At 41.4% G+C, this 288,358-nt stretch overlaps 2 protein-coding genes across 2 annotated transcripts; both read right to left on the reverse strand.

Annotated features, from left to right (window-relative positions):
• Positions 1–33,170: 33,170 nt before the first annotated feature.
• On the reverse strand, positions 33,171–47,441 carry LOC139656296 (allograft inflammatory factor 1-like). Its single transcript, XM_071533828.1, has 6 exons — positions 47,359–47,441; positions 47,084–47,145; positions 43,466–43,532; positions 38,606–38,647; positions 37,896–38,058; positions 33,171–34,821 (listed from the first exon to the last, which is right to left on the reverse strand). Exons 1-6 carry the CDS (start codon positions 47,375–47,377, stop codon positions 34,734–34,736), a joined length of 441 nt encoding a protein of 146 aa, XP_071389929.1. The 5' UTR covers positions 47,378–47,441; the 3' UTR covers positions 33,171–34,733.
• Positions 47,442–60,373: 12,932 nt separating this feature from the next.
• lamc3 (laminin, gamma 3) lies at positions 60,374–153,967 on the reverse strand. The gene is made up of 28 exons (XM_071533826.1): positions 153,438–153,967; positions 147,698–148,002; positions 124,310–124,440; positions 122,358–122,524; positions 112,852–113,040; positions 111,508–111,625; positions 109,658–109,756; positions 108,486–108,622; positions 108,096–108,215; positions 100,225–100,423; positions 90,665–90,774; positions 86,312–86,539; positions 75,692–75,880; positions 75,115–75,360; positions 73,626–73,779; positions 73,375–73,517; positions 73,041–73,219; positions 71,244–71,424; positions 69,682–69,932; positions 67,910–67,986; positions 67,442–67,576; positions 65,445–65,664; positions 64,913–65,059; positions 64,558–64,660; positions 63,816–64,018; positions 63,590–63,730; positions 63,390–63,489; positions 60,374–61,710 (listed from the first exon to the last, which is right to left on the reverse strand). Exons 1-28 carry the CDS (start codon positions 153,823–153,825, stop codon positions 61,448–61,450), a joined length of 4,923 nt encoding a protein of 1,640 aa, XP_071389927.1. The 5' UTR covers positions 153,826–153,967; the 3' UTR covers positions 60,374–61,447.
• Positions 153,968–288,358: the final 134,391 nt, after the last annotated feature.

Below are 288,358 nucleotides of genomic sequence, written 5' to 3' on the forward strand. Positions count from 1 at the left end.
ACCAGGAACCTCTGCTATATGAGACAATACAAATTGTTGGCTACTTATTACACCTTTAACAGAACAGTAAGCCTATTTAATCGTGCTGCAATGAAATCATAAATAGAAACTCAGCTATTTTCAATTCAGTTTATCATCTGTAGTTCATTAAGTTCTCATTAAGGCCCTTTAGCAACACTACATTGTTTGATATCATGCCACCAGGTGCTGGGTCCACGCAAATAGGTACCGGAATGCAGGTAGTCCAAAACCGCGAGGTGCCGGATCCTGTTCCGGCAGGATCCGGCACAAATTTAGCACTGGACACAAGTGAAGTTTAAGTTCTGATGGTGCTGCTTCAATACTTTTGCTGTATGAAGTGACACAGCGCGCAAACCCCTCGCGAGACTTGACCTGGCTGTTTGCCAGATTGTGAATGCCTTCTAGCCCTGACCGCTGACCGAGTTACAGGGGAAAAAAGAACACTTCCGAAATGACATGTGTTTTCAAAATAAAAGCGTACGTCTTTCCTGTCTTCTCTCCTCTTGACTCTGATTTACGGACATTTTTAAATTTCCCTGGAGTTACAGGATCAGTGTAGCCTATGTAAAATGACTAGTTACTAGTTATAGGCTACTTAATTCCCACCTATGTGGTAACATCAAAAACAGAAAAAAAGGTTTATATTTTTGTCTGTAGTGTGAAAATGAACATTGTTTTCTATTTCCCAATTCTGGAATTAATATTCAAAATTATATAGGCCTAGACCTGATGCGAAAATCTCATGAGGCCTACATAATAGGTTAGAGACGATAAAATGTGTTTATGGCCGAAACCGCAGTCACAAAATGTTTTGGTGGGCGTGGAGAGGGACAGCAAAGAACAAAAACAAAAGCTCCCTGAAAACACTGAACATCAGCAGCCTGCTCTCAGCATGCTTTGGGATATGCTGCTGGGTGACACCCCATTTCCCCCCATGGGGATTAATAAAGTACATCTGTATCTGTAGGATATTTACCATTTCACTGTCTGTTGTTCTGTCAATGGCCACTAGGCGTCAGTGTTTAATCTAGTCCACTTGAGGCACCTGGTGATAAGTACTGTGTGTCTATAACTGTGTTCTCTTTTCACACCTGCCAATAATTGTAATCAACATAATTTTGTCACTAATTTTTTTCCTTCTAGCCCATAAATTTTGGTCCCTGTGCCCTGATCATCACCTTAAGGGAAAGATACCACCCACCGAGAGGACAGGAGGTTTACTGTTGTTTTTTTTTACTTGTTCTGAGAGACAGCAGACTATTTGCAAATAATATACAAATTGGCACTTTTTGCATAACAATATATATCACCAGACCTGAAGTTGCCTCATAGCAAATAGGACCTGGGTTTTTCCGTGAATGAATGAATAAATTAATCCAGGTTAGCAACTGAAGCTGTCGCAGGTCATGTAATTTTGGTGTTTTTCACAATATGGGACCTTTAAGGACCAATGTTCCCTCTAAACTGTGTGGCCCTCCCTGAGACATTCTGACATCCTGCTCTAATCAGACTGTCAGATCGATGTGAAAACCCAGACCAAATCCTCCTGGAGAGAAGAGGTAGGCCTACAGAAGTGACATCTTGTGGTTGCTTGTAGATGTTGCAGAGATGCCAGTGTTGGCCCGGTTTGTTCTGCTTGTGAGTTGTGAATAACAGAATGAGCTGGTCAGGATGTGAAGAGCTGCTCCACTGACAGTGAACAGAAGGTTTGTGGACATCAGGTGATTTTATTTCCTGTTTCCAGTCAACACTACTATGAATAAGGCTCATTTGTAAAGGTAGTGTAAATGTTCAAACCAACATGGGTCCAAAAAGTCAGTGTCCCATTATTGTTACTGCAGTATGGCGATCTCAGATCTTGCCACACGCCTACTCAACTATCCCCATGGACAAAAAAATAATAGAATAGAATAGAATAGAAATGTTTTTCAAAACACATTTCCTGCAGTTGTAGCCGTTTTGCTCTTTTGGCCATAAAAATCGGAAAATAAATAATTCACACAACTCAAATTAAATTATGCAAAATGCCGCCTGACCTTGAATCATGAATTAAAAGTAAAACACATTGAATTAAAATTCTTAGATGAACAATAGCGTACCAACATTTCATGTATATAAGAGTATAGACAATTAATTGAGCAAGGTAAAAATAAAAAGGAAAGAAAAAAGAAACATTCAGCAGTTTTATTTTGTAGAGTTGTGGCTCAGAGTCCCTCCTCTTCCTGATAGTCATTCAATAGTACAACTTGGACAAAGGGAATTGACACTTTTTAAGAATTTTGAAGCCAATAAGGAAGTGGCGGCAGGTGGCAATTCCTCTAACGTCCGCTAGTTGCTGGCTCCAAAGACTCCAAACCTGGCCCAATTCCATGCAAGTCAATGGGATCCACAACCTAACTTCTTGTTCAAAATATAAAGTCAGTAATTTTTTTTGACAAGAGGCTATGGTCTCAAATGTAACTTCTTCTAATGTGTCTCTTTATGGCGATTTTCAAAATAATTGTGTCATTAATGGGATATAACAGTTATAAAACAGGGTTGTTTTTCTAGTGATTGACAGATCGCCTATCCAGTGATGGACAGGTTGGCAGACTGATAGTAGCCCTGCAGGGTTGCTCGCCCTACCACAGCCCCTTCCTTTCCCCCTGCAGATGCCCAGGAAATGCGAAGAGGCCAATCAGAGTCTTTGCGTCTTGCGTCACCCACCTGTTGTTAAATTTATGGAGAGATGCACATAGGCTACGCCATACCTACGCACACGCACAAGTATAATTTTCCCTTTAGCGACAGCTAACTGACTGACCTGAATTTGCCTTGTGATGACATATTATGTATTTATATATCAAATGCTACTATAATTGTATAATTATATTTAAAAGATATTCAATATTCTCTAGCCAATGGGGAAAATACGGAAAACGCACTTCTGCCTACAGTAGCCAGTGTAAAATATGGAATTAAGTAAGATTTCAGAAATGTAATTAGTGTGAGCACAACAAATTACACTTAGTTGTGTCTTTTGTTTCCATACAGACCTGTAGACATTGCTGCCAGACTTAAGACTCTGAGGTCAAGGGTTTGCCGATTGGTCCCAAGGCCAATCACATAAATGTTCTGCGTAACGAAGAGATGGATTGTGCCAGCCTTTGACCCAGAGTCCAAACTGGATGTTATTTTCATTGATGAGGATGGTCAAGGTGAGGGGGCCATAGATGATGGCGGGCCAACCAGGGAGTTTTGCCGACTCCTGATGGGACAACTCCAAAGACACAACATATTTGAAGGCCCTCTGGAAGAAACCAGCCTGGCCCTTGACAGTGTTGGTATGTGTAAAGACGAAGAACATATACATTACTGATTTATCAGCCACTGATAATGCTGTACTAATTGGATTTTATATCTACAATAACGTTTGGAAAATGATTATTGAGTTGATGTAGGCTATGTCCAACACAGCTTTATTTTGAAATCACTATGAATGATCAATTATCCTGTTGTTAAGTTTGATTTTTTTGTATTGTTTTTTAGCCTTTCACAACAACACCTACAGAATAGTGGGCCAAATGTTGGCCGTTTGTCTGACCCAGGGGAGGGACGACACTGCACTTTTTCTCAAAAAGGCTTTACAGCCAAGTCTGCGGTTTACCATCGGGACCAGCAACCACAGAGGAAGTGGTAGACCATGGTCTACAGACTAAACTGGACAAGGCAAGTTTCACAACTGTCACATACTTTAACATGGTCTAACCTTTGGTTTGGACTGCACTAGGAGTGGCCACTCGTTTTGACATGGAAGGTCAAAGGCTGAAGCTCAAATTTTGAATGGACATGAATTATTTTCTTTATTTCTTTCTTTCTACAGGTGGACAAGCCAGCTCCATCATGCTAGAGTGTGTCCTAATTTTTGCCACAGGCCTCCAGCGAGTCCCAGCAATGGGCTTTACGGTGCAGCCAGCGCTGGGGTTTTTGCACCCAGAAGATGACTGGCCAGTTTCCCAACGGCAAACACATGCTCATTGGTGCTACACCTACCCGTGGGCCAATGTTACAACGATTTCAAGTGTAATACGGAGTTGGGAATAGGCTGTGCACAGCAATTTGCCGTGGCTTAAAGGTCCCATATTCTATTCTATTCCCATCTTACAATGTTTTATTTTCTGTGTTGAGGTCCATTAAAAAAACGTTGGTGTGTGGCATTTACCAAAAACACTCTCCATTTTTGATGCTGCTCTCTACACCATGGGATCACGAGTTTGCAAAACACAAAGTTAATAGGTCCCCTACGGTAAGTGCAGATGTGTAATTCTTATCTCTAAGACCTTAACTATCAATTACAAAGTATATATGCATTTCATTGCTATCAGCACTGACCTATACCCTGAAGACAAGAAAGAAAACATCTTAGACATCCAGAAGTCAGTTTTGTTTCAGTGTGCAGATTGATGCTTTTTCCTTGCGGACCTTTATATCTGAATATATTGGTATACTACTATGAGAAACAACCTGGAAAAAAGAAAATCATGGACCTGAAAATGTAAAAGTGCAATAAAAATAAAGTTTAAGTATGCATTGTATCATTATCATACTCTTTCAGTTTCACATCCTAGGTGCCAATCGTGATAAAGGATTTTTGCAGCGAAAACATTTCAGCTATGACAATAGATCAAGGTCGCTGAAGGTCAAACACTCTTACAACCCAAAGAATGCATTTATTATGGTTGCCAAAAAACACGCAAACCCAACAGGCAATTTAATGTGTTACATTGGCCCCCCCCACTATACAGTATGTGGTTTCTAGAAATTTTGTGTTGTGGTGCGCTGGCCCTTTAAGAGCATGTGTTTTTTTTCCCCAAGCCGTACTACACTAGTACTACCGTACTACTAGTACAGTACCTGTTGGTTCAAATCTAAAATGATTTTGTAGTCATTGTTATGGCGGGACCGCGTTAGTTTCAAGCACAGAAGTATTTTACTATCAAGCCCTGTTGTAGCTAACATCACACGTTAATGTTTCAACACGTCCTCCATTTACCTTTTTACGTTGGCAAAGCCAATACCACTATGACAGAATGGGAGGGAGAGGAACGTGACAATACCATAGGAGAAGACCAAGATTAGAAGAAAAGAGGAGGGGGGAGGGGGGGGGCACACGACTTTTGGTGAATGGTTGGTTACACAGTTGTCTGTCAATTACCCAGTTTCATAGTGATTGGCTTGTCTGCTTTCTCAGACCCGAACAGCAGTAAAAAAACCAAACGCTTTGGTGTTGTTTTAAGTAACAACTCCTAACAGCGTAATTTGATGTCAAAATGTGGAGCTGCTACGCTAAATGCTTACATGTTGGCAGGTCTGCAGGTTGAATGCTGGCCCTGACGATTGCTTTAATCTGTTTTGGACTAATTAATAATTTTTTCTTAACACTAGAACATGGATGAGGCCATAGAGAAGACCACCATGGGGATCTTTGTAATCAAAGACGCTGCCAGCAATGAACCCAACGATGTGGAGATTGTTCTCGAGGGTGTGAAAGTGCTTCAGGATCTCGAGAACGAGGCCTTTGCATCTGCAATGATGTTTGGGCTCATTTACGCTCTGAACATGAGGTATTCCACAAAGCTGCGCTACACATTTGAGGTGCTTCAAAAGATAAATATGGAATTGGATGGGGGTGCACTGTCAAAAAAGGCTCAAAGCTTGAAGACTAAGCTAAACCAGTGAGAAATTCTCACTGCTGTTGCCTCTATTAACCGCTGTTGATTTCGGTCAGTTGAAGATGTGAAACAACATTTTTTTTTTTTTAAAGATTTATTTTTGGCATTTTTTATGCTTTATTTGAGAGATATAGTGAGAGAGAGACAGGAAGGTATGGGAGAGAGAGCAAGGGGAGGACATGCAGCAAAGGACCACGGGTCGGATTCGAACCCGTGTCGCTGCGGGAAGGCCTGAGCCAAATGGTACGCGCCCTACTCAAGAATTTAGCTAATTTGTAACATAGTTTCATAGTTTCAAATTAAAATGCTTGAGGTATGGCTACAATTTCCAGGAAATAGTGCACATCTCTTATAAGCTAAATAATGCACTGAATTTTTAAAGTACTTTTTTGTTGTGGTTTTCCCTATAAATTCAAATCAATAACACAGATGTTAAGTGTATGAATGGATGTCATGTTGTCTGGATGTCTCTTGTTGCTGTTCCTGCACTGAGGCTAGTGTTGAAGTGAAGCCTTATTTATCTGTTTTAAAAGGGAGGATGTTCACACAATTCATTTCATTCTCGCCCTTTACATGTGATTGTAGGTGTTTTTCTACAAAATGGTGGTATATTGGGGGGCAGTTCATACATTTAATTCATTTGCGTGTCATGTAAATTATTCAACATATGATTTTTTGACAAATGTACCATTCATTCATTCAAAACTTTATTTCAGACTCAGGGTCCAGATAAAAAAAAAAAAGAACAAACAAACAGGACATAACATACAATGAATTACATACAAAGGATCAATAAAAGATCATGGTTTAAAATATATATTAATGTCTTACAAAGAGACAACTGTACCAATGTCTCCACAGCTGGGATTGGTAGCGTGTAGTACTAAACCTTTTGTTTGATAAAACCAAGATGATTTCATTTACAGAGTCATTAAGCTGGCAGTTAAATTTATACATGAGATTTACTACCAGTGTGCCCCTTGATGTTTTGCCAACCTACATGACATTTCTCTAGGACTTAATTTTATAACTGAACGTTAAGTGATACAGACTTGAAACTAACTCCTAGGGTGGGGTTTTCCTATGCACTGAACACGCCGGTCTTTGTCCTGTATTGCTAGGACTTTCCGTTCCCGAGATATAAAAAATGTTGAAACTTCGTGAAATATTCAAAACTTTCTTTGAATGGGAGTCTATGGCAGCTATATCAAAGTAAGACACTAGGGGCGCCAAACTTGGCACACATGGGTAGTGGGACGAGATGATCACACACACCAAATTTGGTGGTTGTACTACCTTCCGTTCCTGAGATATATAAAAAAAAGTTGTAACTTTTTACAATCTTTGAAACATTTTTGAATGGGAGTCCATGGCAGTTATATCAAAGGAAGACACTAGGGGCGCCAAACTTGGCACACATGGGCAGTTGGAAGAGATGATCACGCACACCAAATTTGGTGGCTGTACCACTCACGGTTTGGGAGTTATGAGAAAGTGTCTCCGTTAAAAATTACGTATCCATAACCCTGGCAGATTTAGATTTTTTTAAATTTCACTAAGTGTCAAGGGAATATCATTCCCCCAGTGTTTAGGAGCATGTTTCAGGAGTGTTTCACATTGCATGTTTTCGTTTTTGAAAACATTGCACGTTTTCGTTCCATTTGGAGTGGATTGGTCCCCATTTCTAGTGTTGTAAGTCGCTTTGGATAAAGTAAATGAATGGAATGGAATGTAACTATGAGCTTTCGCTAGCAGCACAGCATTCACGAACTGAGAGAATGGGTAAACTTTCTAGAAAAGTCACTGTAATCTATATCTATCTATATGGGGGGGGGGGGGGAGACAATTACTGACAATTATTTTCTATTGCCATGATATAATTACTGGTACAGTACTTCATTGGATACTGTCAGAACACTAATAAGGAGGGACTGATGAGTTGAAATTTAGAAGATGGTGTCTAAACACAAAAAACTTTATTGTGATCAAATGATAACTAACTATATAACTAAATATACATTAACTGTGTGTCCTTGTTGTGCATCATAACCTGGAAGAGGTGTCCAGAGTCTTTGCACCATACAGAGATGGCCGACCTGCAGCCAAAAAGAGGCCAGCACCTCCATGGTCAACCAAAGCATCAAGTACCTCCACATACACACACAAGTTTTTCTGTATGAGTACCAGAAAGGATTGCAAAGTGCCCTCATCATCTTATAAAGAGGAACTTACAGCTGCTGGAATGGGGGAGTGCAAAATAGTATTCCCAGGTAAGTTTAATAAGCCACTTTTAAGCTTAAGTACCGTATGTGTTCAGGAGAGGTTTGGTTTAGTTTTGGTTTTGTGTCTTTCAGCATTATTGAAGTTTATTACTTAACATGCTATTGTTAGAATAAAGCCAGTCCATCAGGAAATCTTTAGTTAAAAAGCAAACATAATTCACCACTCATAACCTTTCTACCTCTTTCTGTTAAGATAAACTTTGCAGTGCTGGGGATTTCTCCGTACAGTTGGTCCACCACTATCCCAAACTCAAGGACGGTGGTGGTTATGAACTGCTTCACACTGTTGGACCAACTAGAAGCAAGATGCTTGAGGTGGTGCCCTGCCCAAAAAACGGGTATTCCCCCATGTTCCTTCGCAGAGCAGAAGCTGGAATTGGCAATTCCACTATCTACATTAGACCTTTGCAGAAAGATCTAAGTCTAGAACCAGTGAGTATACTCTACTGCCTACCACACTCTTAAAACCACAGTTTGATTTTTAGAAAGAAAGAGCTCTGTACTTGCTTAAATGTTGTTAGGGTAGGGATTACCTGTTATGTAACATATGTCGGTAAGTAATGTCGGTACATAGCAATGTGATACTACATCGTACCTACTAGAAGAAAAATTTGGATTTTTGCCAATTCATTAAACCTAATCATAATTTACTAACATGTTTTTCTGGGTTTCCATGTGTCCTGGAATACCTGTAATGTCTTCATTTAGTTCTCCAGTCTGAGAAAAGTCCTGTAAAATGAGAAATTTGGACAAAATGCCCTGAAAATTAATGATCTGTCTTGGAAAAGCTGTCATTACTCTTATTTAGAATTTTCAACAAAAATAGTCATATTGGTACACAAAGTGTAATATGGGATGGGGGAAATGTCGCCTTCAATATCAAGTCAAATCAAGTCAAGTAGAGCTTTATTGTCATCGCAACCATATACAGTACAGCACACAGCAGAGATGAGTGGGGGGACATACATACCATACATACTACTTATATATACCAACATTCTTGAACACTCATCTCCCCCAAATTTGTTGTCCTGTGTCTCTGCAACAGATTGCAGCAGGACATAGGGCTCTGTTCAGAGAAAAGATAAAATTCCAATCATGTGAGCTGCTTGTGGATATGTTTCTTTTAATTAACTGAATTCCCCAGAGCAGTAAGAACGCTTGAATGCAAACCAACAAACAAAGTTACATCTCGATCATAAAGAGGTTAATGAAGACAGTTGAACACTGCTCATGTTATGGGTATGTTTACACTACAAATTAAAGTGGCCAAAATCTGATTATTTATTTATTTAGCCTACATGTGACACAGACCAAGGCCTCGTTTCCAGAAAGGCTCTTAAGGCTAAGATGATGGTACAATCCATCCTACGAAGCTTATTAAGTTTATGAGGTGTTTTCCAAAACCATCTTAAATATAAGACGCTTTTGAAAATGATTGTAGATCTACGATTACTTCTGACCACTCATAGATGGCTAGGTGCTTCTTATCAAACCCAAACACATGCAGGAGTGACCGCCAGGTACATGTATCAGTGTGTGCAACTGTGAATAAAAGTGATTTTTGTGGCGATGTCATCCCACACTCAAAGTTTATCTTTATTTGTGAGTGCAACCTTATGCAAATGTGCAAAATGACAATAACACAGCAGCAGGGCTTCACAGGTGTTTTTACTAGTCAGTCCACAAATATTGATCAGCTTTTAGCCAGTGTCGTCCTCTCTGAGGGTAGTGGTCGTAGACAGACGCAAACTGAGGCTGACATGCACAGGCAGACACAGATTGAAAGCAGCCTACACACAGCGAGACAGACTGATAACCCATAAAGATGGCCACACACCCAGCTAGCAAAATCGGTCTGGCCCAGATCTGGCCAGAGTACGGCTAAACCTCCGGCTCACATCCGGCCCGCATCCGGCAGTCCGACTCAGCTCAGTTTTGGCTGTGAATTACGGCGTGAGACTGGGCCGAGTGATGTGGCCCGAGTCCGGCTGGCTGGATCTGCGCCACATGTGCCGTAACTGTGCCACACCTGGGCTGCATCCGTGCCAGATTTGGGCCAAACCCGGACCAGAACTGGCCTGAGTGTTTTATTTTATTCATTTGCACCCCCCACCCCAGCCTGCCTGAAACAAATAACGATAGTATCTGTATACATGTAAAATAATTGTTCTTTAATATAAATTAGAATGAATTAGAATCCATAACAATGTTAGGTATAATAAGTGCAGTATGCTGCAATAACTAGTTCTAATTTTCACAGCATATGAAATATGAAAGAGTGACAGAAATGCTTGGAAAATGTATAAACAATGTGCCATATTTATCAATAGCATGTGTAAATGGTTGAAATATTATTAAACACTTTTGATCAAAGTTATTGAAAACACAAAATATGCATGGCAATTGTAAGGAGTCTTTACAATCAAAGTTGAAAAGTGGCCCAGGTATTTACTAAATATACAAAATATCTTTATACTGGTGAGTAACATTAGTAAAGGGAGTAGGACCACAATTATGTTCCTGTTTCAAACACGGAAATGTTAGTTGACTGACATTTTCTCTGTAATCTCTGTAATAAAAAAATTTCAAATGGAAACCCCAAGATCATGTCTAAGTGACCATGTTCTCGGACATCATCTGAAAGATAGACAAGTCCATGAACATTGTATGTTATATACTGCATTCCGTATGCATCACCAAAATGTGAAACAAAGGTTACTAGCAAAGTCTCTGCAAAATCATTCATTTCCAGACACAAAGATGGACTCGCCAAAATAAACATGACAGTTGAGAACAGCATGAAGTTATTAAACAAAGCTGAGGAAAGTATGTTACGCAACACAACTGGCCCTGTGTACAGCATCAACTGACACCACTCAGTTGCCTTCCATCGGTTACTTTCGTCAAGTCCACAAGGTTTACGCGCAAATTCAGCAGGGATACTTTTCCGGAGTTTCTTCAGGAGTTCTGACACCTTGTTTCGGTCTCGACTGCAGTCTGACTCTAAGAGGTCCACTTGACCACAACATAACTAACTTCCTCATAACGCCTAAACATGCCAAATGCATATAGTCATGAGGAAATTGGGATACCATGCCTAGATATGTCTCTGTGAGTGGGGACGTTTTCATGTGGTGCTCATCATCAATTGAAGATTTGAAGCTTTGATCGGTTCTCCTTTGGGCGTCCAATTCTGGAAACACAATGGCCCCATTTATTCGGCTGCCACGAGTGACACATTTGTCACGTCCAAAATAGCCAGTGTGGCCCTTTACGCCTTTTATGAATGCCCTCGCAGGGGCATCGCATATGAGTGACGAAACCTGTAAGAGGAACTTCTTCCCCTTGAAAATAAATCTTTGGATTGTAAGGTTTTAATCTCTGCAACAAGACTGTTTAAATATTCATCCAAACATTTAGGCTTACTGGCTCCACTGAAAATTCCAATCACTATTGTTGCTTACTCACTGTTCGTAATCTGCAAAGACTTAACTTTTGGCTCTGAAAAAGAGGATGGATGTGGATACTGACAGACAGGAAAACGCATATTCACATGTGTATGCACCCTCAGCCCATGTTAAATAGACATTTAAATGTGTGTTAAAACTGTTGTTGCTTACTCACTTTTCGTAGTCTGCAAAGACTTAACTTCTGGCTCTGAAAAAGAGGATGGACGTGGATACTGACAGACAGGAAAACACATATTCACATCCCAGCAAACAAGCCTGCACTGGCCCTGCACGGGCCCACTTAGGGCTGGCCTAAGGGCCCCCAGCGGGCTGCCCACGCAGGGCCCCTGAGAATTTGCTGACAAAATGTTGTCCCCTCAGTGCTGGCCGTGTGCGGGCAGCCCACAGGCGGCCCTCACTTAAGTGTGGGCTACCCACTGTTGGCCCTCAAGAAGCCCAAATGTTGTGTGGGCTGCCCTCACTGGGCTCACAGAGGGCCCACACTGATTTTGCAGTTCATTTGACTGCCCCCACTCCTCAAATAACCCCCAAATTTGACATATAATGTTTAGCTATAATTTATTTATATAGGCCTATTGTTAATGTATATCAATAAATATTGCTTCACACTAAATACACCATTTCACACTGACTGATATAACTGAAGTACCTTTGGGAAAAATAGTTATTATATTCTATACGTCTAAAATGGATGCAGTCACTACATAACTGTAACTTCTGTATTGTCAATAATGTACAATAGTCAAAGGGATTCAAATCAATGGATTTATTACCATGTAAAGCAAATGCAAAACACATTAATAAAATAATAAGAAACAGCCTAATTAATAATATATGAACTTACGAATGTTAGGAAAACAAACAATGAATCAATCAAATAAATACGTATTTATGTAAATATGTATGTATGCATGCACGTATGTATGTATGTATGTATGTATGTATATAAATATGTATAACACACAATAAGCTCATAAAATATTTTACATTATTAGACTTTAAACTCCAACAGTTTATGGAGCAGTTAGACCTACAACACTAAAAAAACGCTTACAGGTTAATGCAGCTACAATTCAACACTCTTAAAGGGACCATTCTTCAGAATGAGGACTTTTACTTTTGATGCTGATGTACATTTCGCTGCTAATACTTCTATACTTTTACTGAAGTAAAGTACATTTACTCAAGTGCAATTTTGTGGGAGTGGCACTTTACTTAAGTATTTCCATCTTGTGAGACTTTTTTGTTTTCCTCCACTACATTTCAGAGGGAAATGTTCTTTTTCCTCCACTACATTTTTCTGACGGCTGGAGTTACTAGTTACTTTGCAAAATAAGGTTTTACATGCAAAACATACATTCAGAGTGTTACTTTATAGCTGCATTAACCTGCAAGAGTTTTTTAATGTTGTCGGTCTTACTAATCCATATACTGTTGGGGAGTTTAAAGTCTAACAATGTAAAATATTTTATGAGCTTATCGTATGTTTTGCATGTAAAACCTTATTCTGCAAAGTAACTAGTAACTCCAGCAGTTTTCTTGTATGCAATGCACTTTGTAAACATTGTTTTTAGAAAACTGCTATACAAATACAGTTATTATTAATATTATTTACATAGACACGGCCTCCTCTACAGTTTGCTTTAATACTATTTGGACAACAAAATACTTTTTTTGTTTATTCTTAGTGCTAACTGTCAGCTTTATTTTAGGGTGTTTTCAATTGATTAAAGTTATGTATTACATTGTTTCAAGTCAGTACCAGAACCATGATGAACCATGTAGGAGACATACAGGGTGGAGATGAGGTTCACGGTGCGCTTGAGTGTGTGTGTTGCAGAGGTGGTGGTTCACGTGGGAGTAGGCGTGTGCATGTACGGAAGTGTGTGCGTAAAGGTGCTCACTCACCTGTCACACAGATGAAGAGAGTCAGGCTTGGGTAGTAGCCGTAATTTTTGTTGACCGCTACTCATTCATTCTTGCTGCGCTGTGATAGCTCTGTGCTGGTTTTTTACAATAAATACACCAAAAGCATATTTGGATCTCAGCGTATCTGTCACCATAACCTCCTTACGTGTCACAAATCTGCGAACCCCAGGACCCAACCTCATACTCTCAGCGGCTAAAAAGGTTTGTTTTTGGAAGCCGCAACAAACCAGATTCAAAGCTGGTTTGGTAACTCAGACCTTTTAGATTGCTTTAGATTGCTTAGCGTAGTCGAGAACTACACTAACCGAGTGCTCCAAACATCAATTCTTTACATTACATTTTATATTCCCATCTCTTACATGGTTGCTTTGTTCTTGCACACTGTCACAAATTTGCCAATTCATATGACCTTGTCTATCTTTTTTTTCCCCCAGGTCAACAGTGTCATTTTCAGAGGGGTCCAGCTGCCCCTCCGTGAAATAACCATTACCTGCAGAACAGGGCACTCTGCCAATCTCGCCCTTTGGCGAGAAGCGGCTCTAACAAAAATTAACCTTAATGACAACATCACTGTCAGCCATCTGACAGTAAAGGACTACAAGCACTATGGTGTTAAAGGGTCTTCAACTAATTTCACATAAATTAGTCTAAGTTTCTCATATATATACTGTATATATAGTTTCTCCTGAATGACAGACTTTGCACAACAGTCTGTAAAACAACTGGAAGTATGCGGGTCCCTTTTGGTTGATTAAATCCCTACAGCCATCTTATGGCAGCAGGACCAGTATGTGCGTTCCATTTGGAGCCTCTAATTTGAAGGATGTGGTGTGCTTTAGAGAGCCTGAATATTATTATTATTGTTGTTATTGTTGTTGTTCTCTCGCTCTCGTTCTCTTTCTCTCTCTACTTACAGGCAAACCAGACTACAGATGTGACCAAGCTGGAGATAGATGGAATGAGTATTGAAAATGGAGCGCTGGTCTTAATCAAGTCTCTGAATTCCTTTCTGAGAACCGCCTGTATGATCCCAACCAGTCTGGCTTCAAACGCGGACACTCTACCAAGACTTCGCTCTTGTCTGTAGTAGAAACACTGCGATCAGCTAGAGCTGCCGGTCAGTCCTCTGTCCTACTGCTACTTGACCTATCGGCCGCCTTTGACACGGTGAACCACCAAATCCTCCTCTCCACACTCGCTGAGCTCGGCTTCTCAGGATCTACCCTCTGCTGGTTTGAGTCCTACCTCTCAGGGAGATCCTTCAGAGTGTCTTGGAGAGGGGAAGTGTCTAAATCCCACTACTTGTCCACAGGGGTACCTCAAGGGTCAGTGCTTGGACCCCTTCTCTTTTCATTATACACCACCTCATTGGGTGCAGTGATCCGCTCACATGGCTTCTCTTATCATTCATATGCTGACGATACCCAGCTCCTCCTGTTGTTCCCGCCAGACGACCCCACAGTCTCGGCGCGGATATCGGCATGCCTCGCCGACATCTCGGCTTGGATGAAGGAACGCCACCTTCAGCTTAACTTGTCAAAGACTGAGCTCCTTGTCATCCCAGCCAGTCCCTCTATACAACAACAAATCAGTATCCAGCTCGAATCAACTGAGCTCATACCCACAAAGTCTGCCAGAAACTTGGGTGTCATGATTGATGACCAGCTAACCTTCAAGGAGCATGTGACTTCTGTTGCTCGGTTATGCCGATTTGCTCTATACAATATCAGGAAGATCAGACCCTACCTGTCTGAGCATGCAGCACAACTCCTGGTACAGGCTCTTGTAATATCACGCCTTGACTACTGCAACTCCTTACTAGCAGGGCTCCCGGCCTGTACTTTCAAACCTCTGCAGATGATCCAGAACGCGGCGGCGCGTCTGGTCTTCAACCAGCCCAAAAGAGCACATGTCACTCCGCTATTCATATCCCTCCACTGGCTCCCAGTTGCTGCCCGCATCAAGTTCAAGTCCTTGATGCTCGCCTACAAAACAATAACCAAAACGGCTCCGACCTACCTGAACTCCCTCATTCAGGTCTATGCTCCCTCCCGCTCACTACGCTCTGCCATGGAGCGGCGCCTGGTGCTGCCACCACAGCAAGGCCCTAAGACTCTTCTCTTCTGTGGTTCCCCGGTGGTGGAACGAGTTGCCAAACTCCATTCGATCCGCAGAATCCCTCTCTATCCTTAAGAAAAGGCTAAAGACCCAGCTCTTTAGCGAATACCTCCTTTCATAAAAAAAACATAAAATGTTTTTTTGATGCACTCTATGCATTACCTCATAGCACTGCCTTGTAGCACTCCCTCGTAGCACCTATGTCCTGTTGGACCAGAACTTAGCTTGTTGCACTGTCTCGTAGCACCTTTGTCCTGTTGGACCAGAACTTAGCTCTATAGCACTTACTCTCGTTGTTCTCTCCTATCTAGAAACTTGCTTGTGTTGTATGCAAATCTCATGTGTAAGTCGCTTTGGATAAAAGCGTCTGCCAAATGTGAAATTGTAAATTGTAAATGGTCATCATAACAAAAGAGGGAGAGCAGGTGGTCATCCCCAAAGACCTGTCGAGTGGGAAGTTCAGTGAGCTTCTCTGTTGCCTACCCTTCAAGGTAAAAATTTACCTTGAAGGGTCTGCAGTGGTAAAAGTTGAGGGAATTCCCCAAATAGAACAGTAGGTGCGTTGCCTCTACCCCTTCTCTTTCAGTTTAATTTTTCTTAGGATATTAATGTCCTTTGTTTTATTAGTGTGCCTGCTTTGCAATGCTCATACTTATACTTATTATTATTCTTCCTTGCAAAACTTCGGCGTGTAACTAGTCTCGCGGCATAGCCGCGACACCCCTCAAAATACATCAAAACGTGCGCCTTGAACGGGAATCAAGTGCTATGACTTTTCTTAGAGATTGCATGTAAAGTCGCAGAAATTCATCAAACCGGCCCCTCTTTGGAGCCACGCCACTTGGTCATACTTTGTTGCAGAAACATGATTAAAAGTTTACACGGGTCACAAGACTTTGAACTCTGTTGGTCTAAAGAAACTTTTCAATAGCTACTACGGTTTTTACGCAATCGCAGTTTACGTTTTATAAGATTTTTGGACAGTTTCAGATTATATATTGGGTGTGTATTGCGCGGAATGTTCAGACCTAGAGCACGTGATGTCATTACACACTCTAGCTCCACGCCTTCAAGTTTTATCAGAAATCTTCCAAACATTATCATCTTAGTCCCACAGCTTCCACTCTCCAAGCAAGATTTATACTGTTGTAGGCATTTTTGTCCTCTCTCACCCAATGTTACTTCCATTGAAATAGGACCCACGGTTTTTGAATAAATCGCCCAAAAGGGCAGGGAGTGCTGTCTAATACTCCCATCCGCTTCCATGTAATTTGACTGCTCAAACCCAGAGTGAGAAGGAGGTGATTTATATTTTATCACAGCTCCTTTTTTTTTTAAATCATACGGACACGTCATACATCAGTGTCGCCAGTGAAGTCTTGGGATGCTCAAAGTGAAAAAACAGTTTCGATGCGAGTTTTAGTTTTCGAGATATAGGGAATTGTTGATGACCAATTTTGGCTTATTGGAGGGAGGCCCTGTATCCATAGCAACTGGTGACTCAGTCTCTGGGCAGAAATTCTCACACCTGCCCGTGATTGGCTAGGTCGACAGTTAACTTCTCAGTGTGTAAAAGCTAACACATATCTATATGTGTATGTAAAAACTAATACATAGCTATATGTGTATGTAAAAACTAATACATACACATATAGTATGTGTTAAAACACAATAATAAAAATACACAGGCACCAACACATGTGTGACCAATTTTGGCTTATTGTGAGTGCTAATGAAACATTAGTTCAAAGTTTCCCGCCACAAGGGGGCGCTGTATCCATAAAATATTAGCAAAAAATTTAAGTAAAAATATATGGCTTCATTTTGTTCATGCAGTTCATACAAATTTTTTTTTTTAGGTGGAGGCAACAGCGAGCGCCGTGGAGGAGTCTTCGAAGCCATCGCCTCGCAGACCAGTGAGAGTGGTTGTCACGGAGGAGCTCGGTGCATCATACTCTGACAAGCCACAGGAGTTCACCTTTACAGAGCGTACCAGCCAGGTAATTTACATGCACACTGTACACACATAACATGTGAAAATCTCTTCATAAAGGTGACTGTCCGTAGGACATTTATTGTCAAAGGATGGATAGGAAAAGATACTGCTTAGCCTTGTCCGGTTACATATGTTGGAGGCATGTAATGTATGATAAACAGAATATAACAGAATATAACCATAAAAATAATTATGATAATAAAAATAATTGTGATTAATGATATTAATAATGATTTAACTGTCACTTATAAAAGAAATATGTGCATCAGAATGAAAATGATAAAAATGACAACATTCCTTCATAAAATTTCAGGATTCCAGCATTGGACCGAGTCAGCGCATTCAATCCGTGAGGGCGAGTCATTCTCAGGGGGATAAGAGGTATGTAAGTTTTTCTCGTAACCATCAGTGCACCTGCATGGCTCTCACCTTTCTGGCCTACCACAATGAGGGGTTGCATTTCAACACACTCCCTTGACAAAGTGCTTCGACAGGGAGATGCACTCTATGTAGGTATTAAACGGCAGCTTCTGTTGGACAAAACATTCCAAAGTAACCACTTGACCGTAGAGGAGATGCCAAAACAGGTTTTCACGGATTCAAATACTTATAGTGTACACATGTCGGATCTGAGGGTCGGTGCCCTGACAGTCGAAGAAGGCAGCCCTCGAAGGAGAAGAGGATTGCCCCTTGCCACACAACTGGAGTGCCTGTCACAAGATGTCAGCCGTGCTTTTCTCATTGTAACTCCCGAGTGCATTGCAGTGTTTCGGGACAGATCAGGACGCTATGGATTGTTTGATTCCCACTGAAGATCTGCAATAGGTTTGCCACATCCTAGTGGAACTGCAATTATGCTGACTTTCTGTGACCTGAGTGACATGGTTGACCACTTGCATGAGCTTTTTGAAGACTGCGGTCCTTATGCAAGCTATGAGTTTATGCCTGTCTCCTTTGAGAGTCACCACAGTTCCAGTGAGACCCCTGGACAGTCAGCACATTTGACAATCACAAAACCAACAACAGCAGTACCAGAAGCACAAATGTGTGTGGAAGCCAACATCCCAGGGAGAAAAACTGATGACCGACAACCAAAGAATCTGGACTACAATCAGGGAGTCAACATAACACATCACACAACAAAAACCGTGCAGGATTTGTCCAAACTGAGCAAAGAAATGCGAAGAAAAGCTATGCGTAGAGCAAGTGAGTGCAAAAAGCAACATGTACCAACTGAAGACAATGGCCGGAGAACCATTAAAAGGAGACAATATCAAAAACAGAAATATGCCAGCAGTTTGAAATTGCGGCTGAAAAATGTGCAGGCAATGAAAACCAAATATGCACGAGACTGTCATCACCGAAAACAAAAGAAGGAATACATCACCAGAAGATACAACTTGGATCCTGCTTTTCGAAGTAAACAGAAAACGTACGTGAGGGAGAGGTACAGCACCGACGCTGCTTTTCAAACCAAACAGAAAAAGTATCTGAGGGAAAAATATCACAACGACCCAGAATTCAGGCTGCATCATGTACGACGCTGCACCCGGAACAAAAAGGATAGACTCGCGACAGATGCTGCACGTCATATTCGTCACAAGTTGCACTGTGCACTGAGAATAAAGAGGAAATACTTAGACATCGTAAGCCGCTGCCCGGAAACTCCACAGCCTGTGGTCAACCCTCTAATGGAAGCTGCTATATCTTCGTTCCGGGAAAGGATTCGACATGGGCCTACACATGTCTGCACAGTGTGCCACAGAGCTCTGTTTCCCAATCAGGTAAAGTATTGCAACAGAGCCAAGTATGTCAGAAACATTTGCGTGGTGGCTGCTTGCTTGACAGGTAAGTATGTCCATGTATGTAACGGTAAATGCTCAGCCCCATGTACCGTTCCGCAAGAGAGGATGCAGGAGTGGATCTGCCACACCTGTGACAACCGCCTGTTCAGAGGAGGGATGCCATCCATCGTGGTTGCTAATAACCTGGAGCTAGCACCCATTCCCCCAGAGCTGGATGAGTTAAATGTGCTGGAAAGGCAGTTGATCGCGAAAATCCTGCCGTTTGCTAAAATAGTCGCGTTGCCCAAAGGACGGCAAAGAGCAGTACACGGTGAAGTTGTGTGTGTACCGTCAGAGGTGGAAGCCACCGTGAACTCTCTCCCGAGGCCCAGCACTGAAGCCCAGCTGTTGCAGGTGAAGTTGAAGCGGAACATCAAGTACAAGGGACATCAGCACTTCTACATGGTGAACATGAAGAATGTGCTAGCAGGACTCACGAAACTGAAGGAGACGCATTCGGAATACAGCGACGTAGCGATAGATGAGAGCGCTACATTTGAAAGTCTGCAAGATGATGAGCCAGTCGATGAAGAGACGCATCCAGAATACAGTGACGTAGCGATAGATGAGAGCGCTACATTTGAAAGACTGCAAGATGATGAGCCAGTTGATGAAGAGGATGCACAACAGGAAAACCCAGATGCTGCACAGCCTGGGGAGCCCAGCAACCCAGAAGGAGAAATGGAAGCCACTGCCGACACAACAGATGGACAGCAGACAAAGAGACAAAGCTCTGCTCACACAGGCTGTCGCTGAAGTCAAAAACTGTCCACCTGATGCCCTTCATATCTTTGCCACAAACAAAGAGGTTGATGCGCACAATGCTGCAACTGTAACTGCCCTGCAATTACAAGTTGTAAACATTCCAGCAGAGGACTACAGAAAGGATCCCCGAACAGGACGGATGGTCTTGGTGACGGATTTCCTCAAGGGCAACAAAAGGGATTTACCGGACAACATACAAGCTGCTCAAGGAGCACGGGTCATGGTGATTAGGAATCTGGATATCGAGGATGGGATTGTAAATGGGACCTTTGGAACAATCGCCGGCATTGTTACCACCACTGAAACTGGACCAATGACCGTGAAGCTGATCGGACTGGAATCGGATAGTCCCACAGCAGGTCAGAAATTCTGCAGGAAGATTCAAGGGGCAACTGATAACTTGGTGTACATCGAAAGGTTCGAGGAAAGAATGAGCAAAAGAGGACTGGTTCGACGGCAGTTCCCAATGAAACTGGCCTTTGGATGTACAGCTCACAAAGTGCAAGGCATGACTATGAAGTCTGCAGTGGTGTGTCTGAAGCGTGTTTTTGAATCTGGAATGGCCTATGTTGCCCTAAGCCGAACGACCTCACTTCAAGGACTAAGGATCATCGACTTTGAAGAAAAGAAGATTTATGCTGATCCGAACATCACAACAGCAATGGAGAATATGAGTCACGCTTCATTCCAGAGTACGAGACCGGTGTTGCACTTTGTGAAATCAGCAGACCACAGTGGTCCAACGTTGACGATCGTCCATCACAACGTACAAGGACTTCCATCGCACATTGAGGACATGAAATCTCACCACGAATTCAGACTTGCCTACGTTTTATGCGTAACTGAAACCCATTTGTCTGGATCATTAATTTCCCCAAAGTTCCAGTTGGAGGGATACAACATCTTTGCGTGCAACAGACACGTCTCATACACAAACAGAGTGGACATGGCTAGGAAAGATGGAGGTGGAGTTGCGGTGTACTACAGGAGCAGTCTTCAAGCAGAGGCCCGGAGATACATTCATAATGTGCCCGATCTTGAATTTGCAGTCGTCAAAGTTGAGACTCCAGTCAGAGTGTTGATAGCCACTGTGTACAGACCACCAAATTTCAGTCTTGACATGTTTCTTCCAAACATGCAAAGCCTCTTGGACTCCTTGGAGATGATGAATTGCCAGCCTATCATTGTTTGTGGAGACTTCAATGAAGACCTGCTCTCAAGAGGAAAGAAAGCCATACAGGAGTTGTTTCAGTCCAGAGGCTATAGCCAGCTTGTCTCCACTGCAACGACTGAAAAGCAGACACTGATTGATCACATTTACATATCACAACCAGAATGTTGCCTTCAATCAGGTGTACTGCAAACTTATTACAGTTATCACAGTCCGGTATACTGTGTTTTGACTTCGTTGGCAGTGGGAGGCTTGTGAGCTCAACAGGGTGGTCTGGTCTAGTGAAATTGAAATATCATCCTTTGGTACCTGGATGCCTATGGTGAAGATGGCCTGCAGTCCAAGTCATCTGTGAAACATTCTTTCATAGAGTTCACAGCTAATTCAGCAAATAGGACCAGCCCAGATGTAAATTTATCATAGAAAAGGATTTTTGGTAGGTATTCTTGGTAAGTATTTTCATCCATTCGGCGAACGTGACCAATCCATCTAAAGTGTGATCTAGCAACGGTGCTTGAACATATGATCACTGAACTACCCGAATTTCTTTGGATCCAGGATGTTATCTCTCCATGTGATGGCAACCAGTGTATTCACTTTGTTTCAAGGCTTTTTCGCTTCCTCCAGGAGTTTGAAATTTTGAAAAGCGTTGTATTCGTTTGCCGTTAGGTTGTTTCCAGATCCAAGCGTGTTCTCGGTCTTTTGCAACCCCTCTACACTGTAATGTGGTATGCCCCCCCCCCCCTCCTTAACCCAACTTGGACTCTCCCGAGGCATTGTACCATGTTCTTTCTCTCTGCCCCCCTCTCTCTCTCTTCCCCTGTCTCTCTCTATCCCTCCCTCTCTCTCTCACCGCCTCTCTCCCCCCTCTCTCTCCCAGTCTCTACCCCCCCCCCCCCCACTCTCCCTCCCTCTCTCTCCCTGTTTGTTATCTGTCTGTCTCTGTCTGTCTGTCTTTGTCTGCTTTCTCTATTACTGCAGCTAATATTGATACTACAGTCAATATTGTCACTTAAAGTAATGCTGCAGCTAATATTAATACTACTGTGTGACAAGCCTAGATGTGAATTCATCGTTGAAAGGATTCATGGTAGGTATTTTTGGTAGGTATGTTCATCCATTCAGCAAATAGGACCAGCCCAGATGTAAAATCATCATAGAAAAGGATTTTTGGTAGGTATTCTTGGTAAGTATTTTCATCCATTCGGCGAACGTGACCAATCCATCTAAAGTGTAATCTAGCAACGGTGCTTGAACATATGATCATTGAACTCCCCGAATTTCTTTGGATCCAGGATATTATCTGTATTCTTTTGTCTCTGCCCCCTCTCTCTCTCTTCCCGTCTCTCTCCATCTCTACCCCCCCCCCCCCCCCCCCCCCACAAACACACACTCTCCCTCCCTCTCTCTCCCTGTTTATGTTACTGCAGCTTATATTGATACTACAGTTAATATTGTCACTTAAAGTAATACTGCATCTAATACTGCAGCTAATATTAATACTCTAGCTAATAACAGCTGCTAATACTAATAGTCTGGCTAGTACTTATACTACAGCTAATACTAATACTGTGGCTATTATTCATAATTTGGCTAATAGTAGTACTCCTCCCAAACAGATCACTGGTTTCCTTGATTTGGCGGTGCGGTGTTCCTTGGTTTCCGTGTGTTCTCATCTCTTCATTCCAGGAGTTTTGTGTTTGGTTTGTTGAATGTATTTATTTATTTATTGCTCCAGTCTGTTAATTCAATAAAACAATATATGCAATAAAAGCAACAGTTGAAATTTGAAGTTTGATGTGATTTGTGTAAGAAAAGTAATAAAATATAGGAACGCTTATGTGCAAAAGTAGGAATGGTTGGAGTATAAACAGTAGGAGGAGCAGAAGAATATTTTGAGTAGAAAAACACAGAAAGTAATAAAGTGATAAGTAATAATGTTAGAAATGTATTACATAGTGGAAATGTAAGAAAATATTTAGGAATGCTTATGGTGTATATTTTGATGGTGTATTTTGCCTAGGAAAAAAAAACAAAGTAAGAAAGTGATAAACAACTACAAAAATTCCCAGTGTAAAGTAACTATTTATATTCATATCATCAGATCATCATCAGTTCTTCAAATTTCAGTATAGCCTATGGGGCTAAGTGTTTTTGCTGAAGTCAAGTCTGTTGCCACTGGTTTTCATAATCAAATCAAGTGTCCAGGGATTCAAAAGTAGTCCCATGGTGTTGTAACTTCACCTTGTAGCTATGCAGCAGAAGCTTTTAAATTGTATTCAGTGGAGCTATGAGAAAGCTGAGAAGTAGTGACATTTTAATTCCTGAAGAGATGCCGTTTGAGTATTTGACAGAGCTGTTTTTAAGTCTTTTGGTGTAAGTCCAAGTCAAGTCTCAAGTCATTTGAGGCAAGTCTCAAGTCATTTGAGGCAAGTCTCAAGTCAATCAAGGCAAGGTCAAGTCTCAAGTCAATCAAGGCAAGGTCAAGTCGCAAGTCAATCAAGGCAAGTCACAAGTCAAGTCTTACTGTAATAAGTCTTCATAATTGCAAGTAAGTAGGTATTTGTTATTATGGGCTGTCACAAGGAACAGTTTGCACTCTCAGCAATCACACACATTTTCTCCAGAAAATGCACCTTTCTAGTCCTGATTTTCGCCTCTGACTGGAGTCCAAGTCTCAAGTCTGCTCTGGTATTTGACATATGCCTTTTAGATCTGTAAAAACAAATGTACAGAAATATTGTGCAATTGAAAATGACCAATAATATATATATACCCTTTAATATCAATTTATTCCCAAAGTCAAACTGAATGGATATGATTGTGCCACTTTAAGGCAAACTGAATGGATAGATAGGATCACGTCAGTTTAACATCGGTGCCTTAATAACAATTTCTTCCCCAATTCAAACTGAATACATATGGATCCCTTTGGTGTTTTGACTGCTTAATGTACAGAGGACAGGTGAGTGTATATCCATCATCATGATGCTGGCTAGGGTCTGTTTCTAGCTAAATGTTGGTAAGCTACAGGTTGCCTAGCAACAGTCACTGCCCAGAACCGCACTATCCTGACTCAGTATTCTGAGAGAGAGAGAGTTCTCTGTGCTGCCCACGTAAGTCCTAACCGAAGGAAATTAACTGGGAATTAAAATAGAGTTATGGAAAGTCATCAGCTGTGTACCTGCTAACTTTTGGTGGTCCTAATAAAACAAAAAAACTTGAGCTTTCTCTACTGGCTCGCCAAGTTAGCCGCTAGCTAAAGTTTACTTAGCACTAGCTAACGTTTATAACGGAACCGTAGCCTGTTGAACGGTTGGAACCAAGCCCCCAGGAGCAGCTCTGGGCTGTGCGGCGATTTTGGCGTAGTGGCCAAGCTCGGTATTGCAAGTCACGTGACGCCATGGGGCCCAAAAATACTTTTTCCCATAGAGATACATGGGAAAAGAAACGCCTGTAAAACTCCGGGAAAAATTTTTTGTGTATCGCACAAAGTCAAAATGGAGTCTTTTAATTATCAATTTTTAAATCATTGGGTCCACTTTTCTTTGGAAGCCACCAAGAGCCGTATAAAGCTGTATTTTCTGGAGCTCCGTGAACGCGCCTCTAGGCCACGGGAACGCTCCGTGCGCATTCACCGCTTCTACTTCCACTGTTGACAAGCTATACAGCTAGCTGGTTGTTAGCGGAGGCTTTTAGCTGCATGTGATCAAACTAGATCACATTAAACTCAACCTACATGTCCGCCGACACTTAGGTTTAACAGGCAAGACTTCAGAACAATAACGGATGGTTTCTATTTGGTTTTTGTTTCTCTTGTTTAAATAGGTCGCTTGTAACTAGCTAACGTTATAATATTGCTGTAGTTAACCAGCTACATGTAGCATATGCAGTTCTATGCACCTACTTACTATTGTATATTTATTTACATCTCGAAATTCTCAGTTTACAGACTTGTACTTTTCTTTATCCTATTAAAGTTATGAATATATTTGGGCTTTGATGGGTTGTTCTAATTTCTTTTACTGTCTGTAAATTTATATTTAGATGTCCAATTTGAGTTAACCTGCTTGAGTTACTGATAATGTCTATTATGTAAATGGAATTGAGTCTTCTTCCAACCAGGTGTGTTTCTGGACACTGCATAGGGAATTTTTGCTATGACAGAGTCTAGATAGTATAACACTTGCAAACTCAAGAAAACCTTGGTGTGACACCAAACGAACCTAGAATATTCCCAATGATAATAATTTAACTTTTTTTTTTCACTAGCAAACCTTGCAACTAAATTGCATAATGCAAACCTATCTTCATACACTGTTTATATAGGACTGTGTTTGATCAGAGTATTTATGTTGTGACTAAATGTTGTGAGGTGACCCACCTTTGATCCAGTGTAGTTCAGTCCCATGGATTAAATCAATACATGCAGCACATTGAGGCAACAGCATGTTGGTTAACTTGCACTATGAGGTCTAGATGTGTGGCTTTAGTCAATATTGTCAGAAATTTCTCACAAGGATGAGACATTCAAAAAATGTATCAGTGTATATTCTGTAAGACTTATATAAATAAAAACACTGTTAGTAACACAATATTGATATTTGTGAAAAACATAATGCTGGTAAAATGTGATAACCAAGGTAAGATGGAGAAAAGTGTTATGAGCTGTTATATGTAAAGTAAACATTTATTTCAAAATACGTTCCATTCTACATGTTCCATTTTATATGGGTGAAACATTCTCAGGAGTATCAAGTATTACAAGAGAAAAAAAAAATCATCTTTGAACTGGAACACTAGTTTATAACAGGTGGAAGCAAGGGGTTAAGAAATCTAAGAAAGAAATTAGTGTAAAGGCCAGAACACATCATAAATAAGTTAATTTCTTTGGGAGCATTTTCCAGAGACGTGTCAGGTGGTTCTTGAAGAGCAGGAGTTTCTGTAACAGAAGAAACTGCAGTAAGTATCTGCGGCTCAGTGTCTTACAAAAAACAGTTGGCATACATCATGATGATGATTACAGCACATGCTGAAAAATAATTTATTTGTGAAGCACTGGTTCCAGTAGAGGTGAAAAAGGTGCTACCAGGTCATTAACCTTACTATCTGTGACCAATGTGAACCATCTCACATCGAAAATGCTCTAAATTAAGTTAAAAATAAATCTCCTCATCTGGTTAACCGCGAGTAAACCTTCATGGACCTGGCTAGCGATGTGTGGCATGAACTTGACTCCCTGTGAGAAACACAAGATAACGTTCAACACAACAAGTGGAGCAACACGAGTGGAGCATAAATCACAAATGCAAAGTTTAGTCTATGATCTAACCAACATTTCTATCTTTAACTGAGTTAACTTGTCTGATGTTAACCCATGGATGTGTTAGCTGACTCCGTCTTGTTATGCTAACGGTTATTACCAACGTTAGCTTAGCTCAACTTTATCCAGACTGAATCACTTCACATCGGATGTAAGATTTATACAAATAAAGCAAATGTTCTGTGATTGAATAAATGATAGAGTCATACCTGGACGATGGTTTCCCCGAGGAGCTGAGTCTGCAGCAGCAACAGTCAATCAGAACCTAGAACCTAGAAAGCTGCACATGAACACGCCGTCGTCACAGTTGCTACGAGAACGGCACTTGACTTGTTCATGTGGAATAGGCGGGGCCAAGAAAAACTCTATTGCACAGGTGCTGTCGGCCACGGAAGTAGGAGTCGTAGAAACTTTTTTGGCGTATGCGCTGGGTGAGCAACTTTCATTGGAATGAATGGGCCGCCATCTTTGAATGCCTCATCCATAGTTTAATACATCCATGGGTGAAACTACAATGTTCCGAAGATGGACTACTAAAAGCGCATCTTAGATACTTTTCCCCGTGCGTTCTGACCGTATTGTTGCATGCAGGCTATATAAACGTGGACAACCCGGTGAAAAATATTGCTTCATCACCAAGGTTGGAATTGAAATAAAAAAGGAATATAGGTTACCAGTCACAAAAGTGAAACGAAATGGTTGTCACATTGAGAATGGTTGCTCACCCTCCTGCCCACTCATATTTATCAACATGAATCCCAATTAGTATGATTGTATGAAAATCATTGTTAAATTCATGCAAGATAGGCATAACGTTAGTCATGCATGTTAGGCCTACAAATCTACTACTGTACATAACATACTTAAAAATATCTGGCTAAAAACGTCTCATATCCCTTTTTCTTGAAAGACAGACTTCTGTGTTATGGTTAATATGCTGATTTTGATCTGATTATAAGCCTATGCATATAATAGCCTAAAGACTCTATAGACAATTTTTTTGCTTTAACTTATCATTATGAAGTAAATGATGATTGCACAGTGTAACGGCTATAGAATAATGACACCATCGGCGTTTAGATTGGTTCCCTATAAGCCTCGCTTTCACTATGCAATTCTGTCTGCCACCGGGCACGATCTCCCGGGACAAGGAAGGCTCGACTCACAGCACAAAGGAAGTGCGTCATCCATTGCGCAACCAACAGAGGTCCGGTAGCTATCCCCAAGGAGGTTCTATATTAACTATCCCCAGTAAAAAAAAAATTGTTTCTTGCTTTGGACGGTAGTAGTTTGGACAGTAGCAGGCTGCTGGTGGTAGCTTTAGCCATGTTGCTAACGTTTCTGGCTGCTAGCGGTAGCGTTAGCCATGTTTTATGAGCAAACATATCGTTCAACTGGAAAATGTTTTGCACCGTAGCAAAACATTTGCAAACTTTGAACGTGCTGCACTATCTTTGGTTCAGCTGAGATCATTCCAATTTCCAGTAACCAATACTATCCACACAGTCAGAACTAGTCCAATACATAGCCTAACCCTGACAGAATACAACATGATCTCACACAAATACGTGAAATGAACACAAACTCTAAAACAGCGATTTACATTCTGTGGACACATATTATTGAAAAATTACGTTTCTCCACCACAAATTGAATCACGTTCTCCCGCAATAAATTTAAATACGTTCCTCAACCACAAATCTAAATACGTTCCTCAACCACAAATTTAAATACGTTCCTCCACCACGAATTGAAATACGTCCCAAAGGTTGGTTAACAGTTAAATTTAGGCAACTATTAAACAACTTGGTTAAGGTTAGGGAAATGGTTTGGTCATGGTTTATGTAAAAAAAAATGTTCGTTAAAAATGATAATGTGATTATGGTTGAAATGTCCTTTGAAAACGCTGGGAATCGAACCTCAGTCGCTGACATCGAAGGCTTCATACCCTCACTGGCCTCAATATCACACTAGTTCCTGTTTATAGTCATGTCTCTATCACGTAACCGTTTTGTGCAGGTACAACGTAAATTTCACACTACGTTCCACCAACACATAATTTGCTGTTAACATGTCGTGGTCATTTCACGTTTTTCTGTGAGATCAGTCACAGAAATTTAAAGAATAGCTTACCATTCCTTAATAACAAGACAAAAATATTGTATATATTAAGGGGATTAATAGCAAACACAAAGAAGAGCTCAATGTAACGCCACCCCTACTATAAAATAACAATATTGCTAAACTTACCTAATAGTTAAATTCGACCTCCGGCTTCAAATTGCCGTCTGTCACCGAAGCCTCGAGTGTAGCTGAGGTTAAGGGTCCTTTCTTTTTGTAAAAATTGGATGCAATCATTGAGCGCAGCACTGTTTATGTTTGGTTTATGGTTTATGTATGAATTTTAGCCTCCATCGGCTATCTTCACACATTATGATGTGTGCATGAGTCCATTCACAGTGTCTGTGATAAGCCTGTTCTGAGCCTTTGTTGTGATCAAGTTCACTTTTGAGAAAACACGTTCACACGAAGCGTTTGAATGGGGGAAAACGAGTACATCGAGCACAAATGACAGCAAAACACTTGTTCACCCCCCAAGTCTTCCATTTGTAAGGCATTACCATTTCTTTGGAGCTGGCATGCAGGTTCGGCATCTTTCTCTTTCACTGGTCATCAGTTGCGTGAACACGGTCAGTGTCCTTCATGTCTAATATAGCCAATGACTAACTGTGTCAACACTGCCCCAGATTTTAACGCTACAGCTAACTAAAATAAAGTTTTATTGTCGCGTTAATGGTTAGAATTAAGTAATATATTGAGCACCTTGCCTTGTTGTACTACTATGTCCTCGTCTGGAAAAAAGATTCTGCTCTTGCTTTGTTTGAAAGTTGACAGTTCAAGACGGGAAAGGGGGAGGGGGCTAAATCGTGCACCTGCATTGGTGAGGTGCTGGCCAAGGAGAACTTGCTGCACACATAGCTCCAATGCAAAATAATTTTAGCCTATTTCAGGCCAACGATGTGGTAATAGGTCTATTCAATAAAATTATTTTGCATCGGAACTGTTCGGCAACTGGCTACTAAGTCTGAAAGTTGACAAGTTCTCCGCTCTTTTTCTGATGGTGGTCAACCAATAATTGAATTCAACTTCAGAATTTATTTAAATTGTGAATATAGATCAATTTATATTAAAGAATGACATTATTACATGTGCTATTGATTTTGATATCCTAAGGCTAGTAATGTTACTGTTGTTATGAAAAAGCATCCTACCGGATTTTTAACATTTACAGTAATTTCCTGTAATTTATAAGAAAATTACCATGATGCAGTGCATGTTACAGTTTTCTACTGTATAGTGGTTTTAAGGTATTGTATTGGGCATTCTGAAGTAATTAACCATAGCTTTTACAGCAAGGGTTCACAGTGTGTACAGTATCTCCACAAGTAGATCCATGAGAGCAAATGAATGGTTGTCAATTCCATGCTGTGTTTCCAGGAGGTGCTCTCCAAGGTTGAAGATGTCCTGGATGCACAGCTAGGAGAACCCTGGTTGGATGACACATCTTCCTCAGAGTGCATGCTCCTCATTCTCCGAATGGTCCTCGCTGTGGCCATGACCACAGCCACACATCCAGGAGATGGGACCACTAAGCCTCCTCTGTTCTTTTTCTTCATCATCCCACTTGTGTGAGTGGTTGTCAGAGGATAAATTGTCAAACTCATCTGCTTTTATATACTCAATGAACACACTAAAAAATGCTTGTTGTATGTTGAATTACATGTCATTTGCTGCTTTTACTTTTTTGTACCACTAGATGTCCTTGTATCTCAAAATGTATGATATTTCAAGGAAGATATTTTGTTTTCACCTGAGGTTTGGAAATGGGGCTTCACTATACTTGTGTGATATTTTCTGTAGTTTCTGTACTTGAAAAGTTCTTGACTTTTTGGCTGAAACTTGTTGATTTTTGGTAAGCCTATCTCGGTGTAGTATAGTGATCTGCTGCTGCTGATCTTAATGAGGAGATGAGTCTCAAGGTGGATCAGGACTTATGCCTTTCATATAACTAGTCAAATATTTAATGAGCAATGAGCTTTAGACAGCTCTGACACACTTCTGACCTCCTGACTTTGGGTGACCAGTAGATGGCGACGTCTCTACAAGAGGCAGCTTATGGAGAGGCTGATGCACGCACACAAAGGCCACTGCTAAACAGATAAGCCCTAGGATGCACTGCAGTGGCTCATTCATTATGTCTATCTCAGCCAGGGGCCATTATCCAATACAGAATGCTATAGCCATCTGGAGTACTAGTCTTGGATTAGCAAAAATTAGCGCCTGATAAAAGATAAAGAAACTGTGTATATCCTGAATCCACTGGGCACAACTGAACCCTAATTATCCCACACCACTGCGGTGCTGATGGTGACTGTTTTAAAAGGAAGTGATCAAGGATGAAAGATGCTGTGTAATTAAAAATGATGAGCAATTCAGTGTAAGAACTTCTAAGCTACTGCTTCCCTGCATATACACACGCCTCTTCAGTTGTTTTTCTAATTATGCTGAAGCTCATCAGCCTGTGTGAAGTTTGCATCACACAAACATACACAGAAGAAGAAAAGAGATAAAAATAGAGTGAGATGGGAATGTGAGGGGAATGTTGTGAGAAGCCTGAATGAGATGAGACCAGCTTTCAACTCACACAGCTGATATTTGAGATCTGAAATGTTCAGTCTGTTCCTCTAGGCTCCAGTCTGCTCACAAGTGATTGAACACAAGTGTTTAGCATCTTTGAAAAGTGTTAGACATTGTATCAGTACGGCTTGTGCTAATAAAGATTCATCTGTTGGAGAGAGATAGATATAATACAAAGGGCAGGCTATACAATTAATTTGATCTTGAGAAGTGTTTTGAAGGATGTCAGAGAGGTTGGATAAAAGGAAAACAGTGGGGAAAATAGACCTAAAAAGGGCCCCAGGGTCAGGGTCCTCATCATAAGCTGGATGGGTTTTACAGGATCCCAGCGCTGCCTCTGAGAAACTTCCACTGCATCTGCACAAGCCTCTGACAGTTTGTTGCATGGAAGAGTGATTATCATTTTAATTACAGAGGTGCTTATTATAATCCTGCTGGATCCGCTTGTTAGTGTGCTTATTAAAGTATTGCTTACTACACTATTCCATACCCAAGCAGAGTTTCTCTCCTCTTCCCCACTGCAATGTGATATGAAGGGCATATATAGGTAGAATAAAATAACAGTAAAGTAAAACATTCAAAACTGTATAAGGAATTTACTGTGTAAACAGCTATTTGTTCAATAGCATACCGCTGTTGTCCCGTGAAAACCATGTAACTTTTTTAAAGTTTTGGTGATTTTAATGTTTTCACTTCAGTTGAAGAATTACATGCTCTTCAGAGGGTTGAGAACATTCTCTGACCTCTTGGGCTTATGAAACCAAAAGAAAATCCACAGGATAAAGTCAAATATGCACTGTGATCAAGCTAAAACAAGGCTTTTTTTTTTAGTTCCTGAAAAGTTAACATTTTGGAGATACAAGGTTTTTCACCTGACGATGACATGCAGATGGCTGCATGTACACTAAGCAGTTTACATTCTCCAGTATGAAGTTAAGGAGAAAGCGCTAACAGGGAATGCAGACACTAATACACTGAAACCAAACAACTCAACTACTTCACACAAAATCCACACATCTTTTATCTCTGTGCATGTGAAGGAACGGCCAAGTGAGATGAGTATGCAGAGGTAAGACTAAGGTTTGTTTGATTGCTAAATTGACCATGCATAGGTTTACATTTGCCATGATTTACCTGAATCTGTTTATGTGTAGCAGCTGTGTGCCATTCCATTGATCAGTACTGATGGCAGGCTGTGGTCCAGTGTGAGTCTTTCACATGTGCTCTCTTCAATGAAAATCTCCCTACTGTACTGGCCAAGACTGTGGAACTCTCTTCGAGCCGAGGCCATTCACACTTCAATGCACAAGACAGGGTGCCTGTGTTAAATGGCATTGCAGCATCTATGACTAAATTTCACTCAAGAAATTATTTAATCTCCTGTTACATCAAAAACTATGGGTGGAGTTAGAGTTTACTAGAGGACATTACCACAATAAACCATTCAAAATAAAGAGGCCCGGTGTAAGAAGAACTTTATTTCCTTTGGTGTTTGCAAAACAGTGTGCATCGTAATGATGGCTAAATAACACTAAAAGACCTCAAATCTTTATCAAACTAGCAACAAAATAACAAAATGGTTTAAAACATGTTAAGTGAATTAAAATACCATTTCATACTCCATATAGTGTGTGAGTTACAGGAAAAAATTAATTAAAGACAAACTCTGAGGCACAAATCACAGAATTCACAGGAAAATGAACCCAGTTTGATAGAGGTGGATGGATGGAAAAACAAATTACGGGGGAGAGAAGATGCAACCAAGACAGAGAAATTAAAGACAGACAATAAGAATAACAAGAACTTAACAGTCAAATCAACAGTTAAGAGTTTGTGACATAAACAAGATGGTAAGACAAGGGAAAAAAATATCAACTACGTTTTTTAAAAAAACAACTCACCATTTGTCAACTCCACTTATTCAGAATATTGGGGACGAAACACCATATCAACATGATTCAACAAACACCATTAAAACTATCTTACCAAATACCAAAGAATATTATTTCATGTTAACTTGGAAATAGTAAAATAAAAGGATTGCTTAAACTGAACACTTGTGTGCACTCCCTCCTTTCCCAATCAGTGAGTGTTTTTAGTTCTACAGTATCTGCATGTTTAGGCACTTGGAAAGAATATGATTGTATGTAGTATTATGTGAGTTTGAAATGCTCTTAAGAGTTTTTACATTTATCTGTGCACCTTAAAATCACACTCCTTCCAAAATTATGTGCTGAACCCTACAGATTTAAAACTGCTGATCTAAAACTTACTGTTGATCGACAAGCCACATACTGATACTGAGAGTCCCACCAACATGATCTCTCATTCTAATTAAATATTTCCACTCCAGGGTGGGTATATAATACGCATTACAGTGTCCTCATCTACAAAAAATGCCTTTCAGATCATGACTAATGAGGTGGTCACGATGACCTGCTTACTGATCCGAGATCAGTACTACTGCGCAGAGGGCTGATGACTATGGACCCAGAGGAATTGGGGCAGGCCTTAAATCTCTGGCACCTGATCTAAAGTGAGACATCGACCAAGCTTAGCCTGGCAGGAGTCCTTGTGAGACAACTGAGGACAGTGTAAAAAATATATTGAAAAAACTGTGCTTTCTTTTTCTTGTGCTTCTCCAAAAGCGTGCCACTCTCACACCATTAAAATGAAAGTGTCCCAAAAGCAAAATAAGGGCCACAGCGAGCGACAGTGTGAAAAATAAGCTGTGAAGGTTTTGAGTTTCTCTCTAGCAGGTCAAAGCAGATAACAGTTTTCCCTTAAAACATAACCATGAAACCCTCACTACAAAATTCAATTCATCAAGCCGGTTACACGTACAACTATCAATGCTACATTTCAATTATGGAAAAAAACAAGATGAACAACATCATTCACAGTCAAACATCACTTAGTGTGTTGTGGGCACAGTCTTCCAGACAACAGACTACACCTTGCACACACAGTCAGTAAATCACAAAATCACATCCTCGATCACTGGTCCCACGCTAATACAACACTGCACATTTTAAGAGAACGGCTCAATTCCACAGTTATCGCAAAGGTTACGAGTGTGAAGACTAAGTAAAAATATGCAGCTTCTCATTGTAGTCATCATCAATATAAATATATACATGTACTTGTCATAAAAAAAGCTAATCTGCCTCAACATTTGTCTTTTCACAGCAAATATATATAGTTAAACGAGTCTTCCTCCTCTTCCACACACCACAGAGGAGGCTGTATTTCTCAGACACCTATGGTTCTCTTGGTGTCCTGACATTAGACACTTGGTAAGGCTATGTACACACGTCCCCCTGATGAGGGCTACGGCCCGGAAGCGAGGGCCCACCGATGGTCCCTATGCCCCAACAGTAGTCTGGAGGCTGACACCTGGGCTTATGGCAGGCTAGCAATGTCCCGCTTTGGAGGGGGCCCGTCCGGCTTACAGCTGGACCCATTGGCCTTGTCCTCAAACATCAGCACGCTGGGGAGAGAGAGAAATAATGCAATATTACAAAAAGTTTCACACATTGGCAATTCTCTTAAAATAAAGGGCACCAATGAATAATACACAAAAGATGATCATGTAACTAAGAAAATCTGTTACAAGGAGAGTAAGAACCTAAATGATGGCACTGCAACGTTAGAAAATGTCTTCAGAATTAGCCTCTATCAGGGCAGCAGCGAATCTAAGTTTGTTGTCATCTCCATTCAATGTCCAACAACAACAGGCATCCATAGAGGCTAAGCGTTAACAAGGGGCTTATGGGTCCTGACTGGATACTACTGCAGAGTGACAGAGAGAGGGATAAGGGATTTGGGCAGATGAAAGGGGGAGGGGCATGAAATAGATAGGAAAAAAGTAGATTAGGAAAACTGAACATTGGGATAGTGTAAAAGAGCAGGGAATAAAAGACGGAGGAAAGTGTAAAACCGTGAAAGGATGTGTGAGTGAGGAAGGATAAGCGGCTAGTGAGAGATGCAGAGTGCCGGAGCTGCAGTCGGGGTATGAACTGGCCGCGCAGCGAGTGAAAGAGCCAAGGAACAACACAAAGGGACGGAGGGAGAATAGTGGTGTAGGTTGCACACAGTAGAGTAAGGGATCGGACAAGAGCTATTCAGAGCGAATGCCCGTCTTTAATTTCCTTTTTTGGAAAACCTCTGCAAAGCTCCCCTAAGCCCATAAGGAGCACTGATCCCATGGATGAAACCGGCGCTCGGCAACTCAAACTCTGGCACATGTCTCCCTGGCAACCACTCCCATTCCCTGTCTACTCACACTACTGCTCCTCCCTCTACTCCCCAACGCTGGAGCTCGTCAGTCGGTTCACCTCTGACAGCAATCAGCCATACCATAGCTGACTCAGTTCAGTCAATTCAACAGAAAAAGCTGAATAGATCTGGTTGTTAATTGACTTAATCTTGTTGCTCTGTGCATATTGAAATGCCTCTTCCTATATCTGCACAAAGGTGAGCACTGACTGATTAAAAATGCACACACACGCATGCACATTATTTTGGACTACAAAAAACATACATTTGTGATTTTATCTATCATTCCTCAATTCTGATCAAATAATTTAATTAGATGGTTGAGGAAAAACTAAAACAGAATGTTGACAAGTGGAAGACAATCATCAGCTAAGGTAGCCATCAGTACAAATGACTTGCCCTACATCTAACTTGTATCCTTAATCCATCTATGCTGAATGTAAACAATTCTGTAGGATGAAGTTTATTAAGCTCTGCGAGACCTAACTGTCAGATTAAAAGCACGGTCAAACTGCTGTGACTGTGTATGTGTGTTCATGTGACTGTGTATTGGCCTAATAAGTGTGTTTAGTCAGTACAGGCGCTAAAATGGCAAACTAAAAAGGCCAGAGCTTGGCTTTTCACGGACCAAGCCCAGTTGTGGGACTGACCCAAATTATTTTCCTCTAATTGCTACTAAATCAATTGTTCCTCTGCCAAACAATCCGAATAACCCCGCTCCAGAGCTGGTCTGCACCCCCACCCTCTCTCTCCCATCTCTTCTCTCTCCCCAGAGCAAACCGACAGAACACAAGAGATGCGTTGTAGACCTTTGCAGCCTTGTTATAAGGCGATGCATACATTAAAAGCTGCAGTGAGAATAGGCTAGGGAAAAAAAACGGTATCAAGCCTATATAAGTTACTCTAAAAAAGGTATTTTTTTTCTGTTTTGAAACCTGTTTTTTTCTTTTGCTTCTGTGGGAGATTCTTTTGTCACTGAAGCAAAAGAAAAGTGTGGTTATATCAGTTTGTGTCAACAGTCAAGGCAAAGGCATCGACATAATATTTCAATGAAAGAAACATTCCTTATTTGAAAAGTGACTAATTCTATAACCATCTGTAGAGTGGGATTTTTTTTTTTTTTTTAAAAGGGAACAAGCTCTTCCAACAAGCTACTAATGAAAAATCAATCTCAGTCACCATTCCTTAGCTACAACAAGGCACATAATTCACACAGTTTAGATTTTCAGTTTCAGTTTCTGTTTAGATTAGAGAATCTTTACAGGGATACTGAAACACAAACAAAATATGAACACTGATGAACCCCTCCCCTCAGGCAGCATAGGCTAATGAGAATTACACACATCAAGTTCTTCAGGAATATGGTGACTCTTACCAGAATGCAAGCTATCAAGAAAAAAGGGGACGAGCGAGTCAGAGGGGAAGAGACGGATTAGGGACTACGAGAGATGGAATAATGGTTGAGGGGCAAAGGAGAAAAAGTTGGCATTTTCTCCGCTGATTAGTGTATTTGGGATTATGAGGAGATTTGTCTAGAAAAGGGTCCAGTCAGCATAGTCCAGCAGAGTTGACATGCTACAACCAAAACACTGAGCACTAGCCAGCCCTATGGCTTCTACAGCCCGGCCCGGCCCTGGCTGCTTTAAAGGGCTTACACAGCTAACACACTTGCCCATTTCAAACCAGCAGACAGCAAAAATGTGTGCCTCTTTCCTCCAAGGACATTTGAATAAAGGTCACAATATATATGTATATATATATTTATTTTTATTTTTTTTTCATGTGAAAGTGGAATTCCTTTAAAAGAATCTGATAAGTTTTGGTCTTTTCACCATTCCCAAGTGATCGTCTGTGGTTAAATAATCAGCCTATTATCTTAATTAAGCACATGATCCCAACTAAGGATAAGGATGGGTCTGACTAAGGATAGGCTATATAAATGGATTTTGTTGCCATGGTGACTAAAGGCTAATGCTACATCTGGGTAGCGGTGACATCAGCGCTGGTCATCCCAGAACCCCTGCTGATGGATAACACAACTGGCTGACGCAGCACAACATGGATTTATATTCTCAAACATGTGAACACACACACACACACACACACACACACACACACACTGCTGAATACAAGGATAATGATGGAGTTCACTCTTACATGCACACGTACAAACAAAAGATGTCACACAAGCAATGACGCAGCAGATGTGTGACAGGTACAAAGTCAGCAATAAATAAAAATAAACCCCCCCACACACACCACACACACACACGGAGGTTCACTTACAGTTTGAACACCGCTGAGCGCTTGCCCAGCATCATCTTGACAAAGTTCCGATAGTTGATGGTGCCGCTGTTGTCGCTGTCCACCTCCGCGATCATCTTCTTCAGCTCCAAGTGAGTTTTGGGAACCCCCAGCTTCTCCATCATCCGCTTCAGGCCCATGATATCTGACACAACGTATGGCAATTAGATCCATGCTCAGACCCGGGAATATGAACCATCCAAATAACCATTTCTTCTTCAGTGGAAAAACACACAACGCAGACTGTTTTAATGTCAGAAGAAAATATAAGACCAATTTTGCAGCTGAAATGTGAAATGAAAACAAGTGTAGATTTCTCAGAATGTAAGTCTGCATAACTGGGCTGATTTCTTACCAGGCACTGCAACTTTATTAAGACTTTAAGTTAAGTTTAAGACACACTGTATCTGTTGTCTGATTTCCTCACTACTGTTCGCCTCACATCTGCTTAAGGACCATAGGGCATTCACACTGCTGTAGAACATGGTCTCACCTTACATATGGGACACAACAGTGACACTCGAGCCTGTTCAGACCCTCTGCTCACACTAATCTGACAACACGCACAGTTTTAATTACCGTTCTCTCATATCGGTACTACACACACACACACACACACACAGGTCAAGTGACAGTTGTTTTGGCTGGGGTGCTGTTGTGCAGCTGGTGTTTCGGTGCTGGCTATTACTCACCAATCTCTCCTTGGTCATTCAGGTCAAACTCAGCATATTTATCTGCAAAACAAACACACACGAGACGTTGTCAGCATACTAAACAGTAGCAATTTATTATGAACTCACCCTCCACATCCCTTCATACAATTTTTTCCATCAACACCAAACCCCAGAGCTTGTATCTCACGTGTCAGCAAACTGTTAACACATACTGTATGGTGATCTCACCCTCACACACACACACACACACACACAGACAGACAAGACACAGACAAGAGGAAACACACAAACAGCTGATAATGACAGGTGTGTGTGTGTGTGTGTGTTGTGTGTGCGTGTCTGTCAGAGGAAAGCAGGCGATGAGCAGCTGAGTGGCGTTGACAAGAGAGAGCGAATGGAGGGTAGGAGCCAAGGGGGGGGGGAGGAGGAGTGTGAAAGATCAAACAGCAATCAAGAAGAGGGGCAACAAAGACACTTGAGTTGGCGATTGTGATGATCTCACTTCTTTTTTCCATCGGCACCGGGTCCGTTTCATAATCAAATCTGAACCCACTAAGCCTGGTGTCATGCAGACAATACAATAATACTTGCCAAACCAAATCTGCCATTATTAAAAAACAGTCAAATGGATATAAGCAATATTGCAAAGTTTCTTCTTGTCATATTCATTGGAATTTACAAAAAACTATACTTTGACAGTGTGTGTACCCTTGACCTATACTGTACAGTATAGCTTGATAAATAATTTCAAGCTTATTTTTGATTCTTGGGTTTTAAATATTCAGCTGATTGTGGAGGAAATTGGTATGACTTTTCTATGCAATCTGTTGTATAGTTTTTGAGTTTTTTCATTTTTATTCACTTGTATGGAGGAGCATAGTGTAGCAGACCAGCAGGTGTTGGCATTACCTCACAAATGTCTGCCGTAAACACTGATACTCACAGCTCTCTCCACCTCTCTGTCCGTCTACATCCCTCACCCACATGCCAGACTGTCGCTTCTTGTCTGGACTGATGGATGCGTGTCAATGTGTCCAAGTCGCAAAGACAAAGACAACTGTCGTCTCTACCGGTGATTTGCATTTTGTGTTTTACCCTCTCCTGCTCATTCCTTTTGTTTTAAACTGTTCATCCATTGAACCAAAGTTATCCATGGAATGATTTTGCAGTGACCTCAACTTGACATAGACAGGTGGGCTTTTAAACACTAATTTTCAAAATGCTCACTCTTTGAGGAAGCACGCCCCCTAGCTATAATAGGTCTTTGGGTTTTTGTCACCTCTTTGAACCCTGAAATACAACACAATACATACAGTACACACACACACACACACAGTTGCTTTGTCAGCAAGCACATTCAGATTTTCTTCAGAAATTTTTTTTTCTGATTAGGTACATTTTCGCCAAACTTCTAGTTTTTGTTATGATGTTTCTGCTTTTTCTGCCTTAAAACAACCACACTTCACAAACACATTTGGAACCTGATATGTGTCAGGTCACATTTGGTCGTGCTACATTGTGCCAACAATGTAGCAATGTAGCAGTAACACTGAGGAAAGCCTAGGGCTGAAACACGTTTTTTTTGCTGCTGTGCATCATTAAAGAAGTGATATACACTTATCTTATTATTTAATAAGATAAATGTTTAATTAATTTATTATTTATTACTTAACTTATTATTTGCTTTTCTATTCTTTCTGATGAAGCGGCTTTATCGGAACATACGACTCCAAAAGTGTCAGAAAAAGATGTTTTGTTTTGCACCGCAATGATTGGGTGCACTTGTAATTGTCACTGGCGTATGCCGAAACTGGCCCAGTTAGGCGGAGTCAGCACTTGATATTGTGACGACCCCACCCACTCTGTCTACTGGCTTTGCCTTCCTTGTATTTTTCCATGTTCAGGAGGGGAGCTGGTGGACAGATCTGGATGGATTGTTAGCCAGATTTGCTGCACAGGACTTGAAAGGGCTGCTTCTCCTGGCAGTTGCTCTCTGCCTCTCCCCCCATGAAGATGCCCTGGTTTTTGCTTGGTTCTGTCTTTTGATTTCCACACCACCAGCATACTTTCCACTCATCCACGCACCCCACTTCACCACTGATGCTGCTGAACTACACATCCCACTCTTTAGATGGTTGTGTTTAGTTATATTCTTTATAATAAATTGATTTGGGCATTCTGAAGCTGTGCTTTGTCTCCCTCGTTGTTACCTCCTTGAGCCAGGATGTAACAATATAAAACGGGCTTCGCCACCTACGGCAACCCTGAGCACCCTAGGGTTAATATCAAGAAATACATTGCTAAAAAGATTTACAGTTTTATCAAATAAATAATGGCAATGTTGTACAATTATACTTGTATTCATCTAACTTATCACATCGAATCGTGGCTGAATCGTGAATCCCACATCGTGAATCGAATCGTGAGATTGCCACATTGTCCCATCCCTACAATACTGCAGATAGTAATATCCCAGGCATCTGTGTGTGTTTGGCCCATGGGCTTGGATTCACAAATGGCCGCTTGCAGCTCTATTTTATTTGTCATCTTGAACTATCCAAAGTGTGTAAAGCCGTGGGTTGCAGGCTAATTATCATTCTGTCACCAGAGCAATCCAAACACTTAAAAATGACAAAGTAATTTAAGGCAGTGATATCGTATGTAATATATCAGCCTGATGGATTATCTTGAAGAGATGAGGCTATAATTTATAAGCTGCAAACAGGCTTTGAACAGTCATTCATAATTGTTTCTAGTAACAACAGACAATGAAGCAGATTGTCCAGCAGATTAGATGTATCTTGTCTTGTCAAGCTAACCTTACAAGCGGCAGAGAGCTTTGCATTTGAACAGTAACTGATTTTGGCAGAATTCATTTTCAGCAGTTGTATGCCATTCTGTTTCAGTGAAAAAAGGCACATTCTCAACATGGTACTTGAGTGGCTTCTGAAGTGGCTGCTGAAGTGAAGAACCTGTGGCCGACATTTTCCCCTTTTCCCCAAATTTTACCACTCTCCTCTCTCTAGAAGATCACTTCAGTTAGTCACATTACGCTCACTCTTCCTCTCTCACAATGGAGCCTCTGTGTGTGTATTGGGAGGGAGAAAGAGAGGGGCTTTAGCTATGGAACTGTGTAACTGTGTGAACCCATGGGGGGTGGGAGGGGACAATGCTAACCCTGTTCATAAACTCTGAGGAGTGGGCCTCCACACACACACACACACACACACACGCACGCACACACACACACACACACACGCATGTTAACATCTAAAGTCACTGAAAATCAGTCAGCAACACTGATGTCTTCAACCCTTCTCTCTGACCTACATTCCTTTATTAACTGATGCCCCAAAATGACAGAGTGCCATCGACTTAACAGCCCCCAGGCCAATTTTTTGTTTGGCTCTCTCACTTTCACAAGGAGCTTGGGGACAGAGATTCACAAAAGCACATAATCTGTGTTGGTTCTCAGTCTTTGCAGTCCATGGTCAGGAGTTAACTCTGACACATATCTGCAAGAAGGAAAATGAACACCACCCATTAGCCTTTTGATGGTAAGTTTATCTACTCCACTATCCACTACTTCAGCTATCATTTGGAGGAGCTTTTCTGTAAAACACAATCTGACTGATAACATAGTTTAATTTCATGACGCATTCCATGACTTCCCCTGCCACTATGGCCAGTGGACAAAAAAAGTTAATTTTCTATCCTATTTGCAAGACACTGACCCTAAGGGTAGATGAGAGCTTTAGTTCAGGTTTCTGTCATTCATTTTTAAAACAACTTGACTTCTGTTCTCAATCCTATGTGTCTTGACAACTAAAACAGGCACTGCTTGGCCTGTGTAACTTCTTATCCGCTCCATCTTACTTTTTTAAGATATGAGAACTCAATAAAGCTTTGAATTTTGAGCCGCTTGATTCATTTTTCTTTTTGCAACGATTAAATAATCGTCAGATTGGTTATTTGAAAAAATAGATGCCAGATTAATCGTTTACCAAAATATCTGTTGCAGCCCTAATTTAAAAATTGAAGTATGGCTCGTCATTTTTTGGTCCTCAGTAGTATTGATATGATTTGTTTGGGAGAGTTTCGATACTGACCTCTAGGTCACTGGGACAACATGGAGCCTAGGGAAAGAAGAAAGCAGCTATCCTCTCAGGACCTGACTATTGGGCCCCCTTTCTGTTTATATACCGCTGCTCCATTTCCTCCAGCAAGCAAGGACTGTAAGTAGGACACGGGAACTATGTTCCTCATTTCAAGACTTATGCCTCCTATTAAAATAAACATAGAGTTACTTTACTCTGCCTGGCAAATCACAAACTCAAACATCCACAGAAACGACAAAGAAAAGAAATACTTCACACCCTGTACACACATGGTATGCAATAATATCAGAGGAATGGGGGAGAGTTCTTTGCTAAGTCATGCCATTATATTCCCTCAATCAGCTCCTGGTAGCTGTGTTTTTCTATTCCCTGAAACCACAAGTTCTCCCAAAGTTCTGCATTGTAACAACAAGCAGAGGAACGCCCCAGCACATTCCTCCAAGGCCACGGAGGACTTGGCCTTGCAAACCACTTAGAAATCAGAGCAGTCTGTCTTTCTCTCCCACACACAAAAGGAGAAAAACAAACTGCTGTAAACTTTTGTGTGTGTGCAGATTGCCAACTCACAAACAAATATTCAGTGTTGAAAGTAAAAAAAAAAAAGCAACACTCCCACAAATAGAAATAACCACACTGGTGGACATATGGTTGAGTTCTGACTGTAGCTAGTTCAGAGCTTCACTACCAACACACAACACCTGTGGATTTCCCTGATATGAGGGAGGATACTGATACATCTGAGAGGAGGATACTTCCTTACTTTTGAAAGCTTCCAGTTTTTCAGGCAGGTCGTCTTCATCCCTGTATTTCTGGTCTTCCATGTACTCCTGGGAAGGAGGGAGAAGGGGAGAGAGTGAACAAACCTGAGGGCCTGAAACCCCTTTAACTAACAGATTACTCAGGGGTCAAAGTGTTTGACCCCTGTGTTTGACCCCTGTGTTTGTTTCCTCGTTCTTGATGATGAAAGAATTTGCTGAGATTCCAGTATTGTTGTGTGCCTAAGCCTCAAATACAGCTGCTAGCAGCAATGAACAGGCTACGGCAGCATGGCAAAGAATGCACCGAGTTCCCTGATTGCCCCGCACAGCATTGTGGATATTAATGCGTTTGTTAACACAGCAGAAGTTCAAACAGCTGTATTTTCTTCAAATCTCATGTCATTCTAACCTGCAGTTCATGAGCCAAAAGTTTTTTCAAAAAATCCAAAATGGAGGACAAAATGTATGGCAGACATTAAGGGTCCTACAGGCAAAAATGTTCAGCATGTCCAGATAAATACCTGTACCATGTTTCACATCTCTATGACTAACTCTGCTTGTTCAGACCAAAAGCATAACTGATGAATTGGGGGATTTAAGCGCACATGTTGCAGCTTGGCTGTTCAGGCCAGAAGCTACGCACCGTCCAGAAGCATCGGGAGACCCCATGAAAATAGGCTGTACTTATCTGTTTTAATGTTGTCTTTGTGGAGACAACGCTGATGGCTCACTCTACTTTTCCACTTCAGGGATTCACTTTATATTGTCCATTCTTCTTCAATTTCTCCAGAGACTCTCGCATCAAAGTTTATTTGTTTAGGATCTTTCTCAGCCAATGTCATGACTTGTGACTGGGCAATCTTTGGGCAAGCCTACACATCTCTCTGCCTCTCTCTATTTAAATAGCAACATAAATAAACTATAAATTTATGGGACTGGGAGTAAACTGGGTGCTGTGGTTTACTGCCACAATTCCCCAAGACATACAAGTCAGGTGAATTGTTGACTCTAACATTGCCTATAGGTGTGAATGTGAGTGTGTTTGTCTGTCTGTGTGTGTGTGTGTGTTAGCCCTGTGATGGACTGGTGACCCTTCCAGAGTGTTTCCCTGCTTTCCGCCTGATAGCCTACATGCTGGGAGCGGCTCCAGCCCCCCTCCTGTGACCCTCAATAGAAATAAGCGGGTATGGAAAATGAAAGAATGAATAAATAAATAAACCCAAACATCTGTTCTTATTTATTATTGTGACAATTCAATAAAAGACCCAATTCTCAAACGGCAAGTGGCAAATCAAAAGCAGATAATCCTACAATGGCTGTTGCATTTCAAATTTACATCAGTGCACATGGATTAATCAATAATAACAATAGTAAAGACATAGGTAGGTTGATCAATTATGTATGTGCTTCTGTGGTGATACGACACAAATATGACCATCTACAGTGTATTTTCATTGTGTATTTCTGTGAAATCCGCATGCTGTAGGCAGATAAAACAGATTAGATGTCATAACTGTCGCTGCAGGTCAGTGTGGCTCTGCTCTGAGGCCGGTGTGTTCACTCCCGTGAATAAAGATGGGTGCCGAAAGGAAGCGGGCTACGCTATACGCAGTCAATACTGTTGCGCATCTGGTCTGAACAGGGCCTTACTACAGCTCCCCCTATGGGCCAATCAGTACAATTCTTTGTGTCCAGGATATGAGTCACCAGGACAGTGTGGCAGAAAAAAAGAAAACAATCTATGCCTGAGTTATTGGACTGAATACATAACAATAATAAGAATAATAATAACAATAGCAATCCCTAGAAATGTAATAGGTCACCAGCGCTGACACTGTGGTAACCTAAAAAGGATATTAATCTCATACTATCCTGACAGAGGATTGAAAAACTTCAACTTCAGGATGATGAATCACAATCTTGAAATGTCCCTTGACTGTCAGTTCTTATGGCTCTGTTCATAAAGTGGAACACCTCACCAGGGTGGAGGGAAGACAGTGGAAAAACGCCTGAAGAGATGTAGGCTACTCTAATGAAATTATAATGGAGCAATCTGCCATGTGGGAGTCATAACTTCAATCTCAGAGGAAAGGAGTGAGAGAATAATGTATGTTGAGATGAGAGTGCATATGAGTTAAATGAGGCTGTTTTCAGAATTGGCCTGTATGTGTCTGTGAAGCTTGTAATTAAGGATGAACATGATAAACGCCACTACTGGATGTTTGTCAAGGACGCCTGACTCAGCTCAGCTGAGTCACTACCGCAACCTCCACACAAAGGAATGTCCTTTATCAAACACACTGTATCTTACAGTCTCTCTCAACACTCAAGTATGTTTGAACAAATGCAGCTCTATTATTACTACGCAGGAAATCTGTCTGTCAGCATCTACAAACAAGGTCTCATCATACAGAGGTCAAACACAGTGTATACTTCATCTAATTGGAGATTCAAATTACTTTACTGTTTATCAGCTAAAGAAAGTAATTTTCACTGATTAAAAAACAACCCAATCCTGTCAAGTTCAATGGGTAAAACATGGCGTAAACACTGCCAGGATTAGGGGTTAGGCTCCCACAGGACCCACCCATGAAAAATGTATGCACTCATGTTAATGTAAGGCTTTTTGCATAAAAGCATCTTCCATATGCCATGTGGTTGTGTTGGTTATGTCACTGAATAGAAACTCTGCGTCTAGTGACATTGCACCTGTCATCACACCTATCTGCTTGAGAAGCCTTTTCTCTTTTCATTTCTCTAATGCCAAGTAAAGGATGTCAAAAAAAATAACTGCATAGCTGCATAAATGTAATCTCCATTAGGGAACAGTGAGTACTTGCAACTGTGCACAAAAATGTCACTGGTGCTCCCGGCCGCCCTCTTGCCGCGACCTGATTATCTCCCCGCGGTATTCATGTGGCCGGAGCAGAGAGCTGATGACAGGCAAGGCAGGCAGCCACCAGGACAGAGAGGATACAGGAATCTAGTTCATCTGTGGGAGCTACTACAGAGGTAGCTAACGGTATGAGGCGCGCTACCCCAGCCCAGAAAGACAAAGAGCTCATTCAGACGTACCGCCTCCCAGTCCCAGACACCTGTTTCCCGTCGAGACACAAGGGGATAACGGGACTAGCAGAGGTACGTGGCCCCATCGCTACCGCCGAGCGGCTGCAGTCTGGGGAATACGTGCACAGAAAATACAGGCGGTTCAAAATACAGGCGGTCCACAGAAACAGCGTGGTTGCACATGCATTTAAGGCATGAGCAACAACCGATCGATGCGGTCGGGTCAGCCGGGAATAGTCCCCCGAGCCACAGATGTGACAGCATGCAGCCACTCAACAAGTGCCACACAATTGCAGGTGGAAAGCCATAAAATGTGGGTCTATCGGGTGCATCACACGAAAATGCGATCCGTTGTATTACACTAGGGGAATTAATTATTCACGGCACAAGCAAGACACGTTCATTTTCCCATATAGTTAACCTAAATCCCATTGCCTTGTATCATCAATGTCACCACACTCTCAAAGACAGGGCCAATGCCAAGCCAAGTGCATGTGTGCTCATTAAATTCAAATGCCCGTGAGATACTATATCAAATGACAAAACAGGCGTACCTTGTTAATTTCTTCCAATCTTTCCCTTTGCTGGGCCTTTAATAGTCCAAAGGCTTTCCCTCCTGCAGAAAGAAAATCAGGTTATTCCAATAATATTATCATCAGTGTGGCCGGGCTTAGCTTGTGCGCTAGCCGGCCTACTGATGCTCCATTGTAAAGACTCTAAGCTTTGGCTAGCGACCGTTTACCGGGAGGTTGGCGTTACGCCGTTAGCATGCCACAGAGAAAGCAAATGCCCAGAAAAGACTCAGACCCGCCCGGCATTTTATACATACCTTGAGTAACGTTAGTCATCGCGAATTCTGCCTGTGATCTAGAGATCCACAAAGTGAGAAATCTCCGGGGCGACTGGCGTCCGTGGCTGCCGGTCAAGGCGGTTGGTCCTCTTCTCTGAAGGGGGCTGGGCTCGGGGCTGAGCGGGCTGAGCGCAGCGGCGCCGGCGTCAAGCCAGCCACAGGTAAGCGTAAGATTTCCCGTCACAACTTTCGAAATAAAACCCATTATCGCCTCTTTCACTTGACACCACCATGTCCTGACATTAAAATGTGTGTTTGCTCCTATCCGATTACAATGATCACCCAGGTTCCCCCAGTGTTGCAGTGTTACAAAGAAGCCAAGTGGAAACAATAAAAAAATCTGGGTAACACTTTATAATAACCATCATTAATAAATGGTAAATTGATAGTTAATTAAACTTTAGTTAATAGTTATTTTACTGTTAACAAACAATGAAATGATCATTAATAATGTTTACTAATTATTAGTAATGCTATAATTTATGTTATTTTATCATTCGTTTGTGTAATATAAAATCATTTGTTTATAAATTATATATTGTATCATAGCTTTTTACCCTTTTTACCGTCTCTTATCAGCTATGATACAATATATCATTTATAAACAAATTATTTTATATTACACAAACTAATGATAAAATAACATAAATTATAGCATTACTAATAATTAGTAAACATTATTAATGATCATTTCATTGTTTGTTAACAGTAAAATAACTATTAACTAAAGTTTAATTAACTATCAATTTACCATTTATTAATGATGGTTATTATAAAGTGTTACCAAAATCTGTCTCTCAGGAAGGCTTTAATTTCCACAGTAGCCATAACAGGCCTGTACAAATGCACAAAGATATATGGCTGTCAATGCCAAAAACACATAAAGAAACAACTAAACACAAAACATTGCAAAAAAGCCTATTTTAACCCGTATCTGTGCCACAACTGCTCCAAAAGGCTACAGATTAGAAGGTCCAGTAGCCTACTAGGCTACGTGTTAAATCATCCGCCTATTTTTTTCCAAAGTGAATTTTATGCTTTTATTTTGAAGGCAACATCGCCCAGGTTCCGGTATTATTCTGGTTCTCTCTGAGTGGCTTAACACAGCTCAGGCTGGCAGTAGACCAGGCACCATCCTCATCAGTAAACGTGCTCATGGAGTAAACTAGGATGCTTCCAGCTCTCGCTTACCATCCAGTGGCGTATGAGAAAATTGCATGTACAACCCAGTCTACCTGCAGAGATGGGAAAATAGACCTATCTCAAAAAGTAATTAGCAATACATTACAAGCTTTTTTCAGCATATTACAATACATTTCAAAACATTAGTGGCAAGAAAGCCAGATCTTATTTTCATATTTCAGATAATGAGAAATAGGGCAGACCCATCCCAAACAAAATGTCCGCACAAGCAATTCTTTTGCACAATTATGGTTGAATTAATGTTCATTCTTAGAACAATTAACAATTTTAATTTTGGGGATAAAACTGTTAATAATAATAGATTTGAAAATAAAAAACAACAACAACAAAAAACAACATATGTATCGAGCACACAGAGCCCATACATTTATGACATGTTCAAAAATGTCCAAAATGCTTAACATTGTTGTAATATGGGCTATTCTTTATTTCTCTATCTGTAACTTTTACTTTTTCAGTGCCATTCAGCAGGCATTGCACGCCTGGCCGTCCTGGAAGGGGGATCCCTCTCCTTGAGGCCCTTCCCAAGGCTTCTTCCATTTTTTATCCCTAATAAGGATTTTGTGGGAATTCTAACTTGTTTTTATTGAAGGTCTAAGGTTGGGGGGGGGGGGGGGGGTCGTTTTCATTTATTTTTCATAATGTGGGCATTCTGAAGCCCTTTGAGACTGTAAGTGTAATTAAGGGCTATACAAATAAACTCTACTTGACTTGACTGGTAGTCACTAATACAGTATGAAATTTTAGCTTATATGTAGGCCTAAACATTTTGGAGGAACACAATTGTTTATTAGTAATCAGGGGAGATTACTAAGGGTATGATGATTCAGGAAACATTGGACCCGAAACAAACACATCACCACTATCACATAATAACAGCAATAACTAGCATCAGCTACAAGCAAGTTCAGAAACACAGATCCACATTCATTCATTTGTTTTTGAAGACATTTTGTATTTGTTTGCTGCTCCTTCTACTTTGAAGGCAGTGGATTCAGTACACCAAAGCACTGGTTATATATGTAACCGCAGTGGTGGAAGAAGTATTCAGATCTTTGACTTAAGTAAAAGTAGAAATACCACTGTGTAAAAGTAAAAGTCCTGCATTTAAAATCTTACTTAAGTCAAAGTACAAAAGTATTAGCATCAAAATATACTTAAAGTAACAAAAGTAAAAGTAGTCATTATGCAGAATGGCCCATTTCAGAATCATATATATCATGTTATTGGACTATAATTATTGATGCATTAATGTGTTCATCACTTTAATGTTGCAGCTGGTAAAGGTGGAACTAATTTTAATTATTTTATATACTACTGGGTAACTTAACCTATAAAAATATATCATAATTTATTAGCTGATTTATAATTTATATTAATAATCTAAATCTGCAAAGTAACTAGTAACTAAAGCTGTCAGTAACTAAAGCTGTCAAATAAATGTAGTGGAGTAAAAAGCACAATATTTCCCTCTGAAATGTAGTGGAGTAGAAGTATTAAGTAGCATAAAATGGAAATACTCAAGTAAAGTACAAGTACCTCTAAATTGTACTTAAGTACAGTATTCGAGTAAATGTACTTAGTTACTTTCCACCACTGTGTAACCGGATGACTCATTTTATGGTCTTCATTTATAGTAAGTGGAACCTTTCCTTTATTTATTTAGGATTTATTTAAGATTCAAATGAAATCCTAAATAAGTCAAATTGATATCTTCTTAACAAAAAACAAACAACAAATATATTAACATTGTGATGAGCAAATGTAGAACCCATATGCTCATATATTTTCGGCAAAACTTAAATTATTATATATCACAACAAAGGAAGCTTATTCTGTGATGACGTTTTTCCTTGGAGGGATCACAATCAAAAAGGCTAATGGCAGAACAATCAAAGCAGCTCCGATGTGGTGTGTTTGTATAAAGACTTGATGTAAAACATGGCATAATGTCAATATTTGGAAGGTTATGAAGACAAGACAGATTGAATACAATCGAAACAGAGTTTAATAAATACAAGTCCACATAATGATCTTGAAGACAGCTGATGCCTTTGCTAATGGGTCTGATAGCCTTTTGTGTATCTTGGGAAGGATATGATTGGGTGAACTGGATTTAAACAATTAATTAAATTATATAAGGGGGGTAATATGTAAGCACACACTGTATTTTTGACAGCCATTTTCTTGTAGGATCTGGTATCACCAACTATCTTAGTACTTTAACATTGGAGATAACTTTAACAAAAAATGCATCAGTAACATCATGTTCTATACCAGTCTTCAAAAAGTTTCAAGAGGCTTTAGTGCTCATGGGATAAAGGGAACTTCTATGCAAAGGGGGTTGCAACAGTGCCATCTGAGTCAGCAGAAAGTGTGTTCATTAATGTATCAACTTGGGACTTAAAAGGTTTTGCCTGCCACAGTTCTTTGCGAGACAGGTTCAATAACTGGCAGGATCCACAAGGGTGGCAATGAACATCTAGTGGTTCAAAATGTCAAAGGTAACTGAGGATGAGGGCTGAGGAGAAAGAAAGAAAGAAAGAAAGAAAGAAAGAAAGAAAGAAAGAAAGAAAGAAAGAGCTCTAGCAGTGTGGAGTTCTTCAGTGACAGTGCAGTTTCAGTGGAATGACCCGCATTCGTGACAAAGTCCTCGGTGGACGGAGGGGAGGGAGAAGTGGAGAGAGGAGAGAGAAAAGTTTCAACAAAATGTAGAAACTGATAGGAAGGCGTCTGATGGAGAAAATAAGCAAAGAATGGAAGGGGAGAGGGCTGTGAGATTCGTTGTTTGTGACAGTGTGAGGTGAGACAACACAAGGGCTGGTAGAGAGGGGAATGGAGACGGATACAAAGTGATGGCCTGAACTAGAATTTGCCAGTTTAGATAAGACAATTTTAACTGAATCATTACAGATTAAAGAAAACCCAGAACAATTCTTAGCAACAGCACTGTGAATTCATTCCTAATCTTTTGGTAATTATACCATCGTCAGATCATACATAAACAAGCCACACCAACCACACATATAAAGTCTCAGTGACCCACAGGCAGATGGAAACAATTTGCAACAAAGACAACCATTTAAGCCAACCACATTTAGTGTTATTTTGATATTGAGAGACCAGCACACCACATGAGGGCAGCATTGACTCACACTGCCATTGCCTCTCTGACAGTGGTGGCAATATATTTGGAAGGCAAGAACACATGTAAATCTGTCACAAAAATTTTAAGGCTAGAAAAAATAACTCAAAAGTAATTCCAACAATATGGTCAATTAAATAATAAAGGCAATAGCAATAACAAAATTATAATGGGAAATAAGAATCAGTGTTTCTCTGGAAATTATTTAGATGCTGATGTATTGTTATAATTTACAGTGACATATGCGTGTGAAGGGGGCGGTACTGGGATGCCAGAACTTGATGAGCTCCCTAGACGTGTTGTGGGCCTAGTCAATGAAGTTAAATGTCATGGGATGTACCCACTTGATAAACCCAGTGACACCCAACCCTGTCTCCTCTTACATCCTAGAATAAGAGACTGTTAAATATTGCTGCTGTCATATGGAAACCTCATAACTCCAATTTTGGTGATTTTCATGTTTTAACTTCAACTGAAAGATTATATGTTCCTCTATGGTTGAGAAAATTCCCTTGGCCGTAGAAAACCCTTTCAAACCATTGGATAAAGTCAAAAGTGCATGGCGGTCAAGTTAGAAACAAGTCTGTTTTTCCTGAAAAGTTGACATTTTGGAGATACAAAGTTTTCATACAACAGCAGCAATATATGGGATGCTGAATGCTGAGGAGGTATTTGCTTCACACAATCAGATGGCAGTATAATAGCTAATGCTGCAGTAGTAAGTTAACCAATGCTAGCCTCATTATCATAAGAGTAAGAGACATAGTTTCATGCTAAGATGCTGAGCTCGCAATGTGAATGTCAATAAAATATAGACAAAATATAGCCTACATGCACACACAACTCAAAAAACAACATCAAGTCCATCATTATTTGAAAAGACTGAACAGAGAAATAAGAAATAATTTCAAACATAGCCTTTCCCCATTGAAGTAACCTGTTGTAAAGCTGAGCATTGTAAACATTAGTTGCAACTTTATTTTAAGGGCCTCGATAATGTTCATTTATGTTTTACAAACCACTTATTAACCATTTACTAAGTGCAATCATCAGTTGTACCTTTATAATAGCAGCCCATAATGCTTATTTATATTTGTTGATCATTTACAAATACTTTTAAAGTGGGTTAACCCCAACTTTAGCCCGGGGCTAGCTGGCCCTGGTCAGGAGCAGGTTAAGACCCGACTTTTCAGGGTTATACACAGAAACACAGGGCTGTGGTGTGGCCAAAATAACCTGGTGTCTATTTTTAGCCTAGGGCTAAGCTAGAATGCGTAATGTGAGAAGCAATTAACTATGGCAATCAAAAATCATTGATTTAAGACGCAATACAATAAACAGGATATGATGTTACTATCCCTTGTGCCATAATCCAAGGTGAGCATTCATATAGAGGTCCAATTCAGACAGCTTGAGTTGTTTAAGGAAAAAATAAGTACAACTAGGTCATTTTGTTCACTTATCCAAAGGCGTTTAGTTTAGGCGTAAGAGAACATTGACTAACACTGGTTCTCAGTTTTGGTCCTACTGGTTTTCTATTCCACCAGGTAGTTAACTGGACCCAGAAAGTACAAGTACAGCTGGAAGGCGGGTGACACAGAGGTGCAGCTATGTGGGGCCACGACCGGGCAAGCTGCAGATGTGCGCTTGATGAAGGGACTAGCTACTCCTTCTCACAGTAAGGAAGGTGTCCACCCCAACCATTGAATTGATGAGTGAATGGGCTTGATTTGAGTTGGTATGCTATCTGAAAGCCTTTTTTCCTCTCAGTGACGGCCAAGACAGGTGAGTATAAGGGAGCGAGGATGGAAGTGTTCCAGACCTAACCATACTCTGCAGGTGGAGGCTGTGGGCAACAATGCTACCAGATTGGATGAGAGACTGATTTTATAAAAGAAGGGAGTGAATGATTCCCTCCATTTTTGTCTCTCCTTATTCCTCAGTGGGGCCCGTCCTAGATTGGCTAGCTGAGTGGGTGGGGTCGGCATCTAGTATGTAGTGGTATACATTCACTGTGTGTAGGTTAAAGGTCCCATATTGTACAACACTGCTTTCCTTGCCCTTGATTTGCAGTCCTTAGTGGCTTCACTCAGTGCTGACAATCTGCATTTGACCACCCCAAGGTGAATAACCACTCCCACTCACAGAGTCTCATTTTCTAGCTTTTCTAGCCAATCAGAGCAGTGGTTTATCATAAGATCAACATGCACAGAAAACAGCCTGTTCTTTACAATGGAGACACTGAGAGGCTGGAACACACAGTACAAAAGCTGAATTTAAGTGGGAGTTTTTATACTATACACTCTACAGACATTTTTTTTTAAAAAGGCCACAGGGAACTGTGTTGGTAAAAAAAAATATGGGACTTTTAAGAGCATGCCAGTATTAGTGTGAAGTGGTGTTTCTAGTGAGCCCTACCCTGTTTATTCACCTTGTATGTATCTTTTCTTTACTTGCCCACTGTGTCCAGACAGCTGGAGTGAGTGACACATCAGGTCAGAGCAGAGTGGGAGGAGGGAAGGTTGACGGGAGATGCAATCTGTTCATTCTGGCACCTAGGTTTTAAATGTGTGTTGAAATAAATAAATCATATTTTTCATAAGTACAGTTGTTGTGTATTGTGTGAGAACTAGTGGAGGCGTTGTGTAAACTAAACCCCACAATGACAAAATTCCAGTTGCTGATATATGGTGATATATGGTGTGGATTCCACAGACATTTACATTATTATTATTTGGGGATAAAATTGGTCCTAAATCTTGGTCTTTGTTTGAACTGGCATTAAAGAGATCTTACAAAGTTTTACATTTATCTTATAAAAATGTGTAGTCATCCTGATTATGGTCATAAATGCAAAGATTTTTTCTGTCATAATTGTCTTCATTCAGATTTTTCTCAAAATATCATGATAGCATTGAACCGTGAACCCGGTATTGTGTATCAAACTCAATGTCTCATTATATCCCTAGTAGCCAATTGTTAAGGATTCTGGCTTTCTTTAATCTGGAAACAAAATGGAGGTGTTGCCTAGCCAGCAGATTCTTTGTAATGTTCCTAAGTACTTGACAGAGGGCATGCATGCTTTTGTATTTATTTTGATTTGTGTCATATAGCCAAAATTTCACATTTAGCTAAATTAAGCTTTAAACTAGATCCATTAGGAAAAACATTAACCAGTTCAACTGCATTGAGAATCTGATGTACAGTCCACTAGCTTAGAGATTTTCAGTTGTTTTGGAAATAAAGATATCCCTTTCACATCTGCATTGTTTAATACACAGTGATAATAATTCAAAAAATTGTGATGTCTATATTTAGAATAACAGAACTATTAATATCTTTGTATATAATTTTAATTACATTGATAAAGGCACTCAAAATTTGAATAATCTAAGTGATTAGGCCAGATAATCATCATAAGTAGAGTTGACGGGAGATAACGCTATCTTTTATGAGAAGAGAATACAGAAGACAATGTAAAACTACACCAAACATAAGTCCTTGATTCTTCATTTCTCAGTGAAGCATAGCAACAAACCAGAGCATTGGCCCTGTTAGCTCTGTATATAATGGAACACATTACAAACCAACTGGGCTTTGCTCTTCTTCAGGTTCACCGCTGCACAGCTCCGCACAGCCTGGTTCTGAGAAATGGAAATGAGATTTTAGATCTAGCTACAAGGGCTAGACTTGTCTCCCAGACACCAATTAGTCTAGCTAATAAACGCAACTTAAATTGCGCTTTCCTGTCTTGGAGAAAAATGGCCAGTTTTCATTCTTTGGTGCGTCTCAGGTTCCTCCCTCTTTCAATAGCAATGCCAAAGTTTATTCTTGTTTTTGACCCTGCTCTACCAATGGCAGAGTTTTTTGGGCCTGATGACTGGCTGCTCCTCCACCATATTTCGCAATACACAGAACACCATCCAGAAAAATTAACACTGAGCTGAATATAGGGGACAACAACAAACCAAACAGGAAATGCATAGAAAAGAGGTTCATTCTCCCACCATATATTTAGACCTACTGAGAAGATTATAGGCTAGATTAAAGTGAAAATCTTACATAGTTTACCTTTAATAACAAATTCTCTGAATTCAAATTTGACAAAAATTCCCATGTCTCTCCATGTTTACATCACTATTTGTATAGATATCATCTACTAAGTGTTGTATATTGTAAATTTATCTTTTGAAAGCAAATTGTTGAATTACCAGCATCCAGGAGATCCAGATGTTTGCAGGCATAGGGGCGCTAGTATGTGGTCTGACAGAGGAGCAGATTCATGAGAAACCTTTAACTGTAACTAAGAAATGAAGGAGAGACTAAAGCTTGGACTAATCTTGATTCCAAAAATTCCGAATTACGTTTGCATTACTGCATTTAGAGAAAGAGAAAAAAGACCATTTATTTTAGTGTTATCCATAATACCCTTTACATTTAACAAGGTAACCTTTAAAGAGCTAAAAATAAATGATCAAAAAAGAAAAAAGACATAAGAGAAAAAGGAGCAGTGATAAATGAGTAACATAGAGGTAATCAGCAAGGGCTGTTACCTAGAGAAATTGAATGAACTTGTTAATCCATTTTCATAATCCAATAACAAGTTTACAATTTTGAGATTATTACATCTTAATGGATTTAGGCCACTGTTACCATAAAAACTGTTATTTATCAGTCATTTTGTAAGTGCAGTTAGATGAAGAAGAACATTATTTAGAAGCATTACTGCATCTAAATACTGCTATCGATGGCTGCTTGAATTGCTACCTTGCCTTCATTAGCACTGTATGTGAATCAAATAACATGCTAAATGCTTTTCCCAACAATCTTGTTTGCTAAAAATGTGCCTGTAGTGTACTTTGTTTGGCCATGTTGCTGTCCCAGAGATTTCATGACAAAAGCAGCTGGTTTGATTGGTCAGATGAACGTTATTTCTCCTCCTCCCTCTGTCCTCCCCTCACTTGTCGGTTCTCCCTTCCACAAGTTCTGACAGAAAACTCTGTTCACAACCTGTTAGGTATCCAGTGTCCTGCTCAAGGACACTTCAGCAGGGCAGATGCTTTCTGAGGCAGGGGCTTGAAGTGGGTCCTTCAGCAGTCTATATAATCACTACATCAAGTTCCAGTTTATTTAAAGTGCAAAGGTGAAAAGTTGTCTCAATACACTTAATATCAAGAATCAGAAGTGACTAAAACTTCACAATAAAATGTACATAGAATGAAATAACACCAAAGAGGAAAGCAATCACACACAGCAATCAAACCTGGGAAATAAAATGTAATCATCTCTAAACTTGCAAGGCCAGTTAGGGCTGGTTGTACAAGAGCGAGAAAAGATTGGTCTTGAGTCTGGATTTGAAGATTTCAATGGAGCCTGCCTTCGTAATTGTAGGGAGGCGTTTATTCCTCCCTATACTTAAGAAGGTATGGAGCACAGTAAGAAATGCTCTGCTGCCTGCTGATTACTCCTTGGCTCTTGGAAGAGTGAGATATCTGGCACACCGAGAGCGTAGGACACACACCGGTGCATATGGAAAAATAAGGTCTGCTAAATAGACAATGCAAACTCATGTAGAATTTTATTTTTAACAGTACCAATCAGCATACATATATACATATAAAATAACAATGCCCAATGAGGAGTCTGTAGGCAATCAAAAAAGTGAGCAGTGCTGATCTATGATCTGTGCTAGACTATATCCATGACTGACAGCAGCCACTCTCGCTTGTACAATGTATGTGGAGGCTTCCATCTACATGCAATCCCCACTTCTGTGATATGGAAAGCTCCAAGGTTGAGCTGTTAAGTAGCAGCACTTGTGGTAGCAAGGGAATGGATTTATCAACAATAGAGGAGAGTGTCTCAGAAACCATCTTCCAGAAATCCATCACCTGAGGACATTCATATGTAAAGAGGTTCCCGGCTTCTCGTGAGAACAAAAGGAAAAATTGGAGACTGAAGAATTTTCATCTGGAAAAGTCCCCGAGGGGCAAGATAAAAATCTATGTGCAAGAATGGCATTTGACCACACTGACTGCCAATTAAAATCTATTGTAAATTAAGTGAACTAAACCATGAATACTGCTGGTATGGTGTGGACCCATCCCTACAGGCAGGCAGGTTCCTTTGATTGTTAAGTGAAGTTTGTTGTATGGGGTTACAGATGTACAGAGCAAAGAATACATGAGTGCTTGATTGAAAATGGAACATGCAAATAATATGGAAACGGACATTTGACATGTAAAACCAAATAACAAACATAGCTGCATGCCAGCGAAGAGCCACAAGAGATGGGAATGACCTGGTTGCTATTGGGAAATGTTTGGAGCGTACAGAGCTACAGTTATGCTGAGCAATTTTACTCCAACTCACAGGTGAAATGTTAGATGAATGTTGACAAACCATGTATTGACTAATCTGTTTTCCATGTAAAATGTCTTCTAGGTGAGATTGAGAGGTGCAGGAGTGCATATTTCCCCTGATAAGCAGTCTGTTATTCTTTTGGCAGAGATCCATAGCACTTATGGAAAAGATGGTGAAATAGAAGTGCAGTGTGCAATGTTAACATGAGTCTTTAATTTAAAACAAGAATATGTAAGCTAGTTGTATAGGGTAGTTGTGAGTATGTGACTAGTTATAGTTGAGAAGCATTTGGAGTTGTTCACAATGCACTGGAAGGGAAAATGAAAGGTATATGTGCAGGTATATGTGTGTTTGAGGACGACATGAAACACTGAAAATGTCAAATGATATAGATTTAAGCATTCACTGCACATATCGCGATGTTAGGTTGACACAAACAAGATCCATCATGTTGAAATTGCTTTGGGTAAAATAACTTTAAATCTTATTTTATCAATGCACCGACGCTCTGGTTGGATGTAAGCAGCATAGGTGGAGCTAATCCGAATTCCAGAAATTACAACAGGGTTTCTACTTATAATAATACTTATAGTAATGTAGCCTAATAGGAATAGGAATTCCAGCAATAAGCATATGGAGTTGTGCAATTTTTCTAGTCCCTTCATGGAGTCATTGTTCAACAGATGTTACCTGTGTGCCAAACAGGACAAAACATTTCCAGTCCATGCACTGATGCTATCATTGCACCTGGCTATCAATGCTAGCTTCAGTCACATCCACATACAGAAAGCAAGCATTTCTGCTTGCCTACTGAATATGCAAACACAATAATGATTGCATGTAACGTTACAATACACAACAACCGATCAATAGCCACTTTTTGTGTGGTTGGGAAGGGACAGGAAAAACCATGAACATCCCCATATTGCAGTAGCTCTGCTAACTAGCTACCATCAGCAGCAACACTAGCCACTTTTAACAACCATAACCACAGCAATGATATATTACGTTGCTGGCCATATACTAACAGTGATAGGTTACAGAAATACTTACTCAGTAGCAGTGCTGGGCGGTAAAGCCTTACTCAGTAACTCATTACAGTAGGATTACTTTTTAGCCCCGCGACAGCAGGGGTACTATTGATGGTATTGTCGGTCCGTCGCTCTGTTCGCCACTTTGGGTCACGTGGTCCACAGGGAGTTAGACTGCAGACTCTTAAGCGAGAGACCAGAGTTCGATTCCCGGCAGAGACGCTTCCACAAAATTCAACGTTGCGGCTGTTAGACTCTGTATTGTTAACAGCACTAAATTAGGCTACATTCAGCATTATCATGCAATACTAATCCCATCTGGAATGAACATAGCCCTGTCCGGATGGGACAAAATTCTTGTGGTGCTGAGGTAGAAATTACCAGTCACCAGACCCCCCCTGGTAATACTAATGACATCCAGAGAGGAACATCTGGCCGCCCTAAACTAGCATGGTAATGACTTTAAAAGTTCACTTACTAGTGTACTAAGACTGTATCTAGCTCTTCATCATTAGAAAACTCTTTCGAGCTTTTCAAGCACAGAGGGTTGTGGTGCAATGACGATGAGGGGCGCAATTCCATCAATTGCGTACTGTACCTTTAAGATAAAGGCTAGCAGTATGATGAGAGCCTTATGTTAAGTATTCTGTTTCATGCTATCATCAGTTGGTATGTTAACATTGTTTATACAGAGATAATAACATTGCAGCACTAAAAAAATGGCTTCCATTTCAATGTTTCCTCAATTTCATTAATTATGAATAGCAGCCTTTTCACGGAACCAGATGCATTAGAAACCTAGAGAGTAAAATAATTAAAAGAAAACTGAATGAGACCTCACACATTACACAGTAGAGACTAACTAGGTTTCTATTGACCCAAGCAATGTAGACACCTTTAATTCAACACTAGCAAGCGTAGTGCACAACCATTAGATTTGTCAAATAAAACTTCAAGATATGTGCAAGTGTCATTGATTGCCTGGTGTTCAAAAGAAGATGAATGACTACAAATGTTGTAAAATGTTTTATTGGTGTAAAGCACTACAATCAAGGGGTAACTTTAAAACCAGCGTCTGGCACTGTACTGTTGTATAGGTGTGCTATTGCAGTTGCTGAGATAGAAACAAACACAGGGTTTGCCAATAAGAAAGTACACAGAACTACCTTGTTACCAAGAGCATATTACAAAAATGTGTCATTTAAATTCTCAGACATCTCTGCCACTCTCCCCCCACCCTTTCTTGCACACACACACACACACACACACACACACACACACACACACACACACACACACACACACAGAGCTATGCATTGACACACAAAGGATATAAGTTCACAATGGTGTTTGCAAAGACTCCCAGATTAGGAGTGTTGATTTAGTGGATCAAACCACTTGTCTATATGATAATATTCATTGTTAGAGACTAACTCTGATCCCAGATCAGTAATTCTACTTTGAGAGCTTTAATGAATACAGAAAACTGTATAATTTGCATAATTTTGCCAAAGCCATTTCATGAGCTCTTCCATGGAATATTTATATTTTCTTTCGTTCACCAGGAGCCGGGCAGTGTAGCCAACAGTGACCAAAGACCAGTTGTTTTGTCCATCTCTTTTTTTCATTTGAGGAAAATGATGGTTGATGATGATGTTTGATAGTGAGAGACAGGGGAGAGAGAAAGAAAAACAGAGAGACCACAAAAAACAGAGGTAGGCGCTGTAAGAATCCCTAACAGAGGTTGTGTGCTGTTGAAGCCTGACCTGAACCCCATTGAGGCCAAAAGGACTAATTGTTAATTAAGCCAGGCTGATGAAAAAGAGCTCAAGTGTAAATGAATGTGTCACTCTGGAGAAGCACTCAGACACACCTTCTACCCCCACAAAGGAAAATCAGCATTATTTTAAACTTGACAGTGCACTCCAGCAGCTCAGAATGACTAGTTATTATTCACGGTTAAATTAAACTTCTGATGTTGTTGGTCAAAAGAGAGAGGGGGATGAAATGAATGAAAAAAAAATCACCAAGAGGGGGAAGCAAGAGGACGTAGTCTGTGGGAGACAGAGGCTAAGTCTGTTGCGCCAGATGAAACTGTGTGTGCAAATGTGTGTGTGTGTGTGTGTACGAGGGTGGTGGAATAAATTGTACCTTGGGGCAAAAGGTGGAAAGAGGAATAACGCTGAGGAATTTGAAAGGACATCACTGTTTTTTTCTAGAGAGGGCAGAAATAAAAGATAACCGCAGTCCCTGTTATTATCAGAATCTCCCCAGACCTTTTTGATGCTCAGCTGTTTTATCGGTGGCTTCATCCCCCAACACCCGCCTAGCCCTTGCCTGTCCCTGTGGCCTGGGGGCAGGACTGAGGCAGGTTCAAGGTGATGTCCCTCAGACTGTCCCTCTCCTCCCTGATTTCCTGTAAGTCCAGCTCAATGTGGGACAGTCGGCTCTGCTGCTCCTTGGCTGCCGAATGCAACGTCTGGATCTTCCAACCCAGCGCCGGGCTCTCCACGCTGCCACGGAGCATGCTCAGACGGCGCGCCGTCTCGTTCAGGATGTGGTCAAAACGCTCCAGTGGCACTTTCCCATCTGGTCCAGACATGCAAGAGAGAAGACAGATGGAGGAACAGAGAAACCATGGACAGGGACTTCAGAAGTTTCCCTTTTTCCCGCAGGGGGGGTGTCTCGCTAAGGACTAGGCACTATACTTTCGCAGATTTGTGAGGTTTAATTGGAAATCTTGTGCCATTTTTCTAAATCCCTGGTCGTTTATTTGGTCTTGCATTATTATCAACTACAACCCTTGATCTGTGAGCACTAAGCTGTAAGGAGGGTAAGGACAAACATTTGGCTTGCTGTGTTTGAGGTCACTTTATCTCAGTTGTTGTCACATCATTAACAACTACTGAAACTGCTGCTCTGAGGGTTGGAAATGGCATAAACGAGTCAGGCAGATGAACCAGTGACAGAGACTTTCAATCTTTTGATATCCAAAATCTCGCTCTTGAAAACAGGCATATGCCTCCGTATTATACATCTTATGAATCATAGATAGGTCATGATTTCAGTTCAGGTCAGTTGATGGTAGTTTTGTGTTCAAGGTTTTATGTGACTTCCGATGTTCCTTCTTTCTCGCTTGCTTTCTTTCTTAGTTTCTCTCTCTCTACACACTCCTGTAGTCACAAATTTCTCAATCTTTTCCCCTGTGATGTGCTGCAGAATGTGTGTCACCTGGGTCGTTTTTTGTCGTTATAATTATCTGACCTGTTATTACTGTAATTTCTTTTTTAGGGTGTAAAGCTTGAATGTTTTGAGTACGGGATGCATGCAGTAGTGCTTTATTAAACAAAATGAGGCATACTAATACTAAGGCACTGTATCTTTACGTTCATTCAGTCTAGAAACATCATTTTCTAAAGTTCCAATCACAACATACAACAATAGCCCCTGTCTTCACAATTCTTACCTTCTAACCCTTAGTCTCTCTCTCATATCTACTCATAATATCATTGAAAGGCCAACTTCCAAAAAATATCTCTGTTTCTATCTCAGACTTCAGTCACAATACCAATCTTTTACCAACTCCAACATCCCTAACAACACAAAGACAAACAATATACACCAAGAACCACATTAACAAAAATAAGCAGACTAACATAAACGCGTCTGTGCACTGTATTCAGCACTTGTTCAGATTATGGTTCTCAAGTTTCACAATAGAACTGAGATAGAATGGCAGAACAGATTTGAGCCCAACAACAGTATTATGGTCAACAAGGTTCATGTTGTGCTCAGAGTGGATGGAACCCCATATCAGTGATTCACATAGTGGATCAGCCAATGACCTGATTACATTGATTTGGTCATTATGCTCTCCAGCATGGTGACATGTTGACCACAAAGTGCCGAGCCCCTGCTGTCCTAGTCACTTATGTAAATTGTACAATACATTATAAATAGTTCTGGACTCAGAAGAATGCGTCAGATAATTATATCCAGTTGAATAATTTTAACCCACTTGCATTTGACCCAAACAAACTCTGCTGGGCCCTGTTAGCAGAAGACATGCCCGCTGTTCATGCTGAAACACTACCACGGGGATACAAAATCTGGGAAATATTTCCATGTTAAATGAGGCATTAAAAAGTGCAGAACTCTTTAGTGATCTGACATTTAGGTTCTAACGATACTATATGAGACATAGAGGACTAAAAACTGACCAGAATGAAAATCCTCCAGAGGTAAGATGATTGTAAACTGTGACTTACCAATATTACTGATGAGCTCAGTCAGTGTAACAGAATAGGCCTCTAACTGGAGCTTGGCTGCTTCTATGTCCTCCTTCACATTGGCCAGGGACACCTCAGGCTGGGAATGAGCAGACATAGATTCTTTCAGATTCCTATAGTCTGGAGATCAACATGCTTGTCTGCTAGTGTTTGAACCTGCACATGGCTGAGTTGTGTACCTCTGAGCTGAGCTGGGAGTGGGCAGCGGCAGTCAGAGTCTCCTTCTCAGCCAGCTGCTGTAGAGCAGTGTCTATATGGGAGGTAAGCTGGGCAGATGCAGTTCTGGTGATTTTGGCCTGGGTCAGCATGGCCTTGGACTCCTGTGCACAAAACATTTAGGAGACTGAGGAAAGATGCAAAGCAGCCGACTCTGGAGCTGCGCTAATTATCTAGAGACACACAGACCTTCGCCACAGCATTTGCCGTGTGCTCTGCCTCCTTAGCGGTGGCGGTGGAGAGGCTGGAGTTCTCCAGAGCCGGTTTCAGCATCTTCTCCACCTGTTTCACCTTCTTCCTGACGTCAGCTAGAACCTTTTCCTCCAGGGGCTTCTCCTTCCTCACCGCAGCCTTGGTCTGGGCCTCCCGACGGGGCCACTCTCTCTGCATGTCTAAGGGGGTGCATGACGAGTAGCGAGATTTAGAGGAATTCAATATAAACCGGGTCGTATTGTATTGAAAAATGTATGATTCAAATGGTTCATTTTCTAGTGCCTGGTTTTGTATGAGGAATTTGTCTTCTGCCTATTCTGTTTAATTTTATTATCAGTTCTGTGAGAATTCTGGGAACACAAAATGACTTGACATTCTCTGCACGAATCATAAACAGTCAACATTTCCTTCATCAACTTGAACCTGTAAAAATTGTCAGAGCATTTCACTTCATTACATTTCCCACATCATCGCTGCGTTCAATGCATGACAAGTAGGGCAAAACGTTAAAACTGTGATGACACATTTATTAGAGTAACAGTTTTGTCAATTGCTGTTTGTTTTCACCGTGTCAGTATTTGACATTTCAATTTGACTGGAATAATTCAGTTGGATGTTCACCAAAAAAAAATCATAAAAAATAATAATGCAAGAGTGACAGAGAAGAGACAGACAGAGAGAGAGGGAGAGAGAGAGAGAGAGAGAGAGAGAGGCTCACCTTCTAGTTCTCTGTGCAGGGTGATGGCTTCTGACTCCACCTCTTTCACTGCCACCACGGATGACAGAGCCATGACCTTTGCTCCCTCAGCATGAGCTTTCAGCTTCAGAGAGAGACACAAAGGATGGAGAGGATAAAGATACAACATGACCTCAGGGGAAGCAATACAAAGCGTGCAACACAAAGGGGTCGAAGACTCTCATGCAGTGTAAACTGGTGTCACATGTAATGTGACCTGTCAGACAGTAAGATAGCACATGATCAGTTAAAAACATTTGCAATAAATTCTGGAAAAATCCAATAAATACTCAGCATTTCAAGTCATAAAACCAAATACTGTAGTAAATGTAATCACCTCATAGATGCCATCCACCATCTCCAGGTTCTTGCTGGCAGTCTGTATAAGAGGATCCATTTCCTCTCTAATCTTGCTGATGAGATCCTCTTTGGTCTGGACATGCAGGACCAGCTCCTCTGTCTTGTTTAGCAGTCCCACACCCTGCTACACAGGAAGAGGAAATGGCATAAGACCCATATGCAAATTTGACACACATTCCATTTTTTCAGCCATTTCTAGAAAAGCTTCACAGTGTTTTGTGTGCCAACAGATGGTGTAGTGGTAAAGTCACCCTCCTCCTCTCCTGTGCCTACTCTGTGTCCCTCTCTCTTTTCCAAATGTTAAAGAAAATACATGAAGAAAGAAAGATAAAAAGAAAGATTGTATCTGTATATGAACCTATTTAAACAAGCTCAAATGCTTTATTACATGATACATGCAGTTATCACTGTCACATTAATTTGACTATATGATTTACTCATGTCTCTACATTGAACCATCATAATGCTTCAAATTCAATTTGCACCGTGCAGGAGCTGTCCACACTGACCTCTGTTGTGTGGTTAGTTTGACGTGTTAGATTGAGCTCTGTTTGGTCAGGGTCTGGTGATGGGCTGGCATCTGTCAGAGCCAGCTGACGCAAGGATGATGTGATGTTGCCCAGGGCAACATCGAACCCAGCAGATTTCTCCTGCAGGACCAGCTGCTTGGCTACAGTATCATTCACCTGGGCTGTCAGGTTCTCCTTCTGCTGCTGCATTTCTGATAGTCTGATGGACAGGGGAAGAGAGAGGCCGAGAGACAGAGGGTATGTAATATATGTGTTGTTTTTAAAATGTGTGTAATGTGGGTGTGAACTGATGATTCATATCTATCAGATAGAACACAGGAACTTGAAGACATGACCTTAAATCTTGACGGCTGTGTAATATCAATCAAACTGTCAAAATCTTGATGTTGTTTTCAACCCTTCTCTATCTTTTGACTCTCACATTAAGAATATTGCCAAATTGCCATTCTTCCATCTTCATAATATAGCTATATCCACCTCATTCTAACAATAACAGATGCTGAAATCTTGGTGCATGCTTTTGTATCATCCAGACTTCATTATTGCACTGTGCTCTTCTCCGGCTTGACTAACGCAGCCACTAGAGGTCTTCAGTTAGTCCAGAATGCAGAATCCAAGATCAAGAAAATTTGATCATATAACCTCATTGGCCTCATTGCACTGGCTGCTGATACAAGCTAGAGCAACTTTAAGGTTCTCCTCCTAGCATATAAAGCTTTGATTTAACACACACTCATGGTTATATTACTTTTGTCTTATTTATTTATTTTTTCTATCTTGTTTTAATCTATCTTTTTAACTTATGTATTGTCTTAACCTTGCTTTTTGTTAATACTTTGGATTGTAACGTGTGCTGAGACCCTTGTTGGTGATAATGCACTTAAAATAAAATAAATAAATTAATAAATAAGTACATAACAAAATGAAATTGTAAAAAGAAAGCATGACAAATTCATGAATGGTGATAACCGCAGTGTTGTGGAGGCTAATGTGGCATTCATATAATCTCCACGAGCCTGCATACACTGCTTTATAAATATTATAATAATATCTATCTGCTTTGCTTCAACAGTGCAGCTGCACAAACATAACAATACATGCGTTTTAATTGTGTGCACACAACAATCAAGTTCATGAGGTTCATGAGGTTCAATTCATTTAACTTGTTTGGAAGAACAGTGGAATATTGTGCTCCTAATAGTTTTCAGTGCTTCATAACAGGCCTGTTCTTGTCCTCAGTAGCGGTCTTTGCTGACGCCTTATAATAAAGACTTATTGTAGAAGATCTCTCGTCTTCGGATAGTCGTCATCGCTACAAAACACCACTGACAATGTACCAGGACATGGGGAAATACATTTGGGAAATGCAATGCCCATCTGTGCATACACTGCTCAACTCACATCCTATAAACAGAAAATGCCACACACACACACATGCACACACACACACACAAACCCAGACACACAGATTGATGTACAGCAGTCGTCCAAAGATTAACAGTATTCTCCTGAACCAAGTTGACTGCTGTTGGTAGGGGGTAATCAATTTTGAGTCCTCGCTTCTTGCTCCCATCATCGCCACCGGAGGGCTTTTTGCATCACTCTGTCTAGCATTCAGGATAATCCTCAGAGCAATCTCATGCTAGGAGATGCAGCAAGCGTGCAGCTAGTCCAAGAAAGCAATAGGCTTAGAGTGGAGGGAAGCTGTCCCCCTGTGGCTAAATGTCTTATTTCTATAATTCCACTATGCTGTAAAGAAGAGGACGTTGTGCTGTAATACAGGGATAGCTCTACTTGGGGAGAAATATATTGAGAAAGCACAACAATTCAGAAACTCATGTAGCATGTTGAGATATTGCAATAAAGCATGCTTTATGTGAATGGAAAAAAAATCTGGATTGTTTGTGCGTGTGTGTGTGTGTGTGTGTGTGTGTGTGTGTGTGTGTGTGTGTGTGTTGGGTCCTTCCAGCACTCACTGGTCCGTTAGGTTTCTGATGTACTCCTCTGTGGAGTTGTCCAGCAGTAGATCCATCAGGAGACTGAAGGTCTGCTTTGAGGCATTCACTGCCCTGCTGGCTATGGCCTCGATGCGGCCTGCCATTTCTCTGTGACTAGAGGGAGAGAAAGGAGGACAAATTGAAAGAGGAAGAAAGATAAAGAGAGAGAAACACAGAATAACAGACCATTACAGTTGCCGGAGGAGCGATGAAATGGATTTCAGCATTGAAGACTTCCCCAAACTGACTCTCTAGTCCAGACTTTTGTAACTACCACATAATAGCACTGCATACTCCGAGCAGCCAAGGGCATCGATTCACTGTGGCCTAACCACTATGTGAGTGACAGGCTAAAAGAAGAAAGCCAGGAGAGGTGAATTTCCAGAGAGATTACTACGGTGGCCTTTGCTCATAATTGGCCACTTAAAGTCCATTGACCAGACTTACCTTTTCATTAGGACCTGTGAGTCATTGACCGCAATGTTCCATTTGTTAGGTCCCGACACCATCTCAAAAGGAATGATCTATGAAAAAGTTACAGAGAGAAAGGAACACGCTGAACAGGTCTGAGAAGTGAAAGTGAATAGGATAAAATAATTAAAAAAACAAGACTAAGAGAGTAACAGCCCCCCAACTGCCGGGAATTGAACACAGGTCTCATGATTGAGTGTCTGCAATCTAATTCCCTGTGGTGCACTTTCACCCACATGACCAAAAGGGATTCCCAAGGGAGCTATCTCATGAGCTCCAAGACCTAAATATATGCTGAGTGGCTACACAAGGGCCACAATTCAAAAAGGTTCAAAGTAGAGGTCTGCGTGAACTGTTTTTTTAATCATGCTCCCACTTACTCCCGCATTAAACGCACTGAAAAATTTCATCCTGTGACGTCATGTTGTAACCTTCTAGCCTCTGAGATATTAAATTATATTGAGTCGTAAATTACAGTGATTTTAATCATTTTGTTCTTTTAGTCCCGTGTAATAGGTAAACAGATTAAGATAGGTTTATATAGGTTTCTTTCTGTTTATTGTCTATTAATTTTACAACCTACTTCAGGGGAAAGGGGAATTGGAACAATGGATTCAGTTTCAAAGTATGACTCGGCCCTTTGGAGAGGGAGAGAGAGAGACTGATCCGCCTACTCACTATCCATTTGCTGGTGCTGAACTGAAGCGCAGTTAAGTGCCGCTTCTTGATGCTCCTGTTCCTGGCCGTGGTGCCAAGTATGGATTCAGCATCGCGCAGCTGATTCTCGGACCACTTGTTCCCACCCACAGCACTAAGAATTAGTCCCAAACTGCAATTTAGGTGGGGTCCCATGGGTCCTGCCTGATTCCTGCAGGAACGCAGGCCTCTAGTTCCAAGCAAGGGCACCTTGAAAATAGTCCCTCAAAACGTAAATCCCCCTGAACTAGACAGTTTCCTTATGGTCAGTTGCCTTCAAGTTTTGTTGTGGTAACAGCAAGTATAAATGTTGAATGTTTCTCCAAGTGACAGTTAATTGGAGAAAATACAAATAAAAATGAGAAAATTGAAACAACAATTGACACAAGCATTTTCTCTTCATTTCGGGGGGCTGCTCTGCTTATGAATGGGAAATCGCATTGCTCTTGCTCCAGGCTTACCGAAGTGATAAGGGCATTGGAGGTATGTGTGAGCATTCACACACACAAACACACACATGCGCGCACACACACACACACACACGCACACACACACACATAAAGAGAGAGCTATGCATTGGCAAAACAAGCTCTCTCATTTCCCCCAAACCAAATAACATGGCAGCAGTATCCATAATAGATTCCAAGCCGCCGCGAGCGCTGTGGAGAGACGGTGAAAAGCCTGAGCGGTGGGAGCAGAACAAATCATTCATTTTAGCGTCCGTCAGACAAACTGTACACTTTCTTTTGGAGGCATGAGCTTGCCACTCAGAAGGAAGGGGGGGGATAAGAAATAATGTTTTGCTCTGGGGAATCTTTGTGGATCTATACCGAGGAGCTTGACTAAGACCCATCTAATCAGTATACAGCACCATCCCACAATGAGGACAACAAATCAATCATCTTTCACAGGATACCAGCCTGCTTGTGGTATGGCTGAACACTTATGATACAGCTATCAAGGGCATTTTGGGCAATGAAGGATAGCATGACATGGACGCTGCCTATGTGATTAACAAAGTGCTGAAGATAAGGTGTGTTTGATTTGCCTACCATGTCGTCCAGGTCCAGGGTTGCCTGCTTTAGTTGTTTCTGAGACGCTCTGATCATGAGCACAGAATCCGTGAAGGCTTGACACACACCCCTGCTCACTTCATTCCTCTTCTCCCCCGTCTCTCTCCCCTCTTCCTCTGTCACGCCGATGCCGCAGTTCAAAGCCGTCGCGATGCCGTGCAGCTGGGCCGAGAGCGTGCGGGCAGAGGCTTCAAGCACGGAGAACTGTTTTATGAAGGCCTCCCGCGCTTCTGCCAGAACAAAGAGCACAATGCAAATAAAAACCCAAAGATGCCACACTATGTCTTTCATGGGCGATTTCACCTGTAATGTCATTCGGATACGCTTCCGAACTCTTTGTAGCCGGTTTCAACGCGGCTCTCGCTCACTGCGTGAATTTTGACTTACGCAGCTTTCATCCAGCCTCGTCCGTCTGTTGGTGGACGGATCCAATCCATTCTGAATCGAGCCCAGATGTTAACACTGCGGTTTTGTCAAAGTCTGACATTGTGTCCTATGCTGCTTCAATTCCAACCAGCTGCATAGCCAGTTCTAACCTGAGCGCCACAAGTAGAATATGTATCTTCTCACCTTCTTTATCGTTTCAAAGGGGTTATTACTTTGCTTGTCGATGGGTTTTTGTGCGATGCAAAATGAGAGAGAACAGGTGTGTGTGTGTGTGTGTGTGTGAGAGAGAGAGAGTAATTAGAAAGGACAGAGAAGAAAAGGGAGAGAGAGGCAGAGAGAGGCACAAAGACAGAGAGAGTGTTCATGTAAATGTCCCAGTGTGTGCTGTTTTGCCTCAGTGTGCCCACACAGTGAGCCTGTCCCTCCCATGCTGTCGTTAAATCATTATTGGACCACCCAGTGTCTTGAAGACCAGGGCTGTGAAAAATCTGTGTGTGTGTGAGTGTGTGTGTGTGTGTGTGTGTGTGTGTGTGCGTGTGTCCATGCATGTGGGTGTTGGGAGGCTGACTGTTGGACAACTGTTATGCTGATTGCAACTATAATCATAATAAACCAGGGATTAGAGATGCACCGCCTGTCATATAAATAGGGATTAAGTTGGTCACACAGCGCCTTGTTCTATATTGTTATGATTTGTCTCCATTTGGCCTGTGCAGCTGAGCCTGTAAGCCCTTTCCCCTCCTAAGATAATGAGAATATATCAGCATTGTGTTAAAGTAATTGGGAGAGGTTTGTATTGTTGCCTGCTTCCTGATTTAATCGCTTTGTTGTATTGTATCTGTAACAGCGTCAAGCTGAAGAGACATAGATAGCATTAGCCCATTTGTGGAATGCTAGGGGCGGTTCAGTGTCAACTGTCCTAGCCATATTCGCCAGTCTTGTATGTAATGATATGGCATCCTGTCATCTCACAGCATGAACAATGCTAAAATATGACAAAATGGGTACAATGACACATAACTGATGTGTCATAACATGTCATAAAGCAAAGGCAGCTGGATGTCTTTTTAGATGTCTTGACCACATAGGAAACATGAAAACATTGACAGATCTGATTGGCCAAGTGGAATGATCTGTCTTTTTGTTGATGTTACCTTGAAAGGCCAGGAAGTCCTCCAGAGCGTTGGGTAGGGTGTCCTCCCCCTGGTGCTGATACGCATGATGCCTGTCCATGTGATACTTCAGCAGGTGATGCTGCCGCCCAAATCTACCTCGGCAATCAAACTGGGCCAGGAGCTTCTCCAAATCCTGCAGGCGAGCCCTCAGCTTCCCTGCCTGTAATAGCACCAGGATTTGGCACGGACAGTCTCAATGAGAATACGAATTTTGTAAGATCCCACTGTGACCAAAACACAGGACTGAACAACAAACAACACCACAAAATATCTATCCATCCAGATCTGTATTTATCTCTTCAGACACAGGGATTGAGAAAGGACTCTCATTCTTGGTGTTGTGAAACACCATAACATGAAAATGTAGTATTGCGACAAAAGCAATGAATAAATGAATAAATGAATCAACGACAGGATTAGGATAGAATACAGTTTACATACCCACATCCACTTAACCTTTTGCACAGCTCTGCACAGCATGTGGCTAAAGAACATTTCATTAGATAATTAGAGTAGATTTCTTAGAGCATATGCCTGTCTTAAAAGGAAATGATGCTGTCACTCACTGGCATATATTTGTTGGCCCTTGCATTTAAATGGTCCTACTTTTAAATGAGCCTGTAATTTCTCTGTGATTATGCCACTTTTCAAACCAGGAGGCCTGCTCCACATTGGTCCTGTGTATGATTATCAGGTTTGTCCTGCTGTTAGCAGAGATACCTGTAATTGTTGAGGGCATTGTGGTTAGATGGTAGGCAACTAAGGGGTAACTACTTCCCTCCACTACCTAATGCCACATGCACTAAACACACACACGCCCATCTTCAGTCGTGTCATTTTGCCACTCAGCAACAAAAACAATACCTGGCAATTCCCATTCTCTTTATAACAAGAGTCATAGGAAAAAACACATTCTCTTCTCCTTTACTTTATGCAATTCTTTTTTCCCCGTTTTCCAGTTTCCTTTTAATATCTTTCTTGATCATTGGTCACACCTGTTTTTATTTTTCAACGTTTCTCTCTCTCTCTCTCTCTCTCTCTCTCTCTAATTGTTAGTCTTCCTCCCTTCTGTGTGTGCGCCAGAGGAAAATGTGAATAGCAGAAAGCTACTAAGAAAGAGAGCAGGAGAGGGAAACAGGGGGTGACTGGGTACAGTGAGAGTAATTGCAGGTGTTCGGAGCAGACAAGGCTTGGGGTGTTCACTGAATCGCTAACACTGTGGAAATCACAGCATGCACTCGCGCAGCTACAAGCTGGTCCAGAGAGAACACACAACCACTTTAGCTGGAACAAGAATATGTACAGAGAGTGGAAAAGCACCTCAGTGGGATTGGATTGGCCTCGGAGAGCAAAACCAAGGACAGAGACCTTAGCATATGGACGTGGACTGATACTAATCTCGAGGGACAGAGAGGAGCTGCACAGGAGATCATTAGGGCAAATGTCTGTTTCTGTTTCACTACACATCCACTATTTACTTGCGATGTCGAATTACAAAGGAGCCATATGGCTGTCATGACAGTCTACAAAGGCAAGATGAGCTGGGGGACTGTGCTATTTTGAGAACAAATTGCATCACATAATGGCTGGTGCCAAGACATGATGCATGCCTGATGCACGTGTTTATGCAAGCATTTAAGAATACATGCAGCACACACACGAAAATAAGCATTCAGTACCTCTCCTTTTCTCCATCTCTTGTGCTCTCTCTCTCTCTCTCCCCCTCACACAAACATACACACACACACACACACACATACACACACGCAAACTCACCTGCTCCTTGACAAGCCCATAGCAAACTGGACACTCCTCACATTGGTGTGTGGCTCTGTTGTGGTAGTAGTTCAACTCACATTTGTCACACTTATAACCCATGAAGCCGTGGCGACAGTGGCAGGTACCGTTACCATGACACTGCATGGAAATGGAGCCCATAGGGTCACAGTTACAGGCTGGGAGGGGATAGGAGACAACAGGGTGGTTGGGAGAACAGCGGAGAACCAGGCACAGACAATAAAAACAGAGTTAGAAGTTCTTCTGTATATGAGCGGTGTTACAGGATTACGGTATATGGTGCAGTTGCGGTGCCTTAAGTTCACCCCAGTACCTCTGCAGCCTCGTGAGGAGAATCCAAAGAAGCCCACACGGCAGGAATCACACAATCTCCCCTCCACTCCTGCACGACACATACACTGCCCTGTGATCGGATGACACGCCATGGACGATGAGCCAATTGGATTACAGTTGCACCTAAGGAGGGAATAAAAATTCATATCAGGTTCTTCATATCAGGTTCAGTTAGAAATTTCAGTTGTTCTACCGTTTGAACAAACGATCCAGAATTGTAGACCTCTTTACCTCTCACATCCTACTCCGGGTCGGAGGCTGAAGAAACCGACTTCACAGTGACTGCAATCCCGTCCGGTCACATGACTGAGGCAATGACAATCCCCTGTCTGGGGGTGGCATTCGTTTACCGGCCCAGAAGTCCCGGCAGGATTGCAGCTGCAAGCTAGAGGACACAACAAAACCAACAATGAATCATTGCGATTTGAAAGGATTTGCCTTTTAGCCTTAATCACTAGACTTGATTCCTGAGTCCCTGAAAGAAAAATGGGAGGGAGTGAGACAGGAGAATGTCTGTCTGTCTGTCTGTCTGTCTGTCTGTCTGTCTGTCTCTCTCTCTAGGTCTCTGTCTGTCTGTCTGTCTGTCTCTCTCTCTCTCTAGGTCTCTGTCTGTCTTTCTGTCTGTCTGTCTGTCTGTCTGTCTGTCTGTCTGTCTCTCTCTCTCTCTAGGTCTCTGTCTGTCTGTCTGTCTGTCTGTCTCTCTCTCTCGCTCTAGGTCTCTGTCTGTCTGTCTGTCTGTCTGTCTGTCTGTCTGTCTGTCTGTCTGTCTGTCTGTCTCTCTCTCTCTCTAGGTCTCTGTCTGTCTGTCTGTCTGTCTGTCTGTCTCTCTCTCTCTCGCTCTAGGTCTCTGTCTGTCTGTCTGTCTGTCTGTCTGTCTCTCTCTTGCTCTAGGTCTCTGTCTGTCTGTCTGTCTGTCTGTCTGTCTGTCTGTCTGTCTGTCTTTCTAGGTCTCTGTCTGGCTGGTTTTCCATCTATCTGTGTCTCTCTTTTGGTCCTTCCTTCATTTCTTCCTTTCTTTCTTTCTTTCTTCCTTCCTTTCTTTCTTTCCACTGCTCAATCTGTTTTTGTTTCTCTTCCTTTGACTCTCCCTTCTTTGACTCTTTCATTCACTTTGACCTTTTTGAGTCTCCCAACCCTATTATTCTCTATTTCTTTCTTTTGCCTTCTTTATGACGCACAGTCAGAGGATATTAGTGAATGAATGAAGGCCCTCCTTCCCTCATGACTCATTCCTGTTTTACCTTAACTCCTGCAGGCTCCATGAATGGAAACATGTTGAGTTAAATGCACCATTTTCTTATTTCCTTTTATGTCTGAATGGCCAAAAGCCAAAGCCAAGGCTATCTCGACCTTTCAAGGTATTAGTCCCACATATTGTTCAGACCATTACTTGATTGTATCTATTCTGAGGAAAGAGTCTGGGTAAACAGAACAATCTGGCCCCTAACAGACACTCTGATGCCACAGCACACTTTCCATCGGAGCCACGAGGATCTGAAAATACCTTTCTGCTTTAAAGGAGGGAGTTACATTTTCAGGATATGACGACCAAGAAATATTACAATTGGCAGCCTGCTTGTACACAATCAGTGGCAGTCGTCTGCAACTCAACTCACATCCTACAAAATTAAGTCCATACAGATAAACCTAGCCTAAGGAAGTTCTATTTTGATAAATTAATTGACCATCGCTCCATCCCAATCCCTCCTCTGTCACTCACGTTTACACTTCTGGCCAGCTGTCTGGTTCAGGGCGTCACCGTAGAAACCCCGCTGGCAACGCTCACAGTGGTCGCCCTCTGTATGTCCCAGGCATTTCAGACACCGTCCAGTCATGTGATCACATATGCCCACCGCGTTGGGGTCCACATTACCATTGCAGTCGCATCTCGCGCATGGTCGAATTGGCCCAGATTGGCCCAGGGGGTCACCATGGTAACCATCCTCACACATCTGACAGCGCATCCCTGCCAGGGGGAGAAGGTGAAAGAGGTGGGCAGGAATTAGACAGGTGACTGGAAGCGGTGGGCCAGGACAGGGTTGGAGGTCAATCTCATCTCAACTCCACATCTATTCCAATGAAATTAACTGGACTGGACTGGTTGACACTGAGAGGTGATCGCTTGGCTAGACACTCTCCAACTGAGCAGGGTTCTCACTATAAAGCCAAAGTCTTTTTAGCATCAATACAGTATATCTTGTGGAAATGTTCTTTCTCATTTTATTCATTATATCAAGTCTATATATGTTGTCCAGTGCCATGAAAAATGGTTTCAGATTGCAGATGGTTCATCTCACCAGTTTGTCCAGTAGGGCAGTTGGTACAGACCACCTCCCCTGTCTCTGCAATTTGGGCACAGCTGGTACGATCCGGGCAAGGGCAAGGTCGGCAGTCACCAGAGGTGCCAATCAAAGCATTGCCATAGTAACCATCCAGGCAGTGCTCACAGGTCATCCCAGTGGTGAAGTCTGAGCACTCACACACTCCTGAAATAAAGAGAGGAGAAGACAATTACACTCTTACTCACTGTACACGCACACCTGCCTGTGCACAGCATTGTTTTTCTCACCTAGATTTGACACACAGCTGTAGACCAGGGAGAGCGATGTTCTCCCCATCACCAGCAGAGTGCGCTGTGTCTCTGGCCATAACCACAACCACTCCACAAATACACAAATACACAACCTAATTTGGTAAGAAAACATTCCCCACAGCCCATCATAGCGAGTACAAGACAACTAAATTCACCCCGACTATAATTGCTTTGGGAAATATAAGAGCCAAATCCAGTCTGAAAGACCTTCAAGAAGTAAAGCAATTCCCCCCAAGTGAGAGAGATTACCATTTTTATGATGTCCTAAAAACAAACTGTTGTTTCAACAGCCTTGGAAAAACGACTCTTGGTGTTAAATCCCTTTTCACATACAACATATGTTACTTTTCCACATATATCGACATACACTCAATCCCTTATCAATTCAATTTACTTTACTGAACAGATTTTCACAAGCCTCCTCATTACGCCATACTTCAAATCCAGTATCCCACAGGCGATGGTGGATCATATAGATTGGTAGCCCAAGCATGAAAATCTGAGAGGATATACAAACTAAATCTTCACACATAATTCCTAAGTGAACACTATGACTGTAAATTAGGATAGAATTCCCCATAAAAATCCTATCTGTTGACGTATGAACCGCTGGCACCATCCCCGCCTCCTTTGTTCCTGCCAAACTTGCACAATAACAATTTCCAAAATGGAATAGTGGAAAATGGACAAAACCTAATGTGGCATTTCAATTTAATAACTGCTTACAGAGACACAACGAAGTAATAAGTATTCAATATCAAAGCCCATACCTTCCTGGCATCACTAATGTATCACTGAGATGAGATGAGAGTTTAATTCATCATAAAATTGCTCAGCAATTGAGCAGACATTCCTTACATTTTGATAAACCTTTACAGCATGTTAAAATGTGACAAAATAATAGCTCTTTTTGTACTGTGTGTAATTACAGAAAGATATTCAGTGTTAGTTAGTAGTTGTTGCTACTTGACAGATGTTTTTGGTATTTGTTGAATGTCTGGACATGAGAGAATATAAAATCGTTTAAGCTCAAATATCTCAAATCACTTCAAAACGGGTTGGAAATCTGAATGATCAAGTGAGATGATTTTCTAGGAACACCACCATGGTCTTGATGCATAGCAAATTATCTGAAGACATGCTAGTTTACAGAATACTCATTAAAATTTCCCATTACTGTCTCTTAGCCTACAGTGTCATCCAGCGAGAATCTCTTAGCTGTGCATTATTAAATCAATTAGCTGAACGCTGGAGTAAAGAGATCCTTGCCTCTAGTTATGGGGTCAGTGAAACTAGCGTCTTCCATCACTAGATAAAGCACTGTTAACTTCGGACCTGTAAGTCAAGTATATGAGATAGAATAACGGCTGCAAAGCTAAATTGATCACACAGCCATTAGGGGGAATAATTATCCTGTTGCCTGATGAAGTGTAGACTGCTGGGTAAAAATCATTAGTTCTTTGGCGAGGTGAGGTGAATAATACATGACTTCCAAGCATGTAATACCAGTCATTTAAACAGAGTACTTAGTAATAATGATTGTTTCTAGCATAAAGGAGTGAGTCTTTCTTGAATTTCACAAAGCATTCCAATGACACTGATGGTGTGCGGTGTCAATCCCCAATGAGCCATAGTAAATTTAATGGTAGCAGAAATGTGCTGACTTTACTGACTGTGAAGATGACTGAGCATGATATGGGACACTAGAACCACTGAGGGCCTCCTAGACACTATTATCATTTCACTGGCTCCTCTGAAAAGCTAACTGCATGCATCAGAAACTCAAACTGTAGATGAATGGCATGGCATTCGCACGATATTCGTCACCGTCGTCATCCCTAATTGCGATTACTTCATAGCATCCCTGCAGAATCGTTTTTTATCAACGAATCAGTCGCCATCCGTTCGCTCTAAATTGGGATTCCCGCGACGGCACACACTGAATTCCGTGATTATCTGACAAATCCGCACAACCCAGCCTCGCTGCTCTGGCCTCCCCTTATTCCTCCTCTCTCCGGTCTGCAGCATGATGCTTCAATGCTCTGCTCTCCACCTGAACTCTGCTCGTCTGCTCTCCGACGGCGCAGCAATATTTTCTGTATGGGAAACACGCAGCCCGGACTTTCTGAAGAGGAGCACTTCATCATATGCACATCGCGCCCCCCCTCCCCGACCCTCCTTTCTCCCCACCTGTACCTCGTCCCGCCACTCCGCCCCTCATTGTGCCCTCTCTCCAGAAGTACGCAGACATTCCAGGCCTAATGCACTCCATTGAGGAAGCCACACGTGGAGGACGGGAATACATTGCTGCATCACAGCCGGAGGCGCACAGACAGGCCCTGCAGACTGCATTCATTACTGAATGAAACGCTAGCGGCCTTGCTTTCCATCTGCCTTTTTTGCGCATTCTCCCTTTCCATGCTTTTCCATTTTGTGCCTCATTCAGTGTTGCCTCAAACAAACTGCTATGGGTAACTACTACAAACAACAACAACCAACAGCATAAAGACCAGATAGAAATAAAAAGTAAAAAAGAACATCTAGGGAGATATTTAATTGTTGATGTTTATGAGAAGATCAAAGCATGCCGCTGCTTTTTTTCCCCCATTCTCAACCCTACAATCTCCAGATTTATTTATTGACCAAGCTGCGTTATTTACTGACCAACCGAGTTTCCAACCCATGTCATTCTCTACCATCTTGGGAGGTCTGTCTGAGAGGGAGGGATAACATGTGGGGTCTTTGATTATGTGCAAGCCCAGAAGTACTGTATATGTAAACTTTGGGGCAACATTTGCATGCCTGTGTTATGAGGCTGTTCATTTAGTTCTACTTTATTCAGCCTCAAATGCCTCTCAAGCAATTACAACAAAATAAGAAACTCTTGACTAAAACCTGACTTATTATTTCTCTGTTTCTTTTCATATAAGCACCAATTACAAAATAGATTAAATGTCATGAATGTGAACCTATCAAGCCTCTCATGTTTTCCAGGAGGGTTTGTCTCCGTAGCTCACTGGAATGCCAAAAAGCTTCAGGCCAAAGAAATCTATTTTCTAATGCACGTGCGCACCCAGTCTTGGTGAAACGGGAGAAAAAACAAAGGGGGGGGGGGGGGGGGGGGAGAGAGAGAGAGAGAGAGAGAAAGAGAGAAAATACAGCCTAAGGTCTCGGGGGCAGAAATTGGGGTAGTTCTCCTGGATCTACACGCTGCGGGGCTGTTTGATGCTAATGTCGCTCTCTAATTTAACACACACTGCTGCTAGCGCCTGCTGCTGCAGATGTGCCATGTCAGTGGGGCCCGGACGAGCTGACGGGTGCCGAGGAAAGAGAGGATGCTGAAGGAAAGGAAAGGAGGAGGGGGTTCCGTTTTCCGTCCAACCCCCCCCCCCCCATACATGCCGTCTGCAATATGGATGACTGGGGAAATGTGTTTTGTCATACTATAACTGTGGAAAATAAATACATCAATTCCTGTTTTGTGTGTAGAGGCTGTCAGCTAAATTGTTATGGTCAAAGTTATGGCGAGGCCCTGGGGTAGTGGTGGTGGTAACTCTAACAGCAACGGCTGTAGCTCATGTTGTCTCACATGCCAAATCACTGAACCACTTATATCAGTGTTACAGAGGATCTTGCTAAACCATCTAGGATCTGTCTATCTAACTGGCTGATTTTTTTTTCTAACATCCTAATTATCTGTCTAACGAACACATGAAGCCTGATAAAAATGTCAGTTCACTCATTAGATGCAACAAGCTGGGCTAAATAATTCCCATGGATTGCTTGTGCTTGAACACCTTACACCTCTATGCATTTTAGTTTGTAATAAAAGCATGGGGACTGGATCTACTAAGACGTATGCAAATAATTTCCATGTACCCCCCCCTCCCCCCAAAAAAACAAAAAATGAACATACAGTATACACACACACACACACACACACACACACATCAGATGTCCTCAATTCTGTGCCCAATTTACCTATGCCTGTCATGCAAATGAGGTCAATGTCGCTCTCTGGGACTTTAAATTCCGCTTGTGACATGGCATCAGGTGGAAACAAAAAGAGGGGATAATGTTTTTTTCTTTCTTTCTTTTTTTTTTCATTTTTCCTTACATCACTGTCAAAACAAAGAATGTGAATTTGGCCTCACCCTGTAAATTCAATACCCAGCTTAGAGAGAGGTCGATCATTCTTGTCATTTTGATCCTCCTCCTCCTCAACCAACTGTCTCATTGCCTTCCGTTGTCTTCAGCTATAGGCATTTTGCCATGTAATACAATATAATTATCATGCACAGCACAACAGTGGGCTAATTTGGCAGAAAAAAGATTAGACTTCTCTAGGTTCAAAAACCACATACAATCAAAGGTGAAATTGGTGCTTTCTGTTTTGGTAAATCAAACCAAGGTAATCATGTGATTAATTTCCTCCTCTCCTTATCAATGACGCTCCTCATATTGCATATTAATCACGTTAAAAGCTCATAAAGTATGCATCCCACTTTCTTGGTTATTGCGCATCCACAAAATGCTTTTGTGCCTGGTTATCTTACAGTTTGATGCCCTCGATAGCATCTGTACAAGAGTAAGAGTTTGGTTGATCTGGGTCTAAGTGTTTTTTCCCCTGTGCCTGTAGACACACGTTGTGGTGCATGATTTGAGCAGGATTTGCACAATCATGTCCCTACAATGGAATAATTTACCCAATGTATACACTATAAGTCAAACAGCATGTTTGACTTGGACTTGACTTTATCTTGCATGTAATCAGTGTCATGTCATGTCACATACATATTTGGCTGTCAAATGAGAGGTAAGAGTAGATAATTCTCAAGTCTTATGGCTATGAAGAAAGACTGGTTGCATTGCTAGCCAGCAAGCTGCACTCTGCTGACCACAAGTACCTGGATGTGCTATGTGTATCCGCTTTTACAAAAATCCCGGAATAAATAAGGTCTTTCTGTTCCTTGTTCTGTTTCATAACAGCATATGCTTGTTTCTCACTTTGACATTTGTGCGGGGCCAAATTTTTGAATAATTCACAGTGGTTTTGCATAGCTAAATGTCACGCCCACCGCAGTCTGGTGGAGGAGGTTAGGAAGCGGAAGCTTTTTGGTCTTGGTCTGTGGAGGGGAACCAACCACCAGGGGCTCCTGCAGCGAAATACATTGAAGTCAGCCTAATAAAGGCCATCACCCAGAGTACCTGTCTCATCGCATCTATTAGGGTACAGATGAGGAAATGACCAAAAATGCTGCTCATTGCAATACTCATTAGAATGCTAACTTAAAATGGAGGATACTGTGAGTCAGTGTTTGCCAACAAAGGGCCGCCTTAGAACGAGACAGAGGAGGCCAGGGCGTGCATTTCCCAAATGCCTGTTTAAATGCCATCTTCAGCTTTCTAAGGTCATTAGTTAGAAAATCTATGGGAGAAAGTTGAGGCAAACATACTGATAGAGAGTGAAGCTGGCTCTAGCCCAGGCTTATTCAGCTCCCCAATCTCTCTGGTGGGCCATATTTGTCACAGGCTAAGCCCTGAGATGCCTGGCCTGTATCAGTATGAAGGGATATGTGGAGAGACAGTGAGAAGAAGAGAGTGAGATAGAGAGAGAAAGACAGATGCAGTCAGTTGGAATGAGTCTTACCATGTAATTTCCCTTGTTGATCCTAGTCAAAATGCTTTACTCATCTCTTCACAAGCAGCACATTTATTTTGGACACACCAGCCAAAACACAAACAATAACACTAACAACGCGCACGCTGTCTGCTTGCCTTTGCTTGTCAGCTGCACTGTCAGGGATCTCTGATTTGAAAGGGTCTGAGCCTTTCCCTTGACGGAATTAGTTAGGACACAGAAAACTTAGCACAACCAATCCGGTGCATCGGGGAAACGAACAGCACGCTACATTTCCAGGAGATATAGAACAACACAGGGGACATTTCTTCCGCCTAAAAACAGCATGTCTCCCAACACTAATAAAATATTCTACCTCTGCTTGACCTCCAGAAAATAACAAAACAGGCGAGGCACTGTATCTAAAACAGCCTCAAAGAAAATTTAGTACAGAACTCCAACTCTTGCAATAAATAAAAAACAACAACAACAACAACAACAAAAAATATTAATAAATAATAATATTCAGTTTGTCAAATCATTTTGCATGTTGCATGGATTAGTGTTTATGGATCAGAAGCATCCGTGATTACTGGACTTTGCCAGTACAATGTGCTGCTATACATTTCTTCATCACCTATACATTGGCGAGAGAAAGAGAAAGAGAAAGAGACATTCTCCATTTAATTAGTTTTCAGTGTGATATCAGGTGAATGTTGAGTCATTCCTGTTCAGACACTGATGACCTCTTCAGATGGCATTTAACTCTGCAGATAACTAGCGGTGATATAAGGTGATCCGCCATAGTGGACTACACCGGCCTATTAGGGACCTCGGATAACAGAGGAGCTCTAAAACAGTAGCTGGAAAAGCTCTGTATACAGCAGAGACTGCAGAGTTGGTAGCATCATGTGTTTCATTTGTTTAGGTGATTAATGAGCGCTCCCGTACAGTGTGGGCTGCTGAGAAAATGGAGTGTCTCCATTTATTTATCTATATATTAGAATCATCTCTCTCCTTCCTCGCCACCCTCTCTTGAGCTTATAAATTATGGCCTCTGCCCAATTTTATGGATGGCATATATCCAATTAACACACAGAGACATGGAGGAGCGCACACATACAAAGGAGTGTGTGTGTGTGCACATACAGAAACACACAAGCAGATTTAAATGAAATAATTCCTAGAATTGTGGAAACACTTGCACTGCACACACACACACACACACACAAGTAAGCAGACAAGGGTTATGGTTTTGTGTATCTGAAGGACATATGCTTGACTTCATTAGCCCTGCAGCACCAGCGCTCTGCAGAAATCACAATTTGCTCGTTCCACCACAAATATTAACATTTCCAATCTGTTGTGTTGCGCTACAGCAAATAGAAACGACACGATTCAGAGAGTGTTAATAAATCATGATTATGAAGCACCATTGGCTGCAGCTTCCCCCGGCAGCCAGTGAATAAACTCCATCCCTATTCTGTCTGTGGGCACACCCTGCATGATGATACAAGTCGTTAGGTAATTATACAGCAATTAAGATTCTGATAGAAGAAACAGCAGGTTGGCCCGCCTTCCTGGTGACAAATGATGAAGAGGGTGTCTGTAATCGACTCACTTTGATAGTTCCCCTTGACCTGGACCTATGGATTTATAGATAGCTTCAGCTCTTTTGTATGAAAGAAAAGCCACTAGGCCTTCAGAAGCTGGTGTGTCATCATCAGCCATTTGAACTACAAAGGCTAATAGCTTTCTTTCCTGATATTCCAGAGATGCAATTCAACCCAAGAGCTTTGTGCCCAAGGACACAAGGGGACACAGTAGGGATGCGTGACACACAGGACACCTCTGGTTCCTTATTCAACTCCCATCCAACTTTCATCACTATATGTATATGTTTGCATGGTACTCAGACCATGAAAAATATTTTTGAACATATTGAAAGGGATATGTGTGTGTGTGTGTGTGTGTGTGTACTGTAATAAATGACCTCCACAATGTGTCTGTGGGGACTTGTCAGGGGCTAACTCTATTTACAAACATTGGAAGGCACTAAGGTATGCTAAACGGTGTTATGCTCAACCTGCTGAGTGAAAACCAAATCCACTTTGATGTTAAACAGATCCATTAATAAATGATGGCGTTTTCCTCCCAACAACTCAGCACGAGCAGATTTGCATGTAGACATACAACCTGCCCCACCAACTCCCTCCCTCTTTCTAATTTTCCCATTCGCTTTTCATTCTCTCTCCTCTTCAACAAACAAAATGAAACTACATCTTGTCTCTTTTTAATCTAGTTCTCATCACTTTTCTTCTCATTCCTGCCTGTACAGGGAGAGACAAACAGGGTGAAATAATGGCTGGCATTGGCGATGTTAAATCCGGTAATGCATAAATGCACTTCCAAATTACACACCTCGTGAAAGTGATGTATGTTGGATATTGCATATAAATAAAAAGGGAAGATGTATTAAAGAGTAAGGAGTAGAGGAAGTGCAGAAGCGCAGAGGAAATGAGAACAGAGGGGAGTGACATGTGAGGAGTAAGCACAGGAGGGAGTCAAGGACACTAAATACACAGCCAAGGTGAATGAGTAGAACAGTAGAGCTGAGCTGATGGAGGAAGGGAAGGGAGCAAAAGATAATCTGAGGTTGATGGGGAAACAAGAGAGTTTGGGGAGCACAGAGAGGCAGATAGGGAGATAGAAAACAGACTGAGGAAGTGAGAGAGCGAGAGAGCGAGAGAGAGCGAGAGAGAGAGAGAGAGAGAAATCCAGATTGAGAAGAGGCAGAAGAGACACAGGAAATCTGCAAGCAAATTAGACGTCATTAGCCAAGAGGCGGCTAACAAGCCTAATTAGGGGGGAGGCAGGCAGGCAGTGATACCAGCCCTGCCTCCGGACCTCAGACACACACACAGTCATATAAACACACACACACACACACACACACATAAAGCTTCAGGCATCTCCTAACTAGGTCAGATCTCTGTCTGAGACTTAAGTCTGAGGGTGGGAGGGAGAGATGGAGAGGAGAGAGAGAGGAAGAGAAAGATTAAGGAAAAATAAAAGATGGAGGGTGGGAACTTGGATGGGATAGTAGTCCGCTGCTTTTGGTGAGATGGAGGGAGTCGGTAAGACATTACTATTATTATGTCCCGCCACCATGGTGCGTGCTATGTGGGACATTATGTTGTCATGGTGACGTCCGTCTTGAGAACACAATGGGCTTTATTTTCGTGATGGCGCATGGCAGGGCTTCGCAGCAGTGAAGTGGCATTTTTCGTCGGGCGCACGCAAGTTGTTTTTTTTTCTCGCCAGTGCCTGTTTATTGGTGGTGTTTTGGTGACTCACCGTGAACTTGACTGCACCGAAGTGGGAGGAGAGCTAGCAATAGTAAGGGGGTGTGTCAGTACCAATCAAGCAGGGCAGTGCAATTTTGGTGTCAAGGATTACCAGGATTTACTCTTGCTGCTCAGACCAGGTCAAAAGCACAGTTGTGTTCTGTGCTGTTCAAAAGCTTACTAGCCCTTTTTGTGGATGACTGTCATCCAACACAGAACTGTCAGTATGTGCCAGGATGCACAGAGTGGGGCTTGCAGAGGCGGCTGCATCCTCTACAGATGTCAGGAACTGGCTGGTGGACGGTTCCCTCCTGTAGTCAAACTGTCCATGCGGTTCACTACCAACTTCTGTCGGACTCCTCACCTAATACCATTGAACCGTTTCTTACATTGGGCAACGGTTCTCCTGGGACCGGAGCAATACGGTGACCAAATGTGTTATCTGCTCTCAAGCTAATTTAATTTAAAGTGCCGTATATTTGCTTGTGGCGATTCTGCACCTCCCACACAAGGACAGCAGTTTCCTCTAGGGAGAAGCTTTTGTGGCAGAACTGCTCTGGACTGTTCTCTCCATCGCCAAATGGTCAGAGCGCTGTGGCGCAGAGCACACTGCTTTTAAAGGAAAGGAAAAGAAGTGATTTGATTGGTCCCCCATTACCAAATGCACCGCACTTAACTAATTACCAAAAATCAGTCGCCATGCCCTGTGCACTCACGACTTTGACTGTGGTTTGTGCCATGCGCTGTTGGCTTTCTCATGTGAGTTTTTTGGAAGGAATGCTTGTATGTTTTTTTTTTCTTGCCAACAACAGCCCAGACCTGCAAAAAAGTCACCATGTCTTCCTGGAAATTGAAAGATTTACCATTTGAACACAATTGTATATATGCCAAATGCCAAGTGTTTTACTTATTCATGTAATGTAAGTCAACGGATACACTCAGACCTACAGCTTATGCCCTATTGAGTTTTTTTTTTTTTCAATTGTGAACTTTCTCTGATGAGTTGAGTCTGAATCTGATCACAGCATGATCAGCTCACGTCTAGCGTTTGTACTCAAGTTTGGGGCATTTCCAAGACAGATAAACAGAGAAAAAAAAAAAATGATTGGTTTATTCTCTTCAGCAGAGAATTGAACTGTGTTTTCTGGATGCATTAATGTAATAGTCTTTTTCTTACATGTGTTGATATTGAACTTTTATGGAAGTGTTGCTATGTCTGAAAAGGGCGATTGTCCAGAGACTTTTGACTCTAACTTGCACATGACCACAATAAATGCATGTATGAAAGGATGTAACACTCACACCTGCAGTCATGCATGAAAACACACATAGTTAGAGTGACAGTGTTTATGTTAACCTGTCTCTGGGTGGCAGGATCCATGCTGATGGCAATTGCATGGCACGCATGTTGAGAGGGGCCCTCCGCCTGGGACTTCCCTGGTGAATCCTGGCGCACACCGCTCACAAAACTGGCCTGCAAAACCTGGGGGACAGGAACAAAATTCTACCCATGGGGCAGGAGGGTTGGCTGGAATGGAGGAGAAGAAGGCCGAGGCCAGGGTTACCCCCGTGAGCTGGGATGTGTCTGGAGAGAGATGAAAAGAGGGGAAGAGCACACTTTGTCAGTATCACAAAACTGATGCGGTTGCAAAGGTCAGTAGTAAACTGATAATTGTTGCCTCAGAGGCCTGTTGGAGTGTTAGGGGCACCTGCTTTTCTCTGGTCGAATGATGTGTGTGTGTGTGTGTGTGTGTGTGTGTGAGTGTGTGTTGGGGTGGCCACTGCTTGTTGTTAAGCAGCGGGTTATTAGCATTTGCTGCAGTGCTGTCCCTCCCTCCCTGCCTCATTACAGATAGCTGGCCTGGGTTTACAGTTTATAGTCTCTCTCTCTCCCTCTCTCTCTCTCTCTCTCTCACACACACACACAAAATAACAATCAGATTCATCCACCCATACACCCGTAAATGCCACACTTAATGCTCACTTGCACACACGTGCCCATGCATGCTCCCACACACACACACACACACACACACACACACACACACACACACACACACTCGTCACCTGGGGAATCTTTGATATAACAAATGAATAAATCACTGCAGCAGAGCAAGACGAGGAGAAGAGAGGACAGGTGACACGGTGGAGGTATGGCAGAAGTGTGGGTCCTGTGGGGATTCAAGATCCCTCTCTCCTCTCATGAATAGTGATGGAGGATAGACCTTTCTGAACTGGATCCTTCTCACCCTTTACTCCCGACCGCAGCCACAGAACACAAAACTACCTTTACCTCAAGGTCCAGTGCAACATCTGCTCTCACTGAGGACACACGGTTCAGTGATATGCAACTACAGCATGTGTCTGAGTCAGACAGACAGACAGACCGGCAGACAGATAGATACTGTAGATAGATAGATAGATAGAAAAACAGTGAGAGGCGACAAAGAGGAAGAACCAGAGGATAGGAGGGACCTTGACTTCTAACAGTCGTTATCCAGCCAGTCCTTCAGTAGTGATGAAACACAGTTCATTTGCACCTCAGAGGTATAATCGGTATGGACATCTATCCTCTTCCATGACTCGCCTTAGCCTCTGCCCTTTACTCTCCTCTACCTCCTGAATACTATTAGCTTATTCAATGGGGAATATGTGCAATTAAAAATTGTTTTCAGCCATCGAACTTTGTATTTTAATTAATTAAACAATTTTTTAAGTCTCAGTGTGGGAGCACTCTCCATCAATTCATACTCCAAACAACTCATCTGACCAATCAAGGTTTTAATTTCCCCAAAAGGCTTCACTGCAGCCCCTCAGACCGTGCCAATTTAGGCCTGTACCTGTACATTACAGGTGATTGCACATCAAGCCATTGTTTTCTCATAAACTTCCAATGGTCAGGTTGTCTGTTCAAAACTCCATTTTTATGGTGGAGAAACTGAAAGGCCCTTGCTGCGACTGCTGTCAAAGCCTGTAGTCAATCTTTCATGTGGCACTGATAGCCTAAAGACAATACTGTCATTAAAATAATACGGGGCCTGTTATGAGAAGCTCTCTCTGGTGCAGGGAGAAAGAGAAATTTAAAGAGCAAGGGAGAAGGAGAGCGAGTGAGAGAGGATAGAGAGGGGAAAGAGGAGAGGACAGCTTTATGGGATTTTGATATTAACGTCTGCTGTGCAGCCTGCAGCGATAAGGCACTTCTAACACTGTTTGAGAACTAATTTGAGACCTAACACAAATCATTAGCAGAGCTTCTCCCCTGTGATGTGCAAAGGAGGCAGTGTAAATTGTGTGCTTGAGTTTGTTTGTGTGTTGGTGTGGGCGGATGGTTGCATGGAATGGCTTGGTGGAATGAACATGACTGTGCTTCTATTTCTGCACCCATGCAGTTGCGCACAAGTTTTTTGTGCATGTGCAAGTGCATGTGGAATTTTACATCAGAAAATGTGACTCAAGGCCTGTACTGAGCCCCTAATTAAAATAGTGTAAGTGAGAGTGAGAGAGCTGGTTATTTTGGCCAGCTGTTCTGTCTTCTTGGAGCTGTAATCTGCCGTAATGCCTCTCAGATCCTGCCTCTACTTTACAATACAGAGTATCAGATAGAAGGAGAGAAGGGACATGATAAAATGAGAGGAGGATTTGAAGCACTAGTTAGTAACGTCTGGGAATAAATGTCCCATTTTTTGCAGAGCCACATTTGGAACAGTTGAACTGTTCCCTGAATACAGAAACTGACAGGGTTTAAGCAAATATCTGTGGTTCAACTTGAACAATAAAGGCAAGGCAAGGCAGCTTTATTTGTATAGCACATTTCATACACTGGGGCAATTCAAAGTGCTTTACAGGGTGATAAAAATACAGTAAAGGTAAAAAGTGCAAAAAAAATAAATAAAATAAATGCTAGTGCATGATGAAAATGTATGTCTTTTTAGTGAATAAAAATTTGGTAGTTTTGGAATCTTTCTGTGGCGGTTGTAATTTAGTCGGTATTAATATAATAATACTATATAATGTTTATTATGTACTGTCATTAATGCATCAACGCACTCACACTGTGGGACAGGTACATAAGTAAGGTAGGTGTAATGATGTTGCGGGAGAAAAACCTTCAGATGGGCCAGATGTCGTCAGGTCTTCAGCCACACTTTTTCAATCTCATTTACAAAATAATTCAAACAAATGCAATAGAGTTCAATATGATAGAGTTTACTGACAAATCAAATTCAGACAACCCGAGCTGGTTCCATGGAAGCAACTGAACTAAATTCTATTAATCATCCCGTATATACATTTAATATGCTCCACCTTTCGGCGGAGCGTTAACACAGGTACCACCTCTCTGCAAAAGTACCTAACTTTTTAATTGCTGCTTTCTCGTCTTCCCAGCAAAAACAATGTCAACATAACCTCAAACATTGATAAAAATAATGATGTATTTGCTATGTTTTGTATCAAACTTAAAACATTATGCTAGCAGAGTGCGTGTCTGCATAACAAAATCCAGTTTCAACCGGACACTCAAGGCCATCTCTGGTCAGAACCTTTGTTTATCTCAAACCGGTGGAGAATGGAAAGTTACTGAAGACGAAGACAGCTTTCAACTGAGAAATGTATCATGTTGGATACATGATGAACAGAATGGCCCGGTTACAGATAATATGCTTATTCATCTCCACTCCTATATATTGAGTAATATACTGATTATACATTTGCAGGCCTTCATGGGCCTTCATGTGAGTTAAAAATCTCCCACAATGTCCAACCAGGAGCCTGTCAAGTTCAACTTTAAATCTGAAGTAACTAAATGACAATGACAAAAGCAACTACAGCAGTATGTGCCAACTTTAAAAGAAGTCTGACAATCACCACTTTTACATGAGTTTTCAAAGCAACATGCAGCATGAGGCAACTGCCAGAGTTCCAAAGAGCCCAAATACTCAGTTGCTGCACGAGCATCAGTCACAAAACCTGCACAAATATTTAATGTGCCAAATGGAACAGTCTGAAAAAACAAGACAACATATTCCAAATACAAACTGCAATGGCAAAGCTCACCAACAGGAATAGAGAATAGAACAGAATAGAAAATGTACCACTATTGCGTCCAAGGCCAAGGCACAAAGACACATAAACTGGTGTTAGGAGCACAAAAGCGGGACCCCTGAGCAATGCAAAAAAGTAATATGGTCTGATGATTCATTTTTCATAGGTCCAATTAGAATGTGAGGCCATTTTACAGGACCAGGTGCACCCTACAGTGAAAACACTCTTCCCTCATAATGTTCCCATATTCCAAGATAACGCCGTAAAACACGCTGCTAAACAAACTCAAGAGTGGTTTCATGAAAACCAGGATGAAGCCAAACACCTTCCATGGCCTCCTGTATCACCACATCTAAAACTCACTGAATCTTTATGAGAAGTTCTGGAGCAAAGAGTGTGAAGTAAATTTTCACCTCTTTCATCCCTCAACAAACAGGAGGCCTTTCTCTTGAAGAAGTACGACTTGTGTGGCATGCATGAGATCACATCGCCAAGTGAAAAGGGGTCAAGCGTGCTTAATCTGACAAGCGAATTGAAGATACAAACTAGTGAGTCAGTTGAGCTCAAACTGAGTAAGTTACATGCACAAGTGGCATTGTGGATTCTCAGTGTACACATTAGCCAGACAAATAGACACATGTACACACACACGCATAGAGAGACTTACAGTTGTGTCCTCCTGCGTTGCTGATTCTGAGGGCTGTCAGGTTGTAAAGGAGATGTTGGAACTGAAAGGCAGACAGTGAAGGTTTAAATCTCTTCTCCTCTTCATGAAGCCTGTGAAAACAGTAGGGAGAAAACAAACACCATTCATTTTTGTGCAGCACACACAAGTGTTTCCTTCAGTTTATTTATATACATGTTAACACAAATTACGACACATTTCAGTGATCCCGTGGGTACCATTTGAGACCTTGACCTGAGCATCGTGCAGTGGTGCTTAACATGTTTTTTACACATCCACCCCACTGTGCCGATATGCAGCCTCCTGCAAGATATGACCTTAAGGTGATGAATATGTTAAACGACGCATATCCACCTTCATATTATACGATAAACGGATTGTGAGTCTAACTTAAGTCCAATTATACGCCCCCTCCCTCACATGCTCAAAACCCTTCAATATGTCTACACGTCTATACTACAAGTATATCATACACATACGTGACATAATGTCAAGTGAGTGGAGAGTGGCTTGTGGGTGAGTTAGGTAGAAAGCAGTTGTCATTACGAAACTCAACGTATTGTAAAACGTATTAATGCAAAAAATAATTTCAATTTCAGTGATGTCTGAATTTTGGAATAGTGTAAAACATTTCAGATTTTGTATTCTGTATTTATATACTATGTTTTTATCCAATTAATGTCCCAAAAGCATGTTTCCAATTCAATTTTTGTGTGCAGTCATGCTACATAAAACTGAATTAGAGGTGCATGGGATTTACAGGCAATGACTCAGACATGAAAAGGCAAAAACTTGATGGCCCAATTTTACACTATATTTAATTTAAATCAGGCCCTACATGTACAACCTGATCTGAATGCTAAGAGCAAATGTTTGATGGCCACTATTTTAATGAGTGTTTTTACCAAGACTGTAACTTGCTTTAAAAATGCTTTAGTGGCCTCTGTGTCAGTGTTCATGTGAGAGAGAGAGAGAGAGAGAAAGAGAGTGTGTGTGTGTGTGTGTGTGTGTGTGTGTGTGTGTGTGCGTGCATTCCTAGTCCTGGCGGGCTCTGCGGACTCTCCTCTGATGTGCGGAGGGTCCTTGTTCCCTGGCCTGACATGTAGGCACAATAATAAAGGGAGGCAATTACAAACTGGGCCTCAAAGCCATGGTAATGGAGCTGGTCGGACAGCGATAAGCAGAGTGTGCATGAAAGTGAATAAACTCCCAGTCATGCCTTCCCCATGGAGTGTCAGTGTCCCTTTTAATCAGCACCAAGCAGAGCAAGGAGAGGCACAGTGTAATTAAGCCTGCTCCGCTGAGGATGAGAGGAGATCATCAGGGGAGAAAAGCCCAGAAGAGCACTGGACACACACACACACACACACACACCCATAGTGAGAGAACAGAGATAGAGATACAAAGTGAGCAAGAGAGCAAGACAGAAAGAGAGAGACAGCGGGAGGCAGGGAGAGAGAGAGAGAGAAAGAAAGAGAGAGAGAGCAATGAAAAGCCATGAGAAGCATGTATATGGTTTTTCATTAAAAAGATGTAAAACATAAATAAGTTTCATTAAATAAAATATCTACAGGGATGCACCTATTTGCCACTGGTAGCGCATGAAAAGTTTTTCATTGTGACAGCATAGGCTCTAATATATGATCATAGGCTGTGAAATTCAAAACACAACATCAAAATTGGACTGTCAATGCCAGATGGATGACATGCCTACGCTGCTAATGTGCTAACTGCAGACTTTGTATGTCATATGTTCGACTGCTTTGCTGATTCGGTAATTTAAACTTTTTTTTCTTCTTTTGATCGGGCAGTTGAAATGTTGATCAGCCGATCACCAATGACCTATTTAGAATATTTTTGGTCGATTATGATTGGTGGCAGATTGATCGGTGCACTCCTAATAGCATATATACTATTCCTACATACCGCAGACATACAACTACAAACACAGCAATACTGTAAAACCTCTTTCCAAAAGTTAATAAGCCTTTATTGGTTACATGGCTAGGAATATTAAAAACGGCCAAAACCACAGGTGAACTTTGAAGCCAATAAGTAGCAGCGGGCAGCATTCATGAACCCAATATTTTGGCTTCAAAGGGCCCTTCAGAAACCTATGGGTGATGTCACACATACGGCCATCTGTTTTTACAGTCTATGGGTGGAACCCAAGCAACTAACAGGCCATGTGGCCCATGGTATAGATACCAAACATGTCCGTATAATATGAGAGTCACCACCAGGTGGTACCACAACATGTACAGGTGACCCACTGCACTTCAAACACTCAAGCATAAACATAACTGTGAACACCAAAATGATTAAAGAAATAAAGCTAACATACAGAAACAAAATTGCCAACAACACTGGACATGCAATTGTATAATAATAAAGTATAAGCAATCATAATAACATGATTTCACAAAATCAAAAAAGCAGCCAAGCACCACACTGAGGACCCATTGCAGCGCTCCTCACCTTCTGTATCTGCCCTTCCCACCTACTGGTTTGAAGGGAACAGAGAGAGAACAGAGGGAACATCAGAGAGAGGAGAGAACGCCGTCCAATATAAACCATCCACCTTCTCCTCTCACACACCATCAATCCCCTCTGCCCAGATCCCTGTACTCCCATATTTTGCTCCTTCATCTGAGATTGAAATGATCTTTGCACCAGGTTGGAACACACAGCCACTTAACTGGTTTAACATATTCACCAGCCATGATAGCAGATGCTGTCAGTCAAGAGACACAACAAGGGGATGTGGAGTCTGTGTGTTTCTGCTCATGTTTATTTATGCTTCTCACATGCGCTTGACAAGCACTTGGAAACACGACCATTTTGACTATTTCAACTACAACTAACAACAACCACCCTCGCATCTTGCATGTCACAACACACACAGACGCATATACATGCACAGGCATATGCACACATGCTCACACACATCAAGCATATCAACATTACATTACATTACGTCATTTAACAGACGCTATCCAACTGTGCATCACAGTCTTCATCAGCCTTTTAATAGACTCGCCAAGAGGTTTAATCAAGACTTTTAATAGGAATAAGTAGCATTCATTGAATTTTTTTTTTTAAGTTTAAGAAGGGTAAGAAGATAGGTTAGTTCAAGAAGGGTCCAGGTGTAACCTGAAGAGATGTGTCTTTAGTCTCCGCCGAAAGAAGGGGGGAGCTCGTTCCACCATTGTGGCGCCAGGGATGAGAAGAGTCGCGACCGGCATGAGTGACTTCTGAGCCCACGTAGCGATGGAGGGGCGAGGCGATCCTGCAAGGGTGGAGGAGCGGAGGGAACGAGGCGAGGTTTGGGACCTGACCGTAGATTGCAGATAGGAAGGGGCCGTCTGATGTACTGCTCTGTAGGCGAGTACCAGTGTCTTGAATTTGATGTGTGCAGAGGTGGGAAGCCAGTGAAGCGACCGGAAGAGGGGAGTGAAACCCATAGAACATGTGATATCAACGTGTGATTCATACCGTGATTCATACCGTTCTCCATCCAACAAGGAGAGATGGTGATTTGGATGCAATTACAAATTATTCACACTGTTTTTTTTAGCACAGGATCGTAACAGCCTGGCAAACTTGCTTGACACATTTGCGCGTGTGTTTGTAAGTAAGAGAGAGAGTGTGTTGAGGTGTATGTGTCTGAGAAGTGGGATGATCTGTGGCTTCCTAATGACATCTGTAGAGTTCCTCTCCAGAGAGGACCTCTTAATGACGGCCCTTGTCCCCAAGCCCCAGTGCACTTAGGAGGGGGAACCAAGGGCCCTTTCACCCAGGGTCTCTGGTGCTGTGGGGAACTCATTACTGGTGCGCAGTCACCAGAGAGGACAGGAGGACAGGGTGCCACTAGGCAGTTTCCAAATAACTACATTTGCACATGGGTCATCACCATTACCAATAGCCTGACAACGGTGTATCCTACTGTACATGTGAAATATATATCATTTTGAGACAGGAGCTTTGTAGTTTTGATGCATCATTCCTGTCATACAGGATAATGTTCCGACCACATGTTTGTTGTGTGTGGCACTGCATTACTAGCAGTTGTATTATATTACCACCAGTGATATACTAGTAAAAAACGAGTCAGAGAGACTATAAACGTCACATAAATTATAGGGTATAAACATGAAAGCATGTAACTTAAATCAGTCCTATACTGTTTATTATATACATTTATATCAGATATAGGCATTTATATCAGATTAAAAGGCTGGCGAAACAATTTCATGAATATAGAATATAGTAGCTTGAGGTACAAAACCAGAGCCAGGTACAGAGCCATGTATTTTATATTGATACAGAGAGAAAGGCGGGGACATAGAATGAGAAGAGGGCTATTACTAGCATAGTACTATTGCCCTGCCAAAAACACTCAACTCTACCTCCATCCTCTGATGCTCAGGTTGAAGTGTGAATCTCGATTGCCTCCCTGACATGTCCGGTTGGATGTCTAACTACCACACTAAAACCAATTTCAACAAGACCGAGCTGCTCTTTGACAAATTTTGCCCTCAAAAAGAGCTCTCCATCACTTTTGACAACACTATAGTGACTCCTGCCCAAACTGCCAAAAATATTGCTGTGATTCTAGACAACCAGCTGCCATGTGAGGCCCACATTGCAGCCATGACCTCATCCTGCATGTTTACACTCTACAACATCCATCAAATAAGACCCTGTAACTGGGGACTCTGGCCAGCTATTTCTTCAAGCTTTAATCATCTCCCATCTGAACTACTGCAGCTCCCTCCTAGCCAGCAAGTACTCTGTTCAGCCCCTACAACTCATCCAGAATGCTGCAACCCGCCTTGTCTTCACCTTCCCCCCAAATTTAGCATATTGCTTCCCTCTTGCACTCCCACCAGCAAGACTGTTTTGAGCTAACGGACTGGAACCTGCTTTGTGGGGCACAGTGAGGGCAATAAAGGGCTCTTCCACTGCATAACATGTCCATTCCAATGTGCACACTTCTGATTCTAGTGAACAGTTTGCTGTTTCCATCACAACAAACCATGGATAACAAACAAAATTAAATCCCTCCTCAGCAGGAAGGAGAGGGCTTTCAGGGCTGGAGGAATTTAAATCTGTCTGAGGGAGCTGAGGAGGAGAATTAAGGGCGGAAAGAACACCTAGTGAGAGAAGATTGAAGACAAACTGTAGGAAAACATTGTGACAGAGGTGTGGAGCGTGATGAAAAGGATCACTGGCTGCAGGCAGAGTGACACAGAGACAAAGTGAACGAGTTAAACCTGTTTTTCAACCGGTTTGACTTGGTGACCCCAGGCCAGCTGTCCCCACTCCCCAGCTCGACAGGCCTAATGAGACCACACCACCCATCCCACCCACACCCACACCGCTCACCTCTCCACCTCCCTTACTGCCTAGTGAACCACGTTGGCATCTGCAGCCCCACACTTTCATGGCTTAAGTCCTACTTATCTGATAGAACTGATAGTGTTTCACAACAATATTATCTCCGAATGCTCTAGAGATAACTTCGGTGTACCACAAGGTTCATGCCAGTGCTAGTTGTTCCTAATGTCCCAAAACGTGTCGTGTCTTGTGTCGTGGACGTCACTTTACATTTTGGGGACTGCTTATACTGCACAATTAGTCCCACAGTTAACCTTGGCGTAAACTCAACCCAGCTCTCTCATTCAACTCTCACATCAAGGATATTACAAAGCTGTGAAAACAAATTTCCCTCTGAGGGACAATAAAGTATTGTATTGTATTGTATAGTATTTTTCCACTACTGCAACATCATGAAAATTTGTCCTTTGCTAAATATGGCTATTGCTATGGCTATCTTGTGCTTTGTTCTTCTTCCTAGTATTTGCTTTACATCATTCTGTTCTACGATTGATTATTGATCAGTTAGATGTAGTTAGGTTTATTCTCTGTGAAGTCCTTTGAGACATGCTTGTGATAAAGGGCTGTATAAATAAATGCACTTGAACTTGAACTTACTGACAACAATTTGGCTGATTACACTACCGCTCTCCCACAGACTGTCCAAACTAAATAAGTTCTATAATATTCAGATTTCATTAAGGTTTCAGCACAAAACATGGCAACAAACACAAGCCACATTTTGCAGTTTTGACAGTATGGACACGTCACATGACTTGATGGAAGTGCCAGCCAGCGTGCTCACGCACATTCAGTTTAGATGCTCCCTCTGCCCCTGGCCCCTACTATCCACGCACTGTTTGAGAGATTCATCCACTGTGCAAAAGGTAAAGAAAAACGTATGTACCTATTAAAAACTGCAAGCTGAGGCTAAGAAGCTAAGAGGGCAGTATTTAGGAGTCCAGTTCTTTCTTTCTTTCTTTTTTTCTTTCTTTCTTTCTCTCCACTAAAAGTGTCTGCAGCTCAGAAACCTTAAGTCGTACAGCAACCATATTTGGCAGGTGGGCTCTTATGGCCCCCCACTACTCAGGCAACAAAATCTACATCAGTTGGTCGCATGGTGGCACTGTAACAAGCAACATTCATTCAAACAACATACATTTTGGCTAATAACTTCTGAACCGTTTGTTGTAGAGAGGAAAATTCTGGTGTCCATAGATTTCCTTGGAAGGTGCTGAGTCCATATATCATTTTCAACGTCACACAATTAGCCATAACTAATTGAGCTTGTCTCTTTGAGAGTCTGTATACCTTCCGGAATGTTTTGTCTGTCTGACTTTTCAAAGTGTGATTGGATCCCGCAATTGCCGCTTGTGGCTATATTTTTCTACACTTATATGTTTATTACTGAAGATAGTTTTTATGTTTTTTATGCAAGGCACTTGTTTTTATGTAAGGCTTCATACTTGATTTCATACTATTTTGTTTGACATCTATTTGTTGCCAAGATTAATTAAATACATTTCTTGACACCAGTAATTTGTAATTTATTTTGATACGTGTATTTGTATTTGCATGTATTTGTAATTTGTAACTAGATACATTGTCATGTATTTTTACCCATCTCTGCCTGCAGCGATAGTTTTGGCATCAAGTCTACGGGGGCACGGGGACAGTGTAGGTGGTCATATTTGCATCATATCACTGCATATGTACATACACATTCAATGATCAACCTACTAACGCCTTTAATGTTGTGTTTGATGGAATACACGTGCACTGATGTAAATTTTAAAAGCAAGAGATGTACTATAGGATGATGAACATCTTATTTGCTTTTGAAATATGACATGCCAAATGAACTTCAGGACTGGTATTGAATTAACACTAGAAAAAAAAAGATTAGATGTTTAAGGCTTCATAGATAGATAGATGGATAGAGAGAGAGAGAGAGAGAGAGAGAGAGAGAGAGAGAGAGAGAGAGAGAAAGAGAGAGAACCTAATCACAAATCAAAATTAATCCAAAACAAATCCATGTGACTGCTTTGATGCGCAAGAGAGTCTGTGTAGAGAGTGAAGATTCACAGAAATGGAAAATACAGGGAGCTACAGTATATGGCCGTCAGCATTGTTTCTATAAGGACAGCATTAAAATAGGCTTGGGATGATGCTGTAAGTACAGCGAGTACAGGGCATTTCTCCTCTGTGTTGTGTGTACTCATGTAGGACCGTGTAGAAATACGCTTCTGGTCTGAAGATACAGTATTTTCTACAATATTGCTGTCACTGCAACTTGCAGACACACTTCAGAGCAAATCATATGAAGACTAGAGATGGTAAATCATGGCCATAGGCCAAATTAAATTACAGAAACTGGATTCAACTGATGCTACAGCAACCAAATTACACATACATATGTATTTGGGATGGCCCCAGAAGTGTGTCATACCCCATTTACACCACTTCATGTGTCTTGAGCTGTCAGATAGCTATCCCATCACAAAAAAGCCAAGTGTAAATGCAACCAAGACGAATTGGAGACGTTTTTCTATCCGATTGCTCAAACCACCTTCGGAGGTGGTCTGACACGCATTGTATCCTCAAGTTAGCCGAACGTTAATCTCATGTAGCCACACCTGTCTCAGACTAATGGAGGTCTGGAGATCTTTTTGTCAGAAAAAGTTAACGAGACCTTGCAGAGCCAGAGGCAGCCATTCGGTTGGCTCTGAATTTGAAAACACACAGCCTGGAAATGTTGTTGTTCTCTCCAGGTCCTTTTTTAGTTTAGTTATGCTAACAATAAATATGGATGAAAACTTTGCCTTGAGACTTGCTTCTGTTTTGTCAGAAGTACACAGCTCTCTACATCAAATTAAGTCAATGGATTTCTTAGCTTAAAGATTCTGCTCCAAAACAGGGATGTAAAGGCGTGTTTATCAGCAGGCTACCTTAAAAGTATGACAACACACTGGTGAGCACCAGTGCTATGCTCCTCCCAAATGGAAAAACTTCTCTCGATGTGCAGCGTAACTCCTCCTCAGGGGGCTAAAACTGTGCGTAGATTCCACACTAAAAGGTTACGTGCGCACAAATGAGATAAAGTACGTACGGACAAAAATAATCAGATTTATAGAGCCGTGCATACACACACAAGTTGATGCCATCAAGTGTCAGTGCCGCTGGTGGGGCGAGGAGACTGGAGCTCTCTCCTCTTGACAGACGTTTTACCCTGATAACCAGGGGAAACCCTACTTAGTGAAACTGTGTTAGAAACGAGGGTGACCTACATGACATTAGAGGAACATGAGACTGCTGTGGCTGACCCAGGTTTCCTAAATGTGCCTTTTATTTTTGGAAAGAGTGAACGTAACCACACATTAAACATTTCACATTCATTTGATTTGACTAAAACAAACCTATCCATCTTAAGAAAAGACAATTTGTTTTTATTCTCATTTTCTGACTCGGGGTATCAGACAGTGGGTGCGACCGGTGGTGAAGAGCTGGCTGAAGAGGACAGCGGTGTGCCCAGCACCGGCATCTCCAAGCCACAAATAACGCATCATTATTTTATAGCCATATGACATTAAGTTCCGCCCCATCTTCTTTTGTAGCTGGAAAACTCATCTCTTCAAGTACCTCATGTCTTACTTGCTCTAATGTGCTCTTTCTTACAATAAATGATCATTCTAGCATCATAGGAATCCTGTCATTGGAGTATAACTTTGACCTTCCTCTCCTTAGTATCATTTGCTTGCAATATTGGTGACCTAGGAATGTATTTGTATTCTACTGTTGCACTCATTGTAAGTCACTCTGGATAAGAGCATCAACTAAAGGCATAAAATGTAAAAATGGAAATGTAATGCTGCTGCTCTGTACCTGTCAGATCTACATGACAGCCAGCACGTGGGGGAGCTGGCCCAAGACTACATTCATATCCCGGCATTCTGCTGGGTCCTTGACAGCACAGTCAAAGTGGATGAGCTGTAATCTGCACACGAGAGTCTTGGAGAGTCTGTATGGTACAGACTCTGGAGGTGATGCAGGCATGTATGACATTGTAACATGGAACAAGTCAGGGAACAGGGAGATACATAGATGCAAAGATACACAAATGCTCCTACACACATTCATGCACAGATGCACACACACACACACACCTGACAGAGAAGGTGTGCAGGGGTGTGAGTCCAGGCGCATGGTGAAACAGTGGTTGGGGTGAGAGGTCAGCAGACAGGGCGATTCCAGCACCTTCAAGGAGCAGGGTGACGTGGCTGGGGAGCAGCTCTGGGGTCTCAGAGGTGAAGGTGATAGAGAGGAGTTGTCCGTAGCTGTAGACCTGGAGCCCCAGGAACTTCTCTAGAGGGAGACAGAGGATAGATGTTAGCCAGGTGAGTGCATCTGTCTCTCCTGTAAAGGTCTCAGCCAGGTCTCTGCTGTTCTCTGCCATCAATATAGTGTACACTGTGATGGATTTGTGTATATGTGGGTGCATGTGTGTTGTGTGGCCAGTTGAATTAGCAAATACACTGCAAAAACAAAAAGTCCATCTTAACAAGTCATTTAGTCTCATATTTAGCCTTTAGATCTTATTTTTCTTAAACCAAGAGAAAAATTCAGCCAATGTGGTGCAATTTCACTTGTTTCAAGAATTTTCTAGAAATGAGTGTCAATATCTTGAAACAAGCCAGAATAATGCAGATTACTGCACTACTATCAAGAAAGTGACACTTGATTCTATAAAATTCTTGAAACAAGTTGATTTGCATTGGAAAGTAAAATTATCTAACCCCACTGGCAGATTTTAGGACTCAATAATAGACTAAATGACTTGTTAAGATGAATATTTTTTAGAGTGTATTTGTGTGTGTTTTTTCTATAAAATTGTGTACATTCTGAGGCATTTGAGGCTGTCTGTTCATTTCTCTCTTTCTCTCAGTGTGTGTGTATGTATGTGCATGTGCACACACGTTGGTGTGTGTGTATACGGCTTAGGGTCCAGGCTTTTTGAGCCTGCAGAGAGCACTGTGGGAGTCTATGTGTAATTACCCACCCTCTCATCTCTGGCTCATTACAGCACATTAACAGGACTTCAAAGAGCCTAGCCACCCCCCCAGCCCCCAACCCCCAAATACAACCCCACACCACCACACACACACACACACACCCCTGAACCCAACAAAGGGAAGAAAACACACATACACAAACAAAATCTGTTGTATATTTTGGATATAAAAATATAAGCAAAATTCTTGGAGGATTACCATAAAACCATAAACCATAACAAACCATGCATAAGTTTGACTATAACACTCCCAAAACACTCCTTCAAACAAATCCAAACAGTTTTTTTTTTTTTTATCAGAACAGCTACGCTGCCATTTTCTCCCAGACTGTGAGTGAGCGGGTGGGCAAAACTGACAGGCTGCACGCTTGGTTGCCACCTTGTTTTTGAGCGTAATCGTGTGTGAAGTACATCCTGAGCTCTTCTGGTGGCTGGGAGGGCTGCGGACGTGAGGGGGTGATTGTGCTTGTGAGATGCCTCTGGCGTCATTCTGAGCAATTCAACTGTCCGCTCAGCGAACATCCCCTCCACCAGCAGCCCCTTTTTATCATCTCTGCCGTGCCCCTCTGACGTCTACAGCCACACACTCACAGTGGGATGATTTGACATGTTTTTTACTTGACCTGCAACAGTTTCACAGAGCCCCACTTTTTTGATTCCCTGAATTGATATTTTTGGCTGCTATTAGAAGGTAACACATTACTTAGTAACATGTTATAGTAATGTAATTGCTTTTCTAAGTAACAGGGAGTGTAATGATTTACAGTTTCAATTTGAGCAATAATATAAAAAGTCTAAAAGCTAAGCTGTTACTGTTTACTTTTGTTTTTCCTCCATCGGAAATTGATGATCCAATAAACTCTGCAATTTGCTCAATCACCTGCTTGATTTTGTTATATTGGTAGGGTTATTCTTTTGACCACAAACTGCAGTGGCACTTACTTTTTGAGTCTGAAAAGCCACCACTCTTGTGTGATTTTGGGTTCAATAGAAATAAATGATTAGACATCTCAAAGCAACTTTGGGATGAATAGATATAGTGAAACAACAAACGAAGCATAAGAAGCATAAATGACATCAACACAAAACTCCTGAGACCAACAAACCGTCATTCATGCTATGCAATTTTGGGATCAACAGATAAGCAATCAAACATCTCAAAGCGACATTCATATCATTGATTTTGGGATCAATAGATATAGACAATGAAAAGCAGCATACATTGTTTTTCAAATTTCTGGAACAGACTGATGAATGATCAAAAAACAGCGAATTGGGAAAGAGGAAGGCGCTTAAACAACACCACTAATCGATGGAAAAGTGCAAAGAGTCCAATGAGATATCACTCATGTCAATGGAACTTTGGGATCAATAGATATAGCTGATCAAAAATCAGCCAATCTGGAAGGGGCATAAATGACATCGCAAATCGATAGGACACTTTCTCTAGTCCGACGAGCCATAACAAATCTCAGTGCAGCTTCAGGATTGCTCTCCTGAGGTCGACGAGATGTCACTCATGTAAAAGAGACAGATATAGACAATCACATATCTGAATGCGACTTTGGGATCAATACAACCAATCAGGAAAAGGGCAGAGGCTTACAGTAAATGACATCACTAATTGCTAGAAACGTACTCTGAGTCTAATGAAGTACCACTCATGTCATTCAGGATCAATAGATATAGCCTAGATGATGAAAACTAGCACAAATTTGTTTTTTTAATTTTTGGGACAGAAAGACAGACCAATCTATACTAGCTGCTGGTCGCAGCTAAAAATCAATTAAAAAACAATGAGCATAACAACAAATAGATTATTTCATTAGCATTATTCAGCAATGGGGTCTTGGTGTTGAAAAGAGGGATAAAGTTTTTCTGTCTATGCCTATATTTATTTAATTGAACAGTTTGACTTGAAAAAAAAGATTATGTGTCCATAGTTTTTCAAAGGCTAACATCATTTGTGGTATTTTAGCCCAGTAGATAAGATCTCAAACCCAGGCTTAGGCTTGTTGCATAGTAAACACAAGGAAGAGATGAGATGATGAGAGAAATGAGTCGCACTTCTTATATTTATTACAAACAGTAAACTCCTTAATTGTGCAAAATATGTGGACAAAATGTAAAACTGGAAATTCAGAAATCTTTGCCCCCTTTTAACTGTGCTGCTGTATGCCAGCCATTATGCATCAATTGGTCTCTCCGATCAGTCGCTCAGACACACACGGCTCAACCTGCGCTCAACTGATCAGCGTCCACCAGCAGATGATCAGCCTTGCAGAAAGTTTATAAATGAGAATATTCTCAATGTGGAAAAACAAGCAAACAAAAAAAAAAACTGTCGCCACCATTTTTTTAGAATAGAGAAGATGAAATTGCCTATTTTGGGGGAGCGACACAACAGTAATAGTGAGTAATGTAACAAATTACTGTAATAGTTAACAAAATAGTTGAAATGAGTAACACGAAATATAATATACATTCCTTACATAAGTGGGGGTGATGAACCCAGTAATACTGCTGGGTAACGAGGCTGATATTCTCTCCTAAACTGCTCCTTTATGGTTGTGAGTATAGTTCTGCTTCAGAGATACAGCAGCTTTCTGGTCATTATTCTGCTGTAGTCTGATTTGTGTCACTGTGGTTCCTGGGTGTTCTTTTTCCGTATCTTTGTTCATTCTTAAGTGAGGACAGAGGTACCAAGCCATAATTACTCAAAACCCTAATAGAGCATCCAGTAATGGCCCCAGTGGTCGGCCCTCCTCCAAAGCAATGACTCACCATAAAAAAAATGAAAAGATTATTCATGTGTAAGTGTGAAAGTGTGATCTGCTGTCCATTCATTACCATGGATTTCTATTCATTGTTTTATCATGGATGACAAAAAGGAGAGAATTAAAAAGCCTTTGTTGCGTAAGTTTGCGCGCGCGTGTGTGTGTGTGCATATGACTGTATGCGTATGTGAGAGCGTTCCACTCCAAATAAACATGTATTTTGAGCAACAACAAAAAAAAAAAAAAGAGAAGGAAAAGAGAGAAAAACTTCATCTTGTGCCACTTTGTTCCTATGAGTCTGTCAGAGTGATCTGATGTGTACTGGCTGTGCCACCGCTGACCCCCCTGCCAGGGACACATAAAGTCACTGTCACAACAACTGATAGACGCCCCGACGACTTCTGGTGAAAGGCGGAGGAGCCGACGATCAATCAGGGGTTTAGACTTGCTCCAACCCAATTAAATCAACTCCATTTCAATTAAATCACAGCCGGCTCACACAAACACAACTCCCACTGAGGCTCTAACTGACATCGACCGCTGTGCAGACGGTGTGAGAGGAAAGGCTGGACGGACAAACTTTAACTTTAACACTCCAATACCGACTGGGTGCAGAGTCCAGCGCTGTACTACACTACACCACACAGACCGTGTGCAATGGGTTACCAAAGACATGATTACATAGACGCAAGACAGAAATACCGCCTGTTTCACATTCAAATGCTATATTAAACTACTCTACACATAAGCATAAGCAGAGCAAGACTGAAGCGGTGTGGGCTGTGAGCAGAGATCAGCTCAGACGACTGGTCAGAGTCCTGAAGGTTTGTGTCCAGCCCACAGACAGGCTGTCTAGGAAGATTGGCACAAATGTCAGTGCAGAAGGCACGAGCTGAGAGAAAAGGCACTCTGTTCCTCTCCTACTGACCCCCGTCTCTCATATTCTTTCCCCCCCCCCCAACACTTATTCCCCTCTCTCCTTATCCCTTACCTTTTTTGCCCATTCCATTTTTCTCACTCATCTGTATCCCCCCCGCCCCCCCCCTCTCTGTCCATCACTCTTCCTATCTCTCTCCGTTCAATTTCCTCTTTTGCTACATCTCCTTTCTATTTGCTCCGTTCTGCATTGTCCACCCCGGTTAGACGAGAAGGCTGCCAGGCTGGATTGCTCGCAGACCTGGTTGCAGGTAGCGCTCATGTTGAGTGAGGCTCTTAACTGCCACTGCGGCTTGAATCACAGTGACAGGCGGCCTGGAGCTGCTCTCCTGGATCTCTGCTCTCCTCTCTCCTCCAATCCTCCACTGAATACAGGACCAGCCACACGCTCGCTCCATTGCCTTGTGCTAAGGAGACATTGTATTGAATTGAATTGAATTGAATTGAATTGAATTGAATTGAATTGAATTGAATTGAATTGAATTGAATTGAATTTTCTTTCTTGTTTCTTCCTTCTGTTCCTATTTCTCATTCCTCCTGTTCCTCAGTCCCCCTGCTACTTCAGGCTCAGCAGATTGGCCTCTGCTCCAGATATGGAAAGGATCAATGTCAAGGGCTTCTGGACAGGTGGCTGAGATGAAGGGTGTCAGATGATGTCCCCCTTTAGCATGAAAGCCCCGCTCCGCCGGAAGACCCTCGGTTAACGTCCAGTGGATTCAAGTGGGGGCCGCGCTTGTCGGAGGCGGGTCGAAGCGACTGTTTAGAGAGGTGCTTCATGCTCATCCATGATAGATTCTGGCAGCTGCGCTCAAGTGTTCAGTCTGCTGTTTACCCCTGTGCCACCACGGGGACTTGAACCTTCCTTGTGTCAACTGTCAAACAGATGTCCAAGACCAGGAGGAGGATAAGTGGGGGAGCGCACGATTCAGAGAGAGGAGCGTGTGTCCCCGAGTACACACACACACACACACACACACGACACACACACCATACAAATGCCCACATGGATACATTGATGCATTGGACAACGGCACGCTAAGATCAAGAAATAAGCACACAGTCACAAACACATTTGCTTGCACAGGCACGCACTGACAAATATTTACATCTACTTTTTTAGGCATTTAGTCATCCAGTGCAACCGTAGAATAAACTTACATTTCTAGATCACCAATATTGCAAGCTTCCAATCCAGTCCAATAGTAAACAGTGCAAGGTTCAAAGCCACAGCGCCTAGATAATACACTGAACAAATATCCCTGTGATACTGTGTGATGGAGAGGTGTTAGGTAAAGAAATACAATCCAGGGGGAAAGCGACAAAAACATTTTTAAACAAGACAGAAGCACGTAGAGAGGGAAGATATGGCAGATGAGGATATTATTTAGCGGAGAGAGCGAGGCAGGGGAGAGGGAGACATGAGGTGTTTGTTGAATAGAAGCATTTTCGGGTTACGAAAAAAAAGAGGAATGACTCTGATGTCCTGACTGGGTTGGCAAGGTCATTTAACAATCGGGGTGAAGAGTCGAAGAGGATGAAACAGTTAAGGCTGAATGTCACGATGGCTAGATTGGGAAACTGACAGGTGCATTTCCTTCACTCTCATGCTATTTTGATCTCTCCCTGCCTACAGCACTTTCATTTGCCCTGGTCCAAAAACTCCTTCTCAAAACTATTGAGGGTTTTAAGAATACATCCTGGATTTCTGCTTAATGTTAGGAGAGCTGATTTGAGTTTCTTCAATTATGTGCTAAGGATTGTGCATGGGCTCAATCTGCAGCATCGCCTGATATTTCTGGAGCTGGGTGGAGCACACAGATCCTGAGCACTCCTCTCTCTCCACCAATTCAATAAAAAAAAAAAAGCAGCTGATTTGATTCTGCCCCCTACATGACAGATGAAACCCAAGACAAACTGTTGTGACAAATAACATTCATGGGAATCATATAAATTGCATTCTGTGTGATGTTCAATGTGGCGTTGTCACTCAGAATTATCGTCTGCTTTGGTGAGGAACACAGTGGGGGGATTACAGCACAAAAATACAAATTAAAAGTAAAAAGAAAAGAGACAGTGGCAGAGACAGAATTCCAGGGCTGAGTCTGCTTCCAAAGCTGTTGCCGCTCCAGTCTAATCTTTAAAGTAACTGTACACACATGCAACGCTAAGAAAAAAGGCAAGAGAAAATGAGATCATTAATAGGGATGGCAAGGCAATAGATTTCTGCATTTTATTATGTGGAGGAACAACACAAACAGGCACTGCGCGAAGGAGATAAGCGGGCTGCCACAAAGCAGCTCTTGGCCAGTTGGGCCACTAATCTCTGTGTTGTGGCCTGCAGAGACGCTAGACTTGCGGACCATGTGAAAAACAGTGACAAAAAAAAAACAACAACTTAACACCAACTATTATGTATATTAATACATAAACATCCATATGCAGGCAAGGCGTGAATGCACTCATGCGCACGTGTACAAACAGACACGCACTCAAACACACTCCAACTTGCAGATCCACGACTTAACAATGCAAGAAATTCTAAAAATTACGCCTGACCACCAGGCTTTATCACATCCTCTTTCAGCTGTGAGCTTTTCATCCTTCTAAAAAAAGATGCCTCCAAATGGAGTCATTTTCTGTGATCATGCATTTTGGGCATTAAACCTCCAGGACGTGGAGTTAATGGGATTGCTCCTGTTTCGCTGCTGGCTGGGGACTGGTGGCTGGAGGGCTGTGAGCTGATGCCTGGAACCGACTTAGCGGAGACAAGAAGAAACCAAGCCAATTTTCACTTTGTTGCTTCTCCAGCATGGCCAAGACATCCAATTCCATCAGGCCTTTGCTGCTGGGGCGGCTGATAGAGAGGGAGCCTAAGTCCTGTAGCTGGGCCAGCTTATTCCCTTATCTTCTAATGGCCCTGATAAGGGATTGGAGGAAATGGTGTCAGAATAACCGCTGTATGACCCATTGCCAAAGACCCTGATTAATCTCACCAAGGAACAACAGGAACAAGCTACGCGTATTATAGATGGTGTACTTACACTAATATCATTTACATATTTAGAAGAATAGCAAGGTTTGTGGGTTTCTCTGAGCTTTATAATCAAATAAAGCAACGCTCAACAACAGCAAAAAAAAAAAAAAAAAAAAAAAAAATCTCCCTGGTGATAGAAACCCACCCATTTGACCCAACCTAGACTAATGATCCGTCTCCAGGGATCATCTCAAATTTCTATCTTCCTTTCTGACTCACCAGGGGCTTTGTAGAAGCCGATGTCTTCCTCAGTGAGAGGCAGCAGGTAGACTTCACCTTCCTTCCACAGCAGGGGGTACTCCTGCCCGCCAGAGAACTCTCCTGACCAGCCATCCTGATCTAGAGGTAAGGGGAAATTAATTTAACACACTAGTCATTGCTATTCTGCTCCGTACATAAGTTGAGATAAAGAGATAAAGTGCGAAAGATGAAGATAAGGACATCTGCGGTAAATATTGGGGTCTCAAAACTTGAATGCTGATTATTCGTCTCATTAAATTTAGTTGGGTTATAAATTTGGTTACAACTTTAGCTGCATGTTGGAGATTTAAAAAAAAAAAAGACAGTGATAAGGGAGGGAACATAGGTGAGTCTATTGAGAGACGATACCTTCCATGAAGTCAGAAGTGATGTTGACAGCAGTGTAGTGATGGGACGAGGAGCAGGCCAGGGAGTGGCCAAAGCAGAAACATGACTGGCAGCCTGCTGGGTTTTCTTGCTGTAGGTTGAAAGAGCCTGGCTTGCATCTGTAGGTACATATGTAGAAGCGCACACACACACACACACACACACACACACACACACACACACACAAAATCATTAATGTGCAGACACAGTACACACATTCCACTGTTGCCAATTACCACATTTTGTCCTAAATTGTCCTTGCAGCCGTCTTATTCTGACTAATCTCTTCAAGTTGTTCTCAGAGCAGCAGGACATGCCGGTCACTGCAGACAGTGCTGTCTGCCAGCTGAAGTTGATATGTTGGAGTCTTTGCTGCAGTGTTGAGGAAGGAGAGATTCAGCTCAGCTGCTTTGACTATGAGCTCTGACCTACAGACACTGGCTGATGCATAGGTGGGACAGGAGCACTGTTAAAAATCAGCCGCTACACTAGGCACATGACACAGGAGAGGGGGCCTGCTCAACAAGCCGTGAAATCAGCAAAAAAAAAGTCAACAAACAGGGAGTACAGAATTATTCAATAGTTTGGGACCTGGGGCTGTGTGTTTTGCTAATGTCACACTGAGTTTATCTGTTTGATCCTTTTTCCCAGAGGAACAAGATGGAAACAGACATAGGAGAAATAGGGGCTTGGTTATTGACATATTGCAAGAGTCATGTTCACTGTCCTATTAGTCAGACTGACAGATTGCCCCAAAACATGAACCAATCATCATTTTAAAACCTTAACTATAGAAAATAGTCCAAGTGGATGCAAGATCTGTTTCATATTATGCTATTCTTTTAAAGTCTTGTGACTTGTCTGCTGGCTGTAAAATGTGGTTATTGTCTAAAAACCCCCAAAAAACAACAAAACATAATGTAAGCACATTGCAATGCTGCTTATATTACATTACATTTTCTGGAGTGTTACAACAGATCTAAATGTTGTTTTTTCTAAAGGTAAGATTTAAAATAAAGAGACGACATCTGTACATGAACTGATGTCATTGCTAATGGCTTCAATTGTTCTGATCCACAAGACCTCAACGATTGCTTTGGTAACCAAAGGGCATTTGTGTGTACAATGAATGTTACGGAAGCAACAAGCCTCACCTGTCGCAGCCCTGGCCCTCCATGTTTGGCTTGCAGTAACAACGTCCATCCTGCGGAGAGCAGTCTCCCACACTCCCCCTGGGGTCACACTCACATGGCCTGCAGACAACAAGTGATGCTAAAGTTAAAGATTTACAGCTACCGCAAAGATTTACAGCTTAGGGCACCCCAAACCCCTGTTCACATGTGATAAATGTGTTGAGCCTGGTGGCAGAGGGGGGCTATATTAAAGAAGAGAGCACTGAAAGAGAGAATAATAATGTAATGTGATACTTTATTGATCCCCACAGTGAAATTCAGAGCAAAGGGTCAGGGTTAGAGTCTTGCTCAAGGACACTTCAGCAAGGTGGTTGCTTGCTGACACGGGCATAAACCTGGGTCTCTTTAACCACAAGACCACCCTGCCTGGGTGTATCTGCCATCACAGTCATTGTCAGCGTCACCACTACACACTTCACTTCAATAATTAAAAGAGTGTGCATGTATAATGAATACTTTTGTGACAAAATATAAACAAACAAGCTCCTAGATTTAGTACACAAACACACATTACAAGCAAAGGGCTGTCTACGTAACCTTGATCACAGCAAGTGAGTAGCTGTATGGGTCACATACCTGTTCATCAGTGACTTGGATTATGTCAAAATTTGTTTGATCGCCTTCATTGATTGATTACTTTCCTGTGGTACTGTAACATAGAATCTATTTTTTAATGAGGTGCTATTACAAATAATTCAATTATCCCCAAGGCAAGCAGTCTTTACTTGGTTCTGCTCCACTGGTCTGGGTAATTCACACCTCACCTCCACTCAACAGCCTGCTTGTGCTGCGTGAGTGAGAGGAAGAGGTGTGTGTCTGTGTGTGTGTGTGTGTGTGTGTGTGTGGGGGGGGGGTGTTGGGGTAAGGTCTGCTCCAATATGAATATACACAGTGCCTTTCCATTGCAGGGCACCAATGACTTCTGATTTAAAAAATGAATTAGTGCCAAAACGTGGGGTGCTCAAAAAGGAGATGGCTAGAAGGGTTGAGTCAAGCGTAAGTAACTGTGTCACTAATGTTTTTCAATGCAGCCTCCTACATCTTGGGCCCTGAGTCACTGGAAATGTATCATGAAAAGATATAGCATCACTAAATATCTACTAAATATCCACATTTTTTCTTTGCTGAGGCTAAGATGGAATGGCAGCATTGTAGTCTTTTGTGTAATAGCCAAGATGGTAGAAATAATACTAACACCCAAGAGTCATTGATATGCGATTCAACACCATCACAACTTAGCATTCCATCAGCAGGTGGAGTGGGGTCAGGGAGAGCTAGGATAGGCTTCTTATGAATATAAATACTGCAACATGCTTCACACAGACACACACGCACACAGACAGACACAGCCATATAGACACACACACACACACACACACACACACACACACACACACACACACACACACACATTTACATGCACACATGCATGCAGGCTCACATGTGCGCACAGCCTTAGCAAAAGAGATCTCAGGTCAGAGAAAGTTGGGATGTGCTTTTCATCATCAAAATCTATGCAGCGGGTCAGTGCATCATTAAGCTGCAACCAATTTGCATGCAAACATGCACACATACACTGAGTGTGTGTGAGTGCAACGCCTCATAGGTGAGGCATTTTCATATCTTATCCTGGGAATTAGGAATGAACTCTGCCTTTCTTAAAATCTATTTTTCCCCCTAAGCTCATTGGTTAGACATTTGTTTATTTCTCTTCCCCCTTCTGCCTTTTAAATGTGCATTTAGTTCCCCTTCTCTCTTTACTTTTTACATTTATATATGTGTGTCTATGTGTGACTATATGTGTTGCTCACCTGCAGCCACCAGGGCCAAGCGAGTGAAAGCCAGCCTGACATGTGTCACACTTCTCCCCGGTCACACTGGCTCGACACGCACACCTTCCCTCTACATCACACTGCAGACTGACTGAGCCTGGGAGGCACAGCGGATGGATAGCGCACGGGGGGAAAGAGGAAGAAAAATCAAAGAGAATGCAAAGAGTTGACAGTGAGAAGATTCATATAATAAGAAAGAGGGAAAGAAAACAATGGGCGAAAGTAAAAGAGAAGGGCCAAGAAATGCAAAGAAATAGAAAAAAAGGATAATTTTCAAAGAACACGGCAAAAACCCGGTCTGATGCATCTGGGTGGTAAAGTACGTTGAGTAGATCAATATATCATTAATAACCGGTCCTGACATGGATATCTGAACACCTATTACTGCATTCCTGTTCAAAAACCCCAGAGATGAGCTTGGAAGAGCTGGATAACCTTGGATGCATACAGTATTGTACTGTAGATAAAGACCAGCTGGGGCATTGTGGACATGAGAGAGAAGGAGGCAGGATGGAGTCTGCTATAGCCTTTGATCAGCGTAATGGACTGCAACAGCTCTATGCAATCACCCCTCACTATATAGGAAACACAGTGGAAAGACTAGTGATGGTTCCTATGTGTGCATCTCTGTAGATAGATAGATAGATAGATAGATAGATAGATAGATAGATGATGATGATGATGATGATGATGGTGAAGGTGAAGGTGCTGTAATAAGCAGCACAGATATTCAATGTCCGTCCACCTAAAATTAGTATGTGTTTAACGAGCACTGAGTCTCTATGTTGATAACATAATGAGTCATAATGAGATCAGTGAACAATAGCAAGGCAGAGTAAAGTCATACATTTCTTTAATGGTCATTTAGGAATCTAAGGCTAGGATGGATCTGATCAGATGTGTGAGACATGAGATGAATGTGATTGTATAAATTATGAATTCTAAAAAGTTGCAGTTTTTTTTCATGTGACAGTTTGGCCTATGAGTAGTCTATGGCCCAGGGGAAATCTTATGTTTTTAATAATTTAGTATTTGACCATAAAAGTTGAAACATGCCACAATTAATCCTATGAGTCCTTTTCATCTTGCTACGTCTTGCTCATGTCTGTGCGGTGCCAGTACGCCAATGCATGCAATCCCACTCCGCCATGACAATTTCATTCTCTCAAAAAAGGGAAAAGAAAATATCCTTGTTTTGGTGGGGGTAATGATGATGGCATGGATGATGGTAATTATAATAATGAAGACAACGATTTTCACTGTGATTTTATGGTCACTTTAGTCGTTATCAAAGCAATTTGGAGCGGTACATCTTTACTTTACCATTACTGTTGCAGTGGCAGGGTAGGCAGAGCTCCTGCGGTGATCTCCTGTAGTGGTTCTCTCTGCAGCGCTCACAGTGGGGCCCATCTGTGTTGTCTCTGCAGCTCACACAGCGCCCCCCACTGCCGGTGCTCCGGTACTGCTCCACATCAAACACACACTCGTCTGATCTTCCGCTGCAGTTACACTCTGAGAGAGAGAGAGAGACATAAAGAGAGACAAAGAGAAAGACATATAGGTCGAGTGAGGAGAGGTGGGAAGAGAGAGGAGCGAGCCGCCACGGGGAAGAAATAGGGAGAGAGGCCAACAGGTAAAAAAGAGAGAGACATAAATAGACAGAGGGAAGAGAGAGAGAGGGAGGGTGTATGTGTGAGAGATTATGTGTTCTGGGATTGGATCATAATTTAGAGGCTCGTTGCTAATCTCATTTCACACAGGCCTAATGAGGAGCCAATCGGCTGTCAGGGGGCACTTAGATAACAGTAATACATGTTTATACAAGAGCAAATTACTCAGCCGATAACACACAATCACAGCCCTCATACCCCTCACATCAAATCCCTCCTTAGTTTACCAGTTACCCTAAGGGGGGATTTAGGGGAAATTGCCCATTTTATTATGAATCAAGCTCTCTCTTGAGTTGGCAATAACCATACGATTATTCCTCCCTGTTATTAAGGAGTCTCAGCAGTGTTCATCTTATTTCATAGGAAAAGAATGATCGCTAGTTGCTTTTGGACCTAAACAGGCAGAAAGTACAGCCTCTAGTTTAGTGGTGCTAAGCATACAATGCTCAAATTAAAGAAGTTTTATAAAGAATGGTATATTTCATTTGTTTCTTAGTTTTTTTTCTTTTGCCTCTAACCAACTCACATTTAATGACAAAATGTAATGGGAAGCATGTTGCCTGATTTAGACCATGAACAGGTTCAATGTGTATCTGTGATGCATGTCACCCTTTATATATCACTTGCTTGAGCACAACATTATATCAGTACACAAAGTACGAACATTAATCCCTATGCGAGAGGTAAGAACTTCAGAGTAGAACTGAGTCAAAAAACTCATTTTTATTGCTTAAAATATTACACTTGGATCAGGTGGTTAAGCCAAATGAAAGGTGCCCTGAGAGATACTGTATGTGCTGAGGAAATGTTTAGTGTTCAAACTAGTCACTAATGGTAATTGTGAGTGACTGAATTATTTCACCAGGATGTTGTTCAGTCAACAAAACCATTTCATCAAATGTAAGAACAGCAAATATGAACATGTATCTAATTATGGTCTTTGCTTCCGGTGTGCCAACCACTTACTCTCTATGGGGGCGTGAGGTGTTTGCTGGAGCTATAGCCTAAATGTTGCATAGATGCTGTAATTATGAATGACTGTGAGTTTCACGCAGCCTAGAAAAGCCCACACCCTTTACATTTCCTCATTTATGAGATATTTTTATTTTGACTGTTAACATGTTGATGTCAACTAGGGCTTGTCGCTTCCCACTGATGTCACTTCCCACCTCACATTTGCTTGCATCATTACTGGATAACACTGGGTGCCTTTTCTGAAAGAAGCTTACTCTGATGGAATGAAAAGATACTGCAGTAACCAGTAGCCTTGTAATGATTGTATAGTGGCCTGTTGTATGTCTTTTAGCAAATGTTTATCAATGAGAGATTTCCTGTAAAAGGCCCGGTCCAGAATGGAACTTCATAAATTGTATATATGCCAAATGTAGTGTTTTATTTACTTATGTATCTTCACCCTGAATATACACTAAGATTTATAGCCTATATAGCCTACTGAGCAGCTTTGTTTTTTCCAACTACAAACATTCTCAGACCGTGAGAGCCACCACTCCTGTAATGGATACAAGGCCAAGATCACAGCGTAGTCAACTTATCTGAATTGTAATGAGTTCATTTTTAAGATACACTGTAGCATGATTTTGCTAGCAGCAAGAAGGCCAACAATAAAAGTGTGCAGTCGTTGGACAGTACCAGTTAGCTCAACTGTTTTTGCATTATAGGTTCCGGCACTGGCCTTCACAATCCATTGGAAGAGATACTGCTTCAATATGGTTTTAGTCTTGGCTAGACTGGCAAAACAATTACATATACCGAAAGGTCTGAGTATGTGTCAAACATTTGCACAAAGGTCACGGGGCCCAGAGCATGTAATCTTTGTTACTCTGACATGAATGGAGGAAGAGAAAAAGCATTTAAATCAAAGGCCACTGCATCATAAGACAAGACAGGCACCGTAGCTAGGAGTGTGTGCCAAGTTGGAATGGAAAGTTTCATTAGACCTGCCTGGAGCGTACATAATAGGAAGAGGAAGAACAGGAAGAGTGTACCAATGGTGCATGAATGTCACTAACTCTTTTGGTTGAGAATAGGACCAAATTCAGCACAGTTTTATAAGATTACATATCCCAGCTCAGCTGTAGCCAGACCAAAATGTAGTGGGAGGTCTGGGGGTCCTCCCCGAGAAAAAATTGTCCCATTTAATAACATTTAGTTGCAATTTTACCACAGATTTGCATGTAGGTGTATGGAGTAAATTTATGGTCATTTTTTGCCCCGGAAAAATTTAACGCCTACAACATCAGCTGTTCAACATATGCACTTACATGTGAAGGTAATGCCTAGTATTATTGTCGTCTATCTCAAACAACACCTGGATAGCAGTTACCATCTCAAATAACATGTTTTAGTGTTTCTGATCCCTTTAAATTGACACCTGCAGGCACTGCAGTTGCAGTTGAATATTGGAATCACATTACATAAGCATTCATTAAGCATATTACATTGTTGCCATTTGTTTTCCATCTAGGGAGAGAATGGAACACAAACTATAGCAGAACAGTGTGAAGGCCATGTATAGTGGTATGGTATAGTTAGTAGATCACTCCCTACAAGCAGTGAGGACTGATGGCAGAGTGGAACTGAGAAATAACAAATGAGCTACAGTAAACCTGTTTTTCAACAGGTTTGACACAGAGACCGCTGGGCAGCTACCTCTATCCTGTTTGGCAAGCCTGACCACACTTGACTCTGCCCACCCACACCCACTTCCTCCCCATGCTGCTTTCCCCAATCCTTTCCTGAGAGCAATGTAGCTGACTCCCAACCTGTCCATCACTGCCACTGGGAGGCTCCACACAAGCAAGGCAGCAGCACATGATGGTATTAGCACCAGGGTGCACACGGGACTGATGACTACCTCATTATTTAGCATTCTTTAGGGTGTTTTGAAGCTAGCTCCTAGTTCTGTATGTATGTCTACATGCATAATCACTATGCATAACTTTTTTGCAACATTTAGCTGCCCAGCAAGCTAGTTAGCTATTAGCTAGCAGCTAACTAGACCACATTTTTACCTTAATTTTACCTTAATTTATCAAGTTGATATAATGTTCCCAACACAATTTATTCACTAACAAAAAACAAATGACACGATTTGTGGCTATCTATTTACATGAAAAAAAAACAAAAAACATTCAAATGTGCAACTTTTTCACCAAGTGGGGAGAAAAAGGCTGGATCATTGGCTGAGAAAAGTTGGTGGCTGCCTTTCAGTCTCAGTCAGGGAACTAAAGTCCCTTGTGCTACCAGGGTGTTCAAAACATTTGCCACGCAGTTAGAAGATCTACAGCATATGTTCAATCTTTTCCTGAGCCTGATGGGGCTTCCTCCACTATGGAACAACTCCTATATTATGTCAGTGCCCAAAGAAGGGATGCCCTAGTGTGCCATCAGTGACTACAGGCCAGCGCCACTGAGCTCTCACATAATGAAGACCTTTGAAAAGCTCGCCTTGCAGCACTTCAGACCCTGCTGCAGGATTCTGTGGACTCCCTCCACTTTGCATTCCAGGCCCACACAGGCATGGACGACGCCATCATATATCTGCTCCTCAGAACTTACTCCCATCGAGATAAGCCTGGAAACATGGTGAGAATTATGTTCTTTGATTTCTCCAGCACTTTTAACACCATGCAGCCCCTTAAGCTCAGGGATAATCTCAGAGTGATGCAAGTGAACAACACTATGGTATCCTGAATTACACATTCCCTTACCTGCAGGCTTAAGTTTGTTTGCCAGAGCAATTTGCCTGACATAGGAGAGAGCAACACAGTGGTGCCACAGGGAACTATACTCACCTTTCTTGTTAACACTCTAAACCTCAGACTTCAGATTCAACTCTGGATATAATGCCACCTCTTGAAGTTCCCTCATGACTCCTCCATTGTGGAATGCATTAGTGTGAGCAATAAGGAGGAAAATAGAAATCTGGTGGAGAGTGTCCACAAGACACTCTCCACCAGGAGGAGCTGGTAGCTGACCTCTGACCAAACAAGAACCCACTGACACCTGACACCATCCAGGGAGATGATGTGGGGGTGATACATTCTTACAAGTTCTTGGGGCGTATATCAACAACAAATTGTATTTGTCAGACAGTACAGATGCACACCAATCGGTACTGGACAGTGCACTGTTCTTTGCTTTTGTGTGCTGAGGAGACAACATCGAGGTGGAGAATGCCACCAGACTCAACAAACTAGTAAAAAGAGCTAGCTCTGTCACAGGGCTGAGCCCAGACACCCTGGAGGCAGTGGCAAAGAGGAGGATGAGGTCCAAATTGAACCATGGAGCGCTTCAAATGCTCATTTGAGCCGACAGCCAGCCAACTACTCAACAGTTCCTGCCACAATGGCCCCGGCCTCAGTCAACTAGTCCTCTTATTATGTCATGGATCCATTTGAACAGTTTTTATGAAGTACTTGTTAACCTAACCACCTATTGAACGCTCAGCCGTCCTGGTGGGGGATCCCTCTTTGACTTGGCCCGCCCAAGATTTCTTCCATTTTGTTTTTTCCTAACATGTTTTTTTTTTTTTCTTGGGAGTTCTTCCTTGTATGCATTGAGGGTCTAAGGCTGGTGGTGCCGGGTAGGTTAGGCTATGGAGAATAGGTAGGCTGTTATCTCTTGCTAAAATCTGTTTCTTCCTGATGTTTATATCATTCTCTTCTATGGTTGATTTTTGATCAGTTAGATCTAGTTAGGCTCATTCTCTGTAAAGTCCTTTCAGCCATGCTTGTGATAAAGGGCTATATAAATAAACAAATTTGAACATGAACTTGGACGTGGCCCACGGTGGGGGTTTGAATGCCTCGGGATAACCAGTAGGTAATGTGCTTACATCAAATTGAGGTTTTGTAAATAATTACTTTGTTATGATTTCCTGTGTACGCCACTGGGTAAAGCTGATTTTGATTGCTAGACTTTTCTATAAATGAGGCCCCAGAAGTGGGTGTCCCTCCAACTTAGGCAAGACCTGCCTGCTGCCATTGCTCTGAGTAACTTGAACCTAATGGCTGCACAAATAGTTGCTGAGTTAAAGCAAACTGTGTACCAAATTTCATGAAATTTCATCAACCACTTTAATCATCGTGATTATCTTGTTATTGGAAGCCTTTGCTTGCATACAGGTTTATTCAAGACCTTAGTTTCGGGCCATGAACTTTTTATCTTTTCATGTCTTTCTGCTCAGGCTGCCTTTAAATACTATGTGCTTTTAATTCACTGTTGACGGCTGCACTTGAAGAATGAGTTGCCACTGGGACATTAATCAGATAGACTAAATATAGAAACATACTTTACAAAGTCTAAAAACTAAACTCAAATTAAACTCAAATAAACTAACCTTTCTACTAAATTCACCAAGAGGTCGGTGAGTTCCACTCACCTTGCTCATTACATTAAAACTATGTGCAAACACTTCTGTATGTCTGCATAACATACCAATGAATGTCCATGGAATGTTGCCTTCTGTTTTTCCTATAAGTTTGTTCTTGTGCCCTCTGTGCCCTGATGGTCACATATCTACATTTAATGGCACCTATGGTGTTTGGAAAGCCTGAGACACATTGGATTCTGTCCTTGATCACTAGTATCTGGCCAAAACATGCACTGTGTATCATTTGGCGCATCTGCCCATTGCCATTAAGAAATGTGCCAGGTGGCAGGAGACCAATACCTGAAATATCCCCCCAACATCCCTCAACACCCTTTGAAAGGAAACTGTTGCCAGGATTGCAAGCTACCTGGTAACATGGGAGGAATGTCGGCTAGCTGGCTCAGCAAGTCCTCATTGAAAAGATGGCGTACCTCAGATTGAGGCCCTTTCCGTGAGGAAAAACTGGATGCACTTGGTGTTAAAATCTGCACATAAAACAATTTTCTGGAATCATGTAATTCCAGAAAGCATGTAAAGTCAACATTCCACTATAACATTCCACTATATGTGGGTGTTACTGTGTTGAAAGGACGTGTTTTAATTGCTTTTTGGGTTCAACCTTTGGGGCTTGCTTTGGCCTTGAGCGTACTGAAGAGGAGCGCTCCTGGTGAACTGGAGGAACGTAAAGCTCTACAGTGAAGCAAGTGATGCAATTTTGAACACACACCAATCGCGATGGCAAAAGCTAGGAAAATAAAGGCCAGGTTGAAAACATACTGTAATTATCCTTTAAATGTATTCTAATCCAAAATTGGAGTCTGTGCAAACCCTTTTGAGTGCATAGAAATTTGGCTCCAGACAAGAAAATATAATGAGGCTACAGTGTGAAAGGGAATAATGGACATTTCATGGGCCCAGGTATTTCCATACAAATAAAGTGATTTACATATCTGTGTTTAAAACTATAAATCAATGTCACTGAATACCTGGATCAGAGATGGTTGTAACACTTTGCTCCTCTATCTGCAGCAATGCTTTCTCCTCACATGAAGTAGTTTGACATTTGCCAGTGTGACATAGATGTCTATATTCACCTGTCAAAATAGAGATTCTAACAATGCTCTAACAATACTTTGGATTCCTATAGACATTAGAACTCATTGGAGGAATTAAAGGTTTTACAAGGTTTTTCAAGGTTTTTTTTGCAGCTGTGCTCCCCTACCCTGTAAGCCAAGTCAAGTCTTTTCTCTGGAAGGAACATACCTGTTTGTATTTCACTTTAAGGAGAGCATAATCCAACCATATATTTGGACATTGTGTATCAGGAAACTATCTGTCTAAGATTAATTATCAAGTTACCTTTCACTAAAGCAGATTTTCCATTTCTGTTTTTGGAATAGCAAAGAATGCCCTTTGCTAGTTATTCATGATGAAAGCTCTTTGCATGTGAGATATTGCTACTGTCATTTGTTATTTTGTAAAATTATATGTGGAGACACTTCTCTATGATGGTAAACTTGTAAGTACCATACCTGTCATTTCTACCAAAACCTCTGGGAAGACTAGATAATTTGTCTGGCAAAATAGTAACATATTTCTGTCAGCCCACTGAATGTGTAATATTCCTGTACAAATTTTCCACATCAACAGTCACCAGTAAAGCTTCTTAATCCAACTTGAATGACTCTGATTGTTTAATGCTGTAATTTTTAGGCAATTTGCTGATGCTTTTATTCAAAGCAATTTACAATTAGTGAACAGATTTATGCTCAGGGTCTTGCTCAAGGACACATAGCTACTGATGGACTCATTTGCTAAAAAATGGATCCGTTAAGCTCTTCTGTGTTTGAACAGATAAGTGTATGTTAAGAAAATGTTATATCCACAATGTGAGAAGATGTTAATCAGTCATACCTGTGGCACAAGTGCACTTATCCTCCTTTAATTTAAATTTAGAAGGGACCCATTTGCTCAGTAAGACAGAAAACAAGAATGCTTGTGTTATTATGATCTTGCACAGTTCAGCCAATATTTGTGAGCATGAACAAATCTCTCCCATAACTAGGAAGTAGAGAGGTGAGACAATCCTGATGATGTCATCAAAATAGTCTTACCCATTGACATTGACATTGTGGACACAGTGACAATATCCAGATGTCTTTATTAGGTTCTGTTCATTTTCTGTGCATTTTTTATTTTAGTTTATAATGTAAGCAATACAATGAAATAATGCTCATTTCTATATAAAAGCTAAAAAAAACAACAACAGCGAAGCATTTATTTTGAAATGCAATATGCATTTTGAGAATAATTATAAAAAAATATTATATATAATTATAAATATTTCATAAATATATATGATTCCACCCTAAAAATGTCATCATTTTGTAGGCAAATGTCTTAAAATACCTACTAACTTCAAAGTTTTACTTTAATGTATATCGGTTTCTCATCTTTGTTCTCACGTCTTTCCAAGGTGTTTTTTTTAAGGTGGGTGTCTTGTATTGGAATTAAAGTCTGTAATTCACAGTCTTGATGAAGTATTAGATTTTTAACTAAGCTATTCATGTTTACAAATATACTGAAGTGTCTCAGAACATAGGAACACTGTGAATTCTCTTTTAGAGTAGATTCTCAATTAAAATTTTAATTCAATTTCAAGACAGAATATTTGGTGAATATGAACAAATATAGTGTATTTGCATTTACATGATACAAATTTGCTGAATATATCCTCCAGGGAAAACATAATGTCCTTTGTCAATAACTTTGTTTCGCCCAAACAGGCATTATGGTGGCTGTTCCAACACCTGACTCACAAATGTAAAAGGTTGAGAAAGAACTGATAAAATGTTAAATTACTTTTGTGCCAGATAGAGTTGTGAAATTACATTGCGCATTCATTTTTACTCTTCCACATCCTGTGTCTATTTTTATATGGTGTGTGTGTTTATTTATTAATATACTGCATTGATTAGGTTGGGTGCAGTAGTCTATTTAAGACACCATCTGCTTGGATCCAAGAGTAAGAGTAATTAAAACAAGCTGGTTGCTTAATAGAATCCCGCATAAAAACAATTAATGAACCACTCTCCTTTATGGTTTTTATCCCTCAGCCAGTTACAATTCATCCTCAACAGTATTCAATAAAAGTGCACAGTGCGATAAGCCAAACCTGATAATATTCATGGTAATTCATACATACAGAACTATTGAAGTGTGCATGCATGCACTCGTGCGTACACACACACACACACACACACACACACACACACACGCATAAAATATACAAAACCATGGACGCCTATGTGAATATACTGTATGCACATCTTCCAAGAAGATGTTATTACCACTACTTGTGATGTGTTGACTTTACCATGCAGGAATTGTTCAATCATTCTGTAATGAAGCCTCAAAACTCATTTCAGTGCTTTTTGTAGTTAGTCAAAAAGTGACAACTTTGATGTGGTGCCAGCCAAATAGTCAGTAAATGCTGTGTGAAGTGGAGATCGACATTTTTAATTGCTATGGAAAGCATAATGAGAATTGAAGATGTTTCTCTCAGCCATACATTTTTCCCATAGTGATGGAGTAGGTACTTGCTTTAGCCCTTGTACCATAGCAAAACCTGAAAGCCTGAAGTGTACAGCATAGGTGGACATAAGGTGGCACATTGATGGGTTTTCTGGGACCTTTGATAATTCAAGTGTGTCACTTTAAAAATTGTACTATGGATTTGTGCACCCAGTAGTGGCAGTACTCACTCAAACACTCGTTGGCGGAGTCCCCAGTGGCCCTGGCCCAGGGTCTGTCCTGGTAAAAGGGGTGACATTTCTGGCAGTCCACCCCCACTGTGTGATGTTGGCAGGCGCAGACCAGGCCCCCTTGCTCCCCTTCAACGCACTCACTGCCGTGGCCATTACACTTACATCTGAGGAAAACACAGACGGATGAGTGTGTGTGTGAAGGATGTGAGCACAAATGTACCTATACTCTCTCTTTCTCCTTACTGACACATAAACAAGCGTAGACATGCATATGCACACACACACACAGGGAAATGAATAGAGAGTAAGGGAAGGCAGGGGATAGGGGAAAGTGAGAAGGTATTTTCACTGTGAGGAGTTGTCACTTTCCATTACCTTTCACTGGCATAAACATAGGCTGAGATGAGGTGGAGTTTTCATCCCCTTCAGTGACTGCACAAGTTAACTCCACTGTGCACTCAATACTAGTACGCTCAAGCTGTCCCAGAGCGTAAGTAATAGCAAACAGTATACATCTCTGGGAGTGTTAGTGTGTGCATGTGTGCGTTTAATGTATGCACGTGCTTAATGTGTGCTCATGTGCGTGTCTGATTTATTGTGTATTAAAAATTTAAGTGCATGCACACCATGTTTGTATTGATGTATGGTATATAATTTTCCCAAAAACCTGAGAAAGGTAATATCCATAGACTAAAAGTGTAATCTGTCAATCAAGTACAACCAGATAGTTAATATCTGCTAATTACTTCCCTTCCCTCGGCATTTGGAAAGCCTATCTCCTCTGAAGCACACAGAAAGCGGAGGTGGCAGCTTCTGCTGGTTCTCTGTATTATTTACTGGCGCTGTTGCTGGGTTCTGTTGAGTGGCTGTGATGGGGGACAGGGACTTGTCACTGAGAGGCAGGCTCTGTCAAAATTAGCCAGCTGTCCCGGATCCAGACGTATGCTTGCCTGAGGCTCAGACCCAGTTATTTCTGTTGTCGCTGAGGCGACAACAACCTAGTAACTCCAAAGTGCCTCCAACCCATATATCAGATCTCTCTGCTAGAGCAGACTGCAAAGTAGACCTGAGCTCCCCAGTAATAAGTCAAAGTAAATATGAGAGAGATGACTTGAACTGTACAGGCTGTGAATGTGTCATTCAAGAAATGATGAGCAAAATAGCTGAGATTGTTCATGCTATGTCAAAATGAAAACCACCCACTGCAATTTTAGCACACTCATTTTGTAGCAGACCATCTAAGCCACTACAGGTTGTGATGACATGGCTACTTTGTGGGAATCTTTTGGGAGTCTTTCAGGACAACTGGTTTAGTGTAGGACTGGCCAACTACAAAGTAGTGAGCTGTAAAGGTGAATGTAGTCATACAGAAGCCACTGGTACAAGGCTAACATGCTGTCATGTGGCTCTCTCTCCCCCAGGTGTTGTGACATTGGTGGGTCATTTGTCATGCTGCTGCCGTGATCCTAAGTGTTTATGACAGGTGTCAGATCAAGTTTATATTCTTTGTGAAGGCTTCATCTCAACTACTTAATCGTCCACTTCTTTCTGCAGTGCCAAGGTACACCCTGGTCCTTGGCGCCATGTCCTCTCTCATTACTGTGAGTAATAAACCCAGAGAACTGGAAGGAGGATGGAGGATTATCTTGGTCTATTCCCGTCTGATGGCAACTTGGCAGACAACAAGATGTTCTATTAGTCTTACAATCTGCTGTCCAGGATAAAGCCAGTGGTAAGTTTGCTTGTCTGTTATGTAAACAGGAAAGGAAGGGTGCGTGCATCTGTTTGTGTCTATGAGTGTAGACATGTCTAGGTTTTTTTTGTTCAGCCACAGTTTCCTTGGAGGAAGCACAAGGTTAAACTCTGAGGTCCCTCTCAACATGTGTGAGGGAATGATGGGTATGCAGGGTGACACGGTCCTGGAGGGCAATTTTTCAGGTGTCTCTTACCTGCCACCGACAGAGAAATCAGAGATGGCGTAGAAGTAGGAGCGCAACACTTTGGCGTCCTTGAAGAACTCATCTCCAAAGGTGTTGAGCCTGTCCAAAGAGATGAGCAGGTCTGTGGCTGTCACCCATTCCTGGACAAAAAAAGAAAGGTGGGGAGGAGGTGGGAAAGAAGTTAGGACCAAGAGGGTGAGGTAGATGTTAGAAAATGCCTTTGGATGTCACCCACTTTGAAAGGTGGAATGAAGGAGAATGGGAGGGTGCAGTCTGTTGGCTGCTATCACTCTCGGAGGGACAACGAAGCAGGACAGACGAAGTAAGTAAGAAGGAGAAGTACAGAAAGATGGAAGAAAATTTGGTATTAGTTAAGAGAGGCAGGGAGAGGGAGGATGATATAAGATAGCAGAAGTTGAGAGAGCAAAAAAGAGAGAAAGTTGGAACGGAGGATTGGCGGATCAAGGGAAGGAGACAGGGGTGGCTGGTGTTACGGCAGGGGAGAGAGCGGATGTAATGGGGAGATAATGAGTATGGTGTAGGAAATTGAGTTAATGTCGGAGAGAGAGGTGAAGAAAGAAGGGGATTAATGGAGGCAAAAGCAGAATTATGAAAAAAACATGAGAAAAGAGACAACACTGCGGCACTACTTCAGTATAATGGATGGCACTTGGCAACACGCAAAGCTCCCATCCCTGATATGATTTAAGCTACTGTGTTTGAGTGCGCTGCAAAGGAACAGGTAGACAGAACAAAGCGAGGCTGGGGGAGGGAGAGTAAAGAGGGAGAACACAAACAGAGGAAAAGTAAATGGAAGCGCAACAGAGGGGTGGAAGATAAAAATGGGGTCAGGTAAGGGGAGAACAAATGACATGAGGAATCTCTTCCCCCCTGAACAGAGGCAACTTTAAAACAAATAGCTGGAGAGAAACTTTCTGTCTGTTTCTTGGCTGGTTTGGGACTCAGTGGCAGTCCTGAAAAAGCCTGCTGTAATGTTGTACTTTTGAAGCTTCTCCCCTGAGGCATTTTTGAAGTGTGGGAATGGGGCAATGGGAGATTGGAACGGATGGGCCTCAGACTAAAAACATGTGCGATGGGTTCATACACTATGTGTGTCTCCTACACTACAGTGTGTCTGTGCCGTGGTGAAGCCCATGGGAGTCAGAAAACACCTTAACCTACAGTGCCTTGCCTGAATCCGATTGCTCTTACAGTACAGTGTACTGTAGCAAGGCAGTGAGAGACAAATGCAATAACATTTTACATTCATTAGCTTCATACAGCGTTACCGTATAAAACAATACAGTGAAACATTATTCTATGTTCAGCAAGTGAATAGAAAGTGGCTCAATTTGTTAGCAGTGTGAAATGTAACATAGAATGACACCACTGAACTCTCCGAGTCTCTCTCCACAGGAACCTAGTTTGTGTGATCTATCACAGCTTAAAAAAAGCCCTAGCACTGCAGTAAAACTTTATAACCAATTAATCTTTTAAAGGGCTGCTTCTTAGGGGCTTCTTATTCTTTCTAGGGTCTTGGGATGGGCCACCTGTGTGCTCTGTGCTCACAGCTCCAAGACGCGGACTGGTGGGGCGTCAAGAGGTCGCGGCCCCTTATTGGAACATCTGGTGTGAATACGCTGCACATGTGTTCCTGATTGGTTTAACCCCTTCCAGGGTTAGGGTGAGCAGGAATGCTGGACCTCAGTGCCGTTTGTAGGTCAGCTTGGTCAGACACACATAAACACTTTTTAGAGGGGATTTATGTGTAGTCAGCAGTGTGTGATCAGTGGCACAGGGAATATCATAGAATGTATAGAAATGGCTAATTAACATGCTCTTTCTAAGAAGTACAGAGAAAAGAGGATTTCCAAGTGTTAATAAGGCTCCTGTAGGCTCATTTTCACCAAAATTCAGCTTTTTGCTACAGTAACTCGTCCCATCTTTAGTGCACTCTCTTTAAATGCCCTTTTTTACCTTTATACCTTACCTCTTTTTTCCTTTCTCTCCCTCAATCAGACTTATCTCCCCCCTCCCCTCCCTAACTGGAGTGCTCCTCAGGGTTTCCGGACAGCTTTGCACCTCAGCAGCCCATCGGCAGTTATGGAGCTGCCTATTTGTAGTAACAGTAACTCCAGCCTTGCAGAGCCGAGTGTGGTTGGCTGGCACGCTACTGTTCAGACCCTTGCTTATCGACTGTGCCCCTGCTTGACATAGCTGCGCTCTGGCTAATGGGGTTTGGCCGATGCCGAATGACCCTGACGCACACCGGCTGCCAGGGAAAGCAGATGCTCATTCTTCATATGGTCCTACACTACCTGGACATGGCAGGATTTTCATTCAAAAAAGGGCAACAAATGAGGGAGTAGGCTACTGGTGCAGAGGGGCTGGGGAGTTTGAGATGGGAAACTTAGCTGCAAAGTAACAAATTAAGATAAAATGAGGGGCAGAAAGGTTGAGAAAATGGGGAGGAAGGAGACCAAGGAAGTCATGCCTGTGGTTCCACTTCTCACTCAAGATGAGTAGTCAGAACAGAGCGAGCAAGAGAATACACAGAGGAAACTGATGATTATTCTCATTCTGGGCCAGACGTTACTTATGAAAACAAAAGAAAAAACACAATTTCTCTCCACATCCCCCTGTCTTTCTCTACCTTTCAAAACTTGCTCTATATAATTTCTTATGGCTGCTTTACTCTCTCTTACTTTCTCTCGGTCTTTCAGTCTTGTGTTATCTTGGAGCCTGGTCTCCTGAAATTTCACGAGCTCGATGTCTTAAAATGCAAATACATGCTAAGTGTATGAAAAGTGATAGAAATGCAGTTTCCATCCACAAAAGGATTACGTAAAGGGGACGCAACTATAAACAGGTAGTAGTCTGACATTAAAATAGTGCAGTGGAGAGTGAGAGCATTGTGGTCTGGGTTCTGAGCCAGAAAATGTACCTATACCCTGGAAAATCACCATAAATACTATCTCAATGTTCACAATGTCAACCCCTATACAGGGTAAAGGAGCAGTCCACAAAGTGTTGCTTGATGACAAAGCAGACTGTATTCTAGGTTCACTTCTTTTTAACTATAGATAAACATGAGTGATCCAGTCACCTATAAATAGTATGAATACATAAATTACAGACAAAAAAGAAAGCCAAATATGTAAAAATCACAATTATCACAACATTATGAGTGGCTAACAAAATACAAAATAGTTGTTTAGTTTTGGCTTACTGATGATCTAAAAATACATGGCTTGGATGTGAATCTATGGATGGGGGATTAGTGTGCACCCCGCTCGTTTTTTTATGCTTAGATCTGCCTGTCAATGTAGAGTTATGGCATATTTACTATGCGGAAATCTGTGTATGTTCCAATGTTCATAAATATAACAGAATGGAAATTAAAATGCCATTTTATTTCCAATTAAAAATAAATTATTAGTATAGCCTGGGGATCATTAATATAAAAAGGCTTGAGATTTATGCCTTTATTAACAAGGAACCATTTTGAACGTTGGGATTGCTTTGCTATTGTTTCCAACATCTAGCTCTCATGCTTTAAAGGAATGTTCCACTTAGTTTTAACATGGGGGTTGTTTGGCACTTGACTGCCGTGAAAACCAGAATATATACAAGACATATCACCAAGATCGGATGCAGCTGGACGAGTTTGTAGCATTCATTTTTTTTCTTTTTTTACTTCCCATTCATTTGAATGAAGCCACGAAAATAGCCTGAAAACATACATTTAACATGTTCGTTAACAGATTCAACAACAGATCCCACTACCAACGTTTTAGAACATAATTTCACCAAATAGCATTTTTATTGATAGAAGGACTATTTTTCTTCTCACCAGCATTTGGGATTGCTGTAGAGATGATTTTGAACCAATGGGATCAATACCCAACGGTGCATGCACTAGTGGTCTAGTGGACTATCTCATTGGTCCAACTTCTGAGAACATAGCAGAGGGATACCATTTAGGAGAGATACTTCCTGTTTGGAAGACCAGATCTACTTTTATTTTTAAATACTAGTTTTAGTGTAAACCAAGAATAGAAATGCGAAATGACGAAGGACCCAGTACTGCTTAATTGTCTTAAAAGCAGGATCTGTTGTTGAATCTGTACACAAACGTGTTAAATGTTTTCAGGCAATTTTTTCGTGGCCTCATTCAAATGAGTAAATGGGAAGTAAAAATCAACAAAGTCTTCCAGCTGCATCCGATCTTGGTGAGTAGTTTATATTCTGTTTTTTATGGCGGTGAAGTGCTGAATAACCCCCATGTTAAAACTAAGTGGAATATTACTTTAACACAGACACATGCTAAAATGTTTTAAATGCATTGTTAGCGTTTCATAATACTTATACACTGTAAAAGCAAATACACTCCCCCATACATCATAGGCGACCATTATCATATGGTGGAGCTATTAGTTATGCATGGTAGAACAGTGCTAATTATGTACGGCAAGGCAGAAGTAGTTCTAAATATCACTTACTGCACTGAAAGGAAGCAGTTTTTTAAGGTTAATTAGTAGTCAGCCCATTACTTGTTATTTGTGCAAACCACAGCAAAAGCTTAATTAACTTTGATTCTCACTCCCTTGGAATTTGGGCGCACAATGCTACTACGATGCTGACTTAGGGATAGGCTTAGGCATTGAGAATGGAAATGAGCCAGTCCTTTGCTAAAGACAATAACAGTGTGATGATCTAACAAGCAGGTGTGCATGCACATAGATGCATAGCCGATACATGCACACATGTATAGGCTCTGTACACAGACACAAGTTAAAATTTCAGGGGAGCAGAATCATCATCTTCATCCTATTTGCCAATATCAAAAGTGAGAACAATGTTGCTAAGATACCTCTGCTTAGGGCCTGACCTTCACTATCACCTCTGCAGATTTCTTTTGTCTCTCTGTCTGTTTGTCTGTCTCTACCTCTTTCTCTCCATATGTCTTTCTGTCTCCTTCCTTTCTCCTCAATTCCCTTTCTGTGTGTTTCCTTGAACTTTGAAGCCTCTGGCTGGAGGCAGTGACGGGAAAGAGAGCAGTGTCCCTCATTCCAAAGTTAATAACTTTTTAATTTAATTGCTTAAGTTCACTGTGCCCTCAATATGTATTTTTCCCCTTTTACTCATTGTCATTCAACGCTGGAGTTCCAATTTGCCACACAGCTTTCTAGAGAGAGAGAGAGGAGGAAGGGGGTGGGGGGGGTGTAGAGAGAGAGGGAAAGAGAGGGGGGGTGGAAGGGTGGCAGGGGAGACAGACAAACCGTTTTAATGGATGACTGAACAAATTAAATTTGAATTCATACAGCAGCTTTCATCTTCTGCGTGGATATTGAAAAAAGAGTGCTTTACAAACTTGACAACAGAACCCCCTTTGAAGTAAGCCATTACTTCAGAGGAAACATCTAAACACTGTGTTACAAGGTGAGTGGTGCTTATTCCAGATAATTTGTTTGGCAATGACAATTCAGGAAAACAGAACAAATTAAATTAATGATACAACATAGAACACTGTCATTATGCAGATATGCATCAGAACTACAGCACAGAGCTAGATGTGATTATTATTTTTTAAGCGTTTTTGTTTACTTTAGGAGACGTTTGATGAGAGGCCAGAGACAAAGCCTATGCATAAAGACATCTATGCTTTTTTCCATGTATTTTTGATATGACCTCTCCAAAATGGCAAGGTGATATGTTTTAAACGCAGGAGATGAAGTGTGTTAAGTCTCTATATGGAAACTAGCCGCTCCTCACACTGAAGCATAAGAGGCAAATCTGCAGAGGGATTAAAATGCTAATAAAACAGACAGGATGCGATTCCTGTTTTAAGCCTTATGAAATATGCATGGCTCTGTATGAGCCATATGCAGAGCAAATGGCACACTGACATACCATACAGGGGAACAGGGATCATTTTATGCTCTGTTGACAATCTGAATGTAAAGAGTATGGTTTTAACCCCCGGCAAGAGCTCATTGAGAAATCACATTTCTATTAATACAATTCATTTCTGAAGTGACCTGCTCTCACTATTTTCAGCCACCAAGGAATTTCCAAAAGGATTTTAACAGAGTTTGGTTTGTCTATCAGAGGTCATTTTCATATTCCTATTACATTGTCCTGATGTTATGTATGAGAAACTTTATACAGCATCAAGATCTTTTCATTAATGTTGATGCTAAATTTAATCTACATCCCTCTTATAACTTGGCTTGGAAACTACCACTGGTTTTGACTTTCCTGGTTTTGACAGATAGAGATACAGCATGGCCTCTTATAGCTCTCAGGTATAATTTTACTGCCGTAGCTGGATCACCGCTCATCTCTATTGAAGTACTATACTGTTACACACAATGGTGCATAAACTGCATTAGGCCCTACAAATCCTGGGCAGTAAATGATTAGGGACATTTACAGATTTACAGATAACTTTATGAAAAGCACTTTGGAGGTGAAGGATTGCTTCAGGAAACAACTAGGCTACTTCTGTGTCATTTAGCAAGAGCGCATCAAGAAATCCTCCTTGAACCCAGACAACAGATGTACACAGATCACTTGGCATGTAGTTTGACATATTCTCTCTGAGCAACAGGATTTACAAAATCATACTGAGGCAAAGGCATGTTTTACAGTTAAATGATGTGTTTTTTCATCGAGGCAAATCACTGATTCCTGACAAAATCATGACACTGAGATAAAGTTAAAAGTTAAATCAGAGTCACCTAACCACCCCCTCTTCAGCTCTTCTACCTCTGTATGACTGGTGAAAAGGTCACCTCATAACTGTGACAATGTGAGGTCATCAGATGTGCTTCACTGGCAGTACAAAAGACTCATAAAGGTGCTGAAAAAAGTGACACCTTTCCTGTGTCCTCCAGTTATTACCCTTATCCTACCTGAGTCAGAAGCAAAACCTTCAAATTTCCCACTCCAGTTTAATCTGCCCAGGCGTATTCACTCTGATAAGGGCGACTTTATATAAAGGCATCTGGAGATGAAGGACTGCTTCAGGGAGCATGACTACTGCCAATGTGCCATCTAGCAAGCTCATCAGGAGATCCTCCTTGAACCAGACCACCGATGTACACAGATCACTTGGAATACAGACTGACCTGCTCTCCCTCAGCAACAGGATTCACAAAATCATACTGAGACAGTGGCATGTTTTACAGATTCATGATGTGTTTTCTTAGAGGCCCACCACTGAATCCAGACACAACCCCAAAGCAAGTTGTTGTGTATTCTGTACATGCCTTTTTACACACAGGTTTTTGTTTTGCTATTTATACTTTCAAAGAAAGAGTTTCTCAGATAGGTGAGCGATTGTATTTATCGTTTAAAAGCCTTTCATATGTTTGTATATGGTCGCTTTCCATCTCTGCTTCTCTGTGCCCTCTCCTCCCTCCCTTTTAACTCCCTTTATCGTGTATTCAATAAATAGTGCTGTTCTGAGTGCTCCCCTCACCCCCACCCCCTTTTTATTGAGCTGGCTATTTTCTTTTTCCCTTTTTCATGTATTTGTAGCTCAAGCGGGAACCACTATTGCACCATTAAATAAGACACAAAAACAAGGGTGTGTGCGCGCCTCCCTCCTTTATTTGTATGATTCACTGTGTGGAAACGGAACACCCTTTTGCACTCCACTGGCTTCGTTTTTGCTTCAAAATAGATACCTAATTTATTTTCTTTGCTCACTACACCCATCAGTCACATCACCCTTAAAATAGAAAGGGGGAATGAGCGATTGTAATGAAAGAAATGGTGCAATTGATCTGCCTTTTATTCTAATGGGGGAACAGATCACAGTCAATTATGGGTCTTCTCATCTTGTCATTTAAGAGGAAAGCAGAGAGGGAGAGGTGGAGTGAAGGAAAGAGGGTGTTTAGCCGGTCTGTTGAGAGATTTGCCACCCAATCTATGTATCCCTGCCTCTTATTGATCCTCCTCTGCTTTATAATCAGCGGGTCGATGTCATCCAAACCACACTACGGCCAGCAGACCCATCAGTAGTCAGGTTTTAGTGTAACTACAGCCTCCGCACTGATCACCCACCCACAGGGCTTATACCTCTCTTTACAATGTTTTCATCATGAAAACAATTATGTTGAGGCCAAAAGATAGATTAATGGGAAATTACAATTCTCACTATGTTGTTATGAAAGGATAGTTGTTTTCATAGCTTTGAAACTGAATTGTAAATGTTTCCATATATAGACCTCCTACCGGGATGAAATGAGCATAATCACATGACTTGGCTGGTGTGTCTCTGTAGTATAATTATGTTTGCAACAGCAGTAATCAGAGGTTTTATGATTTAAATGAAACAAATGCTGCACACCTGCAGAGAGTGTTTTTAATGACTTCACACTAAACAAAAGAAGTATTCACCATTGCCACAGCAACATAGATTGTATAGAGTAACCTATATTGTACAAAGTGTGCAAAATATAAGTGCGCTAGTGCCGTCTAGGTGTGCAGGTGGGGGGGGGGGTATGATATGAGTGAGTGAAACTATGTACATTGACTGTAAAAACCCCTGTTAAACCAAAGTGCTTTGGTAGCACAGTGTTGTTGGACCAAAGAGAATTGCTGAATAAAATATTTAATTCACAAGCTACTTCCTGGTATGTGGATGTACAGCCACCAGCCTCCGGCCAGTTGGTTGATGCAACTTCTACCGTAGTGCCTGGTGTATGAGAGCATGCACCCTATTTCCCTTATGTAGGGCTCTTGGGGCGATGTATTGCCAAAACTGTGCATACTGTAATTCTGCTGAACAGTGCGCAATGCAAAGTGTTTTAAGTGTTGTTTTAGTTTTAGTTGCTTAAACTAAACCGTTAGGCCATCTTTAGCTGAAAATACAGTGGCCAATTTGTGCCTGTATTGGCCAAAAAAAATGTTAGAAGTGTTTTTCAAGCACGCGCAGGATGTATAAGCACGCCATGGAGGTAACGTAGTACACAGTATTGTGTGGAGAGGGAGGACTTTGGCACACATCGTTCCAGGTTGTTTTTCCTCACTGCTCACTCAGTGAACATATTGGCAGAAGAAAGACACACAACTGAGTTTGGGAGAGCAAAGAAACCTGATTGTATTTTGAGTGGAGAGAGCTCACGGATAAAAGGAGACACCATATTAATAAAAAAGTGAAGTTAGAGAAAGCATTTCGTACAGATGTGGACGTAAATCAAATGAAGAGGCGGGAGCTTCCTGTCCAATCTGCTGCACTCAGATGTAAACATTGTAGCCCTGTAAACATTAAAAATTAAGACTTTCCTAATGTCTTTGAAGGTAATGTAATTTATTCAACACTCACTGGGGTCTAACAACACAGTCTGTACGATTATGAATGTAAACAAATCCACATTGTTTACATTGAAATTCCACCCCTGGTTGAGTCATTGGTATTGATCAATGCACCTTAACTTTGTTTCTGATTTGTAAATGTAAGTGAATATGGAATTGTTATTTAATCTGTGGCTAGTATAGTTTATTTGAAGAGGAGGGATATATCTTTAACCAATGAGTTTGACTTAAGTGCATATCTATGTGTGTTAGATTATAGTGCTGAGGAAGTTGAGGCTAAACTAATTAGTTTGTTGCTGATCAGGTTGCATTGTCACATTGTGACAGTTTATTTACACTGTTAAGCCGTAAGATGTGAGATATTAAAAAGAAACCAGAGTGATATGGCTGACAGGCCCTTAGGGCTACATATGGTACCTCACACACACACAACACACACAGCTTTCTGTGATGGATGCTGTATCCTCATAAAACCTCCCTTCTCATCAACTGACATCTCTGTAGCCTCTTATAGAGTAGAAAGAGGCAGCCTTCCTCAAGAGTGCTCCCCTTTCAAAAGGGAAAAAGATGGCGGGAAAGACAGATAGAAGAAAGTGGTGAAGGCACATCAGCTTTCTAGCATACGCTAAGCTGCACTGAGCAGCAGGATAAAGACATTTTTTCTCATCTCGGCTGTGTGAGGTCCCCAGGGGTCTGCAGCAAGAGAAAATAGAAATGAAATACACTATTGGATTAGCTTTAGTGTTGCTAGAGGTTGGGCGCATTGTGTGGCAGGCTAGTGTCAGTAAGAAGAGAAACAGCCATATGAAAGAGGGAATCTGCACGCAGGACTGGATTTGACTCCTGAGCTGGAAGTCTAAAAGCCAAGGTTCCACTCCTTCTGTCTTGCCCGGACAACAAAGAAAGGAGGAGAGAGGGAAAGAAAAAACTGTGATGTCTGCGGTTTAACAATAACCACTTAACCCACAGGCAAAAAAGGCCTTTCTGGAAGCTTCCGCAGCAAACCCCAAGGAGGAGGATCGTCTCTCTCCACCCCCTTCCCTCCTTCATCCTCTTACGTCCTACTCAGCGCTGCCCTGTGTTTTACTTTGCTACAACTCCTGTAGTGTAGCACTACATTTTTGCATGAGGGTGGCAATATAAAGAGCTTACAGCGAGGGTAGTTGGAGCCCGGCCTTCCAGTTCAGAAATAGAGATTAGAGCTGTTCTATTCTGATTAATCCCTCCATACTAGCCTTCTACCACTCTGCTATTTCTGTTTTTCTATCTCTGTCCCACAATCCTAGAATCCAGCTTGCCTTTGTGCTGGCCTGCTGGAGTCCCAAGCGGATAGTCTCGCAATTGAGCCCGGTCTCCCGAAATTTCGTGAAATGAGCACAGTGTCTTAAATTGTAAATACGTGCTCCATATATGATAACTAAGAGAAATGTTTTTTTTTCCACCACAAAAGGATTATGTGAAGGAGGTATGACAAGAAACAGGTAGTAGTCTGGCTGTGAAGTAGTATGTTGGAAAGTAAGGGCGTTGTGGTTGGGGTGGTGGAGGGGCGTATTCATCTGCCTTAAATTCTGATGACCTGAGTCCAATTTCCAACTAATGCCAAGAGGTTTTCTATAGTGAAGTTTTAATTTTTGGCGAAAGTTTTTGTTATTTAACCATGACCTAACCCTTACTCTAACTTGAATACTGAAGTTTTAGTTGCCTAAACCTAACCTTAACTCTTAACCTTATCCAAAGTGGTTTTACTTGCCTAAAATAACTATTGGCTAACCTTTTCACGTGACAAACAGGAGAAAATGCCTTGTCCAATTTGTGCTCTTGTGACATAATCCAATTTGTGGTAGAGGAACTAAATCATCATATTGTTTGTGACCACAACACACTTTGGGGCTCATTCATAAAACTTACCGGCAGGTTTAGCGTGACGTTAGGGGCAGATACCGTCACGGTAGGGTGTTTAATCAATCATAAACGTGAAATATCGGGACGTTATTAGCATTACCGTTTTTCCTGTTCTTCCACCCCTTGTGATCATTTACATATTGGGAAAGCGATTCATAAAAGCACACCGCGCCGCAAAAAATACCACCGGTTCTAGTCAGATGATATACTGCAGAAATGACTGTTAACTAATGAACATGAATGTAAATTATTTATAAATCAATAGATAAAGTCACATTGTGTCCTAGGGGATTCATTATCATTGGAAAACGTGAAAATGTTAAATGTTTAATAAATATGACTCGCACACTGGCTGTGATTGCGGTTGTAAACGGCAGTTTCCATCTGATTTGATTCAGTTTATCATGATAAAAAAGAGAAGATGACCATGTGCACGTCCCATAAAACTTTTTAGCAGGTGCTGGAGGGTAGTAGAGCTGAAGTAGCCTATTTAAGAAAGAGAACGCTGCACTGCTGCCAATCCTCCCATATATTTATCTTACAACATTTTGATAGGTCTTCATCAGGTCACGATCACCACTGGCCACTTTATAATTTCAGTAAGTGACATTGTAAACATTCGGTTTATCATGGCCAACATTGCAATTACAGCAGTAGAACTGACCGAGGAGGAAGAGGTTTATCTGCCGTTCTCTGCTTCCCATTGACACACAGGCGGACAGGTGTTGCATATGTAAAGCTTAATTAACATGTTGCTTTTGATTGGCTGTCACCTGGGCTACAGCTGAAGATAACACAGCGGTAACGTGGCTCCGTCACGGCAGGGAAAATTACCGTGGTGCAGATTTTGCGTGCCGCTATTCTGTTACCGCAGAGTTTTATGAATTAGCCCCTTTGTGCGCATTTCACAAAAGTTTATCAGACTGTGTTGTGCAGTCTGTATGAATATGAAACACTTTGTGTCTGTGTGACACACAATACAGTTTGTTCTGAACTGAAATATTGACTGTACACTGAAAGAAGGTGTAAAATACAGAGGATGATATTTTTGTTTTGGGGCATGCTGAGCAGAGAGTTGTACAGTGTCATGAAGATTAATTACTTTTCCAGGTGCAGTGGTTTTGCTGTGCATTGTGAGAAGGAAGTAACATACCTTGTAACACAAAACAATTCAAAATAAAGCAACTTATCACTTGATAATAGAGTGTACAAAACTTTAGGAGCAGATTCAAAATATGGAGTCGACTCTAGTCTGATACTGTGCTCATGTACTCGTACTTGTGCTCGTAAAACTACTGATACAACCGCACCCGATACCACTTTACGGCAACGTGGCGTTAACCTCTCGTCAGTTGAGCAGGTAGGCGGAGAAGGAGCAATGTCAGCAGTTTGAACATATTTTAGGATAAGCAATGATGACAAAAGTAGAGCAGACTGCAAACTATGCTCTGCTAAATTGTCAAGAGGAGGGGTGAAAAATAGCTCCTTTAACACAAGCAATTTGATAAAACATCTAAAGAACAAACACAACGCTGAGTTCAAGGAGATTGCTAATGCTAGCAACAAGAAACAGCAACTTTGCAGCAAACGCTGGAGAAGCGAGAGAAAATGTCCAGAAACAACCCACGGGCAGTGAAAGTAACAGAAGCTCTTACCCAGTACATTGCTCTTGATGACCAGCCGTTGTCAGTTGTAGATAATACGGGATTTCGTCGTCTTCTCAGTGTACTGGAGCCGAAGTATGAGATTCCCAGCCGTCACCACATCACAGAAACCGTATTACCAAAGATGAATGACTTTGTGAAAAAGCACATCAACAGCCTGTTGCACGACATTTCGGCCTTCAGCTTCACCACTGATATTTGGACTAGCAGTGTCAGCCCAATGTCTCTCATCAGTTTAACTGCGCAGTGGATTGATGAGGATTTTACTCCCTAGAGAGTCGTTCTACAAGCAAAGCAGTTTCGGGGTTCGCACACTGGCGAAGTCATAGCAGGTGCGTTTGATGATATGCTTCAGACGTGGGGCATACCAAAACGTTCTGTTCACGTTGTGCTCCGGGACAACGCCAAAAACATGATCAAGGCCATGAGTGATGCTGGACTCCCTAGCCTGCCGCGTGTCACTCACACCCTCCAGCTGGTTGTTAACGAGGGTCTTTTGGCTCAGAAAAGTGTAGCTGATGTGGTGGCAGTCGGACGTAAAATAGTTGGACATTTTAAACATTCCGCCTTAGCCTAACGTAGTCCCGACTGGAAGACATTCAGGTGCAGCTCAACATGCCAATAAGAAGACTCCAGCAAGACGTGCAGACCCACTGGAACAGCACGTATGACATGCTACAGTCTCTCATCGAGCAGAAGCGGGCTCTGGGAATATTTGAGTCCGACTATGACAATCTCACCGCTCACCAGTGAACACTTCTGTAAAAGACTCTATCTGTTCTGGCTCAGTTTAAGGAGTTAACCTGAAGAGTGAGCTCCTCTGATGCTTTGGCATCAGATGTGATTCCTGCTGTGACTGTGCTTCAGAGACTTTTGACCAAAGAAACAGACGAGGACCATGGCATCAAAGCAATGAAGGGAACCTTAGCTGTAGCCGTCATGAGACGCTTCACTGACACGGAAAAAATCCCACTCTACTGCATTGCAACTGTACTCGATCCGAGGTAATGTGTGTGTGTGTGTGTGTGTGTGGGTATGACTGCATCATGTTGTATATTTAATTTGTTACAATCAGAAAGTGAGGAACATCTGATGAAAATAAAACATGTTTTCAAAGTCATTGTTATGGTATTATTAAGTACTCATATCGGTACTCGGTATTGGCAAGTACCCAAATGTAAGTACTGGTACTTGTACTTGGTCTGAAAAAAAGTGGTATCGGTGCATCCCTAATTTTTACCTTCAGATCCGCCTCAATGGGGCATTGACTGTATCAATGTTTAAAACATTCCACAGGGATACTGGCCCATGTTGACTCCAACATGGTAGTGGTAGCAGATCTGTACTCCAAAGGATGTCGTATCTCTTCATCCAGATTCTCAATGGACTGAGAACGTTCGACTGGGCAGGCCATTACAGTAAGCTGAATTCACTGTCGTATTTGCAGACCTCTTCATAGACAACCTACCATACAACAATGATGTTCAGATATCTACTGGCATTCATATGTTATTTGACTTTCTTCAAGGGTTGCAATTTGTGCCATGAAATCACTTCACTCTATTTATTACATGACACCCACCAGCCTTCGCCCATCAAGGTGAATGTGGTTTTCTCCATAACTCACTCCTCCCACCAGTGAAAAAGTAAGAACTGGGATTCATCAGACTAGTGTCAAGTGTTTTCATTCCTTACCCTGCAGTTTATTATTTTATACTGAAAGGAGTGGACCTCTGTCACATCATCAGATAGATGCAATAGCTTATTTGTTTCAAGGTACAAGTTGTTTTTCTGCACCAGTGTTGTGCTGGACTGTCAGCTGAGTAACCCATATCTTGCTCTGCACAGTTCATGTTAGCCTCCTTTGGTATCTTTTTTTTCAATGGGCCATTTTTAACCACTGGACTGCAATTTTGCTGAATGTTCTTTTTGAGTGATGGACCATTTATCTTACAGACAGGAAACTGTTGAATGTGAAACAACGGCAGCATTTCAGTTCCTGATACACTCAAATCAGTGTATGAAGCACCGATGTCTCAGGTGCTTCAAGGCTTGAAAATCCTTCTGTAATGTGTTTCCTCTTCATTTACCAGATGAAATCAGTGGATCACACTTTCACTAGGTTTCAGACTATTAGGTGCCCAGGAGGAGCACCTCTACAAAAGCCTGTGTTCACTCGTTTGTGCGTTCGTATGTTAAGGTTACAGTTAGGCAACTAAAACAACTTGGTTAAGTTTAGGGAAAAGCTTTGGTCAAACTAAAAATAAAAAATGTACTCACAGTATACATTTCCTTCATACAAGCTAGGAATTAGACCTCAGACACCTGCATTGAAGGCCAACGCATATGCCCATCCGCCACCCCGACCACAACACCCTTACTTTCCACTGCCACTGCTTCAATGTGTGACTTTATAGTCGTTTCTATTTCACATAACCGTTTCATGCTGGGAACACGCAATTTTAACACTTTATGTGCCACCAACACGTAATTCGATGTTAACAAGTCATGTTCATTTCACATATTTGTGTGAAATCAGGTTGTTCAATATTCAAGTTTAACGAGGCAGATCATGCACTAAAATTCAATAAATGCATAAAAATAGTTTAGTATATTTCATATTTTGTTATTACTAGCTCAGTTTACACATTGTAATGTTCAAGTTTAGCAAAGTAAGTGATGCTTTAAAATTCTATACATCATATTACAGTCTGTTATACATTATATTACAATTATAGTGTCAGGCTGAACACCAAACAGTGAGTTTATCTGTACATAGCCAGTACTTACTGGTCTTCCAGCTCTCCACAAACACTCTATTTTCTTCATAATTTTTGGAGGATGATTTGGTTTTTGGGGTTATGGCAGTGATGGTACATTTGCAAAATATCAATACATTTGGGTTTTGGTTGAGGTTCGTAGTGCTGCTGCTGTATTTGGCACCAACTGTTACCTTGCAATTGCATTTTCGTAACATAAAATCCAAAAACACCTTGTTTGATTTTGTCCAACAAATGCAGAAACAATACTTCATTTTGAGCACAAAATTGAGTTTGGGACTTTTGATTTTGTGGAGGAAAAGTGAAGAGCTACTTTTCACTTTGTAGATGACATAAGCTTTTATTTGAATTTAATGATTTTTTTTGTATGTAGATGTATTTATTTGTACTAACATTACCAAAGTTTATTTCATGGCACAAAATCCATTTCGTAGTAGATGGTGCACAGGTGCTGTGGAGAGCTTGGCACACTTCACATTGTGTTATAATACTGCAAGGTGTAAGAGGAAATGTGAGATGACTGCGCATTCCTGGAATTCCATGCGGTAAATTCACAATGATTGAATAAATGTTTTAATTACAGAATCATTTTTTGCTGTTTATTATTTAACTGCTTAGTTGTTTTTGCCTCTTTTTTTGCCATCTTATTAAAGCACTTTTGCCAATATCCTTGTCCATGTTAAATTATCAAGTAAACGCTATGCCTCCAATTTCTCCTTGAATATATTATTATGAATGCAGCATGACGTTTTATTTCCTTTGTAGTTGCCGACATCAGCTGTAACGCTAAGCGGTCTATTGGTGATGGGGGTCAAAAGTTTTCATTTACTCATATTCATCATGGACTAACATTTAATTACATTACTGTGGTAGCTTTTGCATTTTCATTTTTTCTATACATAACTAACTTTAACTTTAATCACTGATATAAGTGATTCCTTAAGTAAAAGAAATAATATTTTTTTATGACTGCAGCTCTATATGAGAGTTTCAGTCTTTCAAGTTTCAAGTTTAATTAAGTATTCAATGAATATAGAGTTATAGTGTTAGTACCACTTTGTCAAGCCTGGATTACCGACCAGGGAGACCAGGCAAATGCCCCAGAGCCCCAGACCACCAGGGGCCCCCAGGTTCACGTGTTGATTAATTTGAAAAATCATTTATCACTAGTTTTGTTTGGTATGTGCCCAGGCAAATATTATGTGCCCACAAATATAACTGAAAAGGACACCAAGCCCAATAACATTAACACAGCTGAGCTTAACTTCATGTCCCGGACTCGATGATTACTTCACCAGGCACTGAGATTTCTGGCTTTCAAAAAATACTCACTTTCTGGCCCATAATCTCTGTTTTCGAGCCCTCACTCCATCTCATAAATGGAGGCTATTAGACCCTACAGAGCATCAAGAGCACTGCAGCCCGTCTGGTGTTCAACCAACCAAAATTCTCATGTCACTCCCCTCTTCACTTCACCGGCTTCCCATCTCTGCTTGCATCAAATTCAAGACACTGGTCCTCCCCTACAGGCCAGTACATCAGACTGCCCCCCCCCCCCCCCCCCCCATCTACAATCACTGGTCAGGTTCCAAACCCCACCTCATTCACTCCGCTCCTCCACCCTTGCAGGTCGCCTCGCCCCCCCATCGCTATGTGGGCTCAGAAGTCGCTCATCCCGGTTGCGACTCTTCTCATCCCTGGCGCCACAATGGTGGAACGCGCTCCCTCTTTCTGTCAGAACGGCTGAATCGTTACCCATCTTTCACTGGAGACTGAAGACTCATCTCTTCAGGTTACACCTGGACCCACTTGAGCTAACCTATCATCCCTCACATTCTTAAAAAAAAAAAAACTCTCTGATTCTACAAATGCTACTTATTCCTATTGAAAGCTTAGCTGATAAAGACTGATATACGGTCGGTTTGACTACTGTTGACAAAATGTATTTATTGTATGTCGCTTTGGACAAAAGCGTCTGCTAAATAACATGTGATGTAATGTAATGAGGATGGTGCTACTAGCGAACGATCCACACCAAACCACATGCCGTGCTGAAGTCAAAAAAGCAAATGACAAAGCAGTATTATTTAGCATTATGATATATTACCTTCTACCTGTTTTACCTATTTCTGTTGGATCTCTACTCTAATTAACTGCCTTAGTCATTCTGTTGTTATATTTCTGTCCATTACAGGCTACCATAAGCTGTGCCGTGTCCTTGGTTGCCAATAGAGGTAGATAAAAGTCATAAATTATTTAATGCCCCTTTAAGACAGATATAGGCACTGATACTGTATGCATGCACATTGTAACATAGCTCTTTCTTATGATAAGAGTGCTTCACTGAGGTGTAGCAATACAGTGCAGTCTACTAGTTATTTACTGAACATGACACTGTCTTCACAGCTAATGCACACAGCCAATCAACACATGCATGGATGCGCGCACATACTGACTACAGCTCTGTCAAAGGAAAAGGAGTGGCTGCGTTCAGGTGCTTTATTTCCTCATCTTTAGTCACGCTTTACTGTGTCCATTTCCTCTTAGACTCTTCCCTCAATAGGCTGCCACAAGCCTCTCAAGGCATCATCAATGTTTATCAGAGCTAAACATAATATTAGATTCCCTTCAGCTGCTTTTCAAAAGGCTTGAAGGCATGCTTGTATGTGTGTGTGTGTGCGTGTCCAGTGTATGTTTATATGTGGAGTGTGTGTTGGGCGATAGTGGGTGGGGGTGGGGTGGAGTAGGGGTTTTGATGATCCGATCCACGCTTGAGGTGGTTGCTGTCACTGTCAGATGTGTTCAGCTTTGTGATGACAGTAGTCCCTATTTGTGTCTGCAGGGTGATAATTAAGCTCTGTTGAAGAAGGTCGGTAGCAGTATATTCAAACACATTAATTTCCAGGAAAGTTCCAGGAAAAAAAAAAGTTTTGGCCAAGGTCAACGTCAGCGAGATCTGAAATCCATAGTTGATCATAACAATGAATCAGACAGATTTGATCTTAAAATGTACTTACAAACATTTCCCGATCAAAATGTCATGTTTGGAAGAATGTGTGAGGGCAGATAAGCTGCAGGGGTTTATACTTAAAAAGTTTTATTCTTTATGCAAAGTACATGATGCATTTTAGGCTACTAAGGGCAATTCTCCTGGGTCTCTGCAACAACCTGGAGCCACAACTGAGCAGGTGCCTTTCCCTCCACAGGTTCATGTGCTGTCTGCTCTCTTCCCTTTCTGGCCACCAGGATGGTCCAGCGGGAGACAGGCGATCAATATATCACAGTCATCCATCAGCCACCCGCTTCCAAAAGTGGTGGATGGTATCATTAGCTGGTACCATAATATATAAAATTACCATATTTTACAGTAGAAAAGCTATTGCTGGCCTGCCAAACACCATCAGAGCAGCAGACTGCACATGTGTGTATCAAAGCCCCGTCAAAAGTCTTTCCTATCCCTTACTGCATAACAATAACACTAACTAAATATGCAATTAATCAGTGATGCCAACCTAAACCTCCTAAATGTGTTTTTCTGCTGGCCAGGAGGGTCATGACAGTATCAAGCACAACAAGTGTAGGAACAGTTGCATATTTTCAACGCCAAGATGTATGCAATCACTCAAGCGAGGAGGCTGAAATGGTTATAAAGTTCAATACAGCTTATAGTATAGCCAGAGAAGAACTCCCATTTACTATGCAAATCCAACATACGCTAATGACGTTGCTTGTGCACAGTTTATTGACACACTGAAGCAAAAGACTGGTGACAGAGTGTGAAATAGTGTATGGCCACATCACTGAGAAGGGGAGACCTTCCAACATTGTCATTGGCTCATGCGAAAATGTGCGGACCAGCTGGACAAGAGAATAGCTACGGGGACAGACGGTGCTGCTCTGCATCTGGGGCAGAAAGGGGCTGATGTTGCTCATGCAAGCAGAGACTGGACCCTTCATTGTCCCATTTCACTGCATGCACACAGGTAGGCTATAGACTAATGTAGGTCAAAATGTTTCTTATTCATTCTCACAAACCAATTGATCAATTCTATTCTATTCTATAGATTGGATCTGGGCTTGCTGTCTGTCCAGCAGGACACCTCTATGTTCCACGTCATCTGGAAGGTGTACCATTTCAGCCCCAAATGTAGGCGGGAGCTCAAGGCCCTTGGAGATGAAATAGGGGTCACAGTTAATGCTTCCAGTGGGGTGAAAGGGACAAGGTGGTTGCCCCATGTATCCAGGGGTCACATTCCTAAAACCAGGGAAGGAGCTTACCCCCGAAAGCCATGGACAGTTCACAGCAGTTTATATGCATATGGGCCATGTGATGGAGTTCCCTCACTTCCCTCATATCATGTTGTGTGTTGTGTGTTTTATTAATGTCTGTGCTTGTGTAACTTAGGAGGATTCACTGGTCTGCAGTTCTTGGCAGCCATGGAAGTCGGTCCGACACAAGGCAGGAGACATGGAGAAGCAGTTGGGGCAATACCACAAACAGGCATGCCGGCTATCTATTGTTTGATGGTAGTCTAAATACTGCTAACATAATTGCAACGTGAACCATTACTGCTGTTTCTCTGGATGTACTTACCAGGGTGTGTTGTAGTTCCTGGTGTTCGGGCAAAAGAGTGTTACAGCAACTGAAGCTGAATTTATAGTTCTGGGTGCTCCCATTGGTAATTGAAAGGGGGACATCGTAAACCTTACTATAGCCCCCCGGCTATAGTAAGGTTTTATTGTTAGTAGTTAGTATTTCCTAAATTATTGTAATATATACATAGGAGACTACAAATTGTATAACTGCTAAATATAACTATATATGTGTTAATTTATATGTTTAAAAATGTCCTTGTTGGAGCTCCCCCAGTTTGGTCCACTAATTAAGCACCTGGGTAGGGAGGTATATAAGGAGTGACTGTGTGTGGGGATACAAGGCTGTTTGGGTAATGCTAGCACCTATATAAAGTTCTGCTTGAATAAATGTGCCTCACCATGGTCTTAAAAATAAGTTGATCTGCCTCCTGCCTCCTCACTGAATCTCCAGTATCGGCCAACTTCACAGGCCACCTGGCAGGTGCCTCGGCCAATGCAGACATAGCTGGCAGAGCTAAAAATGTTACTGTTTTCTCATTGTTGTGGTTGGACAGTATTACAGTATAGTATTAATACATTATAGTATTACTATACTGATGTATCTGAGTTGTGAATGGGAACAGTGTTGCTCTGTGGGTTTGCATAACTTTGCAGATCAAACACACCATGGCGGATGGGACGCCCTGGCAGACCTTTTCTCTTCAGTCTGTTCAGCCTACTGCTGCAGAGGAACAATATAATCCTGCCTCAGGTAAGAGGAGGGGGTGAAATTGTTATTTACTATTTTCCTCTTTATCAGTATTTTTCTTAGATTGCTGGTAACAACGCTATTATTATTGTGTCTTAATAGGCTGTTAGTGGTATTGAAAATCTCCTCACATGGCAGCTAGACCCAAACCTGGGGCAGGCAGCCATGGTGGATCAGCACCAACAGAGGGAAGGAGAAATGAGACAGGAAATGAGACAGGAATTCAAGTATCAGGTAAATATCTGATTTAATATTTATCTTGTGTTTAATATGCAAAATGAAATGTCAATTACTGAGTATTCTCATATTTCATATTGTACTTTAACACCCCTCTACCACCAACACCGTCTTGCAGCGCTGGCAGAAGGTGAACCGATCAGCCAGTGTGTCCCCAGACCGCACAGAGCCATTGAGCTCACCTCCTGAAGACCAGATTTAGCAGCCTACTGAGTGAGTTGTGTTTTACATACTACAGTATTATTGCATATCCAAAATACTGTACTATTGCCATTTTTCTTTCAGTGTCCTTTGCTGATAGAAAAGAACACAAAGAAAACACCAACATTCAAGGCAGTGAGGTATCTCAATCGGGGCAGGACATTAAGCTTGCCTGCTCGGCCGAGGCGAAGACGGGCAAGAAAAGACAGCACTAGCCACGTGAGTGGTGAATTAAAATAAAATATTAATGCATGTATTTCCACCTAACACCGAGTTAAGTTGTCACTAAAATTTCAATGCCTCTAATGTCATTGTATGTCAATATATTTTGTTCCATCTCTGATTATGCGTCTCTTCCACTCTTGTGATAACACCCAAGGGCTCGAAAAGCTGGAGCAACAGACAAGCAGACAGCTCTTTAGCACTTTAGCTCACTGACAGAAGTAGACAACATAAACAACAGCTGCAGCAGCACTACGAACCAACCTCATCCAAAAAAGGGGGAGTATAAATAATTTTAAAGCACGGTTACCTCCGCCAAAGAAGTTGGAGGGAGATTTTGTTTTTCATCCCTGCCTGTTTGTCTGTTTTGTTAGCGAGATATCTCAGAAAGTTGCCAATGGATTTGGTTGAAATCTGGTGGAGAGATTGCCCTTGACCCTGGGATTAGTTGATTCAATTTTGGTGGGGATCCAGATCTGGGATTCCCATCATTAGACGAATATCGCTTTTTAGCCAGAACAATTATGCTGCGTTCAAGTATTTGTGGTAACCTCAGATCAACTTTATCTAGAACTGGCAAAATACATATTCTCATACTCAGAGGCTTAACGTTACACTGCTCCTGTCATAGAGCGGAGGAGAACACGCCTGTATGAGGCGGAAGCATAAACACACAGATTTCAAAACCGTGCCCTCGGATTCACAATACAAATCTGTTCAAAATTTTCTCAAGCTTAATGAGAGTAAAGTTTGTTCCCTCAAAGAAAGTCAAGAAACCTGTTCAGGCTTGCATCCTCCAGTTGATAACTATCTCTAAAATAATGTCATGTTTATCATTTGCAGACCTTGAGAAGGTGATTCATGCTTTTATTTTTATTTCATTTTTATACTATTGCAATTCCCTCTACTCCAGTCTAAGCCAGCGGTCTCTTGCCCATCTGTAGCTGGTGCAGAACACAGCCGCAAGAATTTTAACCGGATCCAGGCCGAGCGATCACATCACCCATACCCTGGTCTCACTACACTGGCTTCCAGTGAACTTTAGAATAGATTTAAAATTTTTACTGATCACCTTCAAGGCACTCGCTTAATCAGCACTGAGCTATATCTTATACCTTTTAATTCCCCACAAGCCAAACTGCTTCCTCACATCGTCAGGCAGGAGTCTCCTAGTCGTTCCACAGTCCAAATTGAAAAATGTGACTGTGCCGCCTTAGTTAGAGCACCTGTACTGTGGAACAATCTGCTTGAGGATATCAGATCTGCTACCTCAGTGTCCTCTTTTAAAGACGCACTTTTGTACGATTGCCTTTTCTTAACCCTAACCCCACTTATGCTAATCAGCATCAACGGGCAATTGGCATTCATCATCAGATACGCCTAAGGGTTCGCACAAAATCGAGAGGGGGCACGTTTCATTCATCCGACATTGGTTTTTCACATGCACATTTCTCAAGAACAAAAACAAGAAGAATTGAAGAAAAGTTTTCTGAATGAGGCCCATTGATTATTTTGTTTGCTTTTGTGTCCTCATTCTTAATTTTAGATCGTGTTCAAAGCATTCAGTGACTCAGTAATGCACCAGTACCTTTCTGCCACAAATACTGTGTGGATATATACTTGTCTGTCTAAAATTGTGACTAATGCTATAATGCTTTTCACTATTTCCTCTGTCTCACACACACACACACACACACACACACACAAAATGTAGACTCACCTGCAACACTACACTCTGGTCAAAGTTGTAGGCGCTGGGCCGTCCCTCCAGGGTGGAGAAAGCCACGTTGCCTCCAGTCAGAGGAGAGATGTCACTGAACTCATCCGTACATACAGCTGTCCTCTCATCCTCGCCTGGTCGAACATAACCCTTGGCATCCTTCCCATAGGTCTTCCTACAAGAGGCGCTGTAATACTGGTAGGGCATCCAGGGCGCGCCCTCCACCGTACGCTTGTAGATAGCGAAGCTCTCCGGCCGACTGGTGTAGAATTTCAATCGTACGTAGGTTATCTCGAAGGCCTTCCCTGTGGAAAACAGATATTCTTAGCTTAGTGCTACAGAAAAGAATAACAGAAACAATTACTCTTAGAATTAGATGGAATGTAGTTACGCAGTTAGATCAGGGCTGGCTAATATATGAGACAAATACGGTATGATGATAGCTTAGGGCCCGGGGGGGAGGAAAAAACAGACATAATTGCATTAAAGAAAAAAAAAGAAAACAATGGAGGATCAGCTTAATTTCCCTTGCCTCTGTGCAGGGTAAATGAATGTCATTCCTGCTGGAGTAGAAGAATACCCAGGATTATTTTCTCATTATGCAGAGCATAATGGGCCCCAGAAGTGAAACATAGGTCAAAAGGAAAGAGAGGAAAAAAAAGATGTCTGTATTGTTATATTAACAGCAGGGCAGTAAAGACCAGAGTAACCCATGAGTACAGAAATCACATAAGGGAAAAGTGTTTGTATTGCTCAATCGCTGATTAAAATAGTCTGGTGTGGCTTCAGAGTTCCGGATTTTCAAACAGGCAAACAACGGACACCTCAGTGTACTCCTGTTTCATGAGTACACCTCTGTGTGCCACCCTGAAAATAAACAAACCAACTGACCAACAGACAGACGATCAAACACCACTGGTTGGGCTTCATGTGGAACTGAGTATGGCTTAGAATTATACATGTCATTGATCGATTGATGTATCTCCGGTGACTTATTAGTGGCACATCGGCCCTGGGACAGGGAGACAGGGAAAACCAGAGAGTGAGAGAGGGGGGGACTAGAGGGATTTACGCAGATTTCTATCACCGCGAATCAGTGATTCTACCTCAGTCCCAGAAAAGGGAAAATGGGTGTGAAAACAGAAGCAGCCTGTATGGAAGACCCTGAGCAAAAGAGGAGATATACTCAGATCTTCATTTGAGTGGGTGAGATGGGATTTAGCAGATTCTGGTAACTTGTTCTGTAACTGGTGTTGTGTTCTAATTGAAGCACTTGGGGTAAGTCATTTTTGGGGGATTTTTTCGGAGGTGCATAATAAGTGGAGGTATCAGTCTCACAAGTCCGGGTTCAATTAAATGACAAGGGATTTTAGGAAAGCATATATGTCAGCATACTGTAAAATTTTTCACATGGCCACTTGAGGCTGCAAGATTCTTGTGCTTCAGCAGACGGCTAGAATTAGAGTGTGATTTTCCTCACATTTCTTTCTATATGGATAAGTGTGTTGAGTGGAAAGGTTATTGGTTATTGAGAGGACAGCTGTCCTTTTTTGGTTAGGTATCAAAGACATCGGACACTTTAACAATCTCAACCCAAACAATGAGTCCATGATTTTCCTCCCATTACTGATTAACTGTGGACAATTCAAATGCTAAATTTGGAGCCATACCAGAGACACGTGCAGATTTATACTTCCTGGGCATGGACACATATCCACTTGTTGCCAAATCTGTTGGGCAACTTGAAAAGGGATTAACTGAGCAGGCACAAATTAGAGTCAGACTGAGACCAGAGTGAGAAGTAACACTTAAAAACTCAACATAGACCTGATCGTCTGCCATAAACATTCTTAATAGGCTTCACCAATGCTCTCTTCAGGCTTTTTCTACATCATTACTAAGTCTTAGCCATGGTGCTGCACATTCATAGAGGGATGCCATCCACTGGTGCGGCGGTAATGACGTCTGTTGCTCTACTCTGCCAAGCCAGAGCTGGGCGGCTCTGCCTCTCTTGTCTCTCCAGCTCACTAATGGTATCTTTCCTTTAGCAGCCCTGAGATCATTTAACTTTCATTTACTCCCCGCATGAGGTGAGCTTAGTCCTGCTGGCACTGACACAAAAAACATGAAAGAGAGGCAGAAGATGAAACATTTGTTGGATGTCCCCTGTGATGAAATGCCGACTAATTGCAAAATATATTTGTATGTTTTCCTGCATAGTGTTTGATGACTTGTGATGGAGTAGGTATTTCAAGTTATTGGATTTTAATTAAGCAATTTAATATGTGGAACAAAAAAAAAGTGAATTAAGCATATCAAATTATTGAGTTTTCAATTAAATGCGCCCATAGCTGCTTGAAAAATATTGCAACATCAATCAATTTAAATATCTATCTTTTATAAAAATTATTTGTATTCAATTGGCATTAAATGGTAGCTCTTTAGTCCAACCCAACTTGGAGCAGACCAAAGAGTTAAAGAGAAAATCCTTTTCACTTCACATTAATTCTTATGTGTTTGGACAGCTCAATCTAGACTTCTCTAAAGGAACAAATTTCTTCCAAAACCTGAAATAAGAGACCAAGACTGTCTTTCTTCATTAGCTGACAAATCCTTGAGCAGCTCTACTGAAAATGAATGGTAGGCCAACTTTGACAACAGTGTAGGAGAGCCCAGGGTGACTTTACAAGGCTTTGGGTACTTTTTCTGTTTCATAACCTTGCAGCGTCACAATTCAAACCAGATCTGTTCATGGTGTTCAAAATATTGGAATAACATGACTATTTGGACATTACAGCTCCAGATGTAGAGCAGACTTGGGTAATAGAATCTCATTTGATGGGGAAAACCATTGCCTGTAGATGTGTACTTTGAGTGTGTTCAACAACAAAGAGAGATAAAGTCACAGAAAGAGAGAAATGGAAGAAGAACAGAGAAAGACAGACAAAGAGGTAGTGTTGACAGAGGTATTTGAATGCTGTATATTTATGACTCCAGAGGGATTTACTGCCAAGTCTCTCCCACTGACTATTTGGAGTAAATTGTATCTTCAAGAATAAAAGCTGCTAGCTGCAGGAGTGTGAACGAGATCTGCTTGGAGTCATCCATCTGGACTTAACACAGCTGTCTCCTAGTCTGGCCCTACAAGACAGACTGAGACTAAACTCACCAGCAGCACGCTAGACTCAATATTTACAACCCTGTTTACAGCAAGCTGAGATTCTTCTGATCAGCAAATTTCTAAGTGCTTTCATCATCTAATCTTGCTGTATCAAAATTTAATATAATATAATATAAGAAAATACAACACACATATAATACAAAAACAAACATGCTAAATTATTGCTCCGTCCAAATCTCTGGAGGTGGTAACTGGAGCAAATGTTTTTGAAATAATCTTTTACAACGCAGCATTGTTTCTCATGTGCAGGCCAATAATGTGGCTGTGAGAGAGCCATGCCAACTGTGGCAGACTTTTATCATTGTTTTACATCTGAGGCAGGATGTTGCTTTCCTTTGACAGCCCTGAATGAGAACCAGCTGCAGACATCAGAGTGTGTTGCTAGTGTGCGTGCACATGTGTGTGTGTCTATGAGTGTATGCACATGTGCATGTGTGGGTGTGTGTTTCTCCCAGTCTTTGTGGGAAAAATCTGACCCCAATTCCATACCAGCAAACCGCTTTTTTTTATATTTTCCTTCTTCCTCATTATGTTTTGTTTACTCCCCTTGAAGCAGCCCAGCTCCCCCTTTTCTTTCCTCCCCTGCGCAGACACATTCTGACCTGGCTGCAATATGTGTCCCTGCGTCCTACTGCTGTGTTTATCATCCCAGCATTTGCCCCATTCCCCTCAGAGAGAGCTTTGCTTTGTTTGGAGAGGCAAAAGAAAACAGTAAAGTTGAAGACACCCCCCTGCAGGACCCCAGATGGACCATAGATCTTTAATATGGACCAAAGAGATGCCACAGACACAAGATTGGGGATATCCAGTTACATAAAATTGCGTGTTATATAAACATAAACATCCTCCCTTCAGGCAGAGCGAGTGCAGGAGTAAACCAAAGGCATCAGGTGGAACAACGTATGTGTGTGGTGGGTAGTACGGAAGGGGCAAAGGCCGGTTTAGTCTGAGGGAGGCAGACTTGTGGGTGTTGGGATAGGTTTAAGAATAACAAACCCTCCAGACAATGCGGGACATACCTCTGCAGCAGCAGCAATGGTCCCTTTCTCCCAAAGAGAACTAGCCAGAGATTACGGACAACAAAGCCTCCAAGCGCAGCCAGGCTTCTGCTCGCCAGTGGAAATCGATATCCTCCAACTGACAGAGGCACTTCCTGCTCCCGGACCATGTGATTTAAACAGTTCCTCTCTGGTCGCAGCTCTGACATTTTCAACTCCTGTCATCATTTTCTCCCTCTCTCTTGCTCCTTTGAAGCAAAGCTCTTTTATGGGGGAGGATGGTATTTTTGTTCCACCTACAGAGGAGGGGAGTGGGTGCTCTGACCTGTCAAGAGAATTCCCAGTTCTGAACTGGAACTGTCCTCCCTGACTGAGGGGCTGGGAGCGTGCACACACACACACACACACACACACACACACACACACACACACAGACTGACAGACACAAACATATATTCACGCGCAGAAGAAATGGAAAAGGGAAATGGAAGGGGAAATGGTAATCTTTACAGAGAGATTTGTACAAATGCTTTGTAACATTAATGGTTAGAATGGAATTCAGTATTGACAAATGAGTTCATATGTCAGTTTATTTCATAAGCGCGGTTATGGGATAATGATGCTAATGGTGGTTCCTTTCCCCAAATCATTATGCTCTCCTTCCATCACATCTGAAAGCATTTCCATCATTATTACAAAACTTACCTTTACCCATTCACAGAGAATGGCTGCCTCTGCTATCAGGAGTTTTATCAAGTAAAAGCATTGCAAATAGAAAGGACAAGTAGTGAGTCATTGTAAGTTGAATATGTGCACACTTTTCCCACATTCTGAGAAACTGCGGCCTACTAACGATGTTGGATGCAACTGAATCTTTGGAGAAAAGATTCTTCCTTACGCACTTTTAATCCCATCAAATTCCCAGACATGCCCTCTCGGCTATGTGCTTGCAATTACTCCAACAACGTGACTCTAAGCCACGTCTGGGGCAAAGTGGGTTTTCTGAAGACAGCTCAGAGTGGTTACTGAGGAATACAAATCGTGTGTTCTAAAGGACAGCTGTTCTGTATTAAAGATTCCCTCTCCAATTGACTGGCAGTTCACAGAATTATCTATCAAGCTATTGAGTCTGACAGAAAGGAAAATGCGAAAATACTGACAATACTCAAACTCAATGGGTGTGAGAAAAACTAACATGCATTACCTTGAAATCCCAGCACCAGACTAATAGGCTCTTAACATTGGAAACCGTCTGCTTCCAGTAGAGCGCTAAATCTATTACTGATATTCAAATTCTATTCCTAGACACAGCAGATGCAGTGCACAAGAAAAGCGTTTTGTATTAAATTCTCCAGAAACTTTGAGCAAATTGAAATACGACATTATACACAAGATGAATACAACATTATATGAACACTGCCCAGAAGTGAACCCTCAGAACACGCTTACTTTACTATGACCCTTCAGCCTGAGCACAAGTCTAGATCACTGGCTGCAGTAAGTCATATTTAAGAGTTCTGAGGGCCTGACAGTAAACAGGGATGTGGCGCTTTGGTCTTACCCAGGTGAAGGGTGAGGTTGACGGAGTTGGGGTGCTGAATACCATAGTACATGGACTGGCTCTGCCACCAGGTGGGCTCCTCGTCCGTGTGGAAGTCTGTCAGGAGGCTGGCATTGTGGCTGAGGCCCGGGTCTGACATGTCACAGTGGTGGCACGACCGCGTCGAGCCCGTCTGCATGCAGTAGTCCTCAGGTGGGGAACCGCACACGTTGGATACCATGACAGTGCGATTGAAGGCAGCATTCTCAAACTTGGGCATGCAACGGCTCGGGGTGCCCTCCTCATCATAGCAAGAGTCCATGGCGCCCCGGACGAGGAGGTGGCAGTGGAGGTGAAAAGAAACAAGAATGGCCAGGAGAAGAGGGCTCACCACAAATGTTGTCTCCATGTCTACAAGTAATTACAACCACATTTACAACTGAGCACAAACTTTCGCACTCATATGCTTTGATACAAAGACATAAACACATTCAGACCCTGACACGCGAGAAGTAATCCAACAATAGAAAATAAGACTCCAGTGTTAGGCTTTTGTTTCACCCTCTCACTCTGTTCCCCTCTCCCCTGTTCTTCCTTTCTAACGTCTCCAGCATGTGTTGTCCCTCTGTAGACTGGAATGAAGTTAGAGAGAGGGAACCCCTCTCATCAGGGATAGCATGAGAGAGACAGAGGAGGGACAGGGGTGGGGGATGGAGGAGGTGGAATGGGGAGAGAAGACACGGGCCTTGAAAACTTCTCCACCTGCTGGTCACAACAAGCACTGCACCACCATCAGCTCCAGACGTAGAGCAGACTTGGGTAGCCTAATAGAATCTCATTTCATGGGGAAAACCATTGTATAACACCTTTGAATAATGCAGCAGACTAGATTGAGGTTGTTACACCTCTGGGCATTGTGCGAGTGAGTGAGTACCAAGGCGCCTGCATTCAACCACTTATGGGAAAATGCAATATCATCGTTATGGTGATAAATGTACATGGCGGTTGGCAACACAGCAGGAAGTTCTGGTAAACACTGGCTGCAATGCATCGTTGTGGAAGACTACAGGTGCTAAAACTATCTGGAGCATTCCTTCAGCAGACACAGGCCATCTCCATAAAGGGATGGGAAATGTTGCTTAGGGGAGTTCTGTGACCCAAAGGACCAATTTACTTAGAAATAGAGAGGAATTAAATAATTTTGCTGCATTTTTATGGAGATGCACTTAAGGCCCAAAGTGAGGGTTGGTTCACACATCCCTGTATTTCATATTTACAGCTTCAGGTCATATGTATTCATCCATCCATCGTTACTTGATTATAGTAACCAGATACTGACAGAAGAGAGAGTTTTCTTTTATAATTTACAGTATATTCTGTAAACACATCACACTACATTTCCACTGGTGTCTCACTTAGATGTTACACTTACTTGCAGACATGTTACCTGTGCTGGTGCGTACAGGTAGGGACTCAAGTGATGAAAAACTATAGCAGAGAGACAGTGTCAACAGTTTTTAGTTTTTTTGTCTTCATGTGCTAATCTTGTTACTGACTTTTGAGTAAGTCACAACCTCCCTAACACGTTGGCACATGCATCCATAAAACCAGTAGAGGTAATAAGTGATAGAAGGGAACACAGAAAAGTCCAAGTGATAAATAATGAGAGGATCAGATGTGTACTTGTATATGTGAGGGTGTTCAAATATAATGAGAGATAAAGTGACAGAGAGAGAGATGGAACAAGAAGAAGAAGCGTGACAGACAGGACGGAGACAGAGAGAGAGAGAGAGAGACAAAGAGGCAGTGTGGACAGAGGCATTTGGATGCTGTACATTTATGATTCCAGAGGGATTTACTGCCGAGTCTCTCCCATATCTCCTTGTGATTGCTTTGATTTATTGGGGCTCTGTCAGTGCTCAGGCAGGGACATTGTAAAAGGGACCACATCAATTTGCAGTGAAATCCTCTGCTGACTTCGGGTGAGAGCAAGCCTGGCTTAAATTCTGTTTGGCTGTCTGTGGATCTCCCATTATGATGAAAGAGACTAATGCCTCTGCAAGCAGACTTTCATTCAACAGGGGGCTTTATTATTACACCACCTGTATTCTCTGTGCATATGTGTGCATGCATGTGGATGTGTGTTTACACAGTATATGTATGCATGTATGCTTGTGTGTGAGACCACAACTGTTTAATATTTATTAATGCATGGGTCAATGATGTGTTTGCATAATAGAGCAGATAGAGTATACGCTAATGTGAGCACTGACAAAGACGACACTTTGAACGAGGTGAGATATGGGAATTGAGGACAGCGGACAAGTTTACCTGTCCAGGTCTATGAAGCCGGAATAATACTGCAAATTCATTTGTAGGGAATACTGTTTGTAACTTCACTTGTGACACAACCGGCAAGCTAGAGAATCAAAAAACAGCTTCAAAATTGACTTAAAAACTGTGGCCAATATTTGAGTGGGCTAAATGAGCTCAGCATGGAGCCTTACTGAAATGAGGGGTAATGTGTGTGAGGCACCCAAGGGTAGACTTATTGCTCGGGGCCCCCTACTGTTTTGTTACCATACAGACAATTCAACCACACCCCTGAAGAGAGGCGGGAAAGAAGATAGACCACACACTCAGAACGTGAGACTCAGCTGGCCAAAATCCAGCACTGCTGACTTTATGCAGATACATATTTTAAAAACCCACATACACTCACAAATGTGCATATGCATGCACATGAATGATTTATGTCCACATAAATACAAGCATACAAAGGACACACACACATATCTCGTAGACCATATTATACAGTTTGACATTGTTTAAATCAATGTCACAGTTGTATCAGCAAGGCCTTGCCTTGCTCAGAAAAATAAATGCCAGCCTCTGTCAGGCTGCTAGATTCAGATTTCTATATTCCTTACCCATCTGTCTCCTCTGCTTTACCCCCTTCCGTCTTTGTCCTCCTCCCTGTGCCAGTGCTCCTTTCTGACCTTTGTTTTCCTTTTCACTCTTCCCTCTCTCCCCCTGTCTCGGTGTGATACCTCAAACTCCACTTTTTCCCCTCCTGCCTTCTCTGCTCTCATTCCCTCTGCTTCATCCCTCTCATTCTCCTCCTGTTTCCTCCCTCTCTCCCAACGCCAGAAATCCTTTAGCCCCCACCTGCCACCTAGCCCTTCCATGCTGCAGATAGCTGGTGCAGCTGGCTGTCGCGATGTGAGGCTTGTTGCACTCAGACTAGCGGGTATGGCCTCCTTTTTATGATGACACAATGTCGTAGCGATGAGTTACGCTTTCAAACAGTGATTTGATGTCATGGCTGTCAGCGCTTCACTTAGCAATGCAGAAGGCGGCTGCCACATCCCTGCAGGGAACACGATATCTGACAAACTAATGAGCGCTGCACAACCACCACATCATCACAAAAATTCCTTGCCATCACACACTATTATGAAAGTCCTCTCTATAGAACTGTATTACACGTTTGTATAACTCGTCTGTTTACATGATCTGACTTAATGGTCACACCATCCACAAGATTGTTGCAGAGCTCAAAAGTTCATATCACTGTTATAAAATTACAAGAATGACTAAGAATCTTGTGGTGAGGTAAATATTACATATACAGTACAGTACATACACATCTATTAAGTAGAATAAAGTAAGTATTAAGGTAGGTAGGTAGGTAGGTAGTATTTTGGATGTCTGTCTCTGTAAATTTCAATGCCTTGTGTTTTCTTTACAGGTGTCATATTCCTCGTGGTATGTCTATGATGTATTTAGGATTTGGTGATGATATGTGACAAGTATGACTGTGTTTGTGTGTACATAAGTTCACGCTGAAGCGTGGTGGCAGTGATTTGGGTGCCTGAATAGTTGCAAATTGCTAACAAGGTATTATTTGCAGCTGTCTGTATTCGCTTCTTTTGAGGTTGAAAGACTGTGAATGTTTATAAACAGAAATTGGCAGCATTTTACTTACATGTACTTAAAGCTACACTAAGCATTTTTTTATGACCACTAGAGGATAACAGAAACTGCAACACATTTTGTAAACACACAGCAAAGCTACTGGGCGACGGAAGCCCTTAAGGACAAACATAAAGGCTAATGGCTGAAATAAACGTACCTACAGAGATTTTGACAAGTGAAGAGGTAGGTAGCAAGTTTACCAGTTGAAAATGTTTACTCGCCGCTTTATCCATTTGCCTTTTCTCGGGCCGACTTTGACAATACGCTTTAGGAAAGAGGTGAAAACAACAACAGAGCTGGCCTGCATGTGGCTGTTTGTTATATCATTACGTCTCACGGAAATCTCCATGTAGCACACGTTAGTTTCAGGATTGGTTACAGGGTCTGAGATCGCTTATTGCAGGTTTAAGCTAAAGCCAAATAATAATAATAATAATAATAATTATAATAATAATACATTTTATTTGTATAGCACCTTTCAAAACATAATTACAAAGTGCTTCACACAACAGGAAAAATAAAAACAGAATCCAATAAAATAAAAGCATTATAAAAAGAACATAAAAGTAAGAATAAACTAAAATAAAGTATACGATAAGATATTAAAATAATAAAACAATAGAATTGATTATTAGACATACACAGCAATTAAGTAAAAGCGCATCTAAAAAAGTGCGTTTTTAAAAGAGATTTAAAAGAGGACAAAGATGTGGCTTGCCTGATCTCCTCCGGCAAATCATTCCAGAGCGACGGGGCCCTGATAGCAAAGGCCCGGTTGCCCCTGGTTTTCAATCTAGATCTTGGAATCTCTAAAAGGGACCCACCAGAGGATCTCAGGCTACACTTAGGCTCATATGGGATTAAACATTTATTGATATACTCAGGGGCCAGTCCCATACGGGCCTTAAAAGTGATAATTAAAATCTTAAAATTGATTCTAAAACACACAGGTACCCGGTGTAATGAAGCTAAAATTGGGGTTATATGTACTCTTTTGTTAGAATTAGTGAGGAGTCTGGCAGCGGCATTTTGAATTAACTGAAGTCTGAAAAGGTTGTGTTTACTTAAGCATGAGTAGAGTGAGTTACAGTAGTCTAGACGGGATGTGATGAATGCATCAGTGACAGTTTCCATGTTCTTGGGAGACAGAAAGGACCGGATCTTAGAGATTCTGCGTAACTGGGTAAAACAAGACTGAACAATTATTTTAACATGCTGATTGAAATAACGATTATTATCAAAAGTGACACCACGATTTCTGCAGCTAGTGGTGATACTGGTGGTGAATGAACCAAGTTGTGGTGAAATGTGATTACGTGTGGTGTCTGGGCCTATGATAATGACTTCGGATTTTTCTGTATTCAGTTGAAGGAAATTATTCGACAGCCAGATCTGAACATTTAGGCATTCCCTGAGAGTGATTAATTGGTTGTTACTGGTGGGGTCGAAAGAGAAATAAAGCTGTGTGTCATCTGCGTAAAAATGGAAACTAATATTGTGTCTGCGGATTATGTGTCCTAGTGGTAACATGTAAATGGAGAAAAGCAGGGGGCCAAGGACTGACCCCTGAGGTACTCCACAAAACAAAGATTCTGTGTAAGATCTGCAATCACCAATAGCAACACTAAAAGTCCTATTTTGGAGATACGAATAAAACCAGTCTAACACAGAGCCAGAGATACCAACCCATTTTTTAAGACGCTCAATTAAAATTTAATGATCCACGGTATCAAAGGCAAATCTAAAAGGATTAAAATAGATGAGTGGCCAGAGTCAGTTGCTAAAAGAAGATCATTGAGCACTTTGAGGAGTGCAGTCTCTGTGCTATGGCCCACTCTAAATCCTGACTGAAATTTTTCAAAGAGACCATTTCCGGTCATAAATGAAATTACCTGTTCTGCAACAATTTTTTCTAGAACCTTGGCCAGGAATGGAAGTTTGGAGATGGGACGAAAGTTGTTCAGGATAGTGGGGTCTAGTGAGGGTTTTTTGAGAAGCGGTTGGACTATTGCAGATTTAAAATGATCGGGGACAGTGCCAGATGTGAGAGGAATTGATTATGATTGAAATAAAAGGACAAACTAGCTGTAGGACTTATTTAAGGAAGCGGGTGGGAAGGATATCAAGAGAACAGGATGCAGGCTTCATATTAGTAATGGTCTTGGCTAAATGATCAATTGAGACAATTGAGTTCTATAAATAAATTTAGAGAACAGGACAAATGACTAGGAGGTTCGGGTGTTACAAGAGACAGTGGGGTAATTTGATTTCTTATTGTGATGACTTTGTTGGAAAAGAAAGATAGAAACTCCTCACAAATCTCTGTGGAGGGCTCAATCACATTAGGGGGGGGCATCTGTGGTGCGGCTAATAATATCAACGAGCACCCTGGTGTTATGCTGTTTTTTCTTAATGAGTTCAGCGAAATAGTTTGCTCAAGCATTTTTAATTGCTGAATTGAGTGTTTTCATTAAGATTTTTAGACTGTCAAGGTGAACAGTTAGTTGTGTGGCCTTCCATTTCCGTTCTGCTTTACGACAGATTCTCTTCAATGAACGAATTTCCTCATTTATCCAGGGCTGAAAAGTATTTTTGGGCTTTCTTGTTTCAAAAGGTGCTACTATGTCTAGAATGGCTGAACAGGTACTGTTAAAACCATTTAAAATATCATTGGTGTCCATTGAAGAGCAAATCTGGAAATCAGAGGAGGCAAATTCTTGGCAGAACAGATGGGCATGGTAATGGGCATGGTAGTGTTAAATAAAATACAATTATGATCAGTAACCCCAATATCAATGCAGTGTGTTGTTTAAAATAATTCCAGTATATAAAACAAGATCTAAGGTGTGGCCTTTGATATGGGTAGGACCAGTAGGAGCAAGAAGCTGATTAAAAGATTGTACCAAATTTAAAAACTCATTAGCTAAAGAATTCTCAGGGCAGCATACATGCACATTAAAATCACCAAGAATCAGAATATTGTCAAATTTAGGGATAACAATTGATAATAGTTCTGAGAATTCTGTAATAAAACCAGTTGTGGATTTGGGTGGTCTATAAATCAGAATGCAGAGGAACCGTGGATTGCCTGAAATAATAAAACAGAGGGCTTCAAAGGTAGAAAAAGACCCAAAGGTAATGTTGCAACATTTAAGACTATTCTTATAAAAAGCAACTAGGCCACCCCCTCGGCCAGTTAATCTGGGCTGGTTCAGGTAGGAGTAGCCAGGGGGACAAGTTTCAACTAGGGGAACTATATTATCTTGGGTCAGCCAGGATTCGGTGATCAGAAAGAAATCAAGAGCATTACTGACAAAAAAAACGTTACATAAAAATGATTTGTTAGAAAGGGATCTGACCTTAAGAAGACCAAACTTAGTAGTGAAGACGGTGGGCTGAACAGCATCCAGAATTGGTTTACACTTAATTGAAATGAGGTTGCTATTGGCATTTGAGTGATTTTCATTCCTAAAATTTAACTTAGCCCTGAGCAGTCTGGATTGGTTGTTGATCAGCACAGGAATAACAGAGGGACTATCTGGGATAGGGGCCTGCAGGGAAATATGTCAGTCAGATAAATTAGGTAAAGAGTTCCTCACATTTGACACAAATTGCTTCATCCCATGTCTGGATAGATGAATGCCGTCCCATCTAAGTAAATGTTCTTCCTTCCAAAATGAATCAAAGTGGTCAATAAAATCATAACCAGCAGCAGTACAGAAAGTCTGTAGCCAGGAATGCAGACTGAAAAGGCGGCTAAAACACTCAGAGCTCTTCCTCAAGGTAGGAATTGGACCAGACAGAATACAGGTCTTTACAAGGCTCTCAATAGTGGTCACTAATGACTTGAACTCGTAGTGGAGTTTAGCCGATTGTCTCCTCATGACGCCATTAGTGCCCAGGTGCACAATCAGTGTGGACAGAGGGACACAAATCAATAATAGCAGGGGCTTGTTCAATCATATCAGCAACCTTAAAACCGGAGAAACAATAAGTAATGGTTTTAGGAAGTTCAACAAATCTGACCATTGAATCACCTAGTAGCAGGACTTCATGTTGAGCGTTTGGGGAGTCAGCACCGTGACCGTAGACAGCGAGTTTGCATTGAGCTGCCCGGTAAGCTGCTAACGCCCCGTTAGCAATACTAGCATACTAGTCTCCACTCCACCTGACCTGCATATCTTGTGTGGGACTAACCATACAACTCCACATGGAAAGGACCAGGGCCAAGATTCAAACCCAGGATCTCCTTGCTGTGAGATGACAGTGCTAAACACTGAGCCACCGTGCCGCCACGTATCTAGGAATGTCTTCATTTTCCATCAATAATTTATTGGCTAACTTTCTTTGATGCCAAGCTAAGGGCCAACAAGCTAACAAGCTAGTTAGTTGGCTGCCTAGCATCTCTACTGCTAGCTTGCTGGCTATCTTTTAGAGCCTCAAACAATGCACACAGATCATAAAGAGAGGGTGCATATTGTTTCTGTGCATATTTGTCAAATTATAGCATGCTAGCTCCATGCTGGTTTACAGTGTGTTCATGTTTTCCAGCCTTCTTACAGGCTGATGAGTGGTCTTTAGTGCCTCCGGTTTGTCAGATGTGAAACAATAATACTTACCATGTTAGTTCACACTGCATCTTCCTTCCAGGCTGGTTTGTCAGCCTCAGAGGCTGATATGAAATAATTCTACTTATGATTATTGCATTGGAAACTCATTTCCACAAACTTTTCAAGGTCAAAAAGTTTCCAAAATTTCATGTGACTTGCAGGCACGGTCATGTGAGACCCTTGGATCCCTCAGATATTTTGCTGTTACTGTGGTATCAAAACATGCAATTTTAGAATGGACAGGAGGGCACATTCCTCTCATCTCTTTTTCCTCCCATCTTCCTGGACCCATCCGCCTCTTTGTTCCCAACATCCCCGGGTTTAGTAATTAGTTGACTGTTGATTAAAAAAGGGCTTTAGAGAGAAAGAAGAGATCCAGCAATTACCCTGCATATTAATCCCATTCAATGGCTTCATTAGAATGCTCCATGCTCCCCTGCTTCAAGTTTTACATTTAAATTTGACTCTGAGATTTTTTACACTGCAATTTGCACTTTTAATTTGGCCCTCCCATAATTGGGCATAGCGGCTTTGTGCTTTGAGCCGGTTGGTAAGTGGAACCAATGTTCTGCCCTCCCATATGTCTGATTGGCTGTGACGCCCCATAGGTTTGTGAAAGAGGAAGGAACTTTTACTCTTTCCTCCTTGTCCCTGTAGATGCATGTTGTGACAGTTTACTGTACTGTGTACCTATAAGCACTGTGCACTACTACATCTTAGGGGTTCCCAGGAGACAGAGAAAAGTACAGGAAACTGATTATGGTCCAGTCACTCACACACCCATGACTAATGGGTTAGGTCTATTATGACAAATAAGCATGATTCATACATGCTTAAAAGCTAACAAACTAGACCTAGGGCGGTTTTGAGGTGTACTATAAATCATATGCATCATATTTTTTTCAGGTGGGCTTGCCTCTGTTAATCTGTTATTCTTTCCTCCCTGCTCTTCCCTCATGTGGTAATGCAGATTATTTGAGGTCCTTGTTACCTCTTACCCACATGCATTATTCACACTCTTAGAAACACACACATATGCATCACGCACACATATACACACATGCGTGCATTTTCTCTGATCACACTATGTGAAAAATTTGAGAGGAAGAGCAAGTAATTAATTTAATGGCTATTCCACCTTAGATGAATGGTGAAGGGGAATGTGTGTGCTTATTTTCAATCTTTGCAAATTAGACCTCAGTGGTGTGTGACTGCAACCCACCCACACATCCCGTTAATCCACACACACCATTGCACACCCTTAACCTCCATTCTTCGCCCCTTTCCTCCCTCTCGCTCTTACACACACATACAGTACATGCACACACATCCATGTACACAAGAATGCATGCACATACACGTGCACAAACGCACATACACACACACACGCATGCACGCACACAGCTCACCATACTGCACCCTAAGGCTAAGAGTGTCTGCTTAATGGAGTTAGTGATATATCCATAGGCTGCTCTGCTCATTTAAGAGGCAGTGGAGGAAGGAAAGGAAGCAGGCTGGGAGGAGGGGTGGATACTGGAGCACAGGGAAGGCGAGGAGCTACTATGGAAACTGGGAGAGGAGGGGAAGAGGGGATGTGGATCAGAGGAGAGTGAAGAGGAAGAGGTGGAGGGAGTGGGAGCAATGGGTGAGGGACAACATTAATCCCAAGTCAGGGCTGTCACTGAAGGGGGGAATGTGTAAACAAGGCCATGGAGGGGCCCTGACTAATGTGCCCAGAAAGAAATAGAGTGGGCGGGAGAGAGAGAGAGAGAAAGAGGAAAAGAATAACAGGAATTTTGCCATTTGAGGTAATGGGTATGATTTTTTTTATGTTTTTTGTACAGTGTGTGTGTGTATCTGTGATTGCTCAAGCATTCATTAACTAACAAAGACAGCGCCTCAACAGTGTGCAGTTCAACAGTTTATTGCACTGTAATGCAGATGTAAAGGTCAAGAGGAGGATCCTTGGTCGAGATGTTGAGTGGATCGTTGAAGACAAACAAAGGAGGAAAGGGTTAGGCAGGTGTGTAGGGAGGAATAGGTAATTGGGGAGGAGTTAGGTATGGTCTTTGTTCTTTAACCTGGTTAAGGTGTTAACTTCATTATATTTATGTCTGGGCATGCGCGAAGACAGGTGTGACGTGCCTGATGTGTCTATTGCATTCTGCTGGAGAAGGGCTGCAATCATTAGTGCATCCTGCATGCTTTGCCGTTGAGCTAGTCTTGCTTGGCCAGACATTTCCCCACAATGCTGTGCTGTGTGGGATAACAGGTGAGTGTGAAAATGGAAAAAAAAAAAAAAAAACTCAGTGGGAGACAACATACAGATATATGTTGTCTATATAGCAAAAGTTTTAAAGATGAACACAACAAAAACAATTTGATAATTGGTGCCCCTAAATTGGAGCCTGGCTATACTTCTGCTCTGGATGGAGGAGCTCACCAGACTTATTAAGACTAACAACATTTTTCTAGTCATATGTGGTTGCTGCAGAACGTTGTTATCACAGAGGCAAGATTGAAGGGGAGAGGACTGGTATGTTGTTATGTCACTGGAACATGCTGTGGCCAGAATTAAATGATGTGCTAACTGAACCCTGACTGGCTGTGGCTAGCTTGCTAAATTGACAGGGACAGACAGGGTTAAAAACAGCAGCACACATGAGGTGGAAGGGGAGGAGCATATGCCAACATATAGGAGGCCTTATGCCAACTGCCAACTTCCTGTAAATCAGACTACTGTTGAGTCTGAGCTATATTAAATCTTAAAGCATTTTAGTGACATAAATAAAAGCATTGAAATAGCTGAAAGATATCTCATTTACATCTGAGTGGTAACCTTGCAAACATTTCACAGAACAAAGTAAGGGATTATCATGAAGAAGTATTAGCAGATTATGGCTCAGTTTGAATGTCTAGGCACTCACCATTCATATTCATGTGTTGATATGCACTTCAGTTGCTGTCTCCTAGGCCTAGTTTCTAATGACATTGTAGCTGTGGCCATTTGTCAGCTAATGGTTGTCCTTATCGACCTCTCCAGGGCTTATCTCAGTGTGGTGGCTGTGATCGCTCTCAAGGCCAAGAGTCGTTTTGTCCAGCAGCTAATTTTCCTCACACAACTGGCCTCTATTTCTCACTCTTTCCACCTGAAATGTTATTCTATATGGTAGACCTGACAGGGCTTGGTCAGGGCAAATATCTAGTCCTCCCTACCAACCCCTTCCTACAGTTTAAACAGGGAAAATGAGAGGGATATACAGAGAGAGAGAGAACAAGAGAGAGAGAGGGATCAGTGAGAGAATATGTGTGCGCATATGTATATGTGCTGTGTATGTGTGTGTGCGATAGAAAGTGTGTGTGTGTGTTGGAAACATTGTGGCTGCTTTGGAGGTGCCCTAGGTGTGATTAATAGCTCCAAGGTGCTAATGCATGCAGATGTTCCTGAATTCTGCTGTAATCACACTACACATGTCTGCTTTCCTCTCCTGCAGCTGAAGTAGTTTGTATGTATGTTTATGGGTATGTGTGTAAACGCATGTGTGTGTGCTTAATGTTTACTGTCTGTATGTGTGATAATTGGCTCACTTTGAATTAAACCGAGATAAATAAGAGATTAATTTGTGGAACCATCCCATTCAGCAGAACAATCACAGCTCCCAATATTATCCTGAATATATCTGATTATTTCCATCTTCAAATCTCATCTATTCTTTCTACCTCAAAACATAATCTACATCTCATACCACCTGAGAGAAATAAATCAAACTACAGTAAATCAAACAAAAAGTGTAATTTGAATGCTTAAACGGACAATCCATCCTGAAACTGAATTTATCTATGCGATGACCTTGGAAAAATATATGGAAACAAAGCTAGTACCCTGGTCCATGTACTAAGTATAATTCATTGTTCAATATTCATCTTGCATTTGATAATGCCTTGTATATTGTATTTTCATGGTCAATTGTTTGAACTTGTGTCGCACTGTTCATTTCCCAAGTTCAGACTTTAACATTGGCACAGGAAGATGTGATTCTTCAACAGGAAGAGGCGGGACTCTGACCGAACTGACCAAAATAAAACGCACACATAGTCAGCTAGTTCAGATGAAGCTATAATATTGTTTTTTTACAAGCTATATGAAGATTATCTGGTCTTGTAAAATAACCAATTGTTCAATGCCTTTCGCAATTTTACACTAGGTTTTATAATAATATTAATTATATGTTTTATAATTAATATTAAGTTAGTGTTTGCTAACTTTTGTAGAAAGTTAGCATCAGCTTGATAGCTCACTGTGAGTGAGAGTGTACGTGTACTTGAGTGAAGATGACCTGTTTAGCACAGGTAAGTACTCTCTTTTCAATGGGTATCAAACTAGCATGGACACTTTACAGTTGCCTGTTTCTTTTCAAATAAATGGAGATGACCTCTCCATTACAGACGTAGCTATGGTTAATATTTGTCACCTACAGGCAGGCAGTGTAGTGGTTAAAGCTAAGGTTCTTCTTCCAAAGCATCATAACCTGTTGAGAGACACAGTTTAAAGGATAATTTTGGCGATTTGGTACCGTCGGCGTCTGTGTCTACCTGCCAGAGGCTTTGTTGTAAATTGACTTTTTATCCAGTTGTAGGCCATATTTTTACGATACACTTTTTAAGATCTTGGTCGTTTTTAACTATATCTTTTAACCAAATACAGGATTTTAGTCATTGGACGTGGATTTTAAGTTGTTTTTAAGTGTTTTTTTAAGTGCATAGCGGTGACAACGCTGCTGTCGGGTGTGAAGTCAGATGACTATGTGTAGGACTTGCCAGCTTTCTTTCTCACAGCCGCGGCTAAAAGAGGACATCTGCCGCTTGCAGGAGGAAATCAAGAAAAAGGACAAACTTATTCTAAGTTTTACAACTGTTGCCACCGCCCAGGCCAAACACATATCGGCCTTGGGTGTGTCGAGTATCCGGGAGGATTGCCTAGCGTCGGCTTCTGATACTACCCTACCATGGACCGGTCTCCCTTCCATGGGAGACGAGCGGATTCCACCTGTTGTCCTCCCAGTTTTAAGTGGGGAACTGTGCCTCAGACTTGGAGCCAAACCCAAACCGGGCTTCTTCTACCCCAGAGCCATGGACCTTGGTCAAGGGCAAACATCAGCAGGGTAAGCATTTCCCTCTTACGCCCGAACCTCTTCAGGTGTAGAATAAGGGTGCTTTCACACCTATAGTCCGTTTACTTTGGTCCGAATTAGTGGATGAGTTGCTACTTTGTTGCATTATTCATTAGGTCCAGTTAGTGTTTACACGGTCGTGTGTTAAGCGAACCAACATTTGTAAACAAATGACACGTGGTCCTACATGCCGTTCATCTATTGGACAGAACATTTCCGAGAGAAAATCACTTCCTGTCAATCACATCGTCACGGACAACAATGGAGCAACAGCAGCGTATTGCGATTGCGATAGTAGCTTTGATTATTATGATTTGGTGTTGCAACACAGAACAGTGGAGTACGAGCACATCTCGAGACGTGTGAACAATGTAGGGTTGCTTCACACAATTCAGAGGAAACGTACAAGAGGGTACCAAAGGAGAAGGCGGGCCCTAATGGATGCCAACAGTATGTTCTCTGTGTACTTATTACACAGAAGACAAGTGAGGTAGGCTATTTATTTAACGTTACATGAATTAGGGGCTGTTCACACATACCGTTTTTTGCATGGAGAAAGCGCTGCCTGGAGTGCTTTTTGTGAGGAGAAATGATAACGTTACCTGACATTAGCTGAACAGCTGCTACCTCAGTAATCAGCTGGTTAGCACTTCTAGCAGACAATGTTGTGGAACAAGCAAAGGCTTACCAGATATTTCCAATACATGTCCGGTATAACCATACTGCCTTTATGATCGCTGTTACAGTAAATTCATTGATTACAACGTCCTATTTCTCCACCGGCACTTTCACTTTCTCCATATTTGTTGTTGCTATGGGAAACAACCAGCGTCTCCGTCATCGCGATTAGTCAGCTGAGAAAAAGCGGTTCACGTCATCCGGCGCTTTTCTGAAAAGTTGAACATTTCTCAACTTTTGAAAGCGCTCCACTCTGCCGGCTGCAGCGCTTTTGGGGAGCGGCCGCCTTTTGTGCGCCTTGCTGCCACTTCCCATTACTTTTAATGAGAAAAGGGCGCTGGCAGTTGGGGAAAAAACGCTATGTGTGAACAGCCCCTTAAACTGCAAAAAGATAAACTAGCCAGTTATTTACAGATGTCTACCATTAATCAATGAATTAATCAGAAATTATATGAAAATTATGTGTCTCTACAGGAGCATGTGGATCTCTCCACATCGCTGTAGTTGGTGGCAACACATTGGTGACGACTGGACTGACAGAGATTGGCTAGTCAATTTCCGAATGAAAAGAGGCACCTTCTTGCACCTGTGTGACATCCTGCGGCCCAGCCTGACACGCCAGAACACCCGATACAGACGCCCTGTCCCTGTGGAGTTAAGAGTTCCAATATGTCTTTGGAGGTTAGCAACCAACTTGGAATTCAGATCCATCTCTCACTTGTTTGGTGTCGGCCTGTCCACTGCCTGCATGATTACACAAGAGGTTGTGACAGCCATAAATAAAGTAATGAAACCACAATACATCAAGACCCCATCTACTGCTGAGTTTAGGGTGATAGTGCAGGGCTACCGCGATAGATGGAGGTTCCCGCAGGTGGCCGGGGCAATAGATGGGACACACAGCTGATGACCCTGCTGACTACTATAACTGGAAAGGTTTCTATTCAGTTATCTTGCAAGATGACATTTTGGGATATCAATGTGGGCTGGCCAGGTAAAGTCCTCTCTGTATCCACAAGGCCAAAATGGCACATTGTTACCGGGATGGACTGAGATTTTCGAATAAGTGGATGTGCCTCTGGTCATTCTTGGTGATGCTGCTTACCCACTATTGCCGTGGCTTATGAAGCCATTTCCAGAGGGCAGATGTGTAACACCTGAGCAAACAAACTTTAACTATCGGCTCAGTCAAGCAAGGATGACGGTGGAGAGGGCCTTTGGGCGCCTAAAAGGCAGATGGAGATGTCTCCTTAAGAGATGTGACGCACACATTTCCCTGGTCCCCTACATAATCTCGGCATGTTGTGTTCTACACAACTTTTGTGAAATCCACAGTGAACAATTCAATGTTGAACTTGAGGGAGATGAAGAACCTGGAGATGATGAAGGTGATGAAGAGGATGGAGAGGCTGAGCCAGAGAATCCCAATCAGGCTAACCAGAGTCGCCACATCAGAAATGCATTGTGTGCCTATTTTGGAAGGTTTTAGATTTTCAGGGCCACCTTCATTTATGCAGCAATCGCCACTGCCATTTCCCCACAAACGGCAGTCTTGTGTGTGTGTGTGTTTATGCATGTGCATGCATGTAAGTGAGTGCATCTGTGTGTGCATGCGTGTGTGTGTTTGTGTGTGTGTGTGTGTGTGTGTGTGTGTGTGACAGTATCACCCTGGGAACTGGACAATTAGCTGACATAAATACAATATCGTAGATATGCAGGGAGCACCGCAATGTGAGCAGACGCAATTCACCTGTTAGGCATAGTACATAATACAGATTACATCAAACTTTTTGTACGGTAATATATTGTGTTAAGGCTCTGTTGTCATTTGTTTAGGTTGACTAAGAAGAATCCTATATAGTTATATGCTACTGGAATTTTGGGAATTACATTTTCATGGAATTACCTAATTGAAATCAGTTAAAAAAGCATACACTCATATGTATTTCAATGTTGTTTTGTTTGAACAACTTAAATTATTATCTGGTGAAGTTACTGACATGAATTTGCCATTCATAAGATAAGGCCAAGGGAGAACAATTACTCAGAAAATCTTTATTGTAACAAAGTTATAAAGAACAATGTAATACGAATTACAAATAAATGTTTGTTATGAGGTAACTGTTCAAAATGTATGCACATTATGGACAATGCAAGACATCAACCACCTCTCATTTAACAGTTGTAAAATAAAGTGCAAAACTGAAATGTACAGACTCATCTTTTATAAAACGCTTATGACAGTATGTATTTGAACAACTTTATAAAAACAGCTTTACATCTGAATGACAAGTGTCAGCTAAAGAAAGCAAAATATAAATAAAAATAAAGCCTGGTTTACCTGAACACTTGTTGGCATAATAGGAACATTGTAGCATGTAGTTATAAGAACACAACAACCTACACATTAGTGTGCAACAAGCCTACAAGTCATGAAAATGTTGGGCCTGGTTTACATCATGGAGAATTGAAGAGACACTGGACATACTGTCTCTGTGTGAGCCAGATGAAGAACCTGGACTTCCAGCATCACCCACAGGGAACATGGGATGTAAGCTGCTGGGTCATGGATGGCGGTGGGATGAGTGGGTGGGTCATGGTTGGTGGTGGGATGGGTGGGTGGGTCATGGGTGGTGGTGGGATGGGTGGGTGGGTCATGGGCCAGGTACTTGGGGGCATCATTGGAGCTGTAGGAATCCAGTGGGGTGCAAGTGGGTGCAGTGGTTGGGCAGGAAACTAACATGCCCTTAGATGTACAATTAAAATGTTTTAAATGCATTTCAAATGCAGTTTTAGCACCTTACTCATTTATTTATGTATTTATACATTTTATTACTTCTTGTATTGGCCCCTGTGAGAGTGGACAACTTGAACACTGGACATTTTATTGGATATTTTATTCTGTGCCTTCTAGTTTATCTTTTCTTATATACATATTATTCTAGGCATATTGTCTATTTTTCATTTGCACTGTTTTGGACTGGGAGGAACAACATTTCATTTTTATGTATGCAAGTACACAAAAATGACAAATAGGGAATATCTCTCTCTCTCTCTCGCTCTCACACACACACAAGTAATGGAGTGGGGAACAAAAAAAGACTACCTTTGACTGACTCGATATCAGCGGTATCATCATCCTCTGTTGGTCTGGGAGTTGAAGATGATGTGGAAGGGGTCTCTTCTACGTAGGACTCAACCACTTTGTTTGGGTTGCTCGTTGGTCTTGTACCCAAGATTATATCCAGGTCATCAAACCATGGGAATTTATCTTTTTTGTCCCCTGAGCTACCACTTTTCCGTAGAACATCACGCACTTTTATGTATTGCTGCCAAAGTTTTTTAACTTTCAATCGACATTGGTCCACTGTGTGCTCAATTCCCCTTTCTTTCAGTTTATGACTGAAGAGGTTGAAGACCTCTGTATTCTTATGTGTTTCCACAAGCATCTGTGCAATAGTATCGTCAGCCCATATTTCCAGAAGAGCCCTCACCTCATCGTTCCCCCACGTTTGCCCTTGACTCATTTTGCTACTAGGCTAGTGAGCGGTGCGGCTGTCTCTGCCAAGTGTCAACATCCGTTTTCAACCCACAATGCACTGTATTTTGGTTTGCTTCCTATATTAGGTCCTATATTAAGTCCGATTACATTCTCACCTAAAGCGAACAGAACCGTGGTTCACTTGGAAACAGACCGAGTCCCGACTTTTCAGGAGGACCATGGTTAGCTTGTTTGGTCCGCACCAGAGTTCGAATGCGTGTTCTCACCTCTCCAAACGAACCGGACTTACAGAGTAAACGCACGCTCCCTCCATGGCTCGCTCTCCCTCGAGGACTCCCATCGCCGAGACCGGCCGGCCCTCTCGCACCCGTCGGTCTCTACCCCATGCCTCAGCGGGTGTGGGGCCTCTCGCCATCCTTGTGATTGGAGACTCTTTAACCCATCATGTAGCGGTCTCCACTGGTAAAACATTCTGCTTCTCGGGTGCTCTCGTTAAGGACATGACTGCCTCTGCTCCTCAGCTGCTGGAACAGCACAGCTCGGCTTCTGTTATGGTTGTTCATGTGGGTACCAACGATATTCACCACAAGTGCTTGGAGGAACTCAAGAAAGACTTTGTCTGCCTCGTGGATAGACTGCTGGATTCTGGTAAGCAGTGCATAATATCTGGCCCTCTGCCTGCACCCTGTTTTGGTGAGCAAAAATTCAGCCATCTACACCAACTCCACGTCTGGCTCAAAGGCTGCTGTAGCAGTAGAGATATTCCCTTTGTTGACAACTTTACTTCTTACTTCGGACTGAACTTTTTAACTACAATGGCCTTCACCCTAACCATGCAGGTTTAAGTCTTTTATCCACGAACATCAGAAAACACTCCCTTTAAGCCTTCTCTTCGTTTTTCTTGTTCTAATAACAGCAGCTTAGCCTGTAGTACATGTAATGTCATTGTGGAGCCAGGACCCTCTAACAACCCTACAAATTCCCCTATTCCCGATACTACTTTTTATAACAGGTCAACAATTAGTTTTGGACTTGTGAACTCGCCCTGCAATATAGCCACGATTCCAGTCCCTGTAACTAAACGACCTCATAGACCGTTTTTAAAATCTACTCTTACAAGATCTAAACTCCTAATTCACAGCGGAGTCAATTTTAACAACCTTGTATGCATCCCTGCATCCAGTGGCTGTTGCCAACCACTTACAGATCAAAGCAAGACAGTAAATCTGCGAATGGCACTTTTAAATATCAGGTCCCTCGTCAATAAAACTTTTAAAATTAATGATCTTATTTTAGAGCATCAGTTTGACTGCCTATTTTTTAACTGAAACCTGGCTAAACATGGACACATCCGCCGCTCTTATTGAAACTGTCCCGCAAAATTATAATTTCTCCTACTCCATTAGACAAGTGAAGAGGGGCGGAGGGACAGCCACCATATGTACTGATGCTCTGAGGCCAAGGGATATTTCTTTTGATGTTTTCAGTTCATTTGAGTATCACGCTGTCAGACTGAAATGTCAGGTACCCATTCTTGCAGTTACTGTCTATAGACCACCAAAGCATTGCCCACATTTTTTGTCCATAATATAATCATTATTGGTGACTTTAATTTACACATTGACAATAAGACAGACAAGAAGGCTACTGACTTTTCACATCTACTGGAAGATCTGAGCTTCATACAACATGTTAATGAACCAACTCATAGCTGTGGTCATACCTTAGACCTTGTCATTACACAGGGACTTTCTGTTGACATTTCATCAGTTATGGATGTGGTTAATTGAATTCACTACCTCTCTTCATATGCTACATGGTAATTCTAGACGCACTGTAAAAAGACAATATCTTACATCTGAAATGGGAGAAAATCTTATCTTGCACATAAATAATATGTCTTTGCCAACTCTCCCTTCATCTGCTGATGATCTAGTGGATAATTTAAATACAAAATTACAAACAGCTATTGACCATATTGCCCCAGTCAGGTAAAAAAAAATTCCTCAAAAACAAAAACCACCATGGAGAAAACAGAATATCAACCAACTCAAAAGAAACTGTTGCAAAGCTGAACGGAGATGGAGAAAGACAAACCTTCAGGCCCATCAAGATATCTTAAAATAACTCCTAGCAGAATTCAATGCAGCGAACAGAAACGCAATAAATAAAAATTCTAACAATCCAAGGGTTCTTTTTTCAACTGTTGATAATCTTATAAACCCTGCCCCTAATTATTACTTTGACTACCTGAGCGTTAGTAAATGCAATTAATTTTCTGCTTATTTTAGAGATATGATTGCAGCCTCAGAATGAATATTATTCAAAAGCTGGACAATGGTACCACAAAGTATTGCCCCAAAGTTTGAATGCACCATGCACTTTTTTACATCAGTGAACTTGGAAATGATCAAGAAAGTTGTCTGTGAGTTAAAATCCTCTACCTGTGCTCTTGATCCTATTCCCACCACTTTTTTTAAAAACATTTTAGAGGAGGAAGTTTTAACAATAATTAATCACTCGCTGTTCACAGGCACCTTTCCTACAGCTTTTAAAACAACTGTAATTAAACCACTGCTTAAAAAAGACAACATAGATTGTTCTGTCATCTCTAACTACAGTTAGAGATGACAACCTGCCTTTTCTGAGTAAGATTTTAGAAAATATTGTTTTTAAACAGCTGAATGACTTCCTCTGCGACAACACTGTGTTTGAAAAATTCCAGTCTGGCTTCAGGACCCAGCACAGTACGGAAACAGCTCTAGTCAAAGTTGTGAATGACCTCAGAATGAACACTGATGAGAAAAAGCTCTCTGTGCTTATCCTGTTAGATCTCAGTGCCGCATTCAACACTGTCGATCATAATATTCTGCTGGACAGACTTGAACACTGGGTCGGTCTCTCTGGCACAGTTCTTAAATGGTTCAGGTCTTACTTAACTGGTCGAAAATTTTATGTGGCCATGGATGACCACTCCTCCGATAAAATAGACCTGACGTGGTGTTCCGCAGGGCTCTATCTTAGGCCCAATTCTTTTCAGTCTGTATATGTTATCACTCGGCAATATTATTAGAAATCGCAACATCAGTTTCCATAATTACGCAGACGATACCCAGCTCTATATCTATGTAAGCTCAAATGATTACAGTTCTATCAACAACTTGATTTCATGCCTCGCTGACATAAGTCTGTGGATGACTCAGAACTTCTTACAGCTAAATCAAGACAAAACTGAGATCCTCGTTATTGGAGCAAAAGCTGAGAGAGAAAAACTGTCTCACCACCTAAAATTATTTGCACTAAACACCAAGGAACAGGTCAAAAACCTTGGTGTTATTATTGATTCTGACCTAAATTTTGAATGTCACATTAGAAACGTGACTAAAGTATCCTTCTATCATTTAAGGAATATTACAGAGTCAGACTGTTTCTCTCCCAGGCAGACACAGAAAAGGTAATACATGCTTTTATCTCCAGCAGGCTGGATTATTGTAACGCTCTTCTGTCTGGTGTGTCTAAGAAAGCTATTAGTCAGTTACAGCTCGTACAGAATGCAGCAGCACATGTTCTGACGAAAACCAGACAGAGAGCCCACATTACTCCAATCTTAAAATCTTTACATTGGTTACCTGTCCATTACAGAATTCATTTTAAAATTCTTTTATTGGGTTTTAAATCACTGAATGGCTTTGCCCCGTCTTATCTGTCTGACATGGTTAAGACATATGAGCCTACTAGGTCCCTCAGATCCTCTGACTCAAACCTCTTGATTGTTCCTAAGGTCAGAACTAAAAGGCACGGAGAGGCAGCCTTTGTTAATTACGCCCCAAAACTCTGGAACAGTCTGCCTGAAAGTCTTAGGGGCTTTACATCTGTTGACACTTTAAAACAAAATCTTAAGACACATCTTTTTACCATTGCTGGTGTTTTTTTTTTTTTACCTGATGGATGTTTTATTTTGTCTTATCCTGCTATTTTATTTTAATTTTATTGTATTTTTTTTCCTTGTTTGTAATATTTTATCATAAATGTTGTGATTATCTACTTTTATTTTAAGCACTTTGTGTTGCATTTTATGCATAAATTGTGCTATATAAATAAAGTTTATTATTATTTTTATTATTATTATTATTATATAATTTGTCTCAAATTACATACCTGTAGTACTTGGACCCGCAGAGCATCGACTCCTGAGTCAGCTGTCAGTTGAAACAGCGAGCTCCTCTTGCTGCTAAAAAATCAGTCCAAACGGGTCTGTGAAAACGATGTAGAGACCAACTGACGTATTTATATTTACAGCCCGGAAAGCAGCAGCACCACACCATTTCTACTCAGAGCATAGTCTTCTATCTGCCTCCATCTGCAATTTTTACAGTGTGACCTGACCAAAAACTAGATCACACTGCCAGCAACGCACTTTCACCCCACAGCAGTCTGTGCTGCAGCAGAGAAAAATAGTTCTGTGATTTCCTGATTAGTGAAAGTGTAATGGCAGAATTGTGTCATGAAATCAGAGCTAATTTTAATTTATGTACTTTGAAACTTTTCTGTTTACTCTCAACTCTCCTGTGGAGCCTACAAATGGCTTTTTTTTTCTTTTTTTAAGATATTTTGACAAACCCCATTTGGACTGCTTGTCAGCAACAAGAGGCTGGCAACGGAGCTCGGTGTTTCAACCGACAACTTACTTGAGATATTCTCTGCAGGTCCAAGCACTACAGGTATGTAAGAGACATATTATACTATATATAGGTACAAATTTATCCTTTAAGGGACCAGTCTTTCCAGCGGTAATGGACCCATCATGTAAAATACTGTCTCCTACTTAAAGGAAAGTTCCAGGAACAGGTGATTGGCAGGATGTGTAACGTGAGAAGCAATGTTCTCTGTTGTCCTCCTCAAACTGGCTTTGGACAGGACCTCAATGGAGGCATATGCGGAGTTTGACTTTTATTCTTGGGGGGGGCAGCAAAAAAAGAAAAGAAAAGAAGACTATATCCCTGTCAGTTCTCAACTATGCTGTACCACAGCACACATATATGCCATCACTTGTAGCCAACAGACCATACAACACAAATTAAAAAGTAGACACCAACCAACGAACATGAATCCAAACCCAGGCTTGCATAATTCAATATCGTACAGCGCAAAGTAGCTTAATTAAGTAGTGGGAAAATAGACAACTTTCCAGTAAACCAAAGGACAGAGCATGAAAAAGTTATAACCAATACCTCAAGATACATTCCAGCTGAACACACACACAAACATCAAATAAACAGCTGTCTTACCTAATACAGCAGTAATGTGCAGCATCTGCACATCAAATTTCCAGCTCAATATTCCAGTTTTCCTAGTGATTGACAGGTCGCCTGTCCAGTGATCGACAGGTTGTCGATTACAGGCCAATAGCGGGCGACGCTCGGGCTCTTTGGATGACCCTCAGCCTTGCTTTGGCTGCACTGGCTCCAAAAAATGTCAACATGGCGGCGATCGTAAAACCCAATCTTTAGGCTTCAAAACGGCCCTTCAGAAACCTCACATCCATCTTTTTTTTTTTACAGCCTATGATTGTAACATCATCAACATAGCTAGACCAGCTAGCAAGCGAACTTACCAGCTGAGTAAGAAGAATACTACGTCTGCATCGGTATAAAATACTTTCTCTAACTTCATTTTCTCCACCGACCGAAAGCTTCGCCAGTATTAATACCATGTCTCCTTTTTATCCTTTTTCTACACATATTACAATCAGGTTTTCGTTACTTTGCTCTCCCAAACTCAGTTGTGTCCCTTTCCTCTGACAACATGTTTATTGAGTGAGCAGAAAGGAAAAACAACCTGGAACGATACGAGGACCCTTAAGTCCTCTCTCTCCACACAATATTGTGTACTACGTCACCTCTGTGCTCGTGGCGTGCGCCTACATCCTTGTGCATGTGCTTGGAAACAAACACCATATGTTTTTGTTGTTGTACAGGGGCCCACTTTGCTCACTAGTGGTAGTGGCCGAAAAATCAGTGGTTCATCTTTAGTATAACACACTGCACTTTTATTTCACCATCCTTTGTAGAAGTACAAATTCTATGAGTCTCTGCCCCCCAAAAATAACAGACTGCTTATCAATCAAAATAAAAAACACCTGCACTTCTCAATCTCACCTAGAAGACATTTTACATGTAAAACAGATTATTAGTCAATACTTAGTATGTCAACATTAACTGTGAGTTGGAGTAAAATTGCTCTGCATTACTGTAACATCATATGCTCCAAACATTTCCCAATAGCAGCCAGGTCATTCCCATCTCTTGTCCTCATGTGAACCCTGGCACATCACTGCCATGCAGCTATGTTTATTATTATTCCTCTACTATTTGTGAGAAATAAATAACAATTCCAATTAAGTCTACTACATGAGAGACTTAAGTTAATATAAATGGTAACACTTTATAATAACTTTGTATTAACATGAGTTAATGCATATATATATATATATATATATACATAATTAATATAATTAATGGTGAGCAACTGCATGAATACATTTCATGTTAACTAAGTAATTAACAAATGCACTTGTAAATGCACTAATTAAACAATGTGAACATTGTTTAATTAGTGCATTTACAAGTGCATGAAGAAATGTATTCATGCCTTAGTTAAGCATTTGTTCACCATTAATTAATGCATTAACTCATGTTAGTTAATACAACCTTATTGGAAAGTGTTTCCATATAAATTGCTAGATTACCTGCGATGCTTAGATGTTAAACACTAGCAGGTGGACCTTGTCTGTGACCCAGTGTTAAGTAATAAATCTGTGTAGAATTGCAACATGTATGTGATTTGGGTATTAATGTGTCAGGTTATGTATAGTTTATAGTGTACAATGTTATTACACTGAGGACATTCACAGTTCATTCAATGGGGAAATTCTGTGGTGAAAACTCAACGAATTTAGATTTTATATCCTATATTCACAATGCTCCGAGTTCAAAGAATTGAACAAGAATATGTAACACACATGGCATTATTGTTTATACAAGATTAATATTGAATTATACTTAATATATGGACCAATCCTGAATGTAATCTGTGATATAATTAAAAGAAACTCGCTGGAGCTGCTCCAAAGAAAATTAATGGTAGGCTAATTTTATGAGTTTTTATGGGTGGATATGTCGACTTTGAAACGTTATCTGAATTTGCTTTATTTCAGAGTATTGCTCAGGCCCCCCAAGAATCTGCAGAATCTGTGAATCAGCAATTTCTGCAATATTCTGCGGCTATTAAAAACATGTTTAACTAGGTTTAAGTTGCTTTAAAAAAAAAAAAAAAGCATGAGGGGACTGTCAGATCTCGAGAGTGGTGTATTGGCAACGGTACAGGCCTTTACCCACTCAAAGCAAATATGAAAAAAAAAGAGTAAATATGTATTTATTCATCTAATTGTGTAGATTGACTTAATTATTCATACTGATATTAAACATCCACGTGGACAATATGCATTACTTTTGTACTTTACACTGTGGTGCAATTTTGGCTTTTCTGCATGATTCTGCAGCTTCTCAATTTTCCCGTGATTGGCTTAGTTTTCCGCAAAAAATCTGCGTCATCTTGGAATTGCAAAATCCTGAGCTGCCTGATTGCTAACAGTTCTGAACCAGAAAATGAAGGGCTTCTAAAATGCAACATATTTATTCATTCTCTTTACCCGCTCGGGGTTATGGGAACAGAACAGATCAGAACATTGGGCGGAAGGCAGGATAACACCTTGATAACACCCACAGATCGCCAGTCCAGACATTAACGGACAACTACATTCACACCTATGGACATTTTTTTATTTCTTTGAAGACATGAAAGTCTTCAAAATAGACTTGTCTTTGGACTCTGGTTCTAGCTCTTTTGAAACCCAGAGCACACGGTGTATGGGAGGCATAACCATTCAAAAGTTTTGTCAAACTAGACACCACCTATCCAGCTAGGTAGGCGCAGAGCACCCTAACTTGACATTGCGTGTGACCCAACTAGCAACTCAACAACTAGGTAGTGATAATTTTAGGTTGAAATGTGCAAAAAAAAATTCTTTTTATTAGATGTTAGATGAGTTATACATTCTAAGTTGTATCTGGTGGTTACAGTTCCTTTTATCTGGTATATATTAGACCCACTTTCATCTGGTATATTAGGCCCACTTTCTCTCTCCCTCCATGGAGAGAGAAAGTGGGCCTAATGGAAACTAAAATATCTGAACTCTCACCCAGTGTTTATGTCGTGAATATTAAAGAAATTGTTCAGTCCATTTCATGTACTGTAAAGTGCAATTCTGTATATTTTTCTGTATTCTGGAGAATACAGAAATACTATGAACCTATACACGTGTTCATAAGCCTTACTACACTTGCCTTGATGATCTTTTATTTATTTGACTTCATCATTTATTCTGGTTTCTGTAGCAGTAGTCCTAATAGAAGTAGTTGGTGATGATGATGACGATAGCTCTACGTCTATTGATGTTAAGATGTTTTATTTATTTAGGATCCTCTCAATAATTCCTCTAGCCATTCCTGACATTTCAGCAAACTTGTGCCCATCCAAATGGATAGCACACGATGTCCACTGGTTGGCGCAGCTTGACTGGATGTGGTGTCTTGTTAACTGGATATATCTCGCTAAATAACTGGGTAGCAACAGCTGGATAGGTGGTGTCTAGTTTGGCCAAGCTTTTGAATGGTTTGGCTCGCCATATGCGGTGGAGACCCACGAGAACACAATGAGAACATGCAAACTCCACATGGAAAGAACCAGGGCCAGGAATCAAAACTAGGACCCTCTTGCTGCAAGGTGCCAGTGCTATCCACCATGCCGCCCTAAAATTTTTGCCTATATATCTAATTACAGTAATAAAATCTGAAATCCATCAGTCAATATTTCAGTTTTCTTTTTTTTACTTTTACTTTGTAAAATTAAGTATAACTATTTTTCAAATAATGTACGCCATGCTGTGGCATGTTTTATTGCATCAAGTTTATTTCTTGAGTTGCAGTTACATTATTGTGTTTTGTAGTTCTGTGTTATGAGTTGGCCACTGCAGGCAGCCAATCAACCCCCAGATTTATAAACAGCTGCGAGAGTCTAATCAACCAACAGAGCGGGGTCAAGGACTTTTTAATGGACTGTCAGAGTGCAGCAGGGGAGCAGCCGGAAAGCAGGTGAACGGGAGACGCTGGACAGAGCGGAGTTACCTTTGTGGAGCGCCAGAGCCTGACTACAGACAGCCAGCATCGCACATGAGCTACATACCCAACAAGGCAAATCACGCATTGTCTGGGTTACGCTGCCCAGACCAAGCGTAAGTGTCGGCCGTCTAGCTGCTCTCATGGACCCTCCACTGCCAGTGTCTTTGTTTTCTCTCCCCCTTATTGTAATTTTAGAATAAATTGTTTTTATTTACCTGAGTCCTAGGCTCCCTCCTAGGTGGCATTGTCAACATATTTGCCCCAACTTTCCCGGTCACATACATCTCATGTTGGAATGTATTGTTGCAGTGTCCAAAGAGTTGATGTCAGTTGCAGCAGCTCTAGAAATTGTTTATAGGCGAGTCACTGCTGTCTTGTTGAGAGTTTTTGAAGTACACTACATAAATATAGACCGAGATGTACAAGTTCTAAAAGAATATATGCAAATTTTGTTTTAGCATGGATTTTTGCTCTAAGATTTTTCACTTCATATTCAGTTACATTTCACAGCCAAGCTTAAATGGGATCTTTGCTAAACCAGTATGTCAGTGTTGTGTTGACTGATGTAGTCTGTGGATGTTGTGGGTGTTTTTAGCTAGGGCATATTTTGGGCTACTGTTTTGTGTGACAGCGCACTTGTAATGATCTAAGCACTTCTCTAGCTTTAATCATTAGGGATGCTTAAGTGTACCTTAGGAAAAAGCCATCCTAAACTACGGAAGACTATACATGCCTTAGCATATATCAGTGTGCATCTTCTCTTTTAATTTCACACTGTAAAGAGGAAGAAAATAATAATACATTCCTTTATATTCATGGCCATCCCATTTATTGTTATTCTGTGCTACTGTATTCTACTCTCCTCCTCTCCCTGTACCTGTCACTCCATCTGTCTCGTTCTGTCTGTTGTATACTACTCCCAACCCCTTGTATTATTCAGGACTAAACCTATGGATGTAGCCATTTCTAATTACTCCCTCATTTTTCTCAGGTTGCATTGGGGGTCTTAGGATGAACCATGTTGCTGCATTATCTCTCCCCCTAAGTCCACAACTGGGCAACCAGGTATAGGGAAGTAAGCACTCCCCCAGGGTGGGACTGAGTCGTGTTTAACCCATTTGTGCCAAGATTTTTCCCAGACTCACAAACATCATGACAAGAATCTCATCCATGATCTGCAGTTTTATTTTGCCAAAATGATGTTTTTTTCTTGGAATCATGATTTAAATCCTCCGTCACTATGACCTATGACTATGACCAGTGGGCACATACCTTGTCTTTCCATTCAAGGTTTTGTTTTGTTTTTTTGTTTTTTTTACTTGTCTGTTTTTCTTTAGGACAGGGACCAAAATGTTAATTAGAGGTATGAGGTATTTTACAAAAAAAGTGCGAAAGAGCACTTGTAAAGTATAGAAAACGTAGATACCAAAGACATCTCTTGTAAATATAGATTTTGATTGTAAGGCGGAGCATTCAAGTATGTAAAGAACATTTCATAAAAACTGTAAACTACATTCAACCATTGCCTGACATTTTCAGTCATTTGAACAAGTATATTCAATCATTATCATTTGAACATTTAAATTATCTAAGAACACTTACGGCTTGCACGATCATCTTGGTCAAAGGGGACTAGTACTTCTTGGAAGGAGAACATGAAAGTAGTGACTGCAATACATGTTATTAATGATAATAATAATGATAATCATGATAATTAGTAATACATATTATTTATGAATATTTCACATATAAGCTATGGATTTATGGTATAGCATGAATGTGTTTTTATTTGTGTGTGCTTATGTGAGTATATATATTATGTGTGTGCCTGCCATGCATGTGTGTGTGCACATATGGGCAAGGGTATATACGAGCATAAGCATGCTTCCTTTGCATGCTTATGCAAAAAAGATGTAGACAAAAAAAAAAAAAAATGACAGGCATTGAATCTGACAACAATTGTTGCCTGTGGGCTTAAATGGGCAGGGGACTATAACTTTCTGTTAAACTAATAACTCCTTGGGATGGGAATAGTCCTATTGTATTGTCTTATTGCCTGTATTAAATCTTGTTGCAGTATATTTTTGGTGTAATGGCATCTACTGCAGTCACATAGACACACTTGATGACTGTAAACACCCTGTATGCATTATCATAGTGTTGAATATTTGTACAGTGGCAAAGTAAATATACAGTTCATTTTCATGCGAAATTTCAACTATGGGCAACTCCCATATGTTCCTGAATGGTATACTGTAAGATAAACACAACCATTAATCATGTTCATATTCATCCCTCCCTCTCTTTCTTTCTTTCCCTATCCCGCCATCTAAGAGGTTGAGTATGAGCGTTTAGGGGAGTGGAAGGACCGAACATTTACCCAGGATTAAAACAGCTCTGTATAATCCTTACTGACTCTCTCTCTCTCTCACGTAAACACTGTGTCCTTCCGTTCTTTTGCTGCTCTCCCTCCAATGATCCCAATCCTATCGTCCCTCTCTGCTTTACTAACAAGGCCTTATTTTGTCTCAGCCCGTCTTCCTTTCACTACAAACTCTCCCTGTGCCATCCTTCATGTTTTTCTTTCCTAACCCCCTTCATTTCTTCCCCTCCCTCCCTTCCTTCCTTCCCTCAGCTCTTCAATTATCTCATCCCCCGCTGCAGCCCCCTACTGCTCCTCCTCTCTCAGGTTGTCAGATAAAGGTGAAGATTTTCTTTAGGGTGCTTGGCTCTGCTTTTCTCCTTCTTTCAGTTCCTCCGTTCTTTCACCTCTTTCTCCTAACTATAGAATTTTCTCTTTGAGCTCTGGTGGTGGCATTTCTGATTGGGCTGGAGTGAGGAGGGAGATCTCTGCAGTGAGTGACCTTTTGTGGATTTCTAAAGCTCATTATTCCTCATTGGGCTCGGCCAAGGCTCTGTGGGGAGTGGCACAAGTCTAGTGCAGGCTGCTGCTGGGCCAGCGGAGAGCCTGGTGGATCTCTCATTCTTCCTTTTTTTTCCCCCTCTCATTCACTCTTGTTCTCATTCTCTGCTTTTCCTTCTGACCTTTTTCAGTTATCCCCCTCTTTCTGTCGATTTCCATCTCTGAACCCTTTCAGTGTCTTTGCTCCATTCTTTCCCACCACTCCTTTTATCCTGAACGACTTAGTCAGCATGTTCCAATATTAGATAGAAATCATGTGATATGAAGTGAGAGTAACCACCATACCGGCATCGTTAGTAAAGGATTTTGTCACACAGCTTTGGTGACAATGTGATAAGGTGACAATGTGATAAGGTGACAATGTGATCCAGACAACTCCGTGTCTTTCTGAACCCATTTTGTTCGTCTGCTATGATGTTGTTAGACTCGACCCATTCAGAGATGCGATTAAATAACACACAACAAAACAGCGTATACACAGCAGAGGTCAAAGTCATGCCCCGATAGTTCAGAGGGATTCTTTTATCTTTTCGCCCAGCTTTAGGGATGGGATTGATGATCCCATGTTTCCACATCTTTGGGGTCACACCGTGTAGAAAACAATGATTTAAAAAGCTTATGCAGGATATTCAGTGCATTACCATTTTTCAGCACATCAATTGTTAACCCATCGTAGCCATAAGCTTTACCTTTCTTAGCTGTTTGAAGAACTTTACAATCTCATACTCACTAATATGCTGGTTCAGGGGGGAGTCAGGGTTAGTGTGTGCATTAACTCTGATCTGGGTCCTGGAGTCACTACGATGAGTGGATTGAAACAGGCCGGCAAACAAATTTTTCCAAGTCTCTAAAATAGTTTTTTTGTCAGTCTGAATAGACCCATCAGGCCTCAGGACCTCCCAGGGATGTGGTGGTGGTGTTTACTACCAACACCAAGCTGGTTGTCATGTCACCAGAAGGCCCTTGGGTCAGTGCTCTCGAGTTCTTGAATATTTTCCTGCTGTAGTCTCCAGTGGCGCCTTTTAGCAGCTTGGACTGATCGGTCGAGCAGCCTCTGTGCGTCCCTCATTGCAGCTTTGGCCCGCACCTTTACAGGACCAGGAGGGCAAGGTGTCCATTCCTTATCCGCTGAGCACAGACTGTTCCATAGCAAGGAATGTTCCTCTGTCCACCAGACTTTTTTAATCCTCTTCTTTTTGTTTGAGCGACCAGGTTGAATAGTGACGTCCCTGTGGGGGATCTGTTCTCGCATCTCCTGTTTTACAATGTCACAAAACTATGCATACACAGAGTCCACAGTAAGCTGATTAGCTGCCGAGGCCTCTAACTGTGCTACACAGTCCTTCAGTGCTGCTTGACGTGTCAATTGACAAGAAATTGTCAGGAATACTGGACAGATTAAAAGTGGTAAACGAGACCCCCTGCTTTTCCCTCTGGTAGGCTGGCTGGGGGGGAGGAGCCATGGAACATGTAAAACAGGAGTGGTCTGGGATTACCCGGGATGTATCAATAATAGACACACAGCCTGCCTGTGTAAAGAGGTCCCTGCTCCTAATTACATTAAAGTTAGCAAACCAGTCCAAAGTTTCATAGGGAACCAGTATATAATCAACAACTGATAACCCCTTGATTGACACACATGTAAAGTCATTATTGCAGTAGTTTCTCCCATTTAGAATACAACAATTTGCACTGATAAAAAACTGAATAAGCAGTTCACCATAAGAGTTTGATGAGACCACTATATTCCGTTATCCAATGGCATCCACCCCCTCAATGTAATCCTGAGCATTTGCACACCGGCGGTTGAAGTCACCCATTATGAAGAAAGGGCCAAGTTTCTGGAATCTGTAGACATTTGTCAGAAGGTTCTCATAGAAGTCTGCTTGGTGGAGTTGGCTGGGGGTAGATAGCAGACAGCCACAGAGAGAACTTGGCTTATAGAGACAGTGCATAAAATAGGCCACACCCATTGTGGGGGAAATCACTGCACCGCTCTCCATTCACTTTGTGTGACTGAATGCACATCATTGTCATTATTGCCCAAATTAAACATGCCTGAAAGTTGTTGTGTGGTGGGATTCACAGCCAACAAACGTAAAAACCACGACACAGTTTTTTGTGCTCCCGAGTAAAACAAGGAGCTGTTAAGAAGAAAAATCTGGATCCAGGCTGTAAGGAGAGAGGCAGTGGCACATGGTAGAAGAGGGGGAAACTTTGGGACCCCGAGAGTAAATACACTTATAATGTGGCCAGTATTTTGTCACTGGTAAGTAAGTTACCAGTAATTATCTAGTTATATTCTTGTAAGCTAACCTGTATGTTAAAATGTGTTTAAAAGCTGCATGCTGTCCTAAGATTAGGCTGCTACTAAGCTAACATTACTGAGCCAATTCCTCTCTATACAACAGATGAGTTGTGTTCATGTGTGGGTCTCGGGTAGCCTGGTAAGACCATCCTGATCACGTGACCTCACATTCTGTTTCGCTCCACAGATCAGTCTGGACTTCTAGCCGCCCACATCGATTTCCTGAAATTACAATGTAATCGGCCCAATCAGGGACTGCGTCGTAGTTGATGACGTAACCGGGCCAATCAGGGACTGCGTCGTAGTTGATGACGTGAAATACAGGCCGCCGCTGGCAAAACAGTAATGTTAGCATTGCTGGGCTAACAGCAAATATACAAGGTCTGGGCTATTTATACAGTATATAAGGCATACGTTAGCATTGCTAGACTAACAGTAAACCAAGTAAGCAAAAGTTGTCTAAACACAGGTTATCTAAGCTCCGATCTAACACACTCTAACAGACAGATTTCACAATGTTTGCCAAAGCCTAACAAAGTTTGGAGAACGAGGAGGGACGAGGCTCCGCTGCCAACATCGACCCCCGGCGTCTCCTCGAAAACACGGCAGCTAAATAGGCTGGCATCTGGATCGGCCAATCCGCAGCGGCCACGTCACTGGAGGAACCAATCTACTGGAGGAACCAGTCCACCTGGAACAACCGGCACCTGTCAGTGAGCACACAGATCCTCAAACAAAAGAGAGAGCTCTCACTCTCCACCACAAACAGGGTTATACAGTACACACAAATAGAAAAACAATATAAATACGGCTAGGGCCATAACAGTGTTCTTGTTTATTTTACACTCTATGATGCTTTGTTGCTAAATCAGTTGCCTTATGAGGAGAGATGTGTCCGCTAACGTAACTTGAATGAGAAATGGATATGGTAGTTTATGGTAGTTCAGTCCGATGAGCATCGGGTAGTGATTTAGCTCCAGTCCTGATGAGAGAGAGTTTGATGCGGGCCTGTGAATATGAGGAAGCCTGTTGGCCACAACGACAACAGTTAGCAATAGGGGCAAAAACATGTGCAGCCAGAGTCGGCTGTAGGCTACCTCAGCCGGCCAAAACGAGCACCTCATCTCGTTAAACCGGTGCCGTTAGGACACACTTACTATAATCAAGGTTAGGGGCTAGTGCCACTTGCAGCAAGCTAATCTAGCGTTAGCGCTAAGGTTAGCTCCTCTGGCTCACTTTGCGGACACACCTCCTTACACGAGACAACCGCAACTGTAACGTGGCAAAATTTGAAAAGTACTTTGTTGATCAGGGACTCTTGTCACCATGAATATTTCACTTCTAACGCCAAATGAATGGAAGGGAGTTACTGGTTGATGAGATGTAACATTTCACGTTCTGTCTTTGCACCTAGTCTGGTAAGTCTAGTCTTGTAATCAGCTGGGGTTGTAGCAACCTAGAAAACCTGAATAACGACACTACAAGAAATAGTACCTCTCTGGAGGTTATAATGTCCTATTTTCCTTGAGACTGTGTTGGAGACATTTAGAATCAACTACATAGTATTGAGGCTGTAGTTTGTGATAATGTAGATTTGGATTGCAGAAATTTCAGAGTCGGCTCTTCAACTGTCCCCTTTGTTCCTCTACAACCTAGCCTGACCTCCCCACCTACCAAGAGACCATCTAGGAGACCTGTCTTGACCTAACGGAAGAGGATGAGGACGACGCTGGGTCTGCTTAGCCGACCCCCTGAGCCAACTTTCAGTATGTTTACCAACACATTTAAATATGAAAATTCAATAAATATACAAATCTCATAAAGTATAAACTATAGTATAAAGTAATCTATAAATTAAATCTATAAAGAAAATTGTAAATTTGCCACACTAGTGTGTGATGTACACACTAGTGTGATTTCTTTGTTTCTGTTACTCCACAGATTACGTCAATGAGTTGATGAGTAATGGGAAGAGAATAACACGTTATTATCAAAAGAAAATAACATGCAGATAGACTTTTAATGGGTGGCCTTTATAGTGGGACATAGGGGTTTTGAAGGGTTTTGTCACGTAAGATAAATGTAAGATAAAAACATATGCACTGAAAAGTTATGTGAGTTATGTGTGGTTGATTATTTGTATGACTAAAAACCTTGCAAAAAGTCAGTTTTAATTCATAGATTGAAAACAGCAAACCATACGGTATAGTTACTGTGCGAGACACTCCGGCAGGTAACGTTAGATATCGTTTTTATGGGATATAAATTTGTCCGCTATGGCTATCCAAAAAGACCACATAGCCGACGCAACCACAACCACGGTGAGAAAGTACGAAAACAGTGAAATTTAAACCTACCAGTCAGAGACATCCTGCTGTAACCGTGTCTGTAAAACTTTGGCAGCTGCCTCCTCTTGTTCAGTTGACAGATTCCTTCTCAGACATGTACGGTTTTACATGTTGTCTCACAGAGTTTTCTTCTACAAGGAGCTGCCATGTTGACTTTGGAGTTTTTCCACATTTGCACCCACCAACTTGCAGATTCAGTGCTGTTCTGGTGCTGTTGCTTTGGTATGAATCTGTGAGATAATCACGCCCCATTCATTTGAATATAACAGATGGAAATAAAAAGAGCTGGGAAATAAATGTAGCATTAGGAAATAAAAGTAAATAAATAAATTTGGAATTGTGAAATAAAAGTCCCCTGAAATAAATAAAAGTAGTCCTTTGAAAAACGTCATTTTGAAACAAAAACCTAGTTATTTATTTATTGAACTATATTGACTCATTTATATATTTATATTTACATATATTTATATATTTATTGCCTCATTTATTTATTTCAGGATTTATTTCATAGCCATATTTATTTATTTCATAGACATATTTATTTATTTACTTACGTATTTATTTATTTAATATCGACTTAAATGGCATTCCATAGTATGAGTATACAGTGTTACTCAGTATTCAGTCCTCTCATTCTGTATTACTCAATATTCAGTATTACTCAGGCTTTAGCATTACTCAGTATTACGCCATTCAGTATTCCACTAATAGTGGAGAAAAGGCACTCAAGCTTAAAAGAGATTTATCAGTTCATCACAGTCAGATCTTACATCTTACTCCCCAGTGCTTTCCTCTAAGTCCTGAGTGTTTCAGATTGGTGTCTGAATATATTTCTGCCCTGTTCCTTTTACCACCTGGTTACATCTATTTACCTAACCTTTATCTAATTAAGCATTCCATTTGGCCAAAATGCGTCTCATCCTGTCCTTGACAGAGGATGAGTCGGCAGTTGGTGAGTTGGAGTCTGTCCTTGCTGACTCGCCATCCAAAAATTAGTGGCCCTCATTAACGATGTTCCAAATGGTTAAAAGACGCATTAAGGAGCCTTCACATCTCCTTGCCTCTGCATTGAGGAATCACAGGTGTCTCAGTCCAGAATAATGAAGATAGTTGACATGCCTATACAAGCCCACCTCCATACTGTCAGAAATGTGTAAAAAAAAAAAAATGACATCAAAAATCTACAGTTGTCTTAAGTCTTACGTAATATTATATTCTAATATAATTCTAATTCTAATATATATTCTAATATTTGCCTAACATTTGTTAGGCCTAAGCATTGTTAGGTTTATGTTAATGTTAAATGTCCATTATGCTGACAGTTCTGTTTGAGTTGTAGGACTTTGCCCCTGTAGCCATAAGTAACAGAGCTGTCACATAAGGCTTAGGGCTTCTGAATGTGATTATACAGAGGAGGAGATGCGGCAGCTGATTAATCTCCGCATTGAAAATGTTCACGGGGAATTTCTGTGTCTTCTCTGTTTGTTTGCTGTGTTAGAAAACCTGTGTCTCTCATTCTGTGTTAATCTTTCTTGTGAATTGTGGTAGTGTGGGTTGCCATGGAATTCCCCTTCGGGTATAATACATTTTTACTAAACCTCATTAACAGCCTTTCATTGTCTATTTTGCACATTATGTTCTTACAGCTAAATATAATATATGGTAATTTAGGGGATTTGGTTCATTGCTAGTGAGATGTCAAATAGCCTGCATTATCACTGCCCAACTCAAGTCGCAAAAAGGATAAAAGTTCGACAACAATGCACAGACACACATTAGCTTAATACATTTCTTTTAGGTGTTAGAAATTTATTTTAGGTGTTCAAGATCATTGTGGGTTGACATAGTTTATCACATTGTTATTTACATAGCTAATGATGTAGTGGAAACAATTTTTTTTTTTGTTCACACACAGCCACTGCAGTTGCAAAGCTTAGCAAGACTGTAACAAGGGACTACCGACTACCGAATTACTCAATATCACGTGACAGAGTGCCGTTTGACTGACTGATTGACCAACCTGATCTCACAGAAAAACGTGAAATGAACACAACTTGTGAACCCCAATTGACGTGTTGGTGGCACGTAAAGTGTTAAAATGACAAATTCCCAGCACACGGTTACATGAAGGAGACACAACTATAAACAGGAAGTAGTGTCACATTGAAGTAGCACGGTGGACGGTAATGATGTTGTGTTTGGGGTGGTGGATGGCCGTACGTTTGCCTTCAATGCCGGTGACCGGGATTCAATTCTCAGTGTTTAAAAAGGACATTTCTACCGTAAGTCACATTTTCATTTTTAACAAATGTTTTTCTTATTTAACCATGACCAAACCATTTCTCTAACGTTAACCAAATTGCTTTAGTTGCCTAAACTTAACCAAAGTCATTTTACTTGCCTAAAGTTAACTGTTAGCCAACCTTTGGAATGTAATTCAATTTATGGCAGAGGAAGGGATTTAAATTTGTGGCAGAGAAATGCATTTCATTTGGGCAGAGGAACGTAATTCAATTTGTGGTGGATTTTCACATAATACATATCCACAGCATGTAAATCGGCGTTTCAGAGTTCGTGTTCATTTCACGTACGTGTGTGAGATCATGTTGGATAAACTGACAGACCTGAATTTGGCTCCTGATGAACATGTCTTGTGTGGTGGGAAAAATAACTTGCCTTCTTAATCAAGTTTATTCCAGTTCCATTATTCAGTTTGCCTTATGACATTTTCATGTCACCCTTTCCTGTATACATACTTGTCCTCACTCTGCAGTCGGCAGAGGAAAATATACCGTCCAGCCGTTGCCTAACCTTAAACCTGCAATAAGACCTTATAACCATTCCTGAGGCTAATGTGTGCTATGCAGAGTTTTCATTGAGACATAATAATATAAACCAATATCCACACACGTGGGAAAGCTGTGTTGCGGTTTTCACCTATTTTCTACAGCTTGTTGTCAAATTCTGGTCCGGAATGAAGCTCCTCCAGAGCCATTCAGTAGCTATCCTTTTTTTTTTTTTTTTTAACTAGCCGGCCTCCTCCATCGCTGTTTAAAAGTGGCACTCACCCCCTCTCATTCTTGAAAATGTTCTCATAATGGCAGAATCGATGAAGCAAGCAAGTAAACTTAGTAAACTAGTAAACTTGCTACCTACCTCTTCACTTGTCATTGTGGGACATGTAACCTTCAGTGGGAGAAAGGCCTGGCAAAGTGAGACTTCCAGACTTCTCCATAGGTACGTTTAGCTTAGCTGTTAGCCTTTATGTGCTTTGCAATGTTTGTCCTTAGGCCTCCGTAGTGCAGATGCTTTGCTGTGTGTTATTTAAAAATGTGTTGCGGTTTCTGTCACCCTCTAGTGGTCAGAACATTTTGCTTATTGCAGCTTTAACCAAAGTTGTTTTGTTTGCTAAACCTCACCTCAACTTAAGTTTGTTCCCCTCCTTCCCAGAAGCATCTCCCACTATGCCAGTCTTGACTGGCTGGCAGGGGTGATGTCCGCGTCCCAGAGGTTGTAATATTGATAGTGTCTTTAGTATGGAGAAGCCTGCAATATTCAAATCTCGCAGCTCTTTTATCTCTTTTTTACTGTCAGCCTACAAATGAGGTGACTGACACAGTGTTGGCTGTAATTTCGATAAGCAAAGTGGAGAGGTAACCATTAAGCTATCTAAATGACATCTAAATGTGCATATAAAAGTGTATCTCTGCTCAAATTTTGCCCTCACCCTAAAATTGGAAATATCGCATACACTGCTGACTTTTTGTGAAGATGCTCAACATTTAGTCTCTCTTCCTTTCCGTGTACATCAGTTTCCTCCTTTCCACTTCCCTGTTTGTTTTTCTTTTCTTGCCTCCAGCTTCAGCCATTTCAGACACTAATTCGACAATGATTGGATTCCACCCACTGAACACTAGATGTGATTTCAACATTGCATCTTTAGCTCTTATATAGCCCAGGATCTTTTTGGCTATGCATAGCTCAGTTTTATACCAAGCGGTAAATACATTATTACATATTTAAACAATGCATAAATAGCTGTTAACACCAAAAATATACATTAGAAGTCCATGGGCCCTATTTAAACGATCCATAGCGCTTAACTAGCAAAAGTGGATTTGGACACGCCCTAAATGCACTAGACCATCTAGTGCATTTAGGGCGTGTCCAAATCCACTTTTGCTAGTTAAACGGCGCATAATCTGGGCACAAAGTAAGGCGTGCGGTGCAAAGGGGTTGTACTTAGTCTCTTAATAAATCATAGGTGTGTTTTGGGCGTAACATGAATTAAACCAATCAGAGTGTCATCTCCCATTCCCTTTAAAAGTCAGGTGCACTTGTACTGTGGCACATTGCTATTTAAATGGCGGATTCGGCAAGTTGGAGAAACGAATGTCCAAAAAGCATCTATATGTCATTATAGGCTGACATGGTGTGAATTAGTCTCAAGTAGCCTAAGTGCATTACAGTCTTTTAGACCCAGTTTTTCGCAATTAAATCCGACAAATTCAAGGTGTTAGGCATTTGGACTGGATGTCTCAAGGTAATAAATATTGATGCGTTATGACGCACGGGGCGCATTGGAGACGCCGGTGCCAGGCGCAGCGTCCTCTATAGCCTCCTCTTCACCGCGGTCTCACACTGTCTGATCCCCAGAGTCAGAAAACAAGAATACAGAACTTTTCTATGCATTTTTTATTCACATCGAATTAATGTGAAATGTTGAGTGTGTGGTTACGTTCACTCTTTCCAAAAACAAAAGGCACGTTTACGATACCTGGGTCAGAAAGATACTGCGCCAACTGTCGGTAACTGTCTGTCAGTTCTGAAATAACAGCGCTATGTTTCTATAGGGTACATAAAATATGTATGTAGGCTATTGACCAATCAAGGGCGATGTGTGTGTGCGTCGGGAAGGCCTATGTTGTGCGTCGGGTGAAGGTAAGATGCCTTTGCAGTTTATTTTCATGACTTTTTTCTGGGCTGTGCTTTTTACATATTTACTGTGTTGTTTTTCTTGGTTGTAGGTTGCGTATTTAGCAATTGGCAATGTGTGATGATGGTTAACGGGACATGCACGTTGTGCATTTGGCATTGCGTAATGGTGAGAGGGACACGTAGTTTTTGGCATCTGGCATTGCGTAATGGTGAAAGCATATGGCAATTTGGCAACAAAACGCATGTCAGGAACGAAGTAAAGTGCAAATTTTCATAGTAGATGATCCTATTTTTCTAGTTTGCATGGTAACGTGTGTGTTTGAGAGAGAGAGAGAGAACTGATTGATGCTGTGGGTCATTGTGTGGCAATAACAATGGGCATCATATTATCATTAGTTTCTGAGTTTGTAAAAAACAACAGATGTAGGCACATCTTACTATCTGAATAATGCGCCCTTTAATAGCAGGAAAATACTGCGCCATTGACTTTAGACCAGGTTTTTGTTGGTCAATGGCACAATCGCTTTCTGCTGCCTCAAGATAGCAATGCGCCGACAATGCGCCTGACCACACCTCATTTTAAGACCAACACACCCATGGGTGCAAAGATGGGTGCAAGTTAAACAATGTGGGCGCTTGGGCGTGAAAATGACAACTGCGTCGGTTGGAAACTAGCAATGACACTTGCGCCGCGCTTTGCGCCGGGTGTAAGATAGGGCCCCATGTGTACAAGATAATGCTTTCTTTTTGACATATACTCCAGAATCTGTTTGTCTCGGTTTGGCTACACAGACCCCACTTTTAGACAAAGCTGTTAATTAATTAGTGTATATATACATGTATACATATATGTATACATCTATATACTACTATACATATATTTATATGTATTATTGTTGTGTTGTGTTGTTGTTGTTTTTGTGTGTGTGTGTGTGTGTGTGTGTGTGGGGGGGGGGGGGGGGGGGGGGGGGGAGGTTACAGTTTGTTTACACAGTTTCTCAACTTGGTTGTCTCTCCATATCATTGCCACTCCTGAATAAACTTCACTAAAGTAGACTTCATTCTGTCAACATGTGCTCCATTTTAACTTACCGGAGCTCCCGGTACATTTTTTTGACAAATCGACAGAGATGGCTCTCTCTTGCTGCAAGCTTATCATGCAGTTCACACCATCTTTGCAGGGAAAGTCTTTCTCAAATGAGCAGAAATGGTGCACAGCGCACAAATACAGGTGAATTTTGAAGCCAACAAGGAAGTGGCAGCAGCAGCAGGTCCTCTAATGTCCACTAGGAGCTGGCTCCAAAAAGACTCCAAATCGCCCAACTCTCAGTAGTTAATTTCACTTCTAATGTGCCCTTATGGCAATTTTCAAAATAATTGTGTCATTAACAGGATATAACGGATATAAAATGGTAAGTGTTTCTTCAATGAATGCTTTTGTTGGTGTCTCATGAGCTGAAGCCATGTTAACCATGTTTTCTTCAAGATATTCATTGTATTGTATTGCATGTATTGTAACCCAGCGCAACAAAGAGGCTCGATTCATAAGTGAAATTACAAAAATAGATTATTTTATAGGTATGAAATTCCTGAAAATCCATAAATCTCTACACAAAAACACAGGTTTGTTTGGATGACCTATAAAATGCTTTGAGAGCAATATAAGGCAAACATGCATTGTTCTCCAGATCCGGATTACCTCACCCAGACGACATATCTTTCTGTTTGCTGCAAGGACTCAGAGAGGGAGATTTTAGTGATTAGGGAGACACTGCAAACTAACACAGCAACCCCACTATAATGCCATGACAACAAGGCCAACAATATAATTCAGGACATTTAACCAAACCAGTTATCCACAGCAACACCAATAATTCCAGACTAGGCATGCAGGTAATCAAGCCCCTTCAAGCAGTAGCATGCAAAACAGAAAGCATCCTAAAGAGAAGATCCTATTAACCAGAGCAGGCCACACTATGAGCGAAAGCACACTCATCCACGCTATAGCCTAACATGACATGCAAGACAAAATAAGAAGGGAACAGTGGCTAATTTACAAAACAGTGTTTACTGCCATTAATCTGCAAAGCAAAGCATCAGCATCAAACAAATGCATGCTGGGATAATTACATTTAATACTTCAAATAAATCATGCACCACAATATGCACAAAATAATTTTACATTGCCCACTGCTCAGCATCTGTATGTTAAAAAGACACATTGTCTTCAACAAATCAACAAACAACAAATTTCATTTCAGTTCATATTAATCCAAAATGGGTTTTGTGAAATAATTGTCATGCCGTTCAAATATTTTGTGGTAATGTGGTTTGGCATTTAAAAAACTTTATATGCAAATGCTTGTTTGTTACAGACTCAAAATGTACTTCTTTTGAGATTTTGATACAGTCACCAGTAAGACTAAAATGATGATTGGTCAAGTTCGGAGGTCAGAGGTGAGTTAAAGTAATCAGTCATCAATCTGAAAATTGTGAGATCTTTTCAGTTCAGGGATTACTTTTCACTGCAGAGAAGGAAACACAGAACGACATAAATCTATAATAATAATATAATAATATCGAAATAAATGACTACCTATTAGACAAATAATGTAATCAATGAAATGAAAGAAATATGGGACAAATAAATACATGATAAACCAGAACAAAACTGAATCTATAGGCTGAATAATGAAATGAAAATGAAAATTAGGAATAATAATTTGCAACAGTAAATGAAGTTATGTCAGTTTGGATCAACAAACCAGAGAAATGAGGTGGAATGCTATAGGGAATAAGTTAGAATATACTAACTTTTCCGATTGAATTGGGTGATAATTTTAGTAAAGTTTGCATCAACTCTCAGCAGAAAGACATGGAAGATGTTTCAGCCTACATGTTGGTGTCCATAAGGAGATTTTCCCATGTAGAACCACCAAAGTTTTCTTGGAAGTCTTTCCTTGTTTGCTTTGAAGGTCTAAGGCTGGTGGTTCCAGTAGGTTAGGCTATGTAGAATAGGCAGGCTGTTATGTCTCGCTAAAATCTGCTTTTGTGTGTCTTGATCCTGCTGATGTTTGTCCTATAGGCTATCATTCTGGTCTGTGGTTGATTGTTGATCAGTTAGAGCTAGTTAGGCTCATTCTCTGTAAGGTCCGTTGAGACATGCCTGTGATAAAGGGCTACATAAATAAACTTGACTTGGCCAGGAAAAAGTCCCACACATACCTGAAGGCTGCCATGTGGTCTGTTTCCTGTCAGAAAGCTCTGGTCCTCTTGTCATCAAACCGCATGAGTCAGCGAATATCCTCATATCTGTTGATCCCCATGGTGGCCTTGTAAATTGGATTTGTAGTGGATCCAGAAACAGCTCCCGCATGGATACATCCCAGCTCTTTTCCCCACCAGCAAGGAGGGACAAACCAATATAGGCCATGATTTCCTCTTTGTTGTCTCTCCACTCTTTGCTCTTTGCTGCTCCTGTTCTCCACCCCTCTGAATTGGTGCATTTGAGTACCTCCTTGATGTTATCAATAAAAACGTCTCCCAGGCATCCTTTGGGGATGTAGTTGTTGGCCCTGGAACCTCAGGATGTTGTGGGTTCTTACTCTGCCCTCAGACGGAGGATGTTTGCTCAAGTACAGATCCTGTACAGACCTATGGTGTGTGTGTTCAATTCAATGTACTGAAGCATTACGACACGGTTGTCGGTTAAATAATTCCACTAACGTAACTTAGATACCACAGGTAATAACGTTACCTAACGTTAAAGTTTATAGTGCAACGGAAGACGTAGATGTATGTAAATTAATGGCAGAGTGGGGCTCAGTGTGGGAGCAATGCTCAGCTAGCGCGACACATTTATCGGTTAAATTACCTCTTCCACCAACGTCACATCCCACAGGTAATAATGTTACCTACTGTTAAGGTTTGCTGGACAGCAGAAGATGTGGATGTCTGTAAATTGACGGCAAAGAGTGTGGCTCTGTGTGTGAGATCCAATATGGCATTATCAGTATGGGACTGAATGTAGCATTTAGCCCATAGGTGAGAGGCCATCTCTTATTCAGAGACGTCCTCTAGAGCAGTGTTTCCCAACCCAGTCCTCAAGGACCCCTTTTCCTGCAAGTATTGGTTCCAGCTCTACTCTTGCGCACCTGATCCAGTTAAGGTCTTAATGCTGATTGCTAGAGACAGATCTACCTGAACAGAGCAGCATGAAAGTGTGTAGGCCCCAGTGGGATCAGGTGTGCAAGAGTAAAGATGGAATAAAAACTTGAGGACTGGGTTGGGAACCACTGCTCTAGAGGCCATCTCACGAAGCGACATCTCACTAAGCATTACCTGAGTGAATGACTGACTGACCTGAATTTGCCTTGTGATGCCCTCGGCAGCAGCGTGGGAAAAAAGCCACACGAAAAAATAAATTAAAAAACAAAACTTGAATCAATGTACAGTTTTTGACTGCATTAGAGTAGGGACTAAGCTAGCACTTTGAGGGTGACAACAGCAAAATAATTTGAAACAATACCCAACCCTAGTTGGGAACTGAACCCAGGTCATCAGAATTGAAGGGAAATGTGTACATCCATCGACCATCCCAACCGCAACGTCCTTACTTTCCATCACACTACTTCAGTGTCAGACTAGTACATGTTTCCAATTGTGCCTCCTCATCCTTTTGTGGTGGAAAAACGTATTTCTCTCACTTTTTGGGCACAGGGCCTGTGTTTGCATTTTAAGACATTGTGCTTATTTCATGAAATTACAGGAGAACAGGCTGTTAATATCCCACTACCAACTTGATTGGTAGTGGAATTTGCTCTACTGATTTCATACAATATCGTATAATATAGGAATACTGACTGCAATTTCATATTTGGAACATGTGGACATATCATCTGGTGCTCTTGTTGCTCTGTGGAAAAAAATGGCAGCACTTTAAAATATGCATGTACTGTGCTGTAATTGTGATTGTTCCTTATTAAACACAGATCACTAATCACCTCCCACATTTGCGATAATAAATGTATACATGAATGAAGTCTTAATTGCATTGCCTAGGCGCCTCTCTCTCTCTGTGTATACAGTATACAGGTCACTTTGTCTACTCTCAGTAGCATTTTATAAACACAGAAGTAGACTAGGCTGTGTACATATATGTAGTTATTTAAATACTCAAGGTATTTTTGCATTTACTTGCACTTCAGACAGCAGTATGCTGACTCACAATGCACCATGCATTAATGCTTAAGATGTAAACATGTCTAAGCAGTTTTGTAACATGCTGAACTGCACTATAATATGCTTCAACATTTCCCACTTTGCTATGCATGGGCCATAATAATGCACATAATTATCTATAGGCTGTTTGGTTTCTGACACATTTCTCTATAACTATCACAACTGTGTAGTTTACTTTATATAGTAGTATAGTTTATTTTTGGGTGATGGAGGTTGTGAGATCCTTTTCTGGTCAGTTTGCATACTATTCCACAGATCTGATGTATGGTTCTTCTACTGTAGATTACAGTATGTTTTTGAAGCTTTTTTAAGTTATTAAGTTATCTTTCTCTTCTTTGTTCATCAACCAAAGGTTCATAAGCAAAGTGATGGATAGCAAGAGTCTTGATAATAACAGGTATGAACACCATAGCAGGAAGCGAAAACAATGAGGGCAGCTAACTGCAGGGTTTTTAATTAGATCCCATTAGCTATGTAATTGCATCAGGAATGCTCATAATGAACTGTAATTACTTGCGGAGGTCTAAATGAGAAAATCAGTGGTGGGCAGCGGTGGGCAAGGGAGAGTTCAGGCATGCCGCAGGTGACTCTCCTTGGGGAAATTCATGAGACTAATGACTCCATGTTCATGTTCAGTTATCCATACTCCAACAGGGAGTAGGTACTGCACAACCCCTGTCTGAAACCATGTAGCATGGTACCTGTTGTTTTTGATGTTTATATTCTAGCCTACTGCCTGTTGTTTGGATGGAATGGTAGCTCATCCTAACATTCCATTGTCTCCTCCCTATATATTGTCAATTATTTTATTCATTCTCAAGTTCTCTGCCCCCACCCACCCCCCACCCCCCAACATACACACACACACACACACGCTCACACTCACACACCTGCCCCTCCGTCCCTCTCTCTCTGTCTATAGCCCTGAGGCTAAATGCCCTGCAGTGTTCCCAGGTTGGCCGGCTCCTTCCATCTCCTCAGGCTCTGTGTCTTTGTGTACTCTCAGCCTTGTTATGCTGTCAGAACAGGAGATTAGTCATTCAATCAGGCTGAAGAGGAGTCGTTCTGCAGATAAGGCCCGCGCTGAAGGAGCTCCTTCTCCACGCTGCTCCATATGTCGCCCGAGATTGGCTCCCTGCTTATCGCCGCAAGACATTTGCATCTTTCCCACTCTCTTTCTTTCCCTTTCTCTCCCTGTCGCTTTGCACCCTCCCTCAAACTCACCCTATCTCTTAGTCCCTGCTCTGAATTCGCAGAATCACACACTCATTTTCTCCCTTTCCCCAACTGCTTCTCATTCTGTTCCCATTCCCCAATCCTGATATCTTCAACAAATGTCCGCCGAGTTTTACTTTTATCCCATAAGGCTGGAGATATAAATGCATGTTCTCTTCTCTTTATTTGCTGCCAGTACAGTCAATTAGATCGGTTTTATATTCAGACATTCAAAAGACATGAGACCGACTTTGTTGAGCCTACAGTCATGCTTGGCCACCCACTGTGTATCACAGGCAGCCATGTCTTGCCTAAGTGACTGCTCTGCACGCCTTAGTTATGCATGAGAGAGGAGACAGACAGATGCCAGTGGCAGGGAATGCACTGTGCACCTTCTGTGAAACAATCATTTTAAACAGCAAAAAATGGCATTGCTACGGCACCATACATGTGTTGTTGATTCATGTTTTGTGTGTGTGCGCCTCAGTAAGTATGCATGTATACAGGTGCATGCATGTATGTGTATGTGTGTGTCAGATAAATGTTTGTCTGCCAGTATCTGTGCCCAGTCAGCTTGTTCTTTGCATCAGAATAAGTAAGTCTACATTAATTAAAGTCATTCAAGTCTGACCATTCTCTTTTAAAGCAACATCTGCTTGGCTGATGTGCCACCGCCAAACTGCTGAGATTGAGGCCCCGGGAGCTTTCAAGCAATCAGTTTTAGTTTTTCCCATTTTTGTTATCATCAACACACTGCTTGATGATTTTCTCCAGCACGGGTGAGCCGACTAGCTCATTTTGTTTGCTGATGAAAACAAAATTGGGGGCTCTGTCAGTAGAACATAAATTGGATGGTTTTATTGGTGATTATAAATAGCAGTTGATAGCAGACGTGCCTCCATCATCCCACACCAAATGAAGCCATCTTGCAAATGAAAGGCAATGGAGCCACAGTTTGTCTGTTCATATCTACACCTAATACTCACCCACTCAAGAACATTCACAGAGCTTCAATTCTAGCAAGAATATCATTGAATATAAAAGAACAGTGGCGTTAGATGTATGGTTTTAGTACTCATACACACATACTAATGCTTCAAACTGTCTCTGAAGATAATTGTCCACAGGGGACCATGTAGAGCATCATGAGGACCGGGTGCATATGTATGTTGATGCCTACCTGCATTAGGCACTTGTGGGGCGTACAAGCCACAGTCGGAGGCAGGAATCCATGGCTCAGGAGGGATGTCAGGCCAAGGATATAGCCCCCGAGGCAAGGTGCCTGCAGCTACACTATACTTGGCCCAAGTCCTAAAATCCTCACTCCAGCAGGAACACAAGTGCTCAACATCCTATATGTGCATGATTCCTCCCCCTCCTCCTGTTCCGTATCCTCTTCCTCATCTTCTCCTTCTCTTATTCCTTTAAAACCTATATCTCCTCCCTTGCCTCCCAGCCAACATCTCTCCTTCCCGGGCTGTGTGGTGTGAAATGTTATTCAGTGTACAGAGAAAGGCCCAAATAATGCCATTTATCAGAGTTAGAGGGAGACGTATGAGAGCGAGGCACAGGGAGCACAGGCTAAACAGACTCCTGAATGGGCCTGGTAATCAGTGGTAGCCCCATCTCACTTCTGTTTGCTCGCCTCAATCTCACAATGACTCCTCTCCATTAGAGAAATGTGCAGAGTGATGCATATACAATAAAGGAATACAGATACATGTGTGCATAAATCCAAGGTCTGCCCCCTCGCTCACTCTCTCTCTCTCTCTCTCTCTCTCTCCTGTACTTACTATTAACTTCTCTCTCATTGCTTCTTCCTCACTTCCTCTCCCAATCGATCTTTGTTTAATTTCCCAGCCTGCCCTGTCCATCTCCCAAACCCTTTCTATTTTCCTTTATAAGTCTCTGTCCCACTAATCTCTCCCTCCCTGGAATCCACTCTCTGAGCTGCCAATCCAGAGAACACAAACAAACCAATCTGCTAAAAGAAAAGCATAAGTAAAGACCCACTGGTTTACTGTAGTGGTTGATAAAACAAATTATAGATAAAGCAATTCTGGAGGAGGAGAGTGATCACACTTGATTTTAGATGACTGGAAATGGGTCTTAAGAAAGTGAATGCTATTACGCATTACACAATATCAGATTCATTTTATTTGAAGGAGAGTGGGCAGTCCTCCCTAAGTGTTTTTTTTTTTTTTTGGTGACATTTAGAGGTAGTCGCTAGTTTGTAGTATGTGGTAAGAACACTTGTCGCCACCAAGGTACTCAATTGAAATGGCCTTGAACATAAACTGATATCCAGTCAAGCATGTCTTCATCTTCTAATATTCATGACATCAAGTATGAAGGACTTCATCTGTGGCTCTGGGGTTACAAGTCAAACATGTAAACCTATTATATCAAATAGAATAATTTGATCTCAAATATTAATATATTTGATTTTATTTATCTTTTTTAAACAACCAACCCACTATCAATAATGTAATGCTAGGTAGTTGTTCTTTGAAGCAATACAGAAAAGACATTACACCCCTCACCACCATTATCTTCCAGACACACACTTCGATGCAAGCTTGCACACTCACACCCAAAGCCCACAGATCACACCCTTGTCACAGTGGATCGTTAGCATTTCGTCAGTGAACTTTATATCTGCACTAAGTCCTAATCCGCATTGATTCGCCTGGTTGTAATCAAGACAAATTAACAGGTAAAGGGAATAGGTGGTCATGAATATCATTACCCATTTACGTCAATAGCTCCTCCCTGTCAATTGTGTTGTTTTTACCACAATGTCCCACTTGTCTCTATCTCTGGCTATGCCCTTGGGTGCTTCACTATCTATCCAATCACAGTCTCGTATTTGACTGTGTTATGTTCAACAAAGTGTCAACTGGCCATTCATTTCCTGCAACAGGACAGCCGGAAGCATTTCATGTGTGAACCCTACCCAAACATATTCATCCATCAAACTCATTTGGGGAAAAGGCACGATCACCAAAAGGGCATTTTTGTATGGATTTTGCACTGTTGCGGAAGGAGCCTGGCTAATGAATCTGGATGACTCGCAATTATAGCTGCTGTAGTTACATGCCAGAATCTGCGGAGCATGGCAAGGAGCGAGGGAGGCTGCTGTGGTTGCAGTGGGACTTCCTTCCCCAGGAGCAGGACTGTGTTGTGTGGAAAGAGACTTTTATTGATTCCAATGAAACAGCTTCTCTGTTAAAACCCGCACCTCACCATCTGTGTTAAGCAACCTAGACGCATCTGAACAAACTAAGGAAAAATTAAATCAGTGGTACAGTATCTGGTAGTCAAATCGATTGCATTTTACCTCTGAATTTCCTTATTCAGGCATGCCACACTAAAGATGTCCTGTTGACCTTTGAATTGCCAGCTATAGGGTCCCCATACACCTCCCACCCCACCCTTCACACACATATTTGCATGTGCATATACATGCACATACATGCAGAGTAGACAAAAATGTACTGTCCATGTGATATACATATGGCATGGGATTTATGGCATAACCCCAGAGAAGCAGTAACTGGAACGCCTACAGCGCCTACACTACAATTGACACATGCTCATGCTTTTTCGCATTACAGGATGTCGTTACATTCATAGTTAATCACCTTAGTAATGTCTGCATGTGTAACTGCCTGTCTGAAGAAATAGTCATACCCAGGCTAAATCAGTGTTGAAGGCAGAAACTGCCATTTGACCAGCCAAGATTAAAGTGAATGGGCCAACATTTCACAGTAAAAACACAGCGAAAACACTTAATTGTATTTAAGCAAGAATGAGTCCTTTTATATTTCATCCTTAAAATATAATGCAGGATAAATGTCCCCAAAAACACAAAAATCCCATTCTCATTGTAAACAAGCCCCTTAAATGTAAAGTGCAACAATACAAAAACAAGAGAAGACAAGTGCTATAATAAAACAAAAAAATATATAACATTTTTCATGCATCAATGCATCCCACTGTCACCATCGGCACTGACCACAAGAAAAAACGGAGACTGTGGTGGACAACAGCACAAACTATGTAAAAATATATAGCAACAAAATAAATAAATGTGTAAAAAAGGCCATCACTTTGAGCAGACTTACTCTTTTCCTGACCAGGATAACCTCTCTCTCCCTCTAGTACCGGGCTCTTCAACTGGCGGCCCGTGGGCCGGATACGGCCCGCAAGTGATTTTTTACTGGCCCTTTGATTAATTCCCATGAACTCAGAGAAAAACTTTTCATCCCTTATATTTATATGCACTACTGGACTTTTCCTGCAAATGCCCATTTGTCCCGCCCTACAGCCAATAGAAGTAGCTATAGTGACTAAACGTCGATAGTGCGCAGGGTCAGAGAAAAAAACGACCTGCCTGCTGTCTCCTGCTGCACAGCGGGCTAGCTCGCTAGCAACACTCATCAACAAAATGTTGCTTTCTAAATTAAAAAAAGACCCGGGCTCAGATTACAGGAGTTTTTCGCCGATTTATCTGTATGTTGAGTTGAGTTATGTTAGTTCAACTATTACCTCATAAGTAAAAGGTTAATTATGAATGACATTGATACTGCAATATCCACTACTACTGGCCACCATGTGTTTTTCTGTATGTAAACTGGCAATTTGAGCGTTATAGCCAAGTAATTGTAACAAACATTCAATTCTGTTTTGTTTACATTGTCTTTCAGAACCACACACCCCATCCTTGTATGTACCAGTTTGAAATAAGTAAAAGGAAGAGAAATGAGCGTGTGTTGATCGTGTGGTAGTGAATAAAGAACACTGAGAAACATATTGGCATCCGGTTAAGTTCTTATCGGACACCCTGCAGTAGACCTGGGTCTATACAAGAACCAGTCAGAGTAATCAGTACAACGAGTTAGGGCTGCACGATTCTGGATAAAATGAAAATCTCATTTTTTTACCTGATACAGACAATATATAATAATGACTGTATAATAATGACTGTGTTGGGACTGTCACATCAACTTTGCTGGTCAAATGGGCTACACACAGTACACACCCAATGTAATTATAGACTAAATTCCACTGCAATTTAATTTTAAATAACGGTATTAACGGTCGGATCGGGTGGTCGTGGATTGAAAAAAGCCTGACCCACGCATCACTAATGTAAACCGAAACCAGAAAACTCGTAATCTGCTGCCCTACAAACGTTAACGGTAGGTAGTATCACTACCTTGTGGTATTAACGTTAGTGGAATTAGGGAGTTAAACTGATAACCGTGTGGCAATGCATTGAATTGAGCTCAACACGCGCTGTCGGCCTGTCAAAGATATGCGCTTATTTTTTAACAGACAAAATAGCTTGATTCAAATGCTTGATGAATCCAAAAACAACCCACTTACGTCTCTCTTCTTCTCTTATTTAGAACAACAGTTTTCCATGTGTGTCTACTGTGATTCAATAACTACAACAACAACTGTACATATTAAGACTTTACTGAAACTCCTGCTCAACAGAAACAACAACGGCAGCAGCCATTCTCCCTTCCTTCTAACGTGAACCTTTTACACATGCGCAGTAAGTCACATAGCAAGAACATGCGCTCTTCACACATGCGCAGTAAGTAACATAGCACTTAACAAACTCCCCTTTCTCTTTAAAGAAAAACACAGTCCAAAAAAATATTTCAGTTTTTTTTTTTTAAACCCCCAGATAAACAAGCTTAAAGCTGCAATTTCAATGACTAGAATTTGATGGTAGAAAAGTCTTGTTGTCTAGTCCGTTCAGCCTTTAAGTTGCCATACACCTTCGCTGAGAGCCCTCAGCAGAACGAGTGCAGATGTCCCCTTCTTTGTCAAGCAGTCGGCAAGCTGCTCCTTGGTAGCTGACCACATGATCTGCTGGATGGTCCCAGAGTGGATGAGCTCCTTGACACTGCTGATTTTGAGGCGGAGTCTCTTCTCCGTGACTGATTTGGTGGACTTGACAGCATCAAGAAGAGAGTGATTGTCTGTTACACACACAATGGGCAAATTGTTATGTGTGCAATCACCTGTGGTAAGCTCTGAGTAGAGTGTAGCTAAAAAAACTGCACTGTCAATGCCATCTGCAAGCGCCAAAGTCTCTCCTGCTAAAGTGCTTCGGACAACTCTCCTGATCCTCTTTGACTGCCAGCATATAGGTGAGAATCTTCCATTCTTTCCCATCAGCATGATCAGGTGTCCTCCTTGAGTGCCTCCGTCTGGAAGGTTTCCCCTAGAGGAATCACTGAACACCACCAGTTTCAGTGAGCTGGTTTTTCCCAAGTGCTGAAACCTTAAGGTCACCTCTTCTGATTTCAGTTTTCTGATAAGTTTGTTTGCACAGTGCAGGGTCTGAACAGCAGCATGCTTTGTGCTGGATGCCAGGATGGATATGTCACACATTATGTCGGGTCTACTATGCCTTGCCACCCACAATATTTGGCCAATCTTTGACTTTAGCATGTCAGTTTCAATGTCTGTTAAAGGAGCCTCTTGCTGTGTGCCTCTGGTGGGGATCACAGGAATGGGTTGCAGATTCTTTATGTACATACTTTGTTGTACCTGTATCTCATCCTCCAAAGAGTGAACCTCCATTCCAATGTAGCTGAAGCTGTTGTGTTCTTCATGTCCAACTTGAAAAGCAGCTTTCAAGTGAGGGATGACTGTTGTGGAGAACGTGTTTGAACCACCCCAGATAAAGTCATCCACATGACAAGCAAGGACTCCCATCACATTGCAGGAGTCATCCAGCCAGTAGAACACTGCTGGATCGACTTTTGACACAGTAGCTCCCAACTGCTGCATAGTGTCTTTCACTCTGTTGTACCAATACAGAGAAGCATCTGCTAGGCCATAAACACACTTCTTCAACTTCCATAGAGTTCCTTTGCTCTGAGCTTCTTGGGGAGGCCGGATGTAGACATTCCGGGTTAACTCTTTACCTTGTAAAAAGGCTGCTTTAATGTCCATGGAGTTCAGCTGCCATTTATTTTGACATATAACAGCCATGATCATTTTTAGAGACTCTGAGGCACATGTAGGTGAGTCTTTTGGGAGCTCCTGAGTGTTAATTTCTTCAAAGCCTCTTGCAACTAATCTAGCTTTAGGTACAACACCATCAGGTGTCTCCTTGAGTGTGCACACCCACCTCGTAGAGATGCATTTCTGGCCTTCATCTTTCACCTCTTCAAACACATCGTTCCTTTTCCAGTTGCTGAGTTCAGTGTGTTTTGCAGGCATGAAGGCATCATCATTCACAATAAGTATGTCATCTTCATGGCAGTCAGCGCATAACTCGGCATGCCCAGACGGAACCATCTGAAGATCGGCTACTTGTCCTAGGTCAACTGACCCTGTTGTGCCAGCAATTTCTTCAGGCTCAGTGTACTGTAAATTGTACCAGTTTTTGTGTGTTCCAGTGGCCTTTCCTGCCCGGCTGAGGATTTTTCCAGTGTATGCTTGGCCACTTTCACCATCTGTGTATGTAACTACTTGTCCAGTTTTCAGCCTAAAGCCTTCACGAGTCGTGATTGAGTGTGTCTGTGATGTGTCAGATTGATCATGATTACCCCCTCCAGGCTGTATTGATGTGTGAGGGGGCTCACTGTTATCCCCAGCATCAAGGGATTCATCATTTGTATGTGTCTTTTCCTCACTTTCATTTTCAGTGTCATAGTTATTCTCATTGAGTCCAGCTTCTGGTAACGTGGTATGATTTTCAGTCCCCTCCAGCTGATCGTCCCTTTCTCCCAGCATTGTTTGTGGGCCATCTACCTTTCGAAGCCTGGATTGATGCACCCGAACATAGGTTCCCCCATGCCTAACAAATATCACCGCACCATCTTGGCCGATGACCACACCTGGACCTTTCCACTCTGTACAATCCACCCGCTTGTAGTAGACTTTGTCCCCTGTTTCATATCGGTCATCAATGGACCACAGTTATTTACGAAGGGCTCTTCGGATCCTCTCAGAGCATTCAGCTTCTGTAAATGCTCTCCTTGTAGCATGTAATGTTGTGATGTGCTGGGCTATCCAAGTACTCACGCTAGTACCTTCTAGAGCTGGCGGCTTATCAGTGAGAACTGAAGGCAGATTTGGGTTCTGTCCAAACACTAGCTGGTAGGGACTGTAGCCATGCACATTGTGCATAGAGTTTTTTGCCATCAGGGCCCAGTCTAGGGCTGTCTTCCAGTCACATCTGTTGTCTCTCTTCACTTTCATCAGGATTTCAGTGAGGGGTTGATTATGCCTTTCCAAAAGGCCATTGCTCCATGGGCTATAAGCTGCAGTTGTCTTCACTTCAATGTTAAAGCTTTCAGCCATGTCCCTCATTTCTTCGTTGTTGAATTCACCTCCATTGTCACTGAACAGTCGGCGCGGAGGACCATGAACACTTATCCAGCAGTGAATAAAGTGGTTCACTATCTCCCTGGGTTTCTTGGTGGTGACAGTGCTCCCTGCACTGAAGCGTGTGAAGTGGTCAATGGCATGCAGATACCACACTCCCGGCTCTAGCTCATGCAAGTCCACGGCTACAGTTTCATTGTAGGTTGAGGCCATAGGTAAACCCACTGCTGGCTTTTGCTTTGGTTTGCTGTACCTGATGCATGTCTCACAGTTTTTCACAATGTCCTTGAGAATTTTGGTGCATTCATCATCCTTATGACCTGAGCAGGTCAGTAGTTTTTGCAGTCTGTCAACTGAGGCATGTCCAAATTGCTTGTGTAGTTTCAACAGAACTTTCTGTTTTTCCTTTGTTGTCATGTTTTCTGTCACAGTGAGGATGTCATTCTAATTTTGGATCTTGCTTTCATCTGGGTTACTCTCATCTTTTAAGTTCACACAATAATGTCCTGAAGATGTCAGTTCAAGTTTCACTGGTTGTTTGAACATTATGGCTTTGTCATTTTCAATGTCCAATACCGTACCTGCTCTTTTCAGTGAAGTTTTGCTTAAAAGCAATGGGATATCTGCTGGGACAACTTCTGTTTCAATTTGACATCTAGTCTGTCCTATCATGGCTGGAATTTTCACTTTCTTTGTAGAATGAACAACTCTCCCATCGCCAAACTTGAATGGTCTTGCACTCTTTATGTCCTTCATTTTCAATAACTCACTCTGTGTTAGTCCACTTACGTAATGATCAAGCCATTTTTCTCCACACACCGTTCTAGTGCAAGCTGTGTCAATCACAGCTGATCCTAAAGACTCCACCATGAAGATCTCTGTGTTAGACAAAGATTCTTTTGACAACAAAGCAATGTTGCATTCTTCAACATCTGTGTCATACAAAGATTCTGTTGACAACAAAGTAATGTTGCATTCTTCAACATCAGTCAGTCTCTCATCTTCTGTCAATTTTGCATGTTCATTTTTGTGTGGACAATCCTTTGCCCAGTGATATGTGCTTTGGCAGACTGCACATCTTGTTCTTCCGTATCTATCGAGCGGATTCGTGCCCTTAACAGTAGCTTGAATTTGCAAACTTGACCTACTTTCTCGCCTGCCGGTAAATCGTGTGTAGTAGGCAGAGTCAGCAGCATCTCCACACACTTGCAGTGCACCAGCGCCCTCCTGTGGCGAATTATCGCCAAAGATTCTCTTCAAGGCTGACTTCATGTTCACAAATGAGAGGCTTGGACAAGCGGTAAGCGCTAACTGTTTGTCTTTAACATTAAGTCCCACAGTATCTAGTAGCTTGAAAGCTAACACAGCATCTGGAAGCTCCATTTTGAACTTACGTATTCTGTTGTAACAACGTTCAAATTCGACAATGTAATCCACCATCGAAACGCCATTTTCTCTTGTGATCCGGTCAAACTCTGTGTACGCCTCGGACTGGCGATCTTTTTCCTCTTTCAAAAACACAGAGTCCAATTTTGTCAGAAGTGTAGTCATTCCCTCATCGTCGTTCAAATCCTCTGCGGCGATTTCCAGTGCACTGTCCCTTGCTCTTCCCGTTAGTGATAAGGCAACCGCCAAGGCTTGTTTTTTCTTCTCCAGGTCGGTAACCAGTCTCCAAATTTCAACCTCATTTTTCCAACTTTCGTACGACTTCTTCTCGTCAAACGCTGGCGGAACTTTGTAATTGCCAGCGGCCATCCTCTGCTACCAATGTGATTCAATAACTACAACAACAACTGTACATATTAAGACTTTACTGAAACTCCTGCTCAACAGAAACAACAACGGCAGCAGCCATTCTCCCTTCCTTCTAACGTGAACCTTTTACACATGCGCAGTAAGTCACATAGCAAGAACATGCGCTCTTCACACACGCGCAGTAAGTAACATAGCACTTAACATCTACTGAGTTGTTTTCCTTTCTGCCGGTTTCTGCCCACTCTGCGTGTGCTCATTTGGTCACGTGGTGAAACGCAGTGTTGACATTTGTTGGGAGCGCTTGGTTTGCTGTCACGGATGTCCCTAATGAACATGCGGCAGAATCGTTGTCATTTAGGAATGAGATCGCATAGAGGTATGATCGCGATTTTCATACGATTAATCGTGCAGCTCTACGAGTGCAGCCTTTCTGAGCCCACCGTTTTTACAAAATGTGTACATTTGTGTGTAGCACTTATTTTTCTGTTATTGTTGTTGCTATTCCCTAGGTTTGATTTAGATGTGTTGACCAATAGGTAAAGCTGCGCTCCACAAAAGCATCAACTTGTTAAGACAATGCCAATTACATTTGCAATTGACGTGCAAAAAATTACATTATCAGTGGTCCCAATTCAGTCTTTGCAAATTCACCCCACGCTGTTTTAGCCTACACACAACCGTATTTAGTTGCAGTGTAGTGGCATTTAGCCCATAGGCGAGAGGCCATCTCTTAGTCAGAGATGCCCTCTAGAGGCCATCTCACAAAGCGACTTCTCACTAAGCATTATCTGACTGACTGACTGACTGCCTGACCTGAATTTGGCTCGAGATGCCCTCGGATGCGCCATGGGAAAAAGCAAAACAGTAGATCATGGGTGAGGGAGAGACGCATACTTTCAGCAGCTGGAAGTTTTCCCATTATTTTGAATTTATCTCAGTCAAGGATGCAAAACACATTGATGTTACCGTCCGTTGTAAACTTTGTGTGGCAGCAAAACCGAAAAATACAACATCCTATTTATCAAAGCATCTAATACAGCAACACATCACTGTGAAACTCAGGGAAAAACAACCCGACAAGGAGCCTCCACTGCCAACGACGAATGCACTCCGACTAAACAACAGAAGTTGGATTTCAGAGCTGGTGGACAGCTACTCAGCAGAAAAATAAGTGTTGGATTATTTGAGGTCAGGAGGATTTGGGATTGAGACCCTCAACTAGTTCTCAAACATCAAAAACATGTACATGAAGTACAATACCCCGACCCCATCTAGCGCCTGTGGAGCGGCTGTTCAGATTTAAAGCTGATAGGGTTGTGATCAGGTTCTGAGGTGTTACACAGTAAATAGTGCAGCCGGTGTAAATTCTTACTTGTAGCTGTGATATAGGAAGCTGAACAGTTCCTGCCTCTTCGTTTTCCTCATAGTCTCTGGTCTTTTGACAGGATTCATGCTGGGACACATTCACATATGATACAATCTCAATTAATATGTCAGTCTAAATGTCAGTCTTTCAACTTTCCCTCAATCTCCTTCGTACCCCTGTCTCTTTTTCACCTCTTGCATCAGGTCCATTAACTTCAATCTTCAGTCTTTACTCCTCATGCTTGACTTTCTCATCACTGCTCCCATCTCTACCTCTTATACACCCTTCTCAAAAACTCTTGCTAGCACTTGTTTTCTATTCTTATCTCACCTCGCACTTTATCGTCTCCCCTCTACTTCTCTCTGCCCCCCTTCCCTCTTCCTTCCTCTCTCATGTTTTCCATTGCCTCTCTTTAATATTTCAGCCCATTTCATGTTGAAAATGAAGTGTGTGCCCATTGATCTGGGAGATCAGAGGGTTGAATGTTCTTGCTTTTCCTCTACAGACAGCTGAAAACACCTTTTGATCAGAGCCACGATGTGTCTTTGCTGCTGCCCAGCACTTAAACTCTTCTGACCTGAGATCAGTCACACTGAGACAGACTCAGATCCCCACCACTGTTTGGCACTTGAACTCCAGTGACCCCCAGACCAGACTCTCCAACTCCAATTGACATTTGCCTGGGGCTCAATGGGGGTCAAAAGAAAACATCATTGAACATGAGAGATTGATGTTAATATCCTACACTTTGAGCCTCTTATTTTTATTTATTTTTTTACTCTTTATGTGATTGCATACATATAAGAAATAATGGTTAAAAGTTAAATGTTTCTTACAGTAGTTTAGAACAAAATACTCCCTTTTCACTAAGTAAATAGTACTAACATAGCTGTAAGGACGTAGATGAAAGTCTCTGGATATCAACCCAAAAAAGGTCAGAGACTTTCACCTGCCAAGTTGTTCTGTTCTGAGAGAACTGGTCTTCAGGCTGAATTGTGAGATACAGTGCTGTGTAAATCACTGAACCTTCATTCAGTGATAGTTTTCAGAACGTAGTTACAGTATTTCCGCAGATGTCAAATTGCAGATCTATTTTACCAAATCTCAGCTGTGGCCATGTGCGTATGATACCCTGAGTCCCTTTTGACTGCCGCCTGGTGTCCTGGTGAAATGATCAAAGCGGGCAAATACATGCTCCATGCACAAAATGTGAGAGAAACATGTTTTCCAACCACAAAGGGATTAAATGAAGGACAAGACTAAAAACAGGCACTAGTTTGACATTGAACTTGTGCTGTGGAAAGTAAGGGCATTGTAGTGTTGTTGGTGGATGGGTCTACAGTGTTTCCCCTAGGATGGAGTTTTGGTTTTTTTTGCACAAAATTTTTTTTGTGCACTCACAAAGCGCGCCCTGCCGGGAGGTTTCTATGTATCTGCCAGCACCAGAAGGGCTCTTGAGGCCTAAGTACACACAGTATATTTGTGCACAGTAATGATGCACTTTATTACTTTCATATATATCACTATCACAATTACTTCACAGTAATTGTGCACTTTCTTCTTTTGATCAGCCAGTCTTTTAAACTCATCAGAAAATTCAAACATGTGATTTGACAAACAAGCTATTAGTTTATGTGTGACCCATATCACCTACTGGGTGACTGTTTACATCCACTGGGTGTTAGCTAGCGGCTAGCTAGCTGTCATTCATTCTTCCACTTATTCATTCTTAACTGGACTTTTTTCCAGAATTAACTTGCATCACCACACTGTTGTATTATCAAACAGTGTTAATTTACTTAAATGTAATGACATTTTCAATGATAAAATAACTTACATTTATGACGTTTCTTTAACGGAATCCTATCAAAATATTATGTAACGTTTATGTCTCTCTGTCAGGGAATCTGTCAGTTGTCTTTGAGATTGACAGCTTTCGCGCGTCACGCTGGCCCTTGTGCATAGTAAGGCCCGCCTCCAGGAAGAAGAAAACAATCGGTGCATGTGGAATACCTACTATCTTTGTATCAAGATAGATCTTCCAAATGTTGTTTATTTCACAGATATGTGTTTCCTTGCGTATTTCTATCAAATTATTGCGTTTGCTGTAACGTTACTGTGCGATACTCACGTGAAGTTGCAGGACTGTTTTCCCTTCGGCGAATGATAATCCTGAATCTGTGATCAGCATTGCTTGCTTCATTGTTGACATCTACCCGGTGCTTGTTGTTATAATCATTGTGCTGACATTATCAGGTAAGCAAAACGTTTCTCGTGTATATGCTTTACTCACAGGTGTGTGAATTTACCTGGATATGAAGCGTCCGTAGCGCAAAATAATATAACGTTAGTTTCTAAAGAGATAAGACGGAGCCCTCTCCTCCTCTCCTCTCTCCTCTCATAAAAAAAAAACTAAATGCACGCCCCTGCTAGGTACATATAGGGGAAACACTGGTCTATATGTTTACCTTGAACTCCAGCGACCCAGGTTCAATTCCCAACTCACTACTGTGAGTGAAGTCGTTTGAGTAGTTTTCTCAAATTTCTCAAAATAGTGCCTGAAGCATGGCATTTTGTAATTGCAAGAGATAGGTCTACAGCTGTGATCAACAACATGATGTAGTGGTGCAAAATCATGGCTGTAATTATTTTGATAAAAATTTGGTAGTTGCAGGACAGGAAATAAGTTAGGTTTTTAGGAAAAAACTCTGATTTCCACAATTCTTTCTGGATAATCGAAATAAGTACTTCAGTCATGTAAACAGGATTATTATGGGGAGCTGTCAGTTTATGTAATCATGTAAATGGCTTAATTGGACTGGTTGCCTTACTTGCAGTATTGGCAATAGTCATATTATTATTGTGCACATGTAAATGTAGCCACAGTGGTCAATTGAGAGCTGATTGCAGCGTATTTGCAGCTACACATGTTCCAAGGACCCCATAATCTTTACAGCGTTGTCTCTAGAGTGTTAGAGTTGCTGCCTCTACTACCCATAAATCGTAGGTTGGAACATGTCCCAGACTTTTCCAGGGGAAACAAGACCTAAATGACTTCTTAATGAATTTGTATTCAACCAAAGCTGGTATCAACACAACAACAGTGCCATAAAGCAGTACTGCTGGGCTTTGTTTGGGTCACTGCACATAATAGGTTTACACAGAAGCTACCTCTGCTTTGTCCCGCTCTCTGTCCCTCTCTCTTTCTTTATCATGATAAGCACTGGGACTCTGAGACTGAAACAAGAGTTTTGATTTAATGTAGTTGTAACTGAAAGGAAAAACATGCAGGTCAGCGTGTAGCGTGTAAATATGAGTGGTACCCTACAAATCACTGGTTAAGAAGTATGATAAAGAACTTGACTTTAAATTGCCAGCGACATAGTATTGACACAGCTGAATACAAAATGAACAAACTGAGTTCTTTACACTACCAAATTCAGCTATAAACACAAGATGAGTGAGGTACAAGAGGACTGTGACTATGCACTTACATCATGTTGCTCCTAGATCCCGATACATAAGAGCCATGTTTCATCTCGAGCTTTAGCTATTCCCCGAGGAGAGATGAGAAAAGGAGCCATGTGGTGATACATGTTTATAACCTTTGATTTGAGCATATTCACATTCAGGAGCATTGCTACAAAGCCAGCCATGCACAGCCCATTGACTTTCTGTGCAGGCCATACAGCTCTTTGATATGACCAGACATGAATCATAAAGGGACTATTTGATTTCTGCAAAGGAGCAACATTAAAAGATCATAAAAAGTCTTAATATGCCACTCATGAAAAAGATGGATGAAGCCAATATGTTTTTAGGCGTTCTCTTTCAGCATTGTCTTTTCTTTGTCTCACACCTGAAAAATATGTGTGATGATGCAGACCTGTTACTGCTCTACTGTATAATACTACGGAATCCAAAGGTATTGAAAAGAATTTACAAATCCCTAAAATGAAAAAAATGACACTATGTTGAGTCAGCTTTCATTTGAAGGTCCTGTATGACCTTTACTTTAACCATTTTGCTGAATAAAAAGACAGAAAAGAGCTTTTAAGTACCTATCCATCTTATCTCTGATATCTCTTAGATCTGCAGACCAGGTTAGTCATCACACGCGTCGTCAGCCTCTCAACTCTGCCCAGGGTCTTCAGAAAGTCTAATCCGCGATTTAATTCACTTTATGAAATTGATTTCATAAGAGAATTGTAAAGCAGAAAAGCCCTCCATATTTCCAAGATTACAGTAATCACATAATAAATGTCTAATCACACTCTCTCTCTCTCACACACACACACGCACAGAGTGCAATGAAGAGGACAATTGGACTGAACAAATGTACTATCAGACACAGTGATATAAGTTCCTCTAAACAAGTGCTATACACTCAAAATAAAAGGAGTGCGAGAAGAGACCATTCTAGGCTCTCACATAGCCAAAAAATCTTGATGCCATATTTTGTGGGTTTGTTCGGCATGTACTGGAGGAACCTGCACCGTCCCCGGAATGGCACAAGTTGCTCATCCACACAAAGATTCACTAGGAATGCATCTTGTTCGGCAGTTTGTTATGAAAAGATCCCACATATCTAAATGCCGCCATGTGGTCAGTTTGGAGATTAAAAACTTTTATGTATCGTTGAAGCACAGGACACAGCGAATATCTCTGAATTTGTTCACACCCTTTGTTGCATGGTACATCGGATTCTGTAAAGGATCTCTGAAAAGCCCAATGAATGACAAAAAAAATCCTCTTCAGTGATCTCTCTCCATTCATTTCCCTTTGTAGCTGCTGTTCTTCCAAATTGGTGCATTCAAGGACCTCCTCAATAGTCTGTCAGGTCAAAGGGATTTTTAGGTGACACTGGCCCTGGAGCAGGCCCAAAATGGTATCTGAAAGTGTTGTGACTTGGTGTTTTGCACAACACAGGTGGGTCCTCACTCCAGTTGGTGCCATTGCAGCTCATTCTGTTGTCATCATGGATTTCACACACATTCTCATGACACCTTAATTGAAAACTTTTACATTTTGAAAGATGTAAAAGGGTCATATTAATGCACTCATTCTGGAACGCTGCAAGAGCCAAGACGAGATAGGACGGGGCATCTTACTTCCGCTTCCACTTTCCGTGTTTTCCTCACCAAAATAAAACTTACATTCTCTGTGGTTATGTTAGGACCCAACTTCTGTCAATCATAACCCAGTCAAGCTAACAGATAAACCAAAGCAAGATGCTTCTACCAGGTATATGGAAAATAAAGCTTGATTTTACACAATTATGGCTTAAAATTGGCATCCTCTTCTTAACTGGGAGTACCTCGTAATATTTAGACTGTGTTCATTTTAAATGTTTACTTTGAAAAACTACTACGACAAGGGAAAAATAGCAAATATCTATAAATGTGATAAAAGCATGGGAAACGATCTGCAGTGATGTAAAACAGTAAGGCAATGCAGGAAATGAGCAAAAACTGTAATCATGCTGGAATTGTGCTTTGAACTTGCTGAGGTTTTAAAGAATTTAATGCATTATCTATACTTAAGTTGAGATCTCCTTAAAGGACAATTCCACCCTCAGGTACTATTACACTTATAATCAATCTATGAAGTTCAATGCATTTCAGGTGTTATGACCAGAGTAAAGTTAATTTGATATTGGATATTCTGTGGATTTATTGTCTCAAATGTTGACACCAGTGGTTGTAAATTGTTAACAAGTTATTGAAGGTGAAAAAACTTAAAGGATAAGGCTGGTGTTTTTTAATGCATTGCTTACTGTCAACAAATCCTATGAAAATAACAAAATCAGCAATGATTTTGTTTTGCCAACAAGTCTCGTCCTCGCCATCCTTTCAAACTCAATTTAAAATTCGTGCAAGGACACTGCTGAGAGTAGTACACAATAGAAACGGGAAATGACATTGAACTGTCGCCAGGGACTTGCGTTCTGTCCAATCACAAACAAGAAGTGTTGTCCCACCTTTTCTGTAATCTGAAATGTCGTTGTGTTTTGTGAAATATCGTTGTGTTTTGTGAAATGTTGTTGTGTTTTGTGAAATGTTGTTGTGTTTTGACCCTCAGGGCCACCGTAGTTTCTGGTGTGATAAGATGCAAATATGACCACGTACAGTGTATCTCTACAGTGTACTTCTGAAAATTATGCACACCGTGCGCAAGACATTTTAGGTTTTGGCACAGCAGTATTAATTTTCAGTCCAAAAAGAGCAAGACTGAACTTTGAAATCCAGTTTCTGCTGAAATTAAAGAAGATACTGTGGTGGTCACAGTAAATTGGAGAGTTTGTTGGAAACGAAGATCTATGGTGCAGGAAAAAAAGAGAGACAATTAAAATCTTTTAACAGTTGTTTTAACATTTCTGATGTTTAAAGTTGACTTGAAATTAAAGTTAAATAGACAATAGAGTAAAAGATACACATTGGAGTTGTGTATTGTTGGTATTATCTAGCCTCCTATTTTTGCAATTCTTCAAAATTGACGGGATGACACACTGTTTTCTCTTTACTGAATTGTTAGCTTGTGTAGAAAATTAAAGATGTGGTGCTAGTCCAACTTGTCTGTAGATACCTTTGTCTAAAACAGAAACTTCTGTTACGCCCGGCCTAGGGGAAAAGTGACCCCCCTCCTTTCCCACTCCCAAGGATGACCAGTGCCACAGCAGGTGCAGTCCAAACAAAGGTGTTTTATTTATCACGGCAGCAAAAGCGTCGGGGGGAGCACAGCCAAAATAACAAACACAACAACCTATAGTTATGACAGCTAACTTACCTAACTTCAACCAAAGAAAACAAAGAAAAGTACAAGCAGCTTACCTGCCTCCCTAACATAAACAGGAGAAAAGAAAACAAAGGAAAAGGCTTCCCCCCCCTACGGCTACCAGGACTGCTCTTTTAGAAGTTATTTACATTATGTACAACAACGATCAATCTACAGCACTAGGTCAATACGGCGTTCACTTGGTTCACTAGAGCACAGCACGGTCTGGTTGGGAGCCAGGAAGAAGAAGGAGTGAGCCGGCATCGGACAGACGCCCCTTTTAAAGTAGGCGCCATTAGTCTCTTGTCCAATCACCAGCCGCCACCTGCAACTCAACAGACTGGGGAAAACACACAAACAGGGTGAACACCACCACCCGCAGGCAGGGAGGGAGAACAGCAGAAATACAAATACAATCAAATACAAATTATGACCCAGGGTCATAACACTTCCTACAAAAAGTGTGGCGCTAAGCATCATGGGTAATGTAGTCCCATCACATCTAGCTCAATGAACATAGTTCTTATTACCAATCAAATTAACGTGCAAATCAAATATGTAATTGTATTAACCTTTAGTATGAACTATCTCTTTTATTGTCTTTATGAAATTATATAAAGTCAGAAATAGTCAAACCTCAGATTGAAGAGGAACAATGCGGATTCCGTCCTGGTCGTGGAACAACGGACCAGCTCTTTACTCTCGCAAGGATCCTGGAGGGGGCTTGGGAGTATGACATGTGCTTTGTGGATTTGGAGAAGGCCTATGACCGGGTCCTCTGGAAGATATTGTGGGAGGTGCTGCAGGAGTATGAGGTGCGGGGGTCACTATTGAGGGCCATCCAATCTCTGTACGCCCAAAGCGAGAGCTGTGTCCGGCTTCTCGGTAGTAAGTCGGACTTGTTTCCAGTGGGGGTTGGACTCCGCCAGGGCTGCGCATTGTCACCTATCCTGTTTGTGATATTCATGGACAGGATTTCAAGGCGTAGTCGTGGAGGGGAGGGGTTTCAGTTTGGTGGGCTTAGGATTGCGTCACTGCTTTTTGCAGATGACGTGGTCCTGATGGCATCATCGGTTTGTGACCTTCAACACTCACTGGATCGGTTTGCAGCTGGGTGTGAAGTGGCTGGGATGAGGATCAACACCTCTAAATCTGAGGCCATGGTTCTCAGCAGGAAACCGGTGGATTGCCCACTTCGAGTTGGGAGTGAGTCCTTACCACAAGTGAGGGAGTTCAAGTATCTCGGGGTCTTGTTCTCGAGTGAGGGGACCATGGAGCGGGAGATGGGCCGGAGAATCGGAGCAGCGGGAGCGGTACTGCGTTCGCTTTACCGCACCGTTGTGACGAAAAGAGAGCTGAGCCAGAAGGCAAAACTCTCGATCTACCGGGCTATCTTCATCCCAACCCTCACCTATGGTCATGAACTATGGGTCATGATCGAAAGGACAAGGTCGCGGATACAAGCGGCCGAAATGGGTTTCCTCAGGAGGGTGGCTGGCATCTCCCTTAGGGATAGGGTGAGAAGCTCAGTCACCCGTGAGGGACTCAGATTAGAGCCACTGCTCCTTCGCATATAAAGGAGCCAGTTGAGGTGGTTCGGGCATCTAGTAAAGATGCCTCCTGGTCGCCTCCCCAAGGAGGTTTTCCAGGCACGTCCAGCTGGGAGGAGGCTACGGGGCAGACCGAGGACCAGGTGGAGGGATTACATCTCCACGCTGGCCTGGGAACGCCTTGGGATCTCCCAGTCAGAGCTGGTTAATGTGGCCAGGGAAAGGGAAGTTTAGGGCCCCCTGCTGGAACTGCTACCTCTGCGACCCGACCTTGGATAAGCGGTTGAAGATGGATGGATGGATGGATAAAGTCAGAAATTTTGCTCTGTACAATTACATCTGGAATAGTTATTAAAGGATAAGGCTGGTGTTTTTTAATGCATTTCTTACCGTCAACAAATTCTATGAAAATAACAAAATCAGCAATGAATTTGTTTTGCTAACAAGTCTCGTCCATGTAGCCAATGACCAATGAAGCCATGTCTCAGTAGACATAGAACACCATTGTATTAAAAAAACTATTAAAAACATGTCAGAGAGCCATGCCGTTGCTCTGGGCAGCATATTTCATCATTACAATGCACCGGGCCAGCGGACTTTTTCCTCAAACAACTTAATAAGCCAACCATTAACACATTTGCGATCTCAGGAAAGTAGTCCCGTCGTAATGAAGAATTTGTTGCAATTTGAATTTGATTTGGTAATAACTACAACGTGGTTACAGAAAAATGTTACATGGTAACAGTTAGCGATTTTTAAAATTGAAACTATGTCTTTGTGAGCTGTATTTAAAGGTTTTTAGCTTACAATTGGAGCCTAACTGCGATACATGAGTATTTCAGTATCCCTGGAAACGTTTCAGCGCAGATGAATACTTTTACTTTTGATATTTTGGGTACACTTAAGAGCAAGAACTTACATGATAATAATAAACTTTATTTATACAGCACCTTTCCAAAATAAAGTTTACAAAGCACTTTACAAAATAAAAGAAGCAGTACACAACAGTACAAAAAACAGAGACTGTGAGACAAAAAGGTTAATAAAAACAAGGCAGTCAAAGGAAATAATAATAATAATACTTTTATTTGCATAGCAGGAATGGTTTGATCTTTGAGATTTTCCTAAATTGGATGAAGCAGGAATGATGTGATTATCCAAACTAAGCTTGCTGTCAACTATAACACCAAGACGAAGATTTCTACACTACTGAAAGACAAACTGTGAATATGGACCAAGTTTATTTGTAATCTGGGTGTTGGAAATATCAGAACCAATTCAAAGAATCTCTGTCTTTTTAGAATTCAACTGCAGAAAATTTTGAGCCATCCATCTAACTATTATTTGGGTTGCAGCTTAGATAAATCTGAGTATCATCTGCATGAAAATGTAAACGGATATTGCGTGTTCATAAAAGATGCCCTAATGGTGTTACACCCTGAAAAGGGAGAGTATCAATAAAGACGTCTGGACACGATGTTCACTCTCTGGCATCTTTATCGAGAATGAAACAACGCCGCGAGCACTCCCCCCTTCGGAAATCTGTAGGCATTACTAATCAATCACAGGTGACATCTCCATTGAGACTTGAAAAGTCGATTATAGATGCATCTCCCAAACATTAACTAATCAAATGATTTCAACATTAATAATGAACCTTTAGTACCTTTGCACCTTAAATTCACTTTTGGACTGTTTTTGACTATCTACCAGGCAGGTAATATTTAGCCTTCTCTGATTGTATTGTGAAACTTTCTATTTTGTAGTGGCATCACAGTACTTTTGCGATCTTTCTCCTTTTAGCTGCATTTATTCTTTTAAACTGGACATTATAAACTGAACAAATAAAATCCCTTCTTTTTAAAACTCTAAATGCATTACTTATTAAGGACAAACTTCAAACTATTACAATGGCAGCATGTAGATGGAGAATAAAATGGAACCAAGCACCGAACACTGAGGAACCCCACAATGTAGCTTTGAAATAGATGACCTAGAGTCACAAAGTCCCACACAAAAAGCATTCAAACCACTCAAGAGCCATGCCATTGACGCCCACCCATTGCTCTAGGTGGGTAAGAAGGATAGTGTGGTCCACTATGTCAAACGCCACACGAAGGGGTGTCCAGCGTCGGCAGCTAAAAGTAGATCACCCATTACCTTAAGAGGGGCAGTTTCAGTTCTGTAACTGGCTCTAAAACCTGACTGACGTTTAGAGATTGGTCTAAAATTGTTAAAATCAGATTGTGGTTGAGTGCTGGGGGTTGAGTGCTGGTTTATTTAACAGAGGTTGAAGGACATTATTGAAATAGATGGGGACAGTACCTAAAGACAACTTTCAGATTAAATGGACTAATTGTGATAAAACATCTTTAAAAAAAAATGAAAGAGGAGAATGTTCAAAGGAGAAGGGTGAGAGTGAACCGGTAGCAGCTAAACAAACTAAAGGTGAACCTTCTGGCAACATGATGCTCTGTCTGATAAGAGTAGAAAAGCTTAAAACTCTCAGGGCTAGCATCAGCAATTAGGCCAGGAGGAGCATCAGTAGCATGGCTCACAATGCTAAACAGGTTCTCGATAAAGTATGCAAAATAGGGATGTCTAGAGTTTTTAACCTCTGCATTAAAAAACCTCATCGATGTCTTGAGGTTGTTCAGATGGATGGAGAGCTTAGACACCTTCCACTGACGACAATTAGGCTTTAATGCACAAATATTTAGGTTTATCCATGGCAAAGAGAGAAGTTTTGACTTTCTGGGCTTAAGAGGCACTATTTCATCTAGGATGGAATTGCAGATATTATGAAAGTTATTTAGCAACTCATCCACTGATAGTAAGAGCTCTAAATCACAAAACATACTGTTAATATTGGAATAGTTCACCCAAAAATGAATGCTCTGAATAAAACTATTCTTCTTCAGATATTCTTCTTTAGATGATTCTCAAATGAAACTGTGTGTTAGTAATCCATTGGTTGTTATTTCCATTGTGTCGTATTCTATTGGTTGATTTTTATTCATTTATTTATTATTTATATAGGCTTTTAGACTATTCTTCATCAAAGTTCCTTGTGTGAATGAGTCCTTTGTCACCACACTTCTATTCAAGTTTTATGCAGGAGTCCTGATCTCAAGGCTGCCTTAGGTGGCTTTCCTGTTGGCTAAACACATCATTTACCAGCCCTGTATGTTAATCCTGAGAATATCACACAAAATAAGATTCTCTGTCAGTCACACTATCTTTTTTTGAAGTCTTTTCATTGGTTTTTTTTTCTGTTGAATATTATATTGGGCTAGACGTTAGTCCATTCTTCATGTCTCCTTTTGTTAGTACAGCAAGTGTGTCTGTCTCCTTGGTAAATAGATTGTGCTCCAATAATGTGTGCTGGGCCATTCATCATCTGAGAGCAGGAAAACAGAGTTTGAGTCACATTTCTCAAATTGTACATCCCTGTTAACAGTGGATGGGGCCTGCTGTGTGATGAATACACTGGCAGTGGAGACGGATACGGGGTACACTTGATAATGAGGCATTGCATTAGACAGCTACAGGCATGGTGTACTTTAAAATGAAGTGTAGGGAAGAGGAGGGTGGTAGGGGAGTATAAAATGGAACATGACAAGACTGTTGGATCTCCGCTTATTCTCTCCAGCTGAGCTGTAGTTTGATCGCAGCACTGGGACTAATTTCTTGGCAGTTTTCAGGCAGCCTGCTTTTGTAGGCGGGCAAAGGTTTAGCTGGAATAACTTGAGCATATTTCCCTACAGTCCCCAGGCTGGTGAATTGGGGCAGTGAAGATTGCTAATTGAGTCTAATTATAAGGCTATGTGTGAAGGACAGCTGAATGTATAGCTCATGTTTAACATATGAGACAGCAACACATCAGAGGGCGGGCTAACTCTTCTGTGTATGTATGTCTGTTGAAGCACTCTCTGGCTGCCAGGTTCTTAACCCACCAGTTCTTGAATATGTTATCTCTCTCTCTTTCTCTCTGTCTCTCTCACACACACACACACACACACGCACACACACACACACACACACACACACACACACAGGTGCACTTAACTTTATCCATCCACATTTCAATCAGTATACTTTATGACTTGTAACTCTTTCCATCTATCCCTCTGTCTGGTCCACCTATTTATCAGATTATGCTTTGTGCTGTTGTAGCTCCACCAGCAGCAGCAACAACAGAGCATGTCAGGCTTTTTTCTGTGTCTGAGGTATGAGATGAGAGATGCTTTCCTCCGGCCCTACAGGGAACCCTAAGACCCTCACTAATGGATTATAATGAGCTTAATTTGCTCCAGGATGAGTGATAAGGCTCTGGGAGCACCGAGGCATATCTTAAGCCTCCAGTTCACTCATATTTAACACTGGGGAAGTAAAGATGGAGGAGAGAGCCAGTAGATTAAAGTCACTTCAATAGAAGTGGGCTGACAAAGACAAGTTGACAAACATGAGTGCAACGTAAAAATCTATAGTAAATATTGTATTTGCCCTTTCCCCACTCATTTATGTTGACATACAGTATATGTACTTATGCAAGCATGCAGTCCTATGTTAGAATGTATAAATACACCTCCACTGACAGATCAACTTGTTTCTGTACTGTACGTATAATGATATATGGATTTCAGGTGCCACCAATACATACAGTGGTGCAGCTACATACTCATCCAAGTTTCATACTACTGTATATGAAGCTGAGAGAAACATAATGTGGTGGTTAATAGTTCTCCATGCGTATATGTGTAGGTTACTTCTGGATATTCAATACTACAGCAGACAGTCTAAACCATTACACCTTCTAGACAAACCTTGCTGTATCCAAGTGGTCTCCTCTCTTGAAATACTGCACCATAAAATCAGTTTTGCCAACAGTTGAGAATCCCCATTCACTCATTTCAGTCAAAACAATTAAATAAATAAAGCATCACATTCTGTCTCTGCATTTATACTTTTCAACCTTGATTGTTCTTTTGACTTCTCCATAAGAGAAAGTTCAAAGACCGCTCTCAGTGCCTAATCACAAAGCTGAGTATCACACCATTGGTGTTGCTTGACACTTCAACCCCCTAAAATATTGTCTTAAAATTTTCAACAAAGCAACACTGCTCTGTGACTTAAACATTAATAGTCCACCAGTTTTTTGGATTGCTAGGATTGCACCATAAAAACTGAAGTCATTATTTATCCAGAGATGCCAAGACTTATGAAACTTGATGAACAGAAGTTGGTGAAAAATGACTTGCCACTACTTTTGTCCATTAATGTCTAATTACAAATGCAGGGAAAATAGATAAATCACTATCTTTATTCCATCAGCCTAATATGTGTCAATTCAACTATTAATCAGCACATTGATTAGCTTTTGTCGAAAGTGACCCCAACTAATGAGGTTTTTCCTATTCCCAGTATTAAGTATTTGAGTCAGTGGACTGAATAAAGCTTGTGTGAATATACCTGGTGGGAAATGTCTGTGCAAAGGAAGTGAAGAATCAAAACAAAGCAAAATGCAATACTTCCTCAAAAACAGCAGCAAGTGAGTGCTCCATCCAGAGAAAGCTGGACTCCGCAACAATGGCTAATGCTGCTGAGAAACGATTTTCTTAACGACCTCCACCACCACCAGCCACTAACAAGAAATTTAGGTCCAAGGAGTGTGTTGTTGTTGTTGTTTTCTGATGTCATGTCACATGATCCCACTTCTATGCCCCTGGTGCAATTACAGGGCAGAATAGAGCTCTTGACAACAAATAATTCACTATTGGTGTTTTTATTGATTTGTTTAAACCTGCGATACTTTGGATGATTGTATATTATATATCAGGAATATGCTGGAGGGAACACTGGAGCATATTTTGTGGTATCTACTCTCTGCGATTACTTGCTGCAGTTATCTACTTTTTTGTGTTTTCCATTTTAAGGCGAGTGTGTGTTATAGTCTTTCTTTTTCATCTCCCAGCTTTCTCCAGCCTTCTCAATACGGAGTCTGAGCAGCCTGATGCAGACCAGCTCCATGCCCACTGACTCTGGATTCAGTGTTTTTTGCCCCCATCATCTGTGATTTGATTCGTCTAACTTTGGGTTTATTCATTGACTCATTTTTCATTGCTTGGACTTTCTGTGTGCTTTTGGAGCGACTTCCGTCTCCTGATGTGACATTAGCCAACGCTATCCAGCCTGTGTCCGACACAGTCGCTCAGCACACACACACTGCGGAGCTGTAATTAAAGAAGCTCTGACCTACTGTCGTTTACTTGGGATTTTAAGGATCAGACTCTGTCCCCCCTGCCTCTGCCTGAACTGTCCTCCTTTGAATGCCTTGCACTTACACACAAACCCTGCTAGTCCATGACACTACTTCTCATTTACCACCCATCTAAACTAAACTCAGCTTTATCCCAGAGATGCAAAACTTCTCCCTTCACTCTGTAGCACTTCTACCAACACTGTCATTCTTGGAGACTTCAACATTCAAGTCAACACGCCTCATGCCACTCTACAGCCGAGCTTCTGCAACTATTGGAATATCTTCACCTAAAACAACATGTTGATGTCCCTACACACACCACGCTTGACCTGGTCATCACTGACTCTGCCCCTATTAACAGTCTGCTGGTCTATGATCTGGGTGTGTCTGATCATAAGGTCATTTCAATGAAGCTGTCATTTCTGTCTCCATCCCAAGCGCCAAATGTGTTTTAGAAACCTGAAAAACATCAGCCCAGACATCATGACATTGGACCTCCAATGCATCTCTCCAATCTCTCAGTGTCCTCGATCTCCATGCCCCTGTGAAAACTCGAGTAGTCACCTTCTCACGTTCAGCCCTCGGTTCACCTGCGAACTGCGGAAAATGAAAGCAGCTAGGCGCGTACTTGAGTAATGTCTCTGAATCTCTGGACTCACTCAATTAATGACCTTATTTTTAGTTATTTATTAGTTATTTAGTATCTAAAGAAGCATTTTTATATTTGCTGATGATACCAATATTTTCCTAACTGAAAAAGATGAGCAAATGTTAATAACCCACATGAATGCTGCTTTAGACAAAGTTGATATTTGGTTTAGAGGTTAAAAACTCTTACATGATTTTCCCATGATTTTTCAAACCTTTAGAACCTATTTGCACAGCCCTGTCATTCAAGAGCATTATAGCCGATAATGCTCTTGAATATGTTTCTTGTGTTAAGTTCTTAAGGTATAATCATTGATCAGCTGAACTGGAAAAGACACATTTCTTATGTTTCCAACAAAGTTGCTGAGAATTGTCAAAGAAAATTTTGCTGGATTTGTATTATTCTATGGTCTATCTTTTATTTCTGGTAATATAGTTTGGGCTATGTACCAGCTGTGGGTTGTACTTGACTAGTGTATCTTGATATTGGATATTGGATATTCTGGGAATATATTTTCTTGCTTTACAAGTTATTGAAGGTAGAAAAAATGAATATCCACTACCCAATATCAAGACTAAACTAGTCTTGTATTTACATGTAGGTGGAGAGCGCAATAACGATAGTGCTAGCTGTCCAAGTGAACTTGAACCAATGCCTTGCACATTGATTCATGGGAATAGGGCCCTGAGTCTTAGTCATAATCATAAAAACACTTTACCTTGCCTCTAGCAAGTTTTGTTTGGCCCCTTCAGATTAAGGCCAAGTCAGAGACATCTAGAGCAGGTCTCCTCTTTCTTCTTTACCTGGCCTCCAGCAAATTTTGTTTGGCCCCTTCAGATCAAGGCCAAGTCAGAGACATCTAGAGCAGGTCTCCTCTTTCTTCTATCAGGGATGAGTCTCCCATATTAAAGACCCTATAAACAACTTTTTTGCTTTAACTTATCATTATGAAGTAAATGTTGATTGCACAGTGTAATGGCTATAGAATAATGACACCATCGGCGTTTAGATTGGTTCCCTACAAGCCTCGCTTTCACTATGCAATTCTGTCTACCACCGGGTACGACCTCCCGGGAGAATGAAGGCTCGACTTACGGCACAAAGGAAGTACGTCATCCATTGCGCAACCAAAAGAGGTCCGGTAGCAATCCCCAGTTTAAAAAAATAAATAAATAAATAAAAAATTGGTAGCTATCCCCAGTAGCGGAAATGGCGGACGGTGGAACAACCGCAGTGACAGTGGAAACACTACCCTCTATATAGCACTGACATCGGGGTTTCTAGTTGGGATTGTTTCTTGCTTTGGACAGTAGTAGTTTGGACAGTAGTAGTTTGGACAGTAGCCAGAAACGAACCAGGAGCTACAAGGAAGCCAGGGCCAGCCAGAAACAAACATCTATGTTTGTTTCTGGAACAAAAGAAACAAACATCTAACTATGTTTGTTTCTGGCTGCTAGCGTTAGCTATCGTAGCTAGCGTTAGCAACGTTAGCGATGTTACCAACGCTAACACTAGCAGCCAGAAACAAACAAAGAACACGTTTTCTTGCAGTGGCCTTTCTAAAATGAGCAGTGGTGAAAGTTACTATATTGTGTTATGATCAAGGAGGTGATAAGCAGACAGATGGTTTGTTCTATTGCACGGAGCTAGGCTCTAACAGAAAGCGATCCAGTTCGTCTTTGCAACAGCGGCGCAAACAACAATACCACTTGGAAACACTAGGGGGGGACAACGGGGGGGAAGTTGAAAAGTTGTCTGTATCCACTTTAACAGACAGTTCAGAAAGGCAGATGTAGATCTGTTTGCCTCCAAAGAACATGTACACTGTCTTTTTGTTCATTTCTGTAAGATTGCTTTGCTGGAAGTGGATGCACTAGCTCATCTATCAGCCACGGGCCTGCTTTATGCATTTCCACCAGTAGCACTGATTCAGCTCATATTGGAGAGAGAATATCAGGAGAAGCTGACTATTATGCTAGTGGCTCCCCACTGAAATAACTAACCTTGGTTCTCATATATAATTAATCAGAGCACTATTGCCCAGAGTGCCACGGTGCACAAACCCTGACAATGGCAAGAGGGGAAATTTAGTTCCCCAAGTTGCAGCTTTGGAGCCTGTGGAATTTGCCCCTCAATGGAAATACCAAGTTAACTAAATGACATCACTACAATGTTTTGACAGTATAAAGGTGCATTCAGACTACGAGCTACAAAGCGACAGGACGTCATTGTTTTCAATGGAAGCCGGCGACACGAAGCTACTAACGCCAGAGTGTAAAATGTAGCAGCGCGTCGGACGAGCGCAGGCACAAACTGAAGTTCAGCTGGCTTCAAATTTTTTCCACGTTCTGATGACGCGGTGAAGTGGCACCAATCAAGGTAGTGTAGGGTCGTTATAATTACGTTAGTATTGTTTACTTGATGAATTAGAAGAACGAGTATTTGCCAAGTAAAAATGATTAAATTGTGGTTATGAATGAATAGTGCTATAGAAATAGATGAGCATATGTTAATGATATTTAGATAAATGTGTAGCATAAGCTTTCAAAGCGCTGAGTTGCTAACTACCAGTGTTGGGAATAACGTGTTACAAAGTAGCATAACTTTACTGTAATTCCACTACTTTTGGTAGTAACTAGTAATGTAACTAATTACTTTTTCAAATTAATAACGCAATTACAATTACTGAAATTTAAATGGGCTTGTTACTCGTATCTGGATTATCCCGTTTATGATCATCCGACTTTACGGTGGTGCCAGTGAATCAAAAGACTACCAATCTCCAGGTAACTTTATTTCTCAAAAGCGACTAGCGACACATCTGGCGACTTTTTCTGACCATGGGAAGCAAAGTTAATGTGTTGAATCCCAAAGCATTTGGCAATAAATTGGTACGGCTGATGCCGGTTTTCTCTACTTGCTTGTCTAATCCAGAGAGGTCTGATGATCACAGCGCGTAGCTCCCTCCCTCGGCTGAGAGCAGGGACTGTAGGATAGGGTCCACTTGTAATTGTTACCGGTGTACGCTGAAACTGGCCCGGGTGGGTGGAGTCAGCACATATCAAAACGGGCTACGCCGCGGCATGCATAACAAGTGCAGCATTATATATTGATATGCAAATTATTGTATGACATCATCTGCCGACTTGTAGCGACTTTCTGAGCAGCCAATAGCTACTTTCCTTGGAAAAGAGTTGGCAACACTGCTACCGGTCCGGTAACTTAGCCCACACAGTGTACTAATGCTTGATTTGGAGGCCTGTCGAGGCTACAATAAATACGCCTATCAAAACATATCTATTGTGTTTTACTGTTCCACTACTTGTTTCACTACTTACTTACTCATCATAGTGATAATGGGTACAATGATAGATAAAATTTGACAGTTGTCTTGTCCCACACTGTGCCACAGCAACACTAAAATATAAGCTATAAGCTATAAGCTATGTGTAATAAGAGAATTGAAGCAGACATTTAAAAGTAACGCAAAAGTTACTTTCCCTAGTAACTAATTACTTTTATTATGCAGTAATTGGTAAAGTAATTAAATTACTTTTTGAGAGAAGTAACTAGTAACTGTAACTAATTACTAATTTTCAGTAACTTGCCCAACACTGCTAACTACAGAAAGCCCTAATAAAGTGTATAGTGCGTTGTATGAAGTACAATGAAGTATCATGTAGTGAAATAACTATGTGTAATGCATGAATGATGCCCAGCGGACAATGATCATACAGTACATACACCACATGTGGAGGTCCTGAGGAAGATGAAGCATGTTGAGGCCGGGTTTCTGTGAGGAGGCTCGGCCTGACAGGCTCAGGTGGGTGATGACGATCTGACAATGGTTGAGTTGAACTCAGCAGGGCTACAACAGGGTGGAGTGCTTAGGCTGCACACTTGGCGAGTTGGGCAGAGAGGTGTGTGGGTCTCTCAACACTGACCCACTCTGGAGGTTCTGGACGTGTCATGCATGGGTCGCTCAAGGCAATTGCTAACCCAGCGAATCCAATGGTCATTCAGTTGAATTCAGCAGGCTAGCTGAATGATGGTGTTGAAGCAGGTAGCGGACACAGACACACTGAACTGGCACGCGTGTGTGTATGTGTGTGTGTGTGTGTGTGTTTGTCAGGCAGATGCGGCAGGCACACTTCACCAGTTTCAAGATGAAGCAGATTCTCTACTTGGCTTACGGAGCTGATGCTGATGAGGCAAGTCTCAGACACAAAGTCTTAGAGACAAAGTTGTGTAGACTCACTGCAATGTGTTCATGACAACGTAGGTTATCAATGATATGAATGTCGCACTGCATTGTAGATACTTCAGTGTTTCCCCTATATGCACGTAGCAGTGGCATTACGCCGCTGCTGAAATATGACCGCCGCTGCTGATTTTTTTTTTTTTTACGAGAGGAGAGGAGAGGAGAAGAGAGGAGGAGAGGAGAGGGCTCCGTCTTATCTCTTTAGAAACTAACGTTATATTATTTTGCGCTACGGACGGTTCATATCCAGGTCAATTCACACACTTGTGAGTAAAGCATATACACGAGAAACTTTGCGCTTACCTGGTAATGTCAGCACACGCAATCATTTGATAGAAATACGCAAGGAAACACAGCTGTGAAACAACATTTGGAAGATCCATCTTGATACAAAGATAGTAGGTATTCCACATGCACCGATTGTTTTCTTCTTCCTGGAGGCGGGCCTTACTATGCACGAGGGCCACCGTGACGCGTGAAAGCTGTCAATCTCAAAGACAACTGACAGATTCCCTGACAGAGAGACATTAACGTTACATATCATTTGGATAGGATTCCCTTAAAGAAACGTCATAAATGTAAGTTATTTTATCATTGAAAATGTCTTACATTTAAGTAAATTAACACTGTTTGATAATACAACAGTGTGGTGATGCAAGTTAATTCTGGAAAAAAGGACAGTTAAGAATGAATAAGTGGAAGAATGAATGACAGCTAGCTAGCCGCTAGCTAACACCCAGTGGATGTAAACGGTCACCCAGTGGGTGATATGGGTCACACATAAACTAATAGCTTGTTTGTCAAATCACATGTTTGAATTTTCTGATGAGTTTAAAAGACTGGCTGATCAAAAGAAGAAAGAATTAATAATTGACAATAAATGTCAATAATTGTTTTAAAGATTATACTTTTATTATGTTCAATAAAAGTGTATTTTCCTAAATCTTTAGACACCTCATATGTAAGATAGACAGACATTTCCCCTGCTCATTACTGTGCACAAATGTATGTACTTAGGCCTCAAGAGCCCTTCTGGTGCCGGCAGACACATAGAAACCTCCCGACAGGACGCGCTTTGAAAAATTTGCACACGCGCTTTGTGCGCGTGCTTCACCTCCGCTGCTGTAACTCCATCCTAGGGGAAACACTGTACTATCCCTTGAACCTGTTCTGTAAAAGGGATTGAGCTACCCCATATGGTTGGGGCCATGGGATGGGCAACATTTAGCTTGCATTTAACTCACTTGCTGTAAACAGTCCCACAGATCAAATTTGATCTCCTCTGATAGAAAATTCATGGTGTATTATACAACAATCCCTGCAGGAGTGGGGCCAAGGAGAACCTATTCATTACCTTGGGTTTTTTAATTTACATTTTTCATCAGAAATATTTAACAGTAGATCAAATATATCTTCATAATCTGATAACTTGTTTTATTCATTTGAGTAGGATATTTATGCAGGCCTTCAGGGACAGCTATAGCATAACAGTAAGCCAGCATATTGCTTACCGTCTACAATTTACCATGCCATGTCCCAACAGTGCCCAACAAATAAGTGATTCATGCTGTCAAGATGTTTAAAGTGAACTGATGGTGGTTAAAGTTTTAGGTGTGCCACCATAATCTTTGTACTAGAGGAAAATGTACAGCAATAAGTGATTGCAAAATTATCTAACTCACTAAAAACGCCTCTGAAGCGAGCATTAAAGCTCGCTAGCTAGCTTAAAACTTTGGAAAAATTAGCAAGAATTTGAAAGGACACAACAAAAAAATTCCCCCTCCTCCCTCTCTGCTCCCTCCCTCCCTCCTATAACTCCTCCCTTCAAACAAGGCGGCATGAGAGCGAGGGCAAACTTAATAAATTCCAAATCTTTTATGCAAAACACATCTGCTGGCTCAATCTAGTTGTAACTAGATTCAACTTGGTGGAAAAAAAAAAAAAAATTGTCACATAGATTAGCTACCACAGCGTCAAAGCCATAGCTACAATAGGCTACCTAACACCAGCTGACTGACCTGAATGTGGCTCCTTGCTGATGAACAGTCTTGTGCAGTGGGGAAAATAACTGGTTTCCTTACTCAACAAGTTTATTCCAGTCCCAGTATTCAGTTTGATTATGGCTGTTTCACCTCCTCTCTTCTGCGGATATATTAGTTTTCTCTATGCAGTTTGCAGGCTGGTCAGGACTAGACTGTCTGTGAGCATGTGATTGACAGGTAGGGCCGGGACACCTCCTTGCTGATGAGTTTTTAAGATCCGGGCGTCCTGAGATTTTAGAGTGGCTGATTACAGGGCCTGGGACAGCCACAGAGACCGTATTTTTTTTCCTGAGCATTTGATTTATTGATAGCTGTCGGGATGTAAAGAGAATTTCACCAAATACCAAAATGGTTCTAAAAAGAAATTGCCTACCGTAGCTTTAAGACCTCCACCAAACTTGGTGGAAATTGAGGATGTCTAGTCTACTGAGTCTTGTGATCTTCTGCTCTTTTGTCTGAGATACAGTAGACTTACACAAATATGACATTGCACCTAACACAACTTTAGTGTTTAAATTATGATAATATACTTAAGCAGATTACACATCTGGAAATACATGAATACATGCATTTGTATGCTTACATGCCAATATAATTTTCTAATCATCAAAAATAAAATGATTCCCTCCTCAATTCAAACCCTTATTTTGTTTGCATTATGCAAATGGGAACATTATGAGGCAAAATTAAAATACAAACCTTAAAGATTTTGCTGAACACCTCTAAATTCTAATGAAGCTTTAAAAAATATTTAAACCTGTTTGTGTTGAGGATGAAAATCTTATGTAACATTGAAATTATTTTTTGTCATTGAAGAACAGCTACCCATTTGACTGAAACAAGTTGTAAAATAGAAGCCATTCCCTCAACTTCACTGGAGGTCTAACGAAGACCGAAGTGGTTTCTGTTTTCCGGCACCAGGGAACAGTGGTTATAACCTATACATTTTTTGCCGGGCCCCTGGAACCGGCCTAGAAGAGTGAAAGTAGCTAACTGACTGACTGACCACCCATTGTTGAAAGTCACGCGACAAGAAGACCTACACAGTTATGGTGGTAGACGTGAAATCGCATTGCTTGCACTGTTAAGGCCCATTCACACCTAGAGCGACAACTATAAAGATAACTCCAACTACAACGTGTTGCTCAAGCATTCACACTACAACGATATCGTCGGCGCCGAATATTCAGAGAAAATATGGAGCATGATGACTTTACCGACGTGTTTTTATTTTACTCGCTCTCGAACGTAAATAACGACATAGCTGAAGGATTTGGGTTCATGAATTGCAGCAAAAGAGAGAGGAGCTGGCAGAATCACTAAGGGCGCGTGTCCACCAGGCGACCTCTTGAGTGCTTGAAGCGCTTTGGCAGTTAGCCGCTTTGGCAGTTAGCAGTTAGCTAACGTTAGTCTAGCTAACGTTAGCTACAAAACGGCAGGATGCCGGCTCTTGGTCCCGCCCCTGATTCATCCTCATTGGTTGGTAGACCTCTGAAGTGACATCGATGAGCGGTGTGCTTCAGACAAAGTTGAAATTATTTCAACTTGAGAACAGGTCCAGCACTCAGCGTGCTAAAAAGAGGTGAGGTACCTGTTTCTTTTTATGACATGATTGTGCTTTGTTTATATGAGTGCTAATGGTAGTCACCAAGTGAAGCTGTTCATGTCTTTACCAGTAGGTGACTCTGAACACCACATCTACTGTGGATCAAAGAGGCTAGTCTCCATGTTGAGAGAAACACCTGTAACTTCACCGTGGCTAAACAGGTTTTCAATACACGTTACCTATAGTCCAGAACATGTATTATACTAGGGCGCGAAAGCCAAGAGGAAGCGAGACATTGAGGGCCCGGCTTGCACTAGGTCAACCTAGTCTTGTTTTAAATGACCTGTCTTGATTCCATACAGTAGGATATGTACAACTAATGTGAAATTGTCACCTGTGGGAACTGTGGATGGGTGGAACCTGTGGATTATGCAGACCTTTCTTTCACTCTACACCCCTCACCCACCCTACGCCCACTCCTCCACCCCCCTTGAAATTATCATTATTTTCCTCCTATCCTTCATATAAAATGCAGACACACACACTCATAAGATGCTTCAACAGTGTCAAGCTTTCAAGTGGGCAAACACAATGTGCTTTTCTGATCTAATTAATGGACCAATTAAGAAAAAGGAAAACTGGCTTCCCAAGGGCAGCTTTACCCAGACTCTGCTAATTAAATCTAGGAAACATGAGTGATATGCTTCCTGATCAAATGTGACAGCTAGTTCCTGGGTGCAGACAGCTACAAGAGGTAGGGCCACACACACCCACGCGCGCGTGCACACGCGTGCACACACACACACACACACACACACACACATACGCATGTACAACAGTACCAGGGAATACTTGGTGTATGAGCTTAAACGAATACATTAACATTGTCTACAAACATTGTCTACAAAGTGTTACAGTCCCTGACATATGTATAATGTAAATCTGTGTTATGTTTGTATATCTTGTGCAGAAATCCAACCAAAAAATAAACATGCATGGAAACACAAGGAACACTTGATTTATCTTATTTTGCAAGTGTTATGACACTTCTGAGGAGGTTTATGTACTATTTATGAAACTTGGGACCAATTCAAAAGTATTTTAGTCCAGGTCAACAGCTAAGTTAGAATTTTTAGAAAAATATGCAAACCTGTTTGCATATTTTTCTGTACATCTTCTTCGATTACTTTATATTCATGATTGGAAGATTTATACAATTTACAATTTACAATTTCACATTTGGCAGACGCTTTTATCCAAAGCGACTTACACATGAGATTTGCATACAACACAAGCAAGTTTCTAGATAGGAGAGAACAACGAGAGTAACTGCTATAGAGCTAAGTTCTGGTCCAACAGGACATAGGTGCTACGAGGGAGTGCTACAAGGCAGTGCTATGAGGTAATGCATAGAGTGCATCAAAATTTTTTTATTTTTTTTTTATGAAAGGAGGTATTCGCTAAAGAGCTGGGTCTTTAGCCTTTTCTTAAGGATAGAGAGGGATTCTGCGGATCGAATGGAGTTTGGCAACTCGTTCCACCACCGGGGAACCACAGAAGAGAAGAGTCTGGCTAGAGACTTAGGGCCTTGCTGTGGTGGCAGCACCAGGCGCCGCTCCATGGCAGAGCGTAGTGAGCGGGAGGGAGCGTAGACCTGAATGAGGGAGTTCAGGTAGGTCGGAGCCGTTTTGGTTATTGTTTTGTAGGCGAGCATCAAGGACTTGAACTTGATGCGGGCAGCAACTGGGAGCCAGTGGAGGGATATGAATAGCGGAGTGACATGTGCTCTTTTAGGCTGGTTGAAGACCAGACGCGCCGCCGCGTTCTGGATCATCTGCAGAGGTTTGAAAGTACAGGCCGGGAGCCCTGCCAGTAAGGAGTTGCAGTAGTCAAGGCGTGATATTACAAGAGCCTGTACCAGGAGTTGTGCTGCATGCTCAGACAGGTAGGGTCTGATCTTCCTGATATTGTATAGAGCAAATCGGCATGACCGAGCAACAGAAGTCACATGCTCCTTGAAGGTTAGCTGGTCATCAATCATGACACCCAAGTTTCTGGCAGACTTTGTGGGTATGAGCTCAGTTGATTCGAGCTGGATACTGATTTGTTGTTGTATAGAGGGACTGGCTGGGATGACAAGGAGCTCAGTCTTTGACAAGTTAAGCTGAAGGTGGCATTCCTTCATCCAAGCCGAGATGTCGGCGAGGCATGCCGATATCCGCGCCGAGACTGTGGGGTCGTCTGGCGGGAACGACAGGAGGAGCTGGGTATCGTCAGCATATGAATGATAAGAGAAGCCATGTGAGCGGATCACTGCACCCAATGAGGTGGTGTATAATGAAAAGAGAAGGGGTCCAAGCACTGACCCTTGAGGTACCCCTGTGGACAAGCAGTGGGATTTAGACACTTCCCCTCTCCAGGACACTCTGAAGGATCTCCCTGAGAGGTAGAACTCAAACCAGCAGAGGGTAGATCCTGAGAAGCCGAGCTCAGCGAGTGTGGAGAGGAGGATTTGGTGGTTCACCGTGTCAAAGGCGGCCGATAGGTCAAGTAGCAGTAGGACAGAGGACTGACCGGCAGCTCTAGCTGATCGCAGTGTTTCTACTACAGACAAGAGCGCAGTCTCGGTAGAGTGTCCGCGTTTGAAGCCAGACTGGTTGGGATCATACAGGCGGTTCTCAGAAAGGAATTCAGAGACTATGTGTCTTCAATGCAAGATATTATTAACAGAATTACAAAAATGAGTGCTTAATGCAATGGATGGTTAGTGTAAAAGACCACAATTGGCAAGTGTGAAAGTAATTAAAACAACAAACTTTTAAAAGTGCATGGAGGAAATTTTCCTATTCACTCTAACATTTATTCACACCAGTAGCAATGTGTTATCACCATCTGTTACTGTATATTTAACCTTCATCTTGTAAAGTTTTGGATATAATCTCAGCAACATCAGCAGAATCTGCTAATGTGTGTATCCACTTTACTTATTGAGGAGTTGACTTGATAAAGTCTTTTGATTCCCACATAACTTCTAATTAAATGCCACAGCAACAGCCAAAAGGACAATTAATGAATTATCAATGCTGGAGAGCGGCAACAAAAGAGCAATCCATTACAATGCAAAGACAATCTAATTAAAATTCTGTACTTCCCGTTAAGCATTTCACATTAGCATTTCAAAGGGACTTTGTTATATGAATTTATCTGGCTTATGTTGTCTTGTATGTGGCTGATGGGCTGGAATGTGAACTATGTTAGACACGTCTGATCCTCCTTTACGGTACATGTCTGATTTCTACACACGTTCACTCCGGCCCATATCCCTGCAGACACAGATACCAGGTGTAAAAAGCAGAGGCAGAGCAGTGCTAGGGTCTGAAAACTAATATGCGGCTTTGAAAAGAAGAGAGAATATGAATTAGGAGAAGATAAAAAGGGCTTGGCCGCAGGGTTTGTTTTGAAAATAGTGGTCTTTGGTAGGGTCAAAAGTGATAATTTATCTTCCTAGTGGCAATTGTGGAGACCACATGAGAATGCTTAAGTATTCACTGGTAGCAGCCATTGATAGCTAATATTAAAAAGGGTTTGGCAATGACAAATGTTTGTCAATGAGAAAGATTACTCTGGTCTTTCATAATGCAGGACCTGTGATCTGTAGAGAGAGAGAAAGCTCCTTCAGTACTTCAGCAAACTGTAATTTTAACTCTGGTCAGTTGATGTGAACTTAGCTATTATATCAAAAGAATTCAAACATATAGTGTATGGATTCCTTTTATAGACATTTGCAGTCAAAAGGACAAGATTGGCAGTCATACTGGGGGTTTTAAATACACATTCAATCACATAACTACATTAGTTATTGCCTTGGCAAAGGTAAAATACATAATTATGTAACTAACCCTCATGGACATTTCCACACATATTGTTTTTAGTAAATGGTTAAAGATGCTGGCTTTGTGTATCTATCTGATATTGCTTTGTTGTGGCAAAATCTTTTGACCTTCCATTAAATTTTACTTGGGTTAGGGTTAGGTTAGTTCATAAACACTCATAAACACTTGTCATAAAGTTCAAACCATTTGTAACAACAAATGATTATACAAGAATATAGTTATATTTGGTGTGTGGTATATTTGGTGAGGATGCCCCCCACACAAATCTAAACAAGCATGCTAAAGATTTGACAGGGAGCACTATAAACACCCATGGGTGCATACAGAACAGAATCAAGTGCACAAGCATCCTCCTCATGATATGACAATCAATATCACTGTCAAAAGACATGATAAGCCCAATTATCAGTAAGACTTATCATTGAAAAGGATATATATTGAATGGAGAGCAGTGGATTGCAGATCATAGATTTTGAATACTCCATATTTGCAATGAATAGGAATTTCCACAGAGATGACAAACTGGTGGCAGAGAGCCCTAGTAGCTAAAGAGACTGTCCCATAACATAGGCTGCAGGTTCAATTCCTGCATTTGTCCATCAACAGCCACATGTCCTGTCAAAGTATCCTTGAGCGAACCCCTACCAACTAGCTCACTGAATGTAGCTAACTGGATGAGTGTTATCAGCTAAATACCTTGTTTATAATTTGTAACATGGTGAGTAGTAGATTAAGGATATTCCCCAGGTTGCGTCTTTGGTATGTGAGGCTAAAGACAGACAATGCAGTCATCATTTTCATACAGACGCATGAGCAACTCTTCTCTTGGGGTTTTAAGGAACACAATACAAAAGAGATTACAGCAGAGGTGATGAATATCACCAGACCATTGCAAGTATATCAGATGCTTCATGCACATCCATATAGAACTGGCCATTAGAATGCATTCCTGATTGAGTTTGTCTTCCCTTCTCTCTCTCTCTCTCTCTCTCTCTCTCTCTCTCCTCCCTTGTCTGTCTCTGTCGCAAGCCTCTGTCTCCTCTTCATTACTATTCCTTGCTGGCTCTCTGGTTCTCAGCAAATTACCAAGTCAATTTGGAATCACTTAACGAAAGCCTGAATGTCTTTAAAACGCAAATATGGAAGAACAAAGGGAGAAGAATCAACATTTAACTGATTTGTCCTTGCCCCTTAGCCTCTACATGTAGTCCTGTTGATACATCTTTCCAATGCTACAGGGTAGGCGCGTATGCGAGGCCAAGGCTTCACAGGATGTATTTTCCTTACAGCCTTCAGCTGCTGAACACAGTAGATGTGCATGATAACAAGGTAGTTTATCCTTGACCCATGGCCCTTATATACTGATACATTGAAACCTTTACTTTGTAGCAATACCGGTTTCACAATGTGATGGCTTTCCTCTTTCACCCCTTTATGGAATAAGGTCAAGTGATTAGGGGACCAATATCGCAAATATGTTTATGAATAATATATAGAATACACACACACACACACACACACACACACACCAGGGTAGGAATTTCACAGCGGCCATGTTGCCCCTCGCTCTGGCCGTGATGTCCGTACGCCCCTACGGCCACCATGGCATTTCTGCCCTGCTACTGTCAAAATCTCGAGGTTGCTTTAAAAGCGTCAGTGGCCTCTTAGAACTGCAGCAGTCCTTGTTGTAGCTTGGATTGGTAGTGTGCATGCGCGCGCCAGCATCACATCACATCAAAGCCACTAGCAGGCTACATTAAATTCGGAATATCAAGAAAACGGGAGTGCAACTGAGAAGGACTATATGCAGGTAAGCAAGCTAGCTAGTATTGATAGATAGATAGCTGACTTATTTAGTGCTTAACTGAATCAAACTGCTCAGCCACCAGATGGCGACAAAGAGCCAGAGCTCCCACCATAGAGCTCCAGTCTGTCTGGTCTGAAATGGCTGGTGAAAATCTCAAACATACCGTAGAAACGTGAGTAACTAAAATCTGCCGTTTTTGGCGAAAATAACATAAGCCTTGGTGAAATATTTTGGATTTTAGATTTTTGTCAGTGTGACTGTAAAATGTGAAGTTTGATTTCTACCTTTCCCCGGAAATGGCGGACGTTGTATCGTTCCAATCGTGGTGCGTTTAGGGTCATTGGAAAACTCGGAATTTCTAGTTTCCAGCGATACCAAGCAAGCATGTTATTGTAGACTGACGAGAAAATTATCCCGGATCTTTTGATCACAACTTGCTCTTATATTTACGAAGTTTATATTTGTATGACTTCATTGTTAAAATACTTCGTAATAAGACATAGTTTGGACAACATACAATTGGTTTACGGATTCTGAAAGCTGAAGACCCCATGTTTTCAAAACAGTATAACATTCATCTCTTCTATTAATATTTGTAGGCTCCAAATCCTTTTATTTCACTCAATGGCCTTTGTGCCCTGGCATGTGGCCTTTGTGCCCTAACAAAATTTGTGACACCGAAGCGAAATGGCCTTGCCCCTAAAATGACAAAATTCCAAGCCTGACACACACACACACAGGCTGCCTCTGCTAAACATGTAGATACATGAATGTAGTCAACACCATCACGTCAACACTGTCAGGTTTTCTGTCTGATGGTGGTGACACATTATTTAATGGTGTTGACAAATATCACCAAAGCACCACTTATGGTGTCTTAACACTTAATCCTAGTCTTGACATGTCCAATTAACATGTGAATTTAAAGTAAATATAGGCCTACTTTCCTCACCAGTTTTATACATTTACATAACAGATAAACCTTATTGTGGCCAGACTGGCTAGGGGCCATGGGAAACCAAGTAGCCCAACAACACCACCTTGGGAGGAAATAGGTTCACCACACACAGGTGGATTTGTAAGCAATTTGGCTTCAAGTTCAAATGACCAAATGGCTTTATTAAGAGAATTGAAAATCCTGCAAAAGAATAAATGACAAAATACTGTGAAAATGTAAAAATATTTAAGAAATCTAGTTTTTATTTATCATAATTTGTTAAAAAAAACAAGCACAGATCCTGTACGGACCCACAGGGTGTGTGTTCAATTCTATGCACTGAAGCACTGTGACACGGTTAAATTACCTAATTCCACTAATTTAAATATCACCAGATGACGTCACCTACCGTTAAACTTTGTAGGGCAGCGAAGACGAGTTACTGTCTGCAAATCCCCGTTACTGACTGTGGAATATTAAGTTTCACTTTTGTTTTCACACCGGGAGACTCTATGGATTGAGTTCAATGCTGCTGGTCTGCTGTCTATACATCTCCAAATTACAGACATGACGTGATGCACATCAGGCGCATTAGAGATCGATTTAGATCCATTTATATACAGCGACCAACTTTTGATTTTGTGCCTCTGTATGGGAAACACTGCATCTCACAGTCAAAAACGCCCTCTAGAGGCCATCTGACAAAGTGCATCATTTCACTAAGAGTTACCTGAATGACTGACTGACTGACTGACTGACTGCTTGACCTGAATTTGGCTCGTGATGCCCTCAGCTGTGCCGTTGGAAAAAAAAAAAGAGGTGCAGGTGAAAGGAAGGGGAAAGGTCTGAGCTAGCAGCCCAGGTACCACAGCCACACCTAAGCTCCACAGTCTGCCTACTGAAAGATGACCAAAACAGAGTTAAACGTCCAATACAGTTGGTTTGTCAAAAATAAAATAGGCCTACAGGAATTACAGTGTGCAATGATGAAAAACAAATCATGAATCTGTCAAAGCAATGTCTCCGTTACAAAGAGTGTTAAAATGCATGCTAGATCATTGAAAGTATGACAGAAACTAGGCTCGCTACTAACAGCAGAAGCAGGCTGTTTAAAAATATAAAGTTCAGAAGACAAAACATTAACAAACTTCTGAAATAAAATACAACAATTTCCAATTGTTGTCTTCATATTTACATTGTGGCAGTGGGCAGTTTTGAGTGTGGGCAATGGGCAAAGAAACGCAGACCACACTGAGTTTAAATCCTACCTCAGCTATGGTGGACGCACGCCAGAAGACCCAGCCAAGTCTGAAACCTATGGCATTTAAACGATGGCAACATTTATCTCTAAAACAACATCTACTGAGATGACTCAAGTTCATCTGGCTATGTGAATAAGAACTGAATAGGATGATTGCCAGACTACAGAAATATAGTTATACCTTCCTTAGGTTTATACCTCTTCCCACAAATCAACTTCACAACCAGGACAAACAGCCTATCTATTAGATAGACATTAATTTGCCAATATAAATGTAATTAGTAGTTTACCCAACCAAACCAGAAGGTTGTTTCTAAATGTCACAAAATGCAACAACCCTAACGCCAACCCTATCAAACAACTGGCATGGATTGGCACCTCAAAGAAGGAGAATTAACTCTGGATAACATTGCATAAACCAGGCATGACCACACCTGCTAACTCCGCCGCTGAGCTATTTATAACACACACAATGAGAGAGGTATACCAATTACCGGGAAACACCTCTTCCGCTACGTTACAGTAGGATCTTATAACGATTTGTGCAAATCAGGTAAATTCATGTCAATAGAGTGGGAAGTGGTAGTAGCCCTGCCACCATGGGTGGATTACTGAACGGGCAACCGGGCACAGGCCCAGGGGCCCAAGAGCTCAGGGGGCCCTTGAGCCAGAGCCTGATACATGATGATGCTGTCACTAACTTTACATTTACTGCCCTGCAGTCAAAGGGCTTTGTCATTTATTTATTTACCAAAGCCCCAAAATTCCCCCTATAATAACCTAAACATTAGTTTTGAAGGTGTCAACATGGCTCTGTCACAGTGAGTGTTCCCCTCAGTTTATCTATAGCGCTTTAGCAGTAAAGCTCTGCATCATTGTCCAAAGGCCTCGTAATGTAAAGTCATGGTTTACGAAGACCCCAAAATGTTGTTTTCCACTCCTGATCTGTCAGAATAGGACCCACTGACTCATACCAAGTCAGTGGGCAATCAGAGGGATTTTGCACTTTAAAATATGTTTTTTAGTCCTAGAATAATATGTAATTCCTGGAACTCCCTCATTTAGACCATGTGTGTAACAGACTTTCCCTTGCTCTCCCTTTCCCCCCTTCTGCTTTATGGAGTGACAAAGGCCATGAAGACAAGACTAATAATAATGTAATTCCTGTAATTGTTAGAATTTAGTTTCTCTCCCATAAGGGGCCGGTTCACATGCCGTCTTTTGCACACTCAAATCCATTCACTGACCGCGACCATGGCGAACTGAGATACAAATATCAACACCGCAAGTGTTCATGGCATGTGTGGCATGTGTGGCATGTCACACAGCCTGAAAGCCTGAAATAAGCCTTGAATCGCTCACCATCCAAACGAAGGTCCAAACTTTGTAACAAACTTTGTGTGAAGTTGCTGTCTTTGGTTTGGTTGCTTGGCAATGCCAGGCGCACCCGTAGCGCACCGTCCAAGCGCATCGGTGTTCACTGTCCACTCAGCACGCCTAATTCTCAAGAATTGGGATAGTACAGTATAAGCTATTGCATTCTTGCTTTCAAGTTAAACTGACCAGCAGATTACATGAGTGAAAAGTTTAATGCAGATCTTACTGAGCTATAACGTTAACAGTGAGACCTTGGACAAAGCAGGCACAGAGATGTCATATTACATCTATGAAATCCCACTGACAGCATAAAATCTCTTTCATCTTTCATTTCCACAATGATTTGGAGAGTCCATTGTGTACAGGATTCATCTGTTTCGCTCTACAGTTACTTACGCATTGCTAATCACATCACAATGTTTGATGAGTGGGTACATAGCCCATTCAGAGCCCTTTTTGTCCGAATAAAGTGCCCTTAAGGGATCTTTGTTAAGCAATGGTTTCAGATTGAAAACATTTTTCATAATTTCTTGAACCCATGCACGGTAAGGCACATTCTTTTATAGAATCCTTTAACTAATTTCTAAGGACTCCATCCCTAATCACACATTTCAGTAACTATACAAAGGTTTCTGTGTGTGTGTGTATCTTTTAGGTACAGCTGCTGTACTAAAATATGTATCCCTGAAAAAAATGTGTTTCCTCTAGCGGTGTGTCCTTGTTTTGTCCTCAGTGTGTGTTGTTGTGTTGCCACTGCACAAATGGAGAAATGTGCTTAATAAATGACAAGTACACTAATGTTAAGTCTGTCAACTTCTTTGTAGAATCAATGGAGGCTTCTGGTTTGAGAGAATAAAAACACTAACAAGCATAATCTTTGTTCATTATAAGGCAATTAGACAGGTTACCTTCTGTAGGCTACTTCATTCTTTGTAGTCCTGTGAAATGTTTTTAAAATGTCTTACCGTTTGAAAAACCACCGGTAAGAAAAATCCACAAACATTGACATTATTTATTTTCTTCCATGTCGGGAAAGGAAATCAACGTAAAGACACACTGGCAGTGGAAATGTGGTGTAAAAATTTTTGGCCCAACACTGGCCAATTAAGGTTTCTTATACAAGGACAGAATGATGCTATATTTTTTTTAAAATGCACACTAGCATTATGTTTTCAGTCTAAAAAGTTACATTTTCTACACACCATGTGTTGGTTGTTGTTTAGGGGCATGCTTCTGTATAAGTATGTGTGTGTGTGTGTGTGTGTGTGTGTGTGTGCGCGCGCACACGTGGGCTGTCAGTAGCCTATATGCAGGTGTGTAGAACAAAATCTGTTTTGTGTGTCTTATATTATGTGTCTTATACTTATAATGAGCTGAGTCCTGTGACACAGTGGTAGGTAGGATTTACAGATGGAAAAAAGCAGGATGTTTGGGACTTTGTCATTCCTCATATTCAAAAGAAAACAGCTGGGAGCACAATATTCTCTTATGGCCTCACCTCCCTCTGGAACAAGCTTTCTGCCAAGACCCATCTATGCAGTACAGCTGATAATCTACCCAATAGTTATACCCTAATATCTCTAAATTTGTAATGTGTCTGTTCTCGCTTGTTCTGTCTGTTCTCACTTGTTCTGTTCTCTCTTGTCTTCATGGCCTTTGTCACTCCATAAAGCAGAAGGGGGGAAAGGGAGAGCAAGGGAAAGTCTGTGTTACACACATGGTCTAAATGAGGGAGTTCCAGGCATGTAAAGGTTTAACATAAAGTGTATTCCTCCTGGGTGCTCTCTACAAATCACATACACACTGGCACAGTGCTCTGCAGAGCTTTAGATTGCAAGCTCTGGGTTCACTGGGTAGAGCATGTACATCTGCAAAGTCTTCTTTTATATTTTAGTGCATAAAAAATACGTACAAAATGGCCTATGGTCTATCAATTAAATTAACTTGACGACTGACATATACACCTCACATTTGTATTTTCAAATCACACAATCATCTCCAAAGTCATTGGACAACTATGTCACTACTTTTATACACTTGAGACAGCTTTATTCACCTGCAGACCATGAACACACCAGCATATCAGTACTATACATAGCTGTACATCGCAAGCTCTGGGTCCAGTAAATCGAGCACAAGCGCTCCTACCAAGGAGGTTTTACACTAGATACTCCTACACATTCAAAGACCCCAGGCTGCCCCACAGTGCCTGCATGTGCATCACTTCAAACCCATCCATTAGCCAACATATTCATTCATTACAGATCTATACAGATATATTATCTACACTAAAAAGAATAGATAAAATACAATTATTAAAGCAAAATAATAAAGGAGGATGGGGGAGTGTCCACTGATAAGCTCAATATGACTTAGTCTCCTCCAAAATTAATGTTGTCCCGACATTACAAATTTCCCAGGCTCTCAGACTCCCAGACTAATAGTGTATTCCACTATTACTGCTGAGCTTAGGGCTCCTGGCTGGCTTGTCAAATTTGCTGTAGTATATGCCATGTAAGAAAGGTTAAGATTCGTAATGGACCAATAATCAGAAAACACTAGAAATGACTACGGCAGCGTATTGATGCCACAGTGGGGGGAAAAAAATCGGCTCAGTATCTCATTATAACGAGAAACCTTTCTCGTTATAACAAGATCTTTTTCTCGTTATAACAAGATTTGTTCATGTTATAATTACATCTTTTCTCGTTATTATGACATACCAACTTATCTCATTATAACAAGAAACTTTTCTCGTATGTACAGATTTATTTTTCTTTTCTTGTCGCTGTTCTTTTTTAAGGACCAAACTCTGTAAGACAAAACTCCCAAATTTTTTTAAGGACCACACTCTGTAAGACAAAACTCCCAATTCAACTTTTTTCGTATATACCGATTTATTTTTCTTTTCTTGTCGCTGTTCTTTTTAAGGACCAAACTCTGTAAGACAAAACTCACAATTCAGAGAAACTGTTCTCGTTTTAACCCTTACCACAGTATTGGGGCATATAGGAGGAGGGGGTAGACTAGTCCTCACCATAATATAGGAGGAGCAAGCTACTACGCCAGGTGTGTATGTGCGTGTGTGTGTGTGTGTGTGTCTGTGTGTGTAGGAGAGAGAGAAGGAGAGACAGACAGAGAGAGAGAGAAAGATGTGGGAGGTATATAAATAAAGACATATTAAGCAATACATAGCCCCTGGCCTTAATACTGCTAGTCTGGAAAATGATTGCCCTGCTTGATGACTGTGCTTGGTTTTATAGTTTTTGATTATTTTATTATTTCGCATTGGATTACTTTTTATTTTGTCAGCAAATACTGGCTGGAGTAACAAGACTTTTACACCACCAACATCACAATCAAAGCTACTTTAAATTGTTAAGTCGGGTTGATTTTTTACCCCATTTTAGTTAGGATAACCTATGAATGTACAGCCAGCACAGCATGGTTCTGATTAGGCATGCCAACTATTAAAAAGAGAAATGATCTGTGCCAAAATAACATAGACTTAGGTTCTGACAACATTGGGCAAAGCAGCAAACACCTCCTCTTCCTCTGTTTGAAACGTCAGTAATGTTAGCAAACTATGGTAGTGTAGCCTACATCATTATCCTGCTGGGCATGATCTGATACCGCTGGTAGAGTTGGGAGCTTGTCTACTTGGTTCTACTCAACCACATTTTTTTTTAAGTGTAATTTACTCTCCACTAGTTCGTCGAAATAACGTGGCATAACCTGCTAGCGAAATAGGCTAATGTCGATTGATAAACATGCTAGCACAAGCTCACGTGTTGGCTATCATTTTCCCAAAAACAACGCTTACATGTTCTTGTTCCATTCATGAAAGACACTCTTCAGGTACACCGCAATTTCGTAAAAATATCAACAGTGGGGTATCCGTGTTTTGGGCCATGGTGATGTCTCAGACCATTCCGGTGAGCCAAGTGTCAGTTCATGGGGAATCCACCACCGATCAGGATCATGGAAGATGGCACCTGAAACCTTGTAATGGCATACCAACTTTTCTCGTTATAACGAGATAAGTTGACATCTCGTTATAACGAGAAAAGTTTCTCGTTATAACGAGATAAGTTGGTATGTCGATAAGTTTGTATGTCATAATAGCGAGAAAAGATGTCATTATAACGTGAAAATATATTGTTATAACGAGAAAAAGATCTCATTATAACGAGAAAGGTTTCTCGCTTTAATGAGATACTGAGCCGTTTTTTTTTTCCCACTGTGGCATCAATACGCTTCCGTAAATGACAACAGACCAGAGAGTTTAAAAGAAATAAAAGCAGGACAACTGGAGTATCAATCGGCTCGGCTCCCTCCATCTCGGGCTCTCCTCCCGATTCTCCCGTCTCCCCGTCGGGAGCCTGATCTCGAGGGCAGGGCCCCGGAATTGCGGCTTTCCCCTTTCCCACCGTGGCAAGGAGCTCCGTTGCTGCGGTCCTCTCCTTCTCCGCTCCAAACTGCCAGCCGCCAAAGGACGTCTCCTGGACTTGCCGGATATCATTAAGCAGGCGGCGGACTTGAGGGGCATAGCGATGCCGGCAGAGCAACCTGCACCTGCTCACGGCCTCTTAGGCGGGGATGTGTACATCCAGGAGCCGCTGTTCAACGCCCCCTGCTTTGGCCCAGGTTTTCGGAGCTTCAGCCCTTCAGGGAGGCAGAATTTTCCATCCCCGGAAAACTGCGAGCTCCGGTGGCCAGATGGGAACCTTTCACCAGGGTCCACGGGGACACAGAAAAAGGTTTTCCCTCCGTTCTGCCGCTTCAACAGAGCTTGGCGTCGATCCTCCTCCCCAAGGCTACCTTTTTTGGTAAGCAGAAACCTTCACTGCTGACGCCGCGGGACCTAGCCTACGCCCGCCTATCTGATTACTCGCACCAGTGTGCAGTGCAGATCACAGCGGCGCATAGCAACATCGCCCTGTTGTCCTCGGCTGTCTCCGCCATGGCCACCAAGTCCAGGGTTTTTTCCCCAGAGTTGGCCACGAACATTGGCAAAGTGATGACGGCTGTCCTGACTCTCGCCACAGTGACAACGGTGGCGTCGTCCAGGATCATGGCGTGGCAGACTATGGTGCAGCAGAACATCTGGCTGCACATGTCTCAGCTTCCCCCTCTTATCCGACGGGAGCTGCTTGATGGTCTATGAGTATAGACGTAGCCCTCTAAGACTTAGGCCCCCTGCTCCATCGACATTGGCCGAAGAATTTACTGGCTTTTGGGACCAGAGCTCAGGTCCCGACGCTGTATATTCTATAGTTGAGGACCTGAGTGTGGCCACTGTAGCGTAAAGTGGCGGGAAAGAAAATCTTCAGACTGCGCATGCGCGAGAGGGATAAACCCAATAGCGACAGCTCTTAGAGGGCTACGCTTATACTCATAGAATCTGGAGTTATGGTAACATAACTAACGTTGTGCATATTGTGTTTTCAGAAAGCATTCAATCCCCTTGACATCCTGTCTAGGGGAGACTAAAGGCCTAAAGCCTGAATTCAAAATTTATTAAATTGGGATTTGTGTTACTGATCTACACATAATAACCCAAATTAAAGTGGATTTTTTTATTTATTTATTTTTTTAACAAATTAATTACAAATGAAAGTTATGAATGACTGTCATGTTTTGAGTCAATACGTATTCAACCCCTTTTAAGTTAAGGTGCATCCAAATTCCTTTTAATGTCCTTAAGATGTCTCTACAACTTGACTGGAGTCCACCTGTGGCCAATTCAATTGAGGGGACATGGTTTAGAATGAAACACATACTGTATGTCTATATGTCAGGGCATGTCATGTCAGGGCAGACGTTCTGAGGAGGCATCCATACACTTGTGGGTTCTTCAAGTTTGCTAGGTTGACACCTGATTCTATTCCTTCAATTAATTCAAATAAACAACACTCTGCAAGAAGGCACAGCTCTTTTTTTCCACAGGTGATGTTAGCTGTCATATGCTAGCGTCTTCTTTGCTAGCATCTGTCTAACACATCCAAGACCGTTTATAGTTTATATGGGTGGTCACCTCCAGTGTGTGATTGGCTGTCAACTTGTCAATCAAAGCTCTGTTGTGAACAGAAATGATACACCCACAGTTATCGAGACGGGTGCTAGACAGTGCTTACTTTGTAAATGATGAGGTCCCGGAGCACCAAGGGGAACAAGGGGTAGGTGTTCCCACGAGTCGGTGTAGAGGGAAAAGGTTCCGGAACATATGAAGACAATTGCGCATTGGAGGCACGGTGGTGCTCAGTACAGCCATATAGCTTATTGTAGACCTAACAGCCTAAACATTACTAAATGACCGACTATATGACCTTAGAGCTCCGACTACTGGGGACCTATAACAATATTTGATTATTGCATAGGCTACATAATGCTCATTTTTACAAACCTGTTTAAGTAGTAGACTAAAGATATAACTGCGCTGTGCACAACATATAAATGTCCACATAGGCTACTATAAGACATTCTAATCATACATAAAGGAAACTGCAATGGCTTCAACCATTTACCAGAGAAATTGGTTCGAGTAGTTACGCATCAATATTCAATACAAATACTTTCATAGGATATTGATTTTGACTGTAGGAAACAATGTCAGCGAATAATGCAATAAAATGTGTCGCGGTGCAGCTAGAAGTAGACCTAAATGCGACATTCAGCTGGAACGCGCTGGTTTTGAAATGCCCACATTGATGTGGCTTACAGCCCTTCACATCAACCAGTTCTCATGTTATTAGCCTCCCAATTATTTCTGGACACTCAACATAACATGCGCAATTGCCTGCATATTTAACTGTGGGACTTACAGGTCCGCACTCCAAAAAATGTCTGTTTCGCAGTCATCTATGCAAATATGAATTTCGATTGTCCCAGCAGAGACCTAATAGATTACAGAATATGCTAACACGTTTACAAACTAAACAAATCATGCTTATGTGACACCCACCAATGTGGGGTCACATTTGTGTTAATGTATTTTGTTTCCATGTGTAGTCAACATGTTTCCACAGTATGTACACTATATACGTTCTAGCCTTCATGTCATGAGTAATTACTATGCTTCCACTAGGTACGCTATGTACATTCTAGCTTGTAGCCAGCCGGGGGCAGTGTGGTGCTTTACTTCGCTCTAGGACGGTCTTTACGACGGGGATGGCGCTTTACTTCGCTCAGGAAGGCCTCTACGAAAGGGATTGGCGCCGTACGGTCTCCCTCTTTCTGCTGAGCGAGGCTTAGCGAACACAAGTGCAGTTGCCCTGTCTCATTTATTTCTCCTGTTTGCAGGTTTGTGGAGTAGTAATCTAAGTTAACTAACTAAGTGTTGCTATATAAACATGTTGCTTTATATCTGAATAACCGGGAAATTGATTATTGTAAGGATACATTGATTTGGTTGTGTGTAATTGAGTAGTTGGATTTTCCAGTGTGCCGTGTTGATTATAAGATGGCGCCACGGTAGCTTTGTTCTTGATATTCAAGTCACACCAATCAGAGTTTTATTTGTGGCTCCACGAACATTTGAGTTGACTTCATAATATTTTTCTAATGTGTAAGATTGTTAAAATGTTTAGGTAGGTTTGAAAAGGTTAAAAGTAAAGTTAAAAGCTGTAAGCTCATATACTTAATGGCCATATACAAATAGTAGCAGTATGCTAGGTTTTATTTTAAGGTTACATGAGACAACCTAGAAGTGTAACAGTTATTGTTATTATTTTATTTTGGTTGGCTGAACCAACAGAACTTATAACTAGTAATAGAACTATAACTAATAACTACTAATAGAGTGAATGTTGAAATGTGTAAATACACAACGTGTGTGGCTGTATTTTATTTTGGAGAATATGTATTTTCCATATGAGAGATACAGTATGACAATGCATAAATGAACATATTGAAACAATGTAGTAAAAGAAAAAGCTTTATATTATATATGGTGAATAAATCTCTTTCTGCTGAGCGAGGCGTAACGAACACAAGTGCAGTTGCCCTGTCTCATTTATTTCTCCTGTTTGCAGAAACTATTAACTGTCTATTTGGTACCAGCCGGTACCTGTAACACTTACCTTGTCTAATTTTCCAAAATATTCCACACAGCAGACATATGGACAGCAAATTCAACTTTTAGCCATGACACTGTCTGAAGTTTACCATAACACACTCTGCAGAGCAGCTCACTCATGTGTGACGTGATTACTATGCACTTGTTGCTACTTTCTAATAGGGTATTCACCTGTCTTCATATGGAAATGAGACAGGTTTTTGGAAGGGAGGGGAAAGGAAAGAAGAGTCAACTATTGGGAGTATTACATGGCAGAAAAAAAAACAAAAAAACGTTTCATGCCACCAGGTGCCAGGTCCAAGCAAATCAGTACCGGAATGCAGGTAGTCCAAAACCGCGAGGTGCCGGATCCTGTTCCGGCAGGATCCGGCACAAATTAAGCACTGGTGCTAGATGTAGTGAATATGTGGGTTCATAAAACCAGTATTTTTTGTGACAGAAGCAAGTTGAATTTAAAATCACCAAGGTAGGCCTTTAATCATTTGGCACAAAAAATGTATTTAAAGTGGTTTTATTAAACACTAATTTAGAAGCTTGTGCCAAAAAAGAATCCAGTAGGACTGTGTACAGTAACCAATGAGTAATGTTATTGTTAAGTTGATTACAAATAATCAAAATTGACTACACTTCTTGACTGCTGATGAATATGGTTAGATGTGAAAAAGTGCCATAATGACTGGTTCCCTGTACAATAACCCTTACTTAACAACCGTATTACCTGGACTGATGGCAATGTCAGTATAAGGCTTGAGTAAATACATAGGTTCATCCCACTTCTTCAATGATTCACATTCCTTCTCTTTAGCCACCTTGTCCATCTGCTTAGGCACTTCTTCTATAATGGAAAAGTAACATGTAATTAAAACGAATATGAAGCATATATTTATGTGATGCATGTATTGCTGTGCTGAAATTATGTGTCACATCATTCTATATGTACACAAGCATTTGAAGGGTGCGGTTATGGTCTACTGCCTATTTTCATAAAACCGGATAGCAAAGAAGAATGGCATACTTTTTTGCCCATGCTACACACATTATAACGCTGTTTGATGTTCAGGTCCTTAGGGATCTGTAGAAGATGAATACAAAGTCACACCACTTGCCTTCAGTAGTGCAGGGAATCTTTTCAAGCCCTCCTTTTCAATGTGGTAGCTCTCACCAGCTTCATTGCTTGTTTACAAACAAGTGAAACGATAGTTAAGCATTGTAACTCTAGTTCTATGATCACAGGCGGAGCCCTCTAACAAGGCTCTACTGGCTTAGCCACTCATCTAGTCGCCTCAGCGCACTGAAATTTGCATGCACATGCTCAGCCAATCAGGATGAGCCTATACACCCTCTATGGGGCCTCGCGCTATAAATGGCGAGCGGCCCCTCATTCAGCATCCACTAAGTCTTCAGCGACTCGTGGAGCGGCAGGGCGAGCTGTTAGAGGGCTCCGCCTGTGATCATAGAACTAGAGTTACAATACTTAACTATCGTTCTATTTCACACAGGCTTCGCCGTCTAACAAGGCTCTACTGGCTTAGGGGGCGAAGCCCGATGACTTCACTCCCTGCTGAGACACTAATACGAACAACATGCTATGTCATAACCTGGATTGACTGTAACAATGCAATAGGTCAGCCAGATATGGTTCCGCTCACACCCATGTTTATAGAATGGGGGGTGTGAAAAACCAATGTTACACTTAATCATGTCGACAAACAGTAAGGTGTAACGCTGACCAACCCAATGGCTGGTCTCCATCGAGCTTCAACACGAGAGATTCAGGCCTAGTAGGTCATTTCTTCACAGGTCCCGTGTACCAGTACTGAGCACAGAACCGGAGAAAGACCCAGACACATCCAACAGATAGAACTTGATGAATGGACAGGGCGTCAACCAGGACGCCACTGTGCAGATCTCCTCCACACCTGTTCCACTGAACAGTACCATCGACGCAGCCACACTCCATGTTGAGTGCGCGCGGATGACTGCAGGAGGGTCCCTACCGGCCAGCACATAAGCCTGTGATATTCCCTCACAGAGCCAGTGGGCGAGTCTCTGCTTTGACAGGGGCTTGCCAGCTACACTGTCTGCATAGCACACAAAAAGCTGCTGCTCTGCAGCCAGTCCAGCACGCATCAGTCTGTTCCTCTCAGGAACCAAACCCTGAGAGGCTGTCCCAGGCTGGGCATCGTGCCTATTGCTCCATTCGCCTGAGACAATGCCCCCCAAAACTGGGGAACTGTCCAGGGTGGAGCCACCAGCAGCTGTCTCATCTCTGCGTACCACGGTGCCGTTGTGCGGTCCGGGGCCACCAGAATGAGCGACAGTCTCTCCACTCTCACTCTCGCCAGCAGGGGAGGAATGAGACGGAGGGGAGGAGAAGCATACAGCAGCTTTCCTGGCCATGGCGTGTGTCCGAACACGTCCGCCCCCAATGGGGGAGCGTCTCAGGGAAACAGAGAGAACCACAGGGGACAGTGGGCGTTCTGCCGGGTGGCAAACAGGTCCACTTCCGCCCTCCCGAATCGGGACTAAATCTGGTCAGCTATGTTGGGATGTAATCTCCATTCGTCCTCCAGGGGCCCACCCCTCGACATGAGGTCGGCCCCCATGTTCTCCAGGCCTGGAATATGCAGCGCCTTGAGAGAACGGAGGTGCTCTGTGGCCCAGCGCCACAGGTTCTCGGCAGCCTTCAACAACGGTGCAGATCGCACTCCGCCCTGTCTGTTGATGTAGGCCACCGTCGAACTGTTGTCTGTCCTCACTAGCACATCCTTCCCCTGTAACAGAGGCAGGAAGTGCTGTAGGACCAGCATGACTGCAGTCAACTCTAGTAGGTTGATGTGCTGGTTTCTCCCTGAAGGCCACACACAACCTGTCAGGGAGGCATCTGTGAACACTGACATGTAGGAGGTCACTCTCCCCAGCAGTGTTCCCTCTGCCAGTATTTGGGGGGTCCCCCAATATGCCAGGTCTTCCCTGGCTGTTGGGGGGTGGTTACCATGTGATGTTTGTGACATCGTGGATCCAAACGCAATCTGGCAAACCATCTCTGAAGGCGTCTCATATGGAGCAGCCCCAGTGGAACCACAGGGTGAGCCGCCGCCATGAGACCCAGGAGCCGCATGACGGTCAAAGTGTCACTGTTCCCCCTGTCTCGCCCACCGAACCGCCTCCAACATAGCCGTCTGGGTGCGCTCTTTTTCCAAGTGATGGCAAAACCTAACCTGGTTAAGTGCTGCACCAATTGCACTGTGTGGAAAATAGCCCCCAGAGAAGACCCATATTCTCTGGTGTGGGGGGCCAGGGAGTAGCCGAATGGTACTCTGTTATACTCGTAAGCTACCCCCTGAAAGGCAAAACGCAGGAATTTTCTGTGTCTCGGCACCACCGGGACATGAAAGTAAGCATCTTTCAAATCCACTGTGGTGAACCAATCTCCCGGCTGTACCAATTCCAGCATCTTTTTCACAGTAAGCATACGAAATGGTCTCTGGGTGATGTATGTGTTGAGCGGATGGAGATCCAGAATAGGTCTCATATCTCTGGTTTTCTTGGGGACCAGGAAATAACCGGAATAGAGACCTCTCTCTCTGTCTTCCTGGGGAACCACAGAAACTGCTCCCTTCTGGAGTAGTTCCTGTATCTCCCTGGAGGGCGCTCATGCCTTCCTGAGAAGTTATGATCGACTCTCTCACACCTGTGAATGGGGGCGGTATGCAATGATACTGGAAATGTTAAGTTAAATGTTAAGTTAGTGCAAATTTAAAAAAAAGTATTTTGCTACATGTTATTCAAGTAGGCTGGCGGTGTGTGGTGGAGGCTTTCAGAATGAACACAACAATAAACTGCAGAACTTGGAAATATTTGCATTACTTTGAACTGATCAAAGAAAAGGGGAAGAACATTATTGTTAACTGTAAGTTTAGCTTTTACTATCATACCTAAGATTTGAATTGAAAACGCTTGTGAGCTTTATTTTGAGACCAGACAGGATCAGTTGACACTTCCATGATCTGACTATTTACCGTGGAACCAGGTAACGTTAAATGAAAGCTACCTTGATGTTTTCTTTAGACAACAGTAGATTGTTACGTAAGGCTACGTGATGATTAGTGATGATTTCATTACAATAATAGTGATGACATCAGCAGAAGACGTATTTTAAAGGCATGTTTTTAAGTGGGTAACGTGAAAGTGCTGTTAATGAGTTACTTTTCATAAAGACTAACTTAATAAAGTAACTAGTTACTATTTAGGGCAAGTAACGAAGTAAAGTAACTAGTTGGTTTCAAAAGTAACTTTCCCCAACACTGCTCATCCATTTATTGATTGCAAATAGGCAGATGGTCAGGGAACTTAAATCATTTCCATCTGAGGGCTCAACAGAGATGTATAATTGCGTGTCATCAGCATAGCTATGTAAATTAACATTATGCTCTCTGATGATGTCACCTAAGGAAAGCATATATAGTGAGAAGATTAGCAGACCAAGGCAGCTTCTTTGCGCAACAATGAAAGATATGTCATACCTGTCTGATGCATGATCCACAAGACAGTAATATATGAACAAAACTAATTCAGAACACAATCAGAAAGAACACTTTTTGACCATCTGAAGGGGAAATCCCGCCAATCCTTTGTGTTTCAAAAGTTTCCCATGGGCATAGCTTCTGATTTGTTGAAATTACTGTTATACCCCGAGAATGAGCCAAATCGTTTAATTAGATCCACCAGAGTGGGAATATAGGTTTCTGGATTGGAAATGAACAGTAAAATGTCATCGGCATATGAGATTGTATGGGTCTGTTTTCCAATTTTCATTCCAGATAACTTCATACGTATAGCCTCTGACAGCGGCTCAAGTATTTGTGCAAACAGCAGCGGTGATAAAGGACAGCTAGGTGACTGCACCCCATTTATCTTAACAGAAGGATTTGGTGAATCAACTTTATCCATTTAATAAAATCATCCCCCATTTCAAACTGTTTGAGCACTTGGAATAGATATCCCCATTCCACCCGTTCAAACGCCTTCTCAGCATCCAGAGAGAGGGCAACTGCCCTATAGCTTGACTGTTTGCAATACTGAATAATGCTAAGAAGACGTCTAACCTCTGGGGAATTAAACCAGTATGATCTGGTTTAACTAGCTGTAGTAAAAATGATTCTAGTTGCCTGGCTAGAACTTTTGCAAGAGTTTTTCAGTCAACATTTAGGAGCGAGACTGGTCGACTGGCTTGTTCTTATGTGTGAGATATGTGTGCCCAGTTTAAAGTAGGGGGGATTTTGCCTTCTGCATAAGAGTGAGTATGCATTCTGAGAAGGGGATCCATTAAAAACTCATGACATGAGTGTGACCTGCCTGACCTCCATCTGTATGGCGTCAGCAGACTTGGATTATGCTGTACGAGCTGTATGGAATAATTTTGTGGTTATTCTTTTGCTATTTTTGGAACTCTAAAGATCAGTCCTCAAAGACTTAAGTTATTTTGGAGAAGGCTGCTACAGAGTTGTGCTGGGAAGCTCCAGGACTGTTATATGGACTAACAAACTTCACCCGGGTTTCAACTGGCATGGGGGTGTGTAATGACTGAATTTTCATTTTCTGAATTTTCATTTCTGGGTGAACTATTCCTTTAACTATTCCCAGAAATGAAAATTCAGTCATTATCTACTCACCCCCATGCCGATGGAAAGTCGGGTGAAGTTTCTTAGTCCACAAAACAGTCCTGGAGCTTCACAGCAAAACAGCATTGCAGCATTCTCCTAAACAACTGAAGTTGCTGGGGACCTGCCTTAAAATGTAAAAAAACAAAGAAAAGAAAAGATTCTTTTGTCACCTGGGGAAACCACGACAAATTTGGCGTCACGAACAGGATCGGGAAAAGGCCCTGCTGCCACAGTCAGAGAGGGGACGACGGACTGTCGCTTCACACAGAAAGTGGCCACTAAGACAGAGGTAAGCAATTTTTGCTTTTTATTAGTAATTCTGTGTGAAGGGATGGTTCCTGGAAGCCTCTTTTTCTGACTCAGTTCACCCCAGTCTCCCCTACAGACCTTTCTGACCTTATGGTGGAAATGAAAACTGCCACCTGCACCCTGGACCCCATCCCCTCTAGTCTTGTGAAGGCCTGTCTTCCCATTTTATGTCCACTCATCGCCACAACGATAAACTCCTCCCTGACTACTGGCTCTCACCGTCAAACTGGCTGCTGTCACCCCCATCCTCAAAAGACCTGGGCTCAATCCTGACATCCCTAATAATTACAGACCAATCTCCAACCTCCCCTTTCTGTCTAAATACTGGAACGTGCAGTTGCTTCACAACTCAAAGCCCACCTATCTTCCAATAACCTGTATGAATCATTCCAATCCGGATTCCGATCTCAACACAGCACCGAAACAGCCCTCCTCAGAGTTACCAATGACATTCTCCTCTCCTCTGATGCCGTAAATCTCAATATTCTCATCCTGCTTGACCTCAGTGCTGCATTTGACACCATCAACCATTCCATCCTCCTCACCCGCCTTGAAACCATCTTCAATATCACCAGCACTGCGCTCTCCTGGCTCAAATCCTACCTCTCTGACAGACACCAGTACATCAGCATCAACAACTGCAAATCCTCCACTGCTCAAACATTCATTCATGCATTCATCACTTCCAGACTGGATTACTGCAACAGCGTCCTCTATGGTACATCTTCCAAAATCCTCAGAAAACTTCAACACATCCAGAATTCTGCGGCTCGTCTGCTCATTCGCTCCTGTACCCGCGACCACATCACCCCCGTCCTGCAAAACCTCCACTGGCTCCCCACAGCGAATTCAATTCAAACTCCTCCTCATCACCTACAAAGTCTCCACAACCTGGCTCCCCCCTATCTGACTGAGCGCCTTCACTGGCACATTCCCACCCGCAGCCTCCGGTCTGCTGCCGCCAACCTCCTGCCCCCCCCCATCAGGACCAAGATTGCTGCTCCCTCCATACGGAACTCTCTCCCAAAGGACATCAGAGACTCTTCCTCACTCTCCACATTCAAGAAATCCCTTAAAACACACCTTTTCAAAACTGCTTTTAATCTCTAACTCTCCTTTGGCCTCCTGGCCTTTTATTTTAACTGTCTTCTCTTTTTCCAACTCGACATGTTCTATTCTCTGTTTTCTTCATTGTTATTGTCTGTAAAGCGTCTTTGAGTATCTAGAAAAGCGCTCAACAAATATAAAGTATTATAACAAGCTAGCAAATGCTACGTAACTTTAATCTTACGCATTACTACAGTGATGTTGTTGACAACAAAGGCTGCCCTACTTAAGTTGCAGTCAATTTTTTGTTTATTCACTAATCCTCATTTACATTAGCTATTATAAATTAGCAACCATCCAGTCCTAAAGGGGAACATTTAATGAATTTTATTGTGTGACAATTCAAATGTTTTTTTTTTAGTTTTTTTTTTAGGGATGATTGTAATGCCATATCATTTAATAGCTGTGATTACATGTGGCACTAGCTTCGGAGGGGGAGGACTTTGCAGTCCCCAAGTTCACAGCTGGGACAACATTAAAAGATAATTTTGTGCTCAGCTGAGGACTTTTGTCCAGGTTGCCCTGAACTACAAGAGAAGAAAGTACTCCCCCTAAAAGCCAAATTTATACCCTACATTTTTTTAATGTGTTATGAAGGTTTTTATTTTACATCTTATATTATAAAATTGACATATTTTATATTTCATTAACATAATTAACACAATACATATAGTGTATATATATATATATGTATATATTTATATAGGGGAACAAGCATTGCTTTATTTTACAACCCGCACTTTTTGTACTTACTCCATAACTGCAGGGAACAAGCAACGAATAACATTTGTTTTGTCCTCCCTAATTAGGTAATTGTACCCTGTAATTATTTTTTAAGTATACAGTAATTATGAAAATAGTTACACCATAACTACCTTATAAATCTCTCATAATTACATAATTGTTACTCCTTAATTCCCGGACTTCTTGTTTTGTTACCCTGTAACTACGGCATTGTTATTTTATTAGTACCCCATAATTATAAATTAGTTACACCGTAATTAGTGGGCTGTAAAATAAAGTGTTACCGTGTAATATAATAGAGGAGTAATCCATACAATAAGTTTTTTATTTTTTTTATTTCATTCAATATTTAGCACAGGCAGACTGAGATGCAGAGTGATGAAGGGGAGAATGAAGAGGAGGACAATGAGACAGAAAGACAGGAAGTTGAGATGGAAAGGGAGGTAATGGAAGCAAATATAACAGATGAGTAAAGTAAAGGGATATAACAACATTGCATTGCTGTGCTACTAAGACACAGATTATTCCCCAGACTGTGTGACACCGTAGATGCCCCTTTTTTTTCATTTGAGCACCTGCCCCTGAAGAACTCTGCACATCTCTGCCTTGCATGGTACTGCCGTCATTAGCATTAGCAGTCATTAGATCCGGTTCACTAAGCATTTTGTACCTACCTAACTCCAGTTGCAATCCTGCCGGGGGAGTGTATTGGGATTTCCTCTTGTTTTTGTTGTTTTTCCCTCTACCCCTACGGCGGACAACGTCCGACCACAGCTCACTAGGGATGGAGACTTTTGGTCTAGCACCTTTGCTGTGCCAGTATAGGCCATATCTGTGGGCGTACCGGTGGGGATGCCTCCAGGGCCAGGAGAGGGTGTCGGCCAGGTCTGTAGTGAGTGCCGGTGGTGCTTCTGATTCTGATGTTTTGATATTAGGAATTCGGGTTGATGATTCAAACAGTGTGTCAATGGGCTGCTCATCTTGGTTTATTTAGTAAGTGTAGGTGTTGGTTTATTTAATAAGTGTGGAAATCCCTCCTTCCAGATTTGCTGTGATAGCTGAAGGCAGCCAATGCAGTCAGAAGAAGAGGAGGATGACATTCTAACTTTAACCATTGGCGTTTTTCTCACAATCACAAGAAAAAAGAGCAAAAATAATTCCCAACATCTATAGGCTAAGCTGATGACAGCATCACATTAACAACAAATATCAAGAAGACCCAAGGCAACCTGCTTAGGTCTATCTATAATTTTTGTGTCAGACGGGGTGAATCTTGACGTTCATGACATCCACATTGCAACCCCCTTCCCTCCAAAAAAAAAAAAAAAAACACATTCTGAGACACACACAGCTCACTTTCACGATTTCACGTGTAACCGCCACTATAAATGGCTTGCTTATGTAATGGTGAGATATTCCGGCAAACTTTAAGCCCCTCTTTAGTAACTGAATTGGTGTGCTGGTCATGTGTAAATAAGAGGACAGCTATCATTGAATCACAGAAGAAGGGATGGGACAAGGTTTTGTAATTTTAATTTTAATTTATTTTGCATATTTTTTTCACATAATGTAAACCATTTCAGTACTCTTCAGGAAGAAAGAAGAATATGTTTCCTTTGAGAAAAGAAAACGTATTATTAAGAAAAACGGAGTGGTTGCTACGTCACTTTGTTTCTGTTGGATACAGGCGTGCACAGCCATTTTTCTCTCAGATGGTTGGAAATGAGAGAGAGAGGTACATTGACAGAATGTCATTCAATAAAGTTTGTTTTGCATGTACCAAGAAGCTACAAAGTTGACATTTTGAAACAGAAATACTATAAAATGTGAAGTTTATCCTTTCATTATTTATGTCAATCTCCCAAGTTAAAAAATTGCATTCTTTGAGCAAGTTTGCTTTGAAGGTGCCACTGTTTCCTCAAGCGCTGCGTCTAGCGGCTCGCGGCATCATGGGAGTTGTAGTTTGTTTACAATTTGACAAGTAGGCATGTATGATACCTCTTTGCATCATCACATTGAATGTATATGTTTTAGCACTTTAGTTACCTTGTAGTGTGTGGGTTTAGTGGGGCATGGGTTCATTTTATTTTATGCACCCTCCAGAAAAGAAAGACCTGTACTGTATGACTGAGTGTGTATTGACATCCGCTGTCCCTGTCACACTTTATGTCACTGCAGACTGCCCAGTAAAGGAACCCAACAGAGAGCTGTAGTGTCGCTGTGTCTTTGTAGTGTCGCCTGGAATTCATTACTCTTGAGATGAGAAGATGTGCATGGATGGACCTCAGGTGTGGGCATTAACGGCTCTGTGGCAGTCACGGCATGTTCAGGTTGCGGATGTAATGTCCACCAGCAGCATTTACAGCACAGTGCAGCATAGCAGTGACAGCCAGACTTGGTTGAGCAATGCATTAGCCGGAATGTAGGTTTCTTTTAAATATTTTAATATGGTCTTCCCACTCAAATTTTTTTGTTTCAGTCAGCAGTGATGCCGTTTTAAACAATTTTTTGTTCCTTCTGAATTTTTTCAATATCATTCAGATGTTGTAATAGTATAAATAATAATATGTATAGTTGTGAAGAAAAGATATTAAAAAATAAAAAAATTTGACTGGCTTTTCTCATTGAACTCTCATTAAACTGAAGACAAGGGGGCGGTGTTTGCTTGTGTTCCCCAGTCAGTCTGCTGGTGTCTGCTACACACACACAGATAGCAGCAAAGGGAGAGAGAGTTGCTTGTTCATAAGCTTTTTTGTTTTTTATGGGAATAGTTCAAATATTTTGATTACCAATTTAGCATTATTGAGGTCAATCTTTTTTTTTCACTCCTCTGCTCTGCTGATCAACTTTGCAAGTGGGAGTTGGTTGGACTGAGTGGATTAAGTCTCCCTGTCCTGTGAGTCAGTGCAGCATGAATGCTGTGTCTCCACAACACTCCACACTACGAGTCTTCACAAAATACAACTTAGAGAAATTTGAGAAGGGCCAGAAGGTGAAGCTTTTGATTTTTTTTTTTTCTTTTTCATTTTTATTTATTCCAGAATATGCAGATTACACTCAAAAAACTTTTTAAAAGAGGTTCATACAAAAACATACCATAAATACAAATAAAAAAAAGTATGGTATTTCATTTGCATTTTTCATCTCTACGGTTTTTTTCCCAGTCAAAATGTTTAGTGTCCCCCAGTGAGGGGTGGGGGGTGAGGGGTGGTTGGGTTCAATTTCAGTAGTTAAGAGTGAGTAATTATATTTTGATTCATAAAGAAATGTTTTCAGTTTCTAATTGTTTAAGGCTATGGTTATTGCCGGCTGTGTTTATTATAAAAGCATGTTTTTGGTTCTGTAATTTCTAGGTTGTTGTTATATACAACGCAAATTATTTGTTTTTATACTCCATTATTATTTATTGATAGGTCATTGTAAAACCATGAGTTTAATGCTTTAATATCTCAACAACAGCAATGGCAATAATTACAAGGGGTAATACTAATTTACTCTAAATTACACCCACTTGAACAAATAGTAGCATCTCTTATTTTTAAAATTCCTCTGAAATAGTCTATAAAAGAAAGCTTCTGTCAGATATGTATAAAACAGTGAATTAACATATATTAAGTAAATTGAGATCTATCAAATTAACAGACATTGCAAACTAATAGAAATAGGATATTTTGCACATGATGAGTCAGCTCTCATGTTACCTGTCATTAACATTACCTTACAAACTAGTATAAGTCACAGGTCTATGTTACCAACAACTGATATTGGAACAAAGATAAATGAAAGCACACAATCATAGCTCATCTGTTGTGAGGAGCATATTCTGAGGAAACACTGAGATACCCATCCCTATTCCCTATTTTTCTACTTTGGAAGTCCTCTGATAGAATCCCCTGAAATGGCTGGTGTTAGTGCCATCATATAAAAGTGATGCCCATCTCCTAACTCCCTTTTACACAATAATATCATTCAATTCATAAGCAAGTCTGAACATGGTGCATTCATTTAGAGCAGTGGTAAGGACTATTGTGTTAAAGCCATGTGGTTATCTGAAATAAATCAACACCCTTTCAGCCAATCAAAATCAAGTATTCATCCAGGCCATGTATAGTAAATATTAATGCATGATATATGTCATGTTTCCTCTAGCATGTGCACACACACACACACACACAGCATCCTGAGTAACATCACATTAACTGCTTCATATTATGCAGTTTTCTCTCCTTTCTCATGGTATGGTGATGACAGCTCAAGTAGAAACAGTAAAGAATGCACGCAAAGGGAGCAGGAAATGCAATGGTTAAAGGGAGAGATAGAGACAAACAAGAAAGTGATTGCAAAATAAGCAATAATAAATAGAAAGGAGAGAAAGAGCGAAAGACAGAGAATGAAACATGGAGAGATATATGACAGTGTCTGCTGAGCTCTCACCCTGTCTCCAGACGACATCTGTTCCACAAGAAGCCTCTGCCTCATCTCCTTACATCTGTCTGCAGCAATCAACCAGCTGCCACATTTCTACCCCCTGTTCCTTTTCTCACCCCTCCCCTTTTTTCCTCACGTAACTGCAAAAGATGTCACAAACAACTCTCAATCCCTTTAAAGAAAAAAAAAAATCTCATATTCACTGAAGCAGATTTTTCAGCTTTTCTTTTGTTCATTACATATCTCATTCCTTGAAATGTATTTACTGGCATCTTATTACAACTCTGTCTGTCTGTCTGTCTGCCTGTCTGTCTGTCTCTCTCTGTCTCTCTGTTTCCACTCACTGTTCTCAATGCCACTTCATCATTAAATCATTTCTAGGATTTTTACTACTTGAACTACAGGCGCCCTCACAGACCCTCTTACCTGTAACCATTTTGAGCTTAAGGCCTCTAAATCATTAGCTGTCCATTTAAAATTATCGTTGTAACAATATTTCAATTTATTTAAATTAATTTTCAAGTTCAGAAGTTGAATTCCTATATACTGCATCATTACAGTTCTAATTGGTTTTAGCGAGTAGTAATACAGACGAGGGACAGTCAAAAAGATTCAGACTTTCAAGTATCGCACACAAATTGGTTGATGTGCTTCAAGCAGTTGTCCAGATTTGTGAAATCAGCACAAGAATATTATGTGAAGGCTGTTCAGGATTTGCTCATCACCTCTCTTTTCCAGCAGCTCTTACTGTAGGTCGTCTCAGGCCATGCACACACATACACACACACCACAAGTTACAAGTTAACACACAAACTTACACTTACAAAATCTTACCCACAAGTGTCGTGAAACTGTGTGTGTCTGTGTTGCGGAGCAGCCCGTACGATTGAGGCTGTAGGATGTTAAAGGGTCTGTGGCATTTTCAAGGGTAATTACTGGGCTGAGTAATGGCTGCACATATGCTGACATTTCCCCCTTGTTAGGGTTGGACACATAGAACAACATGGCTCCACATAAACAAACAGCCCTTTCTCCAGTCACTTTCCAAAACATGTTATCACACACACTCTCTGCAATGGGATCAGTGGGTACCTTCCAGATTTATTTTCTGGGGAAAGGCCTCAGATGGATAAAATAGCTCTGACATCTTTGCTTTCGCCTGAAGCTTTAGGCTCTTTCTGTGTTTCAGTGACCCTTTTGTTCAGTAGTCGCCCAGAGGGAGAACATGCTATGAGGTTATGGAGTGGATCTTTATGGACAATGTCAATTTCCAACAGTTGTTCTTTATTTGTCACATTAAATAAGACTGAGGTGTAACCATACTCGCATCAGTAAGGTGTAGTAAATAAATAATTGTGTTTATGGTGTATGAATGAGAGTCCTTGGCAGCAGTCACTCTCGGATGGAATAAAAAGATGGATAAAAGCAATTGGTCTCGCACTGCCTATACCACACCACACACACCCCACACACAGTACAGAGATCTGCGTCAGCCCCTTGCAAGATGTTTTGGATAAAAAAACAGCAGACTCACCTTGGGCTACCATTGATTGATAAGGTATTGATTTTGCAGAGGTGAGGGATCGTTAAAGAGTATTCCAGGGTTTTGAAGCCCTGTTTGCTTAAGATGATTATTCTTAGTCTAGAAGCTGGTGGTATAAACAGAGCTCCCATGACAGTGCTGCTTATTCATTACACCTTGGTCACTAGTTGACTCTTGACTCTGTAGAGAAGGGCCAAACTATTAGAGGTCAAATGCAACATTTCTTATTAGGTTACATCAGGATAGATTGTTAAACCTTGAATGTCGCAATCTCACACGTATGCCTTTAAGGGGCCATTACAACCTCATGTTTGGGATTTTTACCATAATTTCTGAATTTATTAATTTCCCCCAGAATGAATTGAACACTAATAAACCAATGTGGTCTTATATCATAATAGTCCTACCAAAAATATATGAGACAATGTTATACATGTCACACACCACTAGCATGATCACCACATCCTCCAACCAATTCAAAGGAGAATCACAGGAGATATTAAAGGAGACATATTGCTTGTTAGCCTGCATTTGTCACTCAACCTGGAATGTCTATGATCTAAAGCCCCATTAGTGTTCTATCTGTAATAAAATCAACCAGGCAGTATAGGAAACATCAGCTAGGTGTGACACCATTTGCTTGTGTCTTTTCAGTGTGACACTAGTACATTTTATTTGTATTCATGTGCATGTGTATTCAAGTATGGGTGCCAGCTATTTACAGCATCTCCATGAGATTACTCTCATTAAAGACAAAACGCTGACCTTGGTAAGACACAAATGGATCTTTAAGAGACAGGCTCCTCCATCACAGTGAAATGGAGTGCTCCCCATCTCACAATACTGCTATTAAGTTTCATCAAGGCTCATTACATGCTGACTCTATGTCATCTGTTGTGCACTATAAAATCCCTCCTTGCAAACACACAATACCACAATAGATATCTAATCACACATACTCCCCATTGTTGTTAGTGGGTGGTGCCTATTACAATAGAAATTAATTCTTTTGAGGTTTTCGGTGGATAAAGGAACAAGAAAATAGCTTATGTCAGGATGTATGACCCTCTCATTGAAATTGGATAAATGCTTTTCAGTGTCTCATCGGGAATGCATTTGTTACAAACATGAGTCTCTCTCGTTGGCTTATAGACAATAGTCAAAGAATATGGTGTTCACAACACAATGAGACAATCACAAAAGCAACCTGAAAAAATATGAAATTCAATCTCTCACTGACAATTAAATGTGATCTAAAAAAAAAACCTAGAATCATATCCCATTTGCCCTCTGATTGATGCCAAAACTGTATTATATTTATTGACTGGCACATAGTAGCTGAATAGCACACCAGAAAAGGACAGAAACTGAGAAAACAGACAGGAGGGAGAAAGAGAGGGCAACAGAGAGAGAGGCAGGCAGGATGGTGGACAGACATAGCAGCATGCTTATATGATCCTGACCCAGCAGTCGATAGGGAAGGGCGGTGAAACTTGATTACAGACAGCCCACATCCCAGCCTGGTGATTTTGTTTCCCTACCTCTGCTCATCGGGGCAAAAGAAAGAGGTGTGGTGTTCTGCAAGACAACACTGCCTCGGCTAAATTAAACTCAAAGTCCTTTTTTCCCAGGTGTGAGGTGATGTACACATTTGTTCTATTGGCAATTACCATCTGAATTAGCGTTTCTGAAACATAAACTAAACTTGTGTTTGTGTTCCTCAGAGCAAGAATACAATGTGCTGCATACAGTATGTCCAAATGTTTGTGAAACAGTGAAACCCGTGCCCAGTGGCTTAGTAATCACAGATTCTTTTAAACACAGCCAGGCTGCCACAGCCCTCTTCTCCAGCCACTTGAATAGACCTGCAAGAAACAAGTGGAACTCCACTAGTGTGCGAGGGCGGTTGTCCATCCGACTGCCTGATGAGATTGTAATTAAGGCCCATCACACCTCATCAGGTACATTCTCCAAGTCTGAACTGTCTGTAGTGTCACACAATTGGTTTACCTCCAGCTCTTTTTTCCCCTCGGCTGCACACACACGTTCCATTTGTCTGGGCAGCTTGTCACTGGCTGGTGGAGTGTCTGCATCTTCTTTGTTTCCAGCCTCCTTGGCCCCTCCTCGCCGCAAGAGAGAACGTGGAAAATCATTCATCTTCACTTCCTTTCAGGCAGTCAATATTTGTTAATTATTATTTATCCTTCTCTCTGCAGAAAAGCACATTGTAGTCAAGGTGGATAATGAGCTATGATGCAGTCAAGTGGAAATCAAACGTCCTTTTTTTTTTCCACAGACCTTTTCATTAAGCTGCATGTTTTAAAATTTCTTGTGCTGATCAACAGAATGTCACTGAAAGTGGTGCCTTATGGACAGGTATATTTTGGACAGGTATATATTTCAGTGATAGAACACTGTAATTCAAATGAAAACACAAACTGCAGTAAGGAGCATTTCAGCACCATGGAGAGCGACCATTTGTGCACTACACATTCAATCAGAGGGACACAATCTAATCCAGTGAATCCTGTTCATGTTTTAGGCAGTAACATAAATTGTATCCCAATTTTTTATGGGCAGACTACAAAATGAATGAGTTAATTAATTAACTAATTTTAGACATTCATTTTTATATGCGTGCCCAAAAATGATTCAGCCCACGGTCCCCAGTTTCATGAATCCAGCCATAGGTGCAGAAGGTGCCGCAAGATCACAGCGCAAGCTCACTTGGAAAATGACGAACACATTTTTAGTAATTTCTACAGTGACAGTGATTCACACAATAACCGCATGTGCATTTACAACTAACTTATGGATGTGCTATCTAAACATGGCGATAGTATCAAAACGCACGGTCGCCAACTAAATCCACACAATCCATATTAAAAAAGCGAGCCTCTAAACGAGCGGTTTGGACTTCTGTAACTTTATGGCATCACAAAGGTTCGCCCATTAGCCTTTTTAAATAAATAATAGACTAACAAAGTGTTTTTTTCAAAGCGGTTGAGCGGTTGTCATTGTTTATTACTGGAGAGTTTTCCCTGCCTCTAGCTGTCTGCAGCTGCCGGCTCTGTGGTGTCTCACGTTTCACTTGTGAAACGGTTAGCCAATCAGAACAGAGGGGTCACTAATATTAATGAGCCTTAAAGACACAGCAACAGAAACAGCCTGTTCTTGGTAAGGCTCAGAGAGATGCTGGAAAATGAATGTGTAAAAATGGATTGAGAGTGTTTTTGGTACATGATACCACACGAACAGCTTTTAATGGACCTCAAGACAGAAAATAAAACACTGGAAAGTGTAGAATATGGGACTTTTAAATTACATTATTTCCATTATTTTGTCGGTTCCCTGTAGTTTGTTTTAATTAAGTGATTAATTAGGTTGCATACAGTTGGTAATTGGTCTCGTAAACGCGTACAATAATGCCAGACAATAGTCTGATTAAGCCGTTTACATAATTGCATAAACTCTCGATAATAATTCTATTTACAGGAGAACTGTGGAGTTGTTTGCTCAAAAACACACACATACATTTGTTTTGTGTCCTGCCACTCTCAAATTAAACCAGAACAACTACAGCCATGATTCTGCTCTACCACATGTTCATCGCAGCCACAGGCCTATTGCCTATTCCCTTCACCTTGCTGCTCCCTCCCTGGAATCTGTTTGCTCCACTACCAGTTTCCTATTTTCTGATGGTGTTGCTTTTTTGATGGTATTGTTTCTTGGCACAGGTTTGCTTGTGCCAAGACCAAGGCCTCCACAACCATTTTGCAGATATAATTTGTGTAATATATATTATATATTATGGATACTTTCCAAGGAACAATTTCTACATTTGCAGAGGCAAATCATTGACTTAACCTTTGGTAATGGCATCATATTTTAGGTGCGAATGTCATTACCAGTACAGATATGTTTCATTTTTCTCTACTCTAAGGTGTCACTTGAAGTTTAATGGGCTCGAACAAAACAAAGGACTTAATGATCTTGCTCCTGTAGTCAAACTGAGAGGTTTCAGGTGTCGTATCCTACATGTCCTCAGGTGCCTCTTGGGGAAACGACTGCTGAGTACAGCTGATTGCATTTCTAAACTTGACTTGGCAGTCTCAACAGTATGGAATTGACACTGACAACAATTGTCAACAATTTCTGTGCTATTTTTGGCTGAGGACTAATCATTTCTTAACTGACATATTGTACATATTTGTGTTATCTGATATATTTTGTGTTTAGATTATGTCAGCTTGTTAGCTAGCTAACCATAGTATTTTGTAATAACCGTTGTTAACACCCCTGATTTGAACTTATTAGTAGCTAGTGTTTGCATAATATTTACATTAGTTGCATTGGTTTAGGTTTACCAGGCCACAGTAATCTAAATTGGGAAACAAATCTACATTATCAGACCATTCACACTTATCTAATACATTATTGTATGGATCTCCACCCACAACTTGTATCTTAGCAACTTGTAATTCTAGACATTGATCTTTTTCTAGCTTGATTGTTACATTTAGTCATTACTGACCAGTTCCAAAATAGATACAATCACCGGGAACGCCCACCAAATCATCATATTCTCTCCCTCTGCTATGCCCATGGAGGCAAACAATGCATTGCTTACATAGGTGACCATATTAAAACCCCAGAAGCAATCATAATTTATTCACCTTTTATAATGGGTTTGATTAAACATTTGGCAAACAAAATATGCTGAAATGTTGCTCTGTGGTATTCTGTACTACCTACAAGGTGACACATCCAAATATAAAATTCTATTTCTAGACTTATAGTAAGCTGTAATAATAAGCTTTATTTATACAGCATAAGATGTACAACATTTTGTGACATCCAGCACTTACCCAGTCACACTTCACTATCAAAATAGTACCATCCCCCATTATAGCAACCCAGGTCCAATGAGGCTTCTCTGTGACCCTGCAGGATCTCTTCAGATCACTTTTACAAAGGTAGGCGTCCTGTGGATTTGAACTCATCTCATCACAATGGGAATGTTGAATCACTTCAACACTAAAAACAGAAGATGAACAATGAAATAAAATAACTTAAAAAATATATTACCTAAATATGCAGACTGTAAATGCAGGTTTGAGACTCCAGACCAAAAGGTTCTGCGCAGAGCCACACTGTTTAACAAAAACTTTTTTGGAATCCATATGTTTGTATAATAATTCCAATTAAACTTCTCTGCCAAAACATTTTATTTAATTTGTAGATGCAATAGCCATTATGTTGAAGTCATTGCATACAGTAAAATAAATTAATTCATCATGTTTCTCCTGGTTTTTTCTTTCCCCCTATTTGCCAATTCTATTTTTGCCTCATCCCTAGAGCTACTAATAGTCTCATTATGTAAAGCCATTTCTTTTCTTGTTAAGAAAATATTGTTTATTTTCAGTTGGCGGAGGAACCCATGTCATATTTGACTTATCCTCCTGAAATGATTAAGGCATAGGCGGAACAATGCCACTAAAGCTCCAACCCTTTTAGAACCCCTATTTTAAGTGTGTATATAACATGAAGGGGGCACAGGGGACAACTTTTCAGATAAAAAGTGACACCAGTTTTTTTCATGGTAGTTTCTTCAAATGTAACGACGTTTGTGAGTTTGTAGTTTGTTTAAGATGCTGGTACACCAGAAGTTTAAAACAATGATGAATCAACAACTAAAACTGTTGAAAAGGAACAATATCATGAACAGCAATCTGAGCTATTTTAACTTCTATCAAGCAATGACAGATTTATCCTACATGCCAAAATTAGTAGTATTGTCCTGTTTGATATTAGCCCTTGGCAGACAGCATTCAAGATCCAGCCAATTTTTGATTTCCTTTACAAATTAAAATTTACATTGCCTTAATCCTGTCAAAGGGGAAATTTGTACATGCTTATTGAACAGTCTTATATCAATGATTGGCACTCTTTGCGTTTTACTTAGAAACACACTTTCTGGCAGGCTGCAGGCCGTCAGTATGTGATCCAGTCTGGAGGCATCATTCTGAAGAGGATCTGTCACTCTGAGAGAGTGAAAAGACTAATCCTATGACAGTCTTAACCCCCGATAGATCTCATTAATGGCCTGCATATCACATTATACTCCCTCTAGCACCCTCCGTTGTTTCAAACTGAGCATGAGTAAGCATATTTTTATCAACCTCAACAACTGATACAATATTAAACCCTGATAGAATAGGAAAAACAATTACCACATTTTGTAATGTTATTACTATTTTTGACCTACAGACATAAAAATCACTTAACACTGTACTTTTCTCTTGCTAAAATGCATGCTTGAAGGTGTATCTAAGGCCATTAGTCAAAGAAATAATTCATAGAAAATACTGCATTTCTTTGTTGTGTTATTCTTAAATTTTCTAGTATTTTTTTTTATATTTTCTCCGGGATGTCTGTCTCTAGAGAAACTGGGTTTCTTCAGTGCACACTTTGGATAATTAGCTGGGGTGAATGGCAGCCACCCCAACACCTCTGTCAGACTAGGAGGCTACTAATGAGGAGAGCACTACACTTTCACCCAGAATATATTAGCATCCCATATGAGGACACTGTCAGCCTCTGTTCTCAACCGTCCACCACCACTGCCCTTAGAAAAATACTTTTCTCTTATCTCCAGTTTATCCCTTTTTTTTATGTACTCATCATTAGAAGCGGTGTCTCAGACCTGTGGGTTGTCCAGTCATGCCCTTCCCAGATTAATGTAGTGGAGATCTGGGGATATTCCTCACTATCTATGCCTGTGCTGGGGCATGTTTGCTGGGGACTAATGTAGTACTGTGGTTACAAAGAGGATGAAATTACTGTGTGGTATATCACTGTGTTGTTGAGATAACCGCTGATGTTTTTTTTTTCACTGTAAGATCAGTGTGCTACCAATAGGAACCTAAATATGGATTATGGCTCTGCTTACATGTGAGGATTATCTTCACAAGTTCTCTGTTTTCACTTCTATTTCCACACATACATGGTGTTATGTGAATAGCTACAAATTTGATTTGTAATTCTTGTGTCGGTATACTGTTGGAAACTATACTGATGCTATCGTTTCAAACAGAGCAACAGATACTTTTTACTAATCAATGAATCAATGAGGTAAAAAAGGCAATGCTTCGGCTTAAATTGCATTGGTGTGATCGTATTCAATAGTTAACTTAAATGCCTTGCTATAGATTCTGTTGTGTACAGTAACTCTGAAATGTTAACACAGTAGACATCATGTAGGCTTGACCATTTATACAGCATGCTGACAGGTTCAGAGTTCAACTGATTTCACACAGCACAGTCGCCACTAGAGCGAGTCAACCGACTAAACTTAACTGAGGAAGACCTTGGAGCAGGAGGAGACCAAGAACCCAAGGACCACTCTGACAGAACTACAGATTTACTTGGCTACGATGGGAAATCTTGCCAGAAGGACAACAGTCAGTGCAGCACTTCACAAATCTGGGCTGTTGGGCAAAATGGCCAGAAGGAAGACACTCTTGGGGGGAAAAAGCACATGACAGCAGCCTGGAGCTTGCAGAAAGGCCTGTAAAGCACTCTGAGAGTACAAAAAAAATTGTAATTCTTCAGCCATAATGCAAACCATTATGTCTGGTGGAACCCGGGCGCAGCTCATCACCCATCCAGCACCACCATGCTGTGGAGGACTTTTCAGTGGCTGGGACTGCGAGGCTTGTAAGGATAGAGGGAACAATGAATGGAGTCCAACACAGTCAAAATCCTGAGGAGAAGCGGCGTCAGAGTGCCAAAAACCTTTGATTGGCACTTTATGTTCCAACAGGACCACGACCCTAAGCTTACAGCCAAATCAACACTGGAATGACTTCAGAACAACAATGACAAATTCCTTGAGTGACCCAGCCAAAGCCCAGACTTGAATCCCAATAACTGGAAGATAGCCGTTTACACACTCTATATCCATCCAACTTCACTGTGTTAGACCAAATTGTCAAGGAAGAATGGGAGAAAATCCCCAAATCCAGATATGCCAAGATGATACAGACATATCCAAGAAGACATGAAGCAGTAATTGCAGTTTGCAGTCTCAGGTGGTTGAGATACTGATTTGAATATTGATTACATGTGTGTCTGACATTAATATTTGAGGAAATTAATTTCTAATTACAATGTGTGTAGCACAGTGACTGAAGTTTTCTAAAATTCAAAAATAACTGTTTTTGTTTTGTCTTGCACCTGAAAGAACATTTGAAGAAAGATTTGTTTCCCCCTCTGATTACATAGACACACAATGACTCATTGATATTGATTATTCTGATGGAAGGTCTATACATATCTGTGCAAAGTTTCATGTGTGTTGGATATTGCATTGAGGGAAAGACAGTCAAATAAATATTTTATTTTGTCATTGACTTTCAGTTGTTTTGAAAATGTTGATTGTTGGGATATATCTGTATAGCTGCTGTGTGTGTACACTGATGTGTGTGTATATGTCGATGTATGTGGTCGGCTGATATACATAAAGAGATGCAGCCTCTGTTGTTTGTTCCTACTTTGTAGCCTGAACACACTTTTCATGTTTACTTTTCTGTTTCTTCCTCAACAGACCTATAGACCAGGTTCTGGCCTTTGCCTTGAAGATTGTTTTCTATGCCACAGTAGTAGGTAGGTCAATGCAGACCGGGAGCTCTTAGTTTGATCAGGGGGGTTAAAAGATCAGGAAGCCTTTAGATTTGAACCTAGTAAGCTCAGCTCAGTGTCACCATGGCTGCAAAGCCACTTAACTTCAAGAGAGGCAGCACTCACTCCTCCCAGTCTGCCTACCTGTCACCTGAAGCGCCATCAAACCTGCTGTGACAAACTGACATGAGAGGCATCTGAAAGCTGACTTTCAGCCAGACAGCCATGTCATCTTATCCTCCTCTGGCATGGCATCCAGGAAACCAGGGGATTAAACTCGACACTCTAACTTCACAAGCAGAGAGCACTCCAAAGACTACTTTGCATGATTAGACATTCCTGTGACAACTGGTGTTTATTTAGCACTGTATGCAGCAGCAGTCACATTGTTGGAATCATAAACACAAAGTGTAATTACCTGTGCCCAACCACCATGTAATCAATGAGCCTTATCACCTAGATTATAATCACCTCACAGAGTGAAGGATAAGTGGGCAAACATCATTACAATGATTTCGTACCAATTCTTTTTTTTTATTGACCTCTCAATGATCCAAAATATTAAGTTTAAATATCAGTTTTACATTGAACATAGACTTATGCTGTATTATTTCATATTTGTAAGCTATACAAGCAAGTAGAGTGGCAAAGTGAAAAGTGGATTAAGTGATATGGTGTAGTTAGATTCACGCAGTCCATCAAATAATTACTACTAATTACAACTAATTCCTGTCAAATAATCAATTATTTCTTAGACTTAGGCATAGTATGGGCCTGTTGAAGAGTTTGTGCAGTGCTGTAATGATGCATTTATGCACCTTAATGTTATATCAAAAGACAGGACAATGATTTAAAAAAAAAAATACAGCTTTCTAACCAAATTTCAGATTTGCAATGATGAAAGAAATGGATTGCTTTACTTCTTTTCTATCCATCTTTTGTCTCTCTCTAAATCTCAAAATCACAAATCTGCTTATAAACTTGACTTGGATCTTTCCTGAGCCAGTAACCTTTGTACCATCACACTATAGACATCTTAATTCCCCTCTCTAACCTTTGAAACCTGGTCTCATCTCAACTATCGCCACTCTGCGAAATCTGTGGCATCCTCATCTTCACTCCCTCTGCCTCACCGGCTATCTCAATCTCTCTCACAGAACAGCCGATTGGATTCCAACCAGTCTGTCTTTGAGGCCCCACATTCTACTAAAACTGTGCTCCGTGCTCCACACCACGAGAGCTGCCTCTTTCTCCTCAGTCCTCGTTCTCTTAGACCTGAACACTGCCTTCAATTCTGTGGACCACCAGATGCTTTTTGCTAACATGGGGATCTCTGGTTCAGTGTTCTCTTGGTTTGCCTCCTACCTGAAGACTCACTCACATATCCTCTCTATTACCAGTGACAACCTTACAGTAACTCATTCCCAGACAGCCAAGACTGTTTAATCCCAGACAACCAAATTTTGGGCCACTGCCCAGCTCCTTGTCCAAGCCCTTACCATCTCCATCTGCACTACTGTATCTCCCTCCTTAGCTGGCCTCCAAAACTACTCTCTGCAGCCCCTGCAACTCATCCAGAATGTTGCAAACTGCACCAAATTACCCCATGTCACCCCCTCCCACTCCCTCCACTGGCTCACTGTGTCTGGTTGCATCAAATTCAGAACTGTGGTGCTGGTATGCAAGACCGGGTGCAGCACCCTTACAGCCTTTGCCCTGAGTTCTGCTAGCACCAGGCACTTAGCTCTTCCTGCAGCAACCTGTCACTCAACCTCGACTCTTCTCATTGCTCCTCTATGATGAAATGACCTCCCACCCTTGTCAACATACCCGAGTGACTCCCTATCTTCCACTGTAACCTGAAAAATGATCTATTCAAGAAACTCTGCACATCATGCACCCTCACTTTCATTTTCCTTCTAATGAAAGCCTTTGTCATGTTGAAACTATATTTTGGAAAACCTAGCACTTCTCCATCATACATATTCACAGGAATATTACAGTGCATTCCTCACTATTGGCTGCTATGCTTGTGATCAAGCAATTGTTTTTTATTCAAGTGACTTCAGATTGAAATGTTAAAAATTCCCGAATTCTTCTTTTTTTCCCCCTTGAAATCATTGCCATTGCTATTGTTGAGATAATAAAGCATTAAACATGTGGTTTTACAAGGACCTATCAATAGTAATGACATATACAAACTGATAGTGTGCTTTTTAAAGCGATATTTAAAAATAACAACCTAGAATTTATGTAACCATAAACATAGGACTTTCATAAACACAGCCATAAAAAAATATAGCCATAAACAATTAGAAACAGGAAATAAATCTCCACTCTGAGCAAGTTTGAACTGCATGAACACCGGGGGACACTAAACAGTCAATTATAAACTGAAAAAAAAAAAAGAAAAAAAAGTATTTATGAATCAAAATATATTTCCTCATTCTCATTCTGAACTACTTTATGCAACTGGATGAACCATCCCACCCCACTCCTAACTGGGAGACACTGAACAGTCAATTATAATCTTCATTACGAACTACCTTATGTTATGAACTGAACCCCCCCCCCCCCTCTTTTTGAAGAGCTTTTGGAGCTTTTGAAGAAGAATCAAAAGCTTCCCTTGAAGGAATAACCTTTATCTTTGGCTACTGTGCCTCGTCTCAGATTTCTCTACGTTGTATTTTGTGAAGACCAGTTGTAGAGTGACGTGTTGTGGAGACACAAAATCCTGCTGCACTGAACAGACTCACAGGACAGGGAGTCTTCATCCACTCACAGTCAAAGAGAGAGAATTTTGACGATCTGTTAATGGTCTATTGATTGTAAACTACATTTTGACTATAATACTACTACAATGGGTAACAGATCTATATAATATTTTCTTTATAAATGACGTCCCATGGTGTGTTCTACAGTCTGCTTCCTAGAGTTGTTGACCCACAAATAGACCAGTTAGACTATGGTGAATGTATAGGAATGGTTCAAATTGCTGGTCAAATCAGTAAGTTATTGAAAACTTTTATCAAGCTCTGATGTCAATTACTGCTTGTGTTCTATAAGCTTAATTAAGTGCATGCATAATAATATAGACATATCAAGATAATTAAGAAGTTTAAAATATTGCTTTGGTCAACGGTCAACATAAAAATGTTATTAGTCCTTTTGCCTTGAAGTATATCAATGCTCACTGCAGTAAAAGAAAAAGATCATACAAACAGCCATTTTGGTGCATTTTGATCCTGTGTTGATGTTCCAAAATCAAGTTTGGAGTAGACATGTCATGGTAGTTTGACATGTTAAATAATGCTAAATAATGCTTTTTTTTTTTTAGTGTGTGTTGTTGGGTCATTAAAAGCATCTGGTGCATTTGAAGACATGTGCATCTGACAACTTCTACTATGTTTCTGTGAAAGAATTGTCAACAGAGATTGTATTTTTCAAGAGAGATCATTGTTTTTGTGAATATAACTGTAATATCTTTGTTCTACACATCTTTTATCAAATCGGGCATTTTCTCCATAGTGGCATGGTTTTGAAAGCTGAGTGTAAAAAGCAAAAATTGCTCTAATAGTATCATGGAGGTGAGAAAAAAGACTACCGGCACACCATAAACCACCCTCACTGATGTCTATACAAGATGGGTTCTACACAAACCCTAGAGTGTCGTAGATGGCCCTGGTGACCCTGTGTTTTAATTAGAATCCCTCCCTTCAGGTCTTTAGGTCTATCACTATCAAAATTCTCCTTTATCCCACATTCTGTAAATTTGGCTAATTCTGCTTCCCTGGTAATTCATTCTACTTGTCTTTCAATTCTTCTGTTCCCATTAGGGGAAACAGCCCTGGACTTGAACTTGACCGCTGAAACATACTTTAAACTTTCACTTACCTACAATTTGATAGCATTCCATTTATTGTAACTAGTTTCATAGAACAGCCAAAGTGTTAAGTGTATATATATATATATATATATATATATATATATGAAACACATAAATGACAAGATGTGTAAAATCCAACTAAGTTGATAGATAGCTTGGATAGATTCAATTGATTTTAAGGTTTTTACCGAATACTTTTAAACCTCAACAACTTCTGGCCCCTGCTACTCACTGACCCTCTGAACCTGAGAGCAGCCTGAGATCCTCAGGCTGCTCTCAGGTCTGATGGTTCCACGGTCTAGACTCAAGGCTACAGCTGACTGGGCTTTCGCCATTAGCACCCCATGATTGTGTACCGGCCTGCCTGAGGAACTCAAATCCCGTTAAATCCCTATCATCTTGTGAAGCATAACTGCAGCCATTCTCAAACTGGACCCTATTTTCCATCTTTTCCCATCATACTGATTTGATTCTGACCAAAATCTTGTCAGTTGCTTCACTATAGAGCTACTTCCTTCATGCTTGCTTGAGTGTGCGGCTCTCCAATACAGTCCTATAAGACCAATGAATAAAAAAAATGGACCCCAAAAGCACTCAGAGCATGTCTTTTTCAACATATTGATGCTCACTCTGTAATGAGATATGTATATTTAATTTTCAATTTATCCATGACCTGACAACTGACCCGACAATTAATTTTGCACCGCTTCACACAGCGGCACATGTAGACAGGCAGCTGCAGCTGGCCAACAAAGAGGAAACAGAGAAGTGCTAAAGAATGGTCAAGCTAGCATCAAAACTGTACAAGAATGGCATGAGTTTATATAATATTCATTTAAATCTTTTTACGACGTGAATATAGTATATAGTAATATAGTAGTGAATATGTTGAATAAAACATGCTTTTTGGGTGATTTTTGGAGTCTGTTGGCCCTATTGGAGAGCTGCGCACCCTGGCAAGCAAGATCTAAGTCGCTCAATAGTGAAGCAATTAGATAGATGCAGAGCCATACCAGACTGTGATAGATGATGTGAACATGCTTCCGGGATGGCTCTGTTGAAATGGGTTTGGATTGGCTTTGATATATTGAGCCGGCAAAGTTGACGCTAGACTTAACGGCGGAAATGTTCTCTTCCCATTTGAGGTTGTGTGCAGATGATTTTCCCCATGCAGGAATTGGAATGACTCCTCTGTGTTCACAGCAGGGCCGTTGATTACCAGGGGGAAATGAGCCTGTCGTTGCCATCCTTATCTACACCGTTTTTGAGAGTTATGCTCGAGGTTGCTATTGGCAGACCAAGAGGCCAGTCTGGCCACCTCACTCCGACTCTCTGCTGTCTTTATTTAGGCCCACTGAAGTGACATCATCTGCAAACTTGTGCTGCTGGACCAAGGCGTCACTGGAGGTGCAATCATTGGTTTAGATGAGGCATTTAATTTTTGGGACAACAATTGTGGAAGACAAATTATTTTGGTATGTTTTTTAAAATAGAATGGCCAGTCTGTTGACTTTAAGTGTTTATTAATTTATTCAGATCCAGACTGGGAGGCTGGGTGGTGTTTTTTTTATGTAAAAGATGCAATATGCCTGTAATTCTTAAGAGAAGAAAGGTTTTGGCACTGAGAGCACGGGAGCCCCTAGACTTTACTTTACTTGTAAATTTGAACATTCTATTAAGACGCTCCCCAGTAGAGCGTGGAAATCCCATTTTGATTATATTGTGAACAGATGTTCAGAACTCCCTACAGTTTGGGCTGGTCTTTGTATCAATACCACTTAGCTTTGCAGCCTATACCTCACCACCAGCCTTCTGTCTGTTTACAGCTATCAGATATACATAATATACTGCACTACTTTACTACATACAGCTTTGAGAGGTATAACCCCTAGACACATAGCAGTAGCTCCTCTCATAGCACCATCTCAAAAAAGTAATTTATGATTATCTTTGCCAGTCATAATCCCAATTAAAATGATCTGAAGCAGCAAAGTCAAAGTGGAGATGTACAACCGTGCCTATTTCAATTGGCAGGAATCCGTTCTTTCTCCTGTTTTATCCTCATAAACGAATGATTTTTTGTAAGGATAGTTGATTTTTTTGTTGATGAGGTCACTAGAAAGAGGGATTTGATCATTGTAAAACCGTTTTAAACAAAGATACAGATACTGGTTGTTTGATCCCATCTCAATCATGTTGTGCTGGCAGCCATTGGTCCACAGAGATGTTTGACAGTTAATACACATCTCACTGGAAACCCTAATAAACCTTCATAGCTATCAGGTTTTACAGATTGTAGTTTCACAGTCTTTGTGTTAATAGTTTGCAAAAAAAGCTCATAATGGTGTTGAATAAGAGTCTCCCTGGGATTTGACTGACAAAAGTAGTGCCATTTCTATTAGATGAGGTTTAAAGAGGCATCTCCAGGGTTGTGATTAAAAATTCCATTTTCAAAAGAACAAAAGATTGCAGAGAAAAGGGGAATATAATTATGAGTATGAGAGTCTTACAATTAGGAATGCACTTATCTTTGAGCCTGCTGATCAAGTAAATTAAAAGTACAATTAGGCATAGATATATAAGCATGAATGATTGCTCATTAAAGGTTAGAGGTTTTTCTGATGGACATGTTTTCCTGTAGTTAATATCACTCATGTTACATTTTAGCAATTAAGAGAAGAGAAGGCTTGTTTTGTGAATGTAAGTGTTATGAATTCACGATGTTGTTATTTCTCCTAACTTTTCATTAGCCTTTACCTTAGAATAGATAGGACAGTAAGGATTTTCAAAATATATGAACAGAGATTGTTAGTGGTTGATAGTTCATAAATATGAGTGCTAAAAGGTGAAAATGTCTTAAAAAAAAAAATTAAAACATTACTATAAGAGGAAGTGTGAACTTTGCATTAGAATAATGTATGGATATTTTGCTCATCCAAATCTGAGAGCTGTCCTTCATTAGCATGGTTCTCTCTCAGGTGTTGTTGCTGCCTCAGTGAAGGATGATGGAAAGCTTGTGTCAGCAGTTAGTATCTGGCATAGTCTTCTAAGGACTGCCCCCAGCACCCCCCCCCCCCCCTCCTTTTTCTCATTTGGACTATCTTTCTCTCTCTCTCTCTCTTTTTTCTCTGCCTCATTCTCAACTACCAGCAAAAAAACTATTCACTGTTCTCTGAAGTTCCACAGATTAATTGCTCTGAATAATAAAAAGACAGATGTAAACAACAGAGGTCAATGCAGTACAGGCAGTAATTTATCTTTTTTTGCTGTATCATCATAAAGTGCCAGCTGGAAATTGCTAGCGGATGCAGTAATTAGGAGGTGTGCAGAAATTAAGACATTATTGGGTTAGATTCACCCGCTTGTCACTTGGCTACAAAGTGGGCCATGCCTCTCCGAACACAGGTCCCCACTACTGCCTGGTATCAGCCGCTCAGCAGCCCAGGCAGCGATCATGCAAATTCACTAGTTTATGGTGAGATTGAAAAAGTAATAGAGTTAATGTGAGACGTCAACAATAATGTCTTCCCATTATTGTCGCCACCAGCACTGTAATTGGATGAGTCCTCCAGCAGTCCTGTGTCCTTGAGGTATTTGTTTGTTGTAACATGACAGGAAAATTGAAACTAAAGTATCAAATGTGCTATCATTACTCTCACTGTAATGCTGTAGGCATGTTCAAATCATAATATACTTGAACTCTATGTTTGCTTCTCTCAGCCTCCTAAATTTTTCACATATGAAACTTCATACATATAAGTGCTGAACGGCTGACATTTTTGGCTTTGTATGTCATTTGACCAAGCCATATTTATCAAATTTTATCCCCTATGGCAACATGCAGTGACTAGTTTATGGTTCAACAGGCTGGCAGGTCTTTAAATAGGGCCATCGTTAAGGGACATGGGAGGCTCTCTGATGTTTTTCCCCAGTAGGATAGATGTGTTAAGAGCCACCAGGGAGACCCGTGTCCTCAGTATCACCGACACGTCCCGCTCTGAGACACAGTGGATGCGGGTTATCTCAGTCTGACCGGATGCCCTTCTGTTCATATTACACCCCTGCTCCAGGACGCACTGAGGGGGAGACCCGATGAAAAAGATAAATAAACCCTGATCCCTGCTCTTAACCACTGGGACTTTGTTGTTTTCAGAGAAGATGGCACTGCTGCTCTGGTTATACACAATAATTGTACCAGTCACTATACAGAGAATACTAATAATATTTATGTTTGTTTGTTTGTGTGTCCGTATGTTGTGTGTTTCTTTCCTTCCTTCCTTCTTTCTTTCTTTCTTTCTTTCTTTCTTTCTTTCTTTCTTTTTCTTTCTTTCTTTTTTTCTTTCTCCATCTGTCGCAGCTTAATCAACTTGAAAATGCCAAAGAAAAGCATCTGCTTGTTTGGGGATTACGTTTTTTCTTGGAGACCACAAAGAGGTCAAATCTATTATTCACAAACGCCCAATACAGAATCACAGCCATCCATGTGTCACCAGAGAAAACGATGCAGAGAAATCAATACTGTACTCATGCAGTTCCCCTTGGGGATCTTCTCTTTTCATCCTCTCACTAATACACTCTTACCGACACCTAGATGTTCTGTCCTCAAAGCCTTTGTTTTCTCAGCTCAACCTTGATTGGATGAAATCCCAATGGTTTACTAATACTGTAAAAATCTTGTGATGCAATTATGGTCTTTTTAATTTGGTGACTCACAGTTGTGAAACAGAAATGAAAAAAGACTGAAGCTAGTAGTATTTAATTAAGCAAACAGATTGTAGAGAGATTGTAGAGGATCACATGGTGAGGGAGGAGAGAGACAGATAGATAGATAGATAGATAGATAGATAGATAGATAGTAACTTAATTCTTACAACTTTTATGCATTCAGGCCCAAGGTTGTTCATACATGCAGCTCTGTAAAATGATGAGCAATAGCACTGAAGCATCAGGGCGTACAGTTCATCTAGCAAATGTTTATACCATGGCATGGCACCAAGGCCATACAGCTGTTAACTACAAAACTGTAATTTTCTACCAAAATTAATCAAACTAAGACTGCAAGCAATGATGAATGGAGCTGGCCTGATAGACTGTAAGAAGAAAAAGAAGAGTTAGGTGAAGGAAAAAAAAGAAGAATATGAAAGATGGTGGAAGAATAAACTAGAAGAAATATAGTTACAAGCAGACACGTGGTCCTTCTGGACAAATCACATTGTATCACAAATGCATGTGCGATAATAAACACATTAATAGTTAATAAAAGTCACATCTTTGGCCAAATCATAAACACCATTAGCGGATGGATGCAGTGTTTCTTCAGCACCACCCTGGATTCAATTTCACAACCTTTGGTGCCAGTGCAATCATTGAGCCAGCTGACAGGTGGGTAGACTAGTGGTTGTTTCACATTAAAGAGGACTCACCACATATTTGTTTCCATTCAAACGAATAGAGTAATTCCGCTTTCTGTTTTAGTTGTGGCTCTATCTTTGTGCTGTACGTTTGCGCCCAATCGTACCCTGGAACAAACAAACTAAACACATGCCCCTTACTACAGGATTGTGGTGGTACTAAAGCAATTGCATGCATAAAATGGGGCATATGTGATTTACCTAGGGTTATACAAGGGTTTGGCGTGCGTAAACTGTGATGGACAGTGGGACGCAAATGTGTTGCGCTTTTGACCTAATCAATATTTTTAGGCGTGTCAGCTGTAAGCCGCATAACTGGAGGAGGAGATTATTCAAATTATTACAATGAATGATTTACTAAAGCAAAAACTGCTGATTTCACACCGGCCTGCACACAGTATTTAACGCCTAGTGAAAGCATTATTTTTTGTGCTAACATGGCTGCTGCCTTGTTCAAAGGGAGGGACAGACGGAGAAGTGGAACACAACAATGTCCAATATCTCGTCGCAAATGTAGTGGCCAAATTCCTCTAACTAACAGGACCAAGGTTGTGGGTGGTTGTTAGATGAAGACGTGTAAAGACTCTCTATTCCCTTAGTATAATATCTACATTCTCCCAGTCTCAGATGGGACAGATAGCTTCAGCCTTTTGAAGCCAACAGAGGCGCTGTCCGTTCAGCACCACAAGCATAGTGTGTTGCTGGTTTATTAGCTGAAATCACACACACACGTACACACCCACACACACACACACACACACACACACAGAATTAACAAATTTACACTGCAATGGTGGATGTTTTTTCCATTATACTATCAAAATTAGTTTGAGAATGATATCTTGAGGTCAATATTCACATAGGGGCTTTAAAAATGTTTTATTTTCAAAAATCCATTTCTTGAGTTGAAATTCTGAAATTTGGCATATTTGAATTTATTATCATGGACGTTCAACATTTATTAAGCAGTTTTTTTATTAAGCAAAATTTACAGTAAGACCTTTTCATGCCATGTGGTCTCAATTTTTTAGATTTTAAAAACCTCTGAGGATAATTTACTGGAAGATGCTGTATAGCAAGTTTGGTGTCATTTGAATGTAAAATGTGAGAGGAGATAGCTTCAGTTAGTTTCATGTGTTTTGATATAAAATAAGAGTGACTGACTTCAAGAGACTTCAAGACTACAAGTTGCAGTGAAGCAAAGATTCTGCACATATTGACCAATGTATTGGGAATAGCAGTGAGTGAAAAGCTCTGTAGGATGCACCACTGATTTATTGCAGATTTTAAATGTTTTTAGATCATATTGAATGCTGTAGCATCACTATGAGGACAACTGGCTCCATACTGTAGTGGGTGTCCTTTGGCATGGGACTGGGCCAGTGTGCAAAGCTTCCCATTACATTTTATGTATGGGAAAGCAGTTTTGGTAAGTAGAAGAAGAAGAAGAAGAAGAAGAAGAAGAAGAATTTTCACACCACTGTCAGATCAGCGCACACATCAGACAACTTGAGAATTAACATACAATGATGAATGGTGATATATATATAGCTAAATTATACAAAATAGCCAAATATAGCTTTTGAGATTGTAATTCAACACATACTCTGATATTTAATGGTGACAATTAATGGGGTGGGGGGAATTCATGATTGGAGTGAGTGAAACTACGCTGACTTTAAAAACTCCACCTGTTAAGTGCTGTTGTAGCACAATGTTGCTGTAACTAAGAGAATCGCTGAGCAAAATATCTAATTCATGCGCTGACAGTTAGAAAATCAATGAGCTACTTCCTGGTATGTGAATTTATGCACACCAACCTAGAGGTGGCTCTTGTTTGTTTGACTTATACTGTACTGACTGGTGTACAAGCACACACTGCATTTTGTTTTGCAAATTTGTATAATATAAATGTGTTTTTTTCCTATCACATAAATCAAACCCCCCCCCCCACCAAAATTTTCTTGCGACCCACTGGGGGCTCCCGACCCCCAGGCTGAGAACCACTGCCATAAGCACTGTGCATTGCAAACAGCATTATGCATAAACAAGTGAACAAACAGACCAATGAACATCAAACACAGAGCCCGTATTGAGGTGCTCCTCCCAAGCACCTAATAAAGGACATTGTTGTGTAAGAATTGCATGCATGTACAGTATATCACATACATAGTGCATGTGTGTGGTATGTTTAAAGTTATGACTGCTGACTGTTCACGTAGCCGAATGTTACTATATTCTCCATAGAAGAGATATAGCTCATCAACTAGGGAGCCAGAGTGCTGAGATCACATTAAAAAAGCTAATTAAACAGATGTAGATGTCATCGCCACACATGAGCCATGGGACTGGATTCTGTACTTGTTCAGTGAAAATGGCAAGAAGACTTATTTTCACTATTCATAAATCCATATAGTTGAAATGAAGCTGCAGCACAGAGAATCTAAGGACCCTTAAATCTCTGGTTGGCACAGAAGTCAGAACTGGGAGGACGTGGAGGGCACAGGTTGTAGGTGAGTAGGCTTACTGGCCGGTGTAGCTTTCTAAACATTCACTATGACGGGGCCCAAGGCAAAGGCAGACAGCGACTGGTCTGACAAAAGGTGCAAGCAGCAGTGGAGGAATTGTGCTCTTCTAGGATAGCAGGGATGCGGCAACAACGTCCATAGGCAAGATGAAAGTAGGCAACGGACCTGACTGTTGAAAGACTTGTTGAAATGAATGTTGAAACCTGAAAGACCTGAAACACTCACAGGCTGCTTTTACATGCATAGAGAAATGGATTCTTAACTAACTAATAAGCCAGTTTTGGGTTGCGCATGTAAACATCATAATTAGGTTAGAATAACCCATAACAATTATTTCAACATCTTTGCAAACTTAGATTCATACAGTGTTATGGGTACATTTTGATGTCAACAAAAAACATGGTGGTGAGCCGGATTACTATTACTATTGGGATCATCATGTTTTTCCCTCGTCTTAGAAGTAACCAACTTCTCAGGCAAAGAGGATAGCTGCTGGCTGAAACTTTTTCATAGCTTTTTGCTGGACAGAAATATGTTGTTAACTGGTTTATTAATGGCAACAAGGATACTCAATTGCGAGCTATGAAAGGTGCATGTAAATAGCTTAATCAAATGAGACCTTAAAGGGAAATGCCAGTGTGATTGGAATTTTTGCTACTTTCCTGCATTTTCTTACTGTTATACATTACTGTAGATCGTCTTCCAGCGCTTTAATCACATTATGAGATATTTGCTATTTCTCCCTTTTATTTTGGAGAGGAAAATGTGGAAATTAGAGAAGCAGAAAGCAGAAGTAAGATGCTCCCTCCTGTCTTATCTCGGCTTTCGTGGTGTTCCCGAATCAGCATATTAATATGGTGAACAGAACTTCTTTCAAAATGTAAAAGTTTATATATAACCATACCATTACCATTACCATGCAACTTTTCAAAATGAGATAGTTGGCAAACTTGGTTATTATCATTGTTGATTATTCAGTGACTCTATGATATACTGCTCATATTTGTGTAGAATGGATGGGACTGGATTTTTTACATATGGATTATCAGTATTTTGAGTAGCCCTTGCCTGTCCCCCCCAACAAAAAGGTCAGTTTCTATTGAAGTTGAATCACTTTTTCTGTCCTATCTGATGGTAAAAACAGTACATATACATTTAAAAAATATTTGAAAAAAGGTTAAGTTTGTTTTCTTTTGGTTGATTTTAACATCTACTCAAAAGCTAGTCTTGAGAATAACTTCATCGTCAACTTTTTACCAACAATTTGAGCATTAGTTTTACCAATTCTGAACAATGTGTTCAAGAATGGCATCCTGTACACACATTTGAACCATCTTCCATTGTATTATGTCTGCTATAGTCAGACAAGAGGGAATGCGAAGATTGTCAAAGTGCCTGAAACCTTGGTTACCCCAGTTCTCCAGAAATCTGCCAACAGGAAGAATAAATTACACAGGAAATGTATTAACAACCCATCTCCCTGAATGCAGCCTATTATAAGTATTACAGAAATAAATTCATCCATTTACTGAGAATAGCAAGAATGAAATACTTGACAGGTTCAGCAAGTTCAACGGAGCCTCCAACAATATCAAAACAACATTGAGAGTCAGTAATCAGCTTTTAAAAAACAAAAGGGCACCCTCAGATATTTCCTCACAATTTGGTGATGAGAGAGAGTGATGAAAGTAGGACTACTCATACTGTTATGATATTGCCTGTTCATTCATTTTCTTTACCCGCTTATTCCTATTCAGGGTCACGGGGGGCTGAAGCCTAGCCCAGCATGCAGTGGGTGGAAGGCGGGGAAACACCCTGGAGAGGTCGCCAGTCCATCACAGCTAACACAGATAGACAGACAATCACTTACACTAACTTTCTTACCTATGGGCAATTTAGAGTCTCCAATCCACCTGACTTGCATTGGAATGTGGGAGGAAACCCAAATTCGACTCCACACAAACTCCACACAAAGGGCCGGGAATTGAACCTGGATGCTTCTTGCTGTGAGGCGACAGTGCTAATAACCACCGTGCCGCCAATATATTGCCTCTGGAATCACTAAATGTTTTCCAAATTGGCTTATTTGTCACTATGAAGATTAGTGACAGTGATGGCTCTCTGTCAGATTATATGAAATGAAGTTGCCCTTGAGGCTTGATCCATTCACCTACAGAGAAGAAACTTATGGATATATAATTGCTAAGATGAGAAATTCAGCAGCACGTCATGATGAGATCAATTCATCTCTGATAACGGTGTGTTTCTCAATTATCAAGCCACTGGCATATCTCAGAGGCATCAGGAGACAAGAGCCATTTCAAAGCACCTCAAAGTTTCAAAGTAGTTCTGTTCTTTAAGTCTGGGGACTGAAGATCTTTTAACAACTATCACCCCATCTCTGCCCTTCCATGATTTTCAAAGATTTTGAAAAACTGTTGTGCAAAGGCACTTCTGAGGCATCTAAATGTGCATTCCATTCTCTATGATCATCGGTGTGCATTTAGAAAGGACAATTCCAAAGATATTGCTGTTGCACAACTGGCTCTTAAAATCCACTCTGCTCTAA

The sequence above is a fragment of the Centroberyx affinis genome, unplaced genomic scaffold (genome assembly GCF_046629955.1).
Source record: "Centroberyx affinis isolate AG114_WGS23_722 - 3 ecotype Tasmania unplaced genomic scaffold, CSIRO-AGI_Caff_v1 ptg002437l_1, whole genome shotgun sequence".
Taxonomy (NCBI): Eukaryota; Metazoa; Chordata; class Actinopteri; order Beryciformes; family Berycidae; genus Centroberyx; species Centroberyx affinis.

Bases quoted from the DNA above. Each gene is read 5' to 3' on its own strand.
- LOC139656296 (XM_071533828.1), bottom strand. The intron at 43,533-47,083 runs GTACGCCTGTTT...CCTCCTTCCCAG, and splicing joins GATTGGAAGAAATTAACAAG to GAGTACATGGAAGACCAGAA. The intron at 38,648-43,465 runs GTAAGGAAGTAT...TTTGTTTTGCAG, and splicing joins AAAACTGGAAGCTTTCAAAA to ATAAATATGCTGAGTTTGAC.
- lamc3 (XM_071533826.1), bottom strand. From the start codon at position 153,825: ATGGAGACAACATTTGTGGTGAGCCCTCTTCTCCTGGCCATTCTTGTT. The intron at 111,626-112,851 runs GTAAAGTAAAGA...TGTGCCTCCCAG, and splicing joins CTGCCACTGCAACAGTAATG to GCTCAGTCAGTCTGCAGTGT. The intron at 73,220-73,374 runs GTACTGGGGTGA...ATCCCCTCCCAG, and splicing joins CTCCTCACGAGGCTGCAGAG to CCTGTAACTGTGACCCTATG.